The sequence below is a fragment of the Aulostomus chinensis genome, chromosome 12, assembly GCF_037954235.1.
Source record: "Aulostomus chinensis isolate RoL2024-O1b breed Wild chromosome 12, RoL_Achi_v1.0, whole genome shotgun sequence".
NCBI classification, from domain to species: Eukaryota; Metazoa; Chordata; class Actinopteri; order Syngnathiformes; family Aulostomidae; genus Aulostomus; species Aulostomus chinensis.
This window is the reverse complement of record NC_141331.1, coordinates 20794462-21025325: the sequence shown is the minus strand read 5'-3', so window position 1 is coordinate 21025325 and position 230864 is coordinate 20794462. Positions and strand designations below refer to the sequence as shown.

General features: G+C 40.5%; 2 protein-coding genes, 1 long non-coding RNA gene and 1 pseudogene across 6 annotated transcripts; all 4 read right to left on the bottom strand.

The window, feature by feature from the left end:
- Positions 1 to 2272: 2272 nt before the first annotated feature.
- LOC147252468 (uncharacterized) lies at positions 2273 to 5232 on the bottom strand. The gene is made up of 3 exons (XR_015118761.1): positions 5200 to 5232; positions 5057 to 5107; positions 2273 to 2337 (listed from the first exon to the last, which is right to left on the bottom strand). It is a non-coding gene; the product is annotated as an uncharacterized LOC147252468 (long non-coding RNA).
- Positions 5233 to 35564: 30332 nt separating this feature from the next.
- On the bottom strand, positions 35565 to 39793 carry tent5c (terminal nucleotidyltransferase 5C). 3 transcript variants are annotated; one of them, XM_086220781.1, is made up of 3 exons: positions 39654 to 39751; positions 39457 to 39574; positions 35565 to 38489 (listed from the first exon to the last, which is right to left on the bottom strand). In XM_086220781.1, exon 3 carries the CDS (start codon positions 38456 to 38458, stop codon positions 37319 to 37321), a length of 1140 nt encoding a protein of 379 aa, XP_086076907.1. In that variant the 5' UTR covers positions 38459 to 38489; positions 39457 to 39574; positions 39654 to 39751; the 3' UTR covers positions 35565 to 37318. The 3 variants fall into 3 exon arrangements, with proteins under 3 accessions (XP_086076907.1, XP_086076905.1, XP_086076906.1); XM_086220779.1 differs by having other exon boundaries at positions 39331 to 39574; positions 39654 to 39749; XM_086220780.1 differs by lacking the exon at positions 39457 to 39574 and having other exon boundaries at positions 39654 to 39793.
- A 27799-nt stretch (positions 39794 to 67592) lies between these two features.
- On the bottom strand, positions 67593 to 225051 carry man1a2 (mannosidase, alpha, class 1A, member 2). Of its 2 annotated transcripts, none has more exons than XM_086220777.1 (14): positions 224581 to 225051; positions 222947 to 223479; positions 199807 to 200068; positions 170002 to 170098; positions 138026 to 138144; positions 122405 to 122485; positions 96244 to 96338; positions 93582 to 93705; positions 90195 to 90288; positions 81359 to 81474; positions 78801 to 79020; positions 78151 to 78323; positions 75478 to 75593; positions 67593 to 70762 (listed from the first exon to the last, which is right to left on the bottom strand). In XM_086220777.1, the coding sequence occupies exons 2-14, from the start codon at positions 223258 to 223260 to the stop codon at positions 70627 to 70629; spliced, it is 1947 nt and encodes a 648-aa protein (XP_086076903.1). In that variant the 5' UTR covers positions 223261 to 223479; positions 224581 to 225051; the 3' UTR covers positions 67593 to 70626. The 2 variants fall into 2 exon arrangements, with proteins under 2 accessions (XP_086076903.1, XP_086076904.1); XM_086220778.1 differs by having other exon boundaries at positions 224802 to 225051.
- On the bottom strand, positions 134993 to 135992 carry LOC147252466 (uncharacterized; annotated as a pseudogene).
- Positions 225052 to 230864: the final 5813 nt, after the last annotated feature.

The window sequence follows — 230864 nt, the reverse complement described above, 5'->3', positions numbered from 1 at the left end:
AAGAGAATGCTTTGGAGGTTTGTTACATATTTCTTGGATTTTCTTTGGAGGGGAGGGCAACTTAAAAAATAATGAAAAATATATGGATAAAATGTAATTGGATTACCATGACACTTAGACATTTATGTTACTTTTGCCATAGAGATAATATTGTACAAAAACTATGAGGCTTGTGGGGGGGGGGGGTAAGGTTGATGTCTTTTTTAAATTTTATTTAATTTTTTTAAATTTTATTTTCCATTTGTCTGAGCAGACAGGAGACACAACCTGTGTGTGTGTGTGTGTGTGTGTGTGTGTGTGTGTGTGTGTGTGTGTCTCCTGTCTGCTCAGACAAATGGAGCCCATTTCAGAAAGCAGGTTCAGTGAAAACCCTGAGTCTGTTAACCTTTATATGAGGCAAAGTCTGGGTTTTCCGTTTCAGAAAGGGAGGAAACCTGAATAAAGGTAGTAAGTCAGGCCTGTTTAAGAAAGAGAGGAAACTAAAGCTTTGGGTAAGTTACTATGGAAATTGAGTCTGTGAAGTTAAGGAGCAGGCTTTCTTAAATGAACCACGAGGTGTCTTTGTCTCCTCCCTCTTACAGAGCAACAAGCACAGTTTAATTTCTTCATTCAGTCAATCATTCAGTCTGTTTCGCTTTTAGCTGAACTTCACTGTCTGAATAAGAGTCCAGTTGCTTTAGGAGAGGGGCAAGAGGACTGCTTTGGTAGCTGTTGCTATGGTGAATTGTAATTTTGGGGCTCCATTAATGTTGACTTTTTATGGGTGGTGCACACTCTTAACTCTGAGTGAATCTACTCAGTGTTGATTAAATTGAACCTCCTTTCTGAAACACACACTCAAACAACAGGAGTTTAACACATTTGCACATATTCAACAAAAGGTGTTCCATCCAGTTTCTTCTAATTGCTGTGTTGTACTCAACTGATACTGAAACAGTCCAGTTGACTATGTTGCAACACTTAAGCGATACATGACCTCGATGACTGTGCCTCTTCAATGACACAATCAAACTAATGACAATTGAGTCAAACAGCAAGACTCCAACAGGACAAAGAAAATAAAAACAAACTTATGACCGACAAGTTTTCCTTTTATGACTGACACACGTGGGTCTTGCCAAGTTCTTAGCAGCGTCAGCTCCAACAGCAGTGTGATCAGCTTCATCAGGTTTGATCTGATGATATTTAAAACTGTCTGTGTAACTAATTAGCAGCACACTAGAGGACAACTGTGACATTACATGGAAGCTGTGTGACACTGTACTGTTTGTGTTTGTCAAGTGTATATTGGGGAACATTACCCAATATACACTTGACAAACACAAACAGACACAGTTGTTCCAATAAAAATGCATACATTAATGAAACTTCCCTGTGAGGTTGAGTTGTTTCCAATGTTAGATACATTTCCCAGCTTTATGCTGAGATTTGAACGATTATCCAGCTGCAGAGGAATGATTCATTTACTGTCACATCCAATATGGCCAATATGTGTGCCTGAAGCCACACTCTGAGCATTGGTAAACCAAAAAAAAAAAAAACAACTGATGCAGTCCAAGTAGCCCATATAATAAAAAGGGAATCAGAAACACAGAGTCAGAAAAAATGGAGCATTAACAGAAGCAAAAACCAGAGGCAAATCTGATGCAGAGCTCACTGAGGTGACACAAGAAAGCAAGAAGGGTAAGAACAAACCCTAGGCCCTCAGTTTCATAGGTCACAATCTCTTCAGCAAATAATAGAATATAGCTAAGCTATATTAAGGCCAGTAACCCAACACTGTAAACACTGCATTTTTTCCTTAAAGCTCCATGCAACATTTCTTGAGAAGTTATCAAAGCTGTCCCAAAAGTGTCCAAATTTTCATTAAAGTTTTATCAGTTACAGTTTTGAAGTCATGCTAGTACATTTATTGATCATCATAAAGTGATACAATATTCAGCCTTTCATGTTCACACAAATAGATTTTTTTTTTTGAGGTCACTGAATTGTTTTTTCTCCCTTGCATTACTTTGTGACACCAGAATACAGAAAGAGCCAGCCACATATATATGCTACAAACCACATACACCAGCAAAACTTTTCAAAACTGTCTGTTCAAAAATTCTCAAGTGTATTATTTTGTATTATCCACATAATCCACAAACACTCTAATTTTAGCTAAAATTTGAGCTGAAAATAATCAAGGTACCCACCCATTTTGGTGCTTCCCTGACTGAGCGTGGGTGACTCGGTTCAGTAGCAGTTGGTCGCACGACCATGAACAAGCATTGAGCAGGACTTTCTGACACCTTTTCTGTTGTTTGTAGATGATAACCATGGGGCATCATTAACTTCCTGCTAAAAAGAAAACATTTTATTGTCATTGCTCATAGATGAAATTGTCATCCAATTAGACTGGTTTATTGTTTAGAGGCTGATACCTCTAATGCCACCCAAAGACTCAACACCCACTGGTTTTGAATCATAAATTACCCTTTAAACCAATGGGCTCCTACAATACAGGTAAATTCACAGAGAGTCAGAGATGTGGATTCTGGCGTCCAGTTTCTGGTGAAATGATATAATTCAATCTTTTTATGATAGAATAAATGTTTATGGTAAAATATATGCGAAGAGAACAGAGTAATCCTTGCCAAGGTTATGAATATTAATAAAAGGAAGGTGAAGTCATGATTTAAAACAGGCTAAAAGTAGCGCTTACAAGGTCTCAACTCAGCAGACAATGAGGTATTGGGTATCAGTGGCCTAGGACTTTCTCTCTCTCCCTCTCTCTCTCTCTCTCTCTCTCTCTCATAACCATAATATTGAAAACACATCAAAAAATAAAAAGTTCATGGCAAAACAGAGGGGATCTTTGGCAGAAACACCAATCCTGTTACACACTCAGACAAAATGTTGTGACTCACTCAGCATCTCCGATCTCGTCTGAAATCTGAGATGCTGAGTCAGCAGCTCAGTATCTCAGATCTTATCTGAAATCTGAGATGCTGAGTTAGTCACAACATTTTGCCAAAAACACCAATTCTGTTACACACTCAGGCTAAATGTTGTGACTAACTGCTTCAATGTTCCGATATTCTCAGGTCTCGAAGTTTGTCCTGATGCAGACACCCTCTCTACCTTTAAGAGCAGACTTAAGTCCTTCCGTTTTGATCAGGCTTATAGTTAGGGCTGCTTAGACTGGCCCTTAGATATGCTGCAATAAGCTTAAGCTTGGTTTATGCGTCTGCATCGCGGCGACGGCGTAGACCCTACGCCGTCATTGAGCATTCGAAGTTCTGCGTCTAGGGAACACGTTACTCTGCAATTCAACTCCAAGCCACTAGGGGGTGTGGCTGTGTCTTTGTATGGTTTTGGGGGGCTCTTATCGGATTCCAAAACAAAACTACTTACAACAGAAAGTCCAGTGCTTTTCTTTGAACGACTGTTTGCTTTCATGAATCAAACTGTAAACTCTGAACATGACAAACATGACTTCTTGTGGCCGTTTTCTTCCGGAGACGCACATATTTGTTGTGGAGGTTCGTCAACCTCTTCATGCATTCGGCAACCTTCTCTGAGTGGACCAATCACAGTCCTTGATGTTCACATCAGGACGCGTTGACGCGACGCATAGTCAGGATTTTTTGAGGTGCACATCAGGCTACGCCGTAGGGTCCGTGTAGGGGGTCTGCGTCGACGGCATAGGTACGGCGTCAACACGACACAGAAGCATAAACCAGGCTTTAGACTGCCGGGGGATCTCCCATGGTGCACTGGGCCTCTCCTCCTCTCTTTCCTCTCTGTCCTCCTATATGTGTCATATATAAATCATACTCATATATGTTACAAACTCATCTTCTTCTCCGGAGCTGTCAGGCCCCCTGCATCCCAGATCCCAGGTGCTGCTGGAGGAGGCTGCAGACCTGAAGAGGCTCAAGCTGCCACCCATAGCTCCACCTGCTCACATCCCCGTCTGTCCATCAGTCTCTTTCCCTTTCGCTCTCTCTTTATCTCTGTCCCTCTCTTTCCTTCTCTATATCTGTCTCTCTCCATGATCTGTCTTTACCTCTGCCCCGCTCTCCTGTTCTCTTTCCCCCCAACCGGTCAAAGCAGAAGGCTGTCCCCTTTGAGCCTGGATCTGCTCAATGTTCCTGTCTGTTAAAAGGAAGGTTTTTGTTGCCGCTGTTGCAGGATGTGCTTGCTCTTGGAGAATTGTTGGGTGTAAATTCATTGAAGGAGTGTGGTACTGGACCTGCTCCACTTGTAAAGTGTCATGAGATGACTTTTGTTGTGATTTGGCGCTATATAAATAAAACTGACTTGACTTCACTTGAATATAAGCCAGCCCACAGGGGCAGTTCAGCATGTACTGTATATGATAGTTTGTTTTGCATGACATGACCCCTTAAATTTTTACTGTTTTGCCTGTATGAGGGTGACAAAAGACCTCAGTTTTGAGTGATATTACAATATTGGCAGTGTCCACATTCATAATTTTCTTCTTCAATAGGGCTGAGAAATGTAAATGGTGGGGTGGGTGTTTTCAATCAGCATGTTTCTCAGATTGGGAGGTCTCTTAAACCCATTCTTGGTGGTGGTCCAAGGGTCCTTTTTAATTCAGGTTCCATGGCAACAACATGGCAATGTTTTTTTTTAATTGTTGCTGTCATGTCCTGGGTGAAAGGTGAGTAGTAGGGGCACAGGTGATTCTGTTCTCACTGATTCTAGTCCTTGTACTATGTAGGCTTTAATTCTGGTTCCAGCCTGTATGATCCACTTTCTTTGTAGAAATTTGTGTTCAAGCCATGACTTTTGAAGTCATCATATAACGAGCCTATGCTGCGGATTTGATGAAACTGTGAGATAGGGAAACTTTATTTCAAAGAAATTGGAAAAAAATTGGATGACATGAATGTCCACGTAAAACTGAGTTGAGGTCAGCAATTCTTTCTGACGTGGGTTTAACACCTTATGAATTGTATTATATCACTTGAAAACACAAAAAAAATGAAGTTTGGTTCATGGAAAGGACAATGCTAGAAACCAACACCACCTCACAAGTATCCAGTACCTCAGCCTGAAGGTCCATCACACTTTGCGTGACAACTCTTTGGACTTTGACCTGTGAAGGAAAAAAATATGTGAGAAGTTAAACAGCTCGTGTAAACTCTTCTCAGGAATCATGCAAGCTGTGCAAACAGGAAATGCACCCACCACCACCCTGCAGAGGAGCACCTTATATAGAAGTATATGCCTGACACAGGTGATGATTGTTTTGTGTTTGTGGGGAGAAAGCGAGGCAAACCTGTGAAAAGTGGCTGAAACAGAGAAACAAGAGATGGAAGATTCAGCATGTACCCTTCAACGCACCAGTGGTTTGTTTCCCAGAAAGCTTGCAATAAATCTCCTCTACTTATCTATTTACATTTGTGTAAATCACCCAGCCATCAGAACCCACTGCAAACACCAGGGTGTACATTCACATACATGTTCATTTTACCAGTAAAAGTTTGGCCATAAATGAGCCTGTGTGTGTGTGTGTGTGTGTGTGTGTGTGTGTGTGTGTGTGTGTGTGTGTGTTTTACCTTAGCTAATGTACAAGAAGCAACAGCCTGTGCAACTCTGACATGCTGTTCCCATTTTATTATTTTCAGATGGAACCCTCCTCTCTCAGGGTGTCTGATCCTCCTCCAGATGAATGAAAAAAGGCATTTTTACAAAATAAAGAACACTTTAAATGTGACAAGAGTTACTTGGCAAAAGTATGTACATGTAATAAATGACTGACATATGTAGCTTTCCACTCCATATCAACTGCAAGATGGGAATTTCTCTAAATAATTTGGCATTGACCACTTCATGGATCTCCTTCCATCCAGGCTCCTTTTCGTTGAAACCTATAACTGGTGCAGGAGGATTAATAAAGGACTTGTAGTGGCTCAGCTCTTGATCCCTGGATTTTTTTCCCTGAAGGAGGTTTTTTTTTTGTTTGTTTTTTTATTTACAGGCTCATAGCCCACACATGATCACAAACAGTAACCAGTATAAGAAGAGAGAGAAAAAAAAAGATGAAAGGAAATAGTCATTTAAAAAAAAAAAGAGGCACGTATGCCAGTGTTCCCGGATTTTGGAGGTGAACCTGACACAACTGCGTCCTGGGTCTGTCATTAGGGCAATAATGTTGTTAGGAGAACGGTCCAGCCGTCTCATAAAACGATGCACAAGGTTCCTCAGCAGGGCCATGAAGTTGGTGAAGCCCAGATTGCAAAAGAGTTCACTTGCTCTAGTGCTCTTGGTTCTCCCAGAAGTATCCGTAAGCAGTTATTATAAGCAACTTTAAGCTTGCGTAGGCTCACCTTTTTGAAGTTGACCCACAGTGGAGCAGTATAGAGAGGGGTACAATACGCTCTGAATAGGTTTACCTTTACATCAACAGGACAATAGTGGAATTTATGGATCAACATGTTAGCTTGAACATAGAGTAATCTCCTCTGTCTAGACATGTCCGCATCATCTTCCAGAGTGTCAGTTGTAATATGACCCAAATACTTTGTATAGTTAGACACACTCAGTGCATCTCCAGCAAGGTAGAAAGTGGGAAACTTAAGTTCAAGGTCATCTTTAGTTCTACAAACTAGGATCACACTCTTCTTGGCATTGTATTTAACATCATAGTCAATGCCATAGTTGGAGCAAATATTGAGTAACTGTTGGAACCCACTAGAGCAGGGTGATATCAGGGCTAGGTCGTCCACATACATAAAGTGATTGACCAGGGTGTCACCTATCACACAGCCTGTATTGCACGCCCCCAACTGCTTAGACAGGTCGTCCATATACACATTAAAGAGGACTGGGGATAAAATCCCTCCCTGCCGAACCCCATTCCCTACTTTGAAAGGGGTAGACAGGATACTCCCCCATTTAACCTGCACACTCTGGTTGGCATACCAGTACACAAGTATGTGCATTAGGATACGAGGGACACCCCTAACTCTGAGCTTGTTGAATAGCTTATAGTGGTGAACCCGGTCAAATGCTCAAGAAGCATCAACAAAACCCACAAGCACACTAGAGCCTTGGCTTTTATAAGTCTCTATAGCCTCTTTCAGGGCATATATGCATGTGTCAGTGCTGTGACTCGGCTTAAAGCCAAATTGATTGTCAGCAGTGGATAGATAGAAACTTAACCTCTCAAGTAAGAGCTTTTCTAAAACTTTAGAGAGAATGCTAGCAAGGGCTATAGGTCTATAATTATCAATGCTAGATACTTTACCACCCTTGTCTTTTATGACCGGGACTAGAAACACTGACAGCATGGAGTCAGGGAGAACACCATGAGTCACCAACCCAGTAAAGCAGATGGATAGGAGTACAGTTAACCGAGGGCCAGCTAACTTTAAATGCTCAGCTGTTATGTCATCCAGAACACAAGCTTTCTTGTCAGCTAGCTGCTGTATAGCTGTAGTAACCTCGTGAGTTTTAAAATAAACCATGTCTTCATCCATCTTGCCTACGTGATAGGGCTCACTTTTAATACTATTGAACAGTACTGCATAATGCTGCCTCCAGAGGTCAGCTATGTTCACAGCATCCGACACACCCTAAATATTACATGGTAGAGTTGTATTAGTTCTATTCAGAGTTTTTACCTCTTTTCAAAAGGCACTGAAGTCGTTATTCATCAAATTATCAGCCATGGAGTGAGCACTCAGCGCTTGCTCCTGCTTGCATATAAAACGTAGTGCATATTTGTACTTGGCATTCATTTTCTTTTTAAAATCTAGCTCAGGACCCCGTCTGGGTCTACCAGCCACTACCCAGGCCCTATGGGCTTCAATGGCCTCAGAGTGGTGGCTAGCTACAAACTTATTCCACCCTGGCTTCGAGTTTCTGGACTTCCTAGGATGAGTAAATAAAGACTTACTAGCATCATGAAGGGCTTTCACAATATCGTCATACATCACACACAAGCTCGTACCATGGGACGAGTCATCACAGTTAACATTTGTGCAACAGATAGCCTCCATAGGCATAAAAACATTACTCAAAAGTTCATCTGATATAAAGTCATATTTAAGAACATCCTCATTGGACAGTTTACACCAATCTATCTTACGATCACCATTGCCCTCATTCTTAACCACCCCGGGTATGTTGTCTACATTTAGCACCATAGAAACAGGAATGTGGTCAGAAGTGGCTAGGCTATATAAGATATCAATACTCTGTAGGGAAGCATGTGCATCTGCAGTAGATACAACATGGTCCAGCCAAGACGTTGTATTCCAAGCTTCACTGATATATGTATAGCTTGTGTCAGGTAAAAGCACTTTACTGAAATTATTACATTAGCATCATTTGCAAACCTTACCATGTGTTTAGCAAATAGAGGCTTGTCATCTGCCAAATTTGCATTATAATCACCAACAATATAGATGCAGGTCGAGCTATTATCTTCAATAAAAGATTGCAAGAAAGCAAGCTTACTCACATATTCCTCAACATGATCATAAGATTGATATGGCGTATAGACGTTAAGAATAATAAAATTCTTTCCATTAAAATTGAACTCTAGGCCAATAGCCCAGTCCACATTTAGATGTAAAACATTGACAATGGAGCCATACTTTAAATTCCACAGAATCGCTACTCCTCCAGCAATCCTACCTCGAACAATACTGGTACTGAGGTCTGTGGTTGACTCACCAGCTCCATGGAAATCAGGATGCAGGCTGTTTAGCTTGTCCAAATCCTGTTTCGCCAACCAACTTTCCTGAATGCACAAAACATCGCTGGAGTTCAATAACGCATCCACAACCAGACGCTTTGCCTGGTCAGCAGCAGTGTGCCCCACATGAAGCCCACGAGAATTGTATGACACAACCCTCATGAAGCAGCCATGACATCCCCAGCTAGGCTGCTTTCCCCTGGGACACAACCGTTGTAGGAGCCGCTGTGGCGGAGACCCGCAGGTCGCCGCTCCTCCCGGCAGTAATCACCGCTGCTCCAGGTACATTCGCCCCTCCCGCTGTCTCCCTGGAATGGTGAGGTTCGAAGTAACGTCTGACGACTGATCCTGCTGGCCACAGCTGAGGGTTGTACATATCCTTCCAGTCGTCCCACTCCGCAATAACACAGAATGAGCTGAACCGGCTATGTGGTGTGTCAATCTTCCTGCACTTCACCTCACGGTTCATCTTCTCTTGTAGAAAGAGACGGAGAGTTTCAGCTTCAAGATTTAACTTTGTGGCGAACACACTCACTAGTTTAGTCTTAACGGTAGCCAGACCATCATCATTAGTCACCGCAGTCCCAGTAATCCCGGTCTTTTTTCGAGAACACCCAGGTTGAGATTTCACAGCAGGAGGTCGTTTAGTAGCATTCACAGGGGTCTTGAGTCTGCGTCCCTGCCGTACAACAGTGCTCCAGCTTGGGTTCTGCCCAGACTTCCCCAGTGCTGGGGTTGTTGCATTCACCGAAGCAGGCGTCATGCCCGGGGATTCCCCATTCTTCGCCGTCCTCTGCGGCTGGGTTTCCTCCGTCTCTCCCACCAACTCCTTTACACCCAAGCTTGTGCTTGAGTCGGGTTCGTTGCAAGGAGGGCCCTCATCAGCAGGCTGACGAGGGGTGCTGGCAGGTGATCTGACGCGGCCGAGTCGCTACTTTCCTCTGGAGCGTTGCCATTTTCCACCGCCACCAACCGTTGGTTTAGGGAGCCCGAGAACTCCAGCAGTTTTTCACATGCTGTCGCATTCGAGGTAAGTGAAGACCTTAGGAGATCAATGTCAGTGTTAATCTGTAGGGTTCTTCCCAGAAGAGCAGAACATCCACATGTTTGAATGACACGGAGGTAGCTCGTCAATGTAGTGGGAGACGAATCTTGGCAGATCCCCCTTCTCCTTAAAAACCGACAAGCACATTTTGACGTAAAGCTCATCTTTCTTCTCCCCCGTGAGAAGACCATCGCTTGCTGTCAGGAAACAGCTCTGCCATAACAGCTTTGGAGGCCTCAATCCATTGTGATGAAAAACACGATGTAACAATCTTAACAATGTTGTCTTGATTGAGTGTTCTAGATTTGACGAGGAGAAAATTCAGCAGTTCGTCTTCCACGATTGTTTCTCCGTCTGTCGTCTTGTAGATCATAGGTTTGTTGTGGGCAAACGCTCCCACATCACACAGATGTTGCCAACCTTCAGCCATTATATTCCACAACCTGGCTGGTAAAGTATGAACGACGGGAGGTAAGATTGTGAGGTGAGCAGCCTCTGAAGTAGCAGTTATTTTCTGTTTTGGAGCGGGTATGCAGGCCAATGTGCTTCTGCCCAAGCAGCTATATATTAAACTCCAATGGGTTTGCTAAAAAGGCAGTTCATTTCCTGCCCTTTCCTTCCTCTGACTCTTTATGCCACTCAGTTCTCCTCAGGGTCCGAGTTTCATATAGAGGATGCTGTGCAGCTCTATGAGAGGTCCCCTCTTCCCTTCCCTTGCATGCCTGAGCTTGTGACTCTTCCACAACCTATTATTCATGGTGTAGGTGAGTTTTGCTGCTCTCTTCTCCTCCAGTCTAAATCGCTCAGCTGCTCAGCTGATGATGATGATGTTATTGTTTGAAGGCGTTATTGTTTGAAGGCGTTGATCAGCTTCACCCTTGGTTTTTGTTTTCAAAATGGAATTGGCATCCTCATCCAACTGGAACGGCTCCTTCTCCTTGTTTGCTTGGAGACACTTGACCTGACAATGTTGTGATGTTCTGTGTGGGCCGGCGGCTTCTCTCACCTACAGTACAGGTTCTGGGCACTGTGGGTGACTTTGAGCCTAGCTCCCGAGTGCACTGCTAGACTTGCCCCATCAGCGTGCATCCCATTTTGACCTGGTGAATCTTCAGGCCATGTGGGTTCTTGCACACATTGCCACAAATGTATTCCATACTCCTCGTCATGTTTATGTTGCTAAGTGTCACTTTGCTTTGGGCCATCCAAATGGGATCGATCTGCTGTCTTTTTAGTGGTCACTACGCTCTCCTTGGTTGTAGTTATTTGGTTTATGAGTTCCTAACATGTGCATGTTGAGTACATGGTTTCACTGTGTCTTTTTCTGTCTGTTTTCACAATTGTGGGTCTTGACATGGTATTTTTATTTATGTGGGAACTTCTTGTCCCGCTCAATCTGCTCTGTGCAACTCAATACACCTTCCATCAAAACTAGACCTGCCACATATTCCTTTCCTTTCAAAATGAAGCACCAAACTCTAAAGCCCTAAAACGCACCAAAGTGCATTGTCTAGAAAGGCCTACAAGTATACTGGCAAATTGTACTGAAACACCTTTTTATGGCACTGTTTAGAGTCATGCTGTAAAAATGCATGTAATGAAAAATGATAATTACCTCTTCTCTCTGAATCTCCAGATTGTGGTGGACACCATGAATCTTCTGAGTTTGAGTTGAACTCGTAGTCCTGCTTCCCACATTGTCATACCATGGACAAGAACATGGTTCATCACAGTAGCCCATAATTCAATTCATCATAAATAACTAATCTTTTTCTTAACCCTCCCTTTTCCTCCCTTTCCTCTTACTTTTACTCTGCCTCTGCATCTCAGATTGTTTCTGTCTATAGTGTCACCTCACATCATTTGGCGCAAGTGAGTTTAATTTTGAGTTGCTGTGTTTAAGATGAGACATGTGCTGAAACTCAGTTTCAGTTTTTCTACCTGGGTAAACACAAGTGCATCACTGTGCTACATGTGTTCTAGTGGCTGAGAATATGTTAGTAAGTTGTGTCTAACCCTGTTTAAGCGCTTAAGATAAGCAAAAAGGGAGACCAATTCGATAAATGGATGCAGGGCACTAAGTATTTGCATACAGACAATAGGGTTTCATGTTTTAATAAATGAAAAATACTGTAAATAACTCGACACTATTGGACTTCCGCAATGTGCAAGCTGTTCTTTCTTTCTTTGTATCATAGTCATGCCCTGTTAGGTTTGAATGTGCATGTCTTTTTAAATTCTGATCAGTTAATTAGGTGCCCACATACTTTTGGGGTTAAAGCACAGATGAGTCTTCTATACTTGACAAACATCTCTGAGATTTGCAGCGGTGCAAATGTTGTCTATTTTATGAGACAATGTCAGTTTATTGGTTGTTGTTTTTTTACTAGTTAATGTGGACCAACTCGTCAGTTAAGTCATTCCTAATGGCAAAATGTTTTAACAACAGAGTTGTGCTTAACAGCACAGAAAAAGACCAGTCCAACTTGTCTGCCAGCCTTAATATGGCAAACTTCAAAGGTATTTTTGTACTTTGTCATGTAGATTGTATTTGTCATGTCCTGCAGGGAGTGTACTTTGAGTATCAAATGTCATCCAGTTTCAGTTTGTAGAGGGTTGACACTATTCTTTTTGTATACCCTCAGTGATGCCTCTTTTGATACACCTGTATTCAGTATCAAGTGTAGCTCCAAGGCTCACACACTCCACTCCATAACCAGTTTCTTTGACGACTAGAAAGGGAAACAGAATAAATGGTTATATATTTAACTCCCTGCATACCCCTGGGGGATTTCCCAATTTGAAATACCAAATGTTCAGATTATGGGAGAGTTAGGACAGACATATTACACGCCAGTTTTCACCTCCATGATCAGAACACCAGATGAGGAAATATCATTTGGAAAAGAATTGTGTTCACCTTTATATGAAATCTCTGCCAGGACTTGCAGTGAAACATCCCAAAAGGACTCTTACCTTGATTTAATTTTACTTATACCTGTAAATTCAGGGAAGACATCAAAACTAGGGAACTAAGCCAATCTAAATAAATGTGAATGGAACTGAACAATCATGATCAAGCCAAAATTGTCCCCGCTACCTCCACAGATGGTGCTAACATTTATGCTAACTCTAGCAGACGTTATACTGGAAGCCCTGGAGCAGCTGTTTTTTGCAGTTGGGACTCTGTCTTGTAATCGTCCACTGACAGATCTTTTTCTCCTGTCTCTTACCCATGAAGAAATCATCACCCTACGGGTGCTCATCCCCAGAAGACCCTCCCATAGGCCTATCCTGCCTCTGATTGGTGCCTTTGTGTGTGTGGAGTGCAATGGATCAGGCTCAGAGCCAGAGGAAAAGAAGGAGAAGGTTTTCACAGAATGAATAAAAAAAACATAAATGCATGGTTTAGTTTTGATGGAGTATTTTGAGAGGATAATTCACTTTTTTGGTGTACCCCCAGCCAATAACTCTGCATACAAGCCTGGGGCTACATGTACCCCTGTTTTGGAATCATGGGTATAGAATAATCCAGCAGCAGGAATCCCCCTGAACACCAATTCCATCCTCACATTCTACACTAATCTGACCATAGGCAGTAAACTGGAAATGGAAAAGGAAATCTTGGCCCAGATATCCACTTGCTCCACCAGAGGTTCTGAAATTTGGGTCCTTCTCCCCTAACTTGCCAGGATGCACAAACCCTTACGAGAACAGTCAATTTATTTGAGTTGATATAATCATTTTTGGAAAGCTTCAATTGTAATGTCCAAGCTGCCAAACCAACAATATTGTATAAAAGCAAAAAAATAAAATAAAATAGTACAATGGAACACAACAACCTGAAAAGGTGGAACCATCTTAGTGCCTTCTGTGTTGATATTCAGGTAGTTGTTGTTTTGGCACTCTGTATTTATGCAATGAATCTGCTCACCCTTTGATCTGGTGAGTACAAATCAGCATCAAGCCCTACCCACGTTTTACTATGACTCAAACTTTTGAGTCATTGAGCCTGTCGGCCGAAATGCAAACCTGCAAGAGGTCTCACAGGGGCATCTCCTGCAATCACAACAACATGGTCCAACATCCGGAAACACCTTGATTCTCTACCAGGAGAACCACATGTGTGAGTAGGCTAGCCAATACTCTCCCCTGTCTGCACAGCAGTTCACTAACTCACACACACATGAACAAAATGCACACAACATGGACTTATCAAAAATGGTCATCATAGAAACCAGAAATTATTGTACTCCAGGATAGGCAACATGAATAGTAATTTACAGTCTATCAATGCTTATCAATCTGCAGTGACCTTATGGAACCCACACAGTTGCTCTGAAAACAGGAAGGAACAGAGAGGATATGAAAGCACTTCTCAACATTATTTACTACCCATGTGTTCCATTTAACTGGTGGCAACGAAGTCAAGCTGTGAGGCCAATGTGAATGCTCTGCAGCTGTGAGACATTTAGTGGCTGTTCATGAGTTTCACAAACCAAACACCCTGCTGTAACACTCCAAAGTCCCTGCTTCTCACAAGTTTTTCTTTGCCTCATAATTGCCTTGCAACTTAATTATTACTGGAAAACAATCACTCCTGATAAAGAGAAAGCGGGCTGATTTTATTCTGCTCCACAAACTCCTTTGTATATAATTTAACCATGTACCCAAACTTAAGTAATGAACTTTGATCGTCCAAATACATAAAATTCATTCTATTTTGTGGATCAATAATGTGAATAAAGTCCCGTTAAAATATAAAATATTTGACTATAATTAGGTTGAGTTACAAGGTGAATTTTAGTCTTGAATAATATTTCATCCATGATTTAAAAAAAATATGATATATATTGTGACAGAATGTCCTATTTAAGTTCTACATTTGAATTATTTTTTTATTTTTAGTTTAGTTTTATTTAAAAAAAGGTTGTATTAATGTGCATTGTCCCTGATCACTAAACCTTAAAATAAGAAAATAAATAAATAATGCATACCAACAAAAAAATATACAAAAGAACAAGTGCTAGTTTGCCCATTTTATAAACAAGAATAATTAACCTGATATACTGAACACAAAGGAATTTTCCAAGTAACTGCATGAATAAAAGGGATAACAATACCGGTTGCCCCAACAACAATGCTTCTTCAGGGATAAGGTTCTTTTCTAGGCTCCTTCTTTGCTCCTTCGACCAAAAACCATGTGATATAACACTTGATTTTGTATTACTGCTGAAATTACAAAGTAACAAACAGAAGTTTATGAGACTTTTTTTTTTTCCAGTGAGGTATCTCCACTTTCATGATTTTTGAAGCATAAATGCAATTGCCAGACATAAATGAAACATAGGCTATGAATGGACTACACCACAGATGCATGACTTCAGTGTCGCAACTAAGCTTCCTCTGTTTTGGTGTGACGATGTTTAATGTCATTAATAACCTTTGTAGTCTTGTTTAGCCTCTTGTTAGCAACCACCATTTTTAAGACACATAAGCTTTGAAATTCACTAAAACTTAATACTTAATACTAATACTAAAACTTATTTTAGAACTGAAGAAGCTTCTTGGATGAGAGGCAAAACGTCTTCACTTACAAGAGGTGAGTTCAGTTGCCTATATTGATAATTTTTGAGAATTATGATGACCTGGATGACTGAGAATAGTCACAAATATACTAACAAAGTACTCGTTCCTCTGCACAACAGGGTATAAGGGCTTACTCAAGGTTTGATAAGTATGGTAATAATGTGAATCAAATATTATGGAATGTGAGGGTTGAGATCCGATGGAGAAATATATTTTGGAAGAATGAAATTAAGGGAGGGGCTTGAGCCTATATCAACTGGCATTGGGCGAGAGAGACGGTCACACCCTGTGTGGGTGCCAGTCCATCGCAGGGCCATCAGGAGCAATTAGAGGTTCAATATCTTGCTCATGTATGCTCCAAAATGTTCGCCAGGGGAAGTAAGGATCAAACCAGCAACCCTTCAGTTTCTAGATGGCCTCTGTATCTCCAAGCTGTGCCACCCACTTGTGTTATATGTGAGCATTGTATTCTTCTGCCTCAGTTACTGAGCTTGAACTGCACAGTTTATTGATGATCCATCTGAGTTTTTCAAATTCTCCCGCAACATAAGAACATTGTTGTTCCACTAATTGTTGGTTATTGTTTCTGTTCCTCTCTATCTTTTTGCAGATTTAACAAAAGTCCAGTCTGGGTTACCACACATGTTTGTATATCTTGTCTTCATAGGCTCTTTCTGAGCCCAATTGTGTACAACAGCGGTTAGTTACTTTTTTTTAAGTCCTTTACCTCCTGAAATGCCCTCCCGATGTGTGCCCTCTCTATCTCCTCAGATGGCATTGGCACTACCTGTGGTTAGGCAAACATTAATGCTAGCTTGGCCAGACACAGTACTGGAACCTCCAGAGCAGATGATTTCAACAGCCAGAATTCTTCAGCTGTTGTACTGTGTCTGCTGTTGCTCCAATGGGTGCAGGGCAAGTTTGTTTCAACCATAAATCTATTGAAAAATTAATTAACATATTTGGGTACTACTTTTTCTGAGCCAAGTGGAAATGGATGAAAGCCTACTAGGTATGTAGCCCCAGAGTACCTTCTAACATCCTTACCCTACCTCTGGTTGGCTAATACGTGGTGCACAGAGTGTACCTATTAATTGATTGACTGAGCATTTAATTATGCTAATATGCTACAGAGTTGTACACTCTAAACCAAATTAGTACCCGTCTGGTGGATCTGCCTTTTGGGTTATTAAGATGTATGAATGTCCATGAATGTCATTGTGTGGAACACATTTGTTTGTTTTTGTTGCCAAATAGGTTTTTGACCTATGATCCCAATTTAGTGTTTCATAGTTCATTGTTGTGTTGTTATTGCTTTGTAAAATTTCATTTAATGTAGACCAACTGGCAGCTGCATTTTACTAGTAGCTCATCCAACACTGTCCATTGTCTCACTCTCCCCTGCACACTTCCATCAGTATTTTCCAGAAATTTTGTATTGTCTGACCTGATCCAATGCAGCTGTGGGGTTCTAGGGGTTGTTTGTATCTGTGCTGAAGGGGGGTAGGTTTTGTTTTTTGCAGACCTGAAACTCCCTGATGGATGCCAGTTGTCACTCTGAGCTTTGGAAACTCAGGAAATAAGACATGACTGAGATGCAAACCAAAAAGGAAATCAAATTTTGTCTGTACAGACCAACCACATACACAAATTGCTCTGTATTGTTGTTGTTTTTTTTTGCATTCAGGACATTAACAACTGCAATTTGTTCCCTTTTAAAGTATGAAATTAAAAAAAAGGTAGTTTCAAATCATCATCTGTTGTTTTCATGCATGAATTCATCCAAAGCCTGTGAAAATAAAAACTGTCTCAGCAGATAGAGCTGAGTTTTGGTCTATATGGCTGAACTGAAAGCATCAGTTGAAGATGTAAAATAAAGAAAGAAAAGGACAGGAGGAGGGAAAATTAATGAGAGGAGAAATAAGGACAGTAAAATGTCAAGTAATTAAATGAAAAAAATGAAACTGATTGAGTCAAGCCATCTGTCAGCCTTACTGGCTCCGTGGACACCTCCTTAAATGTGACCTTGAACCTAAACCCAAGAGAGTAAGCAACTTCCATCTGTATGCTCAGTAATCTATAATCATTTTATAGTTGGCAGCCATGGTGCGTTATTAGCTTCAAGGTAAATATGCATCGCTGGATCTTTCTGCTGTCTGGAATCACAATGAAGTGACGCATTGTTGACTCCTATGCACTGACGTTAGATTCACATTCATGAGCTAGTCCTTAAATCAGAGATTATTACTTGCATCCTCATGTCCAAAGTCAGTTGTCGTTCAATCACAAGCATTCTTTCATCAGAAACACTCTCTAGCAAAGAAGTCACGTAATTTGAGCAAATGCATCAACAAACAAATTGTAGTAAGTTCAGTGCTCACGTCTGCTCAGACCAAACTCAACATGACTCTCACCTCCACACTCAATACAGCATTATTTTCTCTGAACAGAAAGAACAGGAATCTGGCTGTAATTCCAGTCACGTCTTCATCCATCAGCTGGAAAATCTAAACAATGATCTATCAGGGAACATAGGAACACTGTGGAACCATGTCTTGTGGCCCACTGACTCCATCAGTTGATTTTTAGAAATCCCTCTATACTGCAGTTCAGAGAGGGTTGATACAAACATTACCTCCTAATTGAGCAATATCTCTTGTCTCACTGCTGAGGAGTAAAACTGCTCCAGATTAAACTCCTGGAATTGTGGCCTGGAATTCAGTTCATGTCCAACAGGAAATGTCTGAAGTCTGACGGATTTTCATTTGAGTTTTAGCCTGAAATGATTACATTTTTATATATGCTGTCACAAACAAATGAGTTCTTCAACATTGAACGAGGTTCTTTATAGCTTTCAAATTAGCCTGAAATCTCTTTTTATCCCTGTATCGCCTTGATTTTGACATCACCCGACTAGGCTTGTAGATCTTAAAGTAGCAAGTGGTAAGCAATAGCCATTAGAGGCAGAGGTGTTTTAGAGTATTTTACAAATGAGGCCCATCAGTCCTATAAATGATACCCCAGTCTCTTAGAGGTATGTCTATTGGATTTTAACTCTTAGTAGTAGCTCCGCATCGCCTGTCAATGTGACCCTGGCCTTTTCATTTCATCCTCAAGTCCAAGTGGACATCTGAGGTACGTCACATAGAGCAATTCCCTCACAACATTCCAGAGGTATCACGTTAATGCTTCTGGTGTACAGATGTTGATGGTGTGGGGGCATAAAGAAATCAAGAATCGTTTGGACATGTGTACAATAAGTCGTTTTAAAAAGAGTGACTCACATACTTGAATATATGCTTCTGAAAATCATAAACCCAGACTAGGCAGGATTTGTAATATTGAGGTAGTAATAATATTGAGTGAGTAATATTGTGCAGTAAAACACCTTAGAGGGAACAGTGATCTTAAGCTTGATTTCTTAGCTTTTCCCTTCTTATTGTTATCACTCTTGAGAACAGAGAGATAGAGGTTAGTTATTGTCATGATGCAAAATGATTCATCACTCTGGCCCATTGACTGTATATCTGTATTGTAGAATTGTAGCTAGCTATCATATTTAAATGGGAGTGTGAAGCCACGATCGTGACTCAGCCTGTCATGACAGCAACCTGTCAGTCAAAAGGTATTTCTACTCTAAGTAGGACTATAATTCACTAAATTTGGATCATGCGGCACTGGAGAGGACTTCAAACTGGAGATTAAAACCATTAATTTATTAGTATTTAACCCATAAAACCTCTTTTATAACTATTGCAGTCATCCCCTGGTGGCCATCAGAAATAATGTAAATTTAAGGCACTTCACTTGGCTTCACTTTTCAAACTAAAGATGTATTCAATTTTATACTCTGCAAGGGCTGCCTAGAGTGGGGCAGAGGGAGCAATGTTTTCCCACTGGATAAGATTGGCTCACCATAATTTTAAATTTCCACTTATTCCTACGGGCAAGAGCCGGGGTTCACCCTGGACAGGTCGCCAGTCCATCGCAGGGCCAACACATATAGACAACCATTCACACTCACATTCATACCTACAGTCAATTTAGAGTATCCTAATTCCCAATTGCATGTCTTTGGACGGTGGGAAGAAGCCAGAGTACCTTAGAGAACACAGACAGGCACAGGGAGAACATGCAAACTCCACACAGAGCCAGGACTCAAACCCGGAACCTTCTTGCTGTGAGTGCTAACCACTGCACCATTGTGCCGCCTGTGACCACCAGATACTGTATATAAAAGGAAAATTATCACATCACAGCACAGCACAGCACAGCACAGCACAGCATCACATCACATCACATCACATCACATCACATCACAGCATTTGCATGTAAGTCCCTAAAGCCCTAAAGACTCTCCAGCTGGTCCAAAATGCTGCTGCCTGCGTGTTGACGAGAACTAGTAGAAGAGACCATATCTCTCCTGTACTGGCTTCTCTGCATTGGCTCCCTGTCAAATTTAGAATAGAATTCAAAATTCTCCTTCTAACATACAAAGTCCTCAACAGTTAGGCTCCTTCATATTTGACAGAGCTCATAGTCCCCTATTATCCAGCTAGAACCCTTCACTCCCAGGATGCAGGGTTACTGGTGGTTCCTAGAGTTTCTAAAAGTAGAATGGGAGCCAGAGCCTTCAGCTATTAGGCTCCCCCCCTGTGGAACCATCTACCAGTTTCGGTCCGGGATGCAGACACCCTCTCAACCTTTAAGAGTTGACTAAAGACATTCCCTTTGGATCAGGCTTATAGTTAGGGCTGCTTAGACTGGCCCTTAGATATGCTGCTATAGGCTTAAGGTGCTGGGGGATCTCCCATGGTGCACTGGGCTTCTCTCTCCTCCTCTCTTCCTTCTCTGTCCTCCTATATTTGTCATATATAAATCATACTCATACGTATTACTAACTCATCTTCTTCTCCGGAGCCTTTGGGCTCCCCGCTTCCCAGATCCCAGGTGCTGCTAGAGGAGGCCGCAGACCTGAAGAGGCTCAAGCTGCCACCCGTAGCTCCACCTGCTCACGTCCCCATCTGTCCATCAGTCTCTTCCTTTTATCGCTCTCTTTATCTCTGTCCCTCTCTTTCCTTCTGCATATCTGTCTTCCTCCATTATCTGTGTTTGTCTCTGCCCAGCTCTCCTGCTCTCTTTCCCCCAAACCGGTCAAAGCAGATGGCCGTCCCCATTGAGCCTGGGTCTGCTCAACATTCCTGCCTGTTCAAAGGAAGGTTTTTGTCGCCGCTGTTGTAGGATGTGCTTGCTCATGGAAAATTGTTGGGTGTAAATTCATTGAAGGAGTGTGGTACTAGACCTGCTCTACTTGTGAAGTGTCATGAGATAACTTTTGTTGTGATTTGGCGCTATATAAAAAAAATTGACTTGACTTGACATAGCATAGCATAGCATATAATATATCATATATCACAGCACAGCATAGCATAGCATATCATATCATATCATATCATATATCATATCATATCATATCATATCATACATTGTCATATCATATCATATGTATACATTTTTAAAACACAGGACACAAGTCATTTGTGTGAGTGAAGGAAAAGAATGGGGAAAATAAGCAGCAAATTTTTTTTGTTAAAGGCATTTCCACGGTGCAATATACAGAATGTTTGCTTTTTCTCTACAGCCCACAATTCAGTTTCATTTTCAGCCCTACAAGGACCCCCCCTAATCTTTACAGTCAGAGTGAACTTTCTCGCTTCCAAACTGAAGAGCAAAGGACCTCATCCGCGACATGTTCTGAAACACAAATTTTGTTTATGTATTTGGCATTACAAAATTGTAAATAAGATCATTTCATGAATGCGGCCCGGTGTTAGCAGACACTGACTAAGAAGATTTTGGCACAAAACTACAAAAACATTCTTGTCTTCTTGGGTGTGAAACAACCTAGTCATTTGCATGTGCTGACCCTAAAGGCTAGTTTCAGATGGAGAGGCTGCAGCTTAGCCGGCAGCACTGAGAAACCAGATGCCACTTTGCATTCATAATGAAAATAGCTGGCTGGGAAAAAAGTGTTTTCAGGTAAGTGGCTGAGCAGCACTGTTACTAAAAAACCCCACTGAGAGCAGCATGTTGACACGTGAAGAGGGGATGTGTTTAGCTTTTACAGAAAACAGCCATTTATTAATTATTGATCCAGTTTTATTCACAACCCCAAACATTGATGGAGAAAACATGAGATGACACAAGAGGTGGGGGAGGATCTATGGAGCATTATCACCAAGTAGATAGAAGGAAATGGAAAATCAGGTTGGTGAGCGAACGTTAGTACGTCACCAAAGTCTACACAGTGAGTCATCTTGTTTGTTTTATAAATGGCAGCTGGAAAGGTGTAGATGCATTTGGAGACTGAAGTTCAATCCACTGAAACAGATTTTAAATTCTTCTGAAACACAATGTGTGCAAGAGCCACATCCAGGCAGTAATTAGAAAATAACCCTCCCTACTGAGAGCTTGCCTGGAATCAGAGGTGAGGATGTTAAAAAGTGAAGATGTGCTGATACCATGACTCTACAGCTGACAAAATTCATATCAGTCAGTGAGTGGACAGGCCTGTTGTCACAAAGAGGGGCGTACCAAGAAGAAAAACCTGAGAGAGACATTTTCAAAGAAAAGGTTAACATGTTTATGTCTATCTGACATGCCTTTTGTCATTGAAAAAGCTATTATTGTTCTACAAATCCATACTGGCAATAATATGAATTAAAGCTGCAAGCAGCATTGAACAGGCCTTCGCGCGTACTCGCACCTGTCGGGTTGCAGCGCAGTTAAAGGGCTTTGATCACGGGTACGTAGATGTTTTCAGACCTCGGCTGACAGCTCTGGCTATAACCACACCATTCCCTTTCCTTTGGTGAAAAATTTGTCCCAAATCGAGTGATACAGGTTGGAAAGTGGTCAGATTTTATAGTTTAGATGTCAGAAGCCTCAGTTTGATGCAAAGCATATATCCAGAGATTGCCGCCCCATTGATTTACATTGTAAGGTGCAACGTGGCACAGCAACTTCCAAACCGTTTGTGTTATTACAAAATTTTTAACAACTTTTGTTCAGCATGGTGTCATAAGTCATGGATTAAAGTTTTAAGGCGATACCATGAACACCCTAGGAGGAGATAGCGTTTGTTCAGGGTCCAAAATTGGCGCAAAGTTGTACTTTCATGTGCATATTGTGGACTTGCTGTTAGATTTAGGTCAGGGGTGTCAGCATATGATTTGTAGGTCTTGATGAGATGAATAACTGACTTTGGTTCGATGTCTCTATAACATTCCCACGGGCTGTGGCACCCCTTTTTAGACACCTTGGTGGCCCTGTGGAGCACATTTTGGCACTTTGGGGGTTAATTTTAACATTTTATCAACTTTTTCACCAGACCTGGGGACTCGTGTATCAATACTTGCGTGGATCTCAGACTAAAAACTTGCGGTCGCAAGAAGAGAGAGTTGTGTACGCGAAACAAAATCCGGATGTATCAATATGTGCGAACGCCAGAATCCACACATTTCCTTGATACACCCTAATCAGCGTGGAATTGAGCGCAGATGTCGGAGCGACTGGGCCCGCCCCCGTTACGCCCTCGTATAAATACACAAATTCATTTAAATAGGGTCTCCGCTGTCGGCGATTGCAAAATAATGTCAAAGAAAAAGAGGTTCACGGCCTGCAAGCTGGTCGGGAAGGTGGAGGAGAGACAGCAGTTTGTTTGACAGCCTGTCCAGTGGTGTCAGTACAAACAATAAAGGTTGTGAGTGGGATAAGAAGTGAGAGGGTGAAGGCGGTGGGCTCTGAGCAACGCACCCCCGCGAGATGAAAAAAAAGTGGTTTGACCTGTTATTGGCTAAAGTTCAACACTGCGCAATCACTAAATGCAATAACTACAATAATCAATTGGCTTCAATTTAAATTTAAATAACAATATGGAAAATGGCACTAACAGGACTTCAAGGTGGAGATCAAGTACCGTACAGCTGCAGAGACAGGTGGGAGTCAGGGAGAGGGGCACCTGACGGAATTTGAGCAGCGCCACCCACGCTGACTCCGAGAGCCTGGAGGGTGAGTGGCAACTCCATGTCAACAACATTTCTACATGCTTTGCCGCAGATGTAAAGGCAAAAATACATAGAATCAGCCATTTAAATAAACCAATATGTTTAACAGAAATCGATCCATCAGACATGCTGCCGACGTGCAGCACCCCTGCCGGCTCCCGCATCAGCCCGTCCGCCGGCTCAGTGTCATCCGCCAGGACCAGTGGCATTCGGGCCAGCCCGTCCCCCGGCCCACCTGGACCCAGTGGCGCATCCTCCGGTCCACACAGATCCAGTGGGAGGGTCCTCATACAGGCAGTCCTGCAGTCGCAGGACTACATTATTAGGGGAATAATGGGGCTCAGTGACCGCCTAATAAATGTTCTGGAACGTTTCGTGGACAAAATAAATTAATCTGGCTTCATGAATCGTGTCGTAGCTTCTTATCCTTTCACACTGTGAAAATGAAATTCTGGATCGGCGTCCATCCCTCAAGCCTCTGCGCATCGATGATCTGCACATTGATGGAGTGGAAACCCTTACGATGAATGGAAGCGTGTTCCTCATGGGACGGTGCTTTTATGGCAACATGAGTGCAGTTATTCGAGAATTAGACATTAGAGAATCTGGCTATTGCTGCAAATTAATATTGGCCTCTTCAATGATCAGGTCCACCACCCAGGGCATAACCCGGCTGAGGGTCGACTTACTCACCCCGGAACAGTCCGCCATCTCCCGCTGGAAGGCTTTTTGGACCCAATGTATGTGCGGTTATCAAATAATGTCAGTTACCAAACTTCAGCACAGGGTGTCGCCAACGGACCAAAGTGCAGTTAACGCAAGAATCGGCTTTCCGCCAACTCCTACGGCAACTCCAGGGTTGGTGTGAAACAATGCAAGAATCGCCGAACTTTTCGCGTTGATACATCTGAATGTGAGCGTCGATCCTTGCATACGCAGGTTTTTCTTGCATACACCTCGTTGATACATGAGGCCTCAGATGTGCATACAAAATTTGGTGAGTGTTTGAGCATGTTTAGGGGGTCAAATTGAGGTCTAAAGTGGCGGAATAATGAAGAAAGAAGGAAACGAAACAGATACTACAACAGGGTCTTTGCCCTCTTTGGAGCTCAGGCCCTAAGTATCTCTTTGGCAAGCTGGATCTGGCCAGAGAAACTTGTTGATATCACAGGCAATGCCCTCGTTGGCAAGACAAAATGGGAAGAATCCCTTGAATGTCGAATCCATCCTTGAATAGCTGAAGCCTCGATTTGGTCACAGGCCTCCTCCTTGGCCTGAATGAGGGGTAGGCATACCTGACCCTGGGTCTGGAGGTCGTACACCTTCCATGCTGAGAAGAACTCTTCGATCGGGTCAAGAAATGGAGGGTATGGGGGAAGGAATAGCAACGTGAACTGTAGATGATCTTGACACCAGATGCAGACCAAAACTGCATGGTGAAATGACACATTGTCCCAGATGGTGTATCAGTGAGCTTGGTCTAGTGTTGCAGTGATATTGTGCAAACAGTCCAGAAATGTGAGGATGTGAGCTGTGTTGTAAGGGCCCAGTTGGGCATGATGGAGGAGGACCCCATTCTGTGCAATGGCAGTGCAAAGGGTAGTGTTTTACCCCCACACCTCCCCGAGACATTGATGATGGCCCTGTGGCCAATGATGTGTCTTCCTTTTCTCCTTGCCTTGGATAGGTTGAACCCTGCCTCATCTAAATATGAATTTGTGATGAATTTCACCAGCATCCATCTTCAAAACCCTGAAATACAGTGAAAGACAAGATTTTCTAGTTCAGCTTAGATCCCACAGTATAAATTTACATGTTAAAACATTTTGTGTGCAGTAAGCTATGCAACATCATGGTGTTAAAGTCTTAAAGGACAATACATACCTCCACATACTCACGCTGCAGCCTTTGATCCTCTCACAATTCCGCCCAAAAAACACTCAATAAAGTTGCTTCATTGCAACTTGATGCATGGGCCAGTGTTGACAGCGATACTTACTGTACATTCTTAAAAATGGCATTGTCACCAATGATGTTAGCCTGAATCTCCCAGAGCCTGATGGCATTGTTGGACAGAATCATGTTTATGATTCCCCTCTCCTGTTCTTGAGTAACTATGGGCGCCCTTCCTCTTTGTTTTTATCACCCTCAATCCTATGCAGAGGAGTCAAGTCAAGCCAAGTCAATTTTATTTATATAGCGCCAAGTCACAACAAAAGTTATCTCATGACACCTCAACAAGTAGAGCAGGTCTAGCACACCCCTTCAATGAATTTACACCCAACAATTCTCCATGAGCAAGCACATCCTGCAACAGCGGTAACGAAAACCTTCCTTTTAACAGGCAGGAATGTCGAGCGGATCCAGGATCAATGTGGACAGCCCTCTGCTTTGACCGGTTGGGGAGAAAGAGAGCAGGAGAGCAGGGCAGAGACAGAGATAGATAATGGAGGAAGACAGACATAGAGAAGGAAAGAGTGGGACAGAGAAAGAGAGCGATAAAGGGGAGAGACTGATGGACAGATGGGGACGTGAGCAGGTGGTGCTACGGGTGGCAGATACATAATTAAAATGTCACAGGAAGGAGTATCAAGTGTGCTGATTTGGTGTTAACAATACTGTAAGCAGGGGTGAAAGTGGCTTAAAAGTCTTGCCAGAACTGTACGCACGCCCAAAGGGCACACGCCGCCGTCGAAGTTTTACGGTTTTTAATCGGTTTTGGATGATTTTTATTACAGTTTTCGGGTGTCTATTCCCCACACAACTGCAGCCCCCATAGCCCCACCCTTCCCGCACTACCCCTGGAAATGCTTTGAAAACTGCTTTTTACAGTCATTGCCCACTCCAGCGCTAACAACAGGGAACAGGCAGACATGCACACATGAAAAAACAGATCATCAATATCACTCAATGATTTATTCTTCCTGTAGGTTCTCACTGGCAGACTCCACAGAGACAGTTTCTCCCAGTAACTCATTCTCATCAATGAGTTGCTCTGAGTTTGAATCTTCCGTGGGTCTAATTTTGCTAACTTTTTCTCTTGCTTCTTCAACTCTGTCACATTTTCGCTTAAACATGTCACTTATTTTATGTTGCATTGTGCCAAAGTAGGTAGCCAGCAGCTGAGTTCTTTGATTTTGCCCTCTGTTTTGTTTTCTTTCTCTTTTTTTCGTTCCATGAAAGCAGCACACGTGTGGTTTTAACCAATCAAAACTAACAATGCTGGTAACGCGACCCACGTGTCCGTCTGTCAGCCAACCAGAAACGCCTCGCATGCGGAGATGTGCTCAGGGGCACGACTCCGAGTCAAGGCGGTTTACACTGAACGCGCAAGGCGCAGGCTGGGCGGGGGAAGTCCATTCATTGTGTATGTGGGCACGCTGTAACATCACATGAGTGCAAACCAAGCCCAGCAATTTGGTAGCGATCCCCGTCCTTGATCCCCACCCCGCACAGTGCGCAACGTCCTGCCGCGTTCAGTGTGAAACTGAATTCAGACGTCCTTTTCTTTATTTAATATGGGATTTTGACAGCTCCCTTCTCCTCCTTTTTTCAATGGATCTCCGTTCCGGCCGTGAATATTTTATCGGAACTGCGTTCTGGCCCGTTCCAGCTCACTTTCACCCCTGACTGTAAGCAGCTGATGACTGTAACTTATTTAACTGTAGATTATTTCTTACCTTTTTTCTTGTCTGAATGTCCTAATGAAAGATGCCACTGTTATTCTGTTCAGATTGTCAGAACGTGAAGTCAAGCCTCCCTCAGTGTCAACCCATGGTTCAGGACATGATCAATGAGTGTTGCTTGTATTTGTATTAGTTAGGTTTGCTCCTCATATCCTGAGCTGGTTCTTCTGGTTCTCCAGCGTGGGCTCTTCCTCTACCTCTACCTCCCTCTCCTCCTCTATGGATTCCCCCTCTTACCTTTTCTCCTCTTCTTTGAAGACAAAGGACAGAGGAACTCACCTGCTGTATTTTATAGTGCCTAAACCTGATTATTGTGTGTACAATTAAGCAAGTAATTTTTTGCGCACCTGATGGTTGTGTTTAACCAGTTTGTTCATAGGCCTGTTCATTTGACAGTCTGTGCTCTAGAAATGCCAGGAAGAGACATCAGTATATACTCCTGTGTCTAAGGTACACAAGCGCATTTAGTGCCTTGAAAATCACTGTGTATTGTTTTGCAAAAAGTGTGAGGCTGACATTGTCGTTATAGTGGTGCGAATCTGGGCTGATGTTTTGCTCCTGGAGGGTAAGGTTTTGATAATTAGGGCCTGAGCCCGTAGGTACTCTGGGGCGAAGACCCTATTATGTTTGCTCGACACACTCACCAATTCAACTTGCTCGACACACTCGCCACTTCAAAAGTTAATTTGACCCCCTAAACATGCTCAAAAACAGCACTCTACTCAATTGTGCCACCTACATACACAAAAAAAACCGCCACGGCCTGTAGGAATGTCCTACAGACATGGGACCAACACCGTTTAATTCGTCTCATAAAGATGGACAAATCATACACTGACACCCCTGACCTAACTCTAACAGGATGTCCACAATTTGGACACGAATGTCCAATTTTTGACAATTTTGTGCCCCCAATACATACTATCTTCTCCTAGGGCGTTCATGGTATCGCTTCCACAACTTAATACATGACTCTCCAAACTCTGCTGATCAAAAGTTGCTAAAGGTTTTTATATAGCGTAAACGGTTTGGATTTTATAAGCCCTCAAAGTGTGGGAGACACTTATTAGACTTTTCACCCTACAATGGAAACCAATGGGGCAACTGTCTGCTCTCATGGTACATACTCTCAAACACTCGCTTCTCACATGTAAACTAAAAGTCCCACAGCTTCAAAATACACACCACTGTATTCTTGACAAAAATCCCTACAAAAATATGATATTATGTTCCCCATTTGACCAACATATGCAGAGCTATATGATTTTGACACACTCAAAATAATACAGTTTTTTTAAATTTTTGTGTTTATTCTATCAAAAAAACTGTATTATTTTGAATTATAACACACACACACACACACACAAAGAAATTTATGCCATTAATCAAACCATCCATGATTAAAGCATATAAGTAGAACCATACATACCTCTTTTTGGTGTCAGACAAAGTTTGGAACATGTTTTTACACAAATGAGGATGTTGGATTTCTTTCTTCATCTCTTAAAACAGAATTAGTTTAAGGAAGGAAATCACCATGAGCAAGAAAAATAGCATCCATGAACTCTTTAAATGTCTTCAATGTGTACGAAGAAAACTTGAGAAACCTTTATAAAGTTTTTCCTCAAACTGACATTTATTAATTATTATTATTATTATTATTATAAGAGTATATGACAAATAATAATGTTAACAAGGGCTCTAGTCTATTTAACAGTCTTCGTAAAAAGCAAGATAAAAAAATTTCCTAACATGTTTTTTGTTTGTTTTATTTGTTTTTGTTATTCCACACTTAAGATTTTTCCTCACCTCAAACAAAAAGGACTCACTCAAGGACTAACCTGGATATCTAAATTTACAAGGGCCTTTTCTGGACAAATCCTCATATTTTTACATATATAAATATACATACATATATATTATATTTACATATTTGTACATATAAATATATATGTATATATAGGGGAGAGTGGGGTATTGTGAGACATTGGGTAAAGTGAGACACCCCCTGTATCAAAGCAAAAGAACACATCTGTGGTCCTGTGACCAATTAGTTTTCGAACCCCTCCCGTCTCACCTTGGCCATGAAGAAGATGACTTCATTGTGCTGTGGTAATATATTTTTGGGAAGAAAAAGTAATTTTTTTTGCTTTGAACTTAATCAACTGTTGTGCTAAAGCTAATTGAAGCAAGTGGAAAAACTCATGTCAAGACACTGTCTCACTTTGCACCAGGGGCATACATATGTTTTGTTTTTCATGTCGTAAACAGTTTCAAAAATCAATCATGCCAAAGAAATACAACAAGAAGACAACCTGGGGCAAAACCTCCCTTGAAGAGATGAAAAGTGCAGCCAGGAGCGAAAGAAGTCTTTAAGAGCAGTGTCAAGGGATGGAAATATTGACAAGTCAAGTCTCCTAAAATGTATAAAGAAAAAAGAGAAAGGGGAAGTGAAATCAGTAGCCTGGGGTGCAGTGGCTCAGGCAAAGAGAATCTTCACGATGAGATGGAGGCAGTGTTGTTTTCGTCACGCTGGACGAAAACGAAAATGACGATGTCAGACCACTTTTTTCCATGACGAAAATGAGACGAAGACGAACGTCACCATCGCCCTGTAAAGACTAAAATGTGACGACATTGTATACGTTTTCGTTGATGAGAATGAGACGAGACTAAATTGTTAGTGGGTGAACGATCAAAGTTTCAAAACATGTGTTTTTTTCCGCTAAGTGTAACATGCGTGCAATGTCAATCAAGAGCTCAAAGATCAGAATGGAGCCAACCATAGCTGTTGGTCCTAATAGTCACGCCCTCATCATCAGTACACACCCACTGCACACACAGAGACGAGTCTGGTCCTGTCTGCAGTGGACGAGACACACATCGTGGCAGCAGCAGCGGTGTTGGGTGCTCGTAAAAAGAGGGATGATTAAAGCATAGCTTTAGTCTATGTTAGGCTCGCCCTGTGATGCAGCTTCTTTTTTGTATTCAGCCTAAAGTTTGGAGGTGGTGGTGGTTCCACCTCCCCCGTGGTGCAGAGACCGCTTCCTAGTGCTACATGCTAAAGCTAGAATGAATGGGGCTGCCAGGAGCCCCGCGAATGTTGGCTCGTTTAAACCAGCCCTTCTATTAATGTAGCATGTTATGAATAAAACCCCTGTCCATTTGTGGACGGGTGGCAGGTGAAATGCTTTGACCCATGTTTGTGGGACTGGGAAACACGATAGTCTTCAGACCTGTTGCTGTTCCCTATCGTAAGCAACACACGTGGATGCTTTAACCAATAACAGCAGCTAAAGCCAAAATGTAGGCCATATGGTCATTCATATGGAAGTCAAGTGTGCTTTTATTTTTTTGTTTAATCCTATTTTATTGTGATACAATACTCATATGGTGTACCAGTGTGTTGTCTGCATCTGCAACAAAATAATAAAAGTAAAAGATGGAGAAAGAAAAAGAGGGGAAAAAACTCACCTTTGAAAGTTAGATCAGTTTCAGTGTGCTTCATTCTAACACCTGTATTGACCTATTAAGTACATACACACATATCTTTTATTTAGAGGTATCTTTGATATTTGACTAAAACTTTTGAGTTTTCGTTGACTAAAACTATCAAGGATAGATAGAAATGACTAAAATATGACTAAAACTGAGAAGCACTTAGTCCAAAAGACTAAGACTAAAACTAAATCTAAAATACCTGCCAAAAACAACACTGGATGGAGGAAGAACTTTCCAAACATCTGAAAGAACTTGCTGAACAGTTCCATGGCCTCTCTCCAGCTAAGTGCCACAAACTGGCATTTGAATATGCAGAAAAAAACAATGTCCTTATCCTTGCCAATTGGAAAGAGACGCAGTGTGCAGGTAAGACAGGGTTTGAAAGACATCATATGATTTCGTACAATAAGTTAACTAAGGCTGATCTTCCCACGAGGCTAAATCTTTTAATAATGGATTGTCTATAGGTCAAGAATGGTTTTGCAGCTTCCTAGCACGTCGCCATCTTTCTGTCCAAACTCCAGAAGCAACATCACTTAGAAGGGCCACTATTTGATTCAGGTTGTGACACAAAGAGGGAAAAAGCAAGTTGGTTCCGTCACATCGGATGTGAATCAAGCCTTCATGTCAACAGTGACACCACGCAACATCACTTCTTTGTTAAGGTCCACTGGGATTTTCCCATATAATCGTAGCATTTTCCCTGATGAAGTGTTTGCACCATCCATGCTGTCAGACCGGCCAAACCCTGAGCTGGAGCCTGCCACTGGTGATAATCTGGATGGTCCACCTCCAGAAGACGATATGGAAGGACCACAACCTGCAGATGATCCACCTGAAGATGAACCTACTGCTGCAAATAAGTCACCCCATAGCCTACTGATTCACCAAACTCCCTCGCCAGCTGACAAATGGGACAAATGACTAGCGGACCTGGATATGTGTCTCCTCGGGAAATCATTCGATTCCCAAATGTCCCCCCAGAAAACAAACCATACGGAAGCATGTGAAGACAGCCATCCTCACCGATACTCCTGAGAAGCAGGCACTTGAAAAAGCTTTTGAAGAAAGGAAAAAGAAACTGAAAGGGAAAATGCAAAATAACAAACATAAAAGAAAACCAAATTAAAGCTGCAAGCAGCGTTGTTAGGGCCTGGGCCCCCGCGCACCCGTGACCGGGTGCCAAACGCTGGCCCGAATCCAACGTGTAATTGGCAAATCCCTGGGCCTTGTAGTTTAGGAGATAGAAGCCTGAGTCTGATCAGAGTGAGAGCAGAGCTGAGAGCTGGCCCTTTAAGAACCCCTCCCCCGCTGCTCTCTGCTGTCTGTGTCAGAGCAGAGAGCAGAGGAGGATTGTGATATTTGTCGTGTGTCAAAATCAAATAGCTCTGCATATGTTGGGCAAAAGTGGAACATAATACCATATTTTTGCAGGGATTTTTGTCAGGAATACAGTAGTGTGTATTTTGAGGCTGTGGGACATTTAGTTTATATGTGAGAAGTGAGTGTTTTAGAGTATGTACCATGAGAGCAGACAGGTGCCCCATTGGTTTCCATTGTAAGGTGAAACGTGTAATAAGTGTCTCCCCCACTTTGAGGGCTTATAAAACCCAAACCGTTTACGCTATATAAAAACTTTTGATAGCTTTTGATCAGCAGAGTTTGGAGAGTCACATCTGAAGTTTTGGAAGCGATACCATGAACGCCCTAGGAGGAGATAGCGTTTGTTTGGGGCGCAAAATTGGACAATCGTGTACAAATTGTGGACATCCTGTTAAGAGTTAGGTCAGGGGTGTCTGTGTATGATTTGTCCATCTTGATGAGACGAATAAAACGGTGTTGGTCCCATGTCTGTAGGACATTCCTACAGGCCGTGGCGTGTTTTTTTGTGTATGTAGGTGGCACTATTGAGTAGAGCGCTTATTTTTTTAATTATTGAATTTTTTGCCGCACCCGATGTGTGTACCAAATTTGGTGAGTTTTCGAGCATGTTTAGGGGGTCAAATTAACTTTTGAAGTGGCGAGTGTGTCAAGCAAACATAATAGGGTCTTAGGTCTCAGGCCCTAAAAATAAAAAGAAACCAATCAAGAAAATCATTGAGAGCAGCTCTGAGGAGAGTGATGTTCCTGTGCCACTTGATGAAGCATCTGATGATGAAAGATCTGACCCTGAGGGAGGTCAACCAGGAGGAACAGATCTGTCAGTGGGTGACTTTGTCATTGTCAATTTTGCAACCAAACTCAAGAATATCTGTTACATTGGTATGGTTGAGAAAGTTGGGTTGTGAGGTGGGATTCACCCTGGATGGGTTGACAGTCCATCACAGGGCCAACACATATAGACAGATGACCTTTTTCTCTCACAGCCACAGTCAATTTAGAGTATCCAATCAGCCTAGTCCCCTCTCTTGCATGTCTTATGACTGTGGGAAGAAGCCAGAGTACCTGGAGAGGAACTCACGGTGGCACAGGGAAAACATGCAGACTCCACACAGAAAGATCACGTGCCTGATGTGGAGCTCGGACCCGGAACCTTCTTGTTGTGAGGCACCAGTGCTAACCACTGCACCGCTGTGCTGTCCTACATATCCAGCAAAAACATTTCCTCAACTCTGCCTTTTGTTGCAAAGCATACATCCTGGGTGAGGAATAGTAAATACAATTGAACAGAATTACTAATCTGTCTTTGGGAACCCTCTGAACAGTTGAGACTTTTCAAAAGGTTAATGATTTATATGATTTTTAAGTCTTTTATCCCTATAAACTTTTTGTGTGATATTGGATAGTGTAAGTTTTCACAGAAAAAAATATCCACATGAATTTATGATACACAAGTTGCAATGTGACAACAAAAAAATGAAGCAGATATTGCATTGATGTCTTTATTCATCATTTCCCCTTCAAGCACATTTTCCTGATGTACACTTCCATTCAAAAGGAAAAACTTGAGTGAGGTAAAAGTGCTGAAAAATGAAAAAGTATAATGGTTGTAACCAAAGTCATCGTCACAATCACAAAGCTGACAAAAAAGCGCTTTTGCATTAACTGCCCCCCCCCAAAAAAAGTATAGCGTGACAAGTATTTATCCCGACTTTGAAACTTCACAGGCATTCCTTCATACACACATGCAAATGAGCACACACACCTCCACACATTAACATAAACAAATCTGCTGCAAAAAAAACAATAATTCACAACTCTTCAGGTAGCGGCTGCAAGGGAGGGTCCCAAAGGCCTCCATCACATTCCTATGGTGTAAGACTTGTGCTCTAGACAAGTGGAACCACTAAATATCTAATCTGCTGCCTCCTCTGCACCCTGCCAGCAAAGAATACATTTACAGGTGTTATACAAACCCTGTACTGAGAAACACAATTCCACGCAAGTGGACAACCAGAAGCAAGGTGAAAGGGAGACGGCAGGATTGTAACACTGACAAGTTTACAGCAGAAAAAAGTGGGGGCCAGAAAGACAACAAAAACACTTCATCCTCACTTTTCCCCACATTTTTTTGTCACAAAAAAGTTCATACATACATCCCTGACGAAAAAAGTGATTTAGCATGCAGTACCCCACTCTCGTCTAGAGGGGACAGTAAAGCTTCCATTAAAACAGGCACATAGTTTAAGTCATCAGAACTAAGAGAGCTTCAGAGGTCAGGGTTGAGACTCATACCCCAGGCTGTGCTCATCACCAACCTCCTTTTCCTTGTGTTTTCTGTCACCATGCTACCTTCAGTGACAAAAGAATCCCAAATTGACACAGTAAGGTCTAACCCTGGTACATCAACTTGCTAATATGAGCAGCACCAGAACTAAGCTGCTGGCTTTGAATGTGGCTCAATGCTTGGAAAAACCAAGCTGTCATCGCTCAGAGAACGTAAACAAAGCTGGGAGAGATTGACAGACTCAGGGCTGCCATTCCTTTGCATTTAACAAAGATCATGTTAACTGTGATGAATCTAGAAGTTGGAGGGGGCAGTGGGTTGAGTAATGAGAATGGCTTCAGTGCAAATGGATACGCAGATAATCCAGTGCTGCTGTCCAACTGTAGCACACTCAAGTTTGTTTGCTACCTCCATGTTAAGGCATGATCGCACATAATTAGACCCTGGAATAAGAGAACAAGTTACAGATATCACAGAGAAATAGAAGACTCCATTAAGGTGAGCATCAGGAGGAGACATCTCAGTGTCAAAGGCAGTTTAAACCAATTCAACCTCCCAAATAAAAACAAAAATAAACAAAGCCCTCAAAAACACATTCTATCCCTGAGAACCAGCTCAACTCCATTCAGTAAATGACCACATTAGCTTATTTACATTCCTCTCAGGTGGCTGGATTTGGAGTGAAACAGGGCCTCTTTAAAGTTATCATGTGGGTTGGCATTGAGTGCTCTTGAGCTAGGATGCCACAGGATGGCTCATCAGTGCACTTCAAAAAGCAATTTTGTTTGTGGACAGGCAAATTTAGTCATTAGGGGCAGATGGAGAATCAATACTAAACAGTCTATTCAGTAAATAGTGTAAAAAGAATTTCTGTTGATGAAACTCAGGACCAGACTGGAGTCAAAATGACAACGGCTAAGAGGGAGAGCTGTAAAATGACTATGACGGACAGGAATGACTTAATACAAGGGTCTCAAAGACAAGAGCTGCTGAAACTTAAGGGGGGAAGGGGAATGATTTATGAAACAAGAATTACTTGTAATGCAAGCCAAAACCTTTTTTTCTCAAATGACTACAGCATTAACAGTACTGTGTTGACAGTGTTGTTTCAATGCTGCATTTTTCACAAGATGTATTGTACCAAGCCTTTCCCTCCAGGTCATGATTTTTTTTCTAAAATTAAAAAGCCAACTCACTCTCCAAAAAATGAACTGCACTCAAGTGAGTGAGTTACTGGTTAAATAGCATACTTTGGTCCAGAGAGAGGCATGTGGCACCTCAGTGGTTGCTTGGAAAAAAAAAAAAAAAAAAAAAAAAAAGCAGCAAAAAAATGACTGGAGCAGTTCCAAAATCAAAACTCGATAGCTGAGCCAGCATGCAATGTCCTGATCATGGGCTGCGACCTGCAGAGGATACGGAGCTGAACTTCCTCTTCAACATGTCTCCAAACAGCCAGGAGCTAGGAGCCAGCCTGATAAGAGATGCTTCTGGTTATCTGGGCCAAACACTAGCTGCAGTGAGATGACCAGGTAGAGGTGAAGGGAACCAAGGGATGGTGGGGTGGGGCATGCAGCAGCTGCCACTTACATAAGAAGCTAATGGGAACTTCTGTCGAACACGGATGTCAGGAAAGAGGAGGAGAAACGACAGATTTGAATAACGCCACTTGGCTTGAAATAGAAATTCATTACCTTTGGGGGAACGAGGGGGATGCTAGTGTTAGCATGTCAGTGTAAGTCCCTGCTGTCTGTACTCTCCTGTCCACAAATAGGGTTGAAACACTGTGCAGTCCTCTGCAGTGGACAGGAGAGACCAGAGGTGATTCAGCTCCCACACATGTAAGGTGACAGGGGTGCTACCGCCACTTGCACACCCAACCCCAGTTACAGAACAGAAAGCCCCCCTCTTCAGCTTAAGGAAAAGAGAGGATGGATAATTATAGACAGCCTGTAGCTGAGAGACCATGGTAGAGCTGCGTCAGAGGAGGATCCCATTTCAGGGTTGCTGTTCAGCCTGAAACAGCTATGAGGGACAATCCTCACCAAGTGCTGAACCTTTTAAGGGAAGACACAGTTCATCCAGTGAGCCTGTCACTCCAGGACTCCCAGCCAGCTCCCTTGCCAGGCAATCAGCCTCACCAAATCACCTAAACACACTCATGTCTCTCAGCCGACCACAATAAACCAGAAGATGGTGACATCTGGCTTTGAAAGTGACTTAAAACAGCGGAAAAGATACTCCCAGACAAGCAGGAGCATGTCTATCTTAAGCCCATCTGTCTCACTGCAAAGTTGCACTTGAAGCCAGTCTGGACTGAGCAGTGTTGGGCGGGCTGAGCAGACTAAATATAAAGGTGGGGGTGGAGGCTCCCCTCACTGACATTCACAGTGGAAAATAAAAATACACTTATTTTCTCTTGCATTGTTTACAAATCACAGGCACTTTAGGCGTATTAGGGAAAGCACAATTTCCTGTGAGAGATTTCCATGTAATAATGATTTAAATCTCCTCCACTGCTGGTGACCAACATAAATCTACCACCTTTTGAACTTCAAACCCAGGTGCTTTGCTCTTGTTTGTGCCATCACCTACTACATGACCCTTTCCCCATTTAATACACACTAATACTTTCTGATTTTTTTCCATTTTTTTTAATCTATAGCAAATTATTATTAAGGCAATAGCATTTTCTTCCCTTTTTTTCCCCCCCAAAATAGCCCATGTACCATTTACTTACAACTTACGGGGGGGGGGGGGGGTAAACTTGCAGGTTAAGCCACAAAATAACTATTAAATTTGATAAACAAGGAAACAAACATGAGGGAAAAAAATCTGATTAACAATTAAAAATATATTCTATTCACTGATCACGACACGTCTGTAGGTAAGGAATGAGAAAGGATTCCAAAAAACAAAGCAAAACACTTCATATAACTATTTGTGCCTTAAGAGGAGCAAAGCATTTATTGCCTCATTATGAATTTTTTGGGGAGGGATAAATCATTCCTTCTCTTGCCCTCTTGGGAAGTGCTTCCACTGATTTGCTTGTCAGTTACACGGCAGCCATGTTGGAATGTTCTGGTTGGCCACATAGTAGTTGCTGAAGTTGTGGTCTCGGACATATGGTGCTGGCTGGTAGTAGCAGGTGACACAGGACGCATCTGGGATGGCGTTCTGCTCAGCAAGCACTCGGAAGGCCATCAGTGAGATGAGGTGGAGGGTCTGCCGCCGCTCGTGCCCCATGAGACACACTGTGCTCTCGTTGACCACTCGACGTAGGATCATGAGGTAGTCATACTTGCTGGTCTCCTCACCTACAAAGTGGCTCTGGAGGTAGGCCTCCACTTTGCGCTGCTGCTCACCAATGTCAGGGAAGTCAATGAAGAAGCGCGAACACATGTACCGCTCCAATCCCTTAAACTCCTCCTCACTGGCAGGCCGAAACTCCCGTACCAGCAGATTGCAGTATTTGAGGAGGCCGCCACCTCGGATTTCCTCAGGTCGCTTGGTGGCAATAAGCTTGTTCCGCAGGTGGCTCAGTGCCATGCTGAAGTCCCCATACATGCTCTCCCCATTCACAGTTGGGTGGAACGACTGTGACATGGGTGTCTTTGCTAGTTCATAAAAGGCGAGCATTGAATCCAGAACAATCTGAAAGGAGTCAACGCTGAACTCAAACTGTCGCCGTATCGAGTCCACAAACTTCAGCTCCACATTGCGGCCGTTATTGTTGGAGAGGGAGATGAGGCTCCAGCGGTCCTGCTCCGTGTTGACCTTGACCAGCTTCTGGACATATGCCTCTTTGAGAGTCATTGGAGTGATTTTCTCCTTGTTTACACCCTCAGGCAGGAAGTCAAGCAGGGTACCCAACACCACGTCCTTAATAAGCCTAAACTCTGCTTCATGCGGCAAGTCCACCCTGAAGATTACGTCCAGATCCTTGTAGCTCCAGCCAATATCCTGCACTAGCACATGGCTGGCTGTAGAGCCGTTGAGCCGTACATCCTTTACAGTGATGCCACTCAGCGCCAGGCGGGAGCGCACTCGTGCCACAATGTCTTTCAGCCGCACCTCAAGGGTAGGAAAGTTCCCCCGGCCATGAACAGGTACAGCTTCTGTCAGGACCTCATTCAATCTGCTCACCTGTTCCCAGGACAGGACACTAACGGCACAGCTGCTAGCTTCCATGTTATCCACCTTCTTGCTGATTTTAGATTAGCTATGATGGAGAAAACATATGTCAATTAGTCTATTAACTGTGGAACATGAGAACTTTAAAAACTCAGCCGTTTCCTCTCATAACACAGTTAGACTGTTTAGCTTGATTCTTTTAGCTGCATAAGAACCAATACTGTAAGATCAACTTAATAATGCAGGTAAACAAAATAAACAGGAACCACTGGCTTGCCAGTTTTACAATGCCTGATGACACAGTAGCATGATGGCCCATACAGCACGAGATAACCCTCTCTCTCTCTCTCACACACACACACACACACACACACACACACACACACACGCGGGGGGGGGGGGGGTAGAGGACAGAGCCCGTGAGGCTTCTAGAACAGCTCACGAGCTGCTTTTTTTTTTCCAGAACCGCTGAGACAAACACCAAACTAGCTAAGAGCCTAAAATTCATAACCACATCCGACATTTACCTCAGCAAGATTCAATGTCGTTATCGGTATTAACACAGTTCCTGCTTACTTATAACTCTGGTTAATGTCACCTTTGAGTTTTACTATACTCACGTATGACCAAAGTTAAGCTTTTAAACGGGCACGAGACTGGACTTTTGGCCAAACGCTAGCTTAAATTAGCGTCGAGTTGGCTAGCTGATTACGTCGAGTTTCATTCTGTAACGCTATCATTCCATATGGCCATAAACTTAACGGAAATTCAGCTCAGCTTCGGACCATATGAGACGGGGGAAATTCGCTTAAAGCTCGGGACAAGTGTTTTTTTTATCGTAACTGAGGGTAGTTAAACTTTAATCTAGCTACTTTACTTTCTCAACTGCGGAGCGAAAACATAAAAATGAGAGTAACAGCAATACATACGTTTCCAAAAGCGTGCTCCAAAAGCATTCAGGATTCGAAAAGAAGATGTTAACTTGGTAGTCGTGCAGACACCCCCCACATAATCCACTGGCTGACAGAAACACACATGGACAGGGGCTGGCTTACTCTTTTTAGGATCTCTCTTGCCCCTGAAGACACGCCTTATTTATAAAGCCGAAGAACGACTCGCTGAACAGGATGCGCAATCGTGGTATGGCACAGTCCCCCAGTCTAGCGAACGGTCCTTTATGTTTTTAAAGAAAGACATTAGTAGTTTTTGGAGTTTTGCCAATTACGTAAAACCAAATCATTTATGTAGTTACCTCAAAGTCAAGCGCTCATCTAGTCCTCAGGAAACCAAATAGTTGCTCATCGCTGAGTTTGAATGTACCAATGCGCCGTACGACTCGTTTGATTGGTTAGAGAGAGGCTTTTGTTGCCAGGTAACCAAGCGCATCTCAGGAACTTCAAATTCAGTCACACTCATTGACAGGAAATAAATTTAAAAACGTTTGTGTTACCCTCTACTCAGGATGCAAAATGTTAAAAAAAAACACATTTTAAACTTTCTTTTGAGAAAATTTGAGCTATGTAATTTGGTTAAATCCTGGGAATTTACTAATAAATAAATGAATATTGGATGATATCTTGCTCAGATAAGATTCACTGAAAACAAGCTTTTTCGGGTGATATAAATTGAATTTAATACACACACACACACACACACACACATATTGTTCCACAAAACATGTACATTTTTCATGGAGTTCAGATACAATAGATTTCTGTTTATTTTTCATGTGTTCAATGACTTTATAGAGAATGGAATATCATGGGAGTTGCTCCTAAAATGTGTGGAAAGTCATGGAAATTTAATAGTAAAAATGTGTATGAACCCTGAAATCAAGATTAGGTTTTAAGATTAAATGAAATGTGATTAAAGATGATAAAAAATGGACAGGTAAATGTTAGTAAAACCAGAAATAAGGGAAAAATACCACATCCAAAACTACTCACAAAAATAGTGAAGTTTGGGTAATCAGTTGGAAGATGTAGATTTAAAGTAATAGAACTATATTCATTGTACTTTTTTCCAGTAACAATATAGATAGCATATTTATTGGGCATAAATCACACCACAATACTTGATGCATATGCAAATACAAATACAAACATTGCTCCAAAAAAATAAAAAACATGACCCTGACATTCATTCATTCATTGTCCTTCCTAAGACCACTTGTGGTAAGTACTAAGCAAGGTAAACAGGGAACTCACAATACAGCCTGTAACTTTCTTTGTCAAAGAGCCTCGGATCCTTATGCTCAACCATTTTTCCTGCTTTCAACACATCACTAAGGGACAAAATTATTCACTTGATGCCTGCCTCTCACCCGAGCTGTTTCTATTTCTTCTATAACCTTGTAAAGTGTAATGTGTGTATTATACAAAAGGAAACCCTTGGTGGCAAAGTGGCATACAGCTGAAGGTTTTAGGTTAGGGATTTTGGGGTGTTTTTTGTATTTTCCCTTCAATTTTTTTATAGTTATATATTGGTTAGGGTTCACATTGACATCATAATCATTTTTTAGAAAAATTTGCATGACCCTACTTGAAAAATGGAAACATGAACTTGGTGGAGAGTGAAAATGATAGCTGTTAGCATACAAGGAACACATCTGACAGCTGTTTTTCTTTTCCTCAATGTATAAGAGCTGTGAAGAGATGAAACCACCAATCATGAGGAAGTTAAGCCATGTCAGCTTTACTGTTTTGGATGAGGGCACAGCAGGGGAGCCCCCCTGAGAGAGTGGGTTTTGTGTCACTGTTTTGGTGAGTCAACAGCACTGAAAGGAAACAGGAAGCCTTGAGAGGGGAATCCCAAAGTGTGTGTCAAGTTAAGTCAAGTCAATTTTATTTTTTTTAGTGGCAAATCACAACAAAATTTATCTCAAGACTCTTTACAAGTAGAGCAGGTCTAGTAACACACTCCTTCAATGAATTTAATAATAATAATGATAAAGATAAATCAGTCTTACATAGCGCATCTATAGGACCCAATGCACTTCACAAGAAAAAAGGGGAAAAAGGAAAACAGCTAATAAAAACGGGGGGGGGGGGGGGATCATAGGATTTTAAAAGTGAGTTTTGAGGAGTGACTTAAAAGATTCAGTGGACTTGGCCTCTCTGACAGAGTTGGGGAGATTGTTCCAGAGCACAGGTGCAGTGCAGCTGAAGGCTCAATCTCCCATGGTGACCAGTCTATAGCAAGGCTGTCAAAGGATGGTGGGGCTGGAGGAGCGGAGGGTGCGTGTGGGCCGCGATACAGCAATGACTTTTGATAGATAGGGAGGATTGGTGGAGTGGATGGCTTGGTAAGTGAGAACAAGGACCCTGTAGTTTATTCATTGGTGGATAGGTAACCTAGTGAAGGTTGAAGAGCACAGGGGAGATATGTTCATTTGGTGTGGTGTGAGTGAGGAGCCTTGCTGCACAATTTTGAACAAATGTAGTACCCTCAAAAGCTGTATGTTTTTGGTTTATAATGTTCATTTAATCCACACTAATAATTACTCTACAGGAACTGTGAGTTTAGATCAACGCCGAAGCCAAGGGCAAATGACAATGAGTTCAAGAGGTCAGGTGACAGTTTTCCAAGTCTCCTCTAGAGGGCGCTCTCACGATACTCCTCAGAACAGATTTGGGAATTGAGAAGTGGTCCTGTGTCTTCATCCTGGGTGTTTATTCTGTATTTTACAGGGGTTGGAGAGCACAGACATACAAATTAATTTGTGGGTAGCAAACTTTGGGGGCTTGTCCAGGATCCATCCTCCATAAGTGATAGAGCGACGGGTCCAGTGATTCCAGAACCACAATACAACAAGGTGGGGAAGCATACTATAGACCAGGAGTTGACCAGTGGGTGTCTATCGAGGGAGATCTAGGTTTAGAGTCTTCACCTCGCTATGGAGCTACACAGCCAATCAGGCGGATCATTGTACAACCGGCACCAAGGGTCACGTGTTCATCATGCGGAACGGTGCAACGGGCTAGGACAACACACACACTATGTCTACAGCACACAAGGAGCTGGTGTATAACATCAAAAAGAACTTGTTCAAACTATCAAGCCCCGACATCTACAATGTTGCCAGGCCCTGGCCACTGACAGGAAAGACCAAAACAAGCTGAGCCCAAGCAAAGAAGGCTGCACAGACTTTGTTGTGGCCTACATGCAGTCTCAGAGGTTGCTAGAGAGTGAAGATGAAGGTATGACTCAGCTGTAGATGTTGAATGATGTGGTGAATAGAGTGATTACTTCAGTCGATGTACATATTGATGTGCCTGTTGTTAATGTTAATAGGTCACATGATGTTGATGTACTTGGCAGTCCCAGTCTGTCCACTGTGAACCCAGACCATGTAACCCAATCACACTCTGAACAAAGTACACTGGCCAAACCACATTCACACTCCCAGCCACAGGTCCACACAATCTTCCAGTCAGTGGAGGAGCTGAGAAAATTGTATTCCCTGCTGGGCGAGTAACCAAGACTGTCTGATGTAAATACTTCCCTGCCAGCCAACATGAACAGCCAGCAAGGTGAGTCACTGCCACAGACAATACCAACCTCTACCCCACCGATGTCCCCAACTCACACAGAACCAAGAAAGGCAGCCCTACCACTCTCCTCAGCCACCGTCTGACAACCTGAGAACGGGATCCAGCTTCAGTCCCAAGCACTAAAGCTCATCCCCAGCAAACAACAGTCACACAAGGCCGCCCACCAAAGCATCATAGGAAGCAAAGTACCCCTTGTTGGGAAGAGAAGCACACTAAAATATTTGATCGGCAGATATCCAGCAACAGTCTTGTTCGACACAGGCTTTCAGGTAAGCATAATAAATAGGGGATGGGCCAGCAGTCATATCCCCAACTACCCTGTGAGGCCCTTGACGAAGATGTAGAAGTTGTCGCTATGGGTGGTCAGGTAATTCCCTATGATGGGTTGGTCAAACTCACTGTCAACCTCACTGGGAACGACGACCCAGATCTCACCATACAAACTCCCTTCCTAGTCAGTCAACTGCCACTCACCCAGCCCATAGTTGGAGCTAATGTACTTGAGGAGATCATCCACAGGTGAGAATCTCCTGGTGATGCTGTTTGCACAGTAATTGGTCTCCTATGCAGTGCCTTTGGAATGGAGGAAGAGCAGGTTGTGGCCATGGTTAACTTTATACAAGTTCCCCAAAAGACAGACTATGGTCCGGCAACAGTGAGAGTGGGAAGGAACAATGTTGTCATCCCATGTAGGAAAGCAGTCGATGTATGGTGCAGAGTATCCCCAAACTTCGACATCTCTGACCCCTTGTCCTATATGAACCAACAGAGGACAACACTGCCGCAGAACACCTGAGTTTAGGAGAAGGCCTCCTCGAAGTCAGGAACAGTGGTCGGCCTTAGGTCAGTGTGTCCATCTCCAACCACTCAGAGCACGAGATCATCATACCAAAGAGAACCACACTGGGCACAATCCAATGCATTGCCAAGATCCTTGAAACAGACGCGGCAGGGCCTCAACCCACTGACATCAAGGCGACAAAGACAACAGTGGAGATCAACAACATCCCCTCATCCAACAGTTCTCCCACTGAGTCCTAGACACTGCCTGTTGACATCAGTCACCTCTGCCCAGAACAACATCAGATGTTGAGGGAGGTACTCCAGGAAGAGTCTGGAGCGTTTGCATGTGACTGTGGTGATGTTGGCTGCAACCCTACCTGCAAATGGAAATCAAGCTGAAGGATGACATCCCAGTGCAGAAGGCCTATGCTTCCATCTCCAAACCCTTATACAATAGGTCAAAGAATATAGTCAAGAGTTGATGGTGAAGGCATGGATTGTCAAGTCTCAGTCACCCTACGCTGCCCCTGTCATGTGTGTGAGGAAGAAAGATGGTTCACTGCGTCTGTGTGAGGACTATAGGCTCCTTAATAACAAGACAGTGCGAGACAGACACCCCCTCCCCCAGATCCAGGATCTCACCGACTCACTGGGGGGTACAGCTGGTTTTCAATACTGGACCAAGAGATGGCCTACCACCAGGACGTCATCACTGAAGGGTCAGGACATTTAGCAGCTTTCACAATGCCATGAGGACTCTACGAGTGGATCAGGATGCCCTTCGTGTTGTCAAATGCACCCGCCACCTTTCAACGGAGCATGGAAGAGATGCTTGGCATGCTCAGAGACGAATGTTGCATCCCCTACCTGGATGATGTCCTGTGTTTCTCTAAGTCCTTTGAAGGACACGTCAAGGTGCTGTGCCGAGTCCTCCAATCCCTTCAACACCATGGGGTTAAACTAAAGCCAGAGACGTGTGAGCTATTCCACAAAGAGGTCCGCTATGTTGGCTGGCTAATATCTGCAGACGGAGTAAGGGTGGACATCGACATCGAATTGATACTGAAGATACTGAAAAATAAAAGACCACAGATCTTAGGGGACATCAGACAGCTCCTCGGGTTCCTCGGGACAGCTGGCTGATTTCAACTTCAACATCATATACTGGCCAGGAAAATCTCACATTGATGCTGACACCCTGTCCTGCTATCCACTTGACATCAACACTCTCATGGCGGAGTGCTCCGAGGAGTTGTCAGATGATGCAGTGTGTGTGATCTGGGAAGGGAGTAGCAGAGCCCAACAGAGGGATTTTGCCTGGGTGGCTGCTCTCAGCCTATCATTGCAAGTCCAACCTCCAGTAGAGCCTCTGCAGAAAATCATCCATCTTCATCTCGTCAGAGCACAGAGAGCAGGCCCCTCATTAGGGAAGGTGATCAAGTCCAAAGAAAGCAACACACCACTTGAAAATGACGCAGGCACAAAAAGACTCATGCAGGGATGAAGCATGTTGTCCAATGAAGATGGTCTGCTCTACAGGAAGGCACTAGGCCAAAGACAACTGGTCTTACTGTCCAAGTACAGACAGCTGGTACTGACCCATCTACATGAAAAACATGTGCTACATAGGTGTTGAAAAGGTCCTCAGTCTTTTTTTTTTATACACATTTTTATGAACATTCTGCATCAATCTAGGCAGAAAAATATCCATTTCAATCACCAACATTATGTTAGCCTGAATGTCTCATTTTCTAATAATAGAACAGAGTATCAAATAGAAAATAAAAAACAAAAAGAAATAACAGGAAAGAAAAAAAATGTAAGGAGTGAGGAGCAGTTATTGCATTTGCTACACTTCATCTTGTATGCAAAATCAAGAAAATCAAATTCCGGTCTACGTGGCTTGATATTGTCCATCCATTTCTTCCAGCGCAAATCAAACAAGTCCTTTTTATAGTTCACTAGGGCAGTTAGTCCCTCCATCTTACATATGTCCATTGTAATGTCCATCCACATGTTCAACGTTGGGCTCTCTAACGAGAGCCATTTCCTCGTGAGAGCCTTTTCAGCTGCTACTAACAAGACATTAAGCAAATATTTGTCTCTCCTTGACCATCTTTCCTGTATGAGTCCAAAGAAAAAGGTTTTACATTCCAAGGCAGACTACTCCCAAAAATCGCTCGTGTGGCCTCATGTATTTCCTTCCAATAATTTCCAAAAACCGAACAGCCCCAAAAGACATGATAATGATTGGCGTTCGTATTCCCACAGTTCCTCCAGCATGTTGGTGAGTAATCCCTATAGTGGGACTTTTGTTGCGGTGTAATAAAGTATCTAATCAAACTTTTCCAACCAAATTCTTTCTAACTCTGGGAGCTGCTACACTTCCATTGATATTCCTAGATCATTGCCCATTTCTCCTCCGTCAGGTCTAATCTTCCCTCCATTTCCCATTTTTTCCTTAACATATAAAGTGGAATGTGTTTTCATATTAACTAGCCCTTTATAAAGACCTGAGATTATACCTCTATCTTTATGTGAATCATAAGCTCTTTTAAATACGTCTAACATCTGTTTGCTTTGTCCCGATAGACATTTTATCCTCTCACTAACAAAATATCTCAACTGCAGGTCACGGTAGAAATCTTGCGTCTCTAGAGCATATTTCTCTTTAACTCTTTCAAAACTAAGTAGTGTATTATCCTTTATAATCTTACACATAGCTGTCAGACCTTTACTTGTCCAATCTCTGAATCTATTGCCTGATTTATTTGGTGCAAATTGTGTCATATGCACACCACTTAAGGACCACAATATCTTTTTTCTAATTTGTACTCTGTTATCATATTTTCCATATTTTTAGAGTTAACTTAATCCATGGATTCCCCATATTCCTAATAAAATCTGGTAGACTACTATCAACCAACAGGGCTTGTATGGGGATGGGAGTTAAACCCTCTTCAATGTTTTTCCACTGGGCATCATAGGAAGGGTTGCACCAGGATACCATAGGTCAGGGGTGGGCAATCATGTGCCATGGAGGGCCGTGTGTATGCAGGTTTTCCTTCCAACCAAACACTTTAACAGGTGATTCCACTGATTAACACTCTTCTGTGGCTGAAGGTGTGTTAATCAGTGGAATCACCGGTTAAAGTGTTTGGTTAGAAGGAAAACCTGCATACACACAGCCCTCCATGGCACATGATTGCCCACCCCTGCCATAGGTCTTAATTGCGCTGCCCAGTAATAGTCTCTGAGGCACAGGTGTCAAACTGATCCAGTAAAGGGCCGTGTGGCTGCAGGTTTTCACTCCAACCAAGCAAAAGCAACACCTGAATCTACTTAAATCAATCAAGCTGTGTCCACATGGCTCATTGGTTGGAACAGGTGTTGCTTTTGCTTGGTTGGAATGAAAACCTGCAGCCGCATGGCCCTTTACTAGATCAGTTTGACACCCCTGCTCTAAGGGAAGGGAGGTGCCATCCTCCTTTTGCTTTTGGCAACTGCAGGGTTTTAAATCTAATTCAGGGCCTTTTTCCTTGCCATATGTATCTAGACATGATTTTATCCCATTCATTAAATTGTTTTTGACCTATTTCTATTGGGAGGAATTAGAACAGATAAATAAATTTGGGTAGAATATTCATTTTAATTGAGTCTATTCTTGAGCTAAAACTCATGCATGGAATTAGATTCCATCTTATTATGTCTTCTTTAATTTTTTTCTATCGAACCATAATTGTGTTGATATAGTTCTGCAAGGTCCTTCGGTATAACGACTCCCAGATATTTAAAATATTCTGTCTGTCATTCCATTCGATATTTACTTTTAATGTCATCTGTTGGGCTGTAATTATATATAAGAATTTGTGTTTTACTTATATTAATTTTATATCCTGATAGACGACCAAAATAATCAAATGAATACATCAGTTTGGGCGGGGAGTTTGTTGGTCGACTCGAGAAAATTAAAATATCATCTGCGTAGCAGGCCAATTTATGCTCTTTCGCCTGAATGTTCAATTTTTTTGTTTTGTCGTATGTATTGATTAAACGGTTCTCAGTATAATGCAAATAATAGTGGTGAGCATGCATAGCCTTGCCTTGTGCCTTTTTCCAACGTGAAGCTATTTGATACGCCGCCATTTATTTTGACCTTAGCTGTAGGTTTATTATACAATGCTTGTATTGTTTTAATTATAGTTTCATGTAGGTTAAATCTGTGTAGGACCCAATAAAGGAAGCTCCAGTTAACAGAATCAAAGGCCTTTTCTGCATCAATACTAATTACCATCGCCTCTGTTTTGTTTTTTGGATATGGTTAATTACTTGCAACGTCCATCGTATGTTATCTTGTGTTTGACGCTCTCGGATAAAGCTGGTCTGGTCATTATGTATTAAATTAGATAACAATCCTTCCAATCATCTAGCTATGATTGATGTAAACAGCCTATAAACTATGTTAAGAACGGATATAGGTCTGTATGACCCACATTCCAGTTTATCTTTATTTTCTTTTGGTATAGCAGATATTATAGCTTCCCTCCAACTGGCGGTGTCTGTGCTTTCTTCAATGCGCAATTTAAAGTGGGAAGCATCACTAGTATTAACACCTCTTTCATCCCCTTATACCATTCTGCTGTGTACCCATCTGATCCTGGTGACTTATTCAATTTCAGTTTCCTTATTGCCATTCTTAGCTCCTTTTCTTTTATGTCCTTTATCAATATTTTATTTTTTTGTCGTTTAGTACTGGTAATTCTACAGAATCTAGAAAACTATATATTTCCATGATGGTGCATTCTGTCTTTTTAGTGTAAAGAGTCATATAGTATGTCTGAAATGCTCCCTGGATTTCATTTAGTTTCAATTTTGTTACTTTTGTCAGTGGATCCTTAATATTATGAATCGTGTTCTGTGCTGTTTTTTTCTTAAGTTTCCAAGCCAGCACTTTCATTGATTTAGATCCTCCTTCATAATATCTTTGTTTAAGCAACATTAGATTTTTCATAATCTCCTGCGTAGTTATATTATTAATTTCAATTCTTGTTTTTTTGATTTCGTCCAGTATACAGTGTTACTTTCTCTTTATGTTTACCCTCTAATTTTTTCAGTTTATCTTGTAGTTCTCCTAATTTTTTATTTCTCATCTTTTTTCTATGTGACGATATTGCTATGATTTTACCTCTCAGGACAGCTTTTACAGCATTGCACAGAATGGGAGGAGATACATCTCCTTTGTCATTCATATCCAAGTAGAATCTAATCTCTTTCTTATCTGCTCTTTAAATCGAGGGTCATTAAGCAGACTTGAGTTTAGTTTCCAATGATTGATTTTTGCTCGCAAGTTTAGATCTATCATGAGGTGTATGGGTGCATGGTCACTTAGGTCAATTGTTCCGATTTCACAGGTGTGTATTTTATCTTTGTCTTTTCCAAATATCAAGAAGTAATCTACTCTGTATTCAGTGCATGGGCAGAAGAGTAATATGTATAATCTCTCTGGCTGGGATGTAGATCTCTCCATACATCAGTTAAACCCACCTCTTCAAATAACATATCAATATTTTTAATCACTGGATTCGACCTCTGTTTTTTCCCATTAGAGGTATCCATTTTTGGTTGTAAGTGTGTATTTAGATCTCCCCCACAGATTAAGATGCCTACTGTTTCTGCAACCATCATGTCAATAACTTTCTTGAAGAAGTCGACGTCGCTCCCAAGTGGTGCATAAATATTTAGCAGAATGATTGGGGTCCCCTCAATGTTCCCCCTTACCAATATATATCTCCCCTCCCGGTCACTATTCTCATACATTTTTTCAAAGTGTAGTCTACCCAAGATAAGAATGGCGACCCCCCTTCTTCGTCCAGGTGGGTTTCCTGTAAATATACAATCTGTGCCTGTTCTCTCTTCATCTTAGTCAAAAACTTGTTGCGCTTAATTTGATTTAATAGACCATTTACATTATATGAAACAATATTTATCCTTTCACTAGTCATTCTCAGACCTGCTTGGTAATTGTAAAATAGCAAAACCTTATGCAAACCTTACACTCCTTGAACACATTTGAACCAAAAAAACAAACATTTGGGCTGTATAGAATGTCAGCCACAGAAAGTCCTTGAATATATGAAAAGAAAAGATATGAACTTATTGACTTCCAACTGTGGGGTCTCCAGTATGACCCTAAGTGAGCCCCAATAGAAAAGGGGCTTTGGGGGGAGGGGTCCTCATACAGCATAGGTAAAAACACCCGACCTTTTTTTCTTTTTTTTCCCACATGTGGTTCATACACGCATACACGTATCCACATTTATATGCACTTATCTATGTACATACCTACATCCATATCTACACCCCTACATACACTTACACGTATTTATATCGCATATTCTATGTTTCTCACGTCTATCGTTCCCGGAACATCATCTAATCCCCTGAATTTACGTGAACCCGCCCTACCTAAATACTCCTTTAACTTTCCTGTTCTTGGCGTCTGTACACCTGGATTTCTCCTTGTATCTCTGGCTCCGATCCTTATTCACCTGGCCCCTGATCTTTCTTGGGGTGCACCACAACAGATGATGAATCTGCTCCAGGGTAGACTCCGCGCGTTTGATGACCATGACCAGGAATCCCCTCCCCGGTGCGCACTCTCCACTCGTATTTCAGATGAGTCGGGTAGCTCCAGTTTTAGCTTCAACAAGCTTTCAACGAAGACAGCCATCGATGGTGTGTCGTCTTTCGATCCCTCTTTGATTCCGTGTATTGTTATAGTTTATCTTCTGGACCGTCCCTCGAGGTCTGTTAGCTTGAAATTCATTTAGATGTGCAGTTGAAGCAGCTCAGTTACAGCTTCCTCGTTAGTGGGTTAGGGTTAACCCCGTTTTGCTCCATGCTGTTGCTAGCAAGTGAGACCTCATCGTCCCCGTCTTCATCGTGTAATGCGTTTCGTGTGCACTGGGCAGGGATGCCTGGTTATTGGCTACGGGTACCTGCGGGAGATCAGAAAAGGGAGATCGTACCAGTTCACACATCCAACAAGCCTCAACAGAGTGGAACCCACATAAGGGAGAAGACCCAGACCCATGTCGAACATGAGACAGATGAGGATCAGGACAATCAAGTTCCCATGAGACAGTCCACTAGAGAAAGGCAACCTCTCCCTATGTTCATATATTCCTCCCTGGGACAATACACAGTTTCATCCCATGGTAAACACAATCAGAGTTCAGCCAACACCTTGGACTTACCTTACCAACACATATCAACACATCCCACCCTTCCAACCACCATTCCTCAGTCCATTCCCTTACGGACCTGTCACATACCCCATCCCTTGTTTCTAAAATACTACTGAGTATGCACTGTCAGGTGTTAGGTTTGCATAAAGAGTTAGGTAAAATGTTACTCTTAAATTATTAAGCCTGGTTTATGCTTCTGCGTTGCGGCGACTGCATAGCACCTATGCCATCATTGAGCATTCAAAGTTCTGCGTCAAGGGAACGCGTTGCTCTGCAATTCACCGCCAAGCCGCTAGGGGTGTGTGGCTGTGTCTTTGTACTTGCGGACCTCCTCGATAACCCTTTCTTTGGCTTCGTCCATTTTTGCATGTAGCTCTCACCACAGAAACTTTAAAAATGGCAGTGTTGTTGTTTTTAACCAGAAATGACGTTCTGAATGCTGGAGGAAACTTCGTTGCATCCATTTTTTGATGTCCTGTAGACAGCTGGCAAGAAGTGAGGTGCCTTTGTGAACGATGCTGTTCTTTGTGGATACATAAAGCTGTGTATCATCAGCATAACAATGGTAGCCAAGGCCATATTTGCAGATGATGCTGCCCAATGGAAGCATGTAGATGCAGAAAAACAATGGCCCAAGGACTGAGCCTTGTGTAACACCTTGATGTATCTTCATGCTTTCCGACATGCTGGACCCAATGTTGACATGATGGGAGCAGCCATAGAGTGACACCAGCTGTGAGCCGATCAAGTAAGGCCAAGGAGGTTCTTCATACGGTCAAGAAGGATGTTGTGATTGATTGTATCAAATACTGGAGTAAGCACTAGAGTCAGCAGACAGCAGCAGGTCATTGATTACCCTAACTAGGGCCATCTCAGTACTGTCTCTTGCTCTGAAGCCAGAGTGGAAGGGTTCTAGAAGATCATTTACACCCAACAATTCTCCATGAGCACGCACATCCTGCAACAGTGGCAACGAAAACCTTCCTTTTAACAGGCAGGAATGTCGAGCAGATCCAGGCTCAATGGAAATGGCCATCTGATTTGACTGGATGGGGGAAAGAGTACGAAAGCAGGGCAGAGACAAAGACAGATGTCGAGCAGTTTGTGTGTGTGTGTGTGTGTGTGGCTGTGTGTGTGTGTGTGTGTGTGTGTGTGTATGTGTGTAAACTCTTATTTAATTCCCACATTCAACTGTAATTTGTAGAAAAACAGCTTTGATAGTGTCATCAAAGGAAATGTCTTTATTGTCATTGTAAATAGATACAACAGAATTAATTGTCTGCATAGAAACCAAGATGGGGGCAGTACGGTGGCGCATTGGTGAGCACTGTCACCTCACAGCAAGATGGCTCCAGGTTCGAGCCTCCGCTCAGGGTCTTTCTGGAGTTTGCATGTTCTCCCTGTACCTGCGTGGGTTCTCTCCGGGTACTTCGGCATTTTCCCACCATCCAAAGACATGGGGGGACAAGGTTGATCAGATACTTTAAACTGACTGTAGGTGTGGTTGTGAGAGCAAATGGTTGTCTGTCTATACGTGTTGGCCCTGTGATGGACTGGCAAACCCATCCAGGGAGTGCTTTATCTCTCACCCAATCTCAGCTGGGATAGGCTGCCCGCCCCCCATCACATGCTACCCTTAACAGTGAAGCAGTATAGAGACTGGATGTATGGATGGATAGAAACCAAGATAATGTATAATCCACACAGGAAGTACTTGTGAGAGCCCACCTAGGACCTTCTTGATGTAACTGAGCCACCATGCACTATGATGATGTTGAAAAAGGATGAAAGACAAACTGACACTTCATGAATAGGAGGTAGGTGATCAAGGTGATGAATCCCCTCATAAAGCAGTGCTGCAAACAATCATTATTTTCATTAACATTCAATTTTTCCTTTTTTAATTGATAATTTACATAATCAATGACTAAATCAAAATTGAATTATATCAAAAGTTTAATTAAATTTCTTAATTTACCAAAGACATTTCAATCATTCAATTTTTTTTCAATGGTAATTATCAGCAATCACAATTCATCACAAACATCTTCCATTAACAGGGCCAGCATGAAGTAGCTATCGTTTGTCCTTCAGTCTCACTAGTAAGCTGACAGTACCAGTGGATTTTACCCAAATACTATGTCACATGAAAAGACAGTGCTTTTCAGTTGTGCATCACCCAGTTCAGCAAATGTTTCAGTGACAAATGTCTAAAATAACTGTTTTTGAAGCCCCACATAAACATCAGAACTTGCCAATGAAATTTAAAAGAATATATAGACCTTCTAAAAATACCCTAACTTCCCCTCTTAAATAGAAAATTATATACTTAAGTATTGCATAATGGCCCCTTTAACAATCTGATATAGACCCCTGAGATAAATCTGAAATGGTGGGTTTCACAAGAGGGGATTTGTTGTAACAAGAGGCAGTATGTGAGTAAGAGGCTAATGTACATAGTATGTTACACAGTGACAACAAGTTATTGAGGATGTGGTGGTCTGTCACAGTAACAGGAAAACAGCTATCAGGGAGAAACAGATGGTTCATCATGTGTTTCTGATGAAATACTGCTCCACAACTGTGGTGCTATCTTTTGAAATTGACTTCCCAGACTAATGATTATACTTGTTTTTGAGTTCTTGTCCTTTTTTAGCTTTATGCCAAGGGTCTCAAAGCCCTATAACTGCTCTGGTCAAAGGGTGACTGAACGAGCTGAAATACATCCGTGCAGCATCTGAAGTGTTGTCTTCTCCAACGTCTGCTGGGGCACTAGAGCACATGAGCGCTGCATAGCTGAAAAGTGTGGGGTTTTCTTTTTCTTTTCCTGTTGACTTTTACATCTGGTGGATGCCTCTAGCTGAAATTGCACTGATTAAATTAATTAGACACCAGAAGATGATCAGTTGTGTGCTCATCTTCCTGGGAGGTGAGAGCTGTTGAGTCTTTTACTGTCTCTGTTGGTGAAGACAGAAATTTAGGGAAGCTGTTTCCTGATTGTTGCAGTGTTTCTGTTGTATGTATTTTTATTTTAAGAAATGTGAAAATATCTTTGCTGAGTATAGTGTCATGTAGTTATTGAAAATGGGCAGGTGGGATTGTAAAATGATTAAGATTGCCATGTTTCATGAGAAGCTAAGGTTATAATGAAGACACCCCATGTGTAAGTCGGGATAGCTGAGAAGAGAAAGTGTAGATTGAAAACATTATGAAGGCAGCAGCATTCTTTTCCTGTGAGAAGAGAGGGGAGGTTGTGCAGTCACAAACGTGTGCCCAAAGTTTGTGTTCTTATGAGTTTGTGGAAATAGGTCTTTTTTCTTTTCTTTTCTTTTGTATTTTATTATATTGGCTTGAGTTATACATGTGATGTGACACTGTAAATAAACCAACCACCTCTGTGACCTGGAACCATCTGCTGTTTGCCTACCACCGTCCTTGCTGCTTCAGTGCTCTTCAAAGACTACAATTATTGAACCACTACAGAAATAAGGTGAACATATAATGTCCAGGAATACACACTGTGAACCCAACTAAAAGCGTATCTGTGCATGCTTACATTTTGGCTTTCTGATCATACGCTGAGCCATATACTAGGTTTCACCGTATCGTACTTGTCTAACTAGCTATTTGTCTTCTTTCATGTTGTTTTATGTACTGGCTTTATCAGAGCTAAATTTCCATCTCTATTCTATTCTATTCTATTCTATTCTAATCTGTTGGTTTTGCACTATTAAGGCAAGGCAAGGCAAGGCAATTTTATTTGTAGAGCCTGTTTTCACAAACAGTTTGTCTCAAAGGGCTTCACATGGCATCATAACAACATCCTCTGCCCTTAGACCCTCACATCGACTGAGGAAAAACTCCATAGAAAACCCTTTTAACAGGGAAAAATCGGAGAAACCTCAGGGTGAGCAACAGAGGGATCCCTCACCCAGGAAGGACAGACGTGCAGGAGATGTTGTTACAGACAAGAAAACAGTTTACAATGCAGAATGTGGGAAACATGGAAATGTTAATAACAGTTGAAGAAGGAAGCTTCTGGAAGGGGAGGCAGGGAGAGCAAGCCAGCTTGATGGGGGACTGGATGTCAGACTGGTTCATGGAAGGGGAGCGCAGGACGGTGTAACAGCAGGGGATAAAAAAAAAGGGGGGGTGGGTAGGGGGGCGATGCAGGCGGCTGTTGGAGCAGAGGAGTGGATCTGTGGAAACAGAGAGAGACTGCGAGACACCAAGGCCAAACTACAAAGTGCAACAAGTAATGGTAATGACAGTTCCAAAATGTGCGAGGAGGAGGGGAGGGGAGAGGAGGGCTCCATGTAACCTGATGTGTCCCCCAGCAGTCTAAGCCTGTAGCAGCATAGCTATCAATGGTTCAGAGCTACCTGAACCAGTCCTAACTGAAGGCTCTGTCATAAAGGAAAGACTTAAGCCTGGACTTAAAAGTAGTCAGAGTGTCTGCCTCCCTCCACGTATCATTTCGATCCCCCCCAGAGCTAGATATGAAGGTAGATACTTTTGTCTGTACTGCGGTAGGGATCTGAGAAACACAGACACATGCTGACACCTAGTTAACACAATGAGTGGTAGAAGATGGGAAGTGTAAGCATAACTAGCATATAAAGTATTTGTTGTTTTTACTGTGGATCGTGTGTATGTGTATTTACTGTTTAGAAAATTATTACGCATTATATTACATTGCCTTATTACATTACACATTACACACAAAGAAATCATCCAGTGTCATAAGACTGAAATCTGCAAAGATCATGAGAAAATAAGTCCTGAGAGTAGAGTCACCAGGTCACTCCCAGTGAGTAAGTAAGTTAAAGGGAATCGATACACAACAGATTCTGTCTGTTAAAAGGGTTTTCTATGGAGTTTTTCCTCAGTCGATGTGAGGGTCTAAGGGCAGAGGATGTTGTTATGATGCCATGTAAAGCCCTTTGAGACAAACTGTCGGGGAAAACGGGCTCTACAAATAAAATTGCCTTGCCTTGCCTTGCCTTATCAACCTGTGTCTATTCATTCTTGTTGTCTTGAAAATATGAGAGGGCCAGGGGGTTGGTGTCTTCATTTAGGTACACTATTTCTTTCCTACATCAACAATGGCTGAAATAAATATATAGTGCTTTTTAGGTGCTGGGTCATGGTCGACTGGACTGTTTCAGTTGGCTTGAAGACATTTGGACGAGGGACATGACATCTTCAGTTTAGAACTGAAGAAGCCTGTTGGATGAGAGGCAAAACATCTTCAAGAAAACTGAAATACTCCATTTGATTATGACACAGTACTTCAGCTATGGTATGACCTGATTGACTGAAAACCTCCACCAACAGTGACACTCCTGTCACTAAGGAAATCCTAATGCCTCATTAAAATCAATCCTTGACTTTCACAACTAGTTGTGATTTTATTTAAATAATGTCACTTAAATGCTGACAAAGGAAAGAGAGCACATACTAAAATCTATTACAAGTGATCTGAATATATTATCCTCTGTTACATAAATGATGTTCAGCATTGCCTGATTATTGTTTGTGGTTCTTTTGTGTACAGAAGTGAGAAAAGAGAGGCTATGTTCTCAATGTTTGATACACTACATTGATGGTAAACCATTGTTATTGTGATGCTCTTTGATGTAAGGTTTCTGTGGTCAAGTACAACAACCACGACAGCAAGTCCTCACATTTTGCACAGCTGGAGCTCAGACACCTGCTGCTCTCAGTTGTTGGGCCATCAGAGGAGTGACTGTCCAGCCCACAGATAGGTTAGCAGTTCATTAACACATTAAATGCACGCTGAGACACAAACAATATTAGCATGCACTTGGCTGCACGCATTGTGCCCAGGTAAGCAAAGAGAACAGCACTAGAGTGCAATTAAAGGTTCCACTAAGTCCACTGACGAAAACATTTACTTATCTTTTCAGATTGACTCTGTCAGACAGTTAAAAGCCTTATACTTCCTCTGGGCTTATGGATACATTTCCACCTTGTTTCCCTTTAATTCGTTATTACATGTTTAAACCTCACCTGAAGGTAAATACAGTGTTGTTTCAACATAAAAATAAAATTTGGCCATTGAGTGTGTTCTTTTCCCAAACTGTCAAATAATGATTCATTACTACAGTTCTGTGTGTGATACAGACACACTAGAGACCCTATTGTGTTTTTTTTTTTTCCCTCCTTATGGGCATCAGGCTGTTGATTAAAGCAATCTCCACCCAAAATGTGCTTCACAAATGGATATTTTGTTCTAGCAATGACATTTTCCCCCTGCTGTTGTTAACTGTCAGTCCATTAGCTTCAAGCTAAATTTATGTGGCTCGCTCTTTCTGCATTCTGGAGTCACCAAGTACTGATGCTGATGGATGAACATCTTTGTGACACATTGTCTGTAAGGACTTGAAAAGCAAAATACACTTTAAAGTGAAAAATCCCTTCAGTGCCATTCAAACTTTTCATGTAACTCATGACCAACTATTCTGGCCACTGCACAAGTGGTGCATGGCCATGGCAAGGTTGTATTTTAACTCCAACCTTTTGTTATTTTTAGTGTAAAACTAAGACTTTTAGTGTGTCACTGATAATGTATAACTATTAAAAATATTTGGAGTTACTATATATTAAAGAGTTATAGACCGTTTATGGTGACAGCAGTTCTGTAGTATAAAATAAAACTCTGGGTGTGCACCAGAGAAAACTGAGAGTGCAAAATTTATTTTGAACAACATGAAAATATGTCAGATGAATGTCCACAAATATTTTTCAATTCATAACTCTCCGCTCTTCTTCAACATCATAACAGAATAAAGTACCATTAGTATCTGTGTAGGTTCTCATTCATCCAGGTCATTGTAGATCGAAGCGAAGTAAAATCTGGTCAACTGGACGAAAGTTTATCTTGAAGACGTTTCACCTCTCATCCGAGAGGCTTCTTCAGAACTGAAGAGTCCCGAGCAGCTTTTTTTGTCCCAGGATCAGCACCTTTGAGAGCACTGCAAACGGCATACATTGCGACAATTGTGCTGCTATATCGCTTAAAGTGACTTGTTGGATGATTTGAGTGCATGATGGAGTCGAGTTGAATAACATTCTTTAGTGGTGTGCAGCTTCTCAAAACCATAACAATACATTACTCTTGCTCTCCAGCATAGCCATTACACATAAAAAAAAGGAATAACCAAACATTTTTGTTGATGGAGAAGGAGAGAAATCTTCCTGAGCATCAGCAGCTGGAAACAAAGGAAGCCTTCCTGAAGCCATATAACAGTATTTTATATGTGGATTTTTTTGTACTGTTAATTTTTTTGTTTTTCACTGGCATCCAAAGAAATAGTGTGCTCAATGACCTCAACATGATGTTAAATCCATCCATCGTCATCTTCCGCTTATTCCTACACATTAAGGGCCGCGGGGGGGCTGGAGCCTATCCCAGCGTCAACGGGCGAGAGGCGGGGTACACCCTGGACAGGTCGCCAGTCCATCGCAGGGCCAACATAGAGAGACGAACAACCATTCACACTCACATTCATACCTACGGTCAATTTAGAGTATTCAATCAGCCTAGCCCCCAATTACATGTTTTTGGATGGTGGGAAGAAGCCGGAGTACCCGGACAGAACCCACGCAGACAAGGGGAGAACATGCAAACTCCACACAGAAAGATCCCGTGCCCGAGCCGGGACTCAAACCCGGAACCTTCTTGCTGTGAGGCCACAGTGCTAACCACTGCACCACCGTGCAGCCTATGATGTTAAATCATTATTATTAAAAAGTTTTTGTCCATTCTTACTTTTAGAGTATTTTATTATTATTATAACAGGCTGAACAGCAAGCCAAGGATTCTTGAGAAAATTAAGAGGGGAGTTCTGTTTTTATTGAAAAAAAGCAGCTAAAATTGGACTGTTTACAGTACTACTTATGTTAGTCTCCTATGTCACTTGCTGGGGTTACAGTCAGGCATTGCATGACAACAGTTGTTGTTTTTTTTTACTAAAATAGTTTTGAAATACATTCAAAACAATCAAATATTAGTCAAGTCAGTTTTATTTACAATTCTGCAATTCTACAATTTCATTTAGCAGATGCTTTTGTCCAAAGCGACATACAACACAAGCAAGAATTCAGACTTAATTAAGGAAAAACCCATCGGAAGCGCAAAAGTGCTTCAGTTGTGATTTGGTCACAGGTATTGCCATCTAGTGGCAGAAGAAGTGTCGCCCCCCCCCCTTTTTTTTTTTGACAAACATACAACATCACACAACACAGTTAGTGCTACATAATCACTAAGTGCTGGGTCTTGGACCCTCTGATTTATTCTACCCCACAGGACAAAGAGGAGAAGAGTCAGGTTCAGTGCCTCGGTGCTCTCTGAACAATTGAGTCTTCAATTGTCTCTTAAAAGTAGAAAGGGACTCAGCAGAACGCACAGAGTTCAGTAGTTCGTTCCACCATTTGGGAACAATAGAAGAGAAGAGTCTGGCTAAACATTTGGAGCAGCACTGGGCTGGAAGCACCAGGCGTCTTTCGCATGCAGAGCGTAGTGGGCGAGAAGGAGAGTAGACCTGGATCAGGGATTCCAGGTAGGCTGGAGCCGTTCTTGTGATTGTTTTGTAAGCCAAGAGAAGTGAATTTGATTTGATTTGATTCTGGCTGCCACTGGAAGCCAGTGAAGAGAAACCAGCAGCGGGGTGACATGTGCCCTTTTGGGCTGGTTGAAGACCAGACGTGCTGCTGCATTCTGGATCATCTGCAGAGGCTTGAATGAGCATGCAGGGAGGCCTGCCAGAAGAGAGTTGCAGTAGTCAATGCATGAGATGACAAGAGCCTGAACCAGAAGCTGTGTGGTCTGTTGGGTCAGGAAGGGTCTGATCTTCCTGATGTTGTAGAGGGCATAACGGCAAGACTGAGAAACTGAGGCCACATGAACCTTAAAGGTCAGCTGGTCATCAATCATGACACCCAGGTTTCTGGCTGAGTTTGTGGGCACAAGTAGGCTCAAGTAGGCTCGAGTTATTTACATAGCACCAAATCACAACAAAAGTTTTCACAACACTATACAAGCAGAGCAGGTCTAGTACCACACTCCTTCAATGAATTTACACCCAACAATTCTCTATGAGTAAGCACATCCTGCAACAGTGGCAACAAAAACCTTAATTTTAACAGACAGGAACACAGAGCAGACCCAGGCTCAATGGGGACGGCCTTCTGCTTTGACAGGTTGTGGGGAGAGAGAGCAGGAGAGCGGGGCAGAGACAAAGACAGATCATGGAGAGAGACAGATATACAGAAGGAAAGAGAGGGACAGAGATAAAGAGAGAGAGAAAGGGAAGAGACTGATGGACAGACGGACGTGAGCAGATGGGGCTATGGGTGGCAGCTTGAGCTTCTTCAAGTCTGTAGCCTCCACCAGCAGCGCTCGGGATCTGGGAAGCGGGGAGCCAGAGAAGAAGATGAGTTAGTAACACGTATGATTATGATTTATAGATGACACATATAGGAGAACAGAGAGGAAAGAGAGGAGGAGATAGAAGCCCAGTGCACCATGGGAGATTCCCCTGCAGTCTCAGCCTATAGCAGCCCTAACTATAAGCTTGATCAAAGCTTGGCCAGGGTAATGCCATCCAGGCTACCTTTCTCATTAGATAAAGTGTTCTTAAGGTGTTTTGGGCCCAGCACAAAAACTTCAACTTTCCTTCCATCCTCTATTAAGGGTAGCGTGGGGGCTGGAGCCTATCCCAGCTGCCTTCAGGCGAGAAACAGGGTACACCCTGAATGGGTCACCACTCCATTGCAGGGCCAGTGCATACAGACAGACAACCATTCGCTCCCACAGCCACACTTACAGTCAATTTAGAGCCTCCGATTAACCTAGTTCCCCACTTGCATGTCTTTGGACTGTAGGAGGAAGCCAGAGTGACAGGCGAGAACCCACGCAGGGTGGTGGAGGGGGTCGAGTTTGGTCGCGGGAGGATGTCGTTTCTGCTTTTTGCAGATGATGTGTTCCTCTTAGTTCCATCAAACCTCAACCTCCAGCTCTTACTGGGACAGGTCGCAGCTGAATGTGAAGCGGCAGGGATGAGAATCTGCACTTCCAACTCTGAGGCCATGGTCCTCAGCTGGAAAAGGGTGGCCTGCCCACTCCAGGTCGGGGGGGAGGTCCTGCCTCAGATGTAAGAGTTAAAGTATCTTGGGATCTTGTTCGCAGTGAGGGTAGGATGGAGCGGGAGATTGACAAGCAGATTGGCGCAGTGTCTGCAGTGAAGTGGGTCCAAAACTAGTCGATTGTTGTAAAGAGGGAGCTTAGCCAAAAGGCGAAGCACTTGATTTACTACAATCTACATTCAAACCTTTACCTCTGGTCATGAGCTTTAAGTAATGACTGAAAGAACAAGATCATGAATACAAGCAGCTGAAATGAGTTTCCCCCACAGGGTGGCTTGGCTCTCCCTTAGAGATGGGGTGAGAAGCTCAGTCAGGGACTCAGAGTAGAGCCACTCCTCCTCCATGTTGAGAGGAGTCAATTGAGGTGGTTCAAGCATCTAGTGAGGATGCCTCCTGGACGCCTCCCTTGGTGGGTTTTCCGCCTGGTGGAAGTGACTGGGGAGAGGACAGTCTGGGCGTCCTTGCTGAGGCTGCTGCCCCCACAACCCAGACCAATGATAAGCGATGATACCAATGATAAGCAGAGGACAACGAGGACGAGGGTCATCCATGTGTTTATTTCCTTTAGACAGGCCTCCAGTGTAGTCAGCTGATTTGATTCATGTGGATGCATTGATAAGTACAGCTGCATACACACCGTTCCACCATAACTCTCCACAGGAGCACAACTAGCTCATCCTGTCAAAAACTGTGAGCTCTCTACTCTGACTAGTCTTCTCCCGTTACACAAAGCTGGAAAGAATAAAAACTAGATATTCTGTATTACCGTTTCTCACACAATGGTGCCAACTACCCGGGATACTTTGCCTGACTCCCTGAACCTAAACAACAGCTGGCTAACAAGCTAACAAGCTGACTAAACTGGAGGCCTGACCCATAATGTCCTTTTATTAAACCCTGACAAAATTGAAGTCATTGTCCTGGGCCCAAAACACCTTAGAGACACCCTATCTACTGAGATAGGTACCCTGGATGGCATTACCTTGGCCCCCAGCATGACCATAAGGAACCTAGGAGTTCTCTTTGATCAGGATCTGTCCTTTAACTCCCACATTAAGCAAATTTCTAGGACTGCTTTCTTTCATTTACTAAACATTGCTAAGATCAGACACATCCTGTCTCAAAAAGATGCAGAAAAATTAGTCCATGCTTTGGTCACTTCCAGGCTGGATTACTGCAATTCCCTCCTATCAGGCTGCACCAGTAGGTCCCTAAAGACTCTCCAGCTGGTCCAAAACGCTGCTGCCTGCGTGTTGACGAGAACTGGTTGAAGAGACCATGTCTCTCCTGTACTGGCTTCTCTGCATTGGTTCCCTGTCAAATTCAGAATAGAATTTAAAATTCCTATTCTGACATACAAAGTCCTTGACAATCAGCCACCTTCATGTTTGACTGAGCTCATTGTCTCCTTTAACCCAACGAGAACCCTTCGCTCCTAGAATGCAGGGTTACTTGTGGTTCCTAGAGCTTCTAAAAGTAGAATGGGAACCGTTTCCCAGTTTTGGTCCGAGATGCAGACACCCTCTTTACATTTAAGATTAGACTTAAGACCTTCCTTTTCGATCAAGCTTTTAGTTTGGGCTGCTATAGGCTGAGACTGCGGGGGGATCTCCCATGGTGCACTGGGCTTCTCTCTCCTCCTCTCTTTCCTCTCTGTCCTCCTACCTACCCTACTCCTACCCTGTTTCTCGCCTGAAGGCAGCTGGGATAGGCTCCAGCCCCCACGCTACCCTTAATAGAGGATGGATGGAAAGCTGAAGTTTTTGTGCTGGGCCCAAAACACCTTAAGAACACTTTATCTAATGAGAAAGGTAGCCTGGATGGCATTACCCTGGCCAAGCTTTGATCAAGCTTATAGTTAGGGCTGCTATAGGCTGAGACTGCGGGGGGGTCTCCGCATCCCAGATCCGGAGTGCTGCTGGAGGAGGCTGCAGACCTGAAGAGGCTCAAACAGCCACCTGTAGCACCACCTGCTCACGTCCCCGTTTGTCCATCAGTCTCTTCCCTTTCTCTCTCTCTCTTTATCTCTGGCCTTCGCTTTCCTTCTGTATATCTGTCTCTCTCCATGATCTGTCTTTGTCTCTGCTCCACTCTTCGTTGCCACTGTTGCAGGATGTGCTTGCTCATGGAGAATTGTTGGGTGTAAATTCATTGAAGGAGTGTGGTACTAGACCTGCTCTACTTGTAAAGTGTCATGAGATAACTTTTGTTGTGATTTGGTGCTATATAAATAAAATTGACTTGACTTGACTCAAAGCTCTCTTTTATATCCTACATAGTGAAATAAATGCCAACCCGAGATCAACACATTAAGAATGTTGTATGTTGTGCATATTTAGGGTCTTTTGATGGAGCTATGCTTACCTGCCAATCCACTACCATTCATTGTGCTTAGCTAACTGGCAATCAGTTGGTCTCTATGAGGCTCAGCTCCCCAATACATCACAGAGGAGGGAAGAGAATTTATCTGTTTGTGTGGCACTGGGGAGGATAGATAACAAGCAGATTTTACAGAACACTGGTGTGTTTAAGAATCACTTTTCAGCACACATGAAAAGAGGTAGTGATGTTTTCTGATTTGGTTTTATAACACAGTTTTACAACATGTTGATCGTTTAATGTAAACACAAATGCATAACCTACAGTGTGACTTTTTAAAAGGAAAATATTGGTTTCAAATTCTGAATCATTATTTACAGAGAAAATACAAATGAAAACGTATGAGGCAGGAGTGCCATTGTATCATCTGGTATTCCAACTTCCCTTTTTGACTTCTCTGAAAACTAGAGTCATAATTGTCACAAAGGACATACATCACTGTCTCATTACATAAGAGAGAAAAAGGGATGTAAGTTGTAAAAGGAAACCCCTGTACTCAAAAAAATTTGCCAGCCTCACCTAAAAAAGTCTGCACTTTGGGGGTTGGAGATGATCCAGTAAAGAAGAGAACTGACTTCATGTTGACTAGTTCATATGTCAGAGGTTTTTTTTTTTTTTTTTTTTTTACAGCTAATAAGACTTGTCCTACTCCAGATGACAATCGTACATCAGAAAGCTGACTATTTGGGACTTGAGTGATACTGGTGAAGCAGTAAGGCTTATGTTGGTACTACTTGGACAAAAGATCCACTAGTTGCTGAAAAAGTGTAACTAATAAGAGTTTTTGTTCAAATTGTGTCAGAAAATTTTGAACAACTACTGTCATGAGATACCCAACTAGAGGTGACAAAGACTTAGCTAATAGATGGTAAACGGACTCATTTTATATAGCACTTTCTACTGTAGTGGCACTCAAAGCAATTTACAGTGTCATCTCATTCACCCATTCACACATTGATGGTGGAGGCTGCAATGCAAGGTGACACCCTACTCATCATGTGCAATTTTGGGCTCAGTATCTTGCTCAAGGACACTTCAACACGGTCACTGGGTGAAGTAAGGATACCAGCAACCCTTTAGTTGCTAGATGGCCAATCTACCTTCAAGCCATGTTGCCCCAATAATAGAGTATGCAGATATGTGAGATATCGACTGTCCATATTACAGCCCTGGTTTGCCACCCGTTCACCCCATTTAGTGTCAAATACCATTTTACCTCCTAGACGGCTACTCTGCCTCTGACCCATGCCAGCCCTCTTCTGTTAATGGTCACAGGCTGGGGGGGCGAAGGTGGGGGTGTGCTGGAGCCCATCCCAGCAGACACTGGGTGAGAGGCAGCGTTCACCCTGGATTGCCAATTCGTTGCAGGGTCATCAGTAGCAATAAGGGGTTCAGAATCTTGCTCATGGATACTTCAACATTGTCACCGGGAGGAGTGCTGATCAAACTAGCCACCCTTTGGTTGCTAGATGGCCACTCTACCTCAGAGCCAAGCTCCCCGGTGACATCTATCCATCCCAGCTGACACTGGGTGAAGGACAGGGTACACCCTGGATGGCCAGTCCATCGCAAGGTCATCAGGAGCAAATAGGGGTTCAGTATCTTGCTCATGGATACTTCAACATGGTCACCGGAAGGAGTGAGGATCAAACCAGGCACCCTTCGGTTGCTAGATGGCCACTCTACCTCTGAGTCATGCCCCTCAGTGGCATCTGTCACTTGAATGTAAAAGCAACTGATAATCTATTGGATAAGCTGTACAACAAACTAGTATGACACACTATGTATTAACAAACTGAAGCCTCCACACAGTCTATTAATCAAAACTGGCCATGATAATCCGCATAAAGCCAGGAGGGGTAATGTATTATACTGCATTAGTTTTATCTAGGTGTACCTAATAAAAAGATGAATTAGTGTATATGACATAAAAGCTCCTTGGTGTCACCAAAGTTCATTCTTTGGGGACAAAGTCTACAAACCTACCTGCCTGATGAAGTTGCAGGATTGGGTGTTTTAACAAATGCAAAAAGCATTTTGAAATTCAGTATGGATTCAGAAAACCTCTTGCTTTGAACCACTACTACTGAAGTTTACTGTAGTTCAACAATGAGACTGGTCCAAGTCCATTCACACCTTCTCCCTCTGGTCCAGCCTCCTGTCTGCCCTCTTACCTTCCACTGCCATCTCATTTATCCAATCACTGTTTACCATCTGTTCTTCTATCATGTCAGGAACAAGAGGGAGAGCATCCTCAACTCGCAGGAACCCTCCATCATCCTAATTCCACTTCCCACCAGGGAGAGCGATTGGTTCTTTATAAATGTCATTTGGGTAGCTTTCTAGTATGTAAGGCATCACCTTAATAGTGAAATAGTGACCTTCTGCTATTTAATTACACAGTTTACTCTAAGTGGAATAGGCGTAATAACACTGAGCAGGTTTAGATGGATTCAGGCTGACATTTAACAGTTTCTTTGAAATACTGAATATGATCTAATACCATTTGCCGCTAATACTACAAAAATGTGAAACTGGCTGAGAAATAACTGAATACTTAATTGATGAAGAACTGACATTTACCATCCCAATAGCAGAGTCCCAGTTTCACATACAAACCTGCAAATTACTTTTCAAGGACATGTATTTTCATTTCCCATCCATTTACAACCTTTAATACAAGAAAAGAAATGTATAAATGAATTACTACATGAAATACTAAACTGCAATCTTTTTCTCTCTGTTTTACATTCATATTTACCCAAATATTCTTAAAAGCTACCGATATTAAAATTGATATGGATTATCTTTGGGAAGAGATGATAAGATGGCATCAACATAGCAATACATTTTCATCATTTAGCTTGAGAGAAGTAACAGTTTTGATTACCAAGTAATAGCATGGTACTTCAGTGTGTCTTTCACATATTATTACTTAAAGCAATATTACATTCTCCAAAAAATACAGTGGTTGTGAAAGAAATTGTGTGCTTATAGAGGGAAAACACAGTGTGTTGTTAATGCAGTAAATTTTCCCCTTAACAGTAAAATCAATTGCTACATAATGCTAACATGCTAATGTTTTCAGCAGACATAATGTTGATCATTAATGCATTACGAGAACAACAAGTAAAAGTTAAACACAAACAGCGTTGGCTGGCCAAATCAATATTTTGACATTCATTTTGACATTCATGAAGGGAAATTTTAAGCAGTTGAAATCAAAAGATGGGACAGACGGGGTACAAAAATAAATTTATTTTACATCTGGTTTTGTAATGCCATCCTCTTCTTCGTTCATCTAAAGTCTGTAACATTACAAGGTTATAAACACAGATACATGCCCAGTCTTAAGCACAGTAACAAAACTCAGTATCGTCCAGTGTTGAAGTAGGTGCTACAGAAAGCATCACTCTTCATTACTCATCACTTTTCATAACATCTTTATTGAATTTGTGTCTCAGTTTTAAACATATTTACAGATACTTTAATTTCATTTTTAGTTAAGTAAAAATACAAATACAGAACACTCAATTTTCAAACTCCAAGTCGCTCTTAGCGACAGCCCAGGCTTCTCCTTGACTCCTTCCTCCCTATTAGCTATAGTTGGTGATTATGTCAGACGGGTTGAGGGTTATGGGGAGGTGTAAAGGCTGACAGGCAACACTACATTGTATCAATAGACCATTATGACACCTGCAACCAGACAAAAGACGGGGGGGGGGGGGGGGGGGTGTTGATGATGAATGGATGACAGGAATAAGGGTGAAGGAAATGTTGAATGAAACAAATATTCATTATGTACACTGATAGACGGTGAGGGACGTTTGGCCACTTTTTACGACAAAAACTGAGCGCAGTTGCAGTTTTTTCCACATCATTAACTAAAGTTGATTCAACATGAACTAAGCTCAGCTTTAATTTGACAGAAGTCAGATCAAAGCTGTTACATTCAGTTGACCTTAAGTTCTTGAAACAACAAAAAATGAAAATTAAAATGTAATTCCTGGGCCAAATCAGGATCTAATTTGATTGAAAAGTAAGCATTTCTGATTACTAAAAAAAAAATCTGGCATGTCTTCAGATTAGATCACCATTTTTGTGCTGATTTTAGATTGATTCTTCATGGGGATCATTACATCACAGCATTTTACGATAACTAAGTTTAATAATATCGCAACAACCTCTCCCATTGTCCATTTACATCTCTGCACACAGTGATGATGATCATGTATTGATGTACATGTGAAAAGCAAATAATCTGTTGTTTAGGAGCACACACAGGTATGGCTTTATTGAAAGATGAGCACCTTGACTGCAACAATGGCAAATTAAAGTTGGGTCAACAATTGCATTTTTGTCAACTAAATGCAGGGAAGTGATTTCAAAGTTTTCTTTACACGGACCAGTTATATTCAGGGCTAATCAACGGATCTCAAGCATGTATCACATGAGAACCTCAGTTTCATTTCACAGTTCTGCATGTCAGAGGAAAGACAAAGAAGACAATTTATGAAAATGCTTTTATATCATAATGATGTCTTACATAACACAAACTATAGGAAGTAGAAGAGCACAGTACCTGTGAAGGCGTTTGACAGTAAGGCTCAAAAATAACAAAAATGAACACACATTAAAAAAAAAACAACTTCCTGGTTTAGTGCAAATCCTACTCTTCAGTTTCAACACCTGCATAAAACATATTTAAAGGTCAAACCATGTCTTGTTCCCTCCTCTACCTGATGTGTCCAAACAAGTTAAATTTGGAAGCGACAAACAATACGAATGAGACAGTTTAAAAAAAAAATCATTTCCAAGCATTTATCGCACACAAAAATGTTTTAGAACAGGGTTACTAACCCTGCCCAAATGTCTGTATTTTTAATTTTACAATACTTAACACATTAGGAAAAGCTTGAAATCATGATTAACGTTGATTCTTTCTTGGTTAAGTTATTTGTTAGTCCAACAACATTGAACACAGCTCACAAAAAAAATGAAGAAAATTGTTATTCCAATCATTATGTTCACATGTAGTTTCCTCTGCCATTCAGTTTATGTTTTGAGAATTACTCAGTCCTTCACAACAACTGTCTTAAGTGCTTTTTGGTAGATGTGGGTCAGTGGGCCTTCTGTGCACAGAGCTGTATTATTCTGTGGCTGTGCTTTCTGCTTCAAATAGCTTGAAAATTTAAGTCTTAACTGATATTCCTTTTTTACTTTCTGTAGTACCTCAGCATTACAATGCCGGGTGTCAGTCTCTATATGGAGGACGCACTGACACCCATCTACAGTAGTTAACTGTTAACAGTTAACTACTGTAGATGGGTGTCAGTCTCTATATGGAGGACGCACTGACACCCATCTACAGTAGTTAACTGTTAACAGTTAACTCAGCATTAGCTGAATATTTTTAATGTAGCCTTACTGTAAGGGTTACCATTTTTTCCTACATCATTGACATAGTTGGAGGTTTCAGCAGCACATGTGCATTACTGGACTGACATTACTTCATTCCACAAACCTAATTTCCCCAAACCCATTTCTTTAATGATATGATGTTGGCCTTTGTAGTTGATCAGTAAATATTAGTCATATCAGTCAGTGCAGCAGCTGCTCAGGATTCACTTAACAATTCAGACAAAATACAACATGTTAGCAGCAACATACTCTGTTCTTACTCGGCCAAATGTATAACATTTTTCTGATTTCTGGACCAAAGTTGTTAAGTTACTTTCATGTGGTTGGGTTTCTAAAGAAATGATAAAAAATATTGAGATCAAAAATCAAGGTTCAGATTTTTAAGAGTGCGTGAGCTGTTTTGGACACGGAGGTTAGGAGAGATTAAAATGTTGCAGTCAAAATATGAACAAATAAATTAATATTGGAAGAAGAGGAAGAGGAGGAAAGTGACAGAGTTTGACACCACACTGATTTCATGCCACATGATATGAGTTGTTCAACAGTAAGACACTGGAAGGCCATTTATTCAGGTCTTTCAGCGTTACTGCTCGTCTCTTCATTACTCTTCCCTTACAAAGTGCACAAAAAAGTGATTTACAGCACAACCAGCACACACTCATATGTAAGTCTCATCCCACAATATTGGACCAAAAAATGAGGAGAATGGAGTTTGAATGAAATGGAAATGGAAAAGGGGGAAATGGGAACTGAACAGGACGAAAAAGAGAGACAGGTGAGACCAAAGCTGTGGTATAATGTGATCACAAAGGGTGGAAAATAAAACAGCAGCATCCAATCGAGTAGCAGCAGGATGGTTTGGGGGGAAACTGAAGCTCTGTGTTGTCTCTCAAGTGGAAAAATGGAGGTGGTTAAGACCAGGAGGCCGCCTGTTGTCCCCATGTAGTTACTGCTCCACTCACAATATGGTCCACATCCCGGAAAATTCTATGGAGAGGTGGAGCTTGTTGCCATGCAACCTTGCCTCCTTTTCATGTGATGAGCCACTGACAGTTCAAGGTCAAAGTTCATTTGATGAAGATTAAACAAGAGGAGGGCCAGGGTGAGGTTAGGGAAAAAAGTGGAGGGCTTTGATTAAACCCTGTGTCCCCTTTTACAATTTATCCAGAAGTTAAACAAAAACACACCTTTACCAACAGACCCTGCAAAACCCCCCAATCTGTTTGCGTGAAAAACCGAAAAATGACAAAGAAAACAGAAAACTGTGTGATCCATCACAAAGCCCATATGAACTCTAAGTGCTTCAGAGTCGACAGTATATGGGAATGTTTGGTCTAGTCAATCAGGAAAAACACAGAAAATAACAACAACAAAAAAACTAAATCAAGCCTCTGGTTTGGAGCTCAGTCCTTCAGAGAGTCAATTCAAGAGAAGCACACTGTCCTTCTGACTAAAGCAGAGAAGACAGTGCAATGGTGTCAGAGTAAAACAAGAGATTCAACAGTGTTTGCAGGACATCTCTCTGTCCTGTCCATCTGGTTGATATCTGCAGTCCAAAAGCAGTTGAGAGCCCGTAGAGTTGGATCCAAGTCTGTTCAGAGTAGGTTGGTGGGTTTTCTGGCAGGCAGGCAACCACAGGTCAGACAAGTGGTACCCTCCTGGTCCTGTTCACCTACCGCTGAGCTAGGTCGCTGCCAGGCAGGGTGATGTTACCCAAGTGAAGGACAGGAAGTGGATGAGCTTCTGTGTTGAAGACCCAGTTTTCCAACGGCATCAGATCATCGCTGGAGAACAACAGGTACAGATACCTAAGTAGTTGTGGGGGAGTTGGGGGTTCACAGAGGGAAGGAAAAGGAGAAAGGGGATATGAGAAAAAGGAGAAAAGAGTTTCTGTGACTGGATAATACAACATGTCTTCAAACAACGAATAATTCCTCTGGTTTGTGAAAGACAAATGACTTAAGACCTGGATCAGTTTTTTTAAAGATTGGTAGGTGATTTGACTCCGTAGTTCATATGAAGAATATTCTTGCACCAACAAATACAAGCCTGTCTTACAAGGGATTCAAAATAGATTTATAAAATAAAATAAAAATGTCTTTAAAAATGTCTTTCATCTGTTTCTGTAAATCACTCTATAAATAGGAGGTGATATTGTTTCAGGAAAATTTGACAGAATCCAGGAAATGCAAAAGAAAGTAAAAAAAACCCACACCTGAGTCATCTGTCATTTTGAGTTGAGTCATTTTTTTTCTTTTTTGTACTTTTGCAGGGATGTGACAATCCTATACTTTGTATTGAAGATCAGATCAGATCATTGCTCAGATATGGTAAACATAATCTGGTCCATTAACCCAGAGGTGTACATAAAATGCAAAAGCAGACACTGAGCAACATACCTAAGAGAGAGGAATCAGGAATAACACAGAGCACTGCATAACTTAACAAGGTTGACTGTACGGAAGGAAGGAAAATAGAAGGATATTTGTTTAATATTTATCAATGCATTTTTAGGTGGCAGGTGAAGCAAAGCAATGAGAGAAACAGATTATAAGGCAAAGAGAGAAAAACGCAATCAGAATCAGCGGATACTCTGTCTGTGGTGTATCAGGGATGAGGAAGTGGCATCATGCCATCCCAACCTTGTTGCATATAGGTTTGGATGTGCTGACCTTTTAACTTTATGATACATTATGAACTTAAAAGGATCTGCATTCATGTCTGTTGAATTTATTTATTTATTTTTTAGCTGATGGGGACTTCACAAGAATATTTGAATGCGACAGTAGAAAGGAAATGAGTGATGTGCATTCAAGCAATAAGTTCGGATAGTCTTTGAGTGACAAACCAAGATTCAATCATAATCTTGATGAAGTGCAACTCGGCTACGTGTATACATACACTCAGTGGACAAGTGACTAAAAAGGATGACATTTAGCTCTTCTATTACAAACACACAGATGAAGCTTAAACTCATCATCAGCTAATGTCAGTTGAACCCAACTTGAACCCAAAGCGCGCTCAAATGCGATGTCTTTGAACAGAGCAGTGTGACCGGCAACAAATCAGTGGACATTTTCCTTTGATGTGATTGGCTCACAGCCATCGGGGGGACAAAGAGTGAGAAGACAGACACCGACTGCAGTCTAAAATGGAGACATTCAGATATCATCATCTCAGTAATCAGCCAGTGTGGCTAGTGACCTTTGAGGCTGACTATAAAGATGTATTTTACTGGCATTTGGCGCTTTGTTTATTTTGGACATCCATAAGTTAACAAAAAGGTGCAAAATAAATCCCTTCTGGCAATGGTACACCCAGCACTTTGTTAGCTCACTTTCTTATGTTTTATATTTATTATTGACATGTCCAATCGATTGACTGACAGAGCAATGAATGACCTCTTTACTCAAGTCAGTCTGCCAAAAACAACTGGTCTTTTTCCTCTCGCTTGGTCATGAAGTTTTTCCTTGTGAATGATATGATAAATTACTCCATCCTTTGCCCCCTTCAACACTGAACATTACAATTTTTGTAAACTTAAAGGTTTGTTCTTAGGGCCTGAGCCTGAAGGTACTTTGTTTGTGTTTCTCCACATAAATAGGGTGTTCTATTTGAGTATGTTTGAAATTAAAAAAAAAAATACAACTAAATCTTTTAATCAATATTTTTATGTGTATTTTTTTTAGGGTGTCCTGATTTAGTTCTTCTTGCCCCTGATCCCAATCTAAGGTAATCAGAATTGGATATCTGCCAATGCTGAGTCCCAATCCTTTACTAGTATCCTGTCACTTCTAGTATAGAACATAATTCTAAATGCACCATAAGACGTTGAATCATGTATTTTCTACCAGTGTGATGGTCTGGTTATCTAAACAAACAATGTCAATCACCCTCTCTGTATACTTTTTGGCCTTGTCTGTTATAACCTCACACAAAATACTCTCACTGCCACCATGATTTCTAACTCACATCACTTGTCAAAGAAAGAGATGAAATTCCCATCAGTTGAAAATGTCTATCTAATGTCACTTGTATTTTCTCTGTAATTTTACTCTAGTTTGAAAGTGTATTAGACTATGCAGTCCACTTAGCTACTTCTTACATCACAATTTGCCGCTGAGTGAGCCTCCAATTAAGCCAGACATCACCAGACCAAATCACATCCGGATAATGCGCGAGTCTGGTTCCCAGGCTGCCCACAATTTGGCTTCTAGCCAAAGCTTTCATCTGCATTCTTCTATCCAATACGGCTATCAACACACTGCAAACAGGCCAATGAGAACCATAAAATGAGCAAGGAAAAACTCCGCAGCAGACTGACCAGAACCACATAGGAGGGATTTCAAAGACCGAACATCCTAAATGGTCACAGAGGACAACAGCACTGCAAAAAATAAACACGATAACAAGATGAAGGACAGGGACCTGGTGAAGAAGATTTTTGTCTGCTCATAAAAGGTGATATCCCTGCTTTATTTGTGAAGAGGTTTAGCTCAGGTTTTCAAACTGTGAAGCGGGCCTCCTCAGTGGTGCTCTGGACAGTTCCAGACGAGGCTCAGTGAATGAAGGTGAAAGAACTATCAGAGCCTCATGTCACACAGCCTATATATATGACCTTTGTAGTAGTTTTGAGGGAATTTAATTGTATTTCTTCTTTCCAAGAGTCAGAGACTAATATGTTTACGCATGACAGATGCTTTTAATGTATTCGGTGTACATAAAACAAAACAAAAACAATAATATAAGCTTGCTTACTTCAAGCTTGCTTGCTAACTGTACCTCCTTACAATACTATAAATGATGTTAAGTAGGGGTGCCTCATTCCAAGCTTTGGATAAGGGGATACACAACCACTGTTGCGGTGGGTGTAGTTGGTCTTTTCATACCTTTAATCATTCATCAGCAAAATGTGTAGATCTATGTATAAATCTCTTTTCAGAGTTACTGCCATAAAGTATCAACCATCAGTACAAAAGTACAACAGACACAAGTAACTACGACAGAGTACTTTATAAGAAGAATACCTTTACTTGCATATTTTTTCAATGCCAGTTTACTTGATGTTGAGTAATATTTCATTAATGTTATTGTATTATGAGTACAGGTTTTAAGTGCAATTCCACCCCAGTCTGACTCTGGCGTAAAATATTACTAGACGAGAAAGATGTTCACGGGGCTGCCAGCAGGGAGAAGCAGATAGCCACTTTAGACTTAGGTTTTCTGTGAGTCACAGTCTGCAAACATGTCCTGTTACTCACTATTATCTATGAGTGATGATGAACCACAGAGATATGCCCAGTAATGTCCGGTGAACATATCAAAATCTCTAAAGGAAAAGTAAGAAAAAAGAGAAAGCAGCCATTCAGAGTACATGACTGAAAAGTTGCTTGAATGTAGCCACAGTGAGTCAAAGTTATTAACTGAATTAGTAAAGACAGGACTTTAGTAGGAAATGCTGCATTTTTGCACTGTGACTGATTTCATACCAACAAGACTGTCATTTTGAGGGACTTTGTAATATGTTTAGCCTTGCCAAAGCCTCATATTGCAATCAGCAGAGCTCATGGCCATTATTTATCCAACAAATATATGACATAAAATGGACATACAATAACGCACACATTATTGGATGCTCTGATGTACAAAATGGTGCTTCTGTGTCTCCTTCGTACAGCCACATGCCCCTCCATCGAGCTAATAATTATCTATCCACGACAACTGTCATAATATTAAAACATATGCTGGCGTTTGATTGATGATGTCAACCCTGTTGACTATGTGTCAGTGACTTCAATCTTATCCACAAGTCCGACCTGCTTTCACATCACTTTTCAGTCATGTCATATAAAACTAGCTGCTTCAGTTGATCAAATAAGTTGTAGATTGCAGTCTCCAGGTCAGACAAGTTTCTCTGCTCAGCTGGATTATGCTTCTCCATATTGTAAAATTGAGAGGTAAGGCTTCCAAAACCAGAGGATATCTAAATGACAGTATCAGCAACTGCATTTATCAACAGCGCATCATTCAGATGCCTTAATTGGCAAGGTGCTACATTCAGATGCACGTTGGTTTCTACACGCAATTGATAAATGAGGGAACATTTAAGCATGTTGTTTTAAGAGGGAATTCTATTAAAGAAATTGTGAGCATATCCTTGAAAGAAACACAGATAAATGTCCATGGTGCTACTACTGTCCTCTTCTTGCTCAAATATCTTACAATCACACAAAACTAACACAAAACTGCTCTAAGACTGTTAAAACTGAGTGCACAAATGGTCAGGTACTAAAAAGCAGACAAAAAAATTTTCAGTCACAATACAGTTTAATATTACACAATTCCTGCAGAATTGCATATCTAAAAATGACAATACATAGTAAATAATGCCCAAATGTCATGATAGTATGAAAGTGGAAAATCAATGTATGGTCCCAGCCCAAATAACTAAATGAGTTACTCCACAGATGTACCAGGGATTCAAGGATGAAGCCAACTAATCAACATATCAGGGATGACTTACTTGAGTGTCTCAGCCAGAAAGAAACTCTGCTGCACATCATCGTACGTTGGGTTGGAAGAGTAGACATCCTTCACCCCAGAAAAGCCTCCGCTCACCCTGCAGTACTTATCAATGGCCTAGAGGACAGCAGGAGAAGAGAGGCAAGAGATGCGGGCAGGAGGAGATATGGAGAGATATAAAGGTGGAGGAAGAGATGGAGAGCAGGGAGAATAGATGGGAACAGTTTTTAATAAATTTACAAAAGTATGTGATAATTAATTTCTTAGCCTGTGAGTTAAGATTGAGTCCTGGGGAAAAGCAGACAGAGTTGAAGCTTAAGCAGACCTTAGGTAAAGATGATTACCACCTGCCTCCTGAGCATTTACACTTTATTCTCCTTTTGTCTGTCGTGCTATTTCCTTTGAGGGAAGTGGAGCCTGTAATGATCTCACAGGTATTTACTACTGTTGCTTTCCAATCAAAGAGAAATCCACATGGACTAACCCTTCGAAACATTTATTTCCTCTTTTTTTTTAACCATCAACAAACAGGATATAACTATGTGATATAAGTATTTTTTTGTTCTCCGTTCATACATAATATCACTCTAATTTCTTTGGGGATTGCCATGAAAATTTCTTTCACAAGTAACACATAAACATAAAAGCTATGTAGTCTTTCCATGCAATGTTTAAGCCATGTTTGTAATAGGTTTGAATTGCAATGTAAATCCCTTTGACTTTGGTTTTCGAGGGTTTTTCTTAGATTCTGCAAACTCGTCCAGTGTAATGTAAATGTTCCAATGAGAGGAAAACAACAAACATGCTGGGACAAGCAGGCTGGTAAGAGTTGGGCTGGTAACATTTAAGAGGTTTTGAAGCCTCCATTTCGTGCTTTGTCGACTCTACACCTCATGAAAAATCCAAAGTAAGAAACGGAAAAACTTCAAAGTCATGGGCACTCAGTATTGTCACACACACTATCACCTCTGGTACTATGGCAACAAAAGCAATAATAACAGAAGTTGAAAACTGCATAAACTGTAGATGGCCTTCAATGTATTTCAATTGTGTTGTCTTACGTGTGTGTCCACATACATCTCAAAATCCCAGAGGCCACTGGAAAACATTTTAAATATATGCAGTGTTTTTGAAGGAACTGAATGAAAGGGTATGAAGCGTGCCTATTCTCAGTGAAAAATAATGGCCAGAGAACGGTTTGACCTTTGGGATACAGATTTCCTTATTTCATCAATTTATTCCACAAGACATTTGCAAGAAATCCTAATTAACATTTTAATGATGAGTTAGAGAACAGTTTTGTGAGGTTACAGTGACCTTGGCCTTCGGTCATCAAATTTGTATTGGTTCGTCTTTGAGTCCAGGGAGGCATTTGTTCCAAACTTGAAGGAATTTTCTTAAGATGTTTTGAGATGCCGCCAATATTAAGTTAGCATTAGCATGCTAAAGAGCAGGAAGTTATTTCATGCTATTCAACACTGGGATATACCATTATAGGTACTGCCTTGTTTCATCTTAAAAGTATCATTTATCCAAGGTGTTGATAGGAACTTGAAAATAATTTGTGAGGTTATACTGCCTAAAATGGTCATTTACTCAAAGCCAGAAAGTGAAGCTTTCCAATGGTCACTCAGTGTAAAATGTCACACCTCTTTAGTTGTCATGATGATGCAGCTTCAGTGACATGCAGCGTGAGCAGGAACTTTTTATGCTTCACACAGACATAGAATGGGTTGACGTGCTCTGAACAGGAGTTCCTTTGATCAAAACTGTAACTCCGTTCAGCTTCATTTTTGACAGTGAAACACACCAAGATCTCAAGAAAAATGGGGATGTACTTTATTTTCTGGTGGATCGAAAATAATGACAGGAACATGAATTACAAAACAAGAGGGGCTTTTAAAATCTGTTGAACATAACACTAGAGTCAGAGGGAAAGCTGCAGTTTCTACAGTGGCTGAGAGAGCTTCACGCAATACAACTGCAATGCAAATAAAAAAGCCAGGACATTGTTGGGGGAGTTTGTGGGGATTTTTGTTGCGATGGTTGTTCAAACACCACCATTAGTAATTTCACACTTGTCCCAATTTACACACTTGTTTTGGTGTAATTTATTGTTTGGGTTTTCTCAAAGCTGTGGGGGGAACTACACACCGCAAAACTGAGGCAGACCAATAACAAAAACCTCCAGTGCAAGAGCTTTTCCTCGCAAGCCCATAATAAATAGAACGCAGAAACCAGAGACCAGGAGGCTTGTGTCTACTTGCTCCCAGATTTCCATCTGACTTGAAACTGGACGGGTCAGTCACAATTTATGTGAAATGGGGTGGTTTTATTATTTGTACTCGTTTGTTTGTGTGTTTTGCACAAACTTTACCAAGGCAAAGCCATTGTGTTGTGAAAAACCTAACCTGGCAATAGGTCTGAACAGGATTCTAACACTACCCTCACTAAAGGCTTTAGGTTATCTGGGAGAACAGTGTTGTGTACATGTATTTCTGAGAAGTCTAAACAAATCCAGCCAGGAGGTTCACAAAAAAAAAAAAAAAAAAAAGAATTTAGATCAGCGATCAGAGACCAAAAGTCCTCTGGACAGTTCCAAAAATCATGAAGCAATGTTATATTCAATAAATCATGCGAGTGTTTATGAAGAACACAAATGTATGTCCTCTACCTGTGCTGCTTCCCACCCCCACTGCCGGTACTTGGGATCATGGGTGAACCTCCACATGTACCAGTAGGTTTCAATGACTTCTGGACGCAGGATGTAGTACTTCTCATTCTGCCGCACAGCCACTGCCTCCAGGCCACTGTCGAATTTGAAGGCTTCGGGGCCGAGCTTCACCACTTAAAGACAAGAGGTGACAGTGAAGATTAAGTGGACAGTGGAAGGAAGGCAAAGAAAAGCAGTTGTGAGAAAAGTAAAGAGGGGGAGTTTAAATAATGACACAACTCAAAGAAATAAAGGCAATACGTGACATAAAATGATGAAGGGAGGGAAGGAAGAGGGAAAAAAGGGGAGCACATGTTCTTTTGTATGTCATTTGTCTGTCAGCTGGTGATGATTTCAGGCTGGTGTAAGTACATGGAATTGTGTGGTTTTGACAACCCCATTGATTTTATTGCATTGTCATGTTTTTACAAGTTCCATTGTTTTCTGCAAACTAAATAAATCCTGAAGTAATTGAGGTTATAAAATGTTCACTCAGAAGCAGATGAGGCAGCATATATAAACATATATTACTTTATTTAGGTTTAATGCTATGACTAGATACACTTTGTATTAATGTTTGTATGTGCATTCAGCTGCCTTGGCCTGCTTACCTGTCCTGTCGTACGACTCATGACAGGTATGTGCTATCTCAGCACCAAGCTGAAGGTAGTGTCCCGCCTTGTCATCAGGAGAGCCATCAGCACCCAAAGCAAACATGCCCCCAGCAAAGCAGGCCAGGTGGCCCATCTTCTTTTCCAGGTGGCCATTTTTCCACTCACCGATGAATGTCAGACCTCCATTGGATTTGCGTATAAGGTGGCGCTCAATGGCCTGCAAAGGGGTGAAGGGTCATGAAAGAGTAAATTATATTTGCAGGGAGATAAGTGTCAGTTTGAGTGGATAACATTAGAAAAGGGAGAATGGTTACAGTGAGGCGTTCAGGTGTAAGCTGTAGAAATGAGACAGCAGAAGAACATGAAGGATTTAAAATCTAGCCACATTTCTCATCCTTCAGTCTGCTCACTCAATGACACTTTGAAAAAAGACCAGACATCTACGGATTTTTGTCCTGCACTTGTTGTGAGCACTACAGTATAAAGGGAGCTCATCTACTAAAATTTAAACAGCATTTTCAGACAAATACTGGGTTCTACACAGCCAGCTCACCTACCTCTCGCCATCAATGTTCACTGCCAGCCAGCACAAAACAGTACGTTGTGTAGTGCTTAATAACCATCTGTTAATTTCTTTTCATGTGGCATTGTGGGATAGTCTTAGTTAACTATGGTATATAGAGGAGTGCAATGAAAACACTTTTTATAGGCTAAGTATAAAAACTTAAATTTGGGTACTTGCCTATACAGAGTATTGATACGAGTCCTGAAATTTGGTTTTATTTTCATGAGATGTTCTTTCAGAGATTTCCACTAAAATGTAGTCTATTTTGGAAATGTAACAAATTTTCATTACTGACATTTAAACATTCAATTGTTTGTTTTTCAAACAAAAAACAAACATGGCTTTGCCAAACATTTTACTTTAATATAAAACATTTAAAGGATTTCAACCAGCTGCAGGGTATGTGTGATGCACAGCAGGTTAAGGAGTCTGGCCCCACTCATGGCTTTAATCATATTGTTTCGTTATCCTGAAGCACAGCAGAACAGAACTTTTGTGGGACACAAACACAAACATATCATCAAATGCACTTTTGATGGCTTTGCTAGTGTGACCCTAAACTCTTAACTATTTTGCGTCATCCTCATAAGATCCACTGTATAGTTAAGCTACAAAGATGCAGTGCGCCAGCTCAATCCAAATATCAGTGGTGAATGGTGACAACTGAAATATCCTGCCATAGGCTGCTGATGTAAATGATAAATGCATAGTACTTATATTGCACTTTTTCACATTGGAAGTACTCATAGCAGCTTACAATGTCATCTCAATCACCCACTAACACAGACACTAATGGTGGAGGCTGCAATGCAAGGCACCCACCACCTCATCAGGACCAATAAGGGCTTATGAATCTTCCTTAAGGATGACAAGGTTGTCAAGGGAAGTGAGGATTGGACTGGCAACAGGGTTGTCTCTGGACATTTTCTCCAGCATCATCGTCAAAGTTGGTTGTTGTTGCTGTCTCCCCCATCTAGCATGAGCAATACCAAACTCCTTCAACTTGTCTATGTGTTATTTGTTCAGTTGTTTTATCATATTGCATGTGTTGAAGTAGCTACTCTTCCAAACTCCTCTTGACAACTTCCGCAGAGCATATTTGCTTACTGCTTTTATTCTACATTTCCCTTTCCCTTAAACATTCTCCAAAACACAGCCATTGTACATCCCTGCTGCTGCCAAAAAGTGGTATTGAAGTGGTTGTGTGAGTACGACTATGCGTGCAGAGTATCGGATACAATACCAGTACTGGTATCACAATACCAGGGTTGCAGCCCTAATCTAGGGTATAATGAATCTGGCTCTATATCCAGACACCAAAATAAAGTGCCAAGCTCACTATATAGTGGACTACAGAGTAGTAAGTGATTTTGGACAAAGACACCAATTGTAGGAAGAAAATTCACTGGCTTTTTCATTAAGTACACCAATGCAATGTAAAGTAATCTGACATAAATTCAACTTTTATGAAGCTCTATCATTTCAATTCTTCTTAAAACTCCACAAAGGTCATAATTATTTGAGTAAATGTTAAATATTGAGGTTGTTGCTGTACCAGAGTGCACCAGACAAGAAGAAATGTAACACTCCTCTTCATGTATGTACATGAGGTAGCCAAAATTTGACATATGCACAGTTAAAAAAAGGTTTCTCTGCACAATGAAACTCTTGCATTAGATTCCACGTTGACTGGGATCTTAAAAATTAAACATGAGGTTAAACATGAGAATAAAAAGACAAACACAACTGTAAGAAAAGGTGGGGAACCAACCAAAACAAATCTCAGTTATAACAAGCGTAGTTGTATTACCTCTTTCCTGATAGTTTCTATCAAAACTGAAATTTATTATGTTTTAAATGCTGTGCTACTACATCATTTTAATTTCACAGGTACACCATAAGAGGAGGCACCTGAGTGTTATACAAAATGTCATTCAGATTCTTGGAAGGGCATGTCTATGCAATTCACGCGCAGATAAAGATATGGTACCTCTATGGCGTCATCATAAGTCTTGCGGGCTTCAGTGTCTGTCTTGTCAGACATGAGCCAGGCCTTCAGCAGGTACTCATAAAAGCTGTCCCCCAGCCCTCCAACTGAGGTATGATCTAGAGAGAGGTAGGGAGAAAAAAAAAAGGTTAAAAATGCCAGAATGGAAGATCAGGAAGGAACAGACTAACAGTAAAAACAGTGAGAGTCAAAGAAATTGGAAGGCCATAGTGAATTATTCATTTTTCAAGTCTGCCTCACAGTCCTTGGCAAAGTGTAACATCATAAGCATTTATCGAAGCCACAGGCATTTCTTCTTCCTAACACCAGAATGAACTGTATTGGTGGCAGATTGCCTCACACCACCCATTTTGTTTACCCTGCCTGATGCGCTACACATTTCAATGTCCATGATTGTCCTTCTTGTAGTTTGCACAGCTTTCATCGATGTCCCAATGTGACACCACATAGCTAGAGGAGATGCTGCCAGCACTCAGGATGAATACACTGAGAACATTTTCTCCAAAGGACGGTTTGAGCTCAGTTTAAAGGCACCTAGGTCTGCATCAGAATCAAATTCACTGAACAGAAAAATATTAAATTTCACAAATTAATATCAGCAAAAGTTGATAATGCTGCTATCATATGCTATCATAAATGTGTTACAAACTTAATCAACAAACCTATCCATTAAAATTGTTCAAGTGACAAATCACCTGGCTAAAATGAGGTCAAGTACAAAATTTCACAAATTCAAAAATAAATTCAAGAAAAAATTAGGATGCACAATAAAATCAGCACTTTTGCTCAATTCTCCACTCTTGTTTATCTAACAGAAACGGAAAAACAAGAGCAGTTAATATATGATTTATGGACTTTTCCAAATGTTTTACAAAGAAAAACATTACTATTTCAAATTCACACAGTTGAAATGTATTTTTCAGTATGTAATGAGGAATATCATATAAACTTGTTAGGAAAATAGTGGCTTATCAGATCCTTGCAAAAAAAAAAAATCCAATATTGTGCATCTTGAAGAAGTCTTGTTTCCCCATTTCAGAAGGTTTAAGACCCAGCTCTTAGCGAATACTTAGCACTGACAATGTTAACTACTGAATGTGTTGAATGTTGCAAGACATAGTTGACACTGAATTATTAGTTGTGGTCAGTTGTAGTTACTTTATATTAAGAAAAAAAACAAAAAACAAAAAAAAAACTGGCACTTTTTCTGCCACTAGATGGAAGCACCTGCAGCCAATCAAACTTGAAGCACTTTGTCATACTTACTCAGGTTTTTCCCTACAGTCTAAATGCTTGCTTGTGTTGTATGTCACTTTGGACAGAAGTGTCTGCTAAATGAAACTGTAGAATTGTAGAAAAACTCATATCTGTTTACAGTGGAATAACATTGCTCAAACACAAGGTGCATAAATGGTAGAATTCCTCAACTGCCTTTTTTATCATAAACTCCTCCAGTAGTGTTAACATCTGCAGTTTATCTAGGAGATTCCTCTCTGTACCTGATTTACATACCCTCAGGTAAATGAAAGGATATGCAAAGGATTAGAAAGATGAAGGGGCAATGAATTATTCATTTTTTGTCATGGAGAAAGCACAAACCACACAAACAAACCTTGGCAACATGTCTGAGGGCTATGTTCATGTCTGTGAATACATACATGGGTAATGAGTTATTATATCTAAACAGAAAATGACAACGAGTGACTAAACAGACGTTCCTATTGATGCATTTAAAGTGAATGTGCACTGTGTGCCACTCTTTGCTGCAGAATGGAATAATTTACTGTTGGTCAACCAAAGACACCAGCAAAACATGGATGATAATAGCAAAGATAAATCACTTAGGAACTCATGAATAGAACAAGACTTGGTAAAACCTTGTAAAGCACCAGATGGGTGGTCATTGGGTCTATAATGTGAATCATGGAATTAAAGATTCATTATTAATTTTTTGCAGAAGACCAAATAAAAGGTGAAATTATTACTGGAAATAAAAACAACAACAACAACAATACAATTTCAATATTACTTTCAATTAACATGTGAATAAATGAAACCGTATGATGTTTCCGTCAAATACTGTAAATCGTATCACTTTTGAAATATTGGTCAAAATCACAAATTCTCCAGCCCTAAATCAGCTAGGGTTAGCTAGTTCAGCAAAAAATGTATCAAAAAACTGCATTTAGATAACTCTCATTGACTCTTGCTCATAGGGGGTATTTTGATTTCTGCTCTGCCTTGATAATTCAGCATACCGTCAATACAGAGCTTGTCAGACAACTATAAGGACAGTCACATAAAATAATTGTTCATTAATCATAATTGAGGTAAAATTTAGAAATGGTGTTGGCATCAGTAAAATGTTATTATTTCTCAACCCGATGCTGGACAGGTGCAGGTTAAAACGCTTTCAGTAAAATCATTGATTTTCTACAGGGAGTCTGGGCTAGATTAATCACAATTCTTCTTCAATCAACTATCTTACTATTACTTTTCAATGTCAAACATCACCCCTGAAAGCCAATGAAATGCAAACCACTTGATTCATGCAGTCCCAAAGTGGAAAAATTAGAAAATGTAGATAAAAATAAAAATCAAAGCTTAAAATTTCTGTTAGCTCCCTCTTAGATCGTCCCTTTTTTCCGGCCACCTTGCCTTGTTTCACAACCACCTCCCACCCTCTTTAAACTTAGCATCCATCCACACACACTGAACCAACTCCTCTGCACTTCATCATTTTCCTGCCAATCAAAGGTTTGGGGGCCATGGAGGGAGTGCCTGTCAATCAAAGACAAGGTCTACTGAGGAGCAGCTTCAAACACATTAAACTGGAGACACAAAGGCGCTTGCACCCAACGAGACATTTTCGCAAAGCTTCTAATAGACACACGTCAAGACATATGCTGCTACAACATAGTTCATGCACATAACAATAAAATCCTGTAGTTTTCTGTGTGACTGTTGCTTCGTGCAACACAAACCAACCCTTAAGTAGACAAATTTTGAAATCCTATAATGATGTCACATTTATCTATTTGGTATATAGATAATGTGTGCTCGGGCTGCACGGTGGTGCAGTGGTTAGCACTGTGGCCTCACAGCAAGAAGGTTTCGGGTTCGAGTCCCGGCTCAGGCGTGGGATCTTTCTGTGTGGAGTCTGCATGTTCTCCCCGTGCCTGCGTGGGTTCTCTCCGGGTACTCCGGCTTCCTCCCACTATCCAAAGACATGCAATTTGGGGACTAGGCTGATTGGATACTCTAAATTGACCGTAGGTATGAATGTGAGTGTGGATGGTTGTTCTTCTCTGTATGTTGGCCCTGCGATGGACTGGCGACCTGCCCAGGGTAAACCCCGCCTCTCGCCCATAGATGCTGGGATAGGCTCCAGCCCCCCCCCCCCCCCCGCGACCCTTACTAGTAAGGGATAAGCGGTAGACAACGACGATGTATAATGTGTGCTCAATAGGATTGCAAAGGGGTGGATATCTTACGGCAGATTTTCAGAAACTACAGAAATTTCAGCTGTTAAAATTTGTGAATTTCCCTTTTATTCAAAAGAGGTGGGTTTAATGGGAATTACGAGGAACAGAGTGGACCTTTTAGCATACTTTATTTTCACTGGGGGGTTTTTGAGGGCCACATTATTAACTGTATTTGACCTCAACAACTACATCCACTCAGTCAAGTTTTGATGTGCCCTTTTTTGTTCAGTGAAGGAATGCATTTAAGTTCTACTCACAAACACAGTCAAAAACGCCGTTTTCAATTGTATTTTATACATGTTTGCATGTGTTCCTGCTTTTGCGAATACAAAATGTTTGTATTTGTAGATGATGACGTAAAACCAATTAGTATATTGCAAATACAAATAAATGTATGATTGATGGTGGATTCAGGTTGATAAAGGAGGTGTTTATGCCACTGACAACAAAAGAAAAATGGCATTTACAGCTTTTCAACTGCTTTTTCAATCACTGATGATTGTTTTCCTATTTAAAAAAGCCTGTCGGGGTTTTGTCTGTGGAAGTCAAAATTACAATATCATGCTCCAATGCCAAAAAAGTGGCGGCAGACGACTAGACAATAAATCAGCGTGGTTGAGATTTATGCAGCTACGATTGCTGAATTTGACACAGAAATTATTACTGTTGTCAAAATGACAACAAATACAGCCCCTCCAACACAGATAAAGTTAACATGAACATTTGAAAAATTATGAAAAAAAACCTCTGTTCAACAGCCACTGAAAATACTTTTAACAATGACAAATTCTGACTTTTTTTCTGCTGCAGAATCTGCTTTGAACTAAGAAGTGTGCTGTTGTGTAGTGAAATGAGTATCACCAATGTTTGATTCCCCAGGTTAAACATTAGGAGAAATCCACTGCAGTTTACAGTTCTATTATTAATTTGCTATTAGGAAATTTAGTAATGAAGAAACAAGAGTCTGACAGGCTGCTATGTGTGTGTTTATAGGCAGCACAATTTTTTAGTAAGTCAGAGGAAGGTGTTGTTATGAGGGTGTCAGTCACAGCAGGACTTCATTAAGACAAGAGAGCTCAGCTTCATATCTCATTAGTCTGATTTACTACGGCAGGCTAACACAACTCCACAACATGAGAGAAACACAGTAATATATGCTCCAGACATACACTTGAACCCATCATAACTCTTTCAAATACACACTGATATCATATTTTGAACCATCTAAAAATACCCAGAATCAAAATATTATAAAACCCAGCTCTTTCAAAGATGCAATGAATAAATAAATAAATAAATGAATAGGTGGATCTTTTCAGCTTGTCTGTCAAAGTTTGCTTTACCCTTAAAACAGAATCCTTAGTCCACATTCAACAACCACTCAAAATGATAGTTGATTACCGTATCATCCGGACTATAAGCCGCTACTTTTTCCCCACGCTTTGAACCATGCGGCTTATGCAAAGGTGCGGCTTTTCTGTGGATTTTTCTTCACCCGCCAGGGGGTGCTTTAGCGGGAAGTGCAAAAATGAGACTGGCGGGAAGTTTAAGTGCAAAGAAGAAAGCACTAATTTTTATTTAGCAAGAAGCACATACCAGCTGCAGGTACAACGGAGAAATTATTTTCAAACCCTCACACTCTACTCTAATCCTCACCCCCTCATCATGGAAAGCACAAGAAGAAGTTCATATGATGCCGCTTTTAAGTTGAAGGCCATTGATCTGGCTGTACTGGAAGGGAATAGAGCTGCTTAGCGTAAGCTTGGCGTGAATGAATCCATGGTGCGGTGCTGGAGACGGCAGCGGGAAGAACTCATTCAATGCCAAAAGACAAGAAAGGCTTTCCGAGGACATAAAAGCAGGTGGCCCGAACTCAAAAATATCCTTGAGGACTGGGTTAACACTCAGAGAGCAGGCGGCGGAGGTGTATCCACTGTGCAGATCCCACTCAAAGCCAAAGTGCCTTTGACGTTTGACCTGCCTCTGACCAGGACTGTAAACAAGACAGGTGCATCATCCATTATGGTGAAAACCACTAGACACGAGAGGACACATTTCACCTGTGTCCTGGGCTGCACCGCATCTGGAAAAAACTTCCCCCGATGGTGATTTTTAAGCGCCAAACTTTGCTGAAAGACCAACTCCCGAAGGTCATTGTGGTTAAAGTCAACCAGAAAGGATGGATACTAGAGAGACTAATGAAAGACTGGTTAACGGAGTGCTACGGGAAGCCCCAGGGAGGATTTTTTCACCTGAAAAAAGCGCTGCTTGTTTTGGACAGTATGAGGGCCCACATCACCGATTCAGTGAAAGCAGCCATCAAGAGAACCAACTCGATTCCAGCTATGATTCCTGGAGGTACAACAAAGTATCTGCAGCCCCTCGACATCACTGTGAATCGAGCATTTAAAGCAGCACTTTGGGGCGAATGGGAGGCTTGGATGACCAGTGGCGACAAATCCTTCACAAAAACTGGCCGCATGCGAAAAGCATCCTTTTCTGAGGTCTGTCAGTGGATCCTAACAGCGTGGAGCAGCGTGAAGGAATCCACCATCACCAACGGCTCCCGAAAGGCCGGACTGCTGCGTGAAGAGGGCAACGCAGCTTCAGAGGCAGCTTTACCCCGGGATGACAGTGACACGGAAAGCAACACTGACATAGACAAAGAAACGGTATGTGACTAAGCTCTTCTGAGGCTGTTCAACTCCGACACTGAAGAAGATGACTTCAGTGGTTTCACTGCGCAGGAGGAAGATGAACAGTGACAGGTGGTTTCTGGGTTCAGGGTTGATGAAACGACTTTAATGGTTCCAGTGCGCATGAAGAAAAAGTGACAGCAGTTCGACGTGTGTTCAGTGTGCAAATTTTCTGTTTTGTTTGATCGGCACTTTTACTGCTGTGTTACAGGCACCGTTTGGAAACTAAACAGTTCAGTTATGTAAATAAACAAATAAGAAATCTTTCTGTGTACCAGTAAATCTATCTATCTATCCAATATATATCTCATTTCACAGCCTAGATATCAGCGGCTTATACACGTACATTTCCAATTAAAAAAAAAAACGTAGTGGGTGTGGCTTATATTGAGGTGCGCTCTATAGTCCGGAAAATACAGTACCTGCCACGGCAGCTGATAAAGTAGTAAAAACTTGGCAGTGTTTTTCTGCTGCTTTGTAATCAAGCACGAGTGTACATGAATCAAACATGAAAGACGCTTGCCTCTTGCCTGACCTCTCTTCAGTCATGACAGCCGAGTCTTAATGATGATGTCTATCCTCTTAATTAAGTCTTTCAGGTATTTAAAAGTATGAAAATAATATATCAAACAGAGAAGACTTTGACTGTACTTCTTTTTTTGCTTCTTTTAAAGCTGTGAATAATGATAGTATCATGATAATGCCTTAGTGGACCTTTGTTACTGCTTTATAAATGTGTGCATATTCAAAAACATGTTACAGAAGTGATCAAAGTGTCTGTCTGTCATGATTTGGAGCCCCTCTTAACTTCTTCTCAAGTACTGCCCAAAAGCAATGTGTGTAGTAAGCTAATGAAGAAACAGCTCTGCTGTTATCAGACATGAAAGTGGTACTTTATCCAAGTGTATTTTGCCTTTCAAGTAAACACAAATATCTGTTTGGGCATTTTCATGAATTTGTTTATGACTCTAGAATGCAGAAAGAGACAGCTATGGGTATTTAGATTCACGCTTAAGGTGACTGATGTCTGGCAACTGAAAAAAAAATGGTCCAAAACTGTCTATTTACAAACCTTCAAGCTCAACATCTAGGATAATACACATGTTCTCTATCCAGCCATACAGTCAGTAACCCACAGATATTTTGATTTTAGCAAAAAAAACACAGACACTTCCAGGCGTGGAAGTTCTGGTTGACTTTTGCTGCATTATCATGTTACAAAGAACTATAACTTGCAGATATTGCTGCAGGGGGCAGCATGGCTCAGAGGTAAAGCTACCGTCTCGCAACCGAAGGGTTGCTGGTTCAATCCTCAATTGCCCCAGTGAGCATGTCGAAGTTCTTATGCTGGGATTGGTGTTATATGCATGTTTCGTAAATCTCACGTGAGTCCTGTTGTATGATGATTTCTCCGCTCATACATGGGCTGGTTTGCACGCTTGTTAGATAAATGAGGGCCTTTGTGTATGCATGGTTTCTTGATGCATATGTATGTCAAAAAGACATTACTGAAAGATAAATTCCAAGTACATATGTCATTGTGTTTTTGACTGTCTCTAAACTGTTAATTTCCTTGGACAGGCCACCAAATGCAATCAATGTACTGGGAATACAGTTTTCCTTTTCTTTCTTCCAACCACCTTCAATTTATTCTCAGTGAGAATCTGTCCTTCTCTGTTCTTCTTGTTATCTTCTTCCGTTTCTTTTTTTCAGCATTTAGTTTATGAGCTCCCATTACAAGCACAACAATTCAACATTGCTAACACCTGCCAGCATAAAATAAATGATCCAGAATAATTTCAGTTACATCTGAATATTCAGTGATGAAAAAATAATGCAATTCGACCACACCTGACTTTTCTCCACCCCTTTAGAATTCCCATGAAATCCAATATTTAAGTTTATTCATAACATATGCAGACTGTCATCTATATACATCATCAATACACATAAGGCTGTTTTGACGATTTTAATTATGGTACTTGTTAACTCCTAGGAAATTAGTTTGACCCTGTTGAAGGGGTCCAACAAAGTTGTTTGTTTAAATACAAGTGTTGCTGGTGCCTTTGGATCTCTCATGGAAAATTAGTTTGAAATGTTTATGACCCATCCTACTTTTGAGGGGTGCAATAATGTTGCATCCAAAAAATGTGAATGTGTTTCCAAATGTTTCAAATTGTTATATACAACTACACATTCTGCCAGATGTGAAAAGGGATATAGAAACTAGTGTAACATGTAGAAATCAGTACACTAGGGCAATGATTACTGGTAGCTTAAGTTATTGTTTAGCAGTCCAGTCTCCTGTAAACATTCATAACTATGAAAAGTCCCTTCGCAGCTTCTTGTTTTTATCAAAAACAAAAATCAAACAAACATATTAAATCACACAACATTCTGCAAGCTCTTTCATGAGAACTTCAGGGACTGAATTCAAAAATGAAATTGAAATAATTTTTAATTGCTTGCAGAAAAAGCTCAATTTTCTAAATTTCCTTATCAATTATAAAATGGAAGATTATATGTATTTGACTGCACTACATATAACAAGGTAGTGATTTAATGGCACCATGATGCCTCATACACTTATTTGGAAACCGGCCAAGATAAGAATCAGTTTAAATCATAAGTACTTACGTTGCCCCCAGCGGCCCGTACGGGGGTTCAGATAGTTTGGGTATAGCCCATTTGGCCGGTCCATTTTGGCTAGCAGCTTCCGGATGTGCATCACCTGTGATGAAATAGACACAAAGAACTTTCAAGAGAAATACAAGGTACTCCCTTATGAAGTAGGCTGGCTAATTATCAACGGCCTGTGATAAGGTGCAACGTTATTGCTCTAACTTGTTTTTTTTTTGGGAGCGCAACACTTTCTGCAGCTTTGAGAAATACCAAACAATACAAACTTCAAAATGTGTGTCTCCATCAGAAAGAGTGTACTATTACTTTTGGTGGCAAATCAAGTATCCACTGTAACAAAAATCCCCCAATACTGTAAAACAAAACAAAACAAAACATGACAAAACAAAAAAGCAATAGAAATGAATTGGAAATACTTATTAAAACAGTCAAACTTACTCCTTTTTGGAGCAACAGTATCAGTCATACTTTTTTATAGATGCGCCATTCAAAGTTTAAAAGGGGGACAAGACTTGGAACTTTTCTTGTCTTGAGACATATTTTAGGATGTACAAAGGTTTTTACAAAATTGCAGTTTCTATTTTGAAAATTTTGGGAGAGGTTTTTTTTTTTTAATACAAAAATGTAGGAAAACCTCTTAGAGTTCACACAATCTAGCTATTTTCACTGACAGTCACACAGTTTGCTTTCAAGTAATATTTTCAGCAGATTCACTGAATGGCTTAAAATGTAGTTGTCCATGTGAAAAATTAATATTACAGTTGATTCACTGAGTTTAAGCCTCTGTGACAAACAGGAAGTGTTTTGAAATTTTGTCCCATTGTTTCAAATGGAAATCCTCCAATGAACATAAAACATATTTCAAATTCAACGTTTCACACATACCTTGATATTTCTGGATTGAATGACAAAAGGTCTAAGCTCTGTTTGGTATTTCCATGTTAAGACTTTGTGTAAATGTTTGAATTAGTTGTGTCTTATTCCCTCTTGTGAAGGGGTCTTAAACCTTTTTCATGCCAAGGACCCCCAAACCGAAGGAGTGATGGAGTCAGGACTCCCTTAGACCAGGAATGTCCTACAAAAAATATTACATGAGGATTCATGGTTGAAATAAATGTCAATTTTTATTGTTTTTTTTTTTTTTTTTTTTTTTAAACAAATGTATCTGCTTTCCAAATCATTCAGTTTGCATCATTGTGTCTGGGATCTCAGGGCGCATTTCCACTGGCTCACTTCAGCTTGGGTCAGGTTGGTTTGGCCCCATTTCCACTGGCCACAGCACAGTCTGAACCGTTACCATTTTGTTCCCTGCTCTGCTGGGGTTCCAAGCGAGCCGAGCGGGGACTAAAATGTGACGTAAACACATTGCAAGGCGCTGATTAGGTAACTTAACTGTTTACGTCGTCTACTTCATATCATCTTGGCCTCGGCAGAATACTGGTCGATCGCTTGGTAAAGTCTCTTATACTTTTCTTGGGTGTTCTGTTTTGGTGCTTGAAGCCTTGCCTGTCTGTCGTCCCTTACTTTTAGTTTATGCAATACTGCCTCCATGTCATCCACCGTTCTTGTTGTGTCACACACAAATTACGCTGGGGAACTCTCGGCTGGTGAGTCCACCCACGCTGAAATGGTACCCTGTGGTAGTGGAAACGCACCCGTACTGAGCTGTACTGACCCAAGCCGATGTGAGTCAGTGGAAACACCGTCAGCTGAGAACTGAAAAGGCTCTCTCCCCATCATGTGGATCCTGACTGAGCCAGCATGTATTATGTAGCCTCATCAATGATGGGGGCAGGTCCTCCTCTTTTGTGTACAGGAGGCTTAGAGGGGCAAGTCTACATTATTCAGGGTGTGTGTGTGTGTGTGTGTATATATATATATATACACACATACACACACTCACACACACTACCAGTTTAAAGTTTGAACACACCTTTACATTTAATGGTTTTTCTTCATTTTCATTTCAGTTTCCATAGTAAATACTCAATGAAGGCATCAAACTATGAATGAACGCATGGAGGGGGAGGTATGATGGTGTGGGGGTGCTTTGCTGGTGAAGCTTTTGGGATTGGGATTTATTCTAAATTGAAGGCACACTGAACCGCCATGGCAACCACAGCATCTTGCAGCGACATGCCATCTCATCCGGTTTGCATTTAGTTGCATCATTTATTTTTCAACAGGACAAAGACCCCAAACACACCTCTAACCTGTGTAAGTGCTATTTGACCAAGAAGGAGAGTGATGGAGGGCTGCACCAGATGACCTGGCCTCCACAGTCACCTGACCTAAACTCAATCAAGATGGTTGTGGATGAGAGAGACCACAGAGTGAAGGCAAAAGGGCAAACAAGTGCTCAGCATCTCTGGGAACTCCTTCAAGACTGTTGGAAAACAATTTCAGGTGACTACCTCATGAAGCTCATTGAGAGAATGCCAAGAGTCTGCAAAACAGTAATCAAAGCAAAGGCTGGCTATTTTTGAAGAATCTAAAATACAAAACATGTTTTGAGTTATTTCACACTGTTTTGCTTACTACATAATTTGATGCCTTGAGTGAGAATCTACGATGTTAATAGTCATTAAAGTAGAGAAAAAACATTTAATGAGATGGTGTGTCCAAAATGTGTATTTCACACATGCAAAGCAATTAGCCACAACATTGAGATGTACCCTGAGCATTAGTATGAGAATGCTAATTTTTCCCTAATGCATGCTAATGCTAATCTTTGGTTTTTCTGCAATTGAAACCTGAAGTATTAACTAAAACCCTGATCTCAAACTTACATTAGCTCTTTCACGTTTAAAATATTTTTTCTGATGTATTTGTGCTCCCCCTGGTATAAACATTTACTCAATACATGCATCACACTGCAAATTAAACGTATCCTTCCCTTTCATAAGGCACCTTTGTTATTGGTGTTAATTACAATAATTCTTCTGTGTCTACTTTGCAATTTAAATGGTTCACTTAATGCAATCATTATGGTCTTATTACTCACAGGGCTCATTTCTGTCCATTGTTTGTCGGTCTGTCATCTTTAAAAATACACAATATCAACTTTTTATGGTTGAATGTAGACGCAACTCTAATTACAATTAAAAGTAAAGTCACTCCACAGAAAAAAAAATTCCAGAATGAAACTGTGGGATTTTTTTCTTATACTCAATTTCAGAAAAAAATAACTTCTAAACACTACGTTAACAAAACAGATAAAACCTACAGATGTGCGCAAGTAGCCAAACCTCATTATATACAGACATAACACAAAGACAATAAATGGGCAAAGTTAAGCACAAACAAACGACGCAGAATATGAGTAGGCAAATGTAAGCATATACAGATACAACACACAGAGACAATATTCATTCAGAAAACTACCTTCTGATAGTAGGTGGGATTCCCTGTCAAGTAGGTGAGGTGAACAAACTCCATGTGAAGTGTACCAAACTCAGCCAGGATGCTGCTGCCAGCGGACGCCCAACCCCAGTTACGACCAACACCGCTGGAGGAGAGGAACAGTGTTTTGGAGAGATGGTTAAGAAAGTAAAAATCAAGATTTGGATCTGGGTGATGAGAATGTACAGCATTCACACTATCAGTCAACCGGTCAATTTGCAGTTTAGATCCAAGTCCGTCCAGAGCCCATTACACTGTATTGAAGAGTCTGATGGAATTTTTTATGGAAAATAAGTGTTCATCATTTTATGAGAAATTAGACATTTCTGAATAAATTAAATAAAAGAAATCTAGGTAAATAAACTAACAGGATTTTGAAACTTGGTGAGGCTGGTCTTCGATTGACTGCAGCTGTGTACACACGACCAACATATGTGACACAGGACACATTTGAAACAGTCTCAATTTAGTATGAATGCATGGAACATTACTAGATTGTAATTTTAATATTTTGTGCTGGCAGAGGTACGAGGAGAGAGAGTGGCTGTGCGACAGAAAATAAGGCCACTGCATGAACAAAAGCTAATTGAGCAAATCATTAGGAAAAAAAACAACCCACAAACAACCCACTAACTATGTTTATATGGGAGGGATGAAATCATACAGTATCCCAACAGCAAAGCTTTAGAACTCTGATACCTAAAAGAATGTCTACCCAGATAAAATAAGTGAAAAACACCTGTGTGTGGATAAGCAGTGCATGTGTTGGAACATGCCAAGTCTTTGTGATATACCCCATTTGAAGATGTTTAATGGATACCATTTTAGAAGCTTTGCCTTCTATCAAATAACAAAATGCTCCATGTTGTTCAATATATAAGACAGTACTATTTTCTTGAAATTACTTCTGGAATAAATAGGGCCATTTCATCATAAGATCAAGATTTTTACATGAGAAATACATCCAAAACAATATTTGAACCAAATACTTATACACTTTTATACAATACAAGCATGCCCCCACGACTGAAGTGACCCGTTCCTCTAACTATCTTACAGTGCCAGGAGGCTGCATGTCAGAGCAAAACTGTCCTGAAAGTGTGGCTTAAAAGTCAGGCAAGTTAATCACCAAATGACTGTATTAAAAATGCCTATAGTCAGTAAATGGGCTACTTCCAAGAGACTGACAGGCCAGTGTGTCAGTATACGGTTTCCAAGAGAAATGAAGGGCTGCCCATAACCACAGCCATCAACCAGCTGAAGGCCTTGGAGAACACCAAAGAGCTGAGCGTAGAAACTGGTAAGTTCAAAGCCAGCCTCAACTGGTGCAGAAGAATGATGCAGGACACAATGCAAGTCTTACCCAGCACTTGCCCCTCTGGCTTACTACTGCCTTTCAGTGCTTTGACTGGCTTGAAGAAAAAAAAATACATCGTCGTTGATTCAAGGAACCTACTGACCTGAAGTCCTAGTCAACACCGGATCTCTGCCTGAAATTAGTCCAAGTGTACAGTGTATATGCTAGCTCCTACTACAAGCTTCTTTCTTCGGTGAGTAAGACAGAATTTTATCTGGTATCCTCTGTTTGAACTTTTCAAACTGTTTGAACTTTCTTGTGTCTGACACCAGGGGCTTGACATGGGTCAGGGGTGAACCTGTGGTGCCTTTCATAATCATAAATTTGTAATCAGAACACTTACTGATAGTAAAGCTGACACTCATGGCACCAGCATTGCCTAGATGTCTAGCTGTGTTTAGACGACGTGAAGATTACATCTGTGCAGAAAGTTCTAATTCAGTTGTACTGGGTAATGCCTGGCATTATAAGCATGACTGTTTGTGGGAGGTCTGACACAGATGTTCTGGGGGAGTTGACTCAACCTAACATATTTCACAGCGAACCTGGTACATCTGTTGTGGACGTCCAGTAAAGACGTCCAGTGTAAGCCATCTCTGAGTCCTCAGCCTGCTTCTTGTGTGTGATGAATTCCTTCATCACACAGAATTCCTCCATAGTGAGTAACCCGTCTCTCACTGGTTATTGTAGGTTTTCGTCTCAGTTTATTTCACATTACAGGATGTAATTCAGAATTCTGGCTATGATTGAGTTAGTGACATTAAGATTATGTCTGTTTACATTTCACACTACACAATCACTTGGACAGATTAAGAGTTCTGACTAGCCTGGAATTGGGAATGTCTGCTCAATTGTCAGGAGCGGAGAACCATGCCCAGATTTAGCCATAATATCCTCTAGTATGGGGCCAGCCATGTTAAATCTGTGTTCACATGGTTTCAAGCAGATGGCAGACCAGATGTCTTTTAAGTGGACAAGCGCAGGATGGAAGAAAATAAAAGATGCCAGCAGAAGATACCAGCAACAGTTAAAACAATTGCATTTCTCAATGCATATTTATTTATAAAGCCAAAATACCCCCACGACAGTTTTCCTGGAAGGGCTGACCCCTGACCCAGGTGAGGAAAAATGTTACTTCAAAAAAACAAAACAAAAAAAAAACAAACCTTTTTAACAGGTGAAAAAACTGGTTGAAAACTCAAGAGAGGCACAGATGAAGGCATGACACATTTCACGTTTTTGTTGTTAGAGATTAGCTACAGGTGGAAGGTGACGGTTTTTACTTACCTCTTCAGGTTGACCATGGCCCAGGGGATTCCAGTGGGGGTGTTGAAGGCAGGAAGCAGCTTCTCAGCTAGCTGGACCGCTTTCAGCTTGAATACCTAGAGGGAAGTGATGTAGGGGATGATTAAAAAAAACACAGACAGTAAATTTAATTTTTGTTTGCCTTCCTTTATCATGATAAGCTGGGGCATTTCATCCATCCTGAAACAGCTAACAGGCACATTCATAAAATAATTGCCAACAACCAAAGAAGGATACAGGCGTGAATGAGATGTCAGGGCTAAATCAGTGTCAGAGCAGAGCAGATTTATGCAGGAGATATTTGCAAAACCTCTCAAAACCCTTATACTGTGCTGCAGTAATATGAAATATTTGGGAATATGGAAAAAAACCAAAGTAAGATTACTTTGCTGCTGAATTCAATAGATAGAGGTATGTGCTGCAAGATAAAAATGGTATAGTGAGAAGGGTAAATCTCAGAAGGCTAAAATTTAAAACCAACAATAAAACAACAAAGTATCACAATGACTACATTTATGTTGATCTAAAAATTGAATGAAGTTTAAGTTTTTGCTAAGATAAACAGATTTTGTTCATTATTTGTTAACTGCATGAAATGATGATCCCAGCAAGGAGAATATTTGTGGCTTAAATGATTTCAGGGGCAAGGATGGAGGGAAGATGGGTTCACAAAACTTAAAAATAAGTTTTCATCATGATAACCATCATGTCCTCACCAGATATTAAAAATATATTGACAGATAAACAGTAGCTGATCAATCACAGCTTGCAGGTTCTGTATGACATTCTCAGATGTTAAGATAGTTAACATGACCAAATAATAACTAAATGTGGATAAGTCATTCAGTCAAAAGAGTCCAACATATTTCTATTTTTGTGTCAGGTTGACACCAAGTAACAAACAGGGCCGGATTTCAGCATCCTGTGGTGTCAGGTGGTTGGCAGATGGCACTGTGTGTGTCATACATTCAGGGCGTGTTCAGCCTCATTTTAGTATTTAGAAGGTATGCAATCAGAACATAAACCATGGTGCAAAGAGGCTGTCATTTGACACTGAATTATTCATGCATGTGTTTGGGGTGTGACATTGCTCAAACTAACCAGAGTGCCATGTGTCATTCTCTTGAAAGCCCATGTTACACCAGGACTCAGTATGATGTTATTCCAGGGGTGCAAGCATTTAAACTCAAAAGAAGTGAGTGCTTCTCATCTGGAGAAACCAAACCTCCTTGTGCCCCAGGTGAAGGCATGCAAGCGTGACCGGTGATTACATCCATCAAAGCCATCAGAGGTGAAACAGGGCTGGGATGGTGGCAGCTAGAGTTTTCACATTTTTGGAAATTAACAGAACTGCATTGCAATACTATGCATCTGCTTGTCTGACTGATGTGCCCTTTAAATAGCTCTTTACAAATAAAACGATTGACCAAAGACCATCTTGGCCCTTCTAGGTCTCTGGCGCAAATGTTTTCTGGCATCCCAAAACAGCAATATCCCACAGTTGCACCAGACCAGACCTTGTTAACATACTTAAGCACCTGCTGGCACAGACAAAGCCCAAGTTCATTTGCTAGTTTAAGGGTGAGGGTACTTGGCATGAATACATAATTTGCACCGGCTTGAAAATAGCAATGACGCTTGTGCTTGACTGAGCGCCAACTTCCATCATGCTTAAAACAGGGCCGAGTCTTTATACAATCATCTGCTCCAAGCACAACAGCAGGGCTTAAAGAGACCGACACTTCAACGTTGGCTGGTGTAAGACACAGGAGAACTGGGTCCACGGAGAGAAATTAAGGATTTTTTTTTTAAAAGGTGAATCATGAAAAGCCATTTAAGTACAGTATCCCTCACATAATGCTGAAAATGAGTCCAACATTAAAAAAGCCCTTCCAGAGGTTAAGTTGAGCAATATTGTTCCAAAAAGAGAATTCATTAATCTTAATTTTTTTTTAAATTAAAGCCAGAATTTCCTTTTTGTGGCACTAAAGTTCCAGTAAGATCCCCCTAAATTATATGTGTTTGTCATACAATACAATACAATGCAGTGTCCATGTACATGAAAACAAGCATTAGCTTGATATGAAAAATATATATATATTATTCACATCATGGACTGCAAGTTAAGCAGACATGCAAAGCAGGGTTTGGGCAGAGAGGTCATCCCAGTGTATGACTGTTGCCTGGCACACAACAGCCACAGAGATGAAAACACCGCATTTATCAACCAGGTGGAGAGGAAAGCTTTGATGCAACTCAATCAACTGACATAACTGTTGCCAAGAGACAGTTGAACTATATCAAACACAGAGCTGATACCAACAAACCACCAACAGATATTCTTTGGAGAGTGATTGGAATCATTCCCATTGATCATTAAACTAGTATTGTGGTGCTACACTTATAAGGTAAAACATTTTATTTGGTGTTTTAATTGGGGCATCAATACCACTTTGCAAAAGGCAAAAAAAAGAAACAAAACACTTATCTTGATTATTCACTTTGGTATTTATCTGAAAACTTATAGTACTGTAAGGTGCTACCTACATCTCACATATCAGGCAGTGTGTTACAATCACAGTATTTCTACTAGAGGTGAGAGTTAAGATGCGCTCAAGCAAGACTTGATGTCCAAAACTTTGAAATCAATGCTCTAAATGTTAGAAACCATTTTATTACCAAAACTAAAAGGTAGAGCATAAATGCAATGGCAGTGGAAGACCAGGAAAAACTACTAAACAAACAAATTTTACTGGATAATCATGGCTGAGTGTGAGCACTAATGCATAAACACAAGCGTTCAAAGCATCTTGGCTTTTACAAGGTTAAAGGAAAACTGACCTATAGGAAAAAGTCACACTGTGTAAGTTGGGTCTAAGGAAAATACTTTCAGAAAACAAAGAACACAAGAATCTGCATTTCATGTTCCCATGCAAAGGTGGAGGAAGAACAAATGGTTGTGTTTTCAACCAACAGGGCATTTTCAGAGAGACAGTCGACTAAAGTACATTTCTAAAGGCATGTAAGGTGAGAAACAGCTGATGCAGTAACGTTAGATATTTTTGACAGCTTTATCAACCCATAATGCACTGCATTGAAATGGGACAGAGATGGTCATGAAGTCACACTGTGAAATAGAAATGATAAAGAACGAGATGCATCAGTAATCATTTTGTCATTGCGTTGTAGCTCTCTTATCTAATCGAATAGGGAGGTACCTTGAATTTCTTCACTCCTAAGTTGTCCTATAACACATCCGCATCAGTGTATAAATTTAGTTGCAGGGTTCCAGAAAAGAAAATGGCTCCAGACCTTCTGCTTTTTAAGGAAATAACATTCTACTTATGAAGGACATTTGTGGGGTAAATTAATAATAAGGGGATTATACAAATTTTAAACAACAGTCAGAGCAGTGTGGCAAAGGAACTCAGGCCAGGTGGAGGCTGGTTCTTCAAAACAGTCAGTTTTCTAGAGACATCAGATCTATAGGAAATTCCTGTTTTCTCTGAATGGAAACAGGAGCACTAACACATCTGCATAATACCTAAACAGCCAGAACTTACAGTAGACCTGGATTTAAAATTGTAGAGCATGGGGGACAAGAGCCAGAAGGGAGGAGACAGACAGAAACACATTTCAATGTGTGATGAGGATATGAAGTGCAAAAAAAAAAGGATGAAGTGGATGAAAGAGATGATGGCCATGTTAAAAAAAGAAGCCTAATTTTTGTACATACTGAGAGAAAAAATTCTACTCTTTTTAATCATGAGGATAGATATTGTCCTAACAGGCCACATATATTGGAAAACCAGTACTGTGCCTGTATAAAATATGAATCACAATAGTCAATGTCTTGAAATACTACAGCCAGTCCATTTACATTCTCTGTTGCAGTTGAGGTATAATTATGGCTAAAATAGGTTATTAAATTGGAGTACTGCCACCAGTACTGTAGACATAAACAGGAAAGAACTGATTTATATTCACCTACTGAACAGTAGGTGGTGGTATGCCTGCTTCACAGCTGGGAGCAGACTCTTCAAGTTCACCCTTTAAAAAAAATAAATTACATACCCTGCAAGTAAATCAGCAACAACGGGCATCCCTGTTGAACATTTAACTTCATTTCAAAGACCGACATTATGAATGATGGGATATTGGACACAGTATATCAGAATCAGGTGCTGACAGTAACCTTATTTGCAGATTGGATATCAGAATGATGGTGGGCAATGAAGATCCACGTACTGATCCAGATTCAACTGCATTATTTGAACTGGACCACAAAACCACCATAACCTAACATGAAACACTTCACTGATCAGGCAGTGAATCAAGAACACAGCGGTTCTACTAGAGGTGAGGGAAAATATGCACTCGAGGAAGACTTGGTGCCCAAAACATCAAAATCGATTCTCTAAATGTTAGATACCATTTTACTGCCACAACTAAAAGGTAGAACTCAAATGTAATGACAGTGGCACAGCAGGACAATCTATAACAAACACACTTCAGTGGATCATCATCATCCAGCTGAAATAAATGATTTGGAATACATTTAAATTTAAAGTATTAGTGTATCAAAGTGTTGTATGGCTGACTACAGCCTCATGATGTAACCTTTAACATGATATCAACAATATTAATTTAAAAAAAGAGCTCTTGTGTCAGTCTCTGTATTGCCAGATGGGACTGAACGATTTGGAAAAAATTTAATTGTGATTTTTCTGATTGATATTGTAATTGTGATTGGATTTGTAATCTCCCCTTCCCCAACTTCAAATCAATATTCACAGTGTAATAACTTTAAAATGTGATGTATATTCACATGACACCATCAAACTATTATATGCTCTGTATTGTAAAGACAGGATTAGAATTTATGATTAAGTTTTAAGAAAGTTTTGATCACTTTTTTTGATAGCAAAACATTAAAAATAGAAACAGGTAGAATGTAAAACAACATAAAAAATAATAAATAAAACAAACTGGATTTGTGAGTTTGTCTTCATTTTGCATGCCACAAGCTTCGTGCCATTTATACAAGGAGAGGTCCAAGCTTCACGTTCACTTATTCTTTGAATGGATTGATCATATTGGGCTCTTAGATTGTCTTCCTTTTGTGCTTCATAGTTACGATGGTCACAGCGCACAAGATGCAAACAGCTATCAGTTCCTTTACAGCACAAATCTACCTGATCATTTTGATTCCTACATGCAGTTCCTAAATGCAGGTGACTTACACTCAACAATATACCAGGACATCTCCTGAGCAGCTGCTGTAGCCAATTTAATGTGTTTTTTTCACAGTATACTTATCTCAATTTGGGCATTTTCCTTGGACACATGTCTGCTCTCTTCCTGCATGCTGCAGCAAGGTAGCAGAGTCCTTAAGATCCACCCCCTGCTGCTGGCTGCATGGAGCAGAGGGGATTACTCAGAGCTGGATTATCAAAAATCACACAGAGAAACAGACTCCTTGGTTTGTTAAAGTGATGGTTTAATAAAGCAAGTAACTGGTGAATAGCCATTGTGTAGTGCAGTGGTTGGCAAAAGCCGGACCGCAAGTGGCCCTTCAGCCCAAAAAATTGACCTACCAGATGGTTAGACTAGTCAGGAGAATGAAGATATATATATATATAAAAAAAAATCAGACTGACAGTCATAAAACCCGTCTTGAAACACGGACCAAGGAGTCTTATGCACGTGTGGGACAGAAGGTGCTTCCTCCACAAAACTCCGTAGAATGACCAACGGAAGATGATTTTGTGGGAAGTTATGTGCCTATTATTTGCAAGCTAAATTGTAGGCTTGGAAAACGTGTCTTCCTCTTCTGTTTCTGGCAGACTAGACACCAATTGGTGCATTGTTGTTGATGGGTGTATAAGCAGTGGCCTGGGGTCACTTCTGATTGAACAGCAATGACTAATGCACGAGGAGCACACACATCTGATTAGTTAACCTGACTGTCATGTAAAGAAAAACCCTCAGGTGGATGCAACACTCTGTATATTTACATAACATAATTAATCACAGCAGTTGTAATTAGCTTATTTTGTTGTTTCAAATTGCAGTTTCAATCACAAATCAATAAACTGTTCAGCCGTTTGAACAGATGTGTGTCAGAATTAGGCTTGCAAAATTCTGGGAATTGTCAAACTTCGAAACTTTTCACTGGAAATTATGGGAATTAATGGGAATGTACGGAAAAACAGTGTTCAAGGATGCTTATCGTGCTATCCCTGTGCAGCTTTAGGACTCTCTGACCACAGTCTGCTCCATCTCATCCCGACCTGCAGGCAGAAATTAAAAACTTCTAAGCCTATTGTAAGGACTGTGAGAAAATGGACAGAGGAGTCAAAGCTGGAGTTACGCGCCTGCTTTGACTCTACTGACTGGAGTGTTTTTGAAGCTGCAGCCACGGACCTCAATGAACTTACTGACACTGTGACATCCTACATCAGCTTTTGTGAGAACATGTGTGTGCAGACCAAGACCTTCTGCACTCCCAACCTAAAGAAACTGCGCCAGGACAAGGAGGTGGCCAACAGAAGTGGGGACCGGGCCCTGTTTAAGCAGGCCAGAGACAAATTGATAAAGTAGATAAAAGTAGCTAAGAGAGCTACAGTGAGCTGCAAAACAGCACCTCAGCTAACGACCCTGTGTCAGTCACATCACCAACAACAGGAGTCCATCCCCCATCCAGTGGAAAACCCCAGATTGGCAAACGATATGAGCGGCTTCTACTGCAGGTTTGACAACCCCCCATTCTCATCTCTCACCCAAACAAAGGGACTATCTGCAACACCCTCTCCCAGGATTACCAGCTTCCTGACTGACAAGTAACAGCAGGTGAGGCTGGGCGGCATCACGTTGAACATCCAGACCATCAGCACTGGCGCTCCCCAGGGGTGTGTCCTCTTCTAACTGCACTTCTCCCTCTCCACAAATGACTGCACATCAGGGGACCCTTCTGTGAAACTCCTGAAGTTTGCGGACGACACCATTGTCATTGGACCGATCTGGGACAGTGACGAGTCTGCTTACAGATGGGAGGTGGAACAGCTTGTCCACTGGTATAGTCAGAACCACCTGGAGCTAAACCTGCTCAAGACTGTGGAGATGACAGTGGACTTTAGGAGGAGCCCCCCGACACTCTCCCCTCTCACCATCCTCAACAACAGTGTCTACTGGGGATACCTTCAGGTTTCTTGGATGCCCTCTCTCTTGGGACCTGAAATGGACTTCCCACATCGACACTGTCCGGAAGAAGGCCAAGGAGAGGTTGGACTTCCTACGACAGCTCAGGAAGTTTAACCTACCACAGGAACTGCTGACCATCTTCTACACTGCCATTATCCAGTCTGTCCTCTGCACCTCCACCACTATCTGGTTTGGATCAGCCATCAAAAAGGACAGGTCCAGACCGCAACGGACAATCAGGTCTGCAGAGAGGATCATCAGTGCTGACCTTCCCTCCATCCAGGACTTGTACCGGTCCAGGGTCAAGAAACCGGCAGCCAACATCCCTGTAGACCCCTCACATTCCTGACACGGACTGTTCAAGATCCTTCCCTCTTGTAGGCGTTACAGAGAACTGTTCGCCAAAACTAGCCGACACGGGGACAGTTTCTTTCCCCAGGCTGTCACTCTGATGAACTCTTAACAGTCACAGAGTGTCAGAAGAACCTCTGCACTAAGAACACCTCTATGCACATTTGCACCACCTCGCTCGGACATGGTTGTATTTGCACTATTCACTCATATACATACTTACTTACTATTTATATATTGTACATAGGTTGGCTTGAGTATATTGTTCTGACATCTTTATTTTCATTTATCTTATTCTATTAACTTCTATTAACACAAAGCGAGGTAAGTTCTGATGATATTTCATAGTAATATATTAAAAAAAATTGGGAATGTTTAAATAACAGATATCACATATAAATGTATTCATACAGTAAAAAGCTACAACAAATACCAAATAAGCTACATCTGGAATTGTCTCATGGATAGTAAATGAATTTGTCAAGATGTTACCTATACTTTAAATCTGATGCTGATTTTTCTGCCTCCTGTAAGATGTTTATCAAATTATTTAGAATATTAAATATTTAAAGATCATTCCAGTTGTGTAGCTAGGCTTACCATTTATTTGTTCTCGCCAGTGTATTAGCATTCTTACTCTTGTTACTGTCTCTTACAGAGAAATGTCACGAGCACCATCTGATGTGTGGAGACATTTCATACAAGCTAATTCTCAAAGAAAGTCTGCATATATTTGGAATACTTCTAAACTTCTTAACTTCCCATGGAAATATACTGGAAACCTTCAGGAAATTTACCGGATATTTTCCATCCCTCTGCAAAGCTGCTTTCATCTAGGACCCAGCCTTCAAAAGAATGCTTGAGGGGATCCCGGCAAACATGCAGGTGTGTAACATGCCCCATCATCATAAACTTCTCCACTGACCATCTGCAGGCTGCTGATATTACCTGAAAAGAGGTTGGCTCAGACAACTCATCAGAAGAGAAGACCAGATCCCTTCACTTCACCTGAAACTATCCATTTCTTATAACCATCCTCATCCATCTTCCTACATCTAAGGACAGTAATGACAGAAAAGACTGCATGCTGAATGAAGCAGACAGGCCTTCAGAGTAAATGGGACTGTTGATAAAATGCTCAGTAGGTTTCCTAACACATAACATAACATAACAAATACAGGCTACGATGGCGAGAGAAAACGTCAAACAAAACAAAAAACACTGGCTACACAAAACCAGCCCTGAGGAGCAAAGGCTCTTACTCTTAAGAGATAGGGGAAAACAACATGTCATAGCAAAATCGAGCAACACTGGGCAAGGGTGCAGGTGAAGGCAAATCATAAAATAAATAAAACTAAAAAAAATCTACCCTACTGTCAAACCCTCAGAGGATGAAAACAGAACAGAAAAAATAGACAGAACAGAAAATATCTAAAACACTGTATAAAACAGAAAAAAAATACACAATCCAAAATAGAAATCCAAATATGACATCAGATTTCGATGTCAAAACTGAAAGAAAATGGACTGAATAACAGAGAATACTGCTAAGTATTGATGTCCACGCGATGCTGCAGAGTTGTGTCAATCTAGACAGCCCTACAGCATCCAGAACTCCAGGTAGGGATTTGACTCCAAACTTTGTGATTCAAATATAATTAGAATATTAAAAAAATAACATTCAAATGAATAGGCAGCCCTTAATATTCAAACCTGTTACATTGAAGTTATTTTTTATTAATGCGTTTGTTTGAACATTGATTTCAATTCAAATGTCAAGGCTTTTTCACGCCTAGTGAAGATGTGAATCGCGAGCTCATTAGAAAGGCTATTATTGGTCATCTGGGCTTCTGTGGGTGATGTTAGTGTTCTGGTTAGCACCTATTGTGTATTTTATACCAAAACAATGGCTGTGTCAACTTTGACAACAGCCCCAGATGGGGAGGTTGAAATTTCCATGCCTGATAATTTTAAAAGCAATGTGTGGCACTACTTAGGGTTCCCAAAGATACAGGGGAAAATCAATGGTAAGGATGTATGTAAAATATATAGGACCAAACTCACATACCACGGGACGACCAGCAACTTCAGAGCCCACCTGTCGACACTACATCACAGCAAGATGGAAGAGGTGAAGGGGGAGGAATCAGGGCCAAGGCGGGCCAGAAGAGACACCATGGTATCTCCTTCACGAGGCCTCCCCTATGCCAGTCAAAATAGAGCAACTGATTTGCTGACACGGTTTGTTTACGAAGATATGAGGCCCATTAACCTGATATACGGGAGCAGGTTTCAAGCTTTTGTTCAACAGTGTTCACAGTGGCACATAGCCTGTTGCGCTTACTAGCTAGCAGTAGCCTATAGCATGTTGACTAACTAACGTCAGAAGTGCTAGGATAAGTTTATATTTAAATGTGATTGTCCCGCAGAGGAAAGACATGCTGAAGCCGGTCAAGGTAACCACCAAAGCACTGTCAACAGAAGTCTATTCAACAGTGTCAGTAGTCCTCCCCCTGCCGTATGTGCTTCTGACACAATTCAAGCCCTCCACCAATGACCCAGAAGGACTGAAAGAGATTAAAAAAAAAAAAAAAAAAAAAGGATGTCAACTGATCTGAGGGCGGAATATGGCCCTGACAAAGATGCATTCTTGCTATTAACCACAGCCAACTACCTCGACCTGCGTTTTCACCAGCTGGTTTATTTGGAACAAGAGTTGCTGCAGGTATTGTGAGATAAGGTTCAGAGGGAGCTTGCAGAGCTTTGGGAGGAGACAGGTGAAGCAGAAAGCTAAGATGAGAACGACAAGACTAAGGAGCTACAGCAATGCAAGGAAAAGAATGCTCTTGGTGCAATGCCAATACGAATTAATACAAAAACATTTAAATTATCAAGTGCCTTTCATATCAATTCGAACTTGCAAAAAATCCTAAATTGGAAAAATAACAAGTGCAATTTAAAACCTAGCCTAGACAATATATTAACAAAACCAATTTATTTTTAACTGTCAGACCGAATGAAGATGTGTTCAAAGACAAACGTTAGCCTATGACAGTGTGCCCCCAATCCCGTCTGGCAGCAACCTGCTGTCCTGGTGGAAGGAGAGAAGCCTTAAGTACTCCCATCTCGCCCAACTGGCACCTGCCTACCTGGCAATATGCGGGACATCTGTGAGGGCCGAACAAGTGTTTTCCATTGTGGGGAACACAGCCACAAGGCATCACTCTTCTCAAGAGCTAGAAAATGTGAATCACCTTGTGAAAAGTCTGCAGCCAGATAAACTGCAGCCAACCAGATCTTTGTTTGAGCGAAACAATTTGCTGATGGGCCATTAGTGGCTGATAAGAATGTTTTTGTTTTAAAGGCCTACCTTTATTTATTTTGTCTTTTCAGTTTAGCCTGACTGGCTTATTTTTCTTTATTTTTATGAAACCGAAAGCATAAGCCTGTTTGTGTCTGACTTTTAATAATAATTAAAAAAAAAAAACAGTTGTAACAGTGTTTTTCTTCTGAAAACATTATGCCTGCCTTCTCACCGCATGAAAAATGTGATTGAGGTTCCTTTAAAGGCCCAGAAATCCCAACTAATTTCCAGCAGTTAACAAATTACAGACCGTGGAAGCGCCGTTCTTTTTTGACGGAAACGGACCATGACGCTCGTGGAGGTGTTGATGGCTCTAATTTGCACATGAGTAGCAACGTAACGGTGCTTGGCTTTTTGAAGTTGACAGATACACTGCCCTCTGGTGAACAAAACATATACAACTTAAATTTGATACAATATAGGTCTTACTTAAGGCAGTAAACAGTCAAAATGTTAACAATAAATATTCAAATGTACATATTGATTAAAAAACTAACTTCAAATATGATTTTTGGGTAAAAGTGAAACCCCTAACTTCGGGCAGATCTCATCTACCCCCAGGGCCCTGCCACCTGAAAAAGTTCTCTACCTCAAGGATAAAGTTCTTTATTTTTCTTTAAATAAAAAAAACATTTTTGCACTAAATTCTGAGTGGTTGCATAGTATTGAAAATCGAATTGAATATCAACATTCAAAATATTGTATCAAAATGTGAAATCCAGTATCGTGACAACACTATACACTAGTATTAATAGATATATACAACATCATAATCTTACTTTTTGCCCATTAGCATTGTCTTCCACCTGTCTTTAAACTCTTCCATTACGTCTTACTACTTCATTACCATGACTCAACTCTTTGAGGATTAACTGTGATCTCAGGACATGTAGTTGTTGGTGTTGATGGCCCAGGTCCCAAACAGCAGATTTAGAGAATGGCAAAGTTTGAGGAGGAGTACGGACTGTTCGTGTAAATGCCCTCCTGACAGACACTGACATTAGCTCTGACAGGATGAGAGGGTAGATTCCAACTGGGACCATCCATATTGAAAGTTGTGTGCAATGGACACTTTAATCAGATAAGAGCGATGTCTCTTTTAGAGACACGGAAAGATATAACCCCCAACTCTAACATTTTCCAAACCCAGCCAACTATACATGAGGATTTCATTTCTAAACTGCATGTATTGCAAAATGGCCATTGATAGAGCTGGAGGGCAGAAGTCCAAACCCCCTAAAAAAAAACAACATATGCATAAAAACACATCAAAATAAATTTCATTTACCAATTTTCATCTAAATGGTATAAGTGTCAAGACATATCAATGTCATCACTTTATGTTATAAAATCATAAATGTGTTCAAACAAGGCATAAAAAGAGAAAAAAAATTGAAAAAATGAAATTGAAATCAAGAACTATGACGACCTCTTCAAAAATAAAGGCTCCATAAGCACATCAGATCAATTAAAGCACTTTTCCTTGTTATCCAGTAGATCTAAATTGGCAGCTTAACCTGTTACATGCCCCACTGATCTACCAGTTAATATCCAGAGTAGACAGTCAAGCGACCAAAACATCTGGAAAGCAGCATCTGAAAGTTCTTAGAGTTCTACATCGCAGACTTTGAGAAAGGTAGCATTCTTACTCCTAAATGATAAAAAAAATCTGCAGGCTCACCTCATAGCTTGAAACTCCCCTGAGGCAGCAGAGGCACCACAGACAACTGGATCATTGCAGAGTGTGCAGCCTTCTCTGGCCACACATTATTTGGCACACTAAGTCTCAGCAGGCCCTTTACCAGAAGCTATTAAATAGTCCATCACCCAGCAAGATAACAACATAGGAATTCCCATTAATAATGTATACAGTAGCAGCCCACCATTGTCTACGGCAGCATATTTCTCATGATGAGACAAAACCCTTTTTTTTCTTCACATCTTATAACCATTAGAGATGTAAAACCAATCAGATAATGCCCCTCAACAGAATATTACTTTACGTCTGTTTCATTTGCAAGAAGTCTTGATAGCTTATTTGGTTGCTATAGATGTGACAAAATACAGGCAACAAAACAATAGAAAGAGAAATCAACCACTTTCAAACGCGTTTAAGTTTAATGAGTGCTTAGTGCTTAGTAATGAACTGGAAATGACACAGGTTCATTGTATGGGATTTTTCCTGTGTGCAAAGAATAGTTTATTTGGAATATGCCAGATAAGATGTAAACAGGAATATTGGAACAGCTGCGGCATATATAAACACATTATATGGCACATTACCTTAACCAGAATATGAATCTTTTAAACCTTAATCAAAATATAGGGTGCATGTAAACATAAATACTATGACGTGGTAATCATCTAAAGGTATGGCAGAAATTATCATCATTTATTAGGGTAATTAAGTACTTGGTAACTGTCAGGTAACATAAAATATCTTCTTTACAGCATCTACTAATTGGGTTATATTGTGCTAAGTTTTTTACAAAAGCATTACATTTTTTTGTAAGAGCTTCAAATTCTTCATGGAACACTTTTAATAGCCTTATTATATATTCTGAAATATTATAATAGACACTAGGGCAACACATCGCAAAAGTCATGTGTCCACGATGAGAAGTTCATTTTCACATGCTGCGAAAATAAACCTATCACATGCGACATTGTTAAATTAGCTGTGCGTTCGGCCCATGACATTAATTGGTGGTGTGGTGTCAGCTACATACGGCGTGTGTGGTGATAGCTGACACTAGCAAGCTAGTGGAGTCGAGGGCAGGTGCGTTATGTGGATGATGGCTAAAGACAAGGACGCAGAGAAAACTAGCGAGCGTGAGGAAAATGAGGTGGCGAAAAAAAAATAGCTCCTCACTCATTTGGAGCTATTTTGGGTTCAAACGAGACGACGTTGTACAAGCCCAGGTACTGTGTCAAACATGTGGGGCGGTCGTGGCAACTACGAGGGGAAACACGACCAATCTCCATCACCACCTGAAACACCACCAAAAAGAACTGCACAAACAATTCAAAGACAGCCAAGGCGCAAAACAGCCGACAACACTGAGTCCGCATAATGGCAAAGGATTGCAGCAACCGTCCATTTCTGTGAGTTTAGCAAATGCGACTCCCCAGCCACAAGTTCGCCCTCCGAGAGGCTCTTTAGCACGTCAGGGAATGTGGTTACATGTCAGCGCTCCTGCCATGTTTATTTTATTGATGTTTTCTCACAGATATCTTTTAGTTAGTGTTGGAAATTGTTTGAATTTACCAACAGTCAGATTTGAGCCTTGTGCAATTGCAATATGCAATATGTTAAAAATAAAAGCACATGTTGGATACAAATAACTGTTCAATTTCTTTATTCAATGGGCATAGGCTAATAAATGTTTGTGGTCTATGTTGGCTGTAAATATTAAAATAGAAATATATGCTTTAATGTACTGTAGCTAATATGTACCCTTTGATATTTCATTAAAAAAAAAATATATATATATATACACATTAATCGCAGGTCATATCGTCATCGCAATATGTGTCATCGCACATCGTATGTTTTCCTGATATTGCCCAGCCCTAATAGACACAAACCCCTTTTCAATCTGCTCTCCAAGTGCACCAGATTAATGCATCATATTTTATATTGTGCTATATTTCTTAGAGGAGTCAGAGTGTTGGATCCTCCCCCAACAACATCCAGCAGTCCATCAACAACAATCTCAAAAATGTTGCTGGAAGCAGTTTATCATTTACATAGAAGGATAGGTATGACACTGAAAAAAATTGACATTTGGGGGCAATCAATTGGTATATCTTAGCTTTTGTTCCATCCCACTGTCTCTTGCTTATCATCACATACATTTTTGGTACATTTTTTGATTAAAATAAAGTAGCAGTCTTTTAGTAGTTTGGATGCTGGTTGGATATTGCTGATTTGATCTTGGTTTCTGAGCAGTTACACCCCTAGAGTTCTTTGAGTTAACACACACACACAGTCTTTGTCTGAAGGAGTGAGCCACATGTAATGGAGCCTCCTAAAGGGATTAGGGGGTAGACTGTGAAATGTGCTGTATGAGCTGGGTTACTAAGAAGGGCCCTGAGGACAAGCAGGGTAGATACGATTATGTCTCCCACAGTGTCTATGTGGTTGCTCTTTGTCATTTTCATATCTTGCCATTCCACTTCATCATCATCAGGTCAATTGGTCATATTGTTTAGTATTCAATAGCCCTGTGTAGGAGGCAGAAAGCCCAAAACTGCTTCCATGGAGTAAACTCAAATTATAATCACAGTTTCAGGATCCCCTAATTTTTTTGTCATGACACTATATCACAGGAACTACTGGCAGCTTTGACGGATAGTTAGCGTTACTGGAAATGGTGCATTTGACAAAGGATATGGTTGAGTTGCTGGCTCAAGTGTATGATCTGCTGAACCTAAAAGAAATGAGGTGCATTGCTCTACTCTAGAAGTCCTTGTGAAGTGATTATTCTGTCTTCTGTCTCTGTCATTGGTCCTCCAGACAATCCTGCATGTTAGCAAACTATCTTTGACCCTAAGGACAGCTGAACATAGATCAAAGATTAATTTCTTCCCCATTCAAACCCCCCATGTCCCGCACTTTGCAGGGTTTCAGTCTACCAGCCGCTTGTGTTGCTGTAGAGCATTTCTAGTTACCCAGATGCCAATGCCTTTCTCATCAGGTTAGAGCTGAGAGATTCAGGAGAATGGTGGCGAGTATAGATCCAGCACCTGCATGCTTAAAAGCAGATGTGTGGGAGCATTTTGGGTTCAAAAACAAAAAGGAAAGCGATGATTTGGACAAAAGTATGGGGGTTTGCAAACTATGTCACACAAATGTTAAGTACTCTGGAAAAAATACCAACCTCCGAGCCCTCCTAAAACGTCACAACCCGAACAAGGTAATACTAACTGAGACTGAGCCCTAGAAGCTGAGGCGCAACCTGAAACAAACCACGTTTGGACGGTGACGGAGTCCATTGCCTACTTTATTTGTCAGGATTTGAGACCTTATTTAGATGCATGGTAAATGCAATGGAGCCCCGCTACGCTATAGTCCCCCGCGAATTGAATTACTGGCTGCCATGGCTTATTTTTAGTTAACCTGGTGGCTAGACTCGCTAGTAGCTACCTCATGTGTTCAGTATCAAGCTAAAAACGCTGCCAAAGAAGGCCACTGGCTGCACTTTAACTCTCCATTGTTCACTTTACTTTTCAAAAGCTTGAAAGCTACAATTTGCACTCAGTTTCAAAAAAATTAAACTAATTCTCACCGCACCTTTGATTCATTTTGTCCAGCATTTGCAAGCTGCCAGTCAGAGCTATATATTGTGTAATTGATGCTTTCAGTTCAATTCATTCAATTCAAATCAATGGAACACTCACAAGATGTCACCAAACTCACTTTGTCCCTTTAAAATCTGTCTGAAAATGATGTAAGTGTATCGATTTGTATCATGAGCCGAATATCGTGATGTATATCGTATAGTGAGACAAATATTGTGTATCTTATCGTATCGCAAGATTAGTGTATCACCTAGTTTGTAACATCTCCATTGGCATAAACCCTTAAAGTATTATTTTTTTCAATACATTTGTAATTTGTGGATTAAATTCCATATTCTATTTTCCAGCCTACTTACAGCAAACTAATTTTCTACCTTTCCGCTTCTCATATCAGTTGTGTTGAGCTCATGTTTTAACTCCTGCATTACTTCTTTATGACGCCAAATCCAGTGGTGACCAGCCAAATACATTTAGCTTGAAGCTAAAAGAGCTTGAACAAGTGTGGATGAGCATAAATGAGTTGGTTCAACTGAAAGCAACTCGACATGTAACAATATGAAAATTTCCCATCACGATAATTGTGACCAAAATACCAAAAAAAGTTTTATTTTAGAAAAAACAATCAAAATAACATGCAGAATGAACTTCGTTGCACAGTTGCGGGTGGTGGTCACGTAGATGCGACATCATATTGGACGTGTTTCCACCCTTTGCAGAGATTTTTTAGTGGCATTTTCGGCAAACTGGATTGCTGTCTTTGACCAGTCTCCCTTCCGCATCTTTGTAAAAACCGAAGTACGTCCAGACTTTGGACTTAGTTCGTTTTGACGGTGGAAAAATCTCTGTTCTCCCGTCTGCAGCACTGCCAGCAGTACTGCCCTCTGCCATGTTTACGAGTTGTTTACTGTGCAGTGCGCATGCGCGCGGGGCGCCTGTGTCTGATCGGCTGCCTGTGGCTGCACGTCTCACACAACGAGCAGTAACCCTGAGCTTTTTCGGATTGCGGCAATCAAACATGGTCTGACGGTAATTAAAATTTGAAACGGTAGTACTAACCATCAGAACTTTTACCGCGGTTTATCATTTTTCCGGTAATCGTTACATCCCTAAAAGCAACAGATGGTCGTGCTTGGCACTCCTATGTATGAGCCCTTGGACTGGGCAATCTGCTCTTTTTTCAGATTGCCCTGTCCTTTTTAATGGAGACCCAAATTTATGATCTAATCACACAATGGGTGGGAGGAGCTACGTCATTGATGAACAGCAAACATGGTGGACAGAGAAGTCGAAAAAGTGGCAGAGAAGAACACCATGACAAATAAAACAGACCCGATAAAATTTAAAAAAGAAAGCCACGATGCAAATAATAAAAAAATGTGGAATGCAAATGTTAAAAAAGCCATAACATGAGTGGTCCAAGTCTATAATTGTTCCAGTTTACTAGGGATGCAACAAAATAGTCAACTCACAAAACGATACGAAATATGAAACAGGGCTCACGATAAAAAATACTCACGATACAAAATAACTATTAAAGAAAAGCAAAAATCAGAAATGCAAAAATCAATTATTCTTTATTTTCTTCCTTCATATGCAGGCATAAAAGTTATTGCTACGTCAGTATAAAATAAAATGCTCTTTGCTTTGAAAAAACAAAATATTTGTATTATTTCTTTTATTTAGCTTACGATGCAAATACCAACATAAAATGTCAATAAAAAAGTGTTCTGTTGTTGTAAACGAGGACAACTACATTCTTGAATGAAAAGGAAAACAAATATTAAATAATCCTAAGGATGCAGTCTAATCTAGATCTATCTTCTTTTTTTTTTTTTACATAGATTTCTATTTGTGCGTCTTTGAATTTTATTTTGTCATTTTTTATTTCGCGAAATTTCGTAACACCCCTACAGGTTACCGAGAACCATTTTTACTGTCAGACAGACAGATGAAACGCAGCTTTTATGAAATGGATTGATGTTGCTATGTGACTGTAATTTTCAATGTGTTTTATTTATGCTTTCTGCCATTTAGAGTCAGGTTTGATACAGAGTTTATAATGCTTACAGTAACAAAGCGAGATTAATGCAGCAGAGTTCACCATCCCTCTGAGGCTGCTGAACTTTGTTAATGGTAGCTTTTGCAAATGGTGTAAAATGTGAGCATGGCAGGTAAGTCTAAATTCTTGCTTGTGTTGTACGTTGCTTTGGACAAAAGCGTCTGCTAAATGAAATTGTAGAATTGTAGAAGATGGGTCATGTGTACAACAGTGAAGTCAATTTTATTTATATAGCACCAAATCAAAACAAAAGTTGTCCCATGACACTTTACAAGTGGAGCAGGTCTAGTACCACACTCCACACCCAACAAGTCTCCATGAGCAAGCACATCCTGCAACAGCGGTGACAAAAACCTTCCTTTTAACAGGCAGGAACATCAAGCAGATCCAGGCTCAACAGGGATGGCCATCTACTTTGACCAGTTGGGGGGGAAACAGCTGTTGCAAGATATTTAGCAAAGGAGTGATTCGATTTGACTTACTATTAAATAGGCGAACCCTATTAAATTCGTAAATACCAGTTAAATGTTAATAAGTGATCAAATCGTCTTTGAAAAAAAAAAAAACGATTGTGAAATGTCCATTCAATTGCAAAATTGAATAAGCCTAATAAGCACCTAACTGTAAGGGATGCAGGAAGGAGTAAACATCTTTGTGCAATCAAGACACCTATTTGGGAGTACTTGAAAGGCAAAAAATACTTTTTGAGAGAAGTATCCCAAGAATTTGGAGAGTTGTGAGGGGGGGGCTTGCCAAGCTATTTTCAATATTGAGGAATATTTGTCGTTTTGGATCTTATGACACTCAGTTCTTAATTTGAATGGGCTGGTGCCTTCTTATCTCTAGGATCTCCTCAGCAACCTTTTTTTTTGGTTGAATCCCAAGTGTGCCCATATTTTTTAATTATGTCTATTGATATTACTGTTGCTTTATTATAATATCTGACTTTCATTTGCGCAACCTGCTAAGAATGTTATCAACCGTTATATAAATGTGTAATAATGTAATAAATTAAGTGGAAGTTGATTCATTAACTTAAATTAAAAAATACATATTAGCACTTCAGTTTTTTTTTGATGCTTACAAAATGTGTAGAGGGACAAGCAAGTAGGGCTCTGACCCATATTCTACTCCATCCCTTTGACTCAGTAAATTTAAAGCACATCCACCTTCTTTTATGTCTTCAGTAGAGTATTAGTGAGCCACTACTATTATGATGATTACAACACTGGATGATATGGCTCTCTCCCTGCATCCCCTACCTTCCTACAAATTACTAGCATAAAGGCTGACAGTCAGAGGAAGTGTGATGCAAAACATTTATTTGATAGGTTCAGTGTTTGAGAAAAAACAAGAGGGAGTGCTCCCAGCCAGTTAGAGTATCTGCTATAGTTACAAATCCCTCAACAACAAAAAGTTAAGTTCGATAATAAAATGCAGACAAGGGGTGGAAATGAGGGTAATGCTAAACACACACAAAGACAGCAGAGATTATGACAGAGCGAGACTGACTGTGATATGAAAAAGGAGCAAGAGAAAAACATGGGAGGCTTCAAAGCCAAACTGATGGCACTTAAAAAGGCAGGGACCAAATATAGTGGATGGATGCAATGACCATGTGATTTTCTCTGCAATCACAATGTTTTTTTCCACCATTTGTCTTTTATCCTGTTTCTGCCAACATTTTTCGTCTCTGTTTAAGTCCCAAAACCTAATCATTTCCCTGTCTCTGCTTACCACTTCTCTCTCCCCCTCTCTCCTCAATCCTTGGTCCCTTAGGTCCTGTCTGTTCTACCGTCCCACCCACTCATTCCTCTCCATCATTTTTTTCTACCATCACCATCATTATCTCTGTCCCTCTGTCTCTCTGTCACCCATCCGTTGCTGTTTCATTTTATTCTCAACCTCTTCATCCTTACACCCCTCCATCCATCCATCCATCCATCCATCCATCCACAAGGTGGTTATGCTGTAGAATCTATTCCTGCAGAGTGCAGCTTTTCATTTATATGCTCATCTTCTTATCCACATTACATGTCTTGGCTTGCTCCCCTAAATTTTCCCTTCTCTGCACAATCAGCTGTTCCTTGCTCAAATCAGTCTTGTCATTCCAGTCCGTCTCCGTCCTTGTGTAAAAGAACAAGGAGAAAGTCTGTCTCTGTTTGCACAAATGAAGAAGAGGCAGAAAGCTAAAACTAAAGTACATAAAAGCCTTAATGTAAAATTGTAACTGTAAATATGATATCCCCTGTTGATTGATTTTCTATACCAAATGCTCACCTAAACTTTTGCTGTACTGTGGCTGCAAAGCAATGAGGAAGACAGTGAGAGAGAGAGAGAGTGAAACATTTCTGTTACAGGAGAGATATGGATATAGGCAGAAACAGGTCATGAATTTTAAAATGGCCAAAATGGGGACAATCAAAAAAAAAGTCAGGAATAACTGTTCAACCTGCAGTTGAACCAAAATAAAAACAAACAAAAAAAACAACCTGATGAAAAGTAGAAATTCATCCTTGTGGTTGAGTTCACTTGCAGTTTATATCAGTTTCTTTTTCCAGAACCATTTAAGAAAACTATATAGAGCAGAATCTAAAGAAAGGTTTTCTTTTTGGTGAAACTGCAATCATTCCCTCAATTCTTACTGATTTGGCACTGAAATATTAGTCATTATTCAATGACTTAAATTTTTGCCACAGCACAGTCTTTATAGAATAAACTACTAAATACTCAAGAAAGGGTGTAAGTGAGCTTGAACTGAAAACTTAAAAAGCTTGTTATGGGTAATGACAGGAAGACTCTCAGAATTCACTACACATTGCAAAAGATTCTCTTCTACCATTGCATCATGTAACGGTAGACAGCAGTAAGAGTACAGCAATTTGATCTTTTTTTTTTTTAATAAGCTGGACAGTAGCTAGCAGCAGAAGATGATAAGAGATAATTACAAGCATTCTGCAAAGATCTGCCTCTGATTAGCGATGGTTATATTATGGTCAGATGGTTCTTTAGTTTATAGGCCTTAATTCAAATGGTTAGAATCAGAGAGCCAATCAGAGGTGCTATGCAGCTAGACTGGAACAAAAATCAACCCTAGTATTTTGGACAAGACCAGCCCACCACACTCCATCCCACACCTCATCTTGAATATGTATATTAACACCTCTATCTCTTCCTAAGACAGCTGTCACGAGTAAAAGGCAACAAATGATGAACCCGAGACCATCCTTAGAAAAATGTTCCAGTCAAACATGTTGACTTAATTTTACAACAGGAAAAAAAAAGCCAACAAAATGTCCTCTATTATCCTGCAGCTTAAAAGAAGGCAAACACATAACTTTCTCTGCCCAATACATATGATCCTGGCATGTTGGGCCTTTCCGAAGAGCTTCTATTAGATTAATACAAGATTAATAATGCATAGCAATACCAAACATCCATCCAATACAACTCAACTTATTTGATACAAATAATAAAAACATTATATGCAGCAGAGGCAGGTATATTGTTTATATCTATAACATTTTCTCAAGAGTATAGTTCTCTCTTCATTGACAGTTTCTGTACATGTGTGCGTGCTTTTCTGCAATACCGCCGTACAAATGATTTCACCGTTTTTTTTAAGTTAACACAGAACTGAACAATGTAAGCTTTATGCAGACACAGTGTGTGATTCTTTAGTGTGCTGGACCAGATGGGCAAATGTGCAAACTATATATTGATGATTGATTGATGGAAACTTCAGAAAGAGGGTCCAAAGTAGCTGGAGTACACAGACAACTAGGACAAAACTTTCTAAAGGACTATGCCTCTGTGTCATGAGAGTCAAACAACATAGAGGGTTACACTTGCTTACAAATACTTCCTCATGTTTTGGAGGTGATCCAGCACAGGCTGGAGAATGGAGGTGGAGTTTTGAATGAGCTGTTCCGTTTGACAAAGCCATCATTTGAGTCCTGTCACTATGTACACTGGTAAATCAGAGGAGTAATTCCACAGTTACAGCACTGCGTCAAAGGGGCTAGAGAGAAAATTTTGCTCTATTTTAAACATTGAAAAATAGGACATTCTAATTTTTTTCGATAAATATTACATGGGGCATATTGAGAGTGATATTTTCTATTCCAGTAAAGGATTTTGCGTGAATCCTGATCAAAGTTCAAGTCCAGTTGAATGAAATATATTTCTGCTGAAAAGTGATAAGGCAATTGGACTCTTTGCATGCTAGTTTTTTTTACCTTAATCTTTTATCCTGAATTGATAGCACGTTGTGTACTCCAAAAAGCAGCTAAGGTTATTCTTGCTTTTGGTTAAGACAGTTTTCCGGCACAGTTTTCAGTGTTCCGGTTATAGTTAAACTTTTAAAAATAGAAAATAAGTAAAACTAAAATATTGCAAAGCTGACCTGTCCTTATTATTTCAAAACAATTTCCTGACTGTCTTCATCCACACACTCTCTGTTGCTGTGTAACATGTTGGTGCTGCAACTGAACACATCTGTTAAATGATACATGATTTTATGTAACAAACAGCACACTCATTTACCAAGGTATATGATAGGCTGTTTATGAGCCTATGTACCAGGCTTGAGGTTCAGTACCAAAATCAGTGTATTTAGATAGCATTTAATGTATTTAAGAGGAAATACTGAAATTTTTTCTTATTGCTTTTAATAAAATGTCAAGTATGTATCACTATGTATTCTGGACCCTTACTTTTTATCTTGATGTAATTCCTTTCTTTTCTGTTGACCATCTAATCACTTTTCCTTTTTCTTGCACTTTTTGCAATTTCCCTGAGAATAAGGGCCTTGTTTGAGACACACCCTATCGTTTTCTCTACCAACCACTTTCATCCCCTCTGCCATCCCCTAAACCCATTCTGTGCCTTTTGTGTGACTCAGGGTGTCTTACACCTGTAGTTTGTTGTGGTCCATACAAGTTGATGATTAGGCAGACTTGCATTTTCTCTTGGATCAATATAGTTTTACACAGGAAAAATGTCAAGCATACCCAAGTGAATCAACAAAAGCCAGGTAAGAGCTGTTGCCCTTTTATAGGTCAGAAATCCTGTAGGTTTTGCAGGTGGATAAAGGATGGTTGTTTTCTTCTGGGATAATTTACATTGTTTAAAATGAACCAGCTGAATTGACATCTCCTCATATGCTCCTCTGCCCAAATCTCCAGTAGGCAACACACTTTCTCGCCACTCCAGGTAACTCTTCAATTCATGTTGCATAGCTCATCGCTGGTTGACAGCGTTAAGTACTGCTTACATAGCACATAATCTGCCGAAACTGCACACTACAGTGGCTGCTTTCCAGGAATACTCAACAATGATTCCTGCACTTGGGTTTGCAAACTGCACCACACTGCTGCTCTGAATTTGTTAGCGGATTGGAGACCACCTCTTTAAGGAGGTCACAGCCTACTTGTTTTGATCCACATTTGAGTTTGATGGCTGAATTGTCAACCACCGGAACAAAATGCATGAAGAGAGTAAACAGACCACAGTTTCACTGAAACTGACTAGACAAGATAGGTGTGAAAACACCCTTAATTCCAGCACTCCCAGCAACAGACAGCATCATCTAAGTGCTATAGATACATATCATACTAGTATATCACCCTCAAACTCCAGTTCACCCATCTGCTTTAATTTATTGCTTCCTCATCTGTATTCTCCCACATTAGCTGTCCTTTTCTTCACTTCCCATAACCATTCTGCATCAAGTGGAAACAGCTTCCAATTTACACATTAACACACCATTCCCCAATGGAAAACAGACACGTGCAGCCATTTAATCAGATGTTCCTTGACTGGAGCAGATGGGCTTGGAGTTAAGTGTCTTGCTCAAGGAGTCAAGGACATGTGCTATGAGTGAGTAATTCCCACTTGTTTTTTTGACCCATTCAAGTCATTTCTCTTTCTTATTCTTCACTTTCTTCTTTTCAATGGTAACCATCACCCCCAAACACCCTCACTAGTCTGTCCTAATTTTCCATCTTCTCCTTTTCTTCCTTTATCACTGCCCTTCCATGTTCCATCTCTCTCCTTTCCAACCACCCATTTCTTCAGTTAACATCCAAGCGGGCTATGATGAAGGAATGAGTCTGGTATGGAGGTGGATGGAATCAAGTAAAGGAATGGGAGATAGGCGACATTAAGTTTGTTTTTTGAGGCAGGGTAGTTAACGCTGGTATCCACAGTGATTGAAAAAAATCACCATTCATGAGTTCAACCCCTTTTGTTTGTGTCCTTCACTGTGGTTTGACAATGTTTAATGCAAATGTTTTCAAATTTGGTGCTGCAGTATGTTATCGGGAGTACTCAAGTGTTTTTTAGCATTTAAATGTTAGCATAAGGAAGAGCACTTGTTCAAGATGAAAGAAATACTGAACCACACAGGGAAAGAAGATGGACACTCGAGGAACTTGTATGAATAAAATGTGATGATTAGTCTGTGTGCTACCCCCCTCCAATGTGCTGTGTGGCTGGATAAAACATGAGTGAGTAGTGCAGTGGAGACAGGCTGTCATCACTGGGATGTTACTAGAGTGTAAGACAATGATGTTCAAACCAGAAAACATGATTCATTCTTAAAAAGGTTCATTCCTCTTTTACTGGGGTCAAAAAACAAACTGAATACATTTGAGGTCTCGTCATTTAAGGTCTCATAAAGAATGAGCTTTTTGCTTTAGTTTTCATTTTCATACCATTTATTCTCTTGGTAGCAGGGGACATTTCCTAATGAGTGGAATACATTTCCAGAGCCTCCATACAATGGTTATACTATATATTTTCTCTCAACTAATAAAAAATACACTTATTGCTTGGCATGTCAGTGTGTAACTTTGTTTCAGTATGTAGAGGAAAAATCAATTTTCAACATTTCTATATAACTTTGTATTCAAGAAGAGACAGGGACTACCATTGGCAAGAAAATATCTTTTGCATCATTACTAGTGTCAAATCAGGCTGAAGCTTGACAAAACTACTCCTCAACATCATTTGATTGTTTACATGCAGCATTATAAAATTAGATATAAAATGCCTTAACACAAATAAATATCCTTAGAAATGCTCCCCATGACAGCCAGTCTGACTGCAGTTTCCCACAAGGTTAAATATAAAGAGAATAATGAAAGCCTCTCTGCATACTGGGGGGAAATGGAAGGCCACTTGATAATTCCTGCTATTATGATAATCAGGCTTTTTTCATAGCATCATGCATAGCATCAACATGACTGTATATGTACAACTATAAGGAACCTTATGTTTTATTAATTTGAAACTTTTATTTATAATGTGGCTCATTTGCTCTAAGCTCACTGACTACATCATGAAAATAAATAAAATGCGTCTTCAAATTTATCATCCATCTGGTTTATATCGGTGATTCAAACAAACAAATTGTTCAAATTCATTCAAGTGTGGACAATTACAATAATGCATGCGATACAGTGAATTTATGTCTGTTTAAGCCTTTTACTATACTAAAAGAGGCCAAATGATCCAGAATATGAGTACTTCCATGTTGCACTAGTGATTTAATTTTAGAATCTGAGTCTGCACAATGAGGGATGAACAAGGGACCAATGGTACTGAGGTTCTGCAAGCATTCACCGCAAAACCTTATTTTTACACACACCCACAACCTCTTGCATCACAACGATGATGCATAAACAATAGGCTACATCATACAGCCTTGAGGCAAAGCAGCTATACATCATGACATGATTTTATGTTTGCATTAATTTGAAATAAATTTGCCATTCTTACCATTCTTACTAAGTTCCTAAGTGCACGGAATTGCCTACTAACTGCAAATCATTCACACACTGATCCAAGCGAGTGCTTACCTCTTGTCCAGAGAGGTAGTAGGCTGCCAGCAGTCCTCCTATGAATCGAATGTTGACCTCAAACACTGACACCTCAACGTTCTGTGAAAACAAGAAGGGACAGAAAAAGACATTAGAAAGGATAACAGAAAGCTTTATTGACAAGAATTACGCTCATTTGAAATGTCCCCGTCTACTTCTAAATTCTGTTTTAATTTGTGTCACTACAAGTCATTGCAGTGGTCTTTTGGGGCTTTATTATTAAGTCAAGGGTGTTTCTTTCACACTCTTGTATTGTCAGTAGCAAAATGTTATTAACCACCTGAAATAAAAGCAATCCGTACGCAGTGCTACGGTTTAGCAGCAATAATCCATTAATATTTCAAGTCCGAAAGGAAATAAATTGTGAAATGCCTCAGCCCACCCCTAGATTTTATATATCTTTTCCTTTGTGTTCATGAAAAGCAATTTGCTAAACCTTTAAAAAAAACAGAACTATTGCCTTCAAATACCAGTTAAGATGCAGTTCCCTTTGAATTCAGTCCAAAGTATATATGTAATGAAGGATTTTCAGTAGCCAACAGCTCAATCACTTCTCTCAGTTCATCTGACCACCAATCACAATAATTCTCTTTCATACCCATTCCATTTCACTGTTCTGCTACTTCAACCAAACTTTCACACGTTTCTGAATATTGTTTAAATTACACACCAGGTTTCAACAACTGGGTTTTGGTAACTTCCCAGCAAACTTCAGCTTTCCTCTAAGGAAAATGCCATCATATGGGCAGTCTTGGCAGCCCGGTGGTGCAGTGGTTAGCACTGTTGCCTCACAGCAAGAAGGTTCCGGGTTCGAGTCCTGGCTTGGGCACAGGATCTTTCTGTGCGGAATTTGCATGTTCTCCCCATGCCTGCGTGGGTTCTCTCCAGGTACTCTGACTTCTTCCCACCGTCCAAAGACATGCAATTGGGGACTAGGCTAATTGGATACTCTAAATTAACCGTAGGTTAATGTTTATATGTGTTGGCCCTGCGATGGATTGGTGAGCTGTCCAGGGTGAACCCTGCCTCTCGCCCAAAAGCCAGAGGGATAGGCTCCAGCCCCCCCCCCCCCCCCCCCCGCAAACATGGATGGATGGATATTTTCATGTACATATATGGTTGATCCCATAGGCCACATTGATCCATTCAACTTCCAAATTTTTTTGTTAGGGGCCTTGCCTTTAAAAAAAAAAAAAAAATAATAATAATTTTGGTATGGGCTTTTTCCCAGATGAAAATGTCAAATACATCCACTTCGATGTTTGCAGCATTTCAGGTGGGCTGCGAGTTTACAATCTCTGTCCTCTATCCTTAATATACGTAGAGTTATTCATATATGTGACCATTCATTTGGAGGACCTTTGAGCCTGTTGATGGAAAAAGACGTCACACCAATACATCCATAATCTGAGGCTAATGTGGGGGCTGCACCAGGACAGAGGAGAGCCCAACAGTAACTCATTCCTGGCTCAGTGGCTCAATCTGACATGGCAGCTTTTTCATCCTTCATTAGTTCATCAGTGGTGAGACAGGGAAGGATGTGGTGGCAGCAGGTGGAAGGCTAAATTGAGAGGTGGTGGACGGCGTGATACACAGTAAATATGTGCATTCATTTTTAAGAGCAGATAGGAGCCATAAAACAGTGTTATTAACAAAGTAATATTGACCACATGTTAAAGGGCCTTTCACAAGTGGTCTGTTTGCCCAAATCAGTGGATGAGATGCTACTTTGTTAAATTTGCTTTTTTATACCAGGTTTGGCAACTGTTCAGACTGTCATTTATTAAAGGAACATATAGTTGTTGTTTTTTGAGCGGAATATACTTAACTAACAAGCAGCCAGCCTTTCAGTGAATGAACATACATATGCACTGAACAATCATATTTATACAGACAACAGTATATTGTGATTGCTTTTGATTATGTTACATTACATGAATGAAACTGCAAAGCTCAAGTAGATGGAAGGGATTAGAAAAAAGAACAACCATAGTATTGATTAGATCCTACACATACACACAACCTCCATACCTCCTCTCTTGATGCTGCATCAGATTTCAACCTAAATGCACATGGTTTTCCTATACTTCCTATACTAAATCCTTTATGAAGTCTGACTAAATTCTCACTTAAACTGAACTGTGGTTCACTTTGAAAAGAGTCTTGACTTTTCAGCAGGACTGCTGTCTGATCGTCGTCAGACAATGGGGTGGGGAGCTTTTATACCTGTAAATATTAGGTCGAATTGAAGTTTGCACTGTGCAGCCTTGTATAAACATCCTCAATAGGTTTGGTACAGGCCACCCATTTATGGCACCCAAATTGTTATTCCTTCACTGCATGTTTTGGTTGGGTCAGCACATCAAGGCAGGGTGTTCATAGGGAGGTTTCGGAGGTTCCTGAATGCCCAGTCCAGCCACAGTGTTTATTTATTTATTTTTTGTAAACCCAAACGTGTTCATATTACACCCTGCACTCATGGCCGCAGCACATATAGGCAGGTACACCGATAACCCATAAGTGACCGCACTTGCACTTGACTCACATCCCCAGCCCCTGGGACGCGATATACTGGCCAGGACTTGTCTCTGTGCCAATGATATACAGACAGCCTGTTACTGGTTCACTGCTGCAAGCTCAATTTTTTTAACTTTCACTTTAGTTTTTAGAGCATTTTTTAAAATTCTAGTTTGTTAAACTGAAAGTGACATTTGGTTTGATTTTAGTATCAATGTTAGCTTGGAATTCCTGAGATGCTTGATTCACCACAGGACAGAAATACATTTTTCCTCCTTCCTTGTGGTTCTTTCTGTTTATATTAAACAGAAAAGTGTTCTTAACCCCCTCCTGACATATTTGTTTTGGATTCATGACAGAGGTCATGTTTTGTTTTATTCAACTATTTATTGTAATTCCTGTCAAAAATGGAAATGACATTCTATTTTAAGTTGAATTTTTGTAGTTGTTCTTAATGAAAAGGGCATTTTGCTTGGAATATAACAGTATCATCGCATGTAGCCTAACCGACCTCAATAAATCGACCTCTGACTCATTGAAAAAACTTCTTTGCGGCACTCTATCAATTGTATTTAGTGCCCCTGGTATAGGCAGGCACTCAATATTAAAGGATGCATCAAACGCACGGTTGTGCCTTATAAAATAAAGACCAAGATCTTGCACGCAGAGTTAAATAAATTCAAAATCATGTTTCTAGATCCAGAACCACAATGCTTATTTATGGTCATGTGTCTCTTTTTTTATGAGTATTAATTGCACAACCTAATTTCTTCTGTCCCAACATTGGCCACCAGTCCTGTGGTTACTGAAAAATTGTAGGCTTTGCAAACAGAATTGGGCCAGCACAGATATTGCGTCAAACCCCAGCTGAGCATTTTCAACCTTTTATCCAAGGAAGATATGACATTGTTCTCCTGTTGGGCCTGGTATGTCTGAGCAACCCCAACCTACATGCTGACATAACAATTAAACTGCAGTACTTTCCCTGATGATAATAATTTACAAGAGAACAGCAAAAACCAAGACAAGAGTGCTTTGGATGGGAATGGATAAAAACTTGACAGATCATAGAGCTCTGGCTATCTCTGAACAAGAATGATCAGTCGCTTTGTTTATCCTCCACTGTCCTGAATTTTTAACTGTCATCACATGACCTGCAATGTGCTTGCTTGTGCTTAGGAATAAAAAAATAGATTTTTCTCAGTGGGCTACAGATGCGCTCACTGAAGATGCATGTTTGAATGAATGTCTGCTGCACTGCTTTTGTTTTTGAGCATTCTTGTTTCTCTTCTCCATTTAGAACGATGTATTTTTGTGTGCACACAATCAGTACCCCCCCCCCCATTGTTCCAAAATGAACTGGTCAAAACCAAAGCAGCAAAGTATTACCCAGCTTAGCACAAACCTATTCTAGAAAGCATTGCTAAACAATTATAAATCCTAACCCTCTTCAGGTCGTTCTTGCAGATCTTCTCGATAGCAACTGAAATAGACCAGAAACTGTGCCTAAGATTTACAGAAAAACACCTATATAAAGCCAATGAGGTAACATAATTATTTCCATTTCATCCCAGCTTCAACCATTCAGCTGGAGTTGGCCAATTCACAAGCCGTTCTTTCTCTGGATCTTTTGCCATCAGACTTTGTTGTAGCAATGTTGACATGATCATGGATGCCAGAAATGACCTTGGAGAGCATATTGCTTTTGTAACTGAAAGAGTTGAAAAAAAAAGACATACACACATAAATGACTCGTGTTATGGACTGAAATGGGCCAGGACACACCTTACAGTAGTCTTGTTTGAACAAATGTTTAAGTCAAGCGTAATGACTTCGGAAGAACAGGGTTCAGGCCTGCCATTCAACTAGACTAAGGTGAAGCATTTAACTTTGCTACTGGAAGTGCAGTCTCTAAATCCAGCCTCAGACCTCTGACTTGAGAAGAACTGCATGTTTGGGGTGAACAAATGTTTAATTTCCACAAAGGCCAACCTTTATAACAGCTGCCCTGGCAGTGTAACTACCAGGGCACTGCAGGCTTGAGAAATATTGGTGTGTGAGCTGGTGAATTACATGTTTTGTAATACGTTTGAGCAAAGCCGCAGCAAGGCCATGGTTATATTGCTAAGATTCCCCCAAAGCCTGCCTGACATTTCATGACTGTCACAATAGCTGGAAGCTAATGCATTGATCTGTTGCCTAAGGCATGCAGGTATGAGAGCATCAAAATAAGCTGTTCCTAAAAAAAAAATAAAATAAAAATCACTTGCTCTTGAACAAGAGCATTGAGTCTTCTCAACTTCAAACCTTATCCCTCTATTTTTTTCTCATCGACTGACACTGATGGTTATTCCTCAACACAATCACATTTTTGTTATTGTTTCTCTTAACTCTCATTTTTATTGCTTTTGTTATTGATTTTACAATGTTTCATCTTCATTATTAACAATTTAAATATTATTGCCTCAGTATTGTCAGAAAAGGTAATCTCTCAGGTATTTTGGTTCTCTCTCTCTCCATCTCCTCAAAAAACACAATTTCACTTTACTGTTGAATGTTACCACTGTCAAATAACAGAGTTTTTCTAAAATATACGTACTTTCCTGTCACTCCAACATATAGCACATGTAGTTAGAGGCTGTGAATCACATGTTGCGAACTGCTGTTGAAGATAGATGGGGAATTGGGGAAGGACTTTACTTACTAGCCATTTCCAGTAAAAGTATGTTAGTGGTATAGCATGGGAGTACTACAATGGAAATGACTTGTGATTTTTCTCAGTTATGTTGCTAAGTGAAATGAATGTAAGGTTAAGGAGAACTTTATATTTGTTTGTATATTTGATGGAAGTAAGCTTTAAGTAATTGCTGTAGTTTGTGTTTTGTTCTGTTTTCTTATAAAGGTTTTTAACCTGACTAGCTCGAACAAATAATAACCTCTGACTAACTGCAAGTGTAACTAAATCTACCTAGCAATCCCAACTGAACATGAGAAACTAACTAAAAAAAACAAAGAAGGAAGATTAATGAAGAAACTGTCTGAGTTGATTCCATTTAACCCTGTTGATGGCCAAGGCTCAAATTTGGGCAGAAGTAGAGTAAAATCCCCGAGAACGTGGCAGTTTGCATTTCTCTTGATAATCAAATAAGTGAATTCATGATATTATTTATTTAATATATTGAAATTTCCAATTGTAACATGGATTCTTCACCGAATTGTACCGAGCATTGATAATTGTTAGGTTTTTCTTAAAAACTAAAGTAAGAAAAGATTTTTGCTTAAATGAAAAAGTTTGGCCATCCTAATTACTTGCCAGTTTAATAAGCCTTGCCAGAGATTTCAGTTTTGTGGCTGCAGAGAAAATTCTATCGATCTCAGGCTGTTGGCAAGTAAAATAAGAAAGTTGGTGTCTCTCTGCTCTGAATGTGTATTTCCCTTTTTTGTTTTTATACTTTTTGTTTGCAAGCAAATCCCTACCTTCATAATACATGATTGACCATCATCAGTCTGCTTCTGTCCTTCACTGCTCTCTTTAACGCTGTCTCCCCTTTGCTCTATTCAATCTAGGCATTTCTGATCTTTGTGACCCTGTTCTCCATCCTTAATTCCTTCCTCTACACCTGAGTCCATTACACCACAACTATGGCCCTGAGGTTAATTAGCTCTCAGTGTGTCAGACTGTTACATCCCCTTGGCCTACCTGCTATCTACCCTGTGATTACCTCAGTAGGTAACTAATAAGCTTGGTCGTCTAACACTGGTGCAAACAGCACAAAAAGAAAGCAATGAAAGGGGAAAGCACAAGAAAGGCATAAATGGAAAGAATATTGATTTCAAGAGAAATCTGGGGAGAGAGATCAGAAAAATTGAGAGGGCAAATGACAGCATGGCCAAAATGGGGAAGCACATAGTAAAGAGATACAGTAAGACACAAGATTGTAGAACAAAGGATAAACAGATTGAGATAATAGGAAAATGATGAGGAGGGGTTTCCAGCAGCTACATAATGCAAATTGGAAGAAGTAAGAGCTTACACACACACACATTATATGTATATATATGTGTATATACATACACATACATATATACATATTATGTATATATACATATTTTGTATATACATTATGTATATATACACATATATACATACATACATATTATGTATATATACATACATACACACATACATGTGTATATATACATACATACACACACACATATATACATACATATACATATATACATACATATATACATATATATACATATACACATATATACATATACATATATATACATATACATATATACATATACATACATACATATACATATATATACACATATATATATATATATATACTGTATGTATATGTATATGTGTATATATATAAACTTATTACAACTACTTTGCATACTGTAGCTGCTGGGACCAGAGGCCTGGGGGCATGAGGGTTCTAGGCAGTATCTTAGCTGTTCCTAGGACTGCGCTCTTTTGGACTGCGGTTTCAGGTATTGTTCCTGGAATCTGCTGGAGCCACTGTCCCAGTTTGGGGGTCAACTCCCTGAGTGCTCCTACTACCACAGGGATCATGTCAGCATGACCTTCCACATCTGTTCTAGCTGTTCTTTTAAACCCTGGTATTTCTCAACCTTCTCATGTTCCTTCTTCCAGAGGTTGGTGTCAGCTAGTATGATGTATCGTCACTGCCCTCCTCTGCTCTTTGCCCACCAATACTATGTCCGGTTGGTTTGCTAGTAGCTGTTTGTCAGTCTGGAAGCTGAAGTCCCAAAGCACCTTTACCCTGTTGTTCTCAACCACTTTTGGTGGTACATCCCATTGGGATTTGGGTACTTCTAAAAATAATAATAACAATACATTTTATTTGTTGGTTTCTTTCCGAGCACCCAAGGACACCTTATAATAAAACATACAAAAAAATACAAATAATGAAACCTTAAAAAAAAAAAAAGACAGAAAATTCAACCGGATAGGCGAGTCTAAACACATGGGTTTTGAGATGTGATTTGAATTGTCCAATAGAATCAAACTGACGGATGGGGGGAATTCCAGAGTCTGGGTGCAGCGCAGCTGAAGGCTCTGGCACCCATAGTGGTCAGTTTGAAAGTGGGGACTGACAAACAACAGCTGAGGAGGAGCATAGAGCACGGGAGGGCGTGTAGGGGTGGAGAAGGTCTGACAGGTATTGGGGGGCCAGGTTATAGAGAGCTTTAAATGTGAGAAGAAGTGCTTAAGTGCATGAAGGCAGTACAGGTAATATTACTGATGTGGGAGAAAAAAGAAAACATTGTTGAGAATGACACCATGGCTTTTGATTTAGAGATATGGACCAGGTGACTGTCAATGGAAATATTGCAGGGGTGAGTTTTGGAGAGTGTGCCGATGGGAAGGAATTCACTTTTGTTTCCATTAAGTTTGAGTGGAGTCATCCAGATTTTGATGGCCTGGAGACAGTTAGAGAGGGGGCGGGGGCTTGGTTTAGTGGATATGTAAAGTTGTGTGTCATCATCATAACAGTGAAAATTAATTCTAAAGTGATGGATGATGTTACCAAGGGGGAGGATGTATATAATGAATAGAAACGTCATTGGATCTGACCTACGTTTTTTTAAGAATGGGAGTGATGGAAGCAGTCTTCAGAGATGGTGGAACAGTGCAGTGGAAAGGGAGGAGTGAACTATGGATGTAATAATCAGTGAGACTGTTGGCAGACAGGCTTTAATTAAGGCAGTTTAATTAAGGCAAGGGAGAGGATCAAGTGGAGTAGATGGATGTAGAGTTCTATTCTATTAATACGTTCAGCAGATGGACGTTGAACTGTGGACAGAGTGTTGGAGAGTGGAGGATCCAGAGTGCTCCACTGGGGGGAGGTGGCTAGCGTTGATGCAGGAGGGGTCAGTTGTTGGTGGATATTGACAGTTTTTGAGTTGGAAAAAGTCCAGAAACTCTTGACACTGTCAGGTGGAGATGACGTGAGAGGGGTTTCAGCTGGCTTGAGGAGTTTTTGACAGTAGAGAATAAATTCCAGGTGTTGCTGTCAGCAGAGTTAATGATATGGGAATAATAGGTGGACTTGGCTGTGTTAATGGCAGATTTGTAGGAAGAGGGACGGTCAGAGTACATTTGGTGATGCACTTCCAGATATGATTTCCTCACCAAATGCTCCAGCTGGTGACCCTGTGTTTTAAGTTGGCGAAGCTCCAGGATGTACTAAGGGGAGGGAAGAGTGAATGTGACTGTGCGAGTTTTCAAAGGGACTAGTGTGTCAAGAGTATGCTGAAGGTTGCTGTTTTAGTGATCAACCAGTTCAGCAGGGGTGAGGGAGTGAGGGGAGCTGAAATGAGCGGAGTTGCTAATTGGACTGTTAAGCTCAGTGACATTAATATTCTTAAAGTTTCTGAAGGATATGGAGCGGTTCTGGATAGATTTTGAAAGTTGAAGATGAATATCAAAAATGACAAATTTATGGTCAGAAATTGAAAGATCAACAGCACTTAGATTACATGGTGTGACTCCTGAAAAGCAAACTAAATCGAGAATATGGCGTTTGCGGTGAGTCAGGAATTTAATAAATAGAACACAGTCAAAACTATTAAGGGTAGAAGTAAAATCTTTGGTGGATGTAATAGCAGGCTTATCAGGATGAGTGCAAAAATCACCAGTTAAAATTACATTAGGAAACATAGCACAAAGATCAGCTAAAAGGGACGTGAACTCACTACTGACAATGGTAGAGGGTTTATGAGGTCAATAAATAGTCACAATGATGGTAGGTGTGGGTACATTCAGCTGAGCAGCCAGCTCAGCTCAATCAAAAATGCACCCCAAATCAAAAAATCATGCCTGTCACTGGGACAGGCATGATTTTTAAGATCAAGTGAAAGATCAGCACAAGAGCATCCCCTCTACTGGAAGAGCATGGTTTGCAGATGTAAACAAAACCAGGTGGGAATGTTTGATTCAGGTGGAAAAAGTCGTTTGGCTGTTGCCATGTTTCTGAAAGGAATAAAGTCCAGATCTAAATCCATGATGGAGATAAGTGGGGCTTATTGAGGGGATATTGAAGGTGGAGAATTTAAAACAGTTGGAGGGAGAAAGCTCCGCCATCCCGGGCAGAAAATACAACATTATTATCAGCAGTCCTACTGGTGTTTGCAGCCTTGTCCTGCTAGCGTAAGGTTGTCATGACATTAGAATTTCAACAGTCAATACCGATACCAGGGAAAAAAACTTGATACTCTTTACCATTTTTAATACCACAGGGGGAAATGACAAAATAATAGCCAAAAATTGTTTTTTAAAATGCCTTGAAAATACAAAAATCAACAACATACATTAACATCTATGACAACACATCAGTTAATTAAGCAGCTGATGTTAATGTGTGCACCTGTCAGCATTTATCATAATTTGGGGCTCTCAAATCTCACACATTTGCTGTGTGACACACGCATGACTATTAGTTTCTCACCCTTAAATATCCTGTGCAGTCATGGTCAAGTAAATGTCGATATATAGCATGCAGCCTAGCTGATGCTAAGAGAAGTAGTCATCAATGAATACCCTAAAATACAACAATACAACACATCTATGATCTAAGTCTCCTGTTCTCACATCTCACGCCCAGAGAGATCTCAAACTGGAGAGTGCTGATCATAATAATGGTTAATACTTCAATGTTGTTGAAACAGGAACTTTCCTCTCACAATTCAGTGTAAAGAGTGGGGTGCCTGTTTTTCAGGTGTTTTGGCAAGTTGCTAGTGCTACTTGACTTTGTCACCACTGCCTTGTAGCAGTGCTCACAAACAGGCCTGTTGGTATCTATGACTTCTCCCTGTCTGCTTGCCTCAAGTGCATAATACTTCCATACTGCGCTTTTGCTTTTGACATTTCCAACCAAAATTGGTCGCAAAGGTTCAGCAGCAGCACTCGCCATGTTTCGCCAGTTCTGTTCTACACACGCTGAGCTTCTAGTAAGGGAAGGAGGAAAGAGTTTGTGCGACGGTGCAGAGTGAAGCTGTGTGTCAAATGCAGGCAAAGATGGCGCCGTTGGTACTGATATTTTTGCAAATGAGAATCTTATCTGATTACTAATATTTAGTATTGACGATCTGGGTATCGATGCTTTTGAAAACCCTATGCTGGCGTGGAGCCCTCAACCAGAAGGATCAGATGGAACCGGTGTCATCTAAGCAGAAGTTCCTGCAGGATCAGCAGTGAGAGGAGAACAGACATCGGCGAATGTCCTGGTGGATGAGTAGCCTGGCTGGGAGCTCATACCGTGATCGAAGCCAGTGGATTTCATCAGCACAGTATGTCAGGCTTGGCAGAGGAGATATGATGGTGGAGAACAAAACAATCCATAACAGCAGCTTGAGTATCCACAATGTATTAGTGCTGTAAGCAGGCACGCCAGGACACCAAACTCCAGTTACACAGGTGCTATCCCCATCACTATCCCCACCACTTGGTTGTGCCTCTCCATGTATGGTTTTTTGGCTAGCATTGTACACCCCACCACTATGTGTTTGACTGTCTGAAGAGCATCCTCACACAGCCTGCACCTTGGGTCTGAAGTAGTGTGGTAGACCTAAGCCTCTATGGCTCTTGTTCTTACGGCCTACTCCTGTGCTGTCATGAGAAGCGCCTCTGTGCAGTCTGACTCACCGAGGAACTCATCCTAAGCGGCCATCTTGTTGATGTACTCTTGGATTTTTGGTTTCATCCTGGACAGTGGCTCTGATGCGCACTAATCCTTGTCCTCCCTCTTTCTGCTTAGTGTACAGCCTCAGGATGCTGGACTTAGGGTGAAACCCTCCATGCATGGTGAGGAGCTTTCTGGTCTTGACGTCTGTGGCTTCTATCTCCTCCTTTGGCCAGCTTATGATCCCAGTGGGGTATCTGATCACCAGCAGTGCATACATGTTGATGGCTCAGACTTTGTTCTAACCGTTCAGGTGACTTCTCAGTACTTGTCTTACTGCATTTCCATTTTCTGTTAAGAGTCATGGGGGTGCTGGAGCCTATCCCAGCCGCTTTTGGGTGAGAGGCAGGGTACACCCTGGACAGGTCATCAGTCCATCGCAGGGCCAACATATATTGACAGAAAACCATTCACAATCACAGTCATACCTACGGTCAATTTAGAGTATCCAATTCACCTAGTACCCATTTGCATGTCTTTGGACTGTGGGAGGAAGCCAGAGTACCCAGAGAGAACCCATGCAGGCACAGGGAGAACATGTAAACTCCACACAGAAAGATCCCGTGCCCAAGCTTGGACTCAAACCTGGAACCTTCTTGCTGTGAGGTGACAGTGCTAACCACTGCACCACCGTCCCGCCCTACTTGTCTTACTCTCTGAAGGTATATGGTAGTGGTCGACTTTGGTAATGGTTGACTTCCACTCCTCGTGGTTTCCATTAGCCTGTGGGATCCCAAGGTACTTGTAGCAGCTCTGAATGTCACCTATATTCCCTTCTGGTAGGTCGACCCCTTCAGTTCTGATTATCTTACCTCTGCTTGATACCATCTGGCCACATTTGTCCAATTTGAATGACATCCGTATGTCGTTGTTGTAGATCCTGGTGGTGTGGATCAGTGAGGCAATTTCTTGCTTATTCCTGGCATACACCTTGATGTCATCCATGTAGAGCAGGTGGCAGATTGTTGCCCCCCTTTGGAATCTGTATCTATAACCACTCTTTGTGATGATCTGATTGAGGGGGTTCAGGCCTATGCAGAGCAGGAGTGGTGACAGTGCATCTCCTTGGTATATGCCGCACTTGATGTTAATTTGGCTTGGCTTTGAGCTGGCCTCGGGGGGTCCCCTTTCACATCCCAATCAAGTTTCTGATGAAGGTTCTCAGTTTACTGTTGATGTTGTACAGTTCCAGACATTCTAGTATCCATGTCATTGGCATAGCATTGAGTCATAGGTCTTTCTTGTAATCAATCTAGACAGTGTACAGGTTGGTCTGACTGTTCTTACTGTCTTGGGTGACTGCTCTGTCAACCAGTAGCTGGTGCTTGGCACCTCAAGTGTTAGTGCCAATTCCTTTCTGAGCCTCCTTCATGTATTGACCCATGTACTTACTTATCTTAGCCACTATGATACCTGACAGGAGCTTCCATGCTGTGGGGAGGCTGATTACTGGTCAGTAGTTGGAATGGATGGGTCCCTTCTGGGGGTCTTTCATGATCAGGACTGTCCTGCCCTGGGTTAGCAACTCTGGGGGAGTCCAATCCCTCAGCATCTGGTTTATCTGTGCTGCAAGGCAATCATGGGGTGCAGTTAGCTTTTTCAGCCAGTATGTGTGGATCATGTCAAGGCCCAGTGCTTGGATGTCTGCCATTGAGATGGTTACAGATCCTTGTTCTTGGAGGTAACTGTGGTCAGTTCTCAGGTCCACTAGCCATTGTGCATCGGCGTTGTATTATGCTTTTTCCCATATGCACTTGCGGTACTTTTCCATTTCAGCTCTTGGTTGGCCTGGTTGGTTGTTATCGCCCTGCCACTAAGAGTACACTTTGGCTGGGTCAGTGGAGAACATCTTGTTTATTCTCCTAGCCTCTACCTCTTTGGTGTATCTCTTCAGTCGGGTGGCAAGAGCTGTTAGCCTTTGTTTAGCAGTTTCAAGTGCCTCTGATATGGATAACTTGGTGTATTTCTAGGGTACACCTGTATTTACCATGTTTCCTTGCTGCAGCTCTGCTAGCTGGCAAATTTCTCTCCTTGTTGCCTTCACTTTGGCCTCTCTCCTTCTCTTCCATGTAGGGTATCATTTCTTCTGCTCCATGTCCATGTCTAGCTTTTACCCAAGCATCTCCAGTATTACTGTTCCCGTACTGTGCATCAGCTTGTTAGTCTCTGTGATGGTTGCCATGGGTATTGTATTCAGTAAAGCATTCACATCCACTAATAGATCTTCTGAGGGTACTTGACAACTCAGCTTCAGTATTTGTTGGGGGTTCCAGAATTCTTGTTGGTTCATGATCTTCCTTCTTTGATCTACAGCTCTTGTATTGAGGCAGTATGTATCTATTGGGGCTTGGGACCCAATCTCAATTCGTGGGGGTGATGATGAACATCCCCCTGCCGACCTGTTATCCTGGCTCCCCCATGCCATAGCATTGTTGTTGTACCTCATTGAGCTCTAAACCCTTTGTGACAGTAGTTTACGGTTACGGATGTTGGAACACTGTGCTAAGAGTTGTTTCTTTGTTTACCTAGATTGCAGGTTTCTAAGTATCCATAGGTCCCACATGCTCTGCATTTATCCCCCCTCGCTGGGATTGCTCCTACTGTATAGTAGCATTCCACCAATTCCCTATTTTCAGCTTTCGTCCAAGTGTGTCTTGTTCCAGTATCCCATTTGTCATCAGATGGCCCTGATTCCCCTAGCAACGGACCCAGAACTGTCCGAGCCAGTATGACTCTGTTATGAGTATTGATAATGTGCTCTGCTTATATATATGTATATATAAACATATAAATAGATTACTCCTGATCCAAATCTTAAGAACAGTTAAAAAATTGTATGAATTTGCATTTTGCACTGTTGGATCTTAAGAAGGTTCTAAATAGAGCTTCAAAATGCAACGGCAACGGCTTCCAACGGCATGACAAGAAGATGCCACCTGAGATGTTTTCTATGTGGCACAGTGGAGGGGGCACCATCATGATCTGGGGTGCTTTTTCCTTCAATACAAAAATGGAGCTCCAGGTTGTGCAGGGGTGTCAAACAGCAGCTGGCTATGTGGATGTGTTGCAGCGGGCATCCCTTATGACTGAGGGCCCTCGTCTGTGTGGTAATGACTGGGTTTTTCAGCAGGACAACGCTACAATTCACAATGCCTCTCTGACCAAGAATTTTTTCCAGGAGAATAACGTCACTTTTTTGGACCATCCTGCGTGTTTCCCTGATCTAAATCAAACTGAGGGGATGGATGGCAAGCGAAGTTTACAAAAATGGACATCAGTTCCAGACGGTGAAGCCACCTTCACCACTTGGAGCAACATTCCCGCTAGCCTTTTCGAAACACTTGCATCAAGCATGCCAAAACAAATTTTTGAAGTGATCAACAATAATAGTGGAGCTACTCATTACTGAGTCAGTTTTTCACACTTCAATTTCTGTTTTAGGGAGTTGTGTTTTTTTTTTTGAGCTGTGGACTTATACTTTAGATCAGCTGATGAACAGCTTATTTCAGTAAAATCGTTCAATTAATTGCCTGCTAAAAACTTTTGGTCTGTTTTCCCCATTTCTTCTTTTTGCATTTTGAAGCTCTACTTAGAACCTTCCTAAGAGCCAACAGTGCAAAATGTAAATTCTTGCAATTTTTTTAACTGGTCTTAAGATTTTGATCAGGAATGAATGTACACGTGTATATATATATGTTTTTAGTGAAATCAAAACTGTGAGTATATGATTTTGCTTTTTACTGCTGATGGCAACTCACAACGTTAAGCATAAACGATAAAACAATCCAAAAATGAAGTAACAGAATAAACACAGAGAATACGGTAAAAATTGTAAAAGGATGGACAGAGATAATTAAGGTGTATAATAGAGGAAGGTAGTAAAAGCTGGTGATGGAGAAAAATGTTGCAGATGTTTTTGAATAGAAAGGGGGATTTTACCATAGGAAGGTTGGAGGAAAATTAACTTACAGAAATATAAACATGTTGAATAAATACAGAAAAACAACAGAGCAGGGCACCAAAATGTGATTAACATTCTTTTAACATGTTTTTAATGTTTTTTAATCTTTGATATAGAGCAGCTTGAGATGCAAATTTTTATGAAAAGTGCTCTACCTAAAGTGTATCATTAATATTACTATCAAAACTGTTTTGCTTTGCATGAATGTGAAAGTGAATGATACAGATTAAGATTCCCAATTGAAACTAATTTTATTCAATATGATTATCTTGACTGTGAGAGGCATTTCTAGCCAGCAGGCAAATTCAGAACAGGCTCCAAAAAAGACGTTAAAGCTACTGACATATCAGCCTCAGTAAGCCATGCACGTATCCCCAAAAAAATAGGAACACAAACCACGCCAAAGTCCAAATTCTGCTCGATCCACTCCTGGCCATCCTTGAACTCCTCATGCAGACCCATGATGTAGAGGGTGTCTAAGGCATCCACAATGGTTGCTCCAAGTTGGGAATTACCTACAAATGACACATGGAGGAACAAAGGTAGGAAAATTTACATTCATTCAGGGACTAACCACTAAAAACAAATGAATCACAATACATCATTGGCCTAATTTCTGAAGGATAATTAAACACGTTTTGCTGTGACATTGTTTTTCTGTGATGACAATCGCTAAATAATACAAAGGTACCGTATATTCAATAATGTTACAAATCAATTTAATAAAAACAGCTTGTGTGACGAATGATGCTCTATTTTCTTCTGTTCCTTCTAGCTCTGAGTCCAGTATAGATGTGTTCAACTAAATGAAAGATGTGGAGGGCAAAAGGAAAAAAAGGACGGCACCAAGAATGAAAACGAAAAGAAAATGTGCCTTGACATGACCAAACAGTGTCTGCGGTCAATGCATGAAAAAGTCACAAAATTCTGATAATAATAATAATTAAAATGAAAATGACTTCAGCCTATCAAGCTGACACTGAATCAACCTAGTTTATGAAAAATGCAAATGCCCTTGATTTCTGATGAATATCACTGTATACATCTGTGCTGTCTTACAAAAGAAGAAACTATTCTGAAACAGATTTTACTACACCTCTCCTCCCTTGTTTCTGATTCACAGAAGGAGGGGCTGGTGTGACTGCCTTCCTTTGATTTTAACTTAATTATAATATTAATTATTACATTTTTTTTAACTTATAACCCAGTTAAGAATTTCAGTTACTTTTTAAAGTCCTTGCAAAATAAATGGATTATGTAAAAAGAACGTGTGCATGTGCGTTATGATATCATATTGTCATTACAGCATTATGCATCACAGTATTATATCATTTCTGGATGCTGGATCAGTTTGCTGACAAAAAGCCCTTCCAGTCTAGTGCTCTTGCCTCCTACATAAAAGCAGAAATAATATATTACTGCTAGGGTTGAACAATTGATCGATTTTAATTCAAAATCATGTTTTGAGAGATCAGACAATGCCAATCACAAAGGCTGCAGTTAAACTAGCTATGTAATTATACAGTATAGTGCATCTGCCCGATGGTTTCTCATTGTGTTACGAACATGCTAATCAGAAATTCGAATTGTTCCTCATGTCTTTTCTAACCAATCAGAGGTTACCAAAAGTAAATCCTGGCCACTGTGTATAAGCCCAACAACAATTCACCAAGCAATGTAAAGTCTGCCAGAAACAGAAGAGGAAGTAGAAGACCATGCTACACCATGGATACCCAAATGGCAGCTCACCAATTTCTTGCTTTTAGTCCAATACTAAACAAAACAAGGAATCTGTTCCTCTTTGTGAATTTGGTTCAACTGGCTATGGATGATCCGTTATGCTCCATGTAGGCAGTGGCAGGGAGCTGCAGGGCTCCGAGATCTGGCTGCAGCATGCAGACAGAGAGTATAGCCAGTTACACAGCAAAAAACAGCACATTCGACAGATCAGCTGAATCAATGACTTGGAAGGTGTTATTGAGCGTAGGCCACCACATTAACAACACAACCAGAACCCAATGTAAATGTACATGTGCAGTAAACAGAAGTTCCAAGAGTGGATTAAAACCTGTTTGACCTGAGACCATAATTACTTTGTAATGCAAATCCAAAAGTAACACAATCTAAGAGCCCAATATAATCGATCCAAGCCATGTACAGTATAAATGAAGCTGAAACTAATCCCTGTCTTTTATAATAGAACAAAGCTTTCTGACATGCAAGAATGTGGACAAATTCAAAAATCTGATTTGTTTAATTAGTTTGTTTTTCTAAATTATACATTTATATTTTCCACTTCTTGTTCTTATTTCCTTTAGGAAAGGGGAATCCTTCCTTTCCTTTATCAAAGAGAGCAATTATCACTTTCCCAAGTCTTTATCTGAAGTTTTCCTTATAATAGAAAATAGGACAGATAATAATTTGATGGTGATTTGATGATGACTATTGAACTGCGGTTTGGAGAAGAAAAAATTGCAAATCAAATCACAAACACAACATCTATACACAACATATATATACATATATATACATATATATATACATATATATACATATATACATATACATACATATATATACACATATATATACATATATACATATATATATACATATACATATATATACATATATATACATATACATATATAAACATATACATATATATACATATATACACACACACATATATATACATATATATATACACACACATATATATACACATATATATACACACACATATATATATACATATATATATATACACACATATATATATACTGTGTGTATATATATACATACTGTGTGTATATATATACATACTGTGTGTGTATATATATACATACTGTGTGTGTATATATATATACATACTGTGTGTGTATATATATATATATATACTGTGTATATATATACTGTGTGTATATATATATACTGTGTATATATATACTGTGTGTGTATATATATATATACTGTGTATATATATACTGTGTGTGTGTATATATATATACTGTGTATATATATACTGTGTGTGTGTGTATATATATATATATATATATATATATATATATACTGTGTATATATATACTGTGTGTGTATATATATATATATACTGTGTGTTTATATATATATACTGTGTGTTTATATATATATATATATAACATGCAATTTTAGTAAACATTTTTGTCATTAAGATATATTGCTATTCACTGTTGCCATGCATTTTAAGATGAAAATAAACTTGCGCCAAGAATCAATCCGCCCCTCAAGTAATTCATGATACTATACAGAGTCAAAATACACATTGTATGGCAAAAATGGCCCACAAAAACTCTAAAAAAACTGTGAAATGCAATGTCTTTTTACATAAGCAATGAATCATAAAATCATATAATTTTTTCAAATTACTACTCAAGTTTCAAATGTAATTTTTACTTTTTTCCCCAAACAATGAATTTTCTCCTCTTCCTGTGTGCCCAATTACAGTGAAATCCATGAATTGCAGCAAGTCCAGTTCTCTTCTGACCTCGTCTCTTAGGCTGTACCAATAAGTCCTTAAAGACTTTCCAGTTGGTCCAAAAGGCTGCTGCTTGCATGTTGACTAGAACTGGTAGAAGGGACCACGTCTCCATGAACCTTTGGCCTACCCACATCCCAGATCCCAGGTGCTGCTGGAGGAGGTTACAAACCTGAAGAGGCTCAAGCTGCCACCTGAAGCACCACCTGCTCATGTCCCCATCTGTCAATCAGTCACTTTCTATTTCTCTCCCTCTTTGTCTCTGCCCCGTTCTCCTGCTCTCTTCTCCCCCAAACTGGTCGAAGAATAAGAAGAATAAGGCCGTCCTCATCGAGCCTGGATCTGCTTGACTTTCCTGCCTGTTAAAAGGAAGGTTTTTGTCGCCACTGTTGCAGGATGTGCTTGCTCATGGAGAATGTTGGTGCAAACTCATTGAAGGAGTGTGGTACTAGACCTGCTCTACTTGTTAAGTGCCATGAGATAACTTTTGTTGTGATTTGGTGCTATATAAATAAATTTAACTTGACTCTCTCTAGCACTCTCTGTCTCTCTCTCTCTCACACACACACACACACACACACACACACACACACACACACACACACAGAAAAATACTGTATTTCTATGGATAGAAAACACACAAGTTGTCATGGCTGCACTGAGCCTTGGGTGTTTACCCAACCCAGTGCCCAAATTCCGGTCAGTGATTCTATGTATCCAACCCTCACTGAGAGATACACTGCTAGTATTACACTTCTGTGAAATCAAACTGTCCACTTAGGAAGCAACACTGATTGACAATCAATTTCACGTGCTGTTGTGCAAATGGAATAGACAACAGGTGGAAATTATAGGCAATTAGCAAGACACCCCCAATAAAGGAGTGGTTCTGCAGGTGGTGACCACAGACCACTTCTCAGTTCCTATACTTTCTGGCTGATGTTTTGGAATCCATACACTCATAAGATCACAGTCTCTGTGATTTACCATTCAGTTTCAGTCAACTACTACTAAAATGTTAATAGAGGATCCTGCCATCATTGTTTGAAAATTGTGAGATTCCAAACAATGTGCTCCACACAAATATGAGGAGACATCCCTGTTAAAAGCTTGTGCGAGATACATGTGAAGTATCTTATTTCATATGACAAATTATTTGTTATAAAAAGGTAAAAATAAAAACTATTCAAACATAAACATTACACACAGTGGAAGATCTGAATAGTCCACACTGTTCACAGGAGAGAGAAAAAACGGTTATCACATGTATGAATAACCTTTATAGTGACCAAGAAAGGGCTTAAAATAAAGATAGTGAATATACCCTGAAAACAGTATAGGTCTCGTAGGGATGAAAAACATTTCAGTGAATGAAGTTAGTGGCACTGCCCTTTATATCTCTCCTCACTTCATATCAGCTACTCTGTATGCTCATGGAATTCCTGAGCTTCCCCGCCATCCCTTCTTATCTATGACTCCATTCAAACGAGAGCATCTGGCTTCATGAGGGACCTGCAGTGTTATTATCATTATAGACAGGAACCTCTAAATCACTCCAAAAATACACTGGCATCAGGCAGGCTGGGCTGACAGCAAGATGCCCTGGCTGCCTGCCACATCTTGACAGATTGGCCCGACTGTGGGTGGAGCAGAGCCCCTCTGCTGGACCCAACAACCCCCATCTCACTTCCTTCTGTCACTCTCATCACCTACAGGTATGCCTTAGGCAGTCATAGCAATGTGGCACCATTGAGGCAGAGAGAGAGGCCTGTCAAAGGCCTTGGGTCATAACAATATATAGCACACACAAAACCTCAAATGACTGTGTGCAAAGCATTTAATCCAAGAATGTATTGTTCATCACATGCATATTAATGAAGGTCAAAATGCCAATCAATCAACCTAATCAAGGATTTATACAATTATAGCAATCCGACATGCTTCAAAATGTGTCATTGATAATAATTGGGATTGCCTTTATCTGGGTCTATGTGTCCCTGTATTTTAATGTGATAGTTCAGTGTTTTGAAAAAATAGTTAAGAGATATGAGCATGACAATAATGGTACCCTCCACAAGAGCGTGAATAATCATATTGACTCGTCAGATTTAAAGCTAATGGCTTTAAATCCCTGAAGATACTAATATTTTCACCGACAGGTATCACATGTAGTAACTGGCATCACTTAAACTACCAGTAAAATGCTTGAAAACACCTTCTCATTCCATGTTTTTTTATTTTTTATTTTTACAGCGTTCTACATTGTAGATACATACTGAAGACATCAAATATATGAAGAAAAATATATGGAATTATGTAGCAAAGAAAAATTGTTAAATAACAAAGATGTTTTATATTTCAGATTCAAGTAGCCACCTTTTGCTTTGTTGACAACGCTGCAAACCATCGGCCTTCTCTCAGGAAGCTTTCTGGTGTAATCACCTGAAATGGTTTTCACTTCTCAGGTTTGTCTTGTCAGGGTTCATTCATGGAATTTCTTGCCTTCTTACTGGAGTTGGGATCATCAGTTGTGTTGCAAAGAAGTAAGGTTGGTACACCGCTGACAGCCCTATTTGACAACTGTTAGAATTCATATTATGGCAAGAACCAATTAGCTAAGTGGAGAGATGACAGTCCATCATTACTTTAAGAACTGAAGGTCAGTCAGTCTGCAGAATTGCAAAACTTTGAATGTGTCCCAGAGTGCAGTCACAAAAACAATCAAGTGCTACAGCAAAACTGGCTGATATGACAATTTGAGATCTTTGGTTCCACCTGCCATGTACGCGACGCAGAAAGGTGAAAGAATGGTCTCTACTTGCATGGTTCCCACGGTGAAGCATGAGAGAGGTAGTGTAATGATGTGGGGGTGCTTTGCCAGTGACACTGTTAGGAATTTATTCAAAATTGAAGGCATACTGAACCAGCATGGCAACCACAGCATCCTGCAGCGAAATGCCATCCCATCTTGTTTGCTATTGGACCAACATGTTTTTGGGGGTTTTTTTAATGGGAGAATGACCCCAAACACACCTGCAGGCTATGTAAGTGCTATTTGACTAAGAAGGAGAGCAATGGGAGTGCTTCACCGGATGACCTGGCCTCCACAGTCACCTGACCTAAAACCAATCTAAATGGTTTGGGATGAGAGAGACCACAGAGTGAAGGCAAAAGTGCCAACAAGTGCTCAGCATCTCCGGAAACGCCTTCAAGACTGTTGGAAAACCATTTCAGGTGACGACCTCATGAAGCTCATCGAGAGAATGCCAAGACTATGAAAAGAAATAATCAAAATAAAGGATGGTTATTTTAAAGAATGTAAAATGTAAAAAATGTTATTTCACACTTTTTTGATTAATACATAATTCCATATGTGTTCATTCATAGTTTTGATGTCATCAGTGAGAAACTATAATGTAAATAGGCATAAAAATAAAAATAAAAAACATTAAATGAGAAGGTGTGTCCAGACTTTTAACTGGTAGTGTATATTGGAGTGTGATAGGGTTGTCAAAAGTATGGATACCAAGATATTACTCAATACTAAAAATTTGTATTCGGATAAGATACTCATTTGCAAAAATATCAATACCAACGCCAGTGTCTCCCCCTTACCAGAAGCTCAGCGTGTATAAGACAGAGCTCACGAAACATGGCAAGTGGTGCTGCTGGACCTCCACGACCACTTTTGGTCGGAAATGTAAAAGCAAAAGCACAGTACGGAAGTATTTTGCGCGAGGCAAGCAGTCAGGGAGAAGTCATAAATAAAAAGGCCTGTTTGCAAGCGCTGCTACAAGGCAGTGGCGACAAAGTCAACAAGCACTAGCAACTTGACAAAATTCCCGAAACACAGACACACCACTCTTTACACCGAACTGTGAGAGGTCAGTAAAGTTAACAACATTTAAGGATGAAGCGTTATTATGATCAGCACTCTCCAGTTTGCATTCTCTCTGGTCATGAGATATGAGAACAGGGGAATTGTGTTGTATGGTATTCATTGATGACTACTTCTCCTAGCATCAGCTAGGCAACAAACTATGTACCAATATATATATTTCACCATGACCAAACTTGATATTTAAGAGTGAGAAACACAGTCATTGTCGTCCCCCTCCTCCGCTTTATCCGGTGGGTCCAGGCAGCCGGGGCAGCAGCCTTAGCAAGGAAGCCCAGACTGTCTTCTCCCCAGCCACTTCCACCAGCTCTTCCAGGGGAATCCCGAGGTGTTCCCAGGCCAGCCGAGAGATATAATCCCTCCAGCGTGTCCAGGGTCAGCCCCGAGTCCTCCTCCTGGTTGGGCATGCCTGAAACACCTCCCGAGGGAGGTGTCCAGGGGGCATCCTCACCAGATGCCCAAACCACCTCAACTGACTCCTCTCGATATGGAGGAGCAGCAGCTCTACTCTGAGTCCCTCCAGAATGACTGAGCTTCTCACCCTATTTCTAACTGTGTGTTCACACCAAACGCGAATGCGAATTTCACATCGCGTTATTCGCACAAATTTGACGCCGGATCATTTTGGTGTCCATTTGTGTCATTCGCGCAAATACGTGAATTCGCTCACTTGCCCGAGTAGCGAGTATTTCCGGCAACGTTTCTTTCCACCATTTCACCATGGATATACAAAGAACTGCAGCATTGTACCTGCCGTAGAAGGCTGAAATACATCGGAAAACTAAACACCGTCGTATGTGGGTTAATAACACCATCTACAGACGAGCTCAGCTCGGTGAATTTCACCGCTCAGTGAATCGAGCTCCTCCAGGGGCTGTGGTGGATAACTGCCGCTTCCAGCGGTATTTTTCGGATGACAACTGGCCAATTTAACGACCTGCTAGCTAGGATCCGTGACAGGATTTCACGAATGGACACCAACTTATTCAACCAGTTCTTGTAATTTTGACACGTAGTGTCATATAGAACCAAGTTCCCACACATAGTCACAATCAACTTGTCCTCCATCTTGCAACACAGTCAGACGTGACGTCGGGACATCCTCAACGCTGATTGGCTGTCTTGACGCGAATTTTTGGCCGAAGTTGAATATTTTCAACTTGCACGAATGGCAAAATTTTGCCTCGCGAATTCGAATTCGTGAATTCGCCTCATTCGCACAGCCCAACTGAAAATTCGCGTCATTCACGTGTTTGCATAGACTTTGAATGGAAACTGTTCGCGCAAATGCGCGTTTGGTGTGAACACACAGTAAGGGAGAGCCCAGCCACCCTGTGGAGAAAACTCATTTCGGCCACTTGTATTCACAATCTGGTTCTTTCGGTCATTACCCAAAGCTCATGACCATAGGTGAAGGTTGGTACGTAGATTGACCGGTAAATCAAGAGCCTCGCCTTTTGGCTAAGCTCCCCCTTCACCACAACAGACTGGTTTAGCACCCGCAACACTGCAGATCCGCCTGTCAATCTCCCGCTCCATCCTACCCTCACTCGTGAACAAGACCCTGAGATGTCACCAAGGACAATAACTAAGGAGTCCGGGTTGGTCCCCTCCAGATCCGGTATCTGGTATGTGAGCATACGCTGTGCGTCCTGCAGGTTTATGCTGACGCCAGTTCACAATTAAAAAACTTTAACCTAAATCCCCAAAATAAATCTTTCAAAATCTGAAAAGGGAGCGTGCAGACCTCATCCTTTTCTTTTTCATGTTTCTTTTGTTTGAGCACATTTAGTCAAGTTCAAGCAATGTGCACATCTAGTAGTTTTTTCTTTTTTCTTTTTGGAGGCTGAATATGATATTCCATCAAGATTGTTTTATCCAGTCTCTTCAGGTTCTGTGGCTCCCACTTTTACTTTGCACACATTGTCCTTCAGTGGAAGGTAACACATTGCACACTGCTGAAAATGACTTTGTATCCTCTGACCACATTTTCCTGTCATATAAATGATTAATATTTTCCTGCTGCCAGAGGACAACTGGTTACCAACTTATTTGGCAGAAGATTTAAACATCTGCTGTATTCTGGTATTTTTTTCCCCTTAGTGTGTGCACCCTCAGTAAAGCTCATTTCAAATGTGTACATTCACATTCAAATGCATGCACACCTCAAACACAACCACCCTGTCTAATTTTCCCCACTACAAAAAAAAAACTGCCGCTCAATGTGCAGCAGAGCCTTCATCCCGACAGTCAACAGTAACTGAGGCGTTTAGTCAGCAAAGTAAATATAAACAGCGCAAAATGGTGTGCGCTCACAGACAGTGTCAATCGCTACATTGCAAAAGAAATGTAAGAAGAAAGTTTATGGTGTATTCGCATTATTATGCCATTTATTATCATTGCATTTATTTATTTATTTTTTAAAAGGTCACAAAATGTTGTTGACATTACTTTTGCTTATTAATTTTTCATTCTTTGCTTTTGAGCTATCCATCCATTTTCTTCCACTTATCCTGGTTAAGAGTCGCAGGGGGGCTGGAGCCTATCTCAGCGGTTTTCGGGCAGGAGGTGGGGTTCACCCTGGACAGGTTGCCAGTTCATCGCAGGGCCAACACATATAGACAAAACACAATTCACACTCACAGTCACACCTACGGTCAATTTAGAGTATCCAATCAGCCCAGTCCCCATTTGAATGTCTTTGGACTGTGGGAGGGAGCCAGAGTACCCGGAGAGAACCCACACAGGCACAGGGATAACATGCAAACTCCACACAGAAAGATCCCTGCCTGAGCTGGGACCTTCTTGCTGTGAGGCGACAGTGCTAACCACTGCACCACTGTGTCGCCTTTTTTGAGCTATTATCTTGGTCATCATAAGGTCAATCTCTACATGCTATATTTTGTTTTTTTTCAGGACAGTCTATGCTATCCAGATATGCCATCATTTCACTTGGTACTACTTTCATATATTTTATAAAAAAAATGTTAAAACACAAAAAAGAAAATTTGTATTACGAAATTTTTGGAATTTGTACATGTTTCTCATAATAGAATAGTGTAAGCACCATGATGGTGGGATGTTTTGTGTCTTCACAATTTGCAAAAACATGTTGTGTGTGCATGGCGAGATTAAAAGCCATTTTACTGAAATAAACATATTTTGCTTATGATGAAAAATATGGTTCATTTTAAAAGAAACATATCAATAAAAAATACAATTACACAACCATTTACAAGAATACACAATTCACACAACTGCATACATACTATATACGTCAAAAGGGATTTTCAAGACTCCCTATATTATTATATCAACATAATGTTGTGTAGCAAAAATTAATATGTTGAAAATAGGTACAAATTATATAAATCTTGTATCATCTTGAGTTGGATCCATTCCATGAATAAACATACTCCTCACCATCAGATAATCCATTCTCAAAGCCTGAGCCATTATCCAGATCACTGGGACTAAAGTCTGCATTGGCATCTTTATAGATGAGTTGTGCCACTTCAGCTGCAGTATATTTCTTTAGTGGTGTTTTTTTCCTGACATTGTACACTGCTCTACCAAGCATGTCTTTTCAGTGTCCGACACTAACCTGTAGTAACCTGACCTGAACTGAACTGCACATGCACATTTACAGTAGCCTCCATGCGCACTTTACGTGTATGCTTTATGCTGTAAATGCACATCTACAGTAGCGACCGTCCATCCACAAAAAGCGTACCCTTATGCTCTTTTGTTTACTTGGTGAAAGTTTGACAAGCGTTGAGAAGCAAAACGTTCCTATCATTTAGAAGAGGATCCAATGTCATGCTCATACTGGACACCCTGTAGGAATTTGCAGTGATCAAAACTTGATTATGGACATCATCAAGGAAAACATGATAACCCAGCAGTTTGTAAGATATGTTGCTCTTCTCTGTAATGCGATTGACAACTACGAGTGAAATACTTGAGTAAATAAATAAGGAAACTTATTATTTTGCAGTCTTTTATCTGCCTATTTGTATAAAGGAACATTCAATGTACATGTATGTGTCTTATATCATTTTAAAGCTCAATTTCTGTCGTTTCATAAGATATGCGTGCCGTATCTGTCTGATGATGGGTTTGTGAGTTATTTAGATGAGAGTAAAAGGAGTGCACAACAAAGCACAGCTTTTTGCGAACCGTATTTATGACTAAATTCAGCCAAATTCAAAAATTATTTTCTAACAAATACTTGAACTCAAAAACAGGTGATAGGCACCATTGTAAAGGTGCAACTGTGTAGTTTCACGTGACATGAGTGTGATCGAGCTCTGATGATCTATTCCAGACATATTTGAGTGCAAAAATGCATGTCTAAAGTCACGCTCTGAAGTGGTAGTGCAAATGTGCATTGGGGGGGGGGGGGGGGGGGGGCACAAAAAAAAAGAACAAAGCAACAAAGCACAAAAAAAATAAGAAAAATATTGAAAAAGGTCACTGAAGTCAAATGTAAAAAAGGAAACGACCAATACTAGGCCCCAGGCTACGGAGCCCTAATACATACTGCATCTGACAAGGCCCAAACTGCACTGCCATTGGAAGAGCTGCCTTCCTCAGCTTTTATACCGGAAGCTCAATCGACCGCCATATACTCTATCATTTGCAACAATTCTAAAAACATGACCCATTCACCTACAGCAACCTGGCACAGATAAATCTAATAACTAATGACTCATTTAGAACAATAAACAAGCCTTTATGCTGCACCATGAAACTCTCCCCCTGTACTGGCTCATGCCTTGGTACAATCCAATTTTCCCCTCTCAGCTTCTGACTTGGGAATCCTCCCACTTTCAGTTTGCGTGCCAGACCAGGAACCACACACAAGGTAAAGGGAGAGAAGTTGAACACAAATAATGATACAAATACTTAAATAAATTATCTGCAACTGCATTGTGTATCCCTCTAACCATTCCTGTAACTGCCATCAAATGCACGCAACTGGACCAGCACCGAATACCCCAAAACAGTGTACTGTTAGACCTCACTAGCTTAGCATGCCAATGCTAGCCTATTGTTAGCACTCCCTTGCTTAACATGCTATCATCGCTAGCCTAACACTTACCCCACAGGCTCAGGATACACATACACATGGTAAGTATTGTAGTACTGAAGCTAACACAACAACTCAAATCCATAATCTATCTGCCGGCAGGATTTTATTAAAACAGATTTAATGTCTTTTGGCTGTGTGGAGAAGCTGTGTGCTTTATACTCAGCAAGCATGGGTAAACCCCATGACAAGCAGAATTAAGATACACAGGTCACACGCATAAATTCCATGAGTACCACTATTTAAAACAGAACCTTACAACTGAGTTTGTCCACACTGTACTGTAGTGCACAATAAACCTGATTGATAACACTCAGATGAGGCTAAATTATTCAACACTTCAATGATATCAAAAATTAACAGCCCCGTGAAAAGACTGATGAGCTCAACTTAAGTTATGCAATCAAGTTAAATAGAGACCCTTCAAAGATGCATATCCTTTACAATCTTTATAAGTGAATTGAGAGAAATGATGACTTCAGTTACCTGACTCAGCCACAATTTTTTTTCCCTCAGGGCATTGGTGAGAGGGGCTGAAAGCCAAATCATGTGAATACTTTGCCTTTTTACTGTGGTATTAAATTGGTTTGTGGTCTACAGTTTCTAATTTTGAGTTTTTTCATTCATGTGATTGTGATTTCCTGGAGGACCAGGTTCATTACTAGGTGCCGTAAAGTATAGACTGACTTATCATTTATAATAGTCTAATTTACAAAATAACTATTATAGAATTCTGAAGAAATCATAAAACTAGAAATAAGGGCCTTAATGTTTTAGGAAATATTTATGGAGGTAATAAACAGGAGAAAGAAAGGACAATCTCAATTCTTTTTGAAACGAGTGAAGTCCTCCCTTCCAGCTTGAAGCTACATCCACTTCTTACACAGTGTACTGTATGGTATGTCTTCCATGCAGAAAACATATTATATTTGCATCTCTGTTATCATACCCAAAATCTTGGGTAGTGTACATTTTTCCACCCAAAGTTCAGCGCATGTTCCTACTAGGATGTAACCTTGTTCACACATTAATAGTCTCCTCTTTTCATCTCCTTTCTACTTCACCACATCCTCCATCATTTCATCTGCCCCTCCTTCTTCTGCCTAACCATCTGTTAGTCCTAATTCATCAATGACTTACTATATTCTTCCATGAGTCCCCATGTACATTTCTGCCTTTCACCCATCTTTAGATGCATTTATCCATCATCATCATTTTATCAGAGCGGGAATGAGAATTATCACCCCTATCTAAATCTCCTTTCCCCCCTTGTTATTCTGGCATGACCCTACCAGTCTTCGTATCTCCTTGTGTTTTTTTCATGTCAGCCATGTCAACACAACACTGTCTGTTGTTGTCAGTTTGTGCCATTTCATTTGAGTTCTGGGCAGCCTTTCAAATGACATCAACTGAAACAAATGAAGCTGCATTGGAACTTCCAGGTTTTGTGTTTATAGATGCCAACCATTGCTTTTCTGACACAAATTGGCCAGTATGAGCTTTATTTATTTGGGAATTATTGCCACAGCCTTAGGAACGCACAAAGAATTGAACAACTATATTCTCATCTTCTCCCCACATAGATACACATACTTTCCACAAACCTCAACTGAGATTTACTGAACACACTCAAACTTCCTCAATAATAATGATATAAACATATTTTTTACCCTCTCACTTTCTTTGTCTTCCAATCACAATCTCGCTCGCTCAGCCAGCGTGCCAGTTTCATTAGACCAAAGTTGTAAGAGCTCTCCAGTATGAAGTTACAAAAGAAAAGCAAAATGACAGTATTTAGTCCCCTCTGTCACTGTTGGCTCTGAGTGGCAGAAATGATAGAGAGCTCCAGTGCTTAGCCACATTATAAAATTAATTTTGCATTTGAAAAAAAGAAAAAATGAGAAGAGGTAAAGTACTGTAAATAATTCATTTTTCTCAGTGTTTTTGCCATGTATTGCAAAATAGAGAGAGCCTGGTGTTGATTTGACAATATTTTAAGGAATGTAGAAATATTAACTCCTGCAAGCATAACCTTAGCAACCTGGCTCATAGCTGAAATGATTCTATGTATCCTATTCCTACTATAAAGCCAAAACCTCAGAAGTTAACCAGAATAAAGAGCTGGTGGGGGAAAAAAATGTAAAGGCATTTTTCCAGTGATGTCTATTAACAGGTATCTTTTCGGGTCTTACATTTGCAAATAACACATATAAATAGGATTGTATGTATATGCAGATGTCTTGTTAGTTTGTTTAAATAAGCCATCTGATAATTCTCTTTAAATTAAATTATCAGGTGTATTTCCATCAAGCTGTTTTATTGATTTCCTTATTTGCATCTTTAGAAAAACAGAAAATGTAGGAAAAAAGCAAAAAAGTTTTTAAAGAAAAGTGCAAAGGAGATATCTGTTGACTGAATGTTAGGGCTATGACAGCATGGATTTTTTATTCCCGTAGATCGGTGGTATTTATGTTCTGCCTGCGAGCGGACCCTGACGTGCACATCAGCAGTCCTGCATGTATGATGGAGCCTGATGTCCTGCTGCAACACTGAGAAATGGTGATGAAAGTTTATTTTTTCAAAAACCCGAAAGTATGATGAACATACTTGAGACTGGATAGAACAATCTTGATGGAATATCATATTCAGCCTCCAAAAAGAAAAAAGAAAAAACTACTAGATGTGCACATTGCTTGAACTTGACCAAATGTGCTCAAACAAACGAAACATGAAAAACAAAAGGCTGAGGTCTGCACGCTCCCTTTTCAGATTTTGAAAGATTTATTTGGGGATTTAGTTTAAAGTTTTCTAATTGTGAACTGGCGTCAGCATAAACCTGCAGGACGCACAGCGCATGCTCGCATACCAGATACTGGGTGTGGAGGGGACCAACCCAGACTCCTTAGTTATTGTCCTTTAAATTTAAACATTTTAACATTCTAAAAATCTCGTCTCGTCTCGTGAACCCAATTTTGTTTCTCGTCTCGTCTCGTGAGCAGAGTGTATCGTCACATCCCTATTGTTTACAAAATAATTATTTTGCCTGGCATGGCTTGAACTTCGGTGCCAGAGAAGATCCAGTCTGAAGGCCAACCCCTGCCCCACGCACCAATAACGTTAGCCTTGAACACAATTATTCTGCCAAGTGTTGCTTGAACTGCGGTGCCAGGGAGAATAAGATCTGGAGGCCAACCCCTGCCCCGAGCACCAGTGTTGCTGTTGAAAATAACTAATTTGCCAAGCTTGGTAGGTTATTGTGTGTACTATGGTGCAAGTGATGACGTTATTGACATGATCTGGGGGCCATCCCCTGCCCCAAGCATCAGTCTTGAAGCACCAATGTTTCACTACAAAATAATTATTTTGCCAGGCGGGGCTTGACCTGCGGTGCCAGGCAGAATAAGGTCTGGAGGCCAAACCCTACCCCTGAATTCTCCTACTACTGGAGAGTATGCCAAATCTTTTCCAGGACAGATCCTGATGCTCTGTGGAGGAAACACAGAGCAAAACTTTACAAGAAAGCTTGTTCAGTTCCCTGCATGAAAAATTGTGACACTGATGTGACGAGGGACCACAGCGCCCCCTATGAGATACAGCGCCGTGCCATTCGGTAGCAGGATGATAGGGTCCTCTACTTGAAGTCATGCCGCACCAGAGGAAACTCTTGTGTCACCAATGCCAGGGAAGATGGAGTCCTGAAGAGGTTGTATTGTGGCATCCTAAAGAAGAAATTTCGTGGAGCCTAATACAGCAAACATCATGCCGCCCATTATCAGAAGAACCACAGCACCAAAACAAAATATCATGGCAGTGATGACAGGGAGGATCAGGGTGTCCCCCTCACCACCATCTTTAAACCTTAAAATAAACTTTAAAAAGATTTACAGTGTAGAATGTTTTTTAAACCATTTTTTCCCTTTAATTTTCATTTGCGCAACTGTGATTTATTTGAAATAAACACTGTCCGATGGATTTAAACTGACTGTGATTCTCTTTCTGCATGCAAGTTGAAAGTTGTGCCAATAAAAACACAAGTATTTATTCTAATAACAACTGTTCTTTGGATGCTAATTTTGCTGTGAACATTCAATGGCATGTTTTTGACAAACCTTTGACTAAAATTTATTCACAAAGTGGCAACAATTGTTTCCAATTCCCGAAAAGCAGCTATTGGCAGTCCAAAAAGTAGCCAGACTTTGCTAGATGACATTATTGACTAATTTGCATAATAAAAAATGTACGTATAATAGACTTTATGTGGCAGATTAAAGATTCTCATCATTAAAGACCGACAAGTGTGTGAAAAATCTCTTAGATATGGTTAGACCTGAATAAACTTTTCTGTTGGGGGGTGGACCCCGCTGCCCATTAAGGACATGAACTGGGGAACGGAGTGACGTGCTAACAAGACCTGAAAAAAGTTGATATATTTGTCACTCTGGATGAAGAAGGGTGAACATCCACTGCTCTTGCTGCGGCTGAGAGGGACAGTCTGCTGCACAAGGACAGGGCCGCCTGTGAGTTCTTTGGGACAGGGGAGGGGCCCAGAGCACTGCTCACTGAGAATAGGAAGAACAATATGTGCTTTCATGTTGCAGTCTCTTAAAGTCTCCCAATAATACCAGAAAAAAGTTACTAAACATGTATGTACTGGATTTTTTTTAAGAAGAGTCACTAGAGTGTTCTGAAGGCTTGGTTTATATTGCAACAGAGACATTAATTTGACACGTACATCTCTAAAAAATGCATTCTACAGCCCACCACGGCCCTAGGAATGTTGTAGAGACATGGAAACTCAATTATTTGTCTCATCAAGACCTACAAATCATATGGAGACACTTATGACCTGAATCCAACACGAAGTCCACAATGTGGGCATGAAAGGACAATTTTGTTCCTATTTTTGAGCCCGAACAATTGCCATCTCCTCCCAGGGCATTCATGGTATCGACTTCAAAATTTAATACATGATTCATGACACAGTGCTCAACAAAAAGCTGTAAAAAATTTTGTAATAACTCCAACGGTTTGGATTTTATAAGCCCTCAAAGTCCAGGACCCACTTTTCTCCTTACAATGTAAACCAATGGGGAGGCTGTCTCCACAGACGCAAACAGCCTCAAACAGAAACTTCTCAACACTGTAACTCGCACCACTTCACAAATAACACATTCCTGACAAAAATCCCGACAAAAATGTATTACATTGAACTTCTGACCAAAATCTAGGGATTTATGAGCATTTTTCACACGACAAACTGTCAAAAATTCCTCCTCTCCTCTCCGACATGGGTGGCAGAGAGCAGCCGAGGAGGGGGTTTCTCAAAGGCTCAGTTCTCAGCTCAGCTCTCACACTTCGGTCAGACTGAGGCTTCCATCGCCTAAACTAAAACTCTCACCACTTTCATACCTTCATCGTTGGATTCAGGGCAACCTCTCATTCACCTGGTGGGCACGAGGAGGCTCAGGCCCGTAACAACGCTGCTTGCAGCTTTACTTAGGGCCTGAGCCCTAAGATACTTCTGGGCGAAGACCCTGTTGTGTTTGTAATTGTTGTTCACCACTTTGAACATTAATTTGACCCCCCTAAACACGCTCAAAACTCAACAAATTTGGCTCGTACATCCGGGCTGGGGAAATATTTGATAGTTGTTGTTTTTTTTTTTAAAGAACGTTCTGCTCAATAGCGCCACCTACATGAAGAAAAAGGGCCACCATGGCCTGTACGAATGTCTTACAGATGTGGGGCCAACACCAACTTATTTGTCCCATAAAATTTACCCCCCACCTAAAATCCCACAGGAAGCCCACAAAATGGACGCCAATGTCTAATTGTGGACTATTTTGGCCCCCGAACAAACGCTATCTCCTCTTAGGGCATTAATGGTATCGCTTCCAAAATTTTATACATGACTCAGTAACCTGTGCTGATCAAAAGATATTTAAAACTTTGTAAGAACTCAAACGGTTTGGATTTTATAAGCCCTCAAAATCAGGGAGACATTTTTCACCTACAATGGAAACCAATGGGGAGGTTGTCTCCTGTATACTAAATACTGTCAAACACACAGTTGTCACAACTACACTTTACCTCCTACACCTTAAAAGAACACACCATTGAATTCCTGACAAAAATCCCTACAAAAATATGGTATTTTATTCTACATTTGACCAACATCTGGGGATTTATTAGCCTTTTTCACACCAAAAACTCTCAAAAACCCTCCTCTCCTCTCCACTCTGACATGGGTGCCAGAATGCAGCAGGAGAGGGGTTCTTAAAGGCACAGCTCTCAGGTCTGGACTTTGAATCATTTTTTGCTTAGAAACGATCATTAAGAGTCCCATCCAGAAATGATGATCTCTCTCAAGCATTTTTGTTGAAGTTAATGGACAGGCAGGACATGGGTTTTTTTGCATGAAATGCACACTGCTCATTTGCATAAAAGTTACTTGATATTTATTGAAAACTAAATAAGCTGTAACCTCAAATGAATACTTGAAGTCTAAATTTCAGCTGCATGTGAAGAAATCAGCATAAAGTTCTTCTGTTGGCATTTAAAACTGGACTAATATGACCAGGTTAAGAGGTGTTTGTCTTCAAGTTGTGAAGCCAACTGAAATCCATACAGGCCTTTGACAGGGGAGGGGCCCAGGAAAACACAAACAAAGATTCAGTGCCCTGACAAGAACTGCCAACTTTGTTTAAAAAAAAAAAAGTTTATTTCTTCTATCTTCTATCTTAATTAGGCAATTAACACTAAAGGACTAAAGTTTAAATTAGTAACACCATCACTAATGACGGATATATTTTACCCAATATAGTATTCCCGATAAAATATAGTTTTATTGGCCGGCCGATTAAATCGGTCAATTATAGGCCGTTTGAGAATAATCGGTAATCGGCCTAAACTGGCCGATAATCGCAAATTTTTTTCAGAAATAAAATGCAGGGAATAAAAAATGGTTTCACTTTGAAAGCAAAGGGCTTGTGAATATTTTAATTTAGTTCTTATAATTCTTGCCCCACACTACCTTATTCTTTTTCATTTTTTTGTTTTTATTGTTTGTTTAAACGATGTAAGATGAGCAAAAGAGTTGTACATTAACTTTATTGCTTGCACTTTATTTTAAAAACAAAACAAAAACACCACCACCACCACCAATGGTGCCTTGACTTTTAGTAGGGGCTTGTGAATATTTTTTAATTTTGTTCTTATAATTCTTGCCCCACACAAAATACCTCATTCTTTTGCAGTTATTTTTTTCTTTGTTTGTTTTCAAAGATGTGAGATGATGAACAAAATGGCACCTTTAAACCTTGAAATAAACTTTAAAAAGCTTTAGAGTGTAGAATGTTTTTTTAAACCATTTTTTCCCTTTAATTTTTATTTGTGCATCTGTGATTTATTTGAAATAAAAACTGCCTGCTGGATTTAAACTGACTGTGATTCTCTTTCTGCATGCAAGTTGAAAGTTATGCCAATAAAAAACACAAGTATTTATTCTAATAACAAATGTTCATTGGATGCTAATTTTGCTATGAACATTTAATGCAATGTTTTTGACAAACCTTTGGCTACAATTTATTGACGTGGTGGCAACAATTGTAAATTTATGAATAAAGAGTAAAAATTTGGAAAGATAAAGTCTTTCCCATCCACTCTTTATCATAAAATCGCTTCTTCTTTGCAGATGTTTAAATCTTCTGCCAAATAAGTTGGTAACCAGTTGTCTTCTGGCAGCAGGAATAGCCTGAATTGGCCCTGGAGTAGGCTTGGCTTGGTTTATTGCCACTGGGCTCATTACAAAACAGTCTGAAGATGGCCGAAGAACAACAAAAGAGGAAGAGATGGCACTGGAAGTCTGCAGTACAATCTCTATAATGAGTGCACAGATTTACTCATTTGACAACTAGAGTCGACAGTGCTAGAATCTTAGTTCACAGTTTGATCCAAAAGAACAACATTATCTTATTTTATGATCCATTTCTATAAAGGCTGTATAATTGACTAGTAATACTTATAATTCAACTTTTCATTTTTCAGAGTTGTTTTCTCTCATTTTGGTGCCCCAAAAACATGCTTATCTTATTCAGAGATGTATTTTTCTGTGTTAAAAACATTTGAAAAATTGCAGTAAAGCAATGTTGAAGCACAATGAAGAATGGGATAAGGGATCACCATTTCCAAGACATATGCCGTTTATCAAAAATGGTTTAATAGGTAATGGTTTTCATGAAATGTCTCTCCTCTTTCATTATTATATGAAGGGTTTGTAAATATTCTTGCTGGACTCAGTAGAAGATAAATCCCAATTACAGCCAAATTAATTTGACATTTAATGGTTTTAATTAAACTTCAAATTTGTATCAAGTGGCTTTTTATGCAGCATTATGTTGCAACACAAGAAATTTCTAAACACAATCACAGATACATTTTCCAAATTATTAAATTACAAGATTCAAGTCTATCTGTCATGAACTATGTTTACAAGGGTCTGAGTATATTAAAAATACCACGAAAATGACTTGGGTATCATGAAAGTTTTCAAAGTTTAAGGTGGCATGTACCTAAATTGTCAAAAATATGCCACAATTAAATATTCTGTGTGTGTGTGCATTCTGACAAATAACTGATGAAGCCTATCTGGAAAGTTTTGATTGAAGAGAGGGTTTCTTTGTACTTTTAGGGTTTACGACTGTAACCACACCCTGTGACAACTCACTAGAAGTTCACTATTAACCACTTTTGATCAGTGCCCTGCTGTTCCTTAAAGAATGACAATGTTTAAACAGAAGCTATGATGCATTGCTCTGCTGCTACTTGCTGTGTTCATTTGAAAACATGAATGGTTGCAAATACAAGAGTTCTTGCTGATTGTTCACAGCTTGTGAAAAAGTTTGGAGGCTGAAAGTCAGGGAAAGCTCATGGACACCATAAAGTCCATCAAAAATGCTAACTTGTTCAGTTCAATCTTCAGAAACAGTTGAAAAGGTCGTCAAATGTGACGGGCTCATATTTAAACCTGTTTTTCATTTTAAGAGTTTGAAAAGTAGAATAAAGACACTGCAAGGCATTTAACATGGCTGTATGTTCAATACAGACTTAGGTAACTTACAGATCCAAATATTAATATGCAAATGAAACTTTCTCACTGGGAACATCAACTTCACCTTAATTTATATCATGTTGTTATTGTTATTAATCATTTATATGACAGGAAAATATGGTCGGAGGATACAAAGTCATTTTCAACAGTGTGCAATGTGTTACCTTCCACTGAAGGATATTGGTGCAAAGTAAAAGTGGGAGCCACAGAACCTGAAGAGACTGGACAGAACAATCTTGATGGAATATCATATTCAGCCTCCAAAAAGAAAAACTACTAGATGTGCACATTGCTTGAACTTGACCAAATGTGCTCAAACAAAAGAAACATGAAAAAGAAAAGGATGAGGTCTGCACGCTCCCTTTTCAGATTTTGAAAGATTTATTTGGGGATTTAGTTTAAAGTTTTCTAATTGTGAACTGGCGTCAGAATAAATCTTTGACCAGACAGCTAGCTTCAGTGTGCAGCACTACAAACATTTTTGGTGGACCAACTGCTCTTGATGGATCAAGAAAACAGCAGGACTGTGTTTGGAAATAATTTGTATTTGAGGCAAATGATCACAGAAAGGACACAGGCAAGCTAAACACTACAAAATAATAAACAACTTTACCAGTATGAACACTGTTAATATTACCAAGCAGCCAAAAGGCACACCAGTCTCGGTAATAAATTATCATTGAAACATCAAACACGATGGATTCTGAATGTTAATCCCTCTCAGAGCCTTCAATCTCAAACAGTAAAAATTCTGTTGGGAGGAAAATCTTTTTACCCTAAAATCCCACAATGTTATGACAATTTTTTTCCCTGTGTTATGAAATATCAGTGTGTTTCAAAGTATTACTGTATTTTCCACACTATAAGGTGCACCTAAAAGCCTTTAATTCTCTCAAAAACCGACAGTACGCTTTATAATCCGATGCGCCTTATATATGGATTAATATTGGTTAATTATGGCTACCGTAGTCAGGGGGCGTCGCTGAAGTAACAGCGGTAAAAACAGTAAAGGGGAATTCCAGTCCCACACCACTTGTGTGTGTATAAAGACACCAAAGTGGCACCTTTCAAGAGACACGCTTACGACACAGAGTTCAAACTCAAGGCTATCAGTAACGCAGCTACCGGTACGTACGTGTGTGTGTATAAAGACCCCAAAACGGCACCTTTCAAGAGACACACTTACGACGCAGAGTTCAAACTCAAGGCTATCAGTCACACAGCTACCAGTACGTACCGTATTGTAAATGCACTAATTTGTTTTGGGAGTGAACGGAGTTGTCACAACGTTGGTTTGTATTCTATTCATAAAGTTTTACTGACTGACTTATCTGACTGTTTTGTTGACATTCCCTTTTGCGCAGCTCCATCTAGTGGATGCATAACGCAACCCCAGCCACTACAGTCCTTTCTATTTCTATGCGCCTTATAATGAGGTGTGCCCTATATATGAAAACAGTTTTAAAATAGGCCATTCATTGAAGGTGCGTCATATAATCCGATGCGCCTTATAGCGTGGAAAATACGGTACACTTAAGTTAGATATAGTGCAAGCATGCTTAATTATCACAAAATTCTGTGCATATTCATTGGATAGAGGGCGTTAACCAACATTGTGATGCTTCAGTAGGAGAATTGTTGTTCCATGCATTCTATTTAACAGTCTATTCTTCTAGCCAGCTTATACAAAAATGTTTAGATTGTTGTGACTCTAAGATTGCTCAAAAGATTTAATTTATGTTGCTTTGCTCTGCTGCTCTTCACCCAATTGATGACACAATACTGCTATAACCCTTTTCGAGGGTGAAATGCAACGTTTTGCCCTGGGTGCCAAGCATATGAAAACATGACCTAGAAGCTGAAGAAGAAATAAGTAACTGCATGTCTGTGAGCAAGTGACTACCACTGACTTCATCATTATCATGGTCCACATGGACAGTGCAGAACTGTAGCTGTGAGGAAGATATCCTCCAACTCCAAAGAAGACTACATTCCTCAGTGTCCATTGATTAGAAAAAAGCTGGAAATCAAAGCAGTGTTTGATCTCATATCATGGTCTGAGGTAACGCCTCATCCCTGAATCTATATTAAGCTGTATACCTTGACTACAAAAGCAATACATTTTGCAGATGAAAGTTAAATCATTCCAATAAATATGGGCTCAAAGAAATGACAGCGTATTTCTGCTTTGCATCAATGTTGAGTTTTATGGGTTAGCTGTGATTTTCAAACAGTGTGCCTCCAATTGAAGATGTTAGATAGCTGATTCAAAAAGAGAGCCATTTTAAGGAGGGCACAGCAAGGAAAACTGTTAAGTCTTTATGGGTAACATAATGCTAAGCTACCAAAGTAATCTCACAATGGACAAAGTAAATGCCATGAATGAATTCTAGCAAACTCTCCAGTGCTGAGCTGAGGGAGGCGAGGTGTCCAAACTTCATCTTGAATCTGCATGATTTCCACTGACTCAAAACTAACAGGCCCCTGGCAACTGTGTGCCTGAGGCAAACTGTGATATCATTTACGGAGAGTAGGTTGTGCTGTTAGTGGGAGGAAGCCAAGTGGTAAGAGATTCTTAACTTGCAAAGCTAGACTGATCAGTCTGCTCACTTTTAAAGGCACCAATAAAGACATAGTGGCTAGGCAGAGTGCACAGAACCGACCTCAGACTCATCATCAAATTTCAGTGAATTCACTATAATGAGATTACTTGGAACCACTATTAAATCAATTGGAAAGTATTTGTGAATCAAGTTTGTCTCTTACATCGTTACATCTGTTTAATATTGGAATGCAAACATTTATTCTACTAGTTCCATTCAAAAAAAAGTGTTAAAATATGAGTAAAATAAAACCATTTTGGATTATTCTTATTATTTTCAATCAATTTTCAATTCACTGGAAAGACTTAGATTATTGTATAAAACATATGTACATACTCAAATTTTTCTTACCTTGAAAAAGGCAATTCATGCTTTTATATTCATTTCCACTGATTTGCTACAACTCAGACAGTGAGAAGTACCCTGAGTTTATAAACTACTCTGACCACTAAGTGCTAATCATCGAAACGTGACCTCTGTCCAGTGAGCCCTAAAACAGTGAGGAGCGTGTTTATAGATCTGAGTCTGTGCTGCCCATCTGGAATAAAAAAAGAGGCCTCTTCAGCTGCCACAATCCTGGCTTTTGCTTTGAATGTCCCTCAACAAAGGTCAAATGTGTCCAGCTTTAATTGATAGTGCCTGAAGGGTAATACTCTGACTGTGTAAGCAACAACAAAATGTCCATCATATTTCTGATACCATTGCTCAGTGACTATGTTGCAAGTAATGAGGTGATGGACATGATCTGGGAGCCATCCCCTGCCCGGGGCACCAATGTGTCTCTGGAAAACAATTATTTTGCAAGGCGTGGCTTGAACTACGAGGCCATGGAGGACTCAGTTTGGAGGCCAACCCCTGCCCCAATGGTCAAACTTGAAGATAATTATTTTGCCTGGCATGGCTTGAACTACGATGCCATAGAGGACTCTGTCTGGAGCCCAACCCCTGCCCCAATGGTCAATCTTGAAGACAATTATGTTGCCCAACGTGGTGTGAATTGCGGTGCCAGGCAGAATAAGGTCTGGAGGCCAAACCCTGCCCCTGAATTCTCCTACTACCGGAGAATTTGCCGTATTTTTTCCAATACCGATCCTGAAGCTCTGTGCAGAAAACACAGAGCAAAACTTTACAAGAAAGCTTGTGCTGTTCCCTACACAAAAGATTGTGGCACTGGTGTGACGAGGGATCCCAGCACCCCCTGTGAGATACATCGTCGCACCATTCGGTAGCAAGATGATAGGGTCCTCTACTTGAAGTCATGCAGCACCAGAGGAAACCCTTGTGTCACCAATGCCAGGGAAGATGGAGTCCTGAAGAGGCTGTATTGTGGCATCTGAAAGAAGAAATTTCGTGGGGCCTAATACATCGTGCTGCCTATCATCAGAAGAACCACAGCACCAAGGACACAATCATGGCAGTGATAACAGGGAGGATCAGGGTGTCCTCCTCACCACCACCTTTAAACCTTGAAATAAACTTCAAAAAGCTTTAGAGTGTAGAATATTTTTTAAACCATTTTTTCCCTTTAATTTTCATTTGTGTAACTGTGATTTATTTGAAATAAAAACTGCCTGCTGGATTTAAATTGACTGTGATTCTCTTTCTGCATGCAAGTTCAAACTTATGCCCATAAAAAACACAAGTATTTATTCTAATAACAACTGTTCATTGATGCTAATTTTGCAATGAACATTTAATGCAATGTTTTTGACAAACCTTTGGCTACAAATTATTGACATGGTGGCAACAATTGTTTCCAAATCTCAAAAAGCAGCAATTGGCTGTCTGAATAGTAGCCAGACATTGCTAGATGACATCAGCAATTAATTTGCATAATAATGAATTACATATAATGGACTTTATGTGGCTTATATACGTTAAGACCTACAAATGAACTTTTTCTGTTGGGGGTTTGGGGGGGTGGGGGTTGACCAGGGACACTCTAACGGACCCTGCTGCTCATTAATCTAATTTCTAAGGTTAAAATGGGGTCATAGCTCTGGGCTTCCGACTGAAGAAGCCGCCAGAAATTTCCACAAAAACTACAATGGCACCTTGGCCAATCAGTGCTGGGATTGTGCCTGTAATGAGTTCCCCTGCAGTGACCAAGTGAATGACTCATAACGCCACTGTGCCCTCACGTGAAAAATCAGTTGCAGTACCTTTTCAATCCAATAAGAGGACCAGCCAATGGAAGCTGAGTAGGTTGTGCCCATTTGATGAGGGAGAGTGACTTCCACACAGAGCAGATTCTTTGGTCACCATCTCAAATACTACTCAAATAACAAAGGAGCAAGGTGAGGATCAATATTGGTTCAGCATTTCGATGCCGCTCTAAGCTGAAAGACCAAAGGAGGCTGAAAAGCCATGCTGAGTGCCACTTTTCTGCTGAACAGGTAAACTAATGTTTCCCAACTAACATTAGCAATTGTTGGCAACTTTAGCCTCTGACAGGTTCATGTTTTTGTTAGTGTGGGACAACATCACCAAATGTATCGCAAGGAGACTTAATTGTCTGTCTTATTACCACTATTCCAACTCTGTCCATCGCACCTTTACAATCATTAAAACACCACCTACTGCATTATGAAAGATATACAATTAGAATGAAGAGACAATTATTGTAGTTTTCTCCCTTCATAAACCTTCCCATTATTCAATCTATTACGGCATGAGGTTAGCAGTGCAAACTGATCTGGTTTGATTTTTTTTTTATCTAAATTTGAAATCTTAATATTTTCAGAACCTTTCAATGTTGGAAAGATATAATTTCTGTAATATGTATCTATCAAAACAGGGACATAAAAATATATATTTAATACTCTACTATTCTGGGGAGGAAAAAACTTGCAAAAATTCGCATAAATTAGAGCATTTTGTCATCCACTACAGGGAAGTCATGGCACTCAGCGGTTGAGAAACACTGGTCAGACTAAACTGGTGAGAGGTCACAGTAAAGAGCATAAATTTGTAAAGATAAAGTCTTTTCCATCCACTCTTTATCATTAAAGTGCTTCTTCTTTATTAGAATGCATCTATTGCTCCACATTGGTGCCTTTCGGGGATGAGCATGCTATATGTCAACTTCCGTCTGGAAGGCAGGGATGTTAGCCACTCTGTTTAAGGTTACTTGTACATATTTTACCACAAACCCACCAGTACAGAGCGCTCAGTAACTACAAATAGTTGGCATATCTGAAAAAATCCAGTCTGTTCATTTTCGGAGCAACATAAACTGTCACAAGAGTAGCAAATTTCAGAAGAATTACTACTTAAATCCATTTAAGTTGTGATTTATTTAAATTTCAAGGTTAGTTCTAATAGTCTCTGAGTTAACTCAGTGTTTCCATAAATCTAGTTAGGTTCCTATATTTCAAGATCTGTTCAATATCAGTATCAAGTTTGAGTGTTTGTTATTTTTGACAAATCTCACCAAACATCGGACGTCGGAGAGACGTGCAGATCAAGTCAGTGTTGGGTTGGTCTGTTGAAGAAATTTAGTCCTCATTATCGGACCTTTTTTAGACGTCGTTATGACGTTCAGCATTTGGACGTCATGTGAAGATCGAATCTAGACGTAACTTGCAAAATCGATCCAAGAGTTAGACGTCATTTTTGGAACTCTTTTAGACGTTGAACTGACATTCACATTTGTACCTCATCTGGATGTGTGTGTGTGGTCCATCAAGGACCAAATCTAGACATCTGCGCAACGTGCAAAATAGATCCAAGATGTAGACGACATTATTGGACGTTCACATTAGCGCGTAATCTGGATGTGTCCACCACCGAATCCAGACGTCTGTGCAAAGTTGGTCCAAGATTTAAATTTACCTGTTTCAGACCTCATAATCATATTTGGATGTCATAGGTGAGTGCGGTTAATGGAGTTGACAACATATCAAATAAAACATGTTTAGTGACCATCATATTTGATTTCGTTTGTATTTCAAAAAAGTAAATGAAACCTGATACACCATGGACACAAAGGTGATGGCCAAGTCTTCATGGGGAAATCATCATGTTGCAGATTTATGCTTGTCTAGATGTGAGCTTTAATGTCCACTATCGAAAATACACACGCTTTAAAGGCCATCTCAAAGGGGAAAACTGCCAGAGAACAGAGCCCCCCCAAAAAAATTAGCAAGAGTCTATCAAAGTCAGAGAGAGGGATCCAGGTCAGCCCTTTAAACCACAGGCTCAAACCCATTTATCCCATCTGCAAGGAAAAAGAACCAGGCATCGAAAAGACAAGCGGTCCAAGAATGAAACAATAATCTGTATGTATATGAGAGATGGTCACAAAAGTAGGCTATACTTTTTCTCAATTAAGAGCTGCTGAGAAGTAGAACATTCAGGCTAAGAAGACCACCCACCCTGAGCCGTCTGCCCAGTTTCTTCCTTTAGGGAGTTTTTCCTCCTGTTTTCCTTCGTGTGCTTGCTGGCTCACCGTGCCCCATATCAAGACAGTCAGAAGGGAGTTTCAAAGCCCCTCCATATCCAAAAGAGTAAAAATATAAAAATACAAAGACAGGAGATGTTCTTAAACTGTTATGCCTTTATCAATGTTGTTTGCATCAGCCACACAATGTTTCGGGAATGGTGACTTTTGTCTAATTTAATGGACAGGCGAATATTTTATCTTTGGAATTCTTGGCAGCCTGCTATATCACATTATTCCAGCCAAAACTCATCAGTACTCATTTCCTTTAAGAGTCGCTGTGCTGCTGATCATTCCACAACAAAGTACCGCAGCGATATAACCCTTGATTCTTCTCCTCTTGTCTTGCTTGTGTTTTATTAGCCCCCATGTGATTAATAACCAGCAGACGCCCAGACACAACCATAACGAGGAAGGAGGAAAAAACAAACCCATATTCACACTCAGCCACACAAAATTACATGCTGCAGATACAGTTATAACAGACAAATAAAAGCATTCATCTATCATTTAGAAGCAACCCATATAGTGACACAGATGCCTTTAGTAAATTGGGCAGACTTAACATTCCAATTTGATACAACAGCCTTTCTCTTTTCTGTCAATTCATTGTATAGCGAGGGATCTCTGTATGCAGTTGAGTTTGTGTTTCTTGCTTTCCTTGACAACAGTTTGGCCAATCTACTTCAAACCAGTGGTGGTCGTATTGCTGAGGTTGCAAAAAGGTTGTTTCAAGTCGGAAGGAAGAGCTGGCAAAAAAAATGTTTTTTTCCTGATATGTTTTCAACTCTATAGTCAATTTTTTCATAAAAGTCAGAATAGGCCTTGCCAATCAAAATGGAGAAACATGTATTTGTAGTAGATTGGCGCATGAACGAGTCCTAAATAAAGTAGGAATTGTAAAACACCTTCCTCATCAAACATCAGTGTTTTTTTTTTTTTTAAAGGTTTATTAGAAATCATCAACTATATATGTTGACTGAATTAAATCTTATACAGACACTCCTCCTGGAACCGTCACCTTATCGTGGTGGAGGAGTTTGAGTGCCCTAGTGACCCCAGGAGCTACAGTATGCTGTCGGGGGCATTTTGCCCCTGGTAGGGTCACCCAAAGGCAGACTGGTCCTAGGCGAAGGGCCAGACAAAGAACGGTTCAAAAGACCCCTCATGGAGAATTCACCAAGTGTTGTGTGTACCCAGCCCGGAGGGGCACCGGGGCCCAACCCATGAGCCAGGCCTGGGGTAGAGGCTCGATGGTGGGCGCCTGGTGGCCGGGCCTTGGTTCATGGGGCCCGGTCGGGCCTTGCCCGAAAAGGTGACACGAGCACGTCCTCCCTTGGACCCACCACCCATAGGAGGAACCGGAGGGGTCCGGTGCAATGTGGCCTGGGTGGAAGTCCAAGGTGGGGGCCTCGGATGTCTGAACCTCAGGCATGGAAGCTGGAAGCTTATACAGACAGATTTCACAGCTAAATTGCCAAGGCCCTGGTCAGAACATGTGGCACTCCAAATTTCAGGGGCTGCTGGATTGAGAGCAGAGAACAAAAATGCCCCAATTGAATGTGTTCTGGATGATCCGCTTACTTATCATCATCATTGTATCACAGCAGTCGATATGTCAAAGTGATGGCTACATGATACATGCGGAATGTCTGTGATTGTTCACTGACAAACAAGAGAACAGACGTTGCGGAAATCAATATATATTCTTTTTTGTACAAAAGCCTGGAGATGTTCAAAAGGGAGCAAAAACCAAGAGCAAAACACTCCCTTATGATATCTTTAATTTGATGACTGAAGTATAAACAGCCAATCTCTCCAGGAAAGGTGTTTCTTAATATAGCAGAGATTGTGGATCTCTGACTATATTTACACCCTCCATATCCACTGTGACAACTACAACAAGATAATTACAACAACACAGAAGATTGAAACACCTGACAAAAAAGACCTACACTCCCAGTACTGCTGCAGACAGGCAGGCACACAGTCCCTCCCCTCACTAGTTGCAGTTGAATATGTTAACTGTGGCATGCAACACTGTCAGCTAGGCAAAGTTGCAACCATTAACAACAAATATAACATGCAAAGAACTGCTGCAGAGCAGATTTAGTCGTACATGAAGAAGGAAAAGAGCAATTAGGAAATTGCATACAATAATTATTATTATTTTGCAAATAATGTTAAGCTTTTGTAAAGTTAGTGGCTACCAGCTAATAAGAAAAACACTGACATAAATGACAGCAAACATTGTCAGTCCTGCCCAACCGTAACATTAATTGAGAGTGTAAATGTAACAAGTTAACTAATTATCTGTGTCTGAAAGTGTTCACACTAAAGCTGGTGAAAACAGACCTGCAAATAGAAACAAACACTTGCAAACCTCCCTTCTAATTCTATTTGATCAGAAACAAAATATGGTGAGGGGTCACCAGAAGCAGATAATAAATGGCTATAACAGAGTGCATATGCAAGGATCAGTTTCCTGTTTACAACATAAAGAAACTTGAGCTCTAACAACTTACTTCACAACTGCATTAGATGGACAACGTAGAAATATTGTTGTCATTGATGTTATTGTTTGTATTATTCCTGCCTTTTCTGAAAACAACTTTTTTCTATCTTTTTTTGTCATTTTTCACCACCATGGTATTAAAAATGTGTACTTTTCCAGGTGTCGTTACAGAGTAAGAAGTTCTAGTATCATCAAAACCCCATTTCCTGGTAATAATCCAGTGTTAAAACTATCATTTAAAAAACCTTAACATGAGCATATTGTTATTCAGTGACACCTGCCGAGGTGAGGAAATGTTCTGCCAGTGAATAGTGCAATCCAGGTTTATTGATCTGTATTAATATGGTTGGAAGCTGCAGACATGAATATGCAAAAATATCACCCAAAACACATACATAATATATGATGACACAGGCCCTTTAAGGAAAACAGGAATATCGTTCAAGGCAAACCATAAAGAAGGCACATTCTACTTTTAATGGCATTAAAGAAAAAATATAACTCATTAACCTGCAAAGGACTTATTCAGCTTTAAAACGTGTCAACATTGGTATGTGAGCCACTTCATTACAGCACTAGTATTGTTAACTGCGCTGGAATATTTTTATTAGAGGCTAGCACATTATCCTTACACATTTTAGGGCACAGCACTTTTAAGAAGTAGTGAAATACTACCAATACCTCCAATTTGTACTGCATGATAATTTTTGAAATAGATGTTTTTTATTGTTATCTATTTCAATAAAATAATTCTATTACTACAACAGTACTGCATAATTTTTTTATTTTTCCATTTCAAGATTATCTGTTGTGTGGATTTTTTTTTGACAATTTAACAACCAAACTCATGACACCAATTTCTTATTGTGTAATCGCAAAGTGAAATATTGCACTCAATACAACTTTTTTAATTATTCAGCAGCACGACTTCAACTTTTTTTTTCAGTCAAAATTGGTATTCTATGTTCTTTGTTTGCAGTTCCAGAGATTTTATTCTTCTAAACCCAAACACACTTGGCGTGCTGCTGGACCCTAACCCATCACTAAACTTGTCCACAAGAAAAGGCGTGTCCGAGAGTCAGTGAGGAAGACAATGGGTGTATGCATTCATACGTGCATGTGTGTGATTAACAACTGTGTGTGTAAACTGCCAAAGGGCACAGACAGCAGTGGGAGAAAGGGGTTTGTCTGGCTTACCAAAGATATTCGTGGAATGGCCTTTCTTGGCGAGGGGCTTCAGCTCATTGTGACCCCAGCCGTACTGTCTGTAGCTGTCCCATGCATGCTTCATCATCTAAGGGAAGGAAAATCAAACACCACATTAGAGGCTGGTAAGAGGATGTCGAGTTGTCTGAATTTGTATGTTTTCGACCTACAAAAATTCTGCAATTCAAGTATTGGTACCTCCAAACAATGGGAAAGTGTGGCTGGATAATAGTATTCAATGTCACACCATTATTTAACAATTTTGGCATAAACTAATAGTGTTTCAGCACAGCTGGAACTTTTGTTTAGTTCAAAGCACAATGCTCTGACCATCACAATCTTTGCCAGGACACACATAGAATGCATCATTGGCAATTTTACCAAGGCTGAGGGATAACATGACCCCAAAGATGATGCAGGATAAATCCATGTATGCAGTTCTGCCCCTATAATGATATAGAGTCAAGTCTGACCTACACACTAACACAGCAGTAGGTCTTGCCTCTAACACACCTCCACTGAATTGGGGATTAAGTTTTTTCTCTTTCATAGCTAGCCTTGAGCATGAATTTCCCTTCCCACACTTAACATCTGCAGATATTTATCCACTTGAATCAAACAAAATTCTATTTTTCATGTGACCTTTTAAAAAGACTAGCTGCAAATGATAACCTCCGGGAAAGGAACGTGAATAAAAGAGCAAGAGATTGTGTGATGAGCCCTGACTTGGACTGACGCAGACAACAGGAGCTCCAGGGCAAAGAGAGACAATGACACAGTCAAGGAATAAGTACCAGAATTTATTTAAATACTGCTGCTTTCTTTCAATTTTAACTTTTTTTTCAAACTTGAACAGCTCTTACTCAAAGGGCCTTGACAACCTCAATAGAGTACATTTCCTTTCGAAAAGGTCATGTCAATCACCATCTGGATCTATAGATATGTGTGTGTGTTTCTACCTCTATATTGCTCTGTCTGTCAACCTGGCAGTTTTACAATCTGTTAGTATGCCCTTTTTTAGATCAAAATGAATTGTTTGTACGAGAACTGTGATTCCCAAAGTGCGGACTGCGGCCCACTTGTGGGGTGTGGAAGTACTGCAGGTTGACAGCAAGAGGTCATTTACAATGAGTAGATGTAAAGTTTTCATAGTTCAATTTTGTCACCGAGTTTAAAATTACTCAAAACTATATGTGCTGTTAAATATTTATGTTTTTATTTGTATCAAAAAATGATCAAGATAAAAAATACACAGGTGTTAAAATAGCAGGTCTTCTCTTGAAGTTTGTTTCCCATTGGCTGGCGTGCGACCAAGGACCTTATCCTACACCTTGAGCATGAGAGGGTAACAGACTTTAACTAAATAGCTAAATGATTGCCAATTATAGATGACAGAATGCATGACCAGTGGCAGGGAGGGACGTAACATGGAGCAGTGGCTACTGAACAAATCATAAGAAACTCAAGATGAATCAACTTAAACAAAAAGGAGAAGACGAAGAAAAGACTGAAGTGAGTACCTGTCACTGGGATTTACCAGTGTTGGACTTGAAAACAGTCCAATGTCTGTATGTGTGCTATGCTCAGAGGCTTTGCAAATGAAGCCTAACACAATGTAAACAGCAGTGCCACCTGGACACTAAACATAGAGAATATTCATACAAGCCATGTTTTTTTTTTTTTTTTTTAAACAAGCTATGAGAGTATACGAGTTACAAAAAATAAAGTGTAGGAGAATGAGAGTTAAGTTTCATCACCATAATCTGTGCTGACACTATACATGTCAGCCCACTGAACAAATACAGGAGACATCTGGGGAAACAAGCAAAATACACCACAAACACACACGGTACAGAAACACCCATGTACATACAGCCAAGGTCCAAGATAAGTGTAATGGGGAATGTCCCATTCCTTTCTGGTACCTGAATATATTCTGGAAGTCTGATGAAACACCACACGAGCACATACACAGCCTGTCTTCACTATAAAAAGGTATATCATGCTCTGTAACATTGGAAGACATCTCTTGACTACGTTTTAGTAGGGTAGATAGCAAAAAGAGACCTCTTGATGATATGGCTGAAGATGTGTTAAAGCAGCAGGGAAACTATTTCTATGTTCTCCTGATTCATGAGTTGACAGATACTGGACTTTGTCAATTTTCTTGCTTGTCTAATATGAAAATAACAGAGAATTATGAAGATTTTCTGTTTTGCAAGCCTTTACCATCACACACGAAAGCAGGAACCATTTTTTTAATCTCAGAATAAGTTTATGGCTTCCCATGAAATAGACAGGACCAAATGTGTTGGACTGAGCACTGACAGAGCTCCGGCCAGGGTGGGAAAAACAGGCTAGAGTTGTGACACATCAAGGATGTGGCCTTGCTGGTGTCCACTGCATTATGTGCCACTAGATGTAGTTTGGCCTTGGTGTCTTGCAGTCTCTCTGTCTCCACAGATCCACCAGAGCTCCATCTCTCTGCTCCAACCGCCGCCTGCATTGCCCCCCCACTTTTTTTTTTATCCCCTGCTGTTACACCGGCCTGTGCTCCCCTCCCATGAACCAGTCTGCCATCCAGTCCCCCATCAAGCTGGCTTGCTCTCCCTGCCTCCCCTACCAGAAGCTTCCTTCTTCAACTGTTATTAACATTTCCATGTTTCCCACATTTTGTATTGTAAATTGTTTTCTTGTCTGTAACAACATCTACTGCACGTCTGTCCGTCCTGGGTGAGGGATCCCTCCTCTGTTGCTCACCCTGAGGTTTCTCAGATTTTTCCCTGTTAAAAGGGTTTTCTATGGCGTTTTTCCTCAGTCGATGTGAGGGTCTAAGGGCAGAGGATGTTGTTATGATGCCACGTGAAGCCCTTTGAGACAAACTGTTTGTGAAAACGGGCTCTACAAATAAAATTGTCTTGCCTTGCCTTGCCTTGCCTCGATGCTCGGGCCACAAAGACAATGCCTGCTGATTTGAGGATGTTTTTGAATGAAGCCATGAAGATGGTGAATTTCATTCAAAGCTACCCACTGCAGGCATGCCTGTTTACCATATTATGTACAGAGATGAGAAGTGAGCACTGGCAGCTTCTACCGCACACAGAAGTCAGGGGACTTTCACTTGGCGGAGTGCTCATCGGTCTTTTCAACTACATGACGAAGTAGCATTTTTCACTGATACCAGTAAGACCCATCTATGACTTTCTAAAGTGGCATATTTGGTTGACATTTTCAAATATTTAAACGGACTCGATCTGCATCCCCAAGGTCCCTCCGTATTTTAAATCCAGAGTAAAACCAAAGCTTTTGATGCCACCATGTGAGTTTCCAGATCCAGGCAGGCAGCCAAACTAATAAAGACAAAGGCCATGAGATTCACCATGCTCTTGGCCTGCTGTTTTCCATGACATACTCAGCACACACGGTCAGGCACGCATGCGTGCTGAGTATGTCATGTACACACACACACACACACACACACACACACACACACACACAATAAATCAAATTAATACAACCATGGCATGGACACTTTCCGTCTGATCTGTGCTGGTTGGGTGCTTCATCAAATTTTGATTGGCCCATATGGCAAGGACAAGTGCAACAGTGCAGGTTGCTTGACAATGTTGACAAACTACTTATTTAAAAAGGACCTTGGAATACTGATTGGAGATTAAGCTACAAATTGTGATTGACTCTGACAGCTACTTGTTACATTGACAGCATGCTGGGTGCCACAGGGAAAGGAGGGGAAAATGAGTTTGCACTGGCCAAGGTGGTTAGTTTATGCCACAATGAGAACCTAACCACATCAACAACAAAATTGGCTACAGTGAGAGCACAGAAAAAAGTAAAAATCTATTTTTTTATTTTTTTTTTACCTTAGGAGGAAATCAAACCAGTGTCTTATCTTTTATATATACATTAAGAATGTATTAATGGTTAAGTGGTGCTGTGTAGGGCTGTGCAATTTAACAACAAAAATCATTCGGCAATAAAAAATATACTATTTAAAATACTCAACCATTAATTTTGTCATAGTAGAAATCTGCAATATACAGCAGTATTGACATCAATCTACAATGTTTTACCAGCTTTGGCCCCCTGAATACTGTCTAAATATCTCCAAAGACACAGCCCCAACTCACACAGTTTACAAACAGTGGTTTAATGGGTGTTTAAAAGTGCTTTCAATTTACCTTTTAAAATGTTACATGTAAACATGTTAGTTCATTAATGCATGTTTAAACATCTGCTCAAAATATATTAATGAAGAGAGAAAAACAATCAAATATGATGAGAAAATAACTTTCAGAACATTTTTCAGAATAAAGGGAAATATAATAAACAGGCCCTTCCAATTAGTAATTCAACAAATTGAAATGTTTAATTAACTCCAGAGACGCAATATTTCAGATATTACTTGCAACTGCTATTCTAGGGCAAAACCTCATTTATGTCTTAAGTGGACAATAAACACACTATATTACATCATCATCAATCAGTACATCGAGTGTGTCTAAGGACATCAGGACAACTATATAAATCAGTCATTATACCCTTCTGTGCCTGAGAGGTCGAAGAAGACCGCACCCGAACATGTTTATTATTCGAAAGTACAATTATCCATTAAACTCTATGTCGACTTGTCTCTGTATTACCATCATAAATGTATTAATTAAAATTAAAATATAAAAATTAAAATTAAAATTATATAGTCATGCTCAATTTAAAAAGAGACAGGCAGCCCAGGAGAGGCCCAGTGATATTAAGGTCAGTCTACAGGAGATTAAAACCATCTCGTGCCCCTCCCTCTTCCTGACAACTGACAAACTTGACAGTGAATGTGAGACCTCAACTATGGTAGTGTTTGATGAAAAAAAAACAGCAGTCCAATGATGAGTCAATTTGAGACAGGTCGTGAGTTTACTGCATCTATGAGGGAAACTCTTGATGATTCATCCTGATCCAGAGTCAGCAACAACAACACTGAATGCCTGCTTCATGAAAACCACCAAGTGTTTATTCTGACACATTTTGAAAGAATATTCTAATATCAACATGATTCTTTATTGAAGGTATGGCTTTGTTGGTGGTGATGGGCAAGTGCATGTGACAATACTACATGATACTGGTGCTTTTTGTTCTTTTATTTAAGCATCAGTCTTGTATTTCAAATAAGTCCCATGTGGGTAAAGTGACCATCTGTCAAACGAAGGGCCTCTGGTTCGATCCTTACCATCCCCGGTGACTATTCTTGAGCAAGATACTGAACCCCTAATTGCTCCTGATGGCCTTGCGACCCATCCAAGTTGTACCCTGCCTGGAAGGATGGATGAATAGTTCAGAGCTTGCTCTGTGATGCATGCAATTAAACAGGCATAGTTGACCAAGAAAAATTCCCTTTAAGACGATGACATTGTTTTGGAGCCTGATGTAAAATGTTGTATTTTTCCTTGGTCTGTCTCTTACTGTGTGTTCACACCAAACGCGAATGGGAATTTTGCGTAGCGTTATTATATATATATATATATATGCAAATTCGCTCACTTGGCTGAGTAGCGAGTATTTCCAACAATGTTTCTTTCCGCCATTTCACCATGATTATACAAAGAACTGTTGCGTTGTACCTGCTGTGGAAGGCCAAAATACGTCGGAAAACTAAACGCCGTCGTATCTGGGTTAACAACACCAACTAGAGGTGAGCACAGCTCGGTGAAATTCACCGAGCTGTGTCTGGATAACTGCCGCTTCTTCGCTTTTGCCTGCTTGTTATTCCTTCTAGGTTGATTAGTCTGAAGCTGTTTATTTCAATGATTAGCTGTGTCATCTCCGAGTCGGAAAGACATAGGACCACATCCTGAAGAATTTCTTTTGCACATGGCTGAGATGTGTAGTTTCTGCTGATAATGCCATATGTGTCAGCTTAGTAGCACTCCTAATCAGAGCTGAGAACCTTCTCCACTCACCCCAATCAAGCAATAAGTATACCTTCTGAACAGCTTCCAATAGATTATGTTGGTTCACTGCCTCCAGCCCAGTCAGGTACAGGTTATCTGTTAATTGTCATGTACTAGGTATTCAACTGCATAACCTTTAAGCACAATAACAGCAGTCTGTGGTCCATGAATTGAGTCTATTTCAATCTTTGGTGCCTATTGCACCCAGATGAATACAGACTGGTAAAATGGTTTGTCATGGCTGTTGTTTGCTGCTGAAGAGGTGGTCCAGGACAGCACAGAATTTAGTACTAATGACCTTGTTTTCTATCATACTGTGCACGGCCCATGGTGCTTTTGAGGGATAAATGGACAGAATCAAACCCTCTACAAAACCTTACTGAACCTTTGAACAGTTCTCAACTTTTTTTTTTATAAAGGCCAGGAGGTGGCCAGAAATAATTGCACAGAGCAAAATGAAAAAACTTTTCAATAGGAAGGTTAGGGGCATGTAATTTCCCAGGCGATCAGGTGCTTGCTCTGTTGCCTATTGTAACACCTCATTTCAAGCCTAATCCCATGATCCATTTTCAGTTGTTCAGAGGGTGTCAGATCAGACAAATAAAACAGCTACTCCGTCATCTATCTGGATGACTGGGATAGACATCTGGACTGCATACAGCTGGTATTTGACCGTTTGGCTAATGCTCATTTAACTGTAAATCTTGTCAAATGCAAGTTTGCCAGTCAAACATATTTGGGTCGTGTGGTTGGCAAAGAGTGCCTGTAAAAGTGGAGGTCATAAGTAATTATGTCCCACTGCCTACTCAGAAGGCACTCATGCATCTTTGGGATAAGTGGAATATAACCATTGACAGAACTAAATATGAGTGGACCCTGCAGTGTCAGAAGGCCTTTCACTCTGTCACAACCACACCCTCAACTTAGTCCTGACGTATGGAATTGGGAAGCCAAACATCTAATTATATTTCTACAAAACTCACTTTTACCTGACAGTCAATCACTTTTGAGTTTGTACTTATCAACTACACACCACTAACAGAACCTGTTTCCAAATGTTTGTCTGATCACGGCATAGCTAGATTTAAAAAAATTTGAGGAAGCAATTCTATTCGCAATTAACTCAGCGTCATGTCCCAACATCACTAAGATGAGGCACATCCTGTCTCAAAAGGATGCAGAAAAACTAGTCCATGCCTTTGTCACTTCCAGGCTGGATTACTGCAATTCCCTCCTATCAGGCTGCACCAGTAGGTCCCTAAAGACTCTCCAGCTGGTCCAAAATGCTGCTGCTCGCGTGTTGACGAGAATTGGTAGAAGAGACCATGTCTCTCCTGTACTGGCCTCTCTGCATTGGCTCCCTATCAAATTCAGAATAGAATTCAAAATTCTCCTTCTAACATTCAAAGTCCTCAAAGATCAAGCACCTTTATATTTGACAGAGCTCATAGTCCCCTATTACCCAACTAGAACCCTTCGCTTCAAGGATGCAGGGTGACTTGTGCTCCCTAGAGTTTCTAAAAGTAGAACGGGAGCCAGAGCCTTCAGCAATCAGACTCCCCTCCCATGGAAACATCACCCAGTTTGAGTCAGGGATGCAGACAACCTCCCTATGTTTAAGAGCAGACTTTAAGACTTTCCTTTGTGATAAAGCTTATAGTTAGGGCTGCCCTAGGCTGGATAGATATGCTGCAATAGGCTTAGACTGACGAGGGAGCTCCCATGGTGCACTGGGTTTCTCTCGCTCTCCTCTCTGTCCTCCTGTATGTGTTATACATATATCATACTCATATTTGTTACCAACTCATCTTCTTCCAGGTTCTAGGTGCTGCTGGGGGAGACCTGTAAAAGGCTCAAGCTGCCACCCTAAGCATCACCTGCTCAAGTCCCCGTCTGTCCATCATTCTCTACCCCTTTCTCTCCCTCTTTATCTCTGCCCCTCTCTTTCCTTCTGTATATCTCTTTCTCCATTATCTGTATTTGTCTCTGCCCTGCCCTCCTGCTCTCTTTCCCCCACCAGTCAAAGCAGATGGCTGTTCACATTGAGCCTTTTAAAAGAAGGGTTTTTGTCACCGCTGTTGCAGGATGTGCTTGCTCAAGGAGAATTATTGGGTGTAAATTCATTGAGGGAGTGTGGTGCTCGACCTGCTTTACTTGTAAAGTGTACTTGTCTATGGTGTTTTGTGCTTAGTCTTTCAGGTCCGTCACAGGGATGAGCTTTGATGAGCTAACTAACTATCTAACCCCAACCCAACCATGATACACCTAAGTTTTGTTTAATGTCCTTTTCTTTTGCACAAACAAGTCATATGATTTGCTAATTCCCACAATCATGCACCCATATACGCAACTGATACTTACTCTCATATCCCATCTCAGTATTTACTTGCTTACTGATTTTTGTAAATGGATATCACTTCACTTTTGACTCAGTTTACATTCCCCTCCTTTGTTACACGCTGGTCATAACAAAATACATCATAAATGCCCAGGAAACAGTGCCTTTGTTAATATCCTTTGTACAGAGTGAGGGATCCAGACCCAGAACCGTCACACTGCCTGCCAGCACTGAAGAAGCAGCACAATTTCTCCCCAGCCTTTACTTTCCCAAAGGACAGACAGACATTTGTGAACTCCTATCCCCAGTGTGCTACAGCCGCCCGCCCGCCCGCCCGCCCGCCCGCCCGCCCACACACACACACACACACACACACACACACACACACAACCACAGGACAGTTATATATTTATAAATCTCCTTTCTGACTGAGGTCATTATTTTTGCTACCGTTTGACAAAAAGTAAAATAAAACTATCAGCACAGAAGAGGCACCTTTGGATAGGGTGTTCATTATTGGAGATTTGGGGACCTGGAGGGTACATTGAGGGCACTCAGGCAGAGGGTGGTAACAAATTTTTCCTGACCAATATGAAAGTAAAAGAGCTCGGTGGGCTGTTGTTCTACAGCTTTCAATCCCCTGACCTGAAATATACATTTCTGGTGATCATGTCATTCCTGGATCAAGTAGTTATGGATTTAAAAACATTCATGTTTTTTTGTGCCCCCAAAGAATGAGTCATATTTTTCTTCAGAGGATGACTTGCTTTCCCCCCCAGAATTTTAGGTTATTGTTCCCTATAGCCCTTTTATTTAAAGCAAGATTGCATTTCTCTGTCAGGGCGCTGAAGGTTGTATTACATTTCATTTCTATATTCCAGTCTTAAGGGCTCTGTGCACACCTGGTATTGAGGTCCTGACCAATCCAATTACAAGTTGTCAGCCTTAATATCAAGTACATACACATTACATGCATTCCGAAATCTGATTACTGAAAGCGCATTTGGGGATGGTCCGCAGTTGAGCGCATGAACAGCAGCATAATATTACAGCATCTGATGTATGGAAATGTGACACTATCAAAACCATGAGGATTTGCCCCCAGCTGCAAGTCTGGCCTTGCCTAGAGCAATCAGTGATGTCGCTGACTATCCTGTTTACATGATAATGGTTGAAAGAGATTTGTTCCCCCCCATCTTAAGAAGACTAAGTCTACAACGTGGGAATATTTTGTTTATTGTAAAACCATGGATGCAAAACATGCAGACAAAGACTGGCTGCAAGAGGAGGCCGTTTCAAACAGGTGATGCCTCTGTCATGTTCCAGCTGAAATGCTATTTACCTTTGAGCTTTGTACAGCAGAAATTTCCTCCAACAGCCTGTCAGACCCTTGACGTTTTGCCTGTACAGTTTTAAAAAGTTTCTCTGATGCTGTTGATGTGGTGGTTGTCCTTCGGTTTCACTGTTTAGCGTTTGTAGTTGCATTCAGTATTTTTCTGTCCGTTTTGGTGGTGACGAGTCTGCACATGGTGTTTTATTTTGCCAATTGTTTGGGGGCCTCCTGTCTGCTCCAAGCCATCCGTCAAAAACAGTTGTAATTTATGTGTTTTTGCCAAGTGAGAAGGGGAAGATCAAATCACAGAAAAACATATGGATACATGTGGTAAAGCAAGTGTGAACATACTCAGAAGAGCTGTCCACTTGTGATCAGATCACATCCGGATGATCCTTATACCAGCTGTGCACAGGGTCTACATCAAATATATATCTGGGGTCAATATTTTCAGATGAAGAGCAGCATTTTTGAGGGAAAGCTTTTTTTTCCTCTGTAATTTATGATTCAAATAATGTACCCCATCCATTTAATATATCATTCAAATATCGAAGAGGTTAATAAGCCATCAAACAAAACCGCAAATTCTTGTATTGCTTGACATCTCAACCAGCTTAACTGTAATTTAAATGCATAGTCCTCTTTTTTAAGTCCAATGTCACAACTGATTCTTTTCAAATTTCCTCCTTTCAAAGTATTCACACAATGCTGATCAGCAAGAAAGTTAAAGAGTACGTAGTGTGTGTTTTTGGTGACTACATTATTTTGACTATAGTCCAGGTGTATCAATTTTAATTTGCTTTCACTCATCACTCTTGTACAACAACTGTTCAAGGCAGGTGGCCACCTGTCTCATTACTTCCATAACAATTTCAATAATAACATAGCAAAGCAGAGTATAGATTCCAATCTTCAAATTAAAAAAAAAATACTCTTATTGTAAGTCATCAGGCTGTGTGCCATTGTTTTCCATTCTTCATAGATGTAGTGTTTATTTTATCCTATCTACCAGACATTTGGTTGGTCCATTATAAAGTTAATTTCCAACTCTCATGGGTAATGAAGTCTTTTTAAATCAACTGACAGAGTGTGGTTCTACACCTGCTCTATTTTTAAAATGTCATGTGATAACATTTGATGTGATACCGTGCTATATAAATAGAAATGAGTTGATGTATTTTCATTGTAGTTGCTCTAAGTGAATTGCATAAAGCCATATAATTTATTAACAAATCCCACACTTTAGAAAGATGCATGCTGAGCATCTGCTCACATGAGCCAAATCATATACAGATGTAGCAACCTGAAATTTCCCCTCCCAGCTCAAAGCCAGACGGCTGCCTGTGAGAACTACAATGTACGTAAATATAAAACATTTTGGAATACTGCATTAATATGTAAATGTAAATGACAATTAATGAAAAAAAATATTAAAATGCAAGCCTAAGAGCAAAAACTGCCCAAAAACAAATTATGAATCAGCAAAATACATCAACGTTGTCAGATGCGTGTTTTTCTTTTCCAAATCATGCCCAAGAAGATCCAATCTCCCCCATTCCTACATCAATTTTTGAAAGATTTCTGCACAGAACAAGTTACTGTAAGCCCAATATTGCTGTTTAATAGAACTTCAAACTAAAACAAATACATGACAAAGGTCTTGAGGTATTTATTAATATCTCTGAGCAGTAAAACTCCCCCAAATTGGTACACTTTAAATATACCTTTGACCAAATCCCATGCATTTGCGCTATTCTACATGACGCCCTTTACGTCAGTAATGCAATCGCTACTGTAATATTCTTTCACTTCAATTAAATGAACCTCCCCTGAAACAGAAGGAAACCTCCCTCAAGAGACCCACTTTGGGTCCACCCACTTTGAAAATCTGTGACTGAGCCGATTGCTTACGCGTATATTCCCTATTCTATTCAGTCAATCGATTGATCTGGCCTCTGGACCACTCCTGGCATCATTACAAAATGTTGATGAATGTGAACTGTCACTGGAAAGTATAATAGGTTAACAAATTATGTTACAAACAAAATCTATAATCTGTGGAAAGTAAGGTATTATTCACCCCTTCAAATCTAAAGCAGTGCTGCTGAAAATGCACTGAAATGCTTCAAGACCCTCCATAACATTGCAGTTAGGTCAAAATTACCTCAAAAGTGTGGCCAAAACTCTCCCTCAAGAGAAATACAAAAAAATCTTAATTACCATGATGATGTGAGGAAGGTTAATTATTTACCAACATGCTTACTCTGCTATTTTTGGATACCAAAGTGTTTTGGGTCATTCACAAACCTACAGCACAATCACAGTAAAGGTCTTACAATAGCGTGTAAAATTTCAACTGTGTGGTAGCAATAGATAAAGCTTAGTTTCATTCAGAAGAGGTATACCAGCACAGGCATGAGTAAAGGTATACCCACAATGAGTGCCAAAACCTTTTGCTGTAAGGCTGCATGGTTTAAGATTTTTGGATGGGAAGTGGTTGTTATCAAAGGAGAAAAATACACATATGAAAAAAAAATGTCATTTTATCACCAACCTTAACATTTGTTTTTGCAAAGATGATTTCCTTCCATAAACCAGTTACTGTCTCTGCTTTTTGTGGTTCACTGCACAAAGCTCAAGTATCTCTATGATACATTACTATTGTAACATCATTAATACTGCAGTCATTGTTAAGTTTAATTTCTATTTCAATGTTCCTCACTCTATGTATGCTATTAGGATCTGATGCATTACTGTAGCTATATTTGCACTTTTAAATTTAATGTTAAAAAATGAATGCTGTGAGTAAATATTTTCACTTGAAATTTCATTTGAGTTCTATTTTAAGTTTGTGGAATTTGCATAGTGGAATATTTGATGATGGTCAGGAATGTGTTTCACTGTTACTGGATACTTGGGTCACTGTTTATGTTAGCACACCATAAATGACTACATGCTGTCATGCTTCAGAATTATTGCAGAGAAAGAGATTTATAGGTAATCTAGCTTCTGGGTAACCACTCCTGAAATATCAAAGCATAGGATTTTTTTCTACCTTTAAAGCTCACTTGAACATGCTCTTTAATAAAGGTTAGTTTGTCTTTAAACATACAGCGCTCCACAGCTAAGAAATACATGATGGCATTAGGCAGACCATCCTATGACTTTATGATATAAAGACAAAGACATTATTATAATACAGTAAGTAAGTAAGAAGCATACATTGCTCATAAGTATTCACGCTCTTGAATGCTTTCCCATTATTCTGCTTTTAAAAATGTAATCATGATCAATCAAATTTGGCTTTTCTGATGTATATTTAGAAAGAACAGTTGTATGTAGACTCTCTCTCATCTCAGCTGCTGAAACTTCTAAATTCTATAGAGTAATCATAGTTGTCTAGGCTGGCCGTACTCATGGGTTTCCTTCTTGCACCGTCACTCAGTTTGTGTTAATGGCCTGCTCTAAGCAGATTTACTAATGCCATATTCCTTAAATTTATTAAAAATGAATTTTACTCAACTTCAGGTAATTTTCAGTGACAAGGATTTTGTTTTTTTTTTGGTATCAATCCCCTGAGTTATATTTCTCAATAACCTTTTGTATTCTTTTGTCTTTGTGGTGTAATTGTGGCCCAGAATACTGATGAACCTGTTACTGGACCCTCCTGGTGCAGGTGTCTTTGGACAACAATCACTTGAGACACATTTTCTGCACTCAGATGATCTCCATTTCACTAATTAGCAGACTACTAGCACCAACTCGCTGGACCACTATTGACTTAGGTCACTTTAAAGGGGTTGAATATTTATACAATAAATTATTTTACATTATGTATTTTTAATTAATTAAAGAGGATGTATTGCCAAATCTTACTGACTGTGATTCAATTTTAAAAAGCAATGACAGGGGAGAACATTCAAGGGGTGGATACTTCTTATAGGCACTGTACACTCATATGTCAATCTATCTATACACACGCAGATATTTAGTACTTAAAAATAGGATATGAAAGAAAAACAATGACATTTTATTTCCTGTCATCTTGCCAGCTGATCAGGCAGACAGAGGATGGCCCAGGCCTCTTCAAGTCTTTTGATGCATATTTTAATAGTGGACAAAAAAGAAACACAGCTCAGGATACATGTAATTCTGTGTCTTAGCTACCAGGATTATCTTGTCTTCTGGCAGGTACACTGTAACACTCTCTTTAACCTGAGCTATAATTGGAGAAGTGTATCATGACTGTACTTCAACAGAGTCTGTAAGGATGAAATGTGTTGACCAACCTGGAAGTTAGAATTGTCATGGTTTCCCTTTACCAAAAGCCAATGGGTGTTTTACCCTGGATTTTGAACTATTATTGAAAATAAGCTTTATGGCAAACAAAAGTTTATGAAACTAAATTTTAATTTGGCAAGATAATCTTTTCAGATAAATCATTTTTATGCTTTTGAAGAGTAAACGCTATCATCTGAATTACAAATCAAATGTTATGCTATGAATGAACTACCCTGTGGACCATGACTTCAATGACATCACAACTAGCATCACACTTCACACAATGTCTGTATTCTAATTTAGCCACTTGTTAGCTACAATTTTATAAGACTAGAAAGACTAAGAAAGATTTGAAATTCCAGATTGCAGCAGTTACCAATGTATTTTATGACACAGATGTTCTAATAAGTCTAATAATACCATCAGGACACTGTCAACACGCAACTCTAACAAGAACCAACCACGAATCTAAATCTTTTATTCTCTGACACTGGTTACCGAACTCAGACAATAGTCATTTGAAATAAGATTTTTAATGGAAGTTCATTTACATCAGGGGTCTCAAACTGGTCCAGTAAAGGGCTGTGTGCCTGCAGGTTTTCATTCCAACCCAGCAAAAGCAACACCTGATCCAACAAATGAGCTGTGTGAACACAGCTTAATTGATTTAAGTAGAATCAGGTGTTGCTTTTGCTCGGTTGAAATGAAAACCTGCAGCCACACAGCCCTTTACTGGACCAGTTTGAGACCCCTGATTTACATGATGAAACATCTAACATTAACTATTATCTAAAATAGTTGAATAGTGAATATAATAGTGAATATATGAAGGTGTCTATGTGTACAGTAGGCCTGCAGCTATCGATTCTTTAAGTAATCAAGTAATCGATCAGTTATTCTGGCGATTAATCGAGTAATCAGATAAGAAGTATTGCGCATTCTGCAATTTTTTCGTGAACGTTACTCTGCTTTATTTAAGAGCAATGGTACTATACAAAAGAGAAAAAAAGACAAGTCCCAAAATTGACAAGTATGAAATGCTAATGTAAAAGTACTACGTAAAGTAACTTTACTTTGACTATACTTTCACCGTTTTTACTTTACTTTTTACTGAAGTACAAACGAGGTTGCTTGTCTGTATTTAGTAATCAAAAACACCAATAAGACAGCCATTTAAGTACAACAAAAGCAATAAAAATGTTGATTTTTCAAAAAAAGGAAATAAATACATGCAAGATTTTTTATTGCAATTAGGTATTTTTACATTGTAGTTTTAATGCTTTTACTTAAGTAAAGGATCTGAGTACTTTTTCCATCACAACAGATCAGGGTTTCCGTGGCTCAGTCAATAGTGTTTTACTTACGCCAGCCTGCCACATTAAAAAACCGGAACCACAAAATGATTTTGTATTTTTGGAAATGCGCACCTTTCTCGGTCTGTCCAGAAGGTAACTCTTTATTTGCACAACTCTCATGCGATTTATGTCCGTTATATCTACTGAAATAATCATACACACAATCTTTCGCAGGTTCAGGGTTCCCTTCTGCACACAACCATCTCTGTCTTTGTCAAACTAATGACAGCAGACTGTCTGTTAACAGCCATTGTTGCACTCTGCAGTGTTTCACACACAGATTTTACTTGTACAGAAAATCAGGTTTTGTTCATTTTAATTTTTTAATCAGTCTGAGAGGACGACAGCATCTGCGATTGATTAGTGACCAGTCTGTCCTCCTATTCTCCCTCAACTGTTCGCTCTGCTCTGGGCAGGTCTGACAGTTTCCTTCTGTATATCTGTCTTCCTCCATTATCTGTCCCTGTGTCTGCCCCACTCTCCTGTTCTCTTTCCCCCCAACCGGTCAAAGCAGAAGGCCGTCCACATTGAGCCTGGATCTGCTCGACGTTCTTGTCTGTTAAAAGGAAGGTTTTTGTTGTCACTGTTGCAGGATGTGCCCCATACCCCTGACAATATTTCAACAAACATGTGCCAAATGTGGTCATTTTTGTCCAATAATTCCTTCAAGATGTCACAATGGAATAAAACCTTTTATTTAACATTATTGGCCAAATGCTAATGCAAAAAAAGACATCTTTCCAGAAGAGTATAAATAGTGGGAAAGTGTTCAGGTCATTGTCAAAGTAGAAGGAGCTCAGTGAGGACCTACGTCAGCGTCTTGTTCATACCCACAGTGAAGGAAAGGGTTACAAGGCCATTTCCAAGCAGTATGGTGTCCCTGTCTCAACCGTCCAGAGCATCATCAACGAGCACAAGAGGTTCAACACTGTCAAAAACCTCAGTGGGCGTGGCCGAAAGCATAAGGTGTCCCCCAAACTTGCCAGGAAAATCTGCCGAGAGAGAAACACCAACCCACGGACCACAACCAAGCAGCAAAGATTTCATGGACTTCTTGAACGACAAAATTGTCCTTATTAGAGAGAAAATTCACCTCCTCCTGCCATCAGCTGACAACATGGCACCTATAGCCTCAGAAGCCTTAAAGGCTGCTGGAGGACCAGACATACACTTTGACAGTTTTTCTACCGTTAGCCTTGATGAGCTCAGTTCAATCATTTCCACCTCTAAACCATCCACCTGTCTTCTAGACCCCATCCCAACCAAGCTACTTAAGGACTCTCTACACCTCGTTAGCACCTCCCTCTTAGATATGATCAATGTGTCGCTGTTATCTGGTTACTTCCCACAGTCCTTTAAAGTGGCAGTAGACCCCTTCTCAAAAAAGCAACCCTGGATCCAGAGGTTTTGGCCAACTGCAGACCAATATCAAATCTTCCTTTTCTCTCCAAAATTCTGGACAAAGCAGTTGCTAAACAGCTGTGTGACTTTCTCCACAGCAACACCTTATTAGAGGATTTCCAGTCAGGGTTCAGGATTCATCATAGCACAGAAAAAGCACGAGTCAGAGTTACCAATGACCTCCTACTAGCATCAGATGAGGGACTGGTCTCTGTGCTGGTCTTATTAGATCTTAGTGCAGCTTTTGATACCATTGATCACCATATCCTTCTACAGAGACTGGAACATGTCATTGGCATTAAAGGAACTGCACTTAACTGGTTCAGGTCATATTTACTAGGTCGATCTCAATTTGTACTAACTAATGATAAACCCTCGGAAACCACTGCAGTCACTTATGGTGTTCCACAAGGCTCTGTGCTTGGACCAGTCCTCTTCACCCTTTATCTGCTTCCTCTAGGTCACATTATTAGGAAACACTCAATTAGTTTTCACTGTTATGCTGACGTCACACAGCTGTACTTATCAATGCATCCACCTGAAATAAATCAGCTGACTAAACTGGAGGCCTGTCTAAAGGAGATAAAAACTTGGATGACCCCTTATTTCCTTTCATTAAACTCCAATAAAACCGAAGTCATTGTCCTGGGCCAAAAACATCTTAGAGACACCCTATCTGGCCCCCGACCGTAAGGAACCTAGGAGTTCTCTTTGATCAGGATCTGTCCTTTAATGCCCACATTAAGCAAGTTTCTAGGACTGCTTTCTTTCATTTACGAAACATTGCTAAGATCAGACACATCCTGTCTCAAAAGGATGCAGAAAAACTAGTCCATGCCTTTGTCACTTCCAGGCTGGATTACTGCAATTCCCTCCTATCAGGCTGCACCAGTAGGTCCCTAAAGACTCTCCAGCTGGTCCAAAATGCTGCTACTCGCGTGTTGACGAGAACTGGTAGAAGAGACCATGTCTCTCCTGTACTGGCCTCTCTGCATTGGCTCCCGACCAAATTCAGAACAGAATTCAAAATTCTCCTTCTAACATACAAAGTCCTCAAAAGTCAGGCCCCTTCATATTTGACAGAGCTCATAGTCCCCTATTATCGAGCTTGAACCCTTCACTCCCAGGATGCGGGGTTGCTGGTGGTTCCTGGAGTTTCTAAAAGTAGAATGGGAACCAGAGCCTTCAGCTATCAGGCTCCCCTCCTGTGGAACCGTCTCCCAGTTTCGGTCCGGGATGCAGGCACCCTCTCGACCTTTAAGAGCAGACTTAAGACCTTCCTTTTTGATCAGGCTTATAGTTGGGCAGCTTAGGCTGGCCCTTAGATATCCTGCTATAGGCTTAGACTGCCGGGGATCTCCCATGGTGCACTGGGCTTCTCTCTACTCCTCTCTGCCCTCCTATATTTGTCATACATAAATCATACTCATACATATTACTAACTCATCTTCTTCTCCGGAGCCTTCGGGCTCCCCTCATCCCAGATCCCGGGTGCTGCTGGAGGAGGCTGCAGACCTAAAGAAGCTCAAGCTGCCACCCGTAGCTCCACCTGCTCACGTCCCCGTCTGTCCATCAGTCTCTTCCCTTTCTCTCTCTCTTTATCTCTGTCCCACTCTTTCCTTCTGCATATCTGTCTTCCTCCATTATTTGTCTTTGTCTCTGCCCCGCTCTCCTGCTCTCTTTCCCCCCAACCGGTCAAAGCAGAAGGCCGTCCCCATTGAGCCTGGGTCTGCTCAACGTTCCTGCCTGTTAAAAGGAAGGTTTTCGTCGCTGCTGTTGCAGGATGTGCTTGCTCATGGAGAATTGTTGGGTGTAAATTCATTGAGGGAGCATGGTACTAGACCTGCTCTACCTGTAAAGTGTCATGAGATAACTTTTGTTGTGATTTGGCGCTATACAAATAAAATTGACTTGACTACACATATACACACACACACACACACACACATATACACACTTCTGCTTTTGTGTGCATTTTTTTTCCAGATGCTGTCCTAATGATCCAACAATGATAGGTACTATTTTTGCTATTCCATTGCTCATTTGAGATCAAAGCTTCCTTATACAGTAGGAAAAAGCCTCTGATTGGTCAAGTCAGGAACAAATTCTCTGCTTAGTTGACAGACTCAAACTAAGGCATTATGGGGATTGCAAGTAGACCACTAAGCCATGTAAACTGTTTGCAATCGGAGAATGGATAAATAAGCACAGAGGACATTCAGTATAGCATTTAGCATGATGGATCTATTCTATCCAATCTCCAAAAAGACAGTACACTTTGATACTGGATTCCATGTCAGGAATCGCATCCCAGGCAAAAAAAAATAATTTAATAACTTGAGAGAAACAGAACTGAAAATGGATAGAAAGGACATACAAGACCAAGAGATGGAGGCGAGGTTACTCTGCAATCATTGCAGACACTCCACATCTCTGGTGAAAATCTTCATCTCCTCTTTACGGAGCAATTCATCTGGATAGCAGTGTCATTTAGATCCCCATTAAAGAAGCCTACTTTCCATCAAATCAATTCATCTGGGCTTTGGCAGCCATAATTCATTGATTCACCGGTGAAATTTGTCGAAAACCAGCCACCAATCTACAGTATAATCATTTTCTTTGCACTAAACAGTCATAAATGAGTGACTGGTGAGCCAAGTTGGCAATCATTTCAAGGCTCTAAGACTTTTATCTGGAAGGTAACGATTTTCTTTTCAAATCTGCTCAGTTTCTGCACCAAAATAAGCAGTAACCATCTTTAAATCAAAGGTTGTCTATTTCATCCCAGTCGAACAAATCATTAATACTGTTTGAGTTTCTGAAGATGGTGCTCCTGTTAAAGTTTGGGATGTAGCTGCTCAAACTGACTACACAAGATGAAAGACTAGTGGTCTAAATCAACTGGAGAACAAAGTTAAAACATTGAAAAAAAATCATAATTTTTTTTTTTTTTTTACATCAAGATTTTTACATTGATAAGAAATTAATAAGAAGCAACAACAGTGTAAATACACTAATCCTGACATGAAAATATTGAGTTACGTTTAGGACGAATGAAGAAAACGGACAGCCAATAATCAGTCCTCCCTCTGCGGCTGATTAACAGCCCTCTCAAGAAATTGGCACAGTTAAAATTCAATTTAATAAGTTACTTACATGTATAGCTTTTGTTAAGCTTATTCACAAAAATACATTAAATGGTAGAAAATGTCACACCTTTATACGTTTATGCTCATTGAATAGGTGGTTGCATAAATTGTAATAATTGTCCAATATGAGGAGACTCGGAGGCTTCATGAGAAAATGGGGAAACTATCTTGTAAGCTTTGATACTTATTAAGTGAACTACAAAAATCCCTCCCAGCGCAGTGATCTTGCCTTTAAAATAAAAGTGGAAATGCTTTATTACTATGATCATTGAGAGTATTTTACTGAAGCATTCTGCAGTCACGTGATGTTTTTTCAAGCTGGTTGTTAATAGCCAACTTTGGTGCGGTGGCACTACTGACTTGGCATGTTCTCACCAAGTCTGGGTTGGTTTCCCTCATGCTTCCCCTTCCCCCACCATCAATAGACATGTACAGCAGGTAAAACAAGTAATGAACATGTTTCTAACAACCCATGGAACCCACACATGCAAAGAAATCAAACCTGAGATGTCCATAAATTAAGTTATGTGTAATAAAATTGAATGACACAGGGAAAATGTATTAAATATTATTCAGTAATTAGAAAGCAATCCTGCCCCTCGTCAGTATAAATGAATATCAGCTGGTTCAGTTCTAACTGATGGCCTATAAAAGGTGCGTCATTGTTAAGGTGTCACACAAGAAACATCTCATAAAGGGTAAAGGCAAAGAGCACTCTCAAGACCTTTGCAACCTTATTGTTGTAAAACATAGTGATGGCATTGTTTACAGAAGGATTTCTAAACGTCTTACTGTTCCAGTGAGCACTCTCCCAAACACTGTTGGGGTCATAATCCAGAAGTGGAAACAACATCATTTCACCATAAACCAGCAGTAACCAGGTGGTTCTTTGCAAGATTTCTGACAGAGGAGCTAAAAAATAATCAGAAGAGTTGTCCAAGAGCCAAGGAAAGCTGTGGAGAGCTTCAGAAAACCTGGAATTAGCAGGTACAATTGTTTCAAGGGAAACAATACGTCACGCATTCAACAGCCATGGCCTGTATGTTTAAAGTTTGCAGCACAACATATAGACCAACCTGTGAAATACTGGGAGAATTTAGTCTAGTCAGATGAGACCAAAATTGAACTCTTTGGATGTCACAATACACACCATGGTCTGAGGTCAAATGGTACCGCACATCACCCCAAAAACACCATACCAATAGTGAAATTTGGAGGTGGGAACATCATGATGTGGGGCTGTTTTTCAGCATACAGCCCTGGCAAACTTCACAAGATTGAAGGAAGAATGAATGGGAAAATGTACGAAGACATTCTTGATAAAAACCTGCTGCCATCTATCAGGATGATGAAGATTAAATGAGGGTGGACATTTCAGCAAGACAATGATCCCAAATAGAGCCAAGGAAACACTCACTTGGTTTCAAAGAAGAAAATAAAGCTGCTAGAATGGCTCAGATAATCACCCAATTTGAAATCAACAGAAAATCTATGGAAATAACTGAAAGATCAGCGTTTATAGAAGAGGCCGATGGAATCTTTCGGATTTGAAGACTGTCTGTGGGAAAGAATGGGCCAAAATCACACCTGAACAATGCGTCTAACTTGTTTCTCCATACAGGAGGTGTCTTGAAGCTGTTATTACCAACAACGGTTTTTGAAGGAAGTATTATGTAAATCTAAGTAAATGTGTTCAATACTTTTCCCCTTTCATTCCATTTTATTTTACGCAACTTAATTCATAGACATCTAAGGTTAGTTTTCTTTGCATGTGTGGGTTGTTACCAACATCTGGTATAAATTTCATGTCAATAGCATTTTTAGAAATATAGGTATTGAGAAAAATGGTGACTTGTTCAATACTTATTTCACCCGCTGTATGTGAGCTCATGCACTCTTGTCAGTGCTCCTGACCATGGTCCCGGCAGAAGATCTGGAGTTAGTCCCCTAGCATTGAATGCGGCCATTCACTGATCCATACAGGTTGAGTTGACGCACATTTTGCTGTACAATGTACATGTGACAGAAGACTTACTCTTTTCTTGCAGTTCTCTGTGCTGACATTTGTATTTTGATCGTGCTCTGTGCTGTATATTACCCTTACGTAATCAGCCCTCTTCTGTTTTTATCAACATCTCCTCTACTTTTGAACAGAATAACCTGGTCCTCCCCCTTACCACTCGTGTGCTTTTTTGCACATGTTGCTCCATTAAAGAACACATGAATCAAACAGGATTGAGAATTTTAAGGGTTTAGGTAACAGAATAATTAATGTTGACATGTAAGATATTAATGCCCATTTTTAAGCCAGCTAACTTGCAGGTAATTGCCTCCTACATGTTGACTACAAAAAAAAAAAACTTATGAAGGAGACAGGTTTTTCCCTTCTTCCTCGTCCAAGAAACTATTACACTTCACCTTGCCATATTTGATAGTTGACACTGTATAGGCTTAATCAATATTCCTAATTTAAAATGCCTTTTCATTACTTTCCTTTTACTTTCTTTGTAAATACGGTGTATCAAATTTTAAATGAGACTCTTGAAAGAAAGTCTGATACATTGCAGTTCGCTACCACCAAGCGTTTTTAGTAGGAGTTGAAAAATAGATTTCCCATCTCAAATAATTCATGCAATTACTTGAGTTCCAGTAATTGCATGAATTACTTGAGCTGAACAAAAAACTTTACTTTTACTTTTGCCCATCCCGAGTTCATACTTGTGCCAATGCCTAGTTCATTCAGCTAAGGAATGCGGAAAAATGTTTATGCAAGGCATGTACATACTGTTGTTTTTAGTAAATGCATGCAGCAAGTTCTACAAGATTCACTGCCCAATGTTTATTGTCCAATGTTGTGATTCTGTGAGTGTTTTCTGTGCTGCAGAAACTATAGGGCCCAATAGTCCAATTGTATAATAGTAAGGTGTTTCATATTATAGGCAATCATAAAAAGAGGAGCATGCAATGTTCTTCCCCTTACAGTAAATAGTTTCTAAATAGCATTTCTCTCTGAATGGTCATTATAAAGGGAACACAGGGGGCATTTGGAGACAAAGGTGGCTATGGAGTGAATAGACCAGCTCCCATGAGTGAGTGCTCCTCTTCCAAGTGGTGTTTCAGGAGAAATGATATGAGGTTATTCTGCAGGAAAACTTGAAGAGGGAGGGAGTTTAACAGCAGGAGACGACAGTGGAAAACAGGCTGAGATTGGCTAGGTGTCTACAGAGCAGGACCAAACTGCACCATCTGCATTCTACCCAGGCACTGTTTGTCTGGCTCACAGTTGCCTTCAAGGGCTGGCGCCAAGACCAACAGCATGCGATACAAATATATTAAGACATGAAATACCATCAAAAGAAAATTGTGACTATTTAACTGAACTAGTTTCAATCATGGCTCTAATTACACGTAATTCATGTATTCAGAAAGCGGCTACCTACCCCTGAAAAAAAGTTTTATGGAGTTTGCCATGAAGGTTATTGAAAGAATTAAAGTTAGAATTCTTCCCCTTAACAAGGAACATAATACGTGTTCAAATTCAAACTTAAATATACACCTCAACTGATAAACTGCAGCTGGATGTGGCCGATAAAAAGCAGGTACAGAGGAGAAGATGCGATACACTTGCCTTACATTAAAGCCACACAACAACAACAATAAAACATAATGGAAAGGTGGGGCAATGAACATAAAAATTAGCCAAAATCTCTAAAGAATATAACACAGTAAACACAGAGATTTCAGTAGCTGTTATAGCTCAGAGAAAAAAGGAAACATACACAAATTATGTAAAAGTCCACGTAAAAAAACTCCATGTAAAAGCTATTATATTTTAGCAGTCCCCCTCTTTGAATTTAGAAGCAAGCAATTAGAATGAAAAGATACAGGATTTACTATAACATTTGAAAGTGTCACAACTGTTGTAGTGATGATTATTTTTTTTAAAAATTGGTATTACTTAATATGAGTGTATAAGAAAAATGAAGCAAAAAAGAAATAATGACAACCAATTTAGTGACAACAAGAATATCTAGATGGCTATTTCATTGACAAAATTTTACATAAAAATACCATGACTTTTCAAGGGACCCATAATATAATTTCCATTTTCAATCATAACCTTACAGTGCATGAACTACATCTTCAATGAATATCATGCATATTATATTTTACCAACACTGGTCCACCATTGAGCTTGGGTTCATTTAAAAAAAAAACATCTCATACGAATTTAATCTCTACTACTCTACTCTCTTGACCTAGATGTATTAGCCAACTATAGGCCAATATTCAACCTCCCCTACATCTCCAAGATCCTTGAGAAGGTTGTCCTGGAGCAGCAACATGAACATCTGCACAGCAACGAGCCCTTTGAAGCCTTCCAATCTGGATTCAGGGAACACCATAGCACTGAAACAGCACTGGTCAGAGTCTCTAATGATCTTCTTATAGCTTCAGACAGAGGTCTTGTCTCTGTGCTTGTCCTTTTGGACCTCAGTGCTGCATTTGACACCATCGACCACAGCATCCTGCTACAGAGACTAGACCATGACATTGGGATTAAAGGAACTGCCCTAAAATGGTTTAAGTCCTACTTATCTGACAGGTTTCAGTTTGTTTATGTTAATAATGACCATTCTGAGTATAGCAGAGTTACATATGGTGTACCACAGGGTTCAGTTTTAGGACCGATTCTCTTCACTCTTTACATGCTCCCATTAGGTGACATAATCCGGAAGCACTCGATCAACTTCCACTGTTATGCAGATGACACACAACTTTACTGGTCGATGGAGCCAGACGACACAAGCCAGCTTACTCATTTGCAAGACTGCCTGAAAGACATTAAATCCTGGATGTCCTCTAACTTCTTAATGCTCAATTCAGATAAAACTGAGGTAATCATTTTTGGACCTAAACACCACAGGGACACACTCTTGAATCGGATCTCTACTCGAGATGGCATCACCCTAACTCCGAGTACAAATGCAAGGAACCTTGGGGTCATTTTTGACCATGACCTTTCCTTTAGCTCCCACATAAAGCATGTGACTAGGACCGCCTTCTTCCATCTGCGAAGTATCGCTAAGATCAGGAATATCCTTTCCCAGAGTGATGCTGAAAAACTGGTGCATGCATTTATCACTTCTCGGCTGGACTACTGCAACTCTCTCCTGTCAGGATGTCCTAAATACTCCCTTAAGAGTCTCCAGCTGGTCCAGAACGCTGCAGCGAGGGTTTTGACGGGAGTTAAGAAGAGAGAACACATCTCTCCCACTTTAGCCTCTCTCCACTGGCTTCCTGTAGGATCTAGAATCGACTTCAAAGTCCTTCTGCTGACTTATAAGGCTCTCAATGATAAAGCTCCATCCTATTTGAAAGAGCTCATTAGTCCCTACTGTCCGACCAGAGCACTCCGCTCCCAGAATGCAGGTCTTTTAGTGATTCCCAGTATCAATAAAAACAGACTGGGAGGTAGAGCCTTTAGTTACCGGGCTCCTCTACTGTGGAACCAGCTCTCTCCATGGGTCAGAGAGGCAGACACTTTAACTACGTTTAAGTCCAGGCTTAAGACTTTCCTTTATGACAGAGCCTTCAATTAGGACTGGTTCAGGTAGCTCTGAACCATTGATAGCTATGCTGCTACAGGCTTAGACTGCTGGGGGACACATCAGGTTACATGGAGCCCTTCTCTCCTCTCCTCTCCTCTCCCCCTCTCTCCTCCCTGCACATTTTTGGAACTGTCACTACCACTACTTGTTGCACTTTGTAGTTTGGCCTTGGTGTCTCGCAGTCTCTCTGTCTCCACAGATCCACCAGAGCTCCATCTCTCTGCTCCAACCGCCGCCTGCATTGCCCCCCCCACTTTTTTTTTTTATCCCCTGCTGTTACACCGGCCTGTGCTCCCCTCCCATGAACCAGTCTGCCATCCAGTCCCCCATCAAGCTGGCTTGCTCTCCCTGCCTCCCCTACCAGAAGCTTCCTTCTTCAGCTGTTATTAACATTTCCGTGTTTCTCACATTCTGCATTGTAAACTGTTTTCTTGTCTGTAACATCAACTGCACGTCTGTCTGTCCTGGGTGAGGGATCCCTCCTCTGTTGCTCACCCTGAGGTTTCTCAGATTTTTCCCTGTTAAAAGGGTTTTCTATGGAGTTTTTCCTCAGTCGATGTGAGGGTCTAAGGGCAGAGGATGTTGTTATGATGCCATGTGAAGCCCTTTGAGACAAACTGTTTGTGAAAACGGGATATACAAATAAAATTGCCTTGCCTTGCCTTACTATGTTAAATGGAACCAACTCCTTTGCTAAATGTCTTGTAACAGTCGTTATGCACTCAACCCATCTTGTGCTGACATGCTTGTATTTTTACACCTTTGCAAAAGCTGCCATTAAAAAAGACTGGCCAGGTGCATTAGCTTGATGCAATTTAGCAGTCTCTGAGGTCTGGTGAGTCCACAGCACTAACGTGCTTCATATCAAACCTGACTCTAAATGCCAGATCATATAAATGTAACATTGAAAAAAACAGTCCCCAATAATCATTACTTAACAAAGCAGTTTTGAAAAGCAAAGATTCACCTGCCTGTCGGTTGGTAATAATGGTCCCTGGTTACCTGCACCACTTATAGACTCTGACCACTTCCATTGTGGCTTCTTTAATTGCATTTAGTGCTGTGCGATGTTACAATATATATCTTAGTGCGACATAGAAATATCTACCGTACAATATAATCCTCTATTGTTTATATCGTAATGTTAACAAGTGGGATGTAGTTAGCTCAGCAAATGTATTTGGAGCAATGCTACTGCTTTGTGGTAGCATTTTTACATCACCTGCAAGAGCTCATCTACGGCACGACTAACATTTTTCTTTATACATCCAAGCGTGTGAGAGCCGGCCGGAGGATGGACTTAAGTATCGTAGCAAAAATGGACAGCACAATGGAAGCTGAACCAACAGAACCCAAAGAGGAATTGGTGCCAAAAAGAGGGAACAGGAACTCCATTGTTTGTCTCAAGCCTGAAGGAGTTGACCTGCTTGTCTTCACATCTCTCAACCTCTGAAACATGTGAAACAAAACGTTTTTAAAAAAGTTATTTTCAAGGGTTTGATGCTAAGTTATTTTATTTTGAGGTTTAATTTCATGTCAGAACAAGCTGAATAACTTGTGTTCCTAAAACTCTACCTCTAAAACACTTTATTTAATAGCACTTCAGTGTTGTTTTTGGCATGCACTTTAGATTTTGTTTTAGTCTTCGTCTTTTGGACTAAATGCTTCTTAGTTTTAGTCACATTTTAGTCATTTCTATCCTTGATAGTTTTAGTCTAGTTTTAGTCGACGAAAACTCAAAAGTTTTAGTCAAATATCAAAGATACCCACAAATAAAAGATATGTGTGTATGTACTTAATAGGCCAATACAGGTATTAGAATGAAGCACACTGAAACTGATCTAACTTTCAAAGGTGAGTTTTTTTCCCCTCTTTTTCTTTCTCTACCTTTTACTTTTATTATTTTGTTGCAGATGCAGACAACACACTGGCACACAATATGAGTATTGTATCACAATAAAATAGGATTAAACAAAAAATAAAAGCACACTTGACTTCCATATGAATGACCATATGTCCTACATATTGGCTTTAGCTGCTATTATTGGTTAAAGCATCCACGTGTGTTGCTTACGATAGGGAACAGCAACAGGTCTGAAGACTACCGTGTTTCCCAGTCCCACAAACATGGGTCAAAGCATTTCACCTGCCACCCGTCCACAAATGGACAGGGGTTTTATTCATTACATGCTAAATTAATAGAAGGGCTGGTTTAAACGAGCCAACGTTAGCGGGGCCCCTGGCAGCCCCATTCATTCTAGCTTTAGCATGGAGCACTAGGAAGCGCTCTCTGCACCACGGGGGAGGTGTAACCACCACCACCACCACCAAACGTAAGGCTTAATACAAAAAAGAAAATGCATCACAGGCCGAGCCTAACATAGACTAAAGCTATGCTTTAATCATCCCTCTTTTCACGAGCACCCGACACCGCTGCTGCTGCCACGATGTGTGTCTCGTCCGCTGCAGACAGGCCCAGACTTGTCTATGTGTGTGCATGTGTGTGCGCGCGCGAGAGAGGCTTTTAGTGCGTGTGTACTGATGATGAGGGCGTGACCATTAGGACCAACAGCTACAGCTGGCTCCATTCTGATGTTTGAGCTCTTGATTGACATTGCACGCATGTTATACTTGGCGGGAAAAAAACATGTTTTGAAACTTTGATCGTCCACCCACTAACAATTTAGTCTCGTCTCAATCTCGTCAGAAGAAAACATATACAGTGTTGTCACATTTTAGTCTTTACAGGGCAATGGTGACGTTTGTCTTAGTCTCATTTTCGGCATGGAAAAAAGTGGTCTGACATCATCATTTTCGTTTTCGTCCAGCGTGACGAAAACAACACTGTAGCACTTCCACTTGATCAATGGTAGGCATATTTGAATGTTACAAGCACTTTATGCCGTTTCTGTATTTTATTTCTTTGCACTTTCTAGTAACCAAACAAAAAGCAGTAACAAAAAGAGGGACTCTGGTACTAAAAAGACTTTTTATTGTTTTTAATTGTCTTTTCCTTTTATATATAGAATATGTGTATTATAAATTAAAGGAGAAAAGATACCAGAAATTGGCATTCATTTCATGTGTGTATATAAATAATTTTGAGAAACAAATACTATATCAGGATATAAAATTACCTATATTGGAATATACATTTTTGGCCATATCGCACAGCACTACTTGAATTGTATATTTTTTTTATTTATATTACGATGTTTTGTTTTGGGTTTTTTTTTTTTGCCACTAACTCAGCTTCTCCACCATGTTTGTAACTGACATAACTCTTATAACCTTGCATGATTGGATTGTTATTAGCAATTTCTATTTAACAGGACTGGATGATAAGAGAGATGATAGAGAATATTGCCCAGCCCCACAATGTCATCCCTTGGACCTAGGGCTGGGCGATATCAAGATATATATCGACTGGACGATAGAAAATGTCTATTGTTTAATGTTAAACTTTATTGTTTATATCGCGGTATCGCAAAACAGGCTTTACGGCAGTATTTTACATCATAGACGCGCCTTACGGCAAGCCCAGGCATGCGGCTCAAACATACATAGCCATGGAGGAAGACGATGGGCGCCACACAGAAGAACATGTTATCAATTCTCAATCTAAACAACGACAAGATGACTAATAATCAGCGCAAACCGACGAGCTTGTACCTAAAAGAGGGGGAACTTCTGTTATATGGCGGTGGTTTGGATATAAAAAGACCGACAAGGATCAGACTACTGCACTTTGTAAAGTATGCCGCTGCCCGATCCAACAACAGACTCGAACACGAGTAACTTTTTTATCACCTGAAAAAGAATCATGAAAAAGAATACAGAGACAGTCAACGAGAAAAAGCAGCAAAAGCTGGGCCAAGTGACGTTGACGTTAAGAAGAAACTCCAGACGCAGACATTGCAACAGGCTTTTACCCGCGGCACACCATATAGCCATACCTCCCACAGATGGAAGGAAATAACCATGGCTGTTAGGGTTAGCACATCTGTAAAGATATGATTCCAATCTATACTGTCGAGAAACGGGGGTTTCTTGAGTTCGTGCAAACACTCGACCCTAGATATGAAATGCCCAGCCGAAAACACATCAGTAGCATTGTGTTACCTGCTTTATATGATGAGTGCCAGGCAGAAGTGGAGGAAGAAATAAAAAATAAAATAAACTGTTCATTCATTGCATTTACCAAAAATGTGCTATATCGTGATGTATATCGTATCAGGATATAAAATGAGCTATATCGGGATATAAAATTTTGGTCATATCGACCAGCCCTACTTGGACCTGCCAGCAGCACACAAACTGATGAGATTAATATTTAAAAATATATAAAAATCTTCCAGTCATCTTACCTCTCGAATCTTGTCCCGTTTCTCTTTGACATCTGGCTCTAGTGGCTCACCATCATTGACACCCACTACATTGGGCATAGGAACAGGTGGCAAGGGTTTTGGCCCCACATCCTTCTTTTTCAGGTCTTCCACCACTTTGTTTTTCTCTGTCTGGATTTCTGCTTGCAGCTCCTCACGTGACTTTCGCAGCTTCTCCTTTGCCTCCTGCAGTGCTCGCTCATGGTCTGCCCGAATCTTGTCTCGCAGGCTCTCTTCCTCCTCCCTGTATGCGGCAGGAAAAGAGACAAACATTTTTTTAATTTAGTTTAGTTTTTATTCTTTTATTCTTTCCAAACTGGCCTCCAGAAAATGGCTGCCTCTATTCCTGTAGTTCAGGTTGTTGTTGTTGTTTTTTAAGGCTGACACAAAAAGGGGATGTCGTTTGGGGTCCTTTTCAGTCTAAAATTAATTAAATATGATTTGAGAGCAAACATAGTATGACACTGCAGTAGAAATGAAACTAGTGCAAGTTTAATCCATGAATACAGCACACCTCTGTTCAATTTCCCAAGAAGTTGCTTACATTTTATTGCAAAAACTGTTTCATCATCTTATTAAATTGGAGAGAATTGAGGCTGCCTAATCTGATGCTCCTGTGTTTAAACAGCTTTAGCAATATACTCCACCAGGAAACCAGATTACAATGCACCCACACTAAGTCCAACAATTATGGGTAAGACAAAACCCTGGGAAACATTCCACTCAACGAACTACCCTGCAGCTACTTTAACACCAGGAAATGGGACAGCTGTAGAGGAACATGAGGCAGAAGCAATGCCATAGAAACAAGAGTGTATGCGGTTTCACATGTTGATGCAAACCTCAAGGTGCAGACATAAGTGTACTTCATGAGGATTGTGGGTCAGGAGTGAAAAATAAACACAGTGGGATACTGAGTTAAAAGATCATAATCACGAAGATGACACTCAAAAGATTTTCGCTGCCACTAAAGGATTCTAAATTACTTCAAAATTGTGTAGGCTTACACCAATTATAATCAAATGACCCAATGACAGCTCTTTTACATGTTCATGAGGAATTATAGAATTATATATGAACACATTTGCAAATATTTTGAGAAACAAATGACAACATTGTAAAAATTCAGGCTCATAATTATTCAATTATTTTGTTGACATTATTACATGTTTTACAGAGGGGATTTTGAATACCTCTGTAATCATTCTTTCAGCCACTAAAAATTCCATTATGTTTTTCCAGAATACATCAACAAGACCCCCAACCCTTACACGTATATTGGTTGGATTTTTTTTTGGATCCTCTGATAAGGTACATTTTCACAAGGGCTGGTGAGGTTTAGACACAACTAACTAATAAAAAAAAAGATCGCTTGGGTTCAAAAGAGCATGGTTTGACAAAAAGCAACACTAACCACTGTCAGCAAAAATTAATAGCCGTCTCCTGCTGCAGCTGCATGATATTCACTTCCCATCAGCATCCTTACAGGATCCAAAACAACCCTGAAGCAGCATTAAACAGTAGTGACTATGAAAACAGCTTTCTCTAATGATTGAGTCTCTTGTGCTTTATTTGTGAATTGAGTCATTACTATAGCCACTAGATGGCATCAGTTACTTGTACATGATTAAAGATCACTCAGAAACACGGTATGAATTTCAAAGGACTCCTGAATTAATCACTGCTTTTTCAACAAAAAATTTACAATAAAACAAGTATCAAGATGTCTGTATGTTAGAGGTGGTTAGGTTAAAGGGCTGAATATGTTATGGTAGCATATATGCTAACAATTATGAGAAACCTTGATAAAAAAAAGACTGTATGTAATCACATTGGGAATGTATGAGTCTATTTGTCTGTGATCATCACAACCCAAAGTGGAAGGAGCTGAAGGCCTGGTGTGATCTATGTGGACTCAGCTGCAGGCCTCTCCAAAGCAACTCAGATCTAGATCCAACCAATACAAGAGAGAAACTCTTTGTTTGTGTGTGTGTGTGTGTGTGTGTGTGTGTGTGTGTGTGTGTGTGTGTGTGTGTGTGTGTGTGTGTGTGTGTGAGGGAGAAAGAGAGTGAGTGAGTGTATGTGTGTGTGTGTATAAAGTGATCCTAAGGCTAAAAAAGGGGATTATCTCACACCAAAGATTTTTTAATTTTTCTGTTAGTCATTATTTCAGGCCATTTCCAGTCAATACACATTTATGATAATAATTTAATTATGAGAGGACATGAACAATTATTTTAGTAACAAAGCATGTTCTATGGCAAAAGTGGTAATAATAGTGAAACTGAACTGTCAGAAAAAAGCAGGGGTCACAAGTGTTAGCAGCCATAAGTGGTTTGTATTATCGTGGACAAAGCAAACCTACAGCTTGTTCAGCCCCTGGGTATCAACTTCCTTCTCCTCCTTGTGGTGTTTTTCAACTTAATGGCACTGCGTACTCTTGCTCCAGGTATAGAATTATCTCACTGAAACCCTTGCCCACTACCATAATAATTATCTGCATATCAGTACGGCAGTGATATGATGGCATGCAGGTACAAGCATTTGTTCCAGCACACTGCTAGCATTATTACATTTAACAATTTTTTCATGCATGTTTTTGTCTTCTTGAAAATAATAAAGGTCTCACTCTGCACCTTTTTTGCTTTTTTGTTAAAGCAGGATGCAAGATAGCAATGCTGGAAGCACTGTGTTTACACAAAGTAACCCATTGACCAACATGCATACCCAATCAAACTATTCCCTGGGACATTTGCCACACTAATGACTGAATTTATCTACAATTCGATGCAAAATAGAGAAGAAATTGGAATCAAACAACTAAGAAGAATGTGAGTTACCACTGAATCGCCATTGTTAGTTAGGGGTTCTCAATTCATCTTGAGTATCGGCAACAGGGTCAAGCAAAGTCGGATCCCTGCTTTATTGTTCTATGCTGGTGGTTAATTACTGCTCTCCTTTCTTCCAGCTAGGCTTGACTCACATTCTGCTGAATATGCCACAACATGAATATATTATACCATGCTCAGAAGCAATACTACATATTACATTAAGGTGGCAAAATTAACAATAAAGAGGGCTTTCACACATTTCACCAAAGATATAGGCAATGTACAGAAAGTATAGCTCGCCCATTTGCAAACAGGTGTGCATTGGAGACAAAATGATTTGGTCAATGCACCTATCATTGTTCATACTTGCCAAACAACAACTGGTGCAAACAAGAACACGTAACAGTGGCATGGCCAGACAAAGAAAAGTAGGTAGAGGAATGGCACAACAGAAGCAACAGAAACTCAATGACAGATAAAATGTGTAAGACATACAGGAAAATGACAGATGTTTTATACTAATTGTCCATCCATCCATCCATCCATCCATTTTCTACCACTTGTCTTGTACCAGCTGTCTTCGGCCGAGAGGCAGGGTTCACCCTGGATAGGTTGCCAGTCCATCACAGGGCCAACACATACAGACAGACAACCATTCACACTCACAGCCATGCCTACAGTCATTTTAGAGTATCAATCAGCCTAGTCCCCTCCTGCATGTCTTTGGGCTGTGGGAGGAAGCTGGAGTACCAGAGAGAACCCACACAGGCACAGGGAGAACATGCAAACTCCACACAGAATGATCCTGTGCTTGAGCCGGGGCTCACACCCGGAACCTTCTTGCTGTGAGGCGACAGTGCTAACCACTGCACCACCGTGCTGCCTGCTAATTGTCCACGCAATAAAATGTGCCTTAATTTCTATCATGTTATTATGGTGCTGAATGTGGGGCCAACAGAGAAAATAAGAGGCTTTCAAGTTATGTAACATCATCCTGGAACCAATTAATAAATATTTATGCAGTCAGTGTCCCTAACTTTAATTGATAAAAAGATATTTTGTTACACAAACTGACTGTACATAAATGTATTCATGCATCTGTAAAATAATTTCTCTCTCTTATTGTATCTGTTTAAATTATAATCTTTATATGCATGTAAGTGCAATCCATTATTTTATTCTGTGATACATGAGTTTGCATGCATATTTGTGAGGTTTCTATGTGCCAGTGAATGCCATTTTGCAATTTGTGCTGTGTCTCAATGTGTTCGTTTGTCTACCCTCTTGGGGTTCACGCCTCCTCTATATACCATCCTTCTCTGTGCCTCTGTGAGTTAAGACTGCCCTCAGCAACATGCATTTAAATGTGATATTTAGATAGAGCCGATGGCAGATGACTGGCTAATGTCTCTATGAGTATGTGTGTATAAGAACTGAGGGAGCGTGACAAAAGGAAATTAGTTTAAACAGTATTAGCTCTAATGGGTACTGAATCTGCTGCTATAGGAATGGCTATGTAGAGTCAGAAAGTCAGCAAATTGTAATGGAAACATAAGCACCATCAAAAAAAAAACACACAACTGTGCAGGTTTAATGAAAGCTAATTCCCTCCCATCGTCCTCTATCTACCACTGCACCCTCTCATCTCATTTCACTTTTCCCTTTGGTGGTGCCTTTTGGGTCTCATACAATGTTAAACATGTAATCAAAAGCACATCAACAGCTGCCTCACTCAGTTGCCGACAAAGATGAGTACTGGACGGTGCCATTGGACACCTAAGTAAGCACATGGTGCATTACCAAGTCTTTCAATGTATTTACCTCTGCTCAAGCCCAACAGCCCACGACCTCCAAATTTGAAGCAAGCCACAGGAAGCTCGGCCAAACTCTGATTAGTTGCTCTAGTCCTATCAGGCTCCCACTAATTTTTTACTCTTCTTCAATCAACTAGCCTTCTTGCCTGTCACTGCAATTTCATCTTCAGAGGCATCATGAAATCTGGTGATCAGCAAAGACTGGCACTTTGCATGGCAACTTAAGAGGAACAGCAGTTGTCAGACAGCCAGGTGGGGCATCGTAGAGAAGAGGATTTTTTTTTAAGTTGTTGAAACACAAGCCTCCAGAGGAAACTGCATTGGCTATATGCCATGTACCCCGAGCAACAAGCAGACACACACACACAAGCAGGTCATACGGATAGTCTTGATTACTTAGTTTGCTCATTTATGCAAAACAGCAGTCCCACTGGGAGCACTGTACTGAATGTAGCAGTACTCCAACTGGAGGGACATAATAAAAAATTAAGATATGTTTTCAGACTTGAGACCAGACACAAAGAAGAACTGATACAACATGCACGACAGGAATGTCCAATTCCTGCAGTTAGTTTTGCAAAGCTTCTCTCTTTATGGGCCTGTTACAGGCCAGTGACAGAATTCTGACCTGTGGATGTAAATGAAATCCTGTTTCAAATCTTGAATCCCTCTCAAGTCTCAACATGCAAGTCAGCAGAAAATATACTATATGCTAACCTGAACCTGGGGACAGTTGAGAGGATGCTAGAAACTCCAAGGTTAATGACAGAGAAGCCTCTTAGCCTCTTGCAATGCTACGATTGTTTATGTTAGCTCTGCACCTCCTGACAAGCACAAGACAGTAACAACTGTTACTTAATTTATATTATTCATATCATCTGTGATTGACAGCAGTCAAGGGGTCTCAAAAATTTGCTATCGACACAATCATGCTAATGTATGCACAAAGGAGTCGGGAACAATAATTTTGGAAGAATCGCAATCCTGCTTGTGATTTAAAAATTATAATGAAACTCATGACAGCCTGTACAACAATCTAACAATTTCAAGTAGCAAACCTTTATTCTGCTGTTGTTGTTAAGAGAGGAGGGTTTTCAACACAGAAAAGTACAGAGTGACACATTCTTAGAGAATCTGAAAGGCTTGGGAAAGTCTTCTTAATGATTTAAGTCAACAAACTCTCACCCTTGACAAGCCCGTAGAAAACTCATGTCAACCTAAATCCCATTTCACCAAACTCATGCTATTAAGCTACCAACAACTGATGAGAGATGTAACTACTTGGTGCAGACTGTGCAATTGTTTTTCTATGGGGAAAACAGTTGCACATAAAGAGTCTATATCTACTTTTCACTGGAGAATATATGAATACAATTTAACAGTGTGCACTGAGGTTCTTAAAATGCTAAGTGATGTTTGCAGGGCTGCCGAAATCCACTCCTCAGCAGATGGAAATCAGAATTGAGTGAGACTGCAAATACCTCATATGCTAAATCCTGTAAGTATTCAAAATTATGGTTTTCTACATCTTTGGCCTATCATCCAGTCTTCATTTGACAAAACTACAAAGAGCACTTTCCATAGTGAATATAACTGATGCAAATTAAATTCTGTAGTTACGACATTAAGAATAAAATGGCTGAACTAGTTCCATACTATGGCTCAATCTAATTTGACTTTTCTCAGTTAAATTATCAATAGGAAATATATCCACAGTGGGGACGTGAATCTTCAAGCACCTCCCAATACAATTCGATACGATACAGGGGGCTTTGACTCAGTGACTGAACTGTTATTGATGCAGTTCGGTTCCATGCATCTTGTAAGGCTGGGAATCTGCAGGACCATTATTTTTTATGATAACAGCAAATAGAAGTGACAAGTGAGTAAAGTCAACAGGAAAGTTAGTTCATATATCACAGATGTACTGCATGTTTTCTCTTAAGTAGCAACAGGGCCACCTTAAAACAGATCTAACAATAAAATACCTGGAATAAAGTCATTTTAGGGCAGGGTCAAAAATTAGCATTCCCTGAAACACCTCACACAGGCTTTGAATCTCGTGTCAGCGGGGTACAGAGTGACTGAAAATTTGCTCTGCTTTAACCCTTGCTATATTGTTCATTGCAGTCACTTAATTACCCACTATGCATTCAAACATACAATCAGTAGTTAACCCACCATGGTGTTTGACCCAGGTGCACGGACAGCCAAACGTGCACACTTGGTATCATGCAAACAAATCTGGCTTTTAGCAGTGTGGTGTCAGAAGTGGGATGATACCCTCCTTCACGTAGGATTTTAAATGTAACTTTTGAGACTGCCACCAAGACCAATTAGATCTGGTTTCCAAGTTACACCCTTTTTATAGGTGTAAAGAAACAATGCTTACATAATAAAGGAAGACAAGTGCAGGAAAGTGAGCTACTATAAAAGTGTGTGTGCGTAAGGGCAATTCAGGTCAAGAATCTCTTCCTTTTTCTGTTAGATGCTGCAGTCCACATCTGACACATGAGCCTGAGTGCTTGCTTCCATTCAACAATATGTAAGCCAGAAGGCTCTCATGGCAATGGTTCCCTGAGTTTCAAGTGATGTGGATAAGTCTGCTCCTTACTCACCCATAATGGAGAGGTGGCCAGCATTCCAGGTTGGTAAGAATTTCTTTCAACCTGGATTATAAGACAGTTTCCATGGCCTGCTTTTTCCCATGACCCAAATGGCTAAGCAGGAGACAGACTGGTAGCACTGGTGCAACGATCTTGTTCAGCTGCTCGCAAAAGCACGTTTGGTCGCACCTTTCTTTGTAGGGGGGGGGTTACACTATGGTATTAATAAATGACCTCCCATCCTATCAACTAGTCTTTATTTGCATACCTCAATGACAATGCTTCAAAACTTGAGATTTGGAATTTTACTTGATGACTATGTGCATCTGTCACAGTGTACAATGTAGGTTTGGCCCTGTGACCTGCACCCAAGAAGGCTTTTCTACCAGATGCAGCTATGTTGCGTAATGGCAGGCTGACCTGATCTCAAACCACTATAGTGAATGCTGAATTTTTCACCAGAAGCACTGTTGCACATTGTGGCTTTGCACTCCGTTTCCAGTCTGTTTCTGATGGACACAATGAGCAAACTCATGATTATAAAAAAACAGACAAACATAGCTCTAAATGTTCGTGATAGAAACAAATCAAGAGACAGCAACCAAATCAGCAGAACCTAAGCCAGTTAACAAAGCCAGGTGGCCAAAAAACACCTTTGCTGGAATGCTTGTGGTGGAAAATGCAGGTGTATGGTGTCGTAGCCAGAACATGACGCAGCCATGCACAGTTACACAGAACAGAGAGAAAGGCTGTACCAGTAAATGAAAAAAGTACAGCTTTCATATTAAATCTGTTACCAAACCAGTTATGATTATGCACTTGCATGAATGATATCATGTAAACCTTGAACTCAAACTCCCAAAAAGAGGTTGCATATGTGACCATTTTGGTCACAGTCTAGACACCTGACGTAGGCTTCTTATTGTACATATCAATATATTCAAATATACATTTTCATTTTTTGTTTCCTTTATTTTATGTATTCAAATATATATATATTCTAATAAGTACAATTATTTCATAGCCCTAGTACAAAATAGCATCTTCACTCATTCCACCAATTCTGTCTCAGCCCTAACAACCCCCAGCTTCCAACTATATCACATCTCAGTGACAAGTAGACTGCAAGACACCTTCAGCCAGCTCTCTCTGTGTACTGTTCCTCTTCTAAGCTGTCTCAGCCATTTTTGCATATCTTCCTACTTTAGCTGTTCTACTTGGGCAGTTTCTCCAAATGCCTTCCTCCCACTTATCATTGTTGTGCGCATCCATTAGCGATCACTTACTTTACACAATGTAGAGTGATCTTCATTTGTTGTTACCATCATTTCTTTGTACATCTCCTACACACAGGAACACAAATATACTGTCACCTATTCATCTATGTCACTTTATCATCTACATGGCCACTAGAGCCCTGAACAGCCTCATAACTGAACCTAGATTCACACGCAGCCCTTCTGACCTACATTGTTGATGATTGGCTAATGCCTCTATACCACACACAAGAGTTTATCTCCTGCAGCTACCACAGGTCAACAAAATTCCAAAAGCAGAGTTTGCAAAATTTTTGAGGGGAAGTTTAGCTCACAAATGTGTACCTCTTTTTTCAAATAAAAGAGTAGGAAAATGTACATGGGATTCAACATGAATATGTGGTTTTAACAGGAATAAAGTGGAGGATTGGGAACAATTTATACGATATTATTATATTATGCACAAAAATAGCAGGAGTTTTTCAGTATTGGCTGATATATGCTTTCAAATTGAATTATCACTATCACAAAAACAAAAACCAATATTACCTGATATGACTAACCAATAAAAATAATTTTAAGATTGAAGCACTTTGTTGTACTTACTAAGGCTTGCCTTAAGTCTAATTCTTCCTTGTGTTGTACATCGCTTTGGACAAAAAGCGTCTGCCAAATGACATTGTAGAATTGTAGAAGATTCAAGGGTCCAGACTGCAATCGAGTGGTAGCATTTTGTTACCAATTTTTGAGACCTGCCAATTTACTGACCTTTTTTAATGTTGAAAACAAGGAGTCTGTAAGTGTGGGCCTCCGTATGGGACAAGATGAGGATCTTGGAGCAATTAAGCTGCAGAAAAGGTCATCTACACTTGCCAGTGTGCCTCGCCATAATCATGTTTAATGTCACTGGTAAGAAAAAATTTGAAAAAACAAACAATCAAAGCATTTATCCATCTGCGCTAAATGTCAATAGACTGCTTACAGTAAGTTCAGTGTTTCCCCTTCCATTATATTTAGGGGCCCCTACCCCCCTCGCCCCAAAAGTCAAGTGAGTTGTATTCAACTTCATTTTACAAAAATCACCACATCACAAAAGAAGCTCATTTTACTCATGTAACTAATGTAAATTATGCAAAGACATTTCATGGTCTAAAATTTTTGCACATTTGCAATTACCTTTGTTGTCAGTTTTGTAAAGACTCTGTACCAACACGCATTGCATAAAGCAGTCAGTGAAAGAGTGGAGGATAACATGTCATATCATCCCCCACCGCCTGAAGAGCAGGCAAAAATATCTGTTTGTTTTTTTTTAAATGCACCCGAACTCAGTGTAGTATCAGCGGCACGAATGCTAACACTAGCTCTGCAACTAGTAGCAGCCAGAGGAGCTCACCTGCTGCTGGTCCAAGCAGAGAATAGAGCCTCTGTTTGGAGAAGCACCGTAGAATTTGTCTACAATCCACTGAGGAAGAGGTAGTTTCCCCTCCAATAGTCTTGTTAAACCAAACAAAACCATCATGGATGAGTTGCGAGTTGAGTCTGCCTCTTCTAATTTAGCATTAGCTCATTTGGAGGGGGAGACTTGGAATTTTCTATCAGTATCTATGGTTGGCATAAAGGTTTTTTGTGCACTATATCAGATGTAGAGGTCCTATACAGACTGGAAAAATTAACATAATCTAGTCCAGGTTAATAAAATCTAGAAATGTACCAACTGCCCATCAAGGGACCAAAATCAACCAATTTTCAGCATGCCCAGCCAGACCAGTAACTGGCCAGTCAGTGACACGTCTTTTGCTTCTTAACCAGTCACTTGCCATGGTTTTAAGTTTTTGCCATAAGTTTTTGTTTCACGTTATTGTTTTTTTATAATATGAATATTATTATAATCATAGTCCATCTTACAAAATCAGAATCAGCAAAAATTTATATCAGCAGGTCTAAATAAAAAATTCATAATAGGCCAAGAAAAATCCAATCGGTGCATCTCTAGTCATCAAGCGAAGCAGTCAACATCTGCTAATGGGCTATTTCATATCTTCATTTTAAAAGTAATCTTAGGAACAGCAGTGATTCATTCTACCTTGTTCTACCCCACTACATCTTGCAAATCTGCAATTACACTAAGTGTTCTGTATAGGTTTCTCTTTGAAGCGTGCCTTTTCACTGATCACAGTACATCTTCAAAATAATGTATTGCAGGCAGACATTTCTCCATCCCTTTCTCACGCAGTAAAATTTCCAAATATGCAGTGAAATTCGCCACAGCCAAATGAAATCCATTTAAAGTTTTTCAGATTTCATTTAATTTATTTTCCCACAAGTTCAGTTTTGTCTTTATTCCTCCTCCCTCTGCTAATCTTTGAGAGTGTACATATGACTTTGACACATCTGACATATAATGAAACACTGAATATAACACTCCTTTGCATTTAGTTTCTGAGGAGCTCAGACCAAGATACATACTGAAAGTGACATTAAGCAGTATTTTTACCATTTCTAAATCTACAGCACAGCCCCTTTCTACATCAAAAAAAAATTTGTAACAAATCTTTACCCATTCATCTATATGTTACAGTTACAGGGTTAATGTTGGACAGACAAGACACACTTTTAGAGGAGGAAGCATGGGGATAACCAGTTTCCTATTTACTTTTTTTCCAATTAATAATCCCTCAATTGTTACAAAGCAGCTGTTTTGGATTGTTACAACCAGACATTTGCTAAGGGGATTAGTAATTCCATGAAAGCGTTGCGCCTCAGCTTTAAACTGAAAATCAACCAATTCTGTATAGTTAGTGTCTGCTTGTATTATGAAAGAGTCAAATCTTTTAAAAGCATTTGTTTTCACAAATTGCATTTGATAAAATTGATTATATTGGTGTTCATCATTTTGAGTGTTAAATTTGTTTGACCAATATATTTTTAGTGCTTGGTCTGCACCTGTTACCCAATGACCACCAAAGTATATTCAACAACCCATTTTGATACTATTTTTACGTTCCATCCAAGACTCCATCCACAATTAATTAAGCAATGGTCTGCTCACTTTAACTCCTCATGTTTGTTCCACTGTCATTGCAATGATGCAGCCAGGCCATAAGTATGCATGCATGTGTGTGTTTGACATCCTCCAACACACAGCAGGGGAGGGTTTGATTAAATTGAAACAACACTGCAGATCTTAACTAATTAATTTCATGATGGAACTGGGATGTCAATGTATATTTGACGACCAGTTTTTGGGATAATTTTTAAACAATGGTATCAGTCAAAAAAACGATAGCATTTCCAATCAATTTAAACGTACAGAATATCAATCCCACCCTCATTCAATTTATCAGTGTTGTCACTACTCAGGCCTACTAGTGTTTAATCTCTGATTCAGTACAGATGTCTCTGGACAGACTGAGATCTCTGAGTATACTTTTAATTGAATGAGAATGCAAGTATGCGATTTGTGCAACTGGATGAAGGTAGAGCCAGTTTATGAGTCCTGAGAAATATATGACATCATGAGGCCCCTTCCCACTGTGCTGGTGAGTGCTGTGCAGCAACTGGCTGAAATTGAAGGGTCCTCAGACAGCCAAGTTTACCTACGCCTCTCAGACTATAAATCCTGGCCCACACAGTTTTCTTTGTCATCTTATTTCTGTCTGTATTGTATCATCTTCCCTTGTGTGCCACCACAACACCAACACTGCAAATAACACAGTTAGATAAATTACAATTGTTTTAAAAAATCACTCCCTCCCTCTTTGTCACAATCCTTAACCCAGTCAAAACAACATAGAAAGAGAAAAATAATCATACTCCAGACAAAAACACACACCACCTGAGATTTACTTGATTGCTGAGAGATAAATGAAGACTTAAGACATGAAATGATATCAATGATCACACTAAATATGATAAATAAGAACAATCTAATGTTTGCCAGGGCCTGAAATATGATACAGGGTACCATGATGCTGATTTATGGCCGAATCAGTGCTCAAAAGCAAAGTTATGGCCCTGCAACACTAAACTAGCAAGGCAAGAACTACTCTAATCAGATTATTTGAGCCCAGAGTACTGCACTTGGATTGTAAAGCAACCTATGAAGATTGTGCCAGTACATTTTCCTCTACTTTGGCTGCAATTGGACATTACATGACTCCATCCATCCATCCATTCTCTGCCGCTTATCCTGTTAAGGGTCACAGGGAGGCTGGAGCATATCCCAGCAGCCTTCGGGCGAAAGGCGGGGTTCACCCTGGACAAGTCAAACATCCATTGCAGGGCCAACACATATAGACAAAACAACCATTCACACTCACAGCCACACCTAAGGTTAATTTAGAGTATCAATCAGCCTAGTCCCCTCTTGCATGTCTTTGGACTGTGGGACAAGGTGGGGTACCCAAAGAGAACCCATACAAGCACAGGGAGAACATGCAAACTCCACACAGAAAGACCCCGTGCTCAAGCCGGAGCTCAAACCCCAAATCTTCTTGACAGTGCTAACCACTGCCCCACAATGCTGCCCCATTACATGACTCAAATTGCTTAAAACTATGGATGTATAATTTTTTAGCATGTGATTGTATCAGGCAATTTTCACCTTGACTGCCATCAGCCAAATAATCAAACCCTACAAAATATGTGGTCACTGGGTGACTCAGCAAATGGCAAAGTTTAAATGCACCTGTGCAGCATTTAGAGTGAAGTCTTCTACATTAACTAAGAGAAATGAGATTGGGAGAAGAAGAGAGTTTCTCATTCAAAATGTTCTCAAAGAAAAGTGTCAACATATTGTGGGATCATGTTATTTGTTGAGTGTTACATACACTGGGCACGATGAGTTTAAAAACTGAAACTATAAGAGTAGGCCACTGTGGTTTCACTTTTTCAAGAAGTCCAACCCAATGAGTGGTGATTACAGTGGCTTCATATGCTTTGACACATGGGTTTGCAGCCAGGTGACAGGGCTAACCTGAGCAATAACCTGCTACTCCTTTTCACGCATCACCACACAATACGCCCAAATCTTACTGCTCTGAATAGGGCTCTTTATACTGCAACCACAAAGGTCATATACACAACCTTTTTTTGGGAATGTGCAAGTTATGCAGTCTCATTCATGCAAGTACATGATCATTACAATTTCTGTCACATGGGAAGAGCATTAGACATTTCAGATGAAAGCAGTACTTTTTCCCTTCGCTGCTGCAGCCTCTCTTGCCCTCATGGACTCTCCACTGCTCTGCATAACCATGCACAGCTGCATCATTGTGTTCCGGCTGGGATGCCGATCACACGCGCCCTCCACACAGCTGCAATTTCAATCAAAAGTTTCACCCCCAGCTTGTTTAGCCTGCCCAGCTTTGCAAACGTGCTCAGATTTTGCTGATTTTTTTTTCTTGGTTTATGCATTTCTATCATGGGCACATAAAAGTATGTGGTTAATTTGCTTCCTTTCTCACTATATTTACAATTGGGAGTTTGCACATGGTTTTTTTATTTTTAAAATTGACCAGTGTGCCATTCATGTATGGTCTTGATCTGCTGATTGATGTGCTGTCTGTTGAAAGTCTCGCCGTACATTTCCCTTAAGCAGAACACTAAGATGCCCCAGTAGAATTTTGAAGCATTGAGTAGAATGGTGGCAATTGGCTCCAGCTGCTGTGGCATGGCAGCTACCTGATGCCTGCACACATGCACATATGCTACAGTGCTGCCCCTACACCAAATGCATCATACACTGTGCAGGTTGCAGCTGGTCATCAAGTAAAATATTTTTGCAAATATCAAGTTCTGAGGCACCATCAATGTTTCACTGAGGTCATCTAAATTAAACAACTATTTATAAGAATACCAGGTCATTGATAAATACCACAATGTAACCCAACTGAGAAAGTTGGTCACACTAGTCCTACCAGTGCAAAAGTTAGTCTAGACCAGGGGTGGGCAATCATGTGCCATGGAGGGCCGTGTGTATGCAGGTTTTCCTTCCAACCAAACACTTTAACAGGTGATTCCACTGATTAACACTCTTCTGTGGCTGAAGGTGTGTTAATCAGTGGAATCACCTGTTGAAGTGTTTGGTTGGAAGGAAAACCTGCATACACACGGCCCTCCATGGCACATGATTGCCCACCCCTGGTCTAGACCCTTGGTGAAGGCAGAAAGGTCAAGGAACTGTCTCCTATATTAGGAGGAGAGACCTACTGTCTCCTGTAGGTAGTGAGGTGGGGCATTAGTTGGAAGAGCTAGCTGTGACTGCTTCCTGCCTCTGACAAACACACTTGCAAATGCGCTGCAAAGATGCTCAGTCGCTTAGCTGCTCCAACAGAATTGAATGGCACCTTTAGGCCATGGCAGGGAATACATAATATGGACCCGACCACACAACAAAACTTATCTGTGCAACAATTTCTCCAATTTCAGCTATCTGACCATGCCTTAAGCCATATACTAGTCTTCATCTAGTCTTATTGCAAATTGAAAATTTCTTTGTTTCAGTGGCACAAAAAGTGAAATCAATGAACAATAAATACCAAATACACAAGCAAACACATTGTGTTGGCTCCAAGCCAAATTGTTATTTTAAGTATCAAACCAGAATCAGTGAATTCCTAGTCCCAGCATTGTTCACCACAGAGTGAAGTTGAACCCTTCTCCTGCAAGTATGTGTATTAATTATGGACCCAAGATACTGTATCAGCACACCAACTATATCAGCACATATCAGTAATTTTAATGTGGCTGTAATGCCAATATCCAAAATTTACATCAGCCCTGTTATGCTCAAGTCACTTCTTTACTCATCATCAATGAGGAGGAAACAAAACTATGACATACTGGCTGTTCTAAATGTTCTAAATGTTTTGTAAATAAAGAAAAACATAACTTACATAAATTCTAAATGTTTACATGATTTTCATACAAATTGTAGGGTTCAGTTTTTGTTATTTAGATCAAATCATGCATTGGTCGGCTGAAAACTGACTTAAAAAACCTTCTCTTGACCCAGATGTGTTAGCCAACTATAGGCCTATATCCAATCTCCCCTACATCTCCAAGATCCTTGAGAAGGTTGTCCTGGAGCAGCTATATGAACATCTGCACAGCAACGAGCTTTTGAAGCCTTCCAGTCTGGATTCAGGGAACCCCATCGCACTGAAACAGCCCTTGTCAGAGTCTCTAATGATCTTCTCATAGCTTCTGACAGAGGTCTTCTCTCTGTACTTGTCCTTTTGCTGCATTTGACACCATTGACCACAGCATCCTACTTCAGAGACTAGACCATGAAATTGGGATTAAAGGAACTGCCCTAAAATGGTTTAAGTCATACTTATCAGATAGGTTTCAGTTTGTTCATGTTAATAATGACTATTCAGAGTACAGCAGAGTTACATATGGTGTACCACAGGGTTCAGTTTTAGGACCGATTCTCTTCACTCTTTACATGCTCCCATTCGGTGACATAATACGGAAGTACTCGATCAACTTCCACTGTTATCCGGACGACACACAACTTTACCTGTCGATGGAGCCAGACGACACAAGCCAGCTTACTTATCTGCAAGACTGCCTAAAAGAAATTAAATCCTGGATGTCTTCTAACTTCTTAATACTAAATTCAGATAAAACTGAGGTCATCGTGTTTGGACCTAAACACCTCAGGGACACACTCTCTAATCAGATCGCTACTCGAGATGGCATCACCTTGACCCTGAGTACAACTGCAAGGAACCTTGGGGTCATTTTTGACCAGGACCTTTCCTTCAGCTCCCACATGAAGCATGTGACTAGGACTGCCTTCTTCCATCTGCGAAGTATCGCTAAGATTAGGAATATCCTTTCCCAGAGTGATGCTGAGAAACTGGTGCATGCATTAGTCACTTCTAGGCTGGACTACTGCAACTCTCTCGTCAGGATGTCCTAAATACTCTCTAAAGAGTCTCCAGCTGGTCCAGAAAGCTGCAGCGAGGGTTTTGACGGGAGTTAAGAAGAGAGAACACATCTCTCCCACTTTAGCTTCTCTCCACTGGCTTCCTGTAGGATCTAGAATCGACTTGAAAATCCTTCTGCTGACTTATAAAGCTCTCAATGATAAAGCTCCATCCTATTTGAAAGAACTCATTAGTCCCTACTGTCCCTACTGTCCCACCAGAGCACTCCGCTCCCAGAATGCAGGTCTTTTAGTGATTCCCAGTATCAATAAAAACAGACTGGGAGGTAGAGCCTTTAGTTACCGGGCTCCTCTACTGTGGAACCAGCTCTCTCCATGGGTCAGAGAGGCAGACACTTTAACTACGTTTAAGTCCAGGCTTAAGACTTTCCTTTATGACAGAGCCTTCAATTAGGACTGGTTCAGGTAGCTCTGAACCATTGATAGCTATGCTGCTATAGGCTTAGACTGCTGGGGGACACATCACGTTACATGGAGCCCTTCCCTCCTCTCCCCTCCTCTCCTCTCCTCTCTCCCCCTCTCCTCTTTTGGAACTGTCATTACCATTACTTGTTGCACTTTGTAGTTTGGCCTTGGTGTCTCGCAGTCTCTCTCTGTTTCCACAGATCCACCAGAGCTCCAACCACCACCTGCATCACCCCCCCCCCCCCCTTTTATTCCCCACTATTACACCGGCCTGCGCTCCCCTTCCATGAACCAGTCTGCCATCCAGTCCCCCATCAAGCTGGCTTGCTCTCCCTGCCTCCCCTTCCAGAAGCTTCCTTCTTCAACTGTTATTAACATTTCCATGTTTTCCACATTTTGTATTGTAAACTGTTTTCTTGTCTGTAACAACATCTACTGCACGTCTGTCCTTCCTGGGTGAGGGATCCCTCCTCTGTTGCTCACCCAGAGGTTTCTCAGATTTTTCCCTGTTAAAAGGGTTTTCTATGGAGTTTTTCCTCAGTCAATGTGAGGGTCTAAGGGCAGAGGATGTTATGATGCCATGTGAAGCCCTTTGAGACAAACTATTTGTGAAAATGGGCTCTACAAATAAAATTACCTTGCCTTGTCTTGCCTTGAACAATTGCCTTTTTTAAATTCCATTAAAAAAGAGATGCACCAATTCATCAGTTCGACACCGGCATCAGCCAATGTGCACATGGTTGACTGATTGGCAGATGTTATTCTGTTGTGTTTTATTCATTTTACACATTAAAGTGTCATGAGGTAACTTTTGTAGTGATTTGGCGCAATACAAAAAAAAAAGAAAAAGAAAAGATTTTACAGTTCTGCAACACATATCTGTGGCCACAGCTTTCTCTATGACTCTGGTAACATGCCATTTGAGTGTCAAGTACAAGTTCCAACTATTATTTTAAATATCATTATTGGCCTAGAATTTCCATATTGGCATAGCCCTATTTAGAAATCAAGGATTGTAGCACTACCTTCTCCTAAAAAATCATGTTTGTGAACATTAAATAGAAAAATTCAAATTTTATCATATCCTAATATCTGTCAAAACTATCTTTTTGTTTTTAGGTATTGCTCAGCCCTGACATCTATTCTACAGAAGCAGGTGTACCATACCCCGTCAAGCACAAGTGAAATGGCATGCACAGATGCTGGGCTGATATGACCAATATAACTATTTGAAAGTACTGTCATTCTTAGTTATGTTCAAATTATACAGTGGGGCAACAGTATTTGGCAGCCACATCATACATGCTCAAAATCATAACATTATATGAAAAATATAATCAATAATATCTCCAGCAAAACACATTTCTTAGGACAATAGAGCATTCATTGCCTGGTAATGTACATGTATTGTCTTTAAAATTTTCAGTTTGAATTACAAATCACAAAAGATGTCAACATGTCTAACCACAAGATCAAAATTGGAAAAAAATTGTTTCTTCCTTCTCTATTTTACCTGTAACCTGCCTATCTAGGAGGCTATTGACATGCAAGTTCCTGTGTCAGCATGTCCTCTGGGTAGACTTATCACCTGCCCCTACACCACAGAAATTTCTACCACTCCAGATAGCCATCCAAATGTGTTGACACGTCACTTTGGAAGTAGTCAACTATATAAGCCCGACTGTCCATTTCTCTAATATTTGGTTTTCCACCACAGGAACTCACAGGCAGTTTGAGGGGGCCTACACTTATGTTTGTTTTCTGACCACTGGAACTGCCACTGAAGGACCTTGTTCAGGTTAGAAAGAAGTAGCTGATCCAGCATAGGTACTGCTATCAGATGCAGTGAAAGCAGGCAAAAGGACAAAAACATAGTATCCTCGAAACAGTAATAAAGCACCCTATTTTCTTTTGCAAGTGATGAAAAAAAGCAAAGCAATACAATTTAAGCGTATACCGTAAATTCCGGACGATGGAGCGCACCGTTATGTAAGCCGCAGATGCTTATTTTAGGGGAAAAAATCAACTTTGTACACGTATAAGCCGCACCAGTAAATAAGCCGCGGTGCACGGTGGAAACACCTCGGCCGCCCGTTCTCTGCGTGTTGACCCAGTCTTCCAGAGCGTTTTCAAGTTCGGGCCATCTGCTATTACGACCTCTGAAAGCTTTTGTAGTCTTTTTGCATTGGGTCAGTTCGTCATGTTGCAGCCTCCAGCGTCTCACCATTGATTCGTTTATGCCAAACTTACGTGCTGCAGCTCTATTTCCATCTTTAACCGCCAGATTGATTGCCTTTAACTTGAAAGCTGCATCATAAGCATTCCTTCTTCTGCTCTCCATCTTGAGGGTGAATACAAATGACTGAAAATATCGTGTGATGCTCTTTTTACACTGCACCGCGGCATGGACTGGACGGTACTTAGAGAAATTACCATAACATTTGGCCAGGAATTTCCCTAAGTACGGTACTTGGAGCTACCATCAGGAACAATCGGGAATTACTGCCCGCTGCCTCTGCCCGCCACACCCCAGGGTGAAGGTAAAATCCTCGTATAAGACGCACCGGAGTATAAGCCGCAGGGCATGAAGCGTCGAAAAAAAGTGGCGGCTTATAGTCCAGAATTTACGGTAGGTGGTATTCAAAGTGATCAGTATATTCCTGTAACTCCTGTAGGGGATTCCACAGTGGACTGGGAGACTTCAACAAGCACATACAAAAACAACAGAGACACTTGAAGGGGCATGACTGGGAGGAACAGCCAGCCTGATCTGAGCCTAAGTGGTTGGATTGTCCATAACGAAAACTATCTTTGGGCAAAAGGACGTCATAAGTGTACTTGGTACCAGATACCCCTAGGACGAAGGATGGATGATCAATTTTGTTATTGTAAAATTAGACCGAAGGTCATATGTCTTGGACACTCAAGTGAGGAGAGAGGCTAAGCTGTCAACTGATCACCATCTGATGGTGATCGAGTCAGATGGCCGGGGAGGCTTCAGCATGGACCTGGAAACCCTAAACAAGTTCTGTGGATGAACTGGGCCTTCAAGTCTCACATCTGACAGAGCTTTTCTGACACCCTAGTGGAGGCGAGGGGCATTGGACCAGAAAGGAAATTGTTCAAAGACTGTATTTCCAAAGCTGCAGGTCGGAGCTGTGGCCTCAGGGTCCTAAGGGCCTCAAGAGGCAATAACCCTCAAATCTCCTGGTGGTAAATGGTTGATGGGAAATGCACTCATTTTTATATAGCGCCTTTCTACTTTAGGGGCATTTAAAGGGCTTTACAGTGTCATCTCATTCACCCATTCAAACACTTACACACTGATGGTGGAGGCTGCTATGCAAGGTGTCAACCTACTCATCAGGAACAATCAGCAGATTCAGTATCTTGCTCAAGGACAATTCGACGTGGTCATTATGGGGAAGTGAGGATCAAACCAGTGTGGCCCTTTGTCTGCCAGTGGGCCTTCTCAGCACCATCCAATCTCTGTACACCCAAAGCAGAAGTTGTGTTTGAGTTCAGGCCATCGCCAGGGTTGTTCCTTGTCACCAATCCTCTTTGTGATTTTCATGGAAAGGACTTCAAGATGTAGTAATGATGGTGGTGGTTTGCAGTTCAGTGGGCTGAGTACTACATTATTGCTTTTGTGGATGATGTGTAATCTTCAGTATATGACCCTCAGCTCTCACTGGATTGATTCGTGGCTGAGTGTGACTCCACTGGGATTGGAATCAGTACTTCTAAATCTGAGGCCATGGTTTTTATGAGGAAAATGGTGGAATATTGTCCACTTCCGGTAAGAACTTTTTTTCTTTACAGCAAGTGAAGGAAATAAAGTATCTCTGGATCCTGTTCCTGAGTGACAGAAGCATGAGATGGGCAGAAGAATGGGAGCAGCAGGAGCAGTCTTGAACTCGCTCTATCACACTGTTGATACAAAAAGAGAACTGAACTAGTAGGCAAAGCCCTTGATCTTATCAGTCAGTCTTTCTTCCTATTCTCACCTATGGTCAGGAAAAATGGAAAGAATGAGAAGGCGAATACAAATGCCAGAAATGGGTTTCCACAGAAGGCTGGCTGATGTCTCACTTGGGGATAAGACGAGAAGTTTGGTCATCTGTGAGGGATTCGGAGTTGAGAAGCTGCTCCTTTGCATCCAAAGGAGCTTGGTTAGGTGGTTCAAGCACCTAGTCATAATGCCACCTCACCGCGTCCCTCTCTGGTTCAGTTGTTCCAGACACATCCAGCTGGGAGGAAGCCATGGGGCAGACCAAGGACTAGGTAAGAGACTATATCTCCGTGCTGGCCTGAAAACTCCTTGAGATTCCCCAGTTTGAGCTGGTTACTGCAGATGGGGAAAGGAGAGTTTGGGGTTCCCTGCTGAAGTTGTTACCACTGCTACCCATTTAGGATAAGCTGTTGAAGATGAATGGACCGATGGATGGACAACCAAGTGGTACAGGCTGAATGTAATCCTTTACATATATTCTCAGGTATTAAGAGTGTTAGCCAAAATTTCACAAAGGTCAGAAGAATCGATTGCTTACTGAAGAATAACCTTTACTCCCTCAGCAGCTGTTATGAGCAACTTATGAATACAAAACTAGTTCTCCTCTGGGTTTTCCATAGCCAAATTAAGTTAAAGGTTAAATCATTAAGAGCCTGCGTGAGTTCCTGAGGGTCTCTTTAAATGCTAGAGCGCCTCATCTTCCGGAGGCTGTTTGAATTCTGATAATCTGGATCACACAATGATGACTTGAAGAGCAACTGATGCCGTCACATGTAACTGTCCACTGTACACATCAATCAGCTGCCATAAGCAATTAAAACAATGTTTCAGGTGAAATGCAGTTCTTAACTCTAATTTTGCATGAGGATTACCTGAATTACGGTTAAATATTGAAATAAAAATAAATTAGTAGAAAGGGTGCGCTCCTTACACCGCTACAAAAATTTGCTGGGAAATACTGTGGTTTCAGTATAATACTGTACTAGACATTAACTTCAAAGTTACATCTGAAACCTGACCAATTTACTTGGGATGAAACTATTTATGCCATGTATTATTATCTGCAAGTAAGATGACCACTAGCAGTTTACCATGTTTATTTGCAAATGTAAAAGACTGCATGAGATTTTAAAATTTTGCTCATTCACAAGAATTTAAAGCAGCTCTCTTATTTTATGATGCAGGGGTCTTTGTTTCTGTGGAATGAGCAGGAAATAAATAACTGATTTTTTAGCTGGCACATCATCATTACAAATCAATAAACGACACATTAAAGCCCCTGTCCCACTTGATAAAAAAACTTGCCAACATACACTACCAATTTGCTTGTGACTGCAATAGGAAGGACTTGAATCAGCAGTCAATTCAGGGACAAATGTCCCTGCAGTAGCCACTGGAATTTATCAGACCAGCTCCAATCAGCATTGATATCAACACAAAACCTGAATGAAAGCAGTAATATTCAGACAACTTTTGGGATCCACATTCAATGAGCAGTTAGGGCTCCACTATCAAGAATGTACATGAAGGCAATGAAAGCTTGTTACCTCTGCTGTTAACTTCTGACATTTTGTCATTGTCAAAAATTAGCCAGTCGGCTTTGAGCTTGAAAAGCAGACTGGAGCAAATTACACAACATATATATATTTAACAGTAACAACTGCAGGAGCACTATCCTTGCACTCCATGCTGCTTTATACTGTTTGTTTACTCTGTTTTCTGGTGTGTTGATGGCTTTTGTCAAACTTTACATATAAGGAAAATTGATTAAAAAACAGAAAGGCAACTTCTCATCTACTTGCAGTAAGAAAGGGATCAATTGGGTTTTATTGCTGGGTTTTAAAAAGTAGGAGAGGGGTATAAGGAAGAATAGCTGGATTACCGCTACATCTTACAAAAAGAAAAATCTAGTGTAAAAAATATTCACAATTACACCCACAGAAAGGATTTCAAGTATTGAAAGCAACCTCATCTCATCTGCATGAAAGGATAAGGAAAATGAGGAGGGAGCATTTGCTGACATGTACCAAAACAAATTGCCACACCCCTGACTTTCACTACAGTCTGAAAAGCAAATATGTATACAAGAAATTGAACCACACACACATTGTTAGAAATCCAAATATTCAAAAACATTGTGCATATATGTTTCAAACATAATCTTAATAGAAAGGGCAAGATTTGCTTATTTAACATACTAAAATGACCCAAAAAGGTAAGCATGTTTTGTTTTATTCCTACCTGTGTCTGTGCTCATCATGTCCACCCTGTCCATGTATGACCACTTGTCCAGAAGCATGTTTCCCCTCTTTGGGCGAGTCAATGTGGGGGATAAGCACATCCTCCAAGCCCAGGTCAAAGCGCTTGTGCTTGGAATTGTCTGGGAGAAAGAAGAAGGCCCCAAAGCATAAGGTGATGAAGGCACTGAGGATGAGGAGGAGGATAAACTTCTCTGAGAGCCTCAATGTGGCCCTATGGTGCGGGAAGGACGAAGTGCCCGGTGATAGAGTGGGTATCCTGCGGCCAGACAGTGGCAGGAGAGCTGGCGTCGTCATGTTTTAAATCTTGAAATTATCTTTGGTGGGGGGGGGGGGGGGGGTTGTGGGGCAGAGGGGGAGGTGGGCTTAAAAGTGCCACAGGTGTTGTTGCAGCAGCATGCACCAGCTGACTGGCTTTATTATCTCATCCCCGCATTTCTTAGTCCGGAGTCCAAAAGTGACAGAGGTCCCTCAGTGAAGGAGTGACAGATAAGCAGGGGAATAGTCATGATGATTCTGGAAAAAGGAAGATTATAAGCATAGTTAGCATCAATTACAGAGTTGCTGAGTTAACACAATGCTACAGAAAGCCATTTACTGTATGGTTACTGGAGACCTGCCAGCATTTCAGAAAAATTGTTTCTTTTCCACCCTTCACTTGATCTACCCAACTTCAATAGTATTCTGTCAGCTGTAGTCTTTCCTTTACTTGTCATTTCTCCGCCATGGTCGCATGCCCCTTGCAACCACTAAAATCATCTAGCCCAAGACTGCCCAACAGTCTTCTACTGGGACTAAAAGCACTAAATACTCAGAAAATTGGTGACAGCTCAAGATGCTGGTTTGTCATACATCAAGCAATGGCTGAACTACCCCAGCAATAAAATAACCTTGTCACATTGCTGTGGTGAATTCAACATAAAAAGTGAATACCTCAGAGCCTATCAAAACAAATATCATACACTCACAATCCTCAAACTATCTATTCTGTTTCAGCTTACTGTATCAAGAGGCTGCATTATCTATCTCCACATAAATGCCCTTTGCATCAGGACCTACACTGCATCCTTGCTTCCAAAAGAGCCGACTGGAATGACAAATCAGTCATATGGCAGCCCTTTGCAAGTGGGGAAGGACATGCAAGTTTAACACATTGCCTGCATGTATCACACCTCAACTTGATTCATTCTCACAGCTCCGAAACTATCGTTTCTTCTTTTTTTAAACATACATTAAAATCCCACTTAACAGACATTTAAATGCTGCTCGAGGATCTGGAGCAAGTGTTTGGTTGACGACTGATTGAAATTCAAATGCAAATGTGAAGGACGGATAAGAGATCAAGGGAGTAGCTTCTTTCAATACTAACAGCGGTCGTCGCTATCCCCCAGGCAAAGCTAATGGACATGTTTATCAATGCCTGTTTCTTTATTCCAGTAGTTTTCCATCAGCTGTGTGTGGATGCATGACGTCTTGACTTGTACACACAGAATACCAAGTTCATTCACTAAGACTCGTTGACGTGATTAGCCGATACGAAATGGTAGCTAGCAGGTGAACGACCAGCTAACATTGGCTAACGTTAGTTCACATCGAGTAATGATTTAAACAACTTACCAGGTAATGCTTACAAAGAAACACCATTACAACTCTGAAGAATAATCCGAATTATGTGTTTAGGTTTACTGACATATTCACTATCCCGTAGGTGGCACAGATTGCGCTTCGAATCCCGCAGCCTGCTGAGTACCTAGCATTAGCTCTTTAGCTATTGCTAACGCTAGCTAGCTGGTTAGAGGCGGTCGCTTGTGTCAGTTGCCGCTGTGCTGCATCGCCACCTTTCTCATTTTCTGGTTGAAAATCGATACAACTTGGGATTCCCGGCCCGCCTTCTCGTAGGAGTCTTTGTAGTAGGTGTCCTCATGTCCACGAATGTTTTGGTGTGGTTAACCGCTCCGTTCACCGTTCAGAGACACATAGTCTCCAGCATCGGAGGCGAGGGAGGTTGGTGGTAACCGGCCGTTCTGTCAGACTGCAGCGACGGACTGACTGACTAGAGACGCCGCCGCCGCTGGTCGATCCAGCATCAACTACTAAGCCTTCCCCAGTTAGGGACTATCGAACAATTTCATTGGACTACAACATTACAAGTGTAAAAATAATACTTTATAAAAGAACATCTTAAATATCACTTAAAATCTGCTAGAGACCAAAGCATGTATCGTTTTCAATCAGCGACGTTAATGTCTAATGTTAAAACACAGCTGTGTAATGTATGATTTAAATAGATTTGGCTATATTATATCATCCAACCCTCCTCCCAGTCCTAGTCAGCTGCAGCATCATGCACCATATTTGTAGATTCCTACTTAGTGAGACTTTTCCCGTTGTGGAGAAATTATTCATACTTTTACTTTAGAAATCCATAAAAAGATACTCTCCCACAAGTAAAAGCCATGCATTCACAATTTTATTTTAAGCAAAATGCAACTCATGATGCACCAGGAAGACCTCATGCTAATGTTATTTTATTGAATATTATACCCAACATTTATTTTCATAGTTGGCATATTTGGAGCATGATTTATGAATGTGCAAAATGTGGTTTGAGTTTCAGTTGCGATATCAGATGATTCCACTTCAATCTTAACAACTAATGCCCACACAGAAAAAACTTATATGTAACATATATGTTTAACATATATGTTTGACATAAGGTGACATATAAAGTTTTTCTTATATTATATGTACATATATGTAGGTTGCATATATGTACATATAGGTTACATATAATGGAAATGGGCCAATTTTTTTTACAGTTCACTGATGATTATAGCTGTATTAATATCCATCCATTGTCTTCCGCTTATTCCTCTTAAGGGTCGTGGGAGGGCTGGAGCCTATCCCAGCGGCTATGGTGAGAGGGGGGATAGACCCTGGATAGGTCGCCAGTCCATCGCCTAGTCCCCAATTGCATGTCTTTGGATGGTGGGAGGAAGCTGGAGTACCAGAGAGAACACACGCAGACACAGGGAGAACATGCAAACTCCACACAGAAAGATCCTGTGCCCGAGCCGGGACTCAAACCCGAAACCTTCTTGTGAGGCGACAGCGCTAACCACTGCACCACCGTGCCACCCAGTTCACTTATATGTCAAACCTTTATGTTGACCTATATGACATACATATTGACTCTCTCCCATGTGAAATTCGCAATTTAAAAACAATATGCCTTTATGTACATGGATAATTAAATCCATAAATCAAAACCCAATATGTCTTTAACTCTAAAATAACTACTGACATACTAGCAGAACAAAAATAATAAAACATCCTCTCAAAACACAGGTGAAAAAAAAGATAATTCATGGCTTCTTGTACAGGCGGCATAACTCGGTGAGCTTGCTGTTTATAGCAGTGCCCAACTGTTGCACCGAACTTACTTGCTACTTGAATAATTTTTGCCTGTAAACTGGCCATGTTGCATGAGGTAAAAAAAAAAAAAAATCAAATGTCCTAGTATTTTTTTTGGTATTTATTGGACAATCCTCCATATATTTAGTTCTATGGTTCAGGTTTTAATTATAAAAATGATAATATTGTAATATTGTAAACAACACAATGAGTTGTTAAAAAAAAACTCCATAGCAAGCCTACTGTGCCTTCTGGGCATTGATAACATTGGGTCAACCAAATGAACAAGTGATCACAGCCTCCTACATTTACGAGTAGGTAGAGTAGGGCCCTAATGGCCCATGTCTTTTCGATGAAGGTATAAGGATTATGCCTATTCAATAGTATGACAGCAATCAGGAGACCTATATGCCCTGTATTATGAGTATATATGACATATATTGTGCATATAAACAAGACATATAGGATAGGATAGGATATATATGTGGCCTGTATATGAACATATATGCAACAGAATTGAACATATACTGTTATTACAGAATTGAACATATACTGTTGTTATGTGACATATATATATGTCACATAACTTATATGTGACATATATGTAGCCTATTTGGGACCTATATGTGGCATATATGCGCATACATGCACCATATAGGTTGCATATACTGTAGTTGCATACATGCTGCATATAGGTTCTTTCCATGTGGGTGCCAATATCACCATCTGATGTGACAAATGCTGATGCTCACATTCTCCTAGTTTAAATATTAGTTGTTCACCAAAATCCAACACCTTCAAAATAACATAATGTTAACATAATTTAACCTAATTGGATGTTCATGTTTTGTTGGTTCATAATTTAAAAAAATAATGTATTGTTTAACCATCATCAAGTTCAATGTCTCTGATATCAAATTGATTTTCAGCACATCCTTGGTTACTGCTTCTCTGATTGTCACTCTCCCCCACTTTTGTTACTTATGGTGGATTCCAGTTGAACACTGGAGCACAGTCAGAATTCACAATTTCCATTCCCAACAAGTGCAACCCCCCTTTGACTTCCCACTTGGAAACTGTGAGATCCCTGATGAACCCTGAGATCAAAATCCAAAATGGCTGCTCTGCACATTAATAATGTATGTAATAAACTGTTTTCACAGTGTCACTTTAAATCAGTCTTATACAACTTACTTTCCATCCTCTACTCGTAGACTTGCCGCAATGTCGTCTGTATATACAAAACACCACTATATGGTGTTGGTATAAAGCAATGTTGCGAATGGATAAGACATCAACAATGCGTGTTCTATCCACTCTTCTTCTGCAGCCAATTTGATTTTCAGTTTCTATGCTCATTCTTCTCTTACCCAGAAAACAGACTCTGCTCAAATAATGTTGCATGATGAGCTGAAACACAAATACCAGAAATCCCCAGACCCCACACAGTCACACTCATTACATGGTTTATGCAAGGTACGAGCCCACAGCAAGGGAGGGTGTCTAGTTAGTGGCTATCTTTTGAAGATGTCTATGTGCAAATACAAAAAGTACTGCTATACTTGAGGGGCATTAGTTGTCCATCAATCCATCCATCCATTTTCTACCACTTATCCTGTTACAGGGCAAGGGGGACTGGAGCCTATCCCATCCTTCGGGCGAGAGGCTCCAGTCCCCCGTGACCCAGGTTGCCAGTCCATCGCAGGGCCAACACATATAGACAGACAACCATTCACACTCACAGCCACACCTACGGTCAATTTAGAGTATCCAAGTAGCCTAGTCCTCTTTTGTATGTCTTTGGACTGTGGGAGGAAGCCAGAGTACCCGGAGAGAACCCACGTAGGCACAGGGAGAACATGCAAACTCCACACAGAAAGATCCCTTGCTTGAGTCGGGGCTGGAACCCAGAACCTTTTTGCTGTGAGGCAACAGTGCTAACCACTGCACCATCCTGCCGCCCGGCATCAGTTGTTTGGTGGAAAAATATTACACCCACTAGCCTAAGTACAGCACCATGACTTGCAGTCATAAACTCTCTTGAGGATGTTGACCATAAATTTGTTGGACTTATTGCAACACTTTTTTTTGTCATATTCCATGTTTCAAAATCCCTACAATGCTCTCACAGTGACAGAGCACATTGGCCAAATAAGGCTGGATCCAAGAGTAATGAACCAATTGAAGATGGAAAGTTTGCAACTTTTAGGGGTTGTAAGAACAGTGGCTAAAGGGCACAAGTAAAAATGATTTAATCATGCGATAAGATAAGTAACAAAGTCAAATTTCTCTCATACTGCAAATGAGTATTTCCACTCCATGCTATCAAAAGCTTTTGCCACATGTAGGGAAGGGACACACTGAGGTCCTTCCCTCAGATGGTGAAAATATAGTATCAAATTATGCTTATGTTAAAATAGGATTGCAATTTTTTTGACAAACCCACTTTGATCTTCACATATAATTAATGATAAATTATTCAATGAGATGTCCCACCAACACTTTTGAACTATTCACTAATAACTCAACAAACTCAGAAGTCTTTTCACATCATTGTGAGTATAGACAGTAACACCAGCAATCAGCTTCACAGCATTGTGTACTAATGTTAGTCTGAAGTCAATATTTTAAGAAAAAACTTGTCAACATGTGAACCCTGGTCACATATAGTCTAACGGTCAGGATTCCTGGTTTTCAGCTAGGTGGCAGGGGCTGAACGTCTGGCATGGGATCAAAAATGTACTTGTGTTTTTTACAAAGATGAGATATTCTATAATCATAGGTGTGCACAAGGAGTTATGTTTTTCAGGCGATCGGGATAAAATTGTAGATCCTGATGACTGTTCTAGGCAATTGACAGGATATAGCTGTTAGCACTATTATTTTTTAAATGTCATAACTGAATTTCAATCAAATTCCTTAAGTGAAAGAAAAAGAAATGGTTTTAGTCAATCTATTTTGCTCCAAGGAACACAATGTTGTAACAAAAATCTGTTTTTATTTAAGGGGTAATATACATATTTTGGGGTTTTTGTACATTTTTGAAGTACAGCCTTTTAAAACACACAATACAATGCTATACCCTGTCCTTGCTGAAGAGAACAGAGAAGGCGGGATACCTTTATATAAAAGATATATGAAGATGCAGAGTCACATATGCCTTTACAACATGCAGAAACGTAATCCAGGAAGAATTACTGAAGAGATACATGTATCATTGTTAATGAAAATGAAAAATTACAGACATTAAGACTGAGAGACATGTTGAGTTCCTGTTTTGGTTGCTGCTTTGCTTTCTATACTGACTGCCTGGTTGTACACATCATAAATGTTCCTCAAAAAATAAAGTAATCTGATCAAAGGCTCTTTACTTTATCAAAAACAGCAGGAGCTGTGTTGCCAGAAAAGATGCAGTTATTTATTGTATACACCGAGAGCATTGGTTCCTATTTTGGCCCTGATAATGAATGCCCTGTCTTTTCTCTCTTAGAAAAGAGACAAAATATAAGACAGGTGTCACTTTGCTTTCAGGAGCATTCCCTCCACTCTCAGAAGAGTTTTCATTTCACCCTGGCCAAGAACACACTCCCAGCCAAGAGCTTGCTTGGCTCTCTCTGCAAGTGAGGGGTTTAATTTGTTAGAAACCTCAGTGATGACACTCCTCCTGCTGCTCAATAGCTGGCTCTCCTGTGGTGGGTCTTTGGTTAGGGCCACAAACCTGGTTGAATGCAAAACTCACAAAGGTGAACAAGCTCTGTTCAGCTATATTTAGTCACAAGAAGAGAGAACAAGCCAGTCATATAAACATACAACCTGCCGTTTCAAAATAAATGGATTATTGAGGCCTTGTGCAGTGTTGAGGGGTGATGTAAATGTCCACATAAATGATGAAAAAACACATTTCTCATGTACCTCTAGGTTAATTATTAATATTTTTTTTAATTCAGAGATGTGTGCATATTTCTGATAATTCAGAAAACACACATTTAACAGTTTGCATGAGTACTATGGTTTATTTGTATAAACCAAATCCAGAGAGTAAGGGAAGTAGTTGTTTTCTGAGTGTGGAACAACAACTGGTTTCTGAGCTGCCACCACTAGCCCTGTCCACGTTCTCTACAGCAACAACAGGGGCCAGTAGGGCAGCTAATTTACAGGACACCCCTCAGTGAGTGAATTATACTGGCAGCATGATAAACACCGTGAAGTCCTCTCTTCACTATGAGTCACCGCCTCTGCTCAGTCAGGAGGGTTTCATGCCAGGGCCAGTGTGACTACAAGGAAGTGCACAAGTAAAAAGAACTGAGCAGACACAAAAAAGGCTAAAAAATTTGGAAACTCAGCCAACTTGTAGGGAAGATGAGTGTAAGTGTGAGTGAGTGTGCTTTGCTTCAATGCGTCTTTAGTTATTATCATCCAGTAGACACTTAGCTGGCCACCAATGATGTTAGGATGTTGATATTTGATTGATAGGTTGTAACATAATG

Coding starts and splice junctions, on each gene's coding strand:
- tent5c (XM_086220780.1), bottom strand. CDS start 38,458: ATGGAAGCTAGCAGCTGTGCCGTTAGTGTCCTGTCCTGGGAACAGGTG.
- man1a2 (XM_086220777.1), bottom strand. CDS start 223,260: ATGACGACGCCAGCTCTCCTGCCACTGTCTGGCCGCAGGATACCCACT. Junction 79,021..81,358: donor CTTATGATGACGCCATAGAG/GTACCATATCTT, acceptor ACCCCTTTGCAG/GCCATTGAGCGCCACCTTAT. Junction 78,324..78,800: donor TGAGTCGTACGACAGGACAG/GTAAGCAGGCCA, acceptor CTTGTCTTTAAG/TGGTGAAGCTCGGCCCCGAA.